This window comes from Chlamydotis macqueenii, chromosome Z (genome assembly GCF_036417535.1).
Source record: "Chlamydotis macqueenii isolate bChlMac1 chromosome Z, bChlMac1.mat, whole genome shotgun sequence".
NCBI classification, from domain to species: domain Eukaryota; kingdom Metazoa; phylum Chordata; class Aves; order Otidiformes; family Otididae; genus Chlamydotis; species Chlamydotis macqueenii.
The window spans coordinates 11,002,725-11,239,395 of record NC_141593.1 but is presented as its reverse complement, the minus strand read 5'-3'; the positions used below and the strand labels follow the sequence as shown (position 1 = coordinate 11,239,395).

Here is a 236,671-nt window from a genome sequence, read left to right as displayed (position 1 = left end):
TGTGAAAGCCCAGCTGCCGGTCTCACGCAGCGCCCGGGCGGCGAGGGAAGGGCCGGTGCGGGCGGACGCCGCTCCCCCGGGCGCCCGCAGGGGGCCCCGCCGCGCCGGGGAGCGGCGGCAACGGCACCGTCCCGGGAAGGCGGGGGGGCTGCAGCTCGCCCCTGCCCCCGCCCTGCCCCCTGCCCCGCCCTGCGCCCGGCCGCGCTCGGCCACCGCGTTCACAAGCAGGAGCAGAAAGCAAGCGGTGGGGAGAGGAACCCGGGCTTCGCCGCTCCCGATCTGCTTTTGCATAAATCAAAATAAGCGCACATTTTGAAAAGGAAATAGGTTCTAAATATACCCAAACAAAGCGCTGTGAATCAGCCGTCTGGGGCAGACTAAGGAAAGTAATAATTTAACAAGTAAATTATCTCTCCGCAGTCTGTACACTGATTTATCTGACTGAAATCCCTGCAAAGGCATTGCCGTGCAGGCCGTTTGTTGACAGCAGTCCGCTCACCACACTGGTTTACATCTACAGCGACCCTGTAAGTGTTTCAGCCAGACTAACGGATTGCTAAAGGGGAACAACATTGTTCGTGTTGCATATAATGAGGGTACAACTTACTGGAATTAGCAATGCAATGCTCTGGGCAGGCTCAGCCTCTGGATTACTTGCTACACTAAATACGTTGGTACTAGAACAAAATGAAAATTTTGAAATAATGGACCTTCAAAAGGTCGACAGCAGTTGTCCTTGAAAAATGGACTTCCGATGTTTCTTTCCCACTTCCTCCAAATAATGCATCTTTTTCTAGGCTTCCATACCTCTGAAGCACCAACTAGGGCTGCATCCAGGTGGCATTTTCAGTAGCAGGGCATTGAGTTGCACCCCTTAGCCTGCTGAACGGCAATAGTTTCTCAAATTCCCTCACTCAAAGTAAACAATCCTTGCAGAGAAACCTAACAAACAATCCCATTAGCCCCATCAGTGTTGCACAGTTGACTGTAAAACAGTACAGGCATGTGAGAAAGCCAAGGATCCTTCAACATCAGCAGTGCAACAACCATTTAAACAAGCAAGTGAAAGTGCCGAGTTTTAACCAGAGCTGCACCATTGCAGAGCTCCTGCAAATGGTACAGGAGGTGAAGTGCCCCCCAGCCCTCAGCAGTGCTGGCTGCCTTACTGCTAGTTTCAGCACTTATTCAAAATGAAGGTTAGTAAAATATTTGAAATAAGCAAGTTCTTGTTCAATTTTACCCTTCTCATTAGTCCTTCCACTATTAGATCACAAAGAAATAGTCAACTGTAGTTGAGCTGTGTAGAGATTACGACATGTTCACTTGCTAAATCATCAATGAGGCAGTGCAGAAGTGGATATTTCCTAGGTTGAATTCTGTCCTGTTCTAATCACACCCAATTTTAAATATTTTACTGGAAAAATTGCAGAAACTGTGTCTTGCATGAAATAATTTCTTCTACCATTTGAATGTTTCCCTGCTTGGCATATCTTGTTGATGTACTGCAGAGGCTGAACAGTAATAAAGATTCAGAAAGGGGAGGGAGAGGGAAATCATGTTTGAGGATATATCACTTTTTTTTTGTTAGACACCCAGAGAAAGCAACGGCGTGTGAACTGAGGTACCTCTCGGGAATACTGGTGGTGGATTTTAAACTCAGGGATGCAAATGTAAAATGCTTGTCCAGGTTTTTTGCTTGTATTCCTATAATCAAATTCCTTTTCGCTCGTGGGCAGTTTGTCTTTTTCCTTCGTTGTTCTTCATCTCAGAGAAGTTGTTTTAGAGGCAAGTAAAGGAACTGGCTACATCTAGATGAATCAAAAAAAAATATTTGCTGAATAATTTATTCATCACACCATCAGAACATTTCCATAGCTGGAAAAATGTTTAAAAAGTCATCAGCTATTTTGAAAAAGTATTGCAAAATTCATCAGATACACTACCTAAAGATTATTATTCTGGAAAATACTGTCTTCTATTTTAATCTTATTTATTCCTCCAATGTTACCAAAGGCTTGTTGCTAATATGTAACTTTCTGGAGTCATCTCTTTATCAAAGTGTCAGTGTAATTGGTGTTACTGACTCAACCTTTAAAACTGTAATAAACTTGGTGGGCACAGGCTTTCATGAAGCACTGGACACAACTGAAACCACATGGGAATGGTGGTGGGATGAAATTACTGATGAGGGTATTCAGATGCAAAGGAGCTTAATTTTTGTTATTATTTTAAATTACAAAAAGAAACAATGAAAAACAATCCCCTAGCACATGCATGGTAATTAATTGGTTTGCAAAACTGGTGTCATGAGTGCAGAAAGCTGCCAGGTTATGTTTGTCTAGTTAGAGAATCTCAGCATTGCTCCGTATGAAGAGACAGGCCCCCACATGTGTCCAGATGTGGCTCTGATGGATCAGCAGGCAGAGTGAGGCTACAGGCAAATTCCCTTGCCAGGAGTGCGCCCTGTCCAGAAGGCTGTTAGGAAAAAGCCAGGCTGTCAGAGCCACCAAGGGTAGGGAGAGTCCCTTGGGCCTCCTGGACATGGGGACTGCCGCGAGGCCAGCACCCCAAAGACCTTCCCTTGAAGAGCAGAGCTTACTTTAGAAGAGCAAGGAAGCTGGTGAAGGGTCTGGAGCACAAGCATTATGAGGAGCAGCTGAGGGAACTGGGGCTGTTTAGACTGGACAAAAAGAGGCCGAGGGAAGACCTCATTGCTCTCTACAACTACCTGAAAGGAGGATGTAGCGAGGTGGCTGTCGGTCTCTTCTCCCAGGTAACAAGTGATAGGACGAGAGGAAATGGCCTCACGTTGTGCCAGGGGAGTTTAGATTGGACAGTAGGAAAAATTCCTTCACCAAAAGGGTTGTCAAGCCCTGGAACACACTGCCCAGGGAAGCTGTGGAGTCACCACCCCTGGAGGTATTTAAAAGAGGTGTGGATGTGACATGGGATAGTGGTAGACTTGCCGGTGCTAGGTTAATGGATGGACTTGATGATCTTAAAGGTCTTTGCCAACCTAACGATTCTATGATTCTGTAATGGGGAAATAATGGCTGATTTGTTTACTTTGGAAATCTCAAACAGGTCCTGTAGAGTTTTGTAAGAGGCTTTTAGGGGTTTACATAGGACTATGCTAAAATAATCCATGGGGCTAATCTGCTAGCTTGCCTTCAGATAGCATCAATCTGTACACTAAACTTAAAAAGCTTGCACCCATTCAGAACACCAACAGAAACTGCCCATTGATTTGACCATACCATATCAGCGACAAAAGTGTGCCTGCAAGTATTTCTCAGATAGCCTTTGAAAACATTTCAGATAAATATGCCAAATAAATATTTGCTGAAAATGGTGATTTTCCTACCATTTACCCTGAAGGATCCCTATTATTTTTCATTTCCTTTACAGACCTCATACACAAACGGAGGATGGATTATGATTACAACAGTGACTGAGCCAGCCATACGCTGTTCTGAAATGTTCTGGCAAGGGAGACGGGTTCTGTTTTCAATATGAAAGCCATTTTTTTGTAGCTTAAAGCAGATTTCTGAAATATCGAATGCATCACTATTTCAAATACAGAAACATGGGACTATTTCTTCGGGCATTTTTGTAGCAGCAAAGCAACTTTTAATCTTTTTCTATTCAACATACTGAATAAAAGAGTAGTAATAGTAAAGCTCTTGAACAGATTTAATTAAAAAGTTATTAATATATGTTTCTTAGATGGGCTTTATATTATTCTTAAATATTGGATTCTTGCCATATAATTCTGTTTTATGAATAATTGTTTTTATGGCATTTTCTTCTCATTAAAATAGATTTTTGGAGCAGGAGAAGGAAAGAGAAATAGGAAAAAAAGGACATCTCATATTTGTTTATTTTCTCATTTCTAGTTTCTGGAACCCATATGGCCTTCCCTTGGCTTTTTGGGAGCTCAGGGCTACAGTCTCATGTTTTGACTATACTCAGACAGTAACTGTTAACAGTTACATTTTAAACTCGATTTTACAGCTCCATCCATCCTAAGAGTGAAGGTTTAGTATGACTTTGTGTGTATCCACCATGGGAAGATTTTAATGGCAATTCTTTTCTTAAAAGTGTAGAAATAAATCTATATAAGTTTTAATTACAAAATTTCAGTTAGATAACACACTTATCATACCCAGAGGAAAACATCACTGGTATGCTTCATGGACCACAGTCATGTTCTCCAGAAAGTATTATCTGAATAGACATATACATTTTAATTAAAAAAAATACTTAAATCATGTTCACATCCTCTCCTCATCTGCTTTCTAGGTAGATCACTGAGAATATATTTTCCTGCATTAATTTTCATTAAAAATTAATTTCAAAGTGACCTGTTGCTCCCAAAACACGCTTTAAAACTGTAAAATATGGAAAGTAAGACCAAATCAGCTTTTAAATTCACATGGTCCAGGCACAAAATTATCACTTTCTGAATTAGCTCATGGATTACAAATAACAATCCATATTTGACCATTGATCAGGAATTTGAATGTGACCATCCCAAAAAATGTCAGGTAACAAAATCACGGACTACTTCAGAGTTTGCTTCATTCTGTTACTTGAATCTGTCCACACTCATACCGTAAGTGGAATGTCAGCAAATATTTTTTTTTTTGCATGAGTAAAGACTACAATTGAAATGGAAGTTGAGAGATCCAACAGTGTCCCCCATTCAATTACCAATAGTTAGCTGTGTTAAGAGGCTGCCTCTCTAAATGAGAAAGAGGGAATAAGATTTTTAAAAGTACTCACAAATTCCTATCTAAATCTGCCTCAAAAAAAAAAAAAAGATCAACACATGCACAATAATTACCCAGCAAACTCCACAGAGGGTACTGAAGGAGCTGACGGAAGTTTTCACCAAGCCACTTTCCATCATCTACCAGCAGTCCTGGCTAACTGGGAGGTCCCAGCTGAGTGGAGGTTAGCAAATGTGAGGCCCATCTACAACAAGGGCTGGAAGGATGATCCGGGGAACTACGGGCCTGTCAGTCTGATCTTGGTGCTGGGGAAGGTTACAGAGCAGATCATCTTGAGTGCCATCACACAGCACATACCAGGCGATCAGGCCCAGTCAGCATGGGTTTATGAAAGGCAAGTCCTGCATGACCAACCTGATCTCCTTCTATGACAAGGTGATTTGCTTAGTGGATGAGGGAAAGGCTGTGGATGTTGTCTATCTAGACTTTAGTAAAGGCTTTACCACTGTTTCCCATTGCATTTTCCTGGAGAAACTGGCTGCTTTTGGCTAGGATGGGCATACTCTTTGCTGGGTAAAAATCTGGCTGGATGATTTAAAGCCAAAGAGTTGTGGTGAATGGAGTTAAATCCAATTGGTGGCTGGTCACAAGCAGTGCCCTCCAGGGCTCAGGATTTGGGCCAATTCTGTTTAACATCTTTTTAAACGATTGGATGAGGGGATCGACTGCACCCTCAGTAAGTTTGCAGGCGACACCAAGTTGGGTGGGAATGTTGATCTGCTTGGGAACAGGAAGGCTCTGCAGAAGGATCTGGACAGGCTGGATCAATGGGCCGAGGCCAACTGTATAAGGTTCAACAAATCTCAGTGCCAGGTCCTGCACTTGGGTCACAACAACCCCATGCAACACTACAGGCTTGAGGGAGAGTGGCTGGAAAGCTGCCTGCTGGAAAGGACATGGGGGTGTTGGTCAACAACCAGCTGAACATGGGCCAGCAGTGTGCCCAGGTGGCCAAGAGGTCCAATAGCATCCTGGCTTGTATCAGAAACAGTGTGGCCAGCAGGACTAGGGAAGTGATTGTCCCCCTGCATTCGGCACTGGTGAGGCCACACCTCAAATACTGTGTTCAGTTTTGCATCCCTTTGTAAAAGAAGGACGTTGAGTTGCTGGAGTGTGTCCAAAGAGCAGTGAAGCTGGTGAAGGGTCTGGAAAACAAGTCTTATGTGGAGCAGCTGAGGGAACTGGGATTGTTTAGTCTGGAGAAGAGGAGGCTGAAAAGAGACCTTATTGCTCTCTATAACTGAAATTAGGATGTAGTGAGGTGGGTGTTGGTCTCTTCTCCCAAGTAAGAAGCGATAGGACAAGAGGAAATGGCCTCAAGTTGAGCCAGGGGAGGTTTAGATTGATTAGGAGAGATTAGGAAAATGTCTTCACTGAAATGGTTGTCCAGCATTGGAACAGGCTGCCCAGGGAGGTGGTGGAGTGACCATCCCTGCGGGTATTTAAAAGAGGTGTGGATGTGGTGCTTAGGGACATGGTGTAGTGGTGGACCTGCCACTGCTAGTTTAACGGTTAGACTTTATGATCTTAAAGGCCTTTTCCAACCTGAACGATTCTATGATTCTGTGAAACCACTAATTAATTCCTTACCATTAGATTTTTACAATGCTTTGTGAGTGACCAAACAGACATCTTATTTTAATAGCCCACAAATGCTCTCCTAAATCAAGTCTGTACTGGGAAGAGACAGCGCCATAAATTCTGTTCACTTAAATAGCTGGTCTCAGTATGTCCTCACAGCAGGAAAGTGCATTCTTCTTGTTCCATTGCTTCACATTTTTAACTGTATGTGACCATGTCAGCTACAGCCGCACCATCCCTTAAGCAGGAGCCCTAGAGTCCCCCAGGGTATTTTCTGACACTGCACCCAGTGAATCATTTCTTCTGTGTATGTGCACGCTGGCACAGAGCCCAGGGAAATATAGATGTTTTGGATCAGATTCCCACAGTTCTCTTTCTCCATCTGTATAACTTTTGCATCTAAAATTTTTGCTCATTTAAAAAAAAAATCAAATCAAAACAAAACACCCACATCCTCACAAACCCTCTTGAGTTCCTAAAGCTTTTATTTCTCCATCATTTTCTGAATTTTTCTTTCCCTCCTGTGATGCTGTCTGGAGAAGAGATAACGGGGAAGAAAACAGGCAGGAGTAACAGGTTGAGAGAGTTATTCCAGAATGAGAAACTCTGTAGTCTCAGGAAAGGGCAGAAGGAAAAACATCTCATGCTTGGAGAGAATAACAGGCAACAGGAATCAACTTTTCCCACTGAGGAAGAAACCAACATGGAATCCTGCATTAACTACTACCTGCCTCACATCAGACACAGTGAACACCAACCCAAAAAGACAACTGGAAATTGAAGCAAACAGTTACATGTCTCTCACCAACAGGCTGTTTTTCTGATTGTCTTCAAGAAGTCTGTTAAACCAGTACTTTGTAAACATACGCTCATCCCTTGAACTTTCATCCCTCCTTCCCACTGCTCCTAGCCTGTTCTGCTCATTTTACAGTTCTTTTCCTTCTCATTCCATTTGCTGCAGATACTGTCTTCTTATCCTCCAATGTAATTATTTTTAAATATTCATGGCAAATTGTCTAGCTTGTTCCATGCAACAACTGTCAAGTGTTTTTAAAATGTTATTATAGACATTCTGTCAATTTCAGGTTACATTTAGCTTTAAATTAATTTCAGGGAAGTACTGATAAAGAGCTAAGCATGCTACAATATCAAATGTCACAAAACAGTCTAGTGCCCACCATGTGACTAGACTGAAGAATCCTAATGGCAAGCACACAGGGAAACTTGTCACTGTAACAGTGAGATAACGTTATTCACACACAGAATATATAGACAGCTATATTAAAATAAATACTTTGCAATGAACAACTCTTCTCTTGGCAAGTGTTGTTGGATATCAAATATTACACAAATACATCCTCTTTTGCACTGTGTCATTCCATTAGCTAGAAGCGAGCATATTATGACTCATAAATCAAATACCACTCATTTATAAATATGTTCTGTTTCCAGAGTTATCATGTCTCAAGCCTGGGAGAAGCCACATTTCTATTTGATTTAGAAATCCTTGGTGTTTTAACTCTTTCCTGCATCTTTATTCCCCAGAGCTTGAGGTTCACAGTTCTCACAGTTAAGGCAGATGAATTGCAACAGTCATTGGCCCTTGGGAAAGTTTGAGCAGGGGAATGAGCATAATTAATCACAGATTGCCATCAAACTATCCAAGAAACACACGGCACAGCCAATTTTAAGCAGAGGGCTATTGAAGTGGCAAGGAGCTCAGCCCAGGTCTCAAGGACAGCACAACACTGAAGCTGGGCTCTGGGCACCCACCTGTGGTACCCAGGGAGTGGCAGCTTGCAAACTTGGCAGAGTCTGTGTGAGGGGATCCTTGGTGGACAGCAGAATCATAGAATTGTTTTGGTTGGAAGGGACCTTTAAAGCCCATCTAGTCCAACACCCCTGCAAGGAGCAGGGACATCCCCGACCAGATCAGGTTGCTCAGAGCCCCATCCAATCTGGCCTTGAATGTTTCCAGGGACGGGGCATCCACCACCTCTCTGGGCAACCAGCTCCAGTGTTCCACCACCCTCACATGCTTAAAAATACAGGTGCCAAGGCAATCAGAAACTTTCTCTACCAAGAGGTGACATTCAGAAGTAACCCAAATATGGCAGCACACTGTTAAAACACAGGAACGGCCTGGGCGCCCCAGGGAGGCAACCTGGAGGCCGGGCTCTGGCTGTTCGGGGGCCAGAGGCCCGGGCCGGGGCCTGAGGGTCCTTGGGCTCCTGCCCGCCCTCCGGGCTCCTCAGGCAGGGCGAAGCCCCCGCCGTCCCTCGGCTGCTGCGGCGGGAAGTGGCAGAAAACGCTTGCCACACCCGCGTGCTTCGAGCACTTTCGCCACAAGCCGGGGTGGCGAGCGGGGGGAAAAGCTCTGCCTGGGCGAATGCGGGGCTGCGAGGCCGCGGTGGGCCCCTTCCCCGGCCGCTCAGCCGAGACCCGCGGTGTGGGGCCGGGGAGGGGAGGCTGCCTTGAGCGACCCGGCCCTCCCCCAGGGCTGCCGGGGCTAACGCCCCACCTTTGCCGCTGAGGAGGGCGGAGGGGGTAGGGGGGGGTGGCGGCAGCCCCGCTGGCGGCCTTTCTTCTCCTCCCATTCCCGCCGGCCCGGCCCGGTTCGCTCCGGCGCGTTAACCCCGGCGGCTCCGAGGCGGGGGCTCCCGGGAGCAGCTCCCTCCCCGCAGCCCTCCTGCCTCAGCCGGCAGAAACCAGACACCGGGACGGCCCCGCGCAGCCCTTCTGGGGAGCGGTGCCTGTGTCCGGGCGGCGCCGGGAGGCCGCTCCGCCGCTGCCCCGCCGCCCGGCCATGCCGCGGCCCGGCTAGGCTCGGCGCTCCCCGCCCGCACCATGCCATGTGTCCCGCGGAGCCGGGCGGCACACGTCCCCTTATGGCTCCTCGTCCTTCACGTCCAAGCGCCCTGCCTGGGCAGGGCCCCGCCGGCCGGCAGCTCGCTTTTCCCCGACGGGAAGCAAGGTCAGTGGCGGCGGGCCGGTGTGGGGTGGGGAGAGTTTTCCCGGGCACGGCGTGAGGGAGAGGGGGTTGCCGCCGCCGCCTCCGCTCCCGGTCGCTTCCAGCCGGCCGGGTGGCTGCTTCTCGGGACTCCTCGGGCAGGAGAGGCCGCCAGCCCCGCTGTTTGGCCTCCCGCGCCGTCCCCGGTCCGCTGTTAGCGGTGCTGCCCGGGCTCCGGCGGGGTAGGGGCTCGCAGCGCTGCCCTCAGGGCCGCCGGCGGCTGGCAGCTCCAGGCTGGGAAGTTTTGCAGTGAGAGCCCACGGCTCAGCCTCTGCCTGCCTGCTGCTTTTTGGCAGTCGTTGAGTTGCACTTCGTAGGTGAAGGCATTGTAAATCCTGTGTCTTGCTCATCTTCCTCCTTAAGAGGCATCTCCCTAAGTACCAGTATCGTTTAGTACCACTAAACTGAAAAAGTCCTGGTTTTTGGGTTTGTTTTTTTTTTTAAACATATGATCACTTCTGTAGTGCAGCCGCCCAAACTGCAGAAGGATTGTTGTTATCAAGATACAAACCCCACTGAGACTTTTTCATATTCAGTGAGGACAGTAAATTAAGAGCGAGGCTTCATCTGCGAGAGGAGTCTCTTGAGGTTGCTCCCTCAAGTGAATTACCTTCATTTGCCCGGTTGGTAGCGGCTGCACATGTCGCTGGGGCAGTGTAACTCAGGAGTTTTATCTTGTTGCCTGTTACAGGGTGCGAGAGAAAAATTACTAGCTGGAAGACTCTGCCTGGTGGTAGTAGACCCGAAAGTGTAAGAGGAAATTTTGCTTCCTGAAAACCTTCCTAATGCAGTCAACAGCTGTGGCGCTGTCAGTGGGAGAGCTTGAACACTGAGGAGAAAGTCTTCTGTTCCCCTCAGAGATCATGGAAAGGAAAAGGCGTTAAGTAAGCTGCCTGAAAAGTGAACAATTATCCTGAAGTTAGTTCTTGTTGGATTCATTCAAAGTGAATGCAAACAGTCATTCCGTTTCTGTGACTTTGAATGGGACAGAACAGGGATGGCTGTGTTAGCATGTAGTAACTGTTTAATTGTCAGGGATTTGGAACCGAATGTAGGATTAATTTAACTTTCTAGGCATAAAAAAAAATGCAGGCTTTTCCAAGAGTTTGCAAATAGCTTTGTGTAAAGGGACAGTTCAAAATTTGGGTAATTTTTTTTTGAAAGGAAGATTGAATGCAGTGCTAAGTACTCAGGACTGAAATTTGTTTCTCACATAGCTGAAGTGAAGTTCAATGTTGTGCTCCCTCCACATCCACAATGAGAATGGTGGATGGAACAGTTAAAGATGCCCTTGCCATGAGCTTCACAGCTCAGGGTGTTTCCTGGGTGCAGAGCCTTCCTTTGGCTTGGGAAGATGTTTTGTCCAGAGATGAGCAACGCTATTTCCTATCCCAAGGAATCGTTTGGAAAGAAGCCAGAGAGTCTGAGGGGCAGATGTAGATGAATACAAAGATGGAGATGAAACAATGGCAAATGATGATGTGTCATATCTTAAAGGAATTTTGTCAGGAAACATATTATCTGTCTAAAAGAAATTGTGTATTTCCTGTCATGTGTGACAGACTGTGTGTGTTTTTCTCTTTATCCTAGTTTACTTTGTGTAAAGCTGTTCTTAATATATGCAGTTCTCTGTCATGTGTGGTGAGTTTGAACCCACAGAGGAGCAGAACAGACAGCAGTGGTTTTGAGTATTATCAGCTTGCTTCAGTGATGCAGAATTAGAAGGGTATGCAAGGAAGGTTTCTGCAGCAACTTAATTCTTAGGCTTGTCAAACAAGTGTGAAGGAACTTGCTCACTCCGTGTGCCCAGAGGGGCCTGTGCAAACACAGCAAAGTATTGACTGGAGCCTGTCCTGCTCAGTGTGATGTTTTGGTCTTGCTTGCAGCACTGATGCAAAGCTGCAGTTGTGGAATGGTAGAACATTCTCTGGAGCTGCACAAGCCACCCAGGGAAGTCTTCCCTTTCCTAGCATATAGATCCAGGCAGGGCTTCTGAGGAGTGGAGAGTATTCTAGCTGGCCAAGGAGGACACCATGATGTGCCAGCCCCAAGGCTTGTCAGTGGCACTCGGATAGATTCCCTACATTTAGTGTTTGCTGGCACTAAGTTTTTTGAGAACCTGTGGTGTTTTAATATAAATTAACTATTACTTTAGGAAAAGTGAAGCGGTCAGTGTTGAAGAATGCAACTCTTACTCTTGTGCAGTCTGGGTTGCATGTATTAAGTTACTCTGTTTGTTACTTCTACCTTCTAGTAGAGTGTTACTCTTTCCTAGAAGAGTGGAAAGGTATTGCCAGAGTCGTACCTCCTATCTTTGCTTTAGACTCTTTGCCAGCTTGAAAGGTCAAGATATGTTAGGCTTAGCGTGGAGCTCAGTAATTTGTTCTGTTATTGGTAGAATTGACTTTGCTAACCTCTACCCAATAGTCTAGACAAAACTGATAATGATTACTTGCAGAAATATTTTTAGCCTTATGTAGTTCAGCTTTGTTATGTTGTAATCTTATTCCCTCTGGTCTTTTGAAAACTTTTTAATAATTAATTTCTGCAGTTACATCACAGTGTATTATTATTACAGCATAATTCCCCTCTCCAGCGACTAGCATTCAGAAATTAGTATTTAAGGAGTGGGTGGAAGAAGTTAGACTTCTCTGCTTTGATAATCCTGATGCCACCAGATGCTGAGGCATTATTTTCCCCTTTACTGATGATGATGTCTAATTTGCCTTAACCTCTATGCGGTAATTGCTGTAGTGATGAAATAAAAAAACTTCCTTGAATAGTTTGAAGTCCAAAACCGCAAGTCTTTGGTCTTGCACAGAGCTTAACAGTTAAGCCACAACAAATTAAGCTCAAGACATCAAGCAGAGGCAAATCGCACAGTGACAGCAAATGAGTAAGTTTTGCTTCAGGCATTTAATTTGATTATTTCATGAGTTGTGCTGAAAACCATAGAAAAGGGGCCTGGTCTTGCAGCATTCTCTGTTAGCCTGTCTTTACCAGCACAATATGGGTTGTGGGACTTCTGGAAGTCTTACAATATCACTCCTGTGGGTAAGGTGTATTTTTGGATGTTTCCTCTCTCTTCTTCCTGCCCATTTTTTGCTGCACTCAGGAGTGTGAGGAACGGGGGGCCTTGGCTTAGCTTCAGTTGCTAAATTGTCAGGCAGCTGGCACCTTTTGTGCCATTTACGGGCTGTGTAAACTGCAGGCGGGAAGGTGTGGACTGAGTTTTCAGTGTCTCAGCTGCTGCTGTGGTTATGTGGACAAGGGCAGGAGATATCTCTCAGAGCTTGTGGTAGGTGTTGGTCTCCATGTTGTCAAGACCTGCCACTGTGGAGATCTAAAAGCTCACTGCTGTGGCTTGTCCTGCAAAAGCACAAAGTCATTGTAGGCTGATGGGAATGCTTGTGTACAAAGAGATCTCTTGTGTATGAGAATAAGCTTGCTTCTGAAATAAAGGTGCTACTGATTTCTCATGTAGTTTTGTATACGTGCTGGGAAGCAGGGGTTTTGTGTGTCTTGTTTTGGGTTTTTCTGAACTGGGAGTGTTTCAGTGCAGGTGTCTCAGGGGTCCATGGCCTGAGGAAACATGGGCAGCCACGTCTCGTACTGCAGCTAATGAGGGCAAAGGAGATATGTTTCTTCCCAAAGGCGATGAATCCAGACAGCTGTCTGTCTGGACATTATTTATCATGTGTGGCTTTGAAGATGTAGGCAGCATAGAGAGAAGTATCTCTAGAAGGATTGTCTTACCAGTCCTAGGGAGGAGTAAATTGCTCTGGAAGTACCTGGGGCAGGCTAATTGCTTTGTTAACCAGCTTAATTAATAAATGAAGTGTAATCACTTCATGTATAAGTGGCTGGGACTTTGGGAATGAAGAACAGCCCTGGGGAAAGAGGAACTGGAATGACATGTACCCTCAGAATTTCTTTTCGATGAAATATGTTCAGACTGTGATTTCTTGGGCTGAAGTCAAGTATGCTGGTGGAAGAACTGGCCTTTAGGGTATGAGTTCTTATGGACTGTGTTTTATGTGGATTTATGTTATTTGCTTGGGGCTTTTGAGTTTTACACTGAAGTTAAAAAAAAAAAAAAAGGGAACAGGTGCTGTTTATTCTGTATCATAGCAGGAGACAAGAATGCCAGTAACACTTTCTTCCCCTGCTAGACCCTGACACATGATAAGGTGTCCAATCTTATCCTGGTTGGAACCCCTTATGAAAAAGAGCATGGTTACTTCATTCCTCTTCAAACCGTGCTTTAAAATTCCCTCCCTTCCCTTAGCATCTGCTAAGGTTTATGCTACTGCTATTGCCACAGCCTATCAAGCCAATTAGTAGCGTTCTTTTCACCCAAGTATATTTGTAAGGCTCTGTCTTGTACTTCAGGTGTTCAGTTTTCTGGATGTGTGAGGGTGATCTCCTTGATGCTCTCCTTGAGCATCATGTGCTGGGAACCTGGGACAGAGAGAGTTCCCAGCTCTTGTGAAACTGGGAAGTCGGGATGGGGGTGTGTGTGACAGTCAATCCTGTATATGAATGGTGACAAAATATTTGGAAAGAAGAATATTCAGTGTCTAAATGGAGTGTTAAAATAGGAGAGCAGAAAGGCCAAATGAGGATAGTATTGCATGGTGGTCTGTGCACTGCCTGCCTTTGTGTTGATAGGATGGTGTGGTGAATTACCGTCACTTTTGAGTTTCCTTTTAAGTAATGCAAGATCTGAACAGGCTAGCACTCACCCTAGTTTTACCTCTTTTTCTCCCCTCTTCTCAGAGCAATTTATCAAGACATTGCCAGAATACCACGTGGTTGATCCAGCAAGAGTAGATGCAAGCGGACATTTTCTTTCCTTTAATTTACACCATCATATCTCAAACACAAAGAAGAAGAGAGATCTCAGCAAAAAGGAAAATATGTTGTATTACAAAATTAACCATGGGGAGAAGGATCTGTTTTTTAACTTGACTGTCCATGTGGGATTTCTTTCCCATAACTACATAGTAGAAAGGAGACGTGGGAACCACAGTACTGCGAAAATTGCAACTCGCTCAGGAGTTCCTTGCCACTTCATTGGCACAGTGTTGCAGCCAGGTTCTGGGAGTGGGACAGCGGCAATCAGCACTTGCGATGGCCTGGTAAGTGATGTGACCTTTATTGGGGTTCTGGGCTAATTTTGGTGTCATTAAAACTGAGCTAGAGTGTTGGCATATGAATATATCTGGTAAGAAATTGGATGAGACAATCTGATACCTTACTGGCATAGTACTCTGAAAGAAGCAGTTTAATACTGTGGATGTCTTTTGGATTTTTGGAAGAGATAATCAGAAGGTCAGAAGTTGATGCTGAGGCCCCTTGGGGTTTACTTTTTGGTAGGTTTTTTTTTCTGGTGGTCTGGACTGAACATCTCTATCATTCATATGGCTTGAAGTCATCCAAATATCCAGTCACTGCTTTGATAGAATCACAGAATGATTAGAGTTGGAAGGGACCTTCAAAGGTCATCTAGCCCAACCCTCCTGCAAGGAGCAGGGACATCCCCCACTAGATCAGGTTGCTCAGAGCCCCATCCAGCCTGGCCTTGAGTGTTTCCAGGGATGGGGCATCCACCACCTCTTTAGGCAACCTGTGCCAGTGTTCTACAACTCACATTGTAAAAAATTTTTTCCTAATATCCAATCTAAATCTACCTCCCTCTATTTTAAAACCATTACCCCTTGTCCTATCACAACAGGCCCTACTGAACAGCCTCTCCCCATCTTTCTTGTAGGCCCCCTTGAGGTACTGGAAGACCACTATCAGGTCTCCCCGGAGCCTCCTCTTCTCCAGGCTGAACAGCCCCAACTCTCTCAGCCTGTCCTCATAGGAAAGGTGCTCCAGCCCTCTTATCATCTTTGTGGCCCTCCTCTGGACTTTCTCCAGCTGGTCCATGTCCTTCTTGTGCTGGGGGCTCCAGAACTGGACACAGTACTCCAGGTGGGATCCAGTTAGTTGGAGTGCTTTTAGTATATGCCTGGATGTGAGCTGTTTTAGTTTCCTGTAAAAAGAATATAGCTCAGGTGAATTGAAAATACTCTGCAAATCAAACCAACTGATGGTAGGCTGGGAAAACTGGGAGATTTGCTTCAGAACTGCCCTGCAACTTCAGAAATAAATGATAGAGTAGATGCAACCTTAGATAGAGCTTTAAATTCAAACCTGAATGACTTCTAGGCATCCCTCATTCAAAAGAGGACTTCTAAGACTGGAACTTGAAGTCTTACATTTCTCACACTGAGACAAGGAGGTAGAAACCTTATTTTGCTGTGCTTTGTTTTTTAGCACTATCGTAGCTTAGGTTTCTTGTTCTAGAGAATAAGACTGAACCTGTCTTGTCAGGAAGGGGAAGATGAGACAAACTACCTGAATGTGAAGGGGATGCTGTAGGGAGCCATCTAAAATGGCACGTGTAATCTGTGACAGGCAAATCTCAAAGGGTTTGTGGAATTTGTGGGCAGAGGTGATGAAGTGTGTACAGCTTGCATGTGCTCTAGCACCTTGATCCTTGAGTGCCCAATGATATTATTTGAAAGTGCATAGAGCAGTGCACTGATGCCTTTTGGCCAACACATCTCGGTCTGTGACGGACTAGGGACTGATGTTTCACTCTTGATCCTGAGCTGAACACTAAGGTGAGTGTCTGTAAAGTTTTCCCTGCCAGCCTGTCAGTATCCAAGCATGTTCCTTGCTGTTGAGAAGTACGAAGCTTTCAGAAGCTTTGGAAAATCACTGGGTTACAGAAGTGTCCTGGCAATGTATGAAAAGGATCATGAAGTCAGCTCTGATGTAGATTAAATGGGAAACTTTGGAATCTTACAGAAAGTCTGATAACACTTTTGGCACGTTGCCTGGAGAAACAGACCATTGCTTGAGATCAGAAGCTCCAGCCCACAGGCATGAAGATCAAGGATTTTCTAAGTAATTCTTCCAGTGGGGATCAACTTATCAAAACTTACCTGAAACACATTATGGTCATACAGGGTCAGCAAGGAAAAGGAGATATGATGATATAAGTAGTTCTTTTGGTTGTTTTTTAGTTTTTATTATTGAGAACTTGAAAATGAGGTGCTAGGTCTTCCATTATGCCTTCTGAAGTATTTAGTCTGCAACAAGGATTAAAAAAAAATACTAAAATTACATTTTAAATTCAGCTTGGTAATATCCTTCAAAGTGATCCTTTCATTTGGATTACAAACTTTTTGAGGTTTACTTTGATTTGGAGGTTTTTAAAACAGTGTTTGCTAGCATACAGGCATAGGGATTCTTTCTTTTTGGCAAAACACTTGTCTCAGAAAAATACTGTCATGGTTTGGCTTCTCTCCCTACACCAAATTGAAACTTTGAAAATACAGAATCTTAAATTAATTCAGGTTGAAAGTGACCTCCAAGGAAAAACACGATGGTTTTGATGGGACGTTTTTTGATGTCGAGAAGTCACTGCTTGGAAGAGGTTGCAATAAGAGTTGGGTCTGAATCTCTTAATTGCTCTGAGTGCCACAAGCTGAGGAAGGGTGGTTTAGCTTGACTTTCCCCTGGAAGTTTTCCAAAAGATCTAGTGTCATATGAAAACATTTATTAATGAATAGTTTTACCAGCATTGAGAAATGCAGTCTGGTTTTCAGGATAAAGACCTGATGTTTCTGAAACTGTTTGTGCTGGTCTGCTGCTTCCTGGGCTAATGGTAAATTATTTCCATCCTGGAGATCCCCAATTTTTTTGCTCTTCAGCACCAAGTCTATTTCTGCCTTTTTTCTCCGCCCCCCGCCCCATTATGTTTTCTGTTTTGCTGTTTAAAAGAGTGAGGGTGCGGGGTTGAGCGAACGATTGTGTAATGTTTGTCTGCCTGCTAGGTTACACCACTACACCTATGTATTTGTATGTTCCCAAAATGGCCTGCAAGACACCATAACAGAGTGACAGATTTGAGATATAAGAATAGAGGGGACAGTCATTGTATGACGTCGTTTATTTTTTAAAATGTAAACGTGTCTCTCTTTTCAGAAATATATTTGGAAACAAATGGCTAGGTTCATAAAAGGATTTGGGCAAAATCAGACAAGAGGATAAGGACAACAAAATGGCAGAGGGAGGAACTGAATTGTAATTTCCAATTTCTTTTTTTTTCCTAACATTTTGTGATATCCTTGTTTCCCTTTCATGCTAAATAGGTTATGACCTTGTTAACAGGTTGAAGAACATGATACTGTAAGCTCTGTCTCTTCTTCTCCGAGTCAGTTGTCTAATTAAGGCTTTTGCACTTCTGGATCTTTTAGAATAATGCATGAGACTGTGTTGACATGGGAGGAGTGGGGTAGACCTCGCTGTTTATTTTGGATCATAGTTGGAGGAGGAAACCCCAGAGAGGAAGTCACTACTGGAGCACCAGAAACGGATCAATCTGTGGTTCCAGTGGATACTGGAAGAGAGTCTGGGAAGAGAGCAGACATGAAATCTTTTAGGTAGCAAAAAGTTTCCAAGAGGAAGTAAAGGGAGAAAATACTTTTGTTTTTTTTTCTCTCTAGGTGGAAATAATATTTGGATTTGTCTTTGCAGACTATTTACGGCACAACTCTAATTAATGCTTTGTGTTTCCACATTGCCTTTCCGCAGAAGATTATAATGAACTTTTCCAAATATGAATGCCTTAATTCTCAGTCCTGTGTTAGTCCTTGTGTCACAGCAGTAGTGTCAGCTTGTCAGTCAGTAGGGCTGGGAGGGAGCAAAGCTCAGTGAAGCTTTGTGAATGAATACCCTAGGTTTATGCACCAACTCTGATAGAGCTGGGAAGAGAATTTTTCTCTGATAGTCTGTCCTCTGCATTAGGAACAAGGCCCTCTCTATTAATCAGTAACATAGGCATTGTTTATAGTATATTTTATATGACAGAGCATCATTAAGGCTTTGTTTCCTTGACACTTGTTTACAGTGTAAAGCTGTCCATCCACAGTTGCTTCTGGTAATACTTTTATCTTCAAAGGCTATAGAAGCATTAGCACGGAAATGGCAGAAGAATGGAAGAACATTAGTATGGAAATTGAGAATTATCTGTACACACATACCTGGTAGGTTCCCGGCTGTACTGGGCTTTGTGTAGCACAGTGGACAGATCCACTTTGGCTGTCTCCAGCTGGTCGGAGGGTTGCCTCTATCCTGATGGGCATCATAATTTGTAAGAAGTGCTGTCATTGTCTGCTGCCCAGGCAACAGCGATGCAGTACAAAGTCATGAAGGACTGTTTGTTTATTTATTCCCTGTCCCAAAATCCAGGTACTGTAGAACATTGCTGTTTCTTAGCAGTGACAGACATGCACACAAAACCTGTTGGCTGCTCAGGTCAAGTCTGCTGCCCGTGCCCAGGATTTCTGAACAGTTTTCCCCACCCCAGTTCTTCCCTCTGTGCGCAGCCACCTTTGGGGCAGCCCTCTGTAAAGCTTTAATTCGTGGCTGTGCCACCATTTCTCTTTATGTGGCAGCTGGTGGGAGATGCTCTAAGTGTCTCCTCTCTGGGCAGATCTGTGTCTGCCCTGACACACGGCAAGATTGCCAGCAAAAAGCAGAATGTTGTCTGAGTTCTACTCAAATGTAACTGTTCTCCTTGTTGCAGGATATCACCATTATATGAAGCCTAAGAATGAGCTCTGGTACTTGTACAGTGTCGCCTGTATTCTTAATTCGGTCCACTCAATGTACCCTAAAGTCCACCAATGGTGTTTTATCTGTTGCAGACTTGCTTCAGTTTTGGGGAATTCAGCATGATATCTGTCCTCCTGCTACATGCCAAGAAGCTTTTCTAATTAGTGTGAGATGCCTTTTCCATGCTGACCCACGTGTTACCTATGTGTGCTCTATCCTAGCTGAACAGTTATGTGCAGGTCCTGTAACAGTATGGTAGTGGTAGTGTGCCCTGTGAAAGTGGTCTAATGCTGCTGTTTAGACTTTCCTCTGCTGTGGATATGGAAAGCCTGCATCAGGATGTCAGAGTACTCGGTATTTTCCTTAGACCAGGTTTAGGGATAAAGGAATCTTTAAAACAGTTTTAAAATATTTTGTTCTAAAGTAATGCACGAAAAAATGGACTGCTAAGCTTACAATAGAGGTCTCTAGCTGTTTATCTCCCAATTTGTGAGATTAGTTGCTTATTAACAATTTGTTAATCTGTTGTATTTACCAGAGCTCTGCAAAGCTACTGTTCTAAACAATTCACTCATATAGCCCTGGAAAATGACCATGTCTTTCTATTCCCTTGTGATATACCTGTGACCAACAAAATGATTTCTTTTCAAATGCAAGTGGTTTTTGATTATAGTAAGTGGAAAGTATGCGCCAGTGCAGAAATACACTTAAGGAAAGAGGAGATGTAACCTTTTCTTCAGTTGCTTTTGTGACCACCCGAAACTAGATTCAGCACTGATCCCTCACATGGGATTGTACAGGCCCAGAACACATTTGGACACACATTCTGTTTTGGTGACTGCTATTTTAAGAGATGAATTGGCATATATTGCTGTTGTGCTACCTCAAATAGATGAATTCCGTTATGGGAACAAGAGTATTGAGAGACATACACAAATTCTTCTCCAGGGGACTCTTCCTCTTCACTCATCTCTCCTTGCTTCCTCTAGGAGAGTCTCTTACTTCTTTGCCTTATAGTGCTTGGTGGGTCCTGCTTGCGGTTGAAAGCATGGCAGATGGCCCTCATCTGCCAGTTTTGTCTTTATATAGATGTCAGTGACATCTCCAGAGTAGCGTCTTTTGGTTTGTCCAGCTAGTGATAATCTGCTGGAACCAAATGTAAGAATAAGGTGTCTGGAGAATGCCAGGCGTGAAAGCAAGCTGCCGACCTTTTCCTTGTGGGTAGGAATTGCTTCATGGTTGGGTATAATGGAGACTTACAAAGTCTGCGTGTTGTGATTTGGCTTGTTCTGTCATGTATAGAGAAGGACATGCCTGCTAAGACAGACTCTGTTGTCTCTCTCTTGTGTCTTTCTTCTCTTAGGCAGTAGTGTGGAAAATACTGTAAGTAGGAAAATTTACACTGCAAGTCAATACAGTGTTCCCTGTGCACCTGTTCCCTGTCGTACTTGGTTTGCCTCTTTTCTCCATATAATAACAAATATCTGGCTATTCTTCTTGCTTGGTTAGTGTTGTGGTTGTGTTGTGTGGATTTGGGTTTTTTTTTTGAAGATGATCCAAGGATAGGGTGTGTGATGGTATGTTTTTGTTTGGTTTTTTTTTGTTTGTGTTTTTTTTTTTCACCCAGATTCATTATTCAAATTTGGCTAGTGTTTGCTGCAATACTTTAACATCCATCCCTTTTCTTTGTGTTTGAACTTCAGCTATCCATCTGCCAGCTCCCTTCCCCCAGTCTTTTGTCTTCAGAAATACTCTAATTGGCAGGTCAAACGAATCTCATAAGTGATCTCAATACATGAGAATCTGGCTGTGTCTGTGGCTCCTGGTGTTAGCCTTGTCACCTTTAACCAATATGAAGTTAGCCCAGAAGCTGGGTATGGCTGAAGTTTTTATAACACAGTTGTTACGATTTGATGGAACAGTCATTGCTGGGGTAGGTTAAGATAAGAATTAGTCAGTACAAACTGATTTCAGTGGCATACCTGGGGTTAGAATGCTCCTTTAAGATAACTATTTTTGAGAATAAGAAAGTCACTTTTTAATATAATTTTAAGAAATCTTATTCTTTTATTTAAATCTTTACCTACTTATTTGCTAATTACTTAGGAATATGTTTAGTGTATAGAGCTGTCAATCATATTTCCCATTTCCATGAGTCTTTTTAATGACTCTTCTATGTATATGTGTGTCTTTTTTTTTTCCTTTTTTTCTGAAAGTCATCACTCCTCATTTTACAAGTGTGATTTTTTAAATTAAAAATATCTTGTTTACTGAGGGAAAATGGTGGGATTGTGACTTCAGTCTAAAGATTTAGAACCCAGAAGTGAAAAATACATACAACATCTGTTTTGCCTTGATTCTGAATAATGGGCGGTTTGTAAGATTGTCTGTTCTTTATTTCTTCTAGTATCTTTGGAAGTTGTTGGCCAAATTCAACCTCATCTGAAAGAGAAACGTGGGTATCAAAGCCATTGAGTTCTTAAGAATTTTGCAGGTAAAGGTGGGAACTTTTGATCCATGAATGATGGATGAATACATGCAGATTGACCAGTGGCTCAGGGCAACTGTAAGTTTTTACTGAGGAGGGTGCAATGCTACCCCTGGCCCAGCTGATGGTGAGGAGTGCTGGAGGATTCAGGAGAGATTAGAGAAAATTACTTTAAGTGAGGAAATGGAGCACATATGAGAAGCAAATCTCACATATGAGAAGCAGTTCTGTAGGGAAACAAGGGTTTGATAGTTCTGCTCTTCATAGAACTTTTTCTTTTTTAATTTAATCCATTTTCATGATGCTGAAAGGAAGGGTTCAGCTTGGAAGTAAGTAGATTTGTTTGCACTGGTTGCCATATGATTAACAATGTGCTGTACCTGCTGCCCATTACAGCACATGCTTTGTATGTAATCATTAATAATGAGCAGAAGAGAGGGGAAGAACTGAAGCTTTCCAACATCAGTCAGTGATGCATATAATGTGACATTAATAGGGACAAATCTTGCCAATTGCATGCCTTATTTTCTAGCTGTTCAAAAAAAGAAAATTACCAAGAAAAGCCTGTCTTTCTCTTGTTCTGAGCAGGCAAACATTGGCAGGATGTTAGATGGTGAACAGCAGTGGGTGATGTAAACAACAGAGCCAAATAGTATGTGTCTACTGCTTGCAGTTAGAGGATAGATGGGCTGGTGATACTTTTACAGCAGCTGTTTGAGCCTGGCTTCTGGCACCAGCTGAAAGCCAGCAGCCTGAAGATCAGGCCTCTTAAATTCTCTTTGTCTGTCAGGAGCAGCTGCAGTCTCTGAACAGCGCTAGCATCAGGGCATGGTTATGTACACATATATTATATACACATATATTAGACACACACATTCATGTGCAAATTTATTTACATACATATAGTTCTGTTATTGCAGAACAGTTACACTGCACCTAAAGTTCTTGATTTAAGATCCATGCTGTATGCTGAGAAGGCTTCTGTGCCATGGCCAAATATATTGGGTTTTTCCAGAAGCTAGTGGTTAACAAGGGACTTTCCCAACCCATTAGTAAATTGCAACAGTATTTAAGTGTTTAGTAATTTAGGCTGGGATATTTCTGCACTTTATATACACACTGGCTCCAGGATGTGCTCTTGAGAAAGACTCATCTGAAATTGCAAGCTTTAAAAATAAATAAATAAGTAAGTAGTAATAAAAAAACCTAGTTGTCTTGGCTAAAACAGTGCCTATGTTTAAACACATCTATTGTGCATTCCAATTCTCGTGGCAAACAGCAAGTTTGCTTAGGCTTTGCTGCATAGGCTTAGGCTTTTTGATACATGGAAATCCCAGGAGTAGATCTAAATCCATTGTAACACAGTAAAAGCTGATGCAGTGACTGTTTTTTATTTAAAGTTTTCTTTTGTTCAAATTCCACTTTTTCAATTTTAAATATATATATGTAAAACAAAGATGATTCTAAATGCTCAGTCCAAACTTTAATTCTGTTTGTGTGAATGCAGTGTTAACTGTGTCTGTTTCCTTATCAGGAACAGTCATGGACTAAATCTGTTGAAAATTCTAAGAATTGAGACTGTGGATAGGGTGAATGTCTGTTTTGTCCAGCATCCTCTGTCCAACAATGACTAAGTAAATATCTAGGGAAAGTAAGAACAGGGCAGTAGGATGCCTCTCCTTTGTTCATCCTTGCTTCTGTTTTCAACTCTGTTGAAATTTTCAAATTTCTTGATATGGGTATGTTTTCTTTGTTCCGAATTTATTGATGGGTTAGTTTTTCATATACTTTCTTGGTCTCCCCTGGGTCACTTAGTGTTAGAACCATAAATCTTTACTATGAATTATGACACTTAAAAATTAATTTAGATGTATCTTCTTTTGTTTGTTTGGTGTGTTTTTTTTTTGTTTAGCTTTTTCTCAGCTTCATTTAATGCCTCTGAAGCTATTATCTGGGAGGAGACATTGGGCACAGTGTTAGAGATGGTTTACTCATTGGCATGGTGTATTCTTGGTTGTTTTTTTTTTTTGTTTCCTGGTAATTCTGAACACTTGACACAGCATTCTTGGACAGCTGTGGAGGTGGGCTTTTTGTATAGTTCCAAATGTTTTTTTCCATGAAAATGGTGGCTCAAGTTCCTATTTCTGCACAGTAGCAGGTAGGTCAGAGCCCACTATTTTAATACACAAAGGTTGGGATTATTTCTGTGCTTCCTCTACCCCTTCACCATGCCATAATTTAGCAATTTTCATTAGTCTGCGGTGAATTATGTGTTCTGTCTTCGTGTCCAGCTGCTCAGGATTGGTTGTCCTTTGTCCTTACTCTGCTGAATAACTTCTTATAGCTGTGTTATATTCTGTATAACAGACTCTAAACTAATTTTTAATCCAAAATGTAAACACTAGGAAAGTTGCCATGAGCAAAAAATTCTTTGTGTTCTTTTGCAACCTTGTTAACATGGCCGTAGCTCTGGAGCTCAGTGGAAATTAATAGTTCAAGCAAATGTTTTTCTTTATTTTTGGTACCTCTGGTTTTTACCTTCATTTTCTATTCCCTCAATTTCTCTCCAAGTTTGAATTTATTAAATAGATAAATCAAGCCCTAGTCAAGTCCACTGTCTTTATGATTAGATCAGATCAAGCAAATAGTAGATTAGGTATTGAAGGACAAAGCGTGTTTATTTTCTTTTTGCAGAAACTCTTCTGTTAGTAATTTACATGCTTTTGTGTTAGCAAAAGAAATATAAATAATTTGTGTTACTACAGGTCTCCTTGATGAATACTTATGGAGCTCTAATATACTGTATGTAGTATTTCACCATTAATGAAGTCCGTTACACTTGATTTCATAGGTACCACGTAAGAAAAATGTCTCTGCCAGAAAGTATGCTATCAGTAATTACTTCTAGTAACTTCAGATCAACTACCTTTAGTTTGCAGAGTTTTATCACTGAACAGAATGTTTCCCCCCACTCCCTTTTACCTGACATGTCCACATAGTGTAACTTTGACTGGAACTTTAGTTAGATCCAAAACTAAGTTTTTGTTTAGGATTTTGCCTCTCGATTTTGGATAACTTCCTAAAACAAAACTTAGTGAACAGTTTGTATTTTGGAATTACGGAAATTATTGGGAAAAAAAATCTCTGTTTGTTCATTACACTGTTTTAGTTGATCTCAATCTCCAGATTCTTTTAAGGAGGGAAAGGGAATTGGCACAAAAAATTCCTCATTTTTATATTTCTGCATGCCAGGTAGTTTAACAACAAATCCCGAACAATTGTTCCCATCTCAGAAATTTTGTTTGATTAGTCCCTGATCAGATATATGCCTATTACTTTGGGGGTGAGTGTGGAGGCAGCTGAACTAGTGGAATTTCTTTTGGGCTGTATTTCCATCAGTGTTGAATGACAGACATAATACAGTGCACCAATACAAATATTTCCAATGTCTTTGATGTTCTGAATGTTGTGTAATTATGGTTTGTGATTTGCACAGTGGTGGCAGTCTATTAATTGCAAATCATTTTTGAATTCTACTGTGGATCAAATCTGTATTTGCAAGATTGGCAGAGGAATATTGTTATTTGTGAATGTTTATGGCCAGAAACATAATCTTAAACTGAAGGCAAACAAGCCTGGCACATAATTTCCTAGATTTATGCAAATTTTTTTTCTCAGGTCCTTTAAGTGAAATAAAATTGTGTGTGCAGTTCTCTCTAGAACTGTTACCCTTTTATTTTAATAAGCCAGAAATCATCAGTCTTTCTAGGTCAATTATATACCATGGTTTGCCGCTGACAATCTAGTAATTGGTTTTAAAAGGCAGCATTTTCATTGTGCTGTCAGTACTGCCAGGGACTTGGAGGGGCTGTGTCTTGAGATGTAAGTAAGAAGCACACAGGGGAGGTTGTAGACTTGAGTGCATTTAGGTTAAAATTCAGTTTGGTGCTCTTGACTCTACAGTAACCTCAGTACTGCAACTGCCCTGACTCCTCACAACTCTCCCCATTTACAGGTAGTTAAATGAAGACAGAGCTTGAATAAGAGAACGTGGTGAATATAAGCTGTGACTGTCCTTCAGTGCTCCTGTGTGTGTCATTTCATGGCATGGAGCCCTGCCTGCTCAGACTATGAATACACTATTTGGCCATAAGTTTTGAAATTTGTATGAAGGACACAGGGTTGAGCGGGTGTCTGTAGACATCGCATGCCTGGTTCTTGCAGTATGCTGATGTATGAGAGGGGGCTCCCTGAAGCCAGCTAAGTGGATCTGTTTGGATAGCCATGTGGAGCAGCAAGGAACCATAATGCTCCTTTGCCCTCATGCTGCTTCGCGCTGCCGCTTCTGAGGCGTGGGAAGCATCAGACAGGAGGCAGGTGAGGTTAGGCAGTGGGAAAGGGGCCACTACAGCTGGTCCTATGTGCCATGAGACATCGTGTGTTGAGAATGTTCTTCAGGCAGAAGTAAGAAAGCCAAAACATGTGTCTTTCCTTTGGTTTCCACCTCCCTCTGAAGATACTGTCATGGGTGCTTCTTGCTCTGAACTGCATTTGGAGATCGGTAGTTCAGGTGTTGATGTATATAGCAGTATAACACTAAAAAATATTATTTAGTACAAACAGGGCTGAGTCTTTCATCTCATGTGGGTGGGAAAGAGTTTTTTTCATAAGTTGGATTTTTTAATATATCCTTTCTTATAAAAAACCAATTCTAACGGAGTGCAGTGTGCTGGTAGCTGGCTGACGAACTAGCTGGGGTGTGGTATAATGCAAAGCAGTATACAGAATAAAACCAGTGGACTCCAGCAGCCTGCTTCACAGAGAGCACAGGAGGCAAAAAGCATTTGAAGATCTCTCTACGGTGGGTGTGTAGGTTTCCAATCTGCTGTTTCTTCAGGAAAGGAAAAGTTCAATGTCTCAGAATAAAGGACTTCCAAACTTGATTCATGAATAGTTGTAGTGAATCTTGCTCACAGATGCCTGGAGTCGATGTCTTATGTGTAGTCCCTGTTTTACCTTGCCTGTTTGGTGTGGCAGCTTCACTTCTTAGTCAGTGGCTGTGTACTTACTCGAGTATCTTAAATGGAGTGTTGACTCATGAATGGAATAAAACTGCTCTTTGCAGCATCACTGACATGTTTTTATTTTTTCTCCCCCTTGCCTGCTCTGCAGCATGGTGTAATACACCAGCTGCCAAAGAGATTGCTTGATTTCGTTTGCACTTTCTTCTACCTAGGATTCTTTAGCCAGCGCAGCTATTATCATCACAGCTGTCAGTGAGTACTTTTCATCTGTGGTCATATTCTGGCCAGGAATATTATTTATATCTTTAAATGTTTGTACAAACAGGTTTTAAATAGATAGCATTTGCCCTCCCTAGTCTTTCTGCTGTGTTAAGGTGTGCAAAACAAATAGGAAAAGGAAACTCTGCTTGTCTCAATGACGCATTGTATTTCATTAATAAAAAAAAAAAAAGGAAATGATGATGTGCTTCTCATTCTTATTAGCTCTTCTTTTTCATGCTAGGGCAGTCAGGGGTCCTTCTACTAGGATGAAAAACACCTTTATGTTTTGTTAGTGCTGTGCTGAAAATAATCATAGATCATAGGATGGTTTGAGTTGGAAGGGACCTTAAAGATCGTCTGGTTTCAATCCCACTGCTGTGGGCAGGGACACCTTCCACTAGACCGGGTTGTTCAAAGTCTAATCCAGCCTGACCTTGAATGTTTCCAGGGATAGGGCATCCACAGCTTCTCTGGGCAACCTGTTCCAGTGCCTCACCACCTCCACAGTAAAGAATTTCTTCCTTATGTGCCACCTAAATCTACCCTCTTTCAGTTTAAAGCCATTACCCCTTGTCCTATCCCTACATGCCCCTGTCAAAAGTCCCTCCCTAGTTTTCTTGTAGGCCTCCTTTAGGTACTGGAGGGCTGCTATAAGGTCTCCCCGGAGCCTTCTCTTCTCCATACTGAACAGCCCCAACTCTCTTAGCCTGTCCTCATAGGAAAGGTGCTCCAGCCCTCTGATCATCTTTGTGGCCCTCCTCTGAACCTGCTCCAGTAGGTTCACATCCTTCTTATGTTGGGGGCGCCAGAGGTGGACGCAGTACTCCAGATTTGGTCTCACTAGCATGGAGCAGAGGGGCAGAACCACCTCCCTCGACCTGCTGTCCACGCTTCTTTTGATGCAGCCTAGGATGTGGTTGGCTTTCTGGGCTGCAAGTACACATTGCTGGCTTGTGTTGAGCTTATCCACCAGCACTCCCAAGTCCTTCTCCTCAGGGCTGCTCTCAATCCATTCTCCGCCCAGCCTGTACCTGTGCTTGGGATTGCCATGACCCATGTGCAGGACCTTGCACCTGGCCTGGTTGAACTTCATGAGGTTTGCACGGGCCCAGCTCTGCAGCCTGTCAAGGTCCCTCTGGATGGCATCCCTCCCCTCCAGCATGTTGACTCCACCGCACAACTTGGTGTAATCAGTGAACTTCCCAATCATAGTAAGGTACTGGGTATAAGACAGGACTCTTAAGATCTGTTATAATTACAAGCAATATTTTGTAACTGTTAACTTGGGCTGGACCTTGCAGCTCTAATTTCTAAACCTGTAGATCTAGTGTGCGTCCTCTGTGGGTGCGCTTAACTTCTAAAAGGGAAACTACTTAAAAATGAAGGTTTAAAAAGAAGCAGCTGGTGGGGAAACTTAAGTTGCATGGGACTTATAGAATCATAGAATGGTTAGGGTTGGAAGGGACCTTCAAAGGTCACCTACTCCAACCCCCCTGCAAGGAGCAGGGACATCTCCAACCAGATCAGGTTGCTCAGAGCCCCGTCCAGCCTGGCCTTGAACGCTTCCAGAGATGGGGCCTCCACCACCTTTCTGGGCAACCTGTTCCAGTGTTCTATAACCCGCATCGTAAAAAATTTTTTCCTAATTTCTAATCTAAATCTACCCCCCTCTATTTTAAAACCATTACCCCTCGTCCTATTGCAACAGGCCCTACTAAACAGACTTGTTTAATGATATCTTCTTGGAAGCTCAAGACAAGCAATAATTCATTATTATTGACTGAATAGGAATAAACTGAGTAAGAAGTGAAAGCAGTGACTGTATTCAGATGAGGGGAGAAATGAAAATTAACATACAAGCTGGTAAGATAACTGAAAAACCTTGGTTCATAAGCAAAAAATGTCTTAAAGCTTCTTAAATGTGCACAAATTCAGAGCTTTTTCAAACACTTCAGAATTGGGAAGCCTTCCTGAGATTAGCAAGTGTGTGAATGAGAATAAAGTAAGTGGTTGAAGGAGAAGAGGCCATAGCAGAGAAGCTACATTATTTAATGAAAAACAACAGATCACTAAGATGAGGTGCTTTTCAAAAAGAATTAATATAAAATTTCTGAATTATTAACTGTGAGACCTAATCTGTCATTTAAATTGACCTTAGAAGGTGGGCAAATGTGTGGACAATGAGGTATCTTGGATGGCAGAGTAATAAATAGATCAAGTGACCAACTGATGGAGGAAACTTCCAACAAGATGATGAGAAAGCAGCCTTTGGCTTGAGAAGTCTCTAACTGGAAGAGTGCCGGGTTGGAGGTCAGTGATTGTGTCCTTTTATCCTCATACTGTCCTTACAGCCTTCCTGTAGGAACCTGCTCTTGTCTGCTGTGAGATGAAGGCTACTGGGTTGAAGGAATCTTTATTTTAATCCGTTGTGGCCATTCCTGTGTTCTTATGGCATGGGCTACGTAACTGGTTTTCACCAGCGTGGAGTATTTTTGCTATATTTGTTTGTTAACACTCATGCCATTCTCTTCAAAGTTGTTGTGCATGGTGTAGAAAACAAGAACTGGCTACTATTGCTGCCATGAGATTCGAGAATTTCTTTGAAAAATAAGTTATTTCTGGCTTTGTTTTCCATGTGAAATCTGGCTGTCCTTTATTGCTGCTCTTTGTCCTCAAAGGGCCTCATAAGATCTTAATCTGCATTAGAGAGTCTTGGCCATGTCTCTAGGTGACACTAAAGCATTTGAACTGCGTTGCCTACATATTCTATAACAGCTGTTGTCTTTTTCCTAATAACTTATAACCAAAGGGGGAAGCCATATTTCTTCCCTCAGCAGATTTTTGCATCATGTCAGTTCGGAGTGGCTCAGTACTTCCTGGCATTTTTTGATGTATCTTTATATAATCTAATTAAATTATAGCCTCATAGCAGATGCTTGTCAAAAAATGGCAGGTGCATATAACCTTTTTTTTGCATCAAAATACACACAGGAAGCTGCTGCTTTTTCTTTGAAGTAGAACCCCAGTCCCAACGGGCAGAAAAGAGGTATAAATTAGAATAGGACAGGTTTTTCCTTACACAGAGAAATACATGTTTCTTATTTTATTGCTAGCTAAGTTACAGGGGCAACGTACCACTAGTTTATCCAAGAAAGTGTTCTCTTTCAAAGGAGAAAATGGATTTCACTTGGTTTTGGAGAAGAGTTTGAACATCTGAGAGTAGTAGCAATTCAGGAGAGAAACGCCAAGGAGAGTTATAAAGCTAAATGACCATTACTACTCCTGTGGGAGACAATCCAAATCTAACGAGGGAATGAAAATGGAAAGCGTAAATTAGCTACAACTGACTGCAAAGCTTCTACTTGCAATAATAATCACTGTCTTCCAGGAAAAGGGGTAACTGTGCGTTGAAAAAGAGACCAAATGTGTAATGCCAAATTATCAGCTACACTGACTTATCCAGCTGAGATCTTAGGCCTTCAGATTTGTTTTGTAGCAGTGCTCTGAATTGTTCTGATCATTAGAAAGGCACATGATCTCTAACCCAGTTGTGTTACCTTTTTGGCCATTTTCTTGTAATTAGGACATACCTTTTTCCAGCAGGATAGCAGAGCAACTTTTAGTGTAGTCTCCGCATGTTGTGGCTACGAATGTTGCTTTATGCGGTATTTTTTCTAGTTATATTGATTACCATAATACTTCTCAAGAAATGAGTTCTGTAAAGAGCTTGAATGACAGTTAGAAATTTTAAAATGTGAACTAGCCAAGTTGTTTATGTTGAGCTTCTTTATGGAGACTGAAGCTAGCCAAACTGAGTTGCTTTTTTCATCCTTCTGTGTTTCCCCATTACTAAGAACTTCTGTTCTTTGAACTATGAAGTCCCATCTACCGCTTGCGTGGGAAGTTGTTATTCATCCAAACACTGCAGTGCGAAGACTTAAGATGCAGAACACAGAGATGCAGTGAGGTACAAAGTCTTGGGGAAGTAAAAAGTCCAAATCAGAAAAACACATGAAGCATAATATCTCAGATGGATTTTTGTGAAGTGTAGGAATTTGTGAATTGTCAGTCTGTCATTGGCGTTCCTGACTCTCAGCCCTTATACAGGCTATTTTTGTGACTGAGCAAGTCACTTGGGTCCCATTTCTGCCTAAGTCAGGAGATCGGACTGATTTGTTTCAAAAACAACACAAAGCCAAAAAGTCAAAATAGAAAACCTCTAGATCCCGCCTTCCCCCCGAGTTCCCTAAACCCCTACTCCAGTGTGCTCAGGGCCTCTTTTTTTTTTTTTTTTTTTTTTTTTTAAACCTGATCCACAAGAGAGAGTCTCTTGAGGTGTTTAATCTGACCATGGCGGTAGATTGAACTGTTTATCTGCATTATATCTGCAGCAATGCTACAGACAATTGAGTAGTATTCTTTGCTGTCATTTGTTCACTGTAGAATTAAATCAGGACACTAATTTATATACTTGCATGGTACATCTACCATTGGTGAATTACTTCTTTGTTACTGAGAGGAGTCATGTTAGGCATTTGGGAACTACCTTTCATCCTTTCTAGAAACCCGGTTGCATCCAGCTGAGCAGGCTAATGATACATATGTGACAAGATGAGTATGTATCTGAACAGCAGACAGGTATGCAATTTATTTCAATAGGTAGGTTCATCTCAGAACAGGAGAAAGAAAGAGGTTATAAAAACCTCCTCAACTCTGTCTGGAACTCATGCTTGCCTCCTGCATTTCACTGCATCAGATGCCAGAGCGCTTGCTGTTGTGGGCACTGTACCCTTCACATGCCAGTGCACTGAGATGCTCTCACCTCTTTTTTCTCAGCTAGGCACTCCAGTAACCTGTCCTTGGTTCTCCTGAAGGAAAGAGGTTGGGCAAAAGTCTGATGAGTCCAGTGTGCAGAGGCCTCATGCAAACCTGCAAACCCTGTTTTCAGGATCCATTTCATTTTCTCTTGCTGTATACCAGTAGTGATCAGTAGAGAAACACTTAATACGAGGGAACAGAAATGCCCCAGGTGGGAATGCAGATGGGACAGCTTGAAGAACCCATTTGCAAATATGCTTTTTGCCCAGAATATTTTCTGCCACAACCAGCAGGAAATAGGCTCATACTGTGCCAGACTTCACAGCTGCAATGCTATGGCATCCACATCCTGCTGTCCGTGACTGAAAGGACCAGAGAATTATGCTACAACACCCCTGAAAAGCAAGGTATATTTCAGGTATTTTGCTGTCCTTTTAAAAGGTCTTCAACATTTTCTAAAGTTCTGCTGTAGTCTCCCTAAGTATCTGTGTTACCAAATAAAGCCACTGGCAAGTGGATGCTGCTGATGCATACCACTGCGAAGCACTCCCTGACACAAGCCCTACAGGAATATTGCTGTGCTCACTGTCCTTTAAATGTATACAGACTGCACTGCCTGAGCTTCTGTATGTAACAAATCCCAGACAACTGAACTTTACGGCTGCCAAAATATTTTCTCTACGATCATGAATAACACCCTATCCTTTTACTTTTTAAAAAAATTTCTTAAAGTTCTGTCTCTCCTTTACTTCTCTCCTCTGTCTCCTTGTATTATCCATAAATGTGTTAACTTAGCTTATGTTAGGTATCTCACTTGGTTCAGGAGTGTTTTGGTATTTGGGGGGGTATACTTTGGGAAGGTGCTGGTTTTTATTATTTGTATCAACTGCATTATCCGGACTCATACCAAATACAAGCACCTTATGCCCTGAAGAATGACCTTCACTTTTATATCCTTAAATTACCTGCTTTTATATCCTTAAAAGAAAGATAAGGTTGAAGTGAATGAAGGCCACTTGTGAAGGAGATAAGATGTTTATCAATCAGATTTCAGAGTAGTGCTAAAAGGGAATGTCTTGACTTCTTGAAATCCTGCACTCAGGTCCAACTATGCCTAAATCATCTCCCACAATTACCTAATCTCTTGTGCTCCAATTTCAAAGTTTATTTACTTTTTCTTAGTTTTACAGGTCTTTCCAAGAATGTTAGCCTGCTTATTCCAAGAAGAGTCTGTGAATTCTCACAAACCACTCTGGTCTGAGCATCCAAAACAGTACTTAGGCAGCTAGAAACAGGCCACGAAGGGAAACCCTAAATCAACAAATCCAGTTGCCAGTTCTCCATCACATAAACTAAATCTCACATAAAAACAGCAGGACTGCCTCAGACCAGCATGTCTTACCTCCATCCTATTTCCCAGAGCTGCCCCGTGCAGACACTCGGAGAATAGTAAAATAAGACGTAATTCTTTCCACTAGGTCTTTCCCTGTGTTTTTCAAACTGAGTGATGAGAAATGCCTGCTCTATGCTAAGTAAACCTTTGGCCACATTTTCCCATATTTTTCTAATCTCTGCTCAATCCTAGGATCTTTTTTTTTCCCCAAGGTAACATCCTGCTAGTAATAAACTATTAAAAAACTCAAACTATAAAGCAAGTATATTTAAGTCTTGGTCTTACGCTTCCAAAAGATGATCTTTTAAAAGCAGAAATTCATATTACTTGATAAATTTAGGACTTCACAGTTCAAACTGTGACATTTGAATTTTCCCCCTGCAACTTCAAGCCTAACATTATTTGTTTTAGTGATACAACATCCCAGTTCTTCTCTGAACTGAAACTTTTCAGCTTTACATCTTGAAAAAAGTTCATTGCACATTCTTCTTGTCCCATGAGCACCAACGAAAATTGTAAATAAAAGCAACCCCAGAACACAGACTTAAGGGACTGTGTGAACAGTCTTACTTCTCTCAGTAACTTTCCCTCATAGTTTGTGAAGCCATGCAATTCAGTAGACTTACTTAAAATCTTTGCTATGGTATTTATAGTTTTATTGGCTTCTTTCTCTAGTACTCCAGAATGAAAGTTGTTTTGTCCAGGTCCTGTGTGACATCCGTCTCACTACGCTGCCACTAGCCCTATGTCCTGGTTTCAGCTGGGATAGAGCTAATTTTCTTCCCAGTAGCTGCTGTGTTAGGATTTAGTGTGGGATTTGGTATGTGAAGAATGTTGACAATACACTGATGTTACTAGTTGTTGCTAGAGACTGAGGACTTCTCTCAGCTTCCTAGGATTCGCTGATGTGCAGATGTAAGAAGCTGGGAGGGGTACAGCCGATACAGTTGAGCCAAACTGCCCAAATAAAGTATTCCCTGCTGTAACTGTCATGCTCAGTATATAAGTGGAGGTTAGCCTGTGGGCTCTCTCCTACCCTTGCTCTCACTGTTTGGGATTGCTCTGGGATTGTTTTCAGTTTTCGTTCCGTGATTGCTGCTGGGACCCAGTATTGGTCACTGGGTCATCAGGTGATGAGAGACTGTGCATTGTTTGTTTTTTGTATTTTATTATTCCTATGTAATATTATTATTAACATTTTAAAAATATATATATTATTTCTTCCTTTGCTATCCTAGTAAACTGTCTTTATCTCAAACCACGAGTTTTCTTTTCTTTTCAATTCTCTGCCCAATGCCCTGGTACTAAATTGCTGACTAGGGTTAAAGCATGACACCCTGGAAGTAGGTTTCTAGCACACTAGGAGGTTTCTGCTATCTGTTGTGCACTGGGGTCTGTTACATACCCTGCCACAGTCAGAAAACCTGTGCAATTAGAACTCCTTTGTTCCTAGGGGTTGCGTTTAGGTTCCTCTTTACCACTGCCAAAATAGACAAATCAGACAACCTGATGCGCTCTCTCGGGAGGTATGCTGTCTCCTGGGGCCTCGTATCAGGGATGTCACTGAGAGAATACCAAGCCTCATATGGCCCACAGACTATTATCCACTACTGATGTTTCATGTGGGTGCCAGCGACACAGCTGGCAGCAGCCTGAGAAACATCAAAAGGGACTTCAGGGCCCTGGATCCAACAGTCAAAGGCTCTGGGGCGCAGGTGGTATTCTCATCAATCTTCCCGGTCGAAGGGCAGGGACCTGTAAGGGGCAGACGTATCTGGCAGGTTAACACGTGGTTCAGGGGGTGGTGCTACAGCCAGGGCTTTGGGTATCTCGACCACGGCGTGTGCTTTGAGAAGCCTGGGCTGCTAGGGGCGGATGGTGTGCACCTAACTGAGAAGGGGAAGAGTGTGCTTGGCCAAAGGCTTGTCAGACTCATCTGGAGGGCTTTAAACTGGTGTTGCTCGGGGAGGGGGAGCACAGTTCAGCCCACTGCTGTCAGCATGGCGCCAGTGCCAGCACCAAGGGTCCAGAAGCTGAGGAAGGATCTCAGGTATGTGCAAATGAACCTAAACTGCAATCCAATAGCACCCCTGTCGCTCCAGCCAGCAAGTCGGCTTTGTCGGGGGCCCAGCTGAAGTGTCTCTATACCAATGCACGCAGCATGGGGAATAAACAGGAAGAGCTGGAGATGCATGCACACGAGCAAGGCTACGACCTTGTTGGCATCACGGAGACGCGGTGGGACAACTCGTATGACTGGAGCGTCAACATGGAGGGGTATAGGCTTTTTAGAAAGGACAGGAAGGGGAGACGAGGAGGGGGTGTCACTCTCTACGTCAGCAACCGGCTGGCGTGCATGGAGCTCTGCCTGGGGATGGAGGAGGAGCTGACAGAGGGCTTATGGGTCAAGATTAGAGGATGGGGACGGACAGGGGATGTTATGGTGGGTGTCTGTTAGAGGCTGCCTGGCCAGGAGGACAGAGCAGATGAGACGCTCTGTAGGCAGATAGGAGCAGCCTCATGGTCACAAGCCCTGGTCCTCCTGGGGGATTTCAACCACCCTGACATCTGTTGGAGAGACAACATGGCAGGGCACAGGCAGTCCAGGAGGTTCCTGGAATGTGTGGACGATAACTTCCACCTGCAGGCGATAGAGGAGCCGACAAGGAGGGGTGCCGTGCTCGACCTTGTGCTCACCAACAGGGAGGGGGTGGTGGGGTATGTGAAGGACAGCCTTGGCTGCAGCGACCACGACATGGTGGAGTTCAAGATCCACGGGGCAGCAAGGAAACTACACGGCAAGCTCTCTGCCCTAGATTTCAAGAAGGCGGACTTTGGCCTCTTCAGGGACCTGATGGGCCAAGTGCCATGGAAAGCGGCCCTGGAGGGAATAGGGGCCCAGGAAAATAGGTCTATGTTTAAGGAGCACCTCCTCCAAGTTCAGCAGAAGTGCATCCCAGTGAAGAACAAGTCAGGCAAAAAGGCCAGGAGGCCTGTGTGGATGAGCAAGGAGGTCCTGGACCAACTGAAAGTGAAGAAGAAAGCCTATAGGGCGTGGAAGTGGGGACAGGTAGCCTGGAAGAACTACAAAGAAGCTGTGCGAGTGGCCAGGGATCGGGTGAGGAAGGCCAAAGCCCTGACGGAATTGAATCTGGCCAGGGATATAAAAAGCAACAAGGAAAGATTCTATAGGTACGTAGGGGACAAAAGAAAGTCCAGGGAAAATGTAGGCCCCCTCCAGAAGGAAACTGGTGTCCTGGTTACCCAGAACATGGAGAAGGCTGAGGTACTCAATGACTTTTTTTGCCTCGGTCTTCGCCGATAAGGGCTCTTGTCTCACCACCCAAGCTGTGGGAGGCACAAGCAGGGACTGTGAGGCTGACGAACCGCCCACTGTACTCGAAGAGCAGGTTTGGGAACATCCAAGGAACCTGAAGGTACACAAGTCCATGGGACCTGATGAGATCCATCCGCGGGTCCTGAGGGAACTGGCGGATGAAGTTGCCAAGCCACTGACTATCGTATTTGAGAAGTCGTGGCGGTCTGGTGAGGTCCCCGATGACTGGAAGAGAGGGAACATAACCCCTATTTTTAAAAAGGGGAATAAGGAGGACCCAGGCAACTACAGGCCGGTCAGCCTCACCTCTGTGCCTGGCAAGGTCATGGAGCAGATTCTCCTGGAAACCATGCTAAGGCACATGGAGAGCAAGGAGGTGGTGACAGCCAACATGGCTTCACCAAGGGTAGATCGTGCCTGACCAATTTGGTGGCCTTCTATGATGGGGTGACAGCATTGTAGGACAAGGGACGAGCAATGGATATCATCTACCTGGACTTGTGCAAAGCTTTTGACACTGTCTCGGACGACATCCTTCTCCCTAAACTAGAGAGACATGGGTTTGATGGATGGACCACTCAGTGGATAAGGAGTTGGCTGGATGGCCGCACTCAGAGAGTGGTGGTCAACGGCTCGATGTCCAAGTGGAGACCGGTCATCAGTGGCGTCCCTGAGGGGTCCGTGTTGGACCCGGCCCTGTTCAGCATCTTTGTCGGTGACATGGACAGTGGGATAGAGTGCACCCTCAGCAAGTTCGCCGATGACACCAAGCTGTGTGGTGCTGTTGACACACTAGACGGGAGGGATGCCATCCAGAGGGGCCTTGACAGGCTGGAGAGGTGGGTCCGTGCCAACCTCATGAAGTTCAACCAGGCCAAGTGCAAGGTCCTGCACCTGGGTCGGTGGAATCCCAGGCACAAATACAGGCTGGGCGTAGAATGGATTGAGAGCAGCCCTGAGGAGAAGGACTTGGGAGTGCTGATAGACAAGAAGGTCAACATGAGCAAGCAATGCGCCCTTGCGGCCCAGAAGGCCAACCGCATCCTGGGCTGCATCAAGAGAAGCGTGGCCAGCAGGTCGAGGGAGGTGATTCTCCCCCTCTACTCTGCCCTTGTGAGACCCCACCTGGAGTACTGTGTCCAGTTCTGGAGCCCCCAACATAAGAAGGACATGGACCAGCTGGAGCAGCTTCAGAGAAGGCCACGAAGATGATTAGAGGGCTTGGAGCACCTTTCCTATGAAGACAGGCTGAGAGAGTTGGGGCTGTTCAGCCTGGAGAAGAGGAGGCTCTGGGGAGACCTGATAGGGGTCTTCCAGTACTTCTAGGGGGCCTACAAGAAAAATGGGGAGAGGCTGTTCAGTAGGGCCTGTTGCGATAGGACAAGGGGTAATGGTTTTAAAATAGAGGCAGGTAGATTTAGATTGGATATTAGGAAAAAAATTTTTTACAATGAGAGTTGTAGAACACTGGCACAGGTTGCCCAGAGAGGTGGTGGAGGCCCCATCCCTGGAAACATTCAAGGCCAGGCTGGATGAGGCTCTGAGCAACCTGATCTAGTGGGGGATGTCCCTGCTCCTTGCAGGGGGGTTGGGCTAGATGACCTTTGAAGGTCCCTTCCAACTCCAACCATTCTATGTTTCTATGATCTATTCTGCAGTGAGTCAGACATTACGTCCAGGAGAGCAATGAGTAACTCCCCTGAGCTGAGTTAGCCATGCTCAGCTCCATTTCTAGTCAATGAATAGGAAATGTTGCAGTGCCTAAAGCAGAATTGAGCACAGCTCATGTCTTGACACCAGACAGAAGAAAGCCAGGTACCACTGACCTGCAACCTGTAACTCTAAGTAATAGAATGCTCTGAAATGCAGAGCTGTCATTACACTTGATCTGTGACAAATACTGGAGAATGAATGCTACACACAGGTACATAACATACTGCCAGCTCTGGGGAGCAGCAGTTGTCTGGGATGATGTCTGTGAGCATCAGTGTTCCAGAGATGCTGAATGGAGCAGGCTTCGGAAGTTTTTTTTCCCCCTCTCCTTACAGTTGTATCTTCTTGGTCAATTTTAATGCAAAAGAAAAATTTTTGAACAGAGCAGTGAGGATTGCTGGATCATTCAGGCAGGATGCACTAAAGAGCATGAGAGTCCACCAGAATGTTTTTACAAATACCGAAGAAGAAAAAGATCCTCCTAATAATTATCCCTTTACTTTGATCCTACTATACTTGCTACGGTGTTTTGTATATGTTAGCCATACCTTATAGTGTATGTAACATCTCTATTTTCACGTAACTTTGTCATAAGACCCTTTCTGTCCGTTCATGGATGACGTACTGATGCCGCACTGCTTTATGAGTGGAATTCTGCAGCTTAATTCCAGCTTTTAGGTGTGACTGTCATCTATCATACGCTGCTCTGCATGGTGCAGCTCAACCTTCTATTCATTGCTTGCTCTGGCTTTTGTTACTCCCTCTTTGCTTGCAGCTGGTGCTGGCTGCCTGCAAGACCTCTCCAGTCCAACAATGAGGAAGGTCATGGATTTGGAGGTAGGTTGGGCACCCCTTTCCCACCCCACAGTCGGTGGCATCCTGTTTTCTTTTCAGGAAAGTGCTGTGGCAGCTTTGTGTGATATCAGAAATGTTTAGTCATAGGAGGCTGATTGAGAGCAGAGGTCTCGTACACAGAGGGGGTGAAGGGATGACAGGGGGAATGAGTTGCTCTGAATACAGCCTCTGACTTTTGTAATTAGATAGGCTCCAATTACTGTGTACCATCTTTTGTGAGTGCTGCCCAGGGCCATATCCTTGCTTGTCAGAAGGAGCAGAGTAACCTGGGAGTGCCTATAGGTGCTGCCCAGAGTTCCCTAAAGCTCACTAAGCCTTTGTCCAAAAGGCTTAATAGTATTACAGTTTCTAGTGCTATCATGTGTCTTTTTGGTGTTGGTTTCATGGAGGTTCAAATTCACTGCTTTCTGTTGCTGGAGTAAGATAATGTCTCTTACATTGGTTTGTTACATGATCACAGTGCACTGGAGTTGCTGAGAGAGAAGCTCGGGCATCCTGTACTTGCGCGCTAAATTCTGCAGCATAAGAGCCAGATTAATTGTTTAGAGAATTATTTTTTGAAGAGTTTGCCAGGACTGGAAAGACTTTTGGGGTCACTTTTCACTTTAAGAAGTTACTGGGCAAGTATGTGATGCAGCGAACTGTTTACTTTCTGGCTTGGATTCTTTTCTGTGTAGACTTGCAGTGGTTTTAGTCAGACAGCAGACGTGCTGCTGGCTCTGTAGTCTGCTTTTTTATCTCTGAAAGGCTAATTTGTGCTCCAAGGAATATGGTAAGAACACAGAGAAGTGAACCTGATGCTGATGACAAGAAATTCTAATTGTTTGGCTCTGCGTAAGTGTTGGACAACATCACAGAAAATATTCTGTTAGTGCTTCCAGATCTGTCTTGTACAGAGGCTGAGACAAAGACCATCTCTGTTTTTTTTTTGTATTACTATAACGTCAAAGAATGAAATGCACTCTCTGTCTTCTGCAGCAGCGTAAACTTAATGGCTGACTTGTAACACAGTTCTTCATGGTTTATTACGTGTTGTTAGAGCAAAAATTTACCCGGAGGGGCAGTTTCATGCTGTGGTTATAGCAGGAAAAGGGACTGTAGTCCCAGATAATATACTGCCTTGTTTCTGACTCATTAACTGTGCCAGATTTTTTTAATCTGTAAAAGGGGTAGAACTGCTCCCACCAGAGCCTAAGAGGTGCTGGGGTCGGGGCTGGGAATGGAGGAGTAAGAATTACAGGTGAGCGGGTGTAGTGGGTGCCCGTGGCTGCTGGGGACCTTGCTGCGTTTTCTTGGCTGCCTCTGTGGGCAGAAGCCAGCAGTGAGTCTTGTCAGCCTCTACCGGGTTTCCTGGCTCCCCTGCCCAGTCAGCCCAGTCACTGCCTGCCCAATCCAGTTGTGAAATACAAATTAAAGACAGTGCTTAAATGCAAAGTATTAGGGTTTGCACATTAATTCACTTTATATGAGGGTTAGTTAAGCAGTAGTACAGCAGCAGTTTGGCATAGTATCTCCAGGGTGTTTTGGAGTATGAGAAGAGCAGGGATTTTTATCAAGGATAAACACCAGAGTGTGATGTTGAATGTTTTCGTATGCTCAGAGTAACTTTAGGTCTTTGGCTGTATGTTGATACAGATTTCCCTGTGAATAATGAAGCAAGAATGTAGTGCTTCTAAATAAATTTTCCATTTTTGTAGGATTATTAGACAACATGGCTGTCACACAAGGGCAGGGTCTACAATCTGACTAAGTGTTCTACTGAAGAATATAACTTCAGCATTTTCAGCATAGCTTGGGTTACTTGTGTGGTCTTGTCAAGGACTGTGTGCAAGAAGTAGTGTTCGTATCTAGGTGACCCTATTGAATATAGTGCAGTACTGTTTGAGACTGGGGTTCATAGAATGGTTTGGGTTGGAAGGGACCTTTAAAGCCCATCCAGTCCAACTCCCCTGCAAGGAGCAGGGACATCTCCAACCAGATCAGATTGCTGAGAGCCTCGTCCAACCTGGCCTTGAATGTTTCCAGGGATGGGGCATCCACCACCTCTCTGGGCAACCTGGGCCAGTACTTCACCATCCTCACTGTAAATTTTTTTTTTCCTTATGTCCAGTCTGCATCTGCTTCCTTCTATTTTAAAACCATTACCCCTTGTCCTATCACAACAGTTGCTTACTTGATGCTTAGTAGAAAATTTGAAGTGAACTATTTGTCTGTGTAACTACTTATGATAGATGTAAGGGTATATGGAAGTTTTCTTATGTAAGAAATGAAGAAGTGTGTCTGATAAACTCTATAAGGAGCTAGAAGAGACAGGCAGCAGAATCCAGGAATGAGATGGAGCAGAAAGTGGGACATCTGACAATAGTATCCTGATGCTCTGAGCAGTAGTGGGGGGTGCAGATGAGCAGTGAAGGTGGAACCTGTGAGTGCTGGAAGTCTGCTTGCTGCAGTTCAGACTGTTTCATATTGGTGTGACTCATGAGGTGTATGCAGCTGTGGAAACTGAATGTCTGACATGAGAATGCAAGAGCAGCACACTCCCCACTTCTTTTACTGGAGGAGGCAGTTTGCTGTTTTAATACTGCATCGGCAGTTTGCTGTTTTAATTACTGCATCTGACCCAGAACATGGAGTTCGTATCCACAATAGTTGGGTGGTTTGTTTTTTTTTTTTTAAATCTAATATGTAGCATTCAGTTTAAGATGGAAAACAGAATCTCTTTGCATACAGAAAACTATAGCAGGTCGTAGATGATATTTATTGAAATAACAAGCCCATAAGAAAGGCAGCAGGCAGTTGGAAAGAATCCCCTAGGAATCTAATCAAAGTTGATTTCCAAGCTGTTTGTTTTATGTGTAGACTGTTCCTGCAAGCATGGTAATGCTTTTGAGCTTACTGGGAAACATACCAAGTTCGTGTCCTTAGAACTGGGCTGACTTCAGCCTGAACTGAAACTCATGAGATATTCTCCTGAGCCACTGGATATCCTCCCTCCTGCCACATGTGCCTTCCTCTTTCTCTGCCCGCTCTACTCTGTCCTGAAAATACCAAATGTGTGTCACTTCAGAAGCACACATCAATGAATAGTAATTGCAGGGCTGATAATGGGGACAGGTTTAAACAGTTTGGATCATTTATTTTCAGAAGCTGGTGAGTGCCTTTGCAAAGAAAGATAAATGCTGCATTGGATTTGCCAAAATACAAAGACTGGAGAGAGGGGTAAAGCAATGACGGTTGCTGTGCCACAGGGAAAGATGAATTTTTCTTTGTTTCTGATGTGAGCAGATCAGCACTGGCAGATGGAAGAATAATGAGGTTGTAGTAAGTACAGCTTGCATAAGTAAAGGTCTAACTGTACAGGCAGCTGAAGACAAGAAGACCATGGAGAAAAATGTGAAATGTCATACCGCTGCTTACTGTATCATGGTAGACAGCAACATCGAATTTTGAAGTGTATAGTTTTGCTTGCCATTTGGTGTGGCAGCTCTGAAAAAAATAAAGCAGTACTAGCCTGGTACCTGTTTTCTAGCAAAGCTTTTCTGTGCTGAGAGAAGTCTGGATATTGGTGAAAGTAGAGTAAATGTATCGATCAGGCAAAGGGGAGCTGGCAGAGACGTAAGGAGACCCCTGCAGCAATAGATGGCAGTGCCAGGAGAGACTCAGATCGATTTGAATCCCAGGGTTGTGTTCATTCTTTTGACTGCAGAGGTCTGTTGAGAGCTAGTGCTCAGCCACTCTGAGGTAAGACCAAGAGTCTTAGAGTTGTTGCTTTGCAGACTACAACCTTTTCTTTAGGCTTAATTTATCTGTTATGTGACTTTTGTTTGAACATACAGAATTTGGTGCTGTTTCCTGGAGCTCAGATTACAAATGGCTCTGGTGATTGTGTGTCTGTCACCTCTTTTCCTGATAAAGACGCATTCCCACAATCTTTGTATTATCTATGAATGGCACCAGCAACATTTCCGTGCCATCTTTCAAATCTTTGTAAGAATATTCAGTGCTAGAGGGGCAAAACTCTGGAGGGTTTTGGTAGAAAAATACCTGCTTGAGAATGACTCCTCATTTATAATTGTGTCTTAAGCTCTCTCAGTTAGCCAGGTTTTGAATCAGTGGAATGTGTATAATATTGATTTTCTTTTGTATCACTCTTCATCAAAATGTGCCAAGGTAAATGTCTTACAAAGCCTAAATGTGTCGTAAGCATAGTGTATCTTTTACTGGTCAAACTTGTAATCTCATTAGGAAATGTCATTAGAAAACGTAAAAATTGTAATCTCATTAGATAGGATCTGTTGTTTATAAAGCTGGCTTTGGCCATATTTCCTGCTGTTAATTCTTAACTAGTCTGGTTAATATCAGCTGTCCTTCCTTCTTTCCCTCCCTGTCACCCTGAGTCATGTCAGGTGATACGACTGTGATGTCCCATGTAGCTGTGCCCTCAGTAGACACTGCAACGGTATTGACTTTTGTCAATTCTTGGGAAAATTTCTGTTCCAAAATTTATTGATCAACATGGTGAAGATCCCACACAGTTCTTGACCTTCCCTTTTACAACTCCTGGATACAAGTTACAAGGAGTTGCTGGCCCTGTAATTGTCAAGCTTTAGGAGTTGCTCTTTAACATCTTCCTTAGTTATTTTAGAAACAGAAATACTATGACTACATTGCAGGACTGTCTTCCCACATACAAAATAAGAACACTTCGATAAACAATTCTGGTTTTGTTTTTGTTGTTTTTTTTTTCCAGACTGTCTTATATGTGTCAAGAGTTTAATCATCTCTATTTAATAACAGACCAGAAGTTATATTTGTACTTTCATTTCCAATAGGTGTGTTATATTTGTGTCTCAGTGGCTTTGTGATCACCGTCCATGGGGTAGAAAGGATGTAGGGAAAGTAAAAGTCAACTTGAACTGAATCCTGTAATTCTTCCTGTCTGCTGACCTCGGCATCTGTTCATTTTGCTTGAAGTTACTTCTAGAGGAAATCTGTAAATCCTGGTCCTTGCTTTTGAGCCAGGTAGTGTGACTTGTTCATGAAGGGAAATGGACATACGGCAGGTACGGTTTATTAGGATGAGATTGCAAGGACGGTGTGACTTAACACAGCAGTATGTGGGCAGTGTTTCAGGCAGATAAGCCATTATATTTGAGCTCAGTTGGGACATGAGAGAAGCTAAGTTCTAGTGGACAGATGCGGGGCCGTGGCTTAGATTTACCAGCTTTTGATTGCAATTTGAGCAGCATTAAATAGAAATAGACTCTTTTAAAAAAAATCCTTTCACAAGTGTAGTTCAGAGAAAATCAGTTATCCAAACTGTGCCATCTGCATAAGGTTGATCCTTTAAAATAGCTAACAGGAAAGCGGAAGAAATGAAGGTCTGCACATCTGTCTCCCTGCAGGTTTTATTCAATTTCTCCCTTTCATCAGTTTTTTTTTTTTTTTTAATTAATATGTGGATATATCGTGGCTTAGGATGACTTTGTTTATTTTGGCTTTTCACTTTTATTTTTAAAAACTAGTGTGAGATAAAAGCACAAAATAGATGAACTATATGAATACAAACAATGCTAATAATTTTGTTTTTCATGAAAGCCAGAAATGCTCTAGTAGCAGCATTATGGCTTACACGTCAAATTCACCCCTGTTGATGATAGCTTATGTTCACTCTCTTGGGTCTTTTATAAGTTTTGCTTCATTGTGCAGGCTTGTAAATCCCAATTATACTAATGGGTGTCATGCTTTCACATTATAGGAAAGAAGTGCCAAATACAGCCCACAGTGGGATGCCCTCATCCAGCAGCTAGCTCTTACACTATGGAGCCTTTCTCTTAGCTATCAAAAACATTTAACACTGGGGAAAAGAACATTAATACAGCTTGTATTTGAGTCCAAGGACAATGATCTGGAAAGCAGTCTGCAGTTGTGTTCTGTCAGACTGTTGCATATTGGAATGAGAGATAAAGCAGTTCTCATATGAAAGAAAGAAAGTGGCATTTGCAAAGTTGATGGTCAGTTAATTATTGCTGAAAAATACATAGCAACTTGCTCATGTACTTTTTGGAAATGTTACTTGATATGCTACCCTTATTTACTGAAATGTCTCATAAAATAATTCTTTGCTACGGATTAGAAGGCCAAACATTTGTGCTCCCCTGTTTCTGAGAAACCGATTTTCAGAAAGACATGAAACATAAGTTGGCACCACCATATGGCATTTTGATGAGGGCTGATGTCTTTGTTTTGAAAGAAATAAAGTCACAGATGTTAACTGTGCTCTCCTGTGAAGTGTTTAAGTAGGTTGGGTAACTGTGATGGTTTTATATGTTGGGTAACTGTCTGATGGTTTTATATTGATTATTTGGTTGGCAGCAATGTAAAGAGAGTCTGAACAAAAACAGGTGCATTCAGAGACACCAACTTTAGTTTTATTCATGCATCAAACCTGTGCTCTTAGAACTAGATTAGAACTATGGGTTTATTTTAGACACTTACCCAAGCATTTTGAGGTGGGAGCATGGTTGCTCCAGAGGATGATCCAGCTTGCTAAAGGTCAGAGTAATTCTTCTGAAGATCTCTGAACAGGTCCTTTGGCAACTGTGGTTATTGGTGCTTCATAGCTTTGTAAAGGCCTTATCTAGCACAGGTCATGTTTATCTTTCATTGATAATTTCAGTAGGTATTTTGAGTGCCTAAAGTTGGGTGGAGGGGATCTGTGATGGGGATTAAGTCTGCCTGTTCAGAAAGGAATGAAGTTACTACAGCCAGGATTTTTCCATCTGCTAATCTGCTCTTCAGGTTTATGTCATACCCAAAAACTCTAAAAAGGGTACTCCGCATCCTACCCTTTGATTGGTTTAATGAGACATTTTGTCTAGGCTGCAGCTCCATAATTTAACATCTTCTCTGGACAAAATGGTGGCTTTTGGCCTTTTTTTTAAATAATCCTATCTGTTTTCCTTGCTATTCTCCATCCTAGCCAAAGCAAATTGTCTTGACAAATACTTGGCTTTATTGAGTATGCGTGAGTGCATGGCACAGTTGACTGGGCTTTCAGCTCTGGGCTGCTGCTCAGTAAACAGGTTGACACTGGAGCGACTGGTATCCTGATTCTTAACATTTCCTGAAAATCTCCACTGCAGGTGATATAGCAGTTAGGTTTTCTTGGAATTTAAAAACGTGTGCAAGCAATGGAGTATTAATACTTACTATGCGGAGTAATGATTTGATATTGTAAAAGCTTATAACTCAGAGGGGGAAAAATGTGCATTTTTCTCATTTCAAGTATAAGCCTGCAGCTGGTTTTTTTTCATTTTATTTCTGACTGCTTTTCATTTCTCTGAGAACTTGTTAATGATCTGTGGCAATCACAGTCAGCAAAAGCTAACAGGAAAAATGAGAGTTAATTTTGGAGCACTGTTGTCCCTCACTCCCCTCTGTTCTCCTATAAAATGTTACATGAGGCTATTGTGCCTTATCTTAGATTAAATTATTAGAGGTAGGCACCATGTACTTTTCTGTGGTTTTGATGTCTCCAGCAATGTCTCCTACCAGGTAGTTTAATATGTATTGTTTGGAGATACACAAAGATTGAAGAAATGGGTATCAGATGACTAGAAATACGACTTCTCGCTGTGTTTATAAATGCTTTTATTTTCTAGAAACTATTTTTATTCCTGCTTTTATGTTATAATGTTACTTTTTTTTTAATAAAGAATGAACTGCCTCTAAATGTGTAGTAGAACATACTGGATTTCATCATGGAGGGCCAATTTTTACTCTTGATATAGTAGATGTAAGTCTGCTTTGTTCAAGGATTATTTTATGTGATGCAGCTGTAATGAGTGGAACAGACTCTGTACCGATACTCCAAGAACGAAGAGCTGGACACGAATGGCAGGCAGAAGGACTGTTTAGGTGCTAGTGAGATGGACAAGAGGACTGATTGGCCTTGTGTTAAGTATGGAGTAGTCAAAGAAGAGTAGTGAAGAGATTGTATAGCAGCTCGGCTGTCTCCATGCACACCTGGGTATCCAGCTGTCTTTGCTTACATCTGCACTTTGTAATGTGATGGAACGTGAGGATGCCCAAGCAAAGATCAGACTAGGTCAGGTATCAGAAGGATTCAGCTCCTGCAAACTCCACCTCCTGACAGCAGCCCAAACAGATCTCTCCTGTCCCCGGACAAGGTGAATTCAGCACCGACTGGGGTATTTTACCCCATAGCTGTCCAGTGCAGTGCTGTAACTAAATATAGGCTCCATTACATGTCTTAAATGAGAGGGAGCTTATTGAAATGTAAACGTATGTTAAATAACCAGGTGACAAGATTTATTGTTGTTAAAAACAACTGCTAAGTTATCATCTGATGACTCTGGTTGCTTAAGTGCTACTGATTACCGGTGTTTTAAAGGCAGTGGGACCCTTTAGTTCTGCATGAGCTTGACTTGAATAAGCATTTCTGTTTAAAAACTTAAATAAAGTCCTAAGCTTTCCCTCTGTGTTGTTTGCCTGTTTGGCGGCTCTGGTGTCTGAAAGTAATAAATGAAATTGAAATGGTCTTTTCAGTGTGGCTGTGGGCTATAGGGTTTTTCACGCCTGGCGCTACATAGGAATGTATTTGAAATCATAGCTCTTCTTTCTAGAGAAAGTGGAGGAATATGCATGACTGACACAACTAGCCTTCCTGCATATCAACATCAAGGAAGCTCCTTTTTGTTATTCGTCTTGTAGTAAAGGAAAAAGAAAAAATTTAGCTGGGGAAACCCTAATCTCTCAAGTATTTCTTTAGATTACTTCTCATAGTTGTTTATTTTTTTTTTTTCCCCCCAGTCATAGTCCTCTTGTTGATGTGCTGACCTCAGGAAAATAGGTGAACACTCTTTAGCTTGCATGGAGATGGTATGTATGAGAAGAGTTGGCTTTCCAGCTGAAAAATGCTTGAAATTCATTACAGCTTTTCTTTTTTTTCTTTTTCTTTTTTTTTTTTTTGGGGAAATTTAAGGTGAGAGTTTGATATTTCAGTTCAAATAGATAAGAAGTCTTATGTTGTATTATCTTCTTAGGCCACGTAAGTTAATTGGTATCACTTTGAGACAAGAAACGAATCTCTCCACCACTGCAGTTTCACTATCATTTCAATAAATAATTTCACAGTATGTTGCTTGCATGGGTTTGAAAATAGTAATTCTGAAATTGCTAAACCTGAAGTAACAGGTTGGATTCATTTGTTTAGGATCTAAACGCAGTTTGAGCTCTTCAGTTTCATTTTTTGTGCTTAAGCAGGTTGCCTAGCCAGAGGCACACTAGGAACTGTCTTGTTTTCATGACTGTACAGGCTGTATATGTGCATCCTCACAAATCAAATAAATCATACAGCCATGTACTTAACAAGGTATAATATATTTTCCTGCAAACAGAGGAAGAATTTACTTAAATTAACAAAAGAACTCAGAAAAATAGTCAAGCTCATCTGCTTACCACACTTGAACTTTAGGATTTGTTTGGAAGCACTGCTCAGATTTAACTTGCCTAACAACATAACCCACAATTCAAACATAACACAGCTAAAACTTAAATGAAATATGAAGATAGCATCTATGCTGGTAAGCTTCAGATAGAGAAAAAAAAACCACAAATAAAATTTGTTTCAATCATACACAGAAATTGCTGAGTATGATACCCGGACCAACAATGTTATCTTTACCAATGCAATATAAAAGTAAGAGTTTGACTCAAAGTCTCTATTGACTCGAAACTGGATAGTACAAAAGCACTTTTGTCTGTACCAGAAAAGGCAAATATGTAAGTCTATCCTATACGAGACTCACCGGCATGGCATTAAATGACATTAAGTCCCCAGAGCAGCCCGGACAGACTTACTGTGACAGAACACCAGCCAGGACTGTAAGGTGTGCATTTTCAAATGGGATTTTGATCTCTTCCTGCCATTCACATATGTCAAAAATCTTTCTCGTGTCTAGCACACTAGGTGTCTAATGTATTAAGACAAGAAAAAAACCCAAGAAGTCGGACATCATCCATCTTGTTTTTATTACTCTACTATCTCTTTTCCCCAGCATGTAGAGAGAGCATCAGCTACTTTTGGTCAGGGATTTTTTGTTGTGGGTTTTGGGGTGGGTTTTTTTGGTGGGGAGGTGGTGTGTTCTGTGGTTTTGGGGTTTTTTTTAATGGCTATGCTTCCCTCTTCATTTCTATAGAGGGAGTGGATAGCTTCCCCCAAAAAGAGCAGGGACTGAATACTATCTTGTCTACAATGAGTGAAGACAAAGAAAGGAAGGAGCAAACCTTCCTATTCCTCCCCCTGCTCTGGTTCCCCAATCTCTGTATATTTTAACAGTCAGGCACCACACGGTGCTAAGGAACCTACAGTCAGTACTAGAGAAACAGTCTAATTTCCCAATTTGATTATGTCTGTGCAGCTCCTGATTTTGTAGGTTCACAAAAAATGGCACTGAAGGCTGAAAGATCACGTTCTTTACCTCTGGGATGCTAATGACATGTTTACATTCAGAAAGCTTGGAGACCTTTCTTTGAAAAGCACATGAAAAAGCAAACACAGGATTAAGTTTAAGACCCGTGTGGTCTATCCCAGAGAAGGGCTGTACAACGAAGTCCTTCTCTCAGCTCAGCGGCTTTGAATACTTCAGATGGAATCACACAGCCAATTTAGTCATATATTTATGCAGATACACCACAGATTTAAGCATTTAATTCTAGATGGTAGAGATCCAAGCCTAAAGTAAGCCCTGTATTTCCTGGATGCACAGGGGGAAATTAAAACCTGAGAAAAATATTCTCACAAGTAGGCTATAAAGCAAAAGATGAACATTATTTTCCAAAATCATTGCTATAACCACAATTAACTTTGCATTGCTTTCACTAGAATCTAGGTCTACAGCTGAGCTGCAGGTGAGACATTAATTATAGCACCTTTCAGGGTAAATTAGATCCAGAAAGCAAGCAGAGTGAATCCTTTTGTGGAACTGTGGTAGGATTTTACATACTCGGCTTAGCAATTAAAATAGGATTCAGACAGGACCTTATCTTCAGATATCTAGTCTCCCTTTTTTCCCTTCAGCACAGCTGAACGGAAATACATATTGTAACAACTTTTGCCAGAACACAATGGGTTTTTAAGCAGCCACCACTTTGAAAAGTAGATAATGTGTTGAACCTGCCAAACTATTAATATCCGTTTCACTACTCACTAAAGACACCTTTGAAATGAAATTCATTACTTCTGTCTGTCACTAATTGGACAGTATCAATGCAGAGAATTGAGTATTGCCCAAGATTCTGCACGAATGAGTAGTCTCAAGTACATCACACAATAAGTATTGTACAGTGTAAGAGCATATCAAAGACAGGGTGAGCATGCACCACCAAATGCATATTTTTCAGATGCTTGCTTGCACAGAAGAAAGGAGGAGTGGTTGCGTTTGGAGCTGCTACACCAAAGAAAGAGAAATGCAATTGCTGATAACTGTGGGGACAGTCTGTGCTCCTAAAGTCAATTCTGCAGGGAGAAGATACTTGAAATGCAAATGAAGAGGGCAGACCAAGGGCACCTTAAATACCTGAAGTCCCATAAGTAGCAGGAAATTGTTTGGTATATCCAGAGGATTCTGGTAAGTTAGTTGTGTAGTGTTGCAGAAGGCTATGCTGGTTCCTTTCTGGTAGTCCCTGACAGTTTGATGTGCGGAAGATCTATCGTAATCCCACAGTTGGGGATTAGTTTAATCGTCACAGTTTTGATCAGACATCTAAAGATACTGTTTACTGGCACAGATGATATTCACATTCTTTCATTCTTTCTTCACAGCTGTGTTGTTTCTAGATCGATATTCAGATTACAATCTGAAATATCTGCACACTACGCATTATAAACAGATCTTGGATGCAGCTGGCCATACAAGACTTCCATGCTGTGTGTGGTTAGATGCGATCATAGATAGAGCACTATAAAGGTGTGCACAAAGAAAAACTGTGGAGGATGACATGATCTGGAACAATACAACAGTTGATAAACCTGTTTCTTTTATAGAATCATAGAATCACAAAACGGTTTGGATTGGAAGGGACCTTCAAAGGTCATCTAGTCCAACCCCCCTGCAAGGAGCAGGGACATCTCCAACCAGATCAGGTTGCTCAGAGCCTCATCCAACCTGGCCTTGAGCGTTTCCAGGGATGGGGCATAGGCCACCTCTCTGGGCAACCTGTTCCAGTGTTCCACCACCCTCAGTGTAAAATTTTTTTTTCCTAATATGTAATCTACATCTACCTGTCTCTGTTTTGAGACCATTACCCCTTGTCCTATCTCAACAGGCCCTACTGAATAGTTTCTCCTCCTGTTTCCTGTAGGTCCTCTTTAGGTACTGGAAGGCTGCTATAAGATCTCCCTGGAGCCTTCTCCAGGCTGAGCAGCTTTTTTAGATCAGCTTTTCTTTGCTTGAAACTCTTATTTAGAATTCTCTTGGTTCTGATTGTTTCAAAGTAAACTGAATTAAAGGACTGTAGATTAGTCTGAAGGGTACAAGAGAACTGCTTGTTTTTTCTTCTTTGGGAGAGGTTTTATTGAAAGCTGTTAATTGCCGTAGAAAAACGTAGGAAAAAACCCCTCTCCTCAGGCTCTAGGAATAGGTTGCTGATTACATGCAAAATAAATCAGTGGAAGAACAGATACAAAATAGCAACAAATTTTTTTTTCTTTTTCTCCCAGGGGATTATTGTATCTGGAAGTTTGTTGGAGAGCATGTATGCCTAGTTACATCTGGATGTTCATTCAAAGTAAGGCTCAGTCTCTAGGAACAGGCTACTGTGTCCTTTTTAGATACAAAAATAAGATTTTGCTGATTTCGTGTGTGTGTGAATAGCAGATACTGGGAGGCCATATGTACGACTTCACTTCCCTACAATCTTGTAATTCTATTACTGAGAATTAGAGGCAGTTGTTGTTGGTGGGTTGTTACAGCACATGCTGCTGTACGTGCTTTGTTATTATATCTGCAGTCGGGAGATGCTTTGGAGAAGTAAACATAGTGCACTTCTCAAATATATCACTCCTGCAAAAGGTGGCTATGTGTGGGAAGAACCCACAACAAATTGAATTGTTACATGGTTTTTATTAAAGAAATCTACTGTAACAGCATTAAGGTTGAGAAATGCCTGCTGCAGTGTCCTGTTACGATGTCAAGTGTGGAATCAAGGGTGCATGTGGTATGAGATCTTTAAAAGACTTGGTTGTAAATGCTTTTTACATTGATTTCTTTCAAGTGTTCCTAATGACACTTAATTGTTGCCATTTCAACTGTTTCTCATTGCTTGCTCTGTGGATCCATGTTTTGTTTAATGAGAACATGTTTTTTATTTTGAGAACAAACTTATGTAGTTCTTCCTGTGTTTTTCCGTGCTCATCAGTATGACTTTAACAAAAATGCATGTATGTTTCACAAAGCTGAAGTTGCTAAGGTGATAGTATTACCTTATTTTACGTATTATAACCATGAGTGCAGGGAGATTTAACATCAGATATGTTCACTGCTTTCAGGTATTTACTATAAAGTATCAGAAAGTTATTTATACTTTCCCTGGAAATGTAAAATCACGAATTTTTGTATGTTCAGCTGCTACCAGCTTTAGTTGCAGGTTAGATATATATATATACAAAAAAGGGAATACAGTATTAGGGGTTGCTTATGAGGTTTTGTGTTAGTGATGTGCCTAACATCAAATAATAATGCTGCAAGAGATGCAGTGGTAGAATTAAATTATCAAAGATTCCTTTAACAGTAGGTCCTTTATTCTCTTTCAGCATGTGCTTGCAGATATAAACAAATGGTCCTCTAATCACGCAACCTTTTTCTTTCCCTTTTTCTAAAATATGGTGAGTTGCTATAAAAGGGTAGAGCAGTAGAAGTGGACAGGAGAATCTGGCTTTGTGTATTGTCCTGTGGCTGCACCACTAAACGTAAGCAGGAGAATCAAGACAGCAGTTACTTGTTTGTATTGAGGAGAGTCTGCTTTGGGAGAGCCAGCTCAAAAATCTGGCTTTTGCCAAGCGCTTAACAGCTAGGTAATTTGTTACCTATGAAGTGTATATTGGTATTTTTAAAATGTTAGTAAAATACTTGCACAGAGCTTGAGAAACTGTTGATTGTATTGGGGAAAAGCAGAGCTATTGCATAAACTGAAGGGGAATGTGCCACTGCTCTTTCTGTCCATTTTTTAACTTGGCTGATGAGATGGATTTTATTCAGAAATAGCCCATAGTGTAGTGCCATGGTCCAGAATCTGGAACTCAATGCCATATTAGGTTATAGCTGCAATCAGTTGCAATTTTATTGGAATGGTTACACATGAGGACTGGAATTTGGAATATGAACATAGTTGTTAGCATATAAATGCCATTCTGATGGTTAGCTAGCATTTAATTGTTTGGGCAAACTACACTTAATTTTAACAGTTTCTAACACTCCCACAGTATCTTGCAGCACCAGCCTGGGAAGTTGTCGCACTGACTGAGCAAAGCTGATGTAATTTGGATTAAAACTAATGCTATTTTCAGATGAAGGCTCGCTATTTTGACTAACAGAGCTAGTGGAATTAAGGGGAAGAATGTATGTAGTATTGCAGAATGTCTGTTGCATGTAACAGTAAAGACCTTGTCACTATGTATGTGTTAGTTTTACCCATATTTTAAAACATTACCCATGCTTTAAAACTAGTAAAACATTCCTAAATAGTCAGCAAAGGTCTCATTTGTCCGATTAGCACCTCTGCTCTGGGAGCTGCCAGAAACTCAAGGCAGACAGAGCAGTATGTGAGGCACTAGGGCAATCCCAATTTATCTGCTTCTTGCTGACTGTAGTTTGCAATTACTGGAAATGATGTACGGAGCATTAGCAAATGGTGAGGGAAAGCGCTCCAAAAGGATAAATAACAAGCAGTTCTGGCTGCTGCTGCAGCTGTCTAGGATTCTGCAGGATAACAAGGCTTTTTTTCAGGATAACCTGAAAGCAAGGCGTTGGGCAAGTGGTGCTGAGCTCCACAATACTTTTTTTTTATAGCACTGCAGAAACAAATGCATCAGAATAGAATGATTTTTATCTGCCACACAGTATATAACAGCATTATTGGCATTATACTTTAGGGGAAGAATGTGCTTGTCTTTTCCACCCACATGAAATTAAGGATTGGCCCCTTTTTTAATGCAACTGTCCCAGGCCCAATTGACAAGAGCTGTGCTTTAGAAGCTGCTCTGAACACAGGCGACGCTTGCTTTGGAAAACACTGGCAGAGTTCTTCATGGCTGAATTCCTGTTCATTTGTGTGCACTTTGAAGAAGGACAGGCTTCACAAGGCTATTGTGTCCTATTTTGTTTTAAAATACTGTTATCTCAGAGCTCTTGTGACAAGCTTCCTGCAATCTCTAGCAAATATAAAGTTCTTATGTAGACTCTGGCTGTGTTATCACAAGTCTTTCACATCTGTAATGGCAAGAATCTAGCTTTAAAAAACTGAATGGTCTAAAGTGGTAGTGTTTCCCGACTATTTGCTTTGTGAGGTCTTGTTCCTTATGCTTTGGGAACTGATATTGTATATGTAGCACTTTGTGCTTTGAACTAGGTTTCTCATCACTGTGTGATATAGGGATCTGAGAAGGAATGTCTAATAAGCATCATCTATATGGATTAGTAAAAATAATAGTGGTTAGATGACATTGTTTCAAAGGTAACATCTCTCAGGGTTTATGGAGTGTCATTTTTACAAACTGCTTTATTTTTTTATTTCATTATTGCTGCAATTTGCTAATGATAATGAACACTGTAATTCAGCTGGATTGGAAGGAGATGAAAGAATTGAATCTCTTGCAGGTCTGCTTCATGAGGTGTAGGCATAAAGACAATGGAGGGAGGTAGTATTTTCTGAGTAATGGCATTCATAGCAGCAAAAATTTACACAGAAGCATAAGCACCACACAGTGGATCCATTGGCTGGTCCAGTATTTTATTTACTGATATTGCCACTGTAACTTCAATATTATTAAATAATCATTAAAAAAATGAATAAAATCATAAAAGCTTAGATTAAAAAAGGAAAAAAAATGTCAGAAAGCTGGGGAAAAAAATTTCCATAGCTGGAGAGAGGTTCAGTTATATAAATTAATGAGAATATTTAGGCATGTGCTTCTAAATGAAACACGTGTGTTTTGCTTCCAGTGCTTTACAGTTTTCTATGTTTTATTAGTTGGACAGGTGAAGACTTACTGAAAATTATCATAATTCAGAAATTAAAAATATTCCAGAATCTCTATCCTTTCTTTATGTCGTGATTAGAAATATCTTTGTGCAATGGAGAATATCCTCAGTACAGCTTGCAGGGCTGTGGTGTTATGTACACATGCTGAATTTTACATGAGTTAGATGAAGATGTGGCACCCCAGGTGTCTGAACTTCACACAGAAATACAGACAGCAGTCAGTTTTCTACAACTGAGTGTAGCTATTTGGTGTTCCCCAATGTGGCTGAGAGAAAACCGTTAAGTGGAACACAGAATAGTCTAATGGTATCCCAGGTCACTGTAAATGAGAGCTACCTGACCAGACATTAATGGTTCATGTACAGGTGTCCACTTCTTAGCTTGTCCAGACCTTCTACAGAGCCAATGAAGAGGACTGTTCTAGAATACTTTCTTGGGGGCAGTTTAATTCATCCCAGGATGAATTCAGATAAGATGAACTTGCTTATTCTTCACTGATTATGAAAAAGATCCTGAGGGCACAAGCTTAGAAGTATATATTTGCATTTGGCCAGATAAATGGCACATCTGGAGTTTGATTTTGACCTTGAAAAATACTAAATTATGGGTGGAGCTCATTGAGTCCTGTTGTAGTTTAGCCCTGCTTGGGACCAAACTATGCAGTCTCTCGCTCACTCCCCCCACCCTCCAAGAGAACAGGGAGAGATAATATAAGAAAAAAAGGCTCAAGATTTGAGGTAAGGGCAGGGAGAGATCCTTAAAGTAACTTTTATGGGCAAAACAGACTCGACTTGGGGAAAATTATTTATTTATTATTAAAACCAAAGCAGGATAATGAGAAAGAGAACAAGATAACTTCCCCCCACCTGTCCCTCTTCCCAGGCTTAACATTTTCTCTATCTTCTTCCCCCTTGAGCGGCATAGGAGGGGAATAGGGAATGGGGGTTATGAACGGTTAGTTCATCACACGTTGCTTTCTGCTGCTCCTGCCTCCTTGGGGAAAGAACTCCTCACATTCCTCCCCTGCTCCAGCGTGGGGTCCCTCCCACGGGCTGCAGTCCTTTGTGAAACTGCTCTGGCATGGGTCATTTTTCCATGAGGTGCAGTCCCTCCAGAACGGCTGCCCCGGCGCAGGCCCTCCATGGGCCACAGCCTCCTTCAGGCATCCGCCTGCCCCGGCGTGGGGTCCTCCCCGGGCTGCAGGGGGATCTCTGCTCCTCCGTGGGCCTCCATGGGCTGCAGGGGCACAGCCGGCCTCACCATGGGCTGCACCACGGGCTGCAGGGGAATCTCTGCCGGGAGCAGCGTTACTGCTGTCCCTCCTTCTGCACTGACCTTGGTGTCTGCAGCCGTTCCTCTCACCAGAAATTCTTCACAACCGGCTCAGGCAGACGCCTCTCAGGTTCTCTTCACATCTCCTCTCCTCTCCACTTCTTGCAGCCGGGCCGGGCCGAGTTGGGCCCAGTCGGCTGCCCAGCAGGAGGCCAGAGGGTGAGGCCTGCAAGGCCCACAAGGCTCATGCCTCCCCCTCTCTGCCTCTGCTTCAGCTTCTTCACATCTTCACTTCTGTGTTTTTTCTGTTTTCCCCTTCTTAAGTACATTATCTCAGAGGCGTTATCAGGGAACATTCTGCTACCAGTTGGCTTGGCCCTGGCCAGTCCAGCCCTGGGCCCTGGGCCCGGCCAAGTCCAGCAGACAAAGGGGAAATAACTTCTAGCAGCTTCTTGCAGAAGCTGCCACCATAGCCACCCTCACTGAACAAAACCAACGCAAGTACAATCTGCCCAGGACTAAGAGGGTTTTTTTTTTTTTTTCTTATTTCAGCTTGTAAGAATAAGTTTAACATCTATGATTCTCTTTTTTACCAGCTTTGGCAGTCAGACAATGCCAGAGACAAGACACTGGAGGGCAGGGAGGGAATCTAAAGGGATAAAAGCAACAATGAAAAGTCTCCCTAAAAAGTAAGTCAGTATGTGGCATTTCCCTTAAGGTAGGACTAAAGTAAACATTGATTTGCATGATTAAAGTAACTATTTCATTGGTAGCCATTCTGTAAGTAATCAATATGTAGCCACAAAATCTGTAGATGCTCCTTGAGTCTGCTGAATAAGATCTTCTAAGTTATTTCAGAGATGCTTCTGAAGATTCTGCACTCATCTTCCTGCAATAATGTGGGCTGATGGCAGCATGAGTCCCTTTCCTTTCACAGCCAGCAGTCTGATTCCTCTCTTGCTTTTTAAACTTGTGCTTGTGTCTTGTGCTGCAGCTTGGGATCACAGACCCTCTGAGTCTTGTCAGGAGTCATCTCAGTCACTGTTCCATTTGCCTCAGTTTGGTTCCCACTGATGTGAATTTTTGTACTCTACTAGATTTACATTATACTGCTAGGAAGTATAGTTTAGACAAGAATTAAAGCATAAGCAGGATCATTATTGTGCAATAACTGCATAAGTGTTTTTGGTCAGGATTTGAAATGGTAACTACCTGGAACTAGGAAATATACTTGCTTCTCCTGCTGTAGTGCTACACTTAGTCACTCTTCATGCTGTTCTTGTTTCTTTGAATTCCATTCTGTTTCAGGTCATTGCTAGCAGCTTGGTATTGCAGCATATGAGCAATTGATTTTATTTTGCCTCCCTACTTTTATTCATTATTGCACATATTGTATCAAAATGCAAGTCAGCCTGACTTTTCAAGTCAGAATAAAAAAAAAGGCACATCCAGTATTGTATTCTGTATGTTGCTAATTAAAAGAGAATAGTGTTTTTCCCTAAGGCAGAGAGCAGGTGCTTCTGATCGCGACGGTAACAAATGATTTATCAGTGAAGAATAGAGATGGGGAAACATGGCTAGTCAATGCCAGGAGATTACAGATCTTTAATTAAACCGCCCACAGGCAGATTGACCTAGCTCTCATTGTGTGGGGAGGAAAGCTGCTCCTTTCTAGTCCAAGCAGAGACAGTCTTTTTCTCAAATCTTCATGATTTAGTACTCCACATAGGTGCAAGTGACTAGGTACTAGTGCATCAAACTACCATGGAAGGGTTTGAAACTGTTTTTCCTCCTGGCTATTGGCTGAATCCAGTATTTAAAAAAAAAACAAATCATTTTCAGACAACTTTTTCTAGCAAGCTACGTTGTTTTTCTGTCTTGAGTCATTATTGGATCTCAGTGTGTCAAGTGTGTCTTAAATCATGTTCTCAAACTCAGAAGGCTTGAGAAGGTTACGCTTGTGAGGCTCAATACTGTCTCAAAAGATCAGAGAAAAAGCTTTGATCTTTACTATCAAATCCTGCCTGTTTAAATCTCTTGCTTATCTGTATGCCCTCCATATTCATGAGGGACTGCAGGACAGCAGTGCTACATGGGACTTGGTTATTCTATCCCATTGCCCTTGCTGAAAGACCTTGGCTCAAGCTAGTTACAAATACAAAATAAATTAGGCAATGCTGACGGTCATCCTCCAGAGATGTCTGTCTCTTTTCACAAAGTTATGAAAGACAGCACAACTCGGAGTTGTTTATGTGATTATTTAAACGAGATCAAAGACTCTGAGGACATTGTCAAAGTGGTAGTGTTAATTCTAGTCAATAGTCACTGCTGTACTGTGACATTAAGCCAGGAGATTGTAGCCTGTGGCAAGCAAAAGATATTCCTGTCAAAACATCCCACTGCTCTCCAGTGCTGCACAATGGTTTGTGGACCATAGGCTTGTCTATTCACTGCAGCTTGCGATACCCTCACTGGGTTTGCTTCTGGAAACAAGCAGCAGAACTTATAATGAGCTCAAGGACTCTGCTCATTTTGCTCCCCGGCCCTCTGGAAGGACTTAACCATTCCTGTCCCTTCAAATCTCCAAATCTTCAAAGATGCTTTGATGTCTCACTGGGGAAAGGACTGAGTTCTGCTCAAGCAGCTGTGTAATTCAGCAAAGTTCAGTTTTACAAGGAGCAAGGTAAACATGAAGAAGCGAAAGAAAAGGCTAAGGATATTTCTTGCACCAACACGGCTTAGGCATTGGCCTTTCAGAAGGCTTCTGGCTCCTGTCCAGCTCTACTTGACTTCTTCCACCCCACAGCAATTCAGTCTGGTATACCACATATACCACTGCCTCTGGGATACCACACACAGCACTGCCTCCAGAAGCATCTGGGGAGTTCACCTGAGATATAAGGACGTTGAGAGTATCTGCCTGAACAGCCTCTGTGGTGAAGTCTATGAGACCAAAGAGTCCAGAACCCCCCATCAGGTCTTTGTTGTCATGAGGTGATCTGCCTGAACAACACTTGAGATCACTCTGATGCCTGCACTCTGATGCCTTCACTTTTGTGAAGGCTTTCACATCAAAACCACATCAGGCTCTCAGTCCTTAGAATCAGTCCTTGTCCTTCCAAAATGTCTTTCCCTTGACTGAGAATTAGCTCAGCAGATGTGTTAAGGTTGATTCTTGGGCGGCAAACTCAGAGGCAGAGTTCTGCTACAGTGACCTTCAAAGCTAGTTGAGCAGAAACATAAACTTTATTACTTAATTCCTGCCTAAAGTCTGTGAAAACTCAACACGTGGTGGCAGTAGCATTGACTTTGCCCACACTTCTTCACTTGTTTGGTCATGTCCAAATGAACAACGGAGACAGCCAGTGCAGATGGAGGGGCTGTTAGGAGGATAGTGGCACCATGAAGAATCCAGTTTTTATCAAGAATCATTGAAAGCAGGACTCACCTGAACAGTGGAATGAAAATACAGTGGGGTTTTTTTGCGACAAGACCTTTGAACATCATGAAGTTTTTCCACGGGCTCCTCCAAATGTTTTAAAACAGATGATGTTCTTTGACGGCCAAGTACATGATGTGCCATTTACTAAATGAATTTGTTTTCTGAATTCCAGGTGTTGGCCAGAGCATGCTGTGGTCTAAGTGGACAATTATGAATTTGAATAAAGATCTGATGCAAGTTAATCCAAATGCACTTCTCACATGCATTTTGCACTTCTGCTTGCAGATTTCTATTTCTGTTTGGGCTTTCCTGTTAGAAATCAGTCCCTGGCAGCAGGAGACTGCAATGAAATCTTCATTCTTTCACTCTTTGCAGAGATGTCTGATGTTAATTACCCAGGGAAAGAATATATTTAACTTGCAGCACAGGGATTATTTTCTGGGAATATGAAAATACTGTGTTTCAACAGTAGTAAATGTTGCAAAATAATACAGTATAAATGGAAAAGTTTACCTTCCAGACCTTGTCCCACCTTGAAAGAAGACTAATACCTTGCTGTTCTTGGAGGACCAAAAGTGACCTTAGTCGGTTTGTCTGTAGAAGTACAAACAGATGAACTTCGGTACAAAGTCAAACTTCAGACAATTGTCTCCATTATAGATTGGCTTTCTGATATGCTACTGATTCCTCTGTACTTAGTGCATGTTTAATAGGTTCTGGAGTCTGTCAGGCAGTAAAAACAAAAAAAAATCACTTAGTTGGTGGCTAGTCATAGAGATTCATAGGAAGCGTGTTTTTGTGATGAACAGTGTCTTGGCCACCACACAAAGGGTTTGCTGGGTACCTCAAGAGAGAAAGCAGGGCCCGTGAGATCTTGCAGCTTTGGCTGTAACATGGATGTTTTGTGTTGCTGAGACTCAGAGGGAGGTCTGTAAACACACACATGCCCCCCATTGCGGCAAGTGGGTGTACATGGTATTGTTTGTCAGATTTTTTTCAAGCCGAATCTCTATAGGGAGCCCAAGCAGTAAAATAAATTTTAGTGCTGATGAATATTACTCATTTTTATTGTTATTATTATCAAGTGTAATAATTCACATGGCAGTAGTGCTGTGTGTCTGAGTCGCAGGCATTTTGCTAGGTTCTGCATAAACATCACCATAAACTTTGTTCTTTGCTGTGAGATGATGAGTGTAGAACAAAAGGCAGCAGGGTGAGTGCAGACTGGAAAGGGATGTTTTCACTTGGGAAATGATACGTTTGACATATATTTTGGTGTTCTATCTTTTCCTTTCCACAAAAGGAGTGGAGTTTTCTGTTGGATTCTGAAGTTTTTTTCAGCCTTTCAATTCTGATATCCAGCTGGGAAATCCCAGCAATTCTGTGAGTAGTCCTAAAATGTGCAGATAGTGTGTGTCACTAGCACAGCACTATTTGCCACTGGGTATTAGTGTCAGCAGGCCAGAATCTGCCATTTGTTTGCTGTTACTCCTACAGATAATTCAGAGTTACACTGTATTGTCCAAAAATCTTTGTGGATCCCTCATGAGTCAAGGATCCACAGCAGGTGATCAATAAAATTGCTCATATGCTCTGAAGTTCTCTCTCTCTTGCTTTCTCATATACAGGCATGCATGCTTGCAGCAAGCTGGAATATGAAATTTCTAAAGGATTTATGGCTGTAGAGGAAAATTACTTATCTACTGTTTGAAAAAGGCTAACGCACATATGTATTTTTAATGAATGTCCCATCTGGAGGACTGCAAATTTAGTTAAACTGACTTATTTTTGTTTATGCATTGCAATAGAATGAGACAAAGATCAGCTGGTTTGTTTCAAGTCAAAGATTAATTAAAATTTCCTGTGCTAAGAGTTCTCTTCTCAGTTCTAGTCTAGCTGCAGTGCACAATTGCTCAAACCTTCTCTATAATTGCAGGAATCCAACTGAGGTCTTTATTGTAATTCTTGTATTTCAGGTGTGCTTGATTTTACTCTGTGTGTGGATATGTAACTGCATCCTTTGCTTATCCTTCATTTGCTCACACTCTGCATTTTACACTGCTGTGGCTGAGAGCTGGACATAATTTCAAATGCTGGAGCTAGAGCTAATCTTTCATTTCTGCAGCTGTGTTATTGTCTTCCTGTATTAGCAGAATTATTGTTTAAGGACAGTAGACAAGCAAATCCCAACAGCTTCCCTGGAGCTGCACCAAATAATTGCTGAGACTTGAACTATGGAAAAAACAACTTCTGAAAAGACTGAAAACTGAGACTGAAAAAAACCCAAAGCTTGTTCAGTAACTATGCATGACTCTTACCTTTAAATGTTCTCAAATGCTTCTCAGTGAAAGGTAATCAAAGACTGTGCCAAATTAATCAAATCAGATTATGTAGGGAAACAAAACACAGGGTTTTGGACGGTTTGAGTAGTAACTCCATAGTCTAGAGACTAAGGAGGAGGGTAGCTGGACACCGGATGGGCAGTCACAGTGGAAGGGCAGCTGTTGTTGTCTCTGCAGCACTGGACAGACCTGTTGAAGGTGCAAGAAGGCACATGCAATTCTTGATGTTTTGAAGAAAATTGGGCAGAATGCAGAGTTCTGCTGCCAATCACCAGCCGTTTTTGAGGGGATGAGCCAGGCTGTGGAAGGAAAGGAGAACATGCATCCTGGGCTAGGAGTAGGTGGTTTATCTCTTGGAAAATAGCCAGCAGCACTGGGGAAAGAAGCCTGCTGAAAGTGATATTTAACAGCCAGTTCCACTAAAACATCTCTTGTGTTTCCAGCTCAGCTCTGGCAGAACCTGCCTTGAAAGTCTTCACTTCCAAAATGTATACTGAGGATCTGTAAGTGCCACCATGGGTTGAGTACTGAGTATGGAGTAAGATCAAGCAAAGTGGTAAAAAAAGGGATGAGAACAATGCATGTGTTTTGCATTTGAGCCTAGAGGGGATTGTTCCTTGCCTTTGGAATCTGCACATAGCTTGTTGTAATGTAGGCTGTCAGATCCATTCCTCCTGCAGAAAAATCAATGAGGTTGAGCCAGGGATGTTTTTGGTTCAGTGCTTGTTTTCTGGTTTTCATTGTTGGAGGGAAGAAGGAAAAAAGGTGTACTGCTGATAAAGAAACACATCAACTCAAGGATATCTTGCTTGGATTGTTTTGAGGAGGAACAAAAATAGTGTTTGCTTCGCTAGTGCAAAAACATTGTTTTTAAATGATAGAATTTGCATTACTGATGCTTCAGTGCCTCTGTCCTGATCTGGCATCATCCTGTACAAAAATCCTTCCTTTGAAAATGTCTCTTTCAAAAAGCTACAGTCTTAGCTCTCAGTTGTAAAGATTTCTGCAGGAAAATTCTGACATAAAGCTGTGCAACTCTGGCTAATAGTGAGAGCAGAATCAATTGCTTATTGTACATATTGGTTTTTTTAAGTTCACCTTTGTGAGGGGTGAATTGGGAATTACTGATCATTCTGTTCTGAATATCTTCCTAAATTTTTTTTCTAAGCAGTCCTCTGACCATGCAAAAGCTTATTAGAGTCAAATACACCTCTCTTTTAAAGAACTCTTAAGTCCATTTGAGTTCTGTCAGGACTGTATATGATCTAGTCTTTTTAATGTTCTATTTCTTTCCATTGTTACCAAGTTCTTGAATTTTCGGTATTCTTAGACTAGGAAGAGTCATGCTGAGTAGGAGCTGAGGATACTTAGTATCTTTTAGGATTGAGTAAACTTTTATTTTTTCAGTAAAACATCAGGAGCCTGTCTTTAGGAAGGTGTTTCATCTCCAAACAACACCTGCCTGATCTGTAAAAACGGATTTCTTATTCTTTAGCGTATTTTCTTACTATCACTGTATTGGTTTAGCATAAAGAGTATTATACATCCTAAAGAAATAAACTGCTGAATTCTTAGAAATACTGAACTTCTATGCATTTTTTTTTAAGTTAAAAGGGGTTTTAATAATTTCTGAATTCCTCAAAGGTACGTTACGAGGATTTCAAAACATGCTAGTTTTAAAGACAAAACATTGACATCCCATGAGCAAAAGAAGAAGTGACAGCAGAGCTTTAACAGAAAGAAATTAGTCCTTTTACTATAGCAAAATACTTTTCTTCTCCTGCCTGGTTCCAAAGAATGTTTTATTGCAGTTTTTTTTTTCAGATAAGTAGCCCAGTTCTTCTTTATATTGTCTTTTATGGAATACCTTATTGAAACCTAAAAGGCTGGCTGCTGCCTTTAGGCAAGACAAAATGAAATGCTTTTATTCCAAACACTTTTGTATTTCCAAAATAGCAAAAGCAATTTCTTTGCAGTTAAAGAATTATTTTGATGGAAAGTCTAATTCTTTTGTCAGTTTCAAATAAAAACAATAACTTTTTCAACAGATAAAACCTATTTTTTTACAGAAATATTATACAAAAGAAACAAACACATGCGTATTGAAACACTTGAAAACTGAAATCCTAAATTAATAATTTTTAAACTGAAATCTATCCCTTTGGTCTCTGTGGGTGAGCTGCACAACTAAGACACTTTCTTTTTGCAAGCAGACGAAAGTGTATGCCGAGAAATAGTTTGGAAAAGGAACACTTTTTAAAGGAAGTGGTTGCTGCTTGCATGAGGAGTTAAGACCTATGGCAGTACGAGGTCAGCCCAAAAGTCCCACCTGCCCCTTAGTCTGGGATGAGAAGGGCTAGTCTGAAGAGAGAGAAAGGAGTGAACAGGCCCTACTGTGAAGTCCCAGAAGGGCATCTTGGGCTGATGTTATGACTAAAAGAAAATAGAAACCTAGAGTGTGAAAGGCACAATAGAAACAAGCCCCTAGTGCTGCAAAAGCTACTAAGAAGGCTAAGCACCCAACCAAGAAAGCTCTTATTTGACTGAAAAAAAAAAAAAAAGCTCTTTCTATGTTGGTGGAGAATGTTAATTGTTAATCAACAAACCTTTGGCTCTGTTGGTTACAAGGCTAACTTTTGGAAGGAAATAATGATCAGCAGCATATTCCTGGGGAGGGGTATAAGAACAGGGCTGGAAAATAGGGACATCTCCTTGATGTGCTGTCTGTTTCTGAGCTGTAGGTGGTATTTTTCTATTAAAAAATGTAGGACTAATCTTCCCCGCATGGATTTATCCAGCCATTTCTCTAAAACATTTCCAATTTGCAATTTTCTGTGGCAAATGTTCCTTCAGCTTAAGTATGTCTTGCGTGAAAAAATCATTTGTGGGCTGCCAGCTTCTTTTGAAGCACCCTACCTCTTGTGCTAGGGCAGACAGCAAACAGGCAGATACTCTCCAGTTTCTCTATGCCACTTGCTGCTTTCCCTGTGTTGCCTCTTTTCGGGCCTTTTCAGGTGCTGATTATACAGGGCCTTGCTCTGAAGGGCTTTGAACTTGCTGTTTTCCCACCAGCTTCAGGAGGACCTTAAAGTATTCAACACCTGAGAGAAGATAGTTGGCATTTCATCAAATCAAGCTTCCTAGCAGGGAGGACCTTGGAATTAGCAGAGATCTTAACGCTAGTCTTAGCGTAAGTAGTTTACTCAGTTACTGGTTTTGTACCAAATTTGATAGGTCCCGCCAAATTTTGAGCTGAAACTTGACTGTGACTAGATTGAGGAGTATTTGCCTTGCAGGCTTTTGATCTCACTATTTTACTTTTTTTTTTTTTCACAATTTGAATTTCAAAGTATAAGTCATTACTCTGCACTTCTGAGAGAGATGTTAATTTTCTGCCTGCAAGCTGTAGCATCTCACAAGTGTGGGTAATTTTGATGATATATCTGTGTGTGTATTGTACCTCTCATATAAACAGAAATGGGTTTCAGCCAGAATTCAAGCTTCAAGGGGGCCTTTAAATCAAGTTCAGAGCTAACTTTAAGTGCTTTATGCTTTTAAACTGACCTGAACCCAATGCTAAATCTGATCAGCTTTCAGCTTTGATATGCATGGGAGCTGGTACTTGGACTAGTTTTGTAAAAACATTTAAGGTGGTGTGCCAGATGCAGTCATAAACTCACTTCGTTCTCCTTTCTCAGGTGGACAGAAATAACAGGGAGAGTCAAATGAGTGGCGTGTGATTTGCCTCAGGCCAACAGAAGTTTAGCACTTCTGTTGTGATTGCCAGTTATCATTGTGCTGGTTCCCAGAGTGCCATGTGCTAAGCATCAGCTGTGTACTAGGGACTGCACTTTGTCCTTCAAGTTCTGGGACTCAGTTTGAAAGTTGTTCTTATGTTTTCTTTTCATTTTTTCTCCCCTCTCCTTCCACATCCTGTTTCTTACTCTTCATTATTTTTCAACACAGCCACTGGCTGTGATGCAAAATAACCTTTTTAGTGTAGTGTGTCACTCACTTGACACTGATACCTTAATGTGCCACAGCTGCTGTCAACCGAGGACTGAATTTTCCTGTTTTGTAAGACACTTGGTTTTGATAAGCTGTCTCCTGCTTAATTCCTCCCCAGTGATAGTGCAGCAAGCTGCAGTTTGAGCATGGCTCACCGCCTGTTGCAATGCTGTGCAGAGCAAGTGGAGCAGCTGTTTTCTCATACCACCCAGGGAAACAAGGGCAGTGTGTTTCAAGCTGCAGTTGTTGAGCAGAAGCCATGGTTCCTCCTGTAGGCAGTGAGCAGAAGCTCTGCATCACGGTGCTGCTCTGAGGTTATCCTTTGGTGTAAGTCACCTTTTTAGAAAGGCATTGGAAGCATGAATGGTAAGTGAAGAAGAGGCTGAGGACATCAATAGGAGCTGCCTTTTAGGTCACCTTGATGTCACACTTTCATGATAAGTGGTGGAATGACCCTTCCTAGGCATGCAGAAATTCATTCTTAAGTCCCATCTGTGGTGCGCAGCCAGGGGCTTAATGAGTTTGGAGAAAAGAGAGGTAGAAGCCTTCTCCCCCAACACACCTATGATCACAACTGCGGACCTAAAATATGGCATCTGCTCTTGACATCTCTGCTTGGTTTTGGGCTGGACTGAATCAAGCTAGGAGAAGAGTGTCAGCAGGTGGGTCAGTGTAATCCAGTCTGATGTTGCTTTTGCTTACAGACTTCTGATTCTTCAAACAAAGTAATTTCTGTGGAGTGGAAAAACTTGGGCTGTGACCTTCCCTCGCTCTGCTCTTGAGGAGAGTAAAGCTCCTGCCAGGCTTTCATCCACTGGAAAATGGGATAATTGTGCTTTCTTCCATCTATCTGCACACGTTGTGGCAGCTGTCATCATTTGTATCTCTGCTTTTCTGACTGTTGACTGGGGTTCCTGTGGGTCACAGTAATACAAACAATACTTGTCAATAGAAACAATGCCACTTGTCATTTGATCACGTATTTGCATTTAGTTATTCTCTAATAAGGTCTGAACTCTGCAGTATTAACATTGTCATGCTCACTAGCTTGAAATTAGTTTTAGAATGTAAGTGAGCAGGAAACCAAAACAGCCGTAGTGCTTCCTGTTTCCAGGATTAGAGATCATGTCTGCTCTGTGGATCCTCTTGCTTGTGTTTTTTATTGTTAATAGAAAGCACAGTTTAGGCAAGGAACCTCTTTACCAATCTGATGTTTAAATCTTTACTCTTCAGCGTTCCATAGGCCTTGAATTTTCAAAACTTGATCCGCTTTGCAAACTGTGAAAGTTTAGTGCCTTCCAAATCAAAGCTTTAGAACTCCTCATCCTGCTATCAAAAGTCTCAGAGGGGCTTTCAAATGCTGGGTAGTACAAACCGTTTTTACAGTTTTTATTTTCATTTTCATGAGAGGCTGTTCTGATGTTAATGAGATTAAAAAACCCTATTTGTACAATGTAAGCCCACTGAATACAGTGCTTTCTGAATAAGTTTAATTAGAAGGAGATGTGTTAAATGTTCCAAGAGTATTTTCCAGGAATAAAACAGCTGTTGCTCTTTCCTGCTCTTCCAAACTAAAGGTCGTTTTTGGAGGAATTGGGCAAACTTTTTGTTTTGTCTCAGAACAGCAACACTGGCCAAGATGTTTCTGGATCCCAAAGGAAGTAAAAACTTGCTAGAGTCTCACTCTCTTGTGATTATAGTCAAAGTAAGCTTCTTGCACCTGAAGAAACCGCTCATTTCTTCTTTGCAGCACATGTTGCTGTTGAAAATTCCAGTACAAAAACAGAGGAAAAGGGGGAGGGAGAAGCATAGATAAGAGGAAGAGTCAAACACTCGGGGAAATACTGTGTTATTATTGTTCAGCAAAGAGTGTCCTTCAGGCCGCATAGCAAAGCTTACTGATTTTTAATTTAGATTTAACTTGCTCTTAGATTCACCCTGAGGTAGAGCTTGAGGCTATATTGGCAACTTTTTTGTACTCCTTGTTTGATGGAGTGCACTGTGAGACCTAGCTGATTTTTGCAGGAGGAAAAACTTCTGCATGTGCTTTATCCTCAGGAGTGATGTAACTTGCTGTGTGGACTGGCTCAGGGCACACTCTACGCACCGTCCACTCAGCCTGTCCCAAGGGTGTCACCTCACTGGCTCTGGGTGGACTGGGCAGGTTGAAGGACTGCAGTGTTGTCTTCTGCAAAGACACAACAGAAAGGAGCCGTGGATCTCAGGAGTGCTCTGGGCTTCAGTCTGTCTCTCAGCTGCAATGTGGAAATCACACTGGTAAATAGAATCAGGGTTCAAACTGTGTTTGAGTTAATGAGTTAAGAGTCAGCTGTGCCATGCAATCTCCCTGCTGGATGCTCAGCCTGTGGCGAATACAGGCTTGCTTCAACTTAATATAACCGGCACTAGAAGTTGTGTAAGATTTATTAAATGCCATCTTTGCTGTATTTTAGAACCATAAAAATGGCTAGTTACTAAATCTCCTCTAATGGACAATAAATTTTTCCCATGTTGGAATTTAATGGTGTCTGAGCTTTAGATGCAGCAAAGGAGGACAGTTCTGGCTTAAGCAGATCAAATGGGACGTATTTCAAAAAGTAAAAAAGAGAATATGGAAGGAAGCTGAAAGGCTTTCTGGGAATTGGACAACATGAAGTGACTGCTGGTGGGCTGATACTGTTAGAGATGTAGAAGCTGTGAGAAAACAGCTTCATGTTCCTCATGAGCTGCTGGAGATTTCAAAGCAGAAGCCTATACAGAGACTAACAAGGCTCTAAGCAGCTTCACGGCGAGACATTTAACTTCTTTCATTTGTGGATCTTCTGTCATATAAAAAGAAGATGGTGTGTTGGTTTTGTTTAGTGGGGGGGCTACAGTGGCAGCTTCAGTGAGAAGCTGCTCGAAATTTCCCCTTTGTCCGGTGGACTTGGCCAGGTCTAGGACAGACCCGCTGCGGGCCAGGCCGAGCAAACAGTGATAATGCCTCTGTGATAATGTACTTAAGAAGGGGAAAATTAAAGAAAAAAAAAAAGTAGAAGTGAAGGCAGAGAGGGGGAGGTGCGAGCCTTGTGGGCCTTGCGGCCCTCACCCTCTGGCCTCCCACTGGGTGACCTGAATTTCTCTTACCATGCTTTATAGTTGTAATAAGCAGCTGGAGCAAAGTACTTAAGCTAAAACCAACATGTTGTCTTCTTATTTTTGTTTCACGTCGCTTCTAAAAACTCACTGTGTTTTCAGAGTTTGTCAGTGCCTTATTGTCAGAAATACTGCTGTCTGCTTTGAGTGGGTTACACACTGTTCTCACTTGCAGGTGTTATTTTTGGCATTATTGTCAACATACTCAGTTGTATAACTTTAGACTGCAAATTGTTGGGTTTTTCTCTCCTTTTTTTTCCCTAACATACAGCTACTAGTTCCAGCCCGTCCTGTCTGGGATAACATTGCTATTGCAAAACTTTAGCCAAAGCTAAAGCTGCACTTTTCCCTTCCCACAGGACTTGGTTTCAGCTTCCCACGTACAACTGATTGAAAAAATTCTGCCAGAAAATACATTTTAACAAACCTTTGAACTTTTGACTGAAAGAAATATGTGAAAAATATCTGCTTTCCACTGGAAACCACAGATTTCTGCTGAAAAGCAAAAAAGTTCGTTGAAAACTTTGAGTCAGAAGCGTCCCAGGATCAGCATTTCCTCCTGGCGAGTGACATACAGTGTGGGAGATGCAATATGTCCAGGGAGCTGTGTATTTCAGAATAATGAGGCTCTTGAACTAAAAATCCCATTAAGTAATGTAGCAGCACTTCCAGATACAGTCTAGGAAACATTTTCGACCAAAATATGTCAGAACCTGGGAGTGAGGTGGGAGATTTGAAGGCAAGGAGAATGACAATTTAGAAAAAAATTCTGTAGTAGAATTTTTAGAATTTCCCCTGTATGCATTGAGGGAAACAATCAAACCAACCCGCGCCCCATAGGCACACTACACCACACAGACACCCACCCGCTTTGTCCTCCATTTCCCCTTTTTTGGCCATTTCTACTGCTATTGTACAGGGTAGCTTTTTGTAAAGAAGTTTAAATGAGGGAAACTTGGCTGCAGTTACTTTTTTTTCAGTGGTGAAAACTAAATTCTGTGATAAGCATAAATAAGGCTGGCTTGTTTCTGATGAGGCTTTTATAACAGCGCTCCTTTGTGTATTCTAAGGCTGTGTGAATGCACTCAAAGGCAGATGATACTACAAAATGCTAACAAAAAGACCATATATCATATATAAACGTGGTTTGAAATCTGATGGACTTTTAATGAAAAATTTTTGATGTTGCATTTGTGAGTCAGAAAAGAAGCTCTCTTTACTGGGGAGAGTGCAGATAGCACTAAAATGCTGTGTAGGATGTAATGGCATTTCTCTTATTTTGTATTGTAGTGGTGATGGCTTAATCCAAATTTCAACTCTCAGAGCACAAAATTCAAGTGAAAGGAAAGATTGCTTATAAATACCTTGCTTTATTGGCAAATTTGTTACAGACAGAGCAGGCAGTTTTGTTTAAGTAAATTCGATCACTACTAGGATTTAGGATCCATGAGAATTCTTGTAGCAAATGAAATTTTTTTTACAACTTGCAATCTGTCACCTTATCTAGAAGTGTAGTACTTGGAAAGCTGTATGTTCTGCTGGATCTGTTGTGTGAGAACATTAACAGTGTCACCCTAGCAAAATCTTTGCAGATTTTTTAAATACTGTGAGGAGAGCTGGGCTTTAGTTTGTAGACCAACAGAAAACAGGAGAAAGTTTCATGCAACTGTGATGATTTATAACTTAGTCTTTCAATGAGGATTCCAAAGTGCTGAATGTTCATTCAGTCTCGTGGCAAATGTCAGGTCTGTTCCATAAATTAAATCAAGATGCAGGGTTCATTTTACAGTAAGTTTAGAGGCAATATGGGCTCAATGTGTCCTTTCTCCTCCTTCCTCCTTCCTCAGACTGCACTGTGGAGGGACTTATGGCATAATTTGATGTGGTGATAGGAAAGAGGCAAGGATACCTTGTTCCCAAATGCTTTGTTGTATTAAACCAAGAGATGATGCAGAACACTGGCCTACTGACTTGTAGCCTTGAATTTATGATATTGATACTTTTCAACCCTGGAAGGAGCAAAGGAAATATCCACCCGTTCCAAGAGCTACTTTTTAGGCTGAGGTTAAAGGTGTTTTTCGTTGGTCATCATGAGGTCAGAGCTAAAACCGGAAGAACTGCAACAAGCTATGTGTGTTTCAGAAGTGCTCAGTCAGTGGGCTGACAGGTACGGTTCCACTCTCTTTGGTGACAAAGCTGGTTTGTATATTTCAATGCCATCCCATCAGTTGTTTGTGGGGATGCACTGCTGCATTAATGCCTGACATGGCTGTGTGGCTGTGCCCAGTGCTATTGCCAAGCCAACCATGAAGAGTTGTGCATAACCTGAAAATATGCCTAGAGTTCTGCTTGTACTCTGAGCTGACAGCAGTTCTAGCTCTGGTTTGGTTTTGCTGCTCTAGTGGCTTAGTTGCTTTGCAATAAGTAGAGATCTTTTGATAGTCCCAAGATGTCAGGAGATGTTGCGACAACTATCAGTTGACAACACTCTGCGAAGTCTGGAGTGTTTCCTTGGTAAAATAGGCCCTCAGACTCCTTCATGCTCTGGAGTGATGTAGAGTGTGGGAGCAGCCTTTATCTTCCCAAGATTCAGCAATCTGTAGCCAACAAATATGAAAGTTCTGGCTGTTATCAACCTCTTTTAAAAAATAGATGTTAAAGCTATTCATGTAAAAGTTACAAACACCTGACGTAACTTTCTTCAGGGGAGATCTGACACACAGACACAGCCTCTTCCAGAAATTGAGGGACATCAAAAATTTCCACTTAAAAATTTCCTGCATGAAGTGCTGGAGGCAAGCAAGAAGATAGTAATTACAACACAGAGAAGGATAGTGCCGCTCCCTGTGTTTCTGTGCATATTCAGTTATCTGTCAATGTAAAGAGGGAAGCACGTGCAGTTGATGTTGGTCAGATAGCCACACATACTCCTGGAAGACGCTACAATGACAGTGACACGAACCATGTCCAAACTAGTGCAGACAAGCAGTTATTGCAGAGGACAGGAGAGACAGCCGTATCTAGAGGAAGACTGGCAGGATTTCTGCTGCAGGTGGGTGGGATGGTACAGTCATACTGCTGAACCTAACAAATGTCCACAGAATGCCAGCTGGTTAGGGTTGTGGTGGCTATATTGGAATAGGGATAGCTTGGGATAGAATTGTTATAGCAAAAAGCTGTAAGACTCTGAAAATAGATATTCCATACTGAAAAATGATAATGTTAAGAAAACAATAATAATAAAAGCAAGGGGAATGTCTGAAGCCAGTTTTTTTTAGTAGCCAGTGTTTGCTGGCACATTGAACGACCTTTACTGCCATCTGTGTGTGTGTGTGGGCAATATGAAATATGATGATTTTTTTTTCCTGCACGGTACAGCTCGCATGGAGAGCTGGATTTTAACATGCAGGCATTGCTGGGGGAGCTAGGGAAATGAGGTTGCTAGTAATATACTATGTTTCAAAAGGTCTTTTAAATTTGTCTGTCCCTGTACGTTTGAAAACAGTAGCTGCAGAAACACAGTACTGCTGCATTTTTTTTCCTGCTCCAGAGCAAGTTAAGAAGGCTGCACTGACTACAACACAAAGTGAAGAGGAAACGAAGCCCTAAGAGTGGGACACTTCAATCTCCTGTCACATCCCCACTGTGGACTGGGATGTCAGTAGATCCTTTGCTTTACATCTAGTACTGCTCTGTATACGTTGAAGTGGAAGGGCTATACGATGCTTTTGCAATGTTAGTGATCCGTGCAAAAATGCTGAGACACAAGGGACGAAGGCCGTGTCTGATTGCATGTGTATCTTTGATCACGGCAGAGGGGGGTGTAAACTAATCCTCTGTAGTCCAGATGGATATCAAAGGCCCCGTAGCTCAGTCAAAGCTGGGACATTGATACAAAATTATAGCATGAAAAATGTTACAGCCTTTGTTAGACAAGTCTATTGTATGATCACAATAGCTTGCTATAATTCATGAAAAGATGCTTATTTCTTCTGTTGGAAGCCTAGGGGCCAGAGAGATTTGTAGTCTGAGTTGAGAGTGGACCACACAGTCCAGCCCATCTGATGGGTTGCGTAATCTGACTGTGGGATTGCAGCTAGGAGCAGAGTTACACTGCTTGTGAAACAGCTTCTATTCAGGGCTTGTTCTCTGAAGAATGGGTGCAAAACACCAGAAGAAGGAGACACAACTCTTTCTAGTGCATCGTGTTTTGACAAATTAACTTTTGACATTTCAGTGGCTTTTGTACTGACCCTCTGCCTCAGTATACAGGATTTTAGGTGATTAGGAGGAAGATATTTTTTTCTGCTCCCCTTTGGACTGATTCACCTTTGTGAGGTACAAAGCAACCTTGAAGTATACTGCAAAATAAATGCTGAAACATGTTGTTTTCATATTTCTGCAGTGTAATGACTGGTTTATGAGAGAAGCTCAGGGATGGTGATATGAAAAGAGTGTGTTTTATTTTTGACTTCCAGTACTGGACAGTAGAGATTAACTCTTTTGTGCTTATTTTCAGACTGGATATTTCCATCTGCCCAATGGGGATTACTTCATTGAGCCCATTAAAAAACATCCACAGAAGGAGGGAACACCCCATCCTCATATTATCTATGGGGCCGATATCCTTCAAAATGCTTTAAGGAGAAGACGGGCCATCCTGATGGAAAAAGAACAAGCATGTGGATTGAATGGTACAAATATTGCTGGATTTCTGCTTATTTGCTTTCTATATGTTTTAAACAGCTTTTATTTTCCAGTGGTGTGTGCCTTTCCTTCTGCTAGGCTTTTAAAAATTCTTTAAAAAGAGATTATGCAAAATGAGAGCATCTCAGTCAAAACACCTCAGGAGCCACCCTTCTGGGTTCCTTTCTGAAACTTAAATCACCCTTAGGACTGCTGGGATATATTTTTCACCCCATTGGTCTTTTCTACACCTCACCTTTTCCTCCAAGCAGAACTATGCAGTGAATTTGACTTGAATTCTTGGATGACAAGAATTGCAGTTGTTATTTTTAATAGAATATTCTCACTCCATGCTATTGCTGTCCGCAACATAAAGTATACACCCTCTAATCCATGGCTTGAATTTAGGATTTCTAGATTCTCTGTGATAGTTACCAGAATATCTAAAGACCTTTATTTGGTTGTTCTTAAAGTCAAGTGCAGAGCATCAAACGCAAGCTGGTTTTTATATAAGTTAAAATAACTTAAATATTGGTGCAGCAATACTCAGCATTGTGTCTTTTGGGAAAACAAACTAATACACCATCCTGGAAAGGAAGAGTGTATCTGGAGGGTAGCTGGCATCTCATAATTACAAAATGAGTTCATTTGTTTAGTAAAATTATTTACTTGACTTCACACCAAAAATTTACCAATCTTGCACTGGTTCTCTGATGTTTGAGATCTTCAAGCTGAGGCTACACCAAACTGTAGAAAAGGTACAGTATGGGTGGGGAGAATTAATAATAACCTAAATGTCTTAAGTTCTGTACAAACAGAGCTGCAGAATACACAGGGGTGTGTTTCTGTCTTTCACAGGTTAATGACTAAAGAATAGTTGGTTCTTTTCCAGGGGTGGAAATAAAGGAGGAATGTAGGAATTTTTAATCCTCAGTCACAACTACTGTTGAATTTTTACTGCTATGTAATATGAGCTGATAAATTAAAGAAGCAAACAACAGGTCAGCCCCATTATATTTTTGGTCATAGACGTACTTTGCACTTCTTGCTGGCTGAGAGCAGCGTGAAATGTTAGCTGGGGGAAACTAGAAAGCTGATGGCTGGTGGGGAGGTATTGAATATTCTGTGATACTGGGAAGGTGAGAATAAGGGGAAGCTGTAAGAATTCATATGAATGCTGTTCCTTATTGTTTTTCATGAAATAAAAATGTATCTACTTATTTGACAAATAAGCCTGAAGTTGAAAAGCCATGAACATCTAAAGTCAATGTCTATTTTGGATTCAATCTAAAATAGCTCCCTGATTTTCTGTTTCTTCTGATGACTACTGGGGTAAATTAAGGGAATTAGTGTAGGTTTGCCTTTGAAGAATAAGGAGATGTTTTTGCCTGCTGTCTTCAAGATTTCTTTTATGGGTAAACATGTAAACAGTAATTTTAAGTATGGAAAGGAGATAGGAGATACCAGGGATTGTGCTGTGTATTTGCTTTGCGTACCCTGCTTATTTTCTTTCTACCTCCCACTTTTTGCCTCCTTCAAAGTCCTGCAGAGTGAGACAGAAAAAGACTAGCTGTGCCTGGATGCTGGGAAGAATTGAGCATAGCTTCCCTGAAATTTCATCACTTAGTCTAAGTTTGCTCTAATAGGCCTTTGAATTTAAATTGCCCATCTGACGTTATTCATTCTGTGTGATGGAACTATTTCTGGTGGTAATAATATGCTCATGATATTCCAGGCTAACAAAGAGAGTTTCTTATGCACTAACAAAGTAATATACTGTCATTTATGTTCCTATGTTTAGCTGACTCGATCAACCTTTAGAGGTAATGTCTGCTTTTGGACAAACAGTAACCTGTGTGACTGTCATAAAAGTTAAGTAACCAGTGTGAGAAAGTGCATAGGAAAAAAAAGCATTCTCTTCATTATACTTTTGCCCTTTGTGTGACAGTATATAACAATAATTGGTTCTTCCAAAGGCCTGAACTTTTAATTTGTATGTTATGTTTTGTTATCTCACTTCTGTTGGACCCAGCTCTTCAACAAGGGTAGAAAAAAGAAAGAAATCTGTGTGATCTCCTGTTTACACTGTGCATTGTCAGAGCAGTTGATCTTGTTAGAAGTGAAATAATGAACAAAAAAGGAAAGTGAGTTAATTCTTACTTTCTACGCTGAAGATATTCACTACACAGGCTTTGGGGGATACTTGTGCATAAATCAATTTTAAAGTTGGTAAGTTCACTCTTCCCCCTTTTCAAGACCTCAAGCACTTCATGCTGTTGTTTGATGCAGGAGTCTGGTACACCCACATGATATCACAGATGGCCCAGAGTAATACCTTTTGGGATCACTTTAAAGCAAAACAATTTCAAATTACAGTATACATTTAATTGTAGAAATGTGTTCTATTTTACAGATTAAACATCATCACCATTTTGTATTCTCAACCCTGGCTTTGTCCCCACTGCACTGGGGCTTAACTGGTGAAGAGTTGCCTGCCATATCTCTCGTAGGACCTGGCTTGCAGAATCAAATATTTTAACCTTGGGGGCTGAGATTCATCATACAGAATGTTAGCTTTTGATTATTTGAGCTCTGATTCTGTTTGTTTTTTAAACATAAGCTGAGAAAATTGAGTAATTTCTATGACTTACACTTGGGAAACTCTTTGTGTGCCCAGGCTAAAATGTAGTGGTGATTTTTGTTTGGAGAAGTTGAACTACCTGGCTACTTTCAAGTCAGGGCACAAAGTTGGGTGGTAATAATAGTGATCTTTTAGTCAGAACTAACTTATCTGTCAGGCAAGATAGATGACTAGTTGTATAGGCAAAATCAAAATAGTGGTATTAGCGTGGGAGGGAATAGGTAGAGGATGCTGGCTCCCTATGCAGTCTTTTTTAAAGCTTTTTCTTAATGCAAGGACTATGTCACCTCTTATAAGTCCTGTGCAGTGTGCTCATGGCTTTTACTGTGGCAACAACCACATGAAGCTCGAGGTTCCATCCAACCTGCTTGTCATCTACAAACAGCGGCTCTTGAGCATCAGTTACATTGCTGTGCTCTTGCAATGATTATATTAATTAGTTTATAATTTGCAGTATCTTTAACAGTTTCAAGTATTTGGATAAAAATAATTTACATCATTCGTGATAAATGATGTAAATTAAAACTTAAGTTTGTGCTGTACACTTCCACCACTGCTTAGGCAACTGCCAGATGACTCAGTCATTAGCTGCATGCAAAACTGTGTGCTGATCTTCAAAGTAGCATTAGATACTGTACATTGCAAGCCGCTGTCCTACTGTATCATTTGAAATCTGTATGAGGATTAGCAAAATGATAAATGAAAAGTGACCGTATGCTTTATGAATAACTTCTCTGTCATTTATGCCTGTAGGAAAGGAAACTAAGGATCTGGGGATTTGGTTTGTTTTTCAAAGCAGGTTATCTAAAAAACTTGACAGTGCTCCAAGGTATAATGTAAGAGAGAAGGAATTATCCTCCCTTCTATGGAGTAAGAAAAGATTTGCTTTAATTTCTTTCTGTTTGTTTTCATGTAGTCTGCCACAAGGTATTGGTTTGTTTGTGAGCTGCAAAATGGAGAAGTTTGTGAAGTTTGTGAATGAAAATGAGGCGATGTAATGGCGCCCTTCCTGACTAAGTGCTACACAGGGGGCTGATATGATACGAATAGATGGACTTCCTTTTCCAAAACTGGTAAGGCGATCGGGTTGCTGTTGTTTAGAATGAGGGTAACTGAGTTTATTCAGACTGCAACCCAGTGCAATCTATTACAGTAAGCTGTAATAGATAACTAAGGAAAGAAGGGTTTAGGGTATTAAAATAGATCTCTGAGAATACTTCATTGGAGCTTTAGGTGTATAGAAGTTGTCATATACTTCATTTTGGTATTAAAAATATTTGATAGCTGAGTTCAACACAGATCAGAAGTTAGGATTAGTTTGGGTTGCACATGGACCTCCAGCTCCTTGTCTGCAGAGGCGTTATAAATCTTAAAAGTGAAAATTTTGCATTTGGAACTATTTTGCAGTGCAGCTGTGATGCAGTAAGGCTGGGGTGGGAGGGAAGAGGCAAAGGCCACATGCTGTGTGAAATGAGTAGAGGGGTGAAGGGAGCTGAAGGTTTTTAAGTCTTTTGAATGGTTGCTTGGTGGCATAGTTCATTTAACAGGTAACTGGAATGCCATTAAGCTGTTTTAGATAATAGTTACCTGTTGTTCTTCCTAAGGGTTATGTCTGAGTGCAGAATTTTATTCAATCATGGACTTGGTTTTTGATTATTAACTTGATACCGCCGGGGGATTCTCTGAAATTTTTCTGTTTGCAAATGTACAACATAAACTGTTAGTCTTGGCTTTTGACAGTGAAGTGCTTTGTTTAACCACTTGGAAGAGGGATGGAAAAATCGCCCAGGACACTGTTTTGTTCTCAAAGGAGAGCCTATCTTTTTTTTTTTGGAAGAACATTGTGGCCAATATAAGCAGCCTTGCTTGCTGGCAGAACCCCTGGTACATGCTGTGTAGCTTCCATATCTTTTAAAGAATGATGCTGACATTTTTCCAGTATTTGTTTATCCTGTGTTTAGCCACATCAATTACTATTCAGCTTAATTTGCTTAGTTTCTCCAAAACACAGAGACTATTATTCTTAGCATGGCAAGTCCACACATTGAATTGTACTAACTGAGATTAGTTCAATGTAGAGGGAAGAACATCTTTCTCCCTGCATCCCTCAGCTTGCTCCAAACAGGCTCTACTAACCTGCTTAAAAGATGCTTGCTATGAAAAAAGAGCAAATAAATACATTCAGCCAGAATGCCCTCTATTTTAAAGCAGGAACAACAAAACAAACAACGTGGAAGAGTCCATGGAGTATCTCATCTCTGGAACAGTTTGCATTGAACTGAAAACATTGAGTGCCTGCTTGTGCAGAGAGAAGGAGATGTAACATTTCAGGAGTGAGGTACCTGCGAAACAAAGATATGATAGCTGATTTTTTTAGTAGTGGATGAAAAAATTGCTGGTAACTGGTATCTGGAGATTCCACCCCCCCCAACCAAGAGCTCATTAAATTAAAGCAGATTCTAACGTTCTTTTAGGTTTCAGGAAGGCTGGGTTTCTACATTTGCTCTCTGGAGTTTATTAGAAGCTAACCAGAGATAAGATAGACTTTTCTTCATTGTCTTGTGCATTCCTTCTCCAGAAACAGGAAGAGTCCACTTTTGTTTCTAAAACCTCTGGATTCTGTGCCGAGGAGATAAGCTTTGAGTTTCTAACATCTGACGTATGAATTTAAGAAGACTTCTGTGTTAATTTCACTTTGCTATCAAAAATCCTGTTACTTCTAACAAATAACCAGACACAAATGTGAAGCCTTGCTGAGCAATTAAAAAAAGATCCTAGGTTTCATTAGCATACAGATGTTTAATAGATCTTTATTATTGAACTTCAAGTTTTAAGGACACAGGATAAGGTTCTTACCTCTTGGGTAGCCTAGCAGTTAAATACTTGAGTTTAAGCTAGTAGTGTTACAAGCTGGCTCTTTTTATAGTTAGTAGAGTAGAATAGTCATTGTAAAAAGCTGATTCATCCTGTCCTGACATGTTATCTTTGACTTCTGGGATGAATTGTCCTTGGGAGCTGCCTTATTTTCCCATTTTCTTCTCTTTTCCATTGGAATTTAACCTGCAGTATTTCATTAGCTCCTACTAACAGAAGCAAGGTGCTTTCCATAAGGACTTGTGTTGTGCAGGAGGTATGGGAGAAAAATAGGGAAAGAGGAGATTGTTGATATATTGCAATAATAGTCACTTGTTGCCAACAAAAGTAATCAGAAACATGATATACTACCTCCCTCAATGACTGAATAAATTTTAAAGTTCTGTGACAGGCCATTTTCCAAATAATATGAATTAAAACTATAAGGAGGGCAAAACCTGCTTCACTGTTTTTCAGCAGAGTCTTTCTGTGCCACTGGGAGGAAATAGTGTTTACTGTGCCATGTTTGCTTACTGCCCTTGCTTTCCTGTAGTGTACAGGGTAGAGTGTGATCTCTTCTGTGTCTTTACTGAAACAGTTTCCTTAAGCAGTTGTTAGATTGAGGAGTCTCAGTCTGGATCCAGACTGAGCTTAATTCAGCATTTCTGAATGTGTACTGTTGTAAAGGTGTGTATTCTGCTCTTGCTGCATGCCTACAACTTTCTTTATCAAACTGTGTGTTTGCAATAGCAAACTGTTGCACTTTTTGAGTATTGCCATTGATTAAGTATACAAATGCTTTGGTAGTGTAAATGTTAAATTGCTGCAGTATTTATTTGGAGAGCAATAGCAAGCTCTAAAATTAAACTGTTACATGTCACATAGCATCACTTTCTCTTTTGTAGGATAATGCTAGCCTTGAACAATTGTAAACCTTATTTCCACAGCTGAACTAGAAAACCCAGAAAGCTGCATTTAGGGAACATTTTTATTGAAGGAGTTTGAAAATTTGCTCAGAACACTGGACGCGTTAATGGAGTAGTATTGGCAAAGCTGTTCAGCCTTCATTCTGGTTAGTGCCAGATTTCTCAGTCATACTGAACTCTCTGTGAACTTTCTAAAATGAAACTACAATTACCTTATTATTTCTGGGCAGATCACAGGTTTCTTATTTTTCTGAGAAGTGCTGGACTTGTGCTGTGGGGCTAATGCACTGATACAGGCTCAGTGTTCACAATTAGTTTTGCTGAAGTCTTCATGTCCCTGATGAGTCTCTGGCAGCCTCCTATCATAGGTGACCCACTGTAAACAGGTGCCTGAGCACAACTTTTCTGCATGAAACACAGTGTCCTTGCAGCTTGTCCACTCCTTGCTTGAGGCTGATGTTCTTCACTCCATTCTCCCAGCGTCTGTTTGAACTTGGATGCATGCTGTGTTCTTGGGAGAGACTCCTCTAGATGAATTGCACTTAAAAGGAGATCATAATACTCTCAGCATAGATTTTAGCTTTATGATTAGTTGGGATCAAGGGGAATTGCTAACTTAGGAGATTATAAAATTTTTTCTATCCATCATGTTCTGGTTTTGTTTAGTGAGGGGGGGCCTAAGGTGGCAGCTTCTGTAGGAAACTGCTAGAAGTCAGTCGCTCCCCTTTGTTCAGTGGACTTGGCCAGGCCTAGGGTGGACCCGCTGCTGGCCAAGGCCGAGCCAATTGGTAGCAGAATGTTCTGTGATAATGCCTCTGCGATAACGTATTTAAGAATGGGAAAACAGAAAAAAAAAAAAGAGAAGATGTGAAGAAGCTGAAGCAGGGGCAGAGAGGGGGAGGTGCGAGCCTTGTGGGCCTTGCAGGCCTCACCCTCTGGCCTCCCGCTGCATGGCCATCTGGGCCTGACTCGGCCCGGCCCGGCTGCAGGAAGTGGAGAGGAGAGGAGATGTGAACGAGATGTAAAAAGATCCTGAGAGGTCTCTGCCAGCCTGTTGTGAAGAATTTTTCTTATGACGAACAGCTGCAGACGCCAAGGTCAGTGCAGAAGGAGGGACAGCAGTAACGCTGCTCCCAGCAGAGATTCCCCTGCAGCCCGTGGTGCAGCCCATGGTGAGGCCGGCTGTGCCCCTGCAGCCCATGGAGGCCCACGGAGGAGCAGAGATCCCCCTGCAGCCTGGGAAGGACGCCACGCCGGGGCAGGTGGATGCCTGAAGGAGGCTGTGCCCTATGGAGGGCCTGCGCTGGGGCAGCTGTTCCGGAGGGACTGCACCTCATGGAAAAATGACCCATGCCAGAGCAGTTTCACAAAGGACTGTAGCCCATGGGAGGGACCCCACGCTGGAGCAGGGGAGGAATGTGAGGAGTTCTTCCCCCGAGGAGGCAGGAGCAGTGGAAAGTGACATGTGATGAACTGACTGTGACCTCCATTCCCTCTTCCCCCCTGTGTTGCTCTGGGTTGGGGGAAGGTAGTAGAGATAATGTTAAGCCTGGGAAGAGGAAGGGGTGGGGGGGAGGTTATCTTGTTCCCTGTCTCATTCTCCTGCTAGTTTTATAAATAAATGAGTATTTTTCCCCAAGTCGAGTCTCTTTTGCCCTTAATGGTAAGGATTTATCCCCATTCTTATCTCAAAACTCGAGCTGTTTTTCTTATGTTATCTCTCCCTATTCTCTCGGAGGGTGGGGGGACTGAGCGAGAGACTGTGTAGTCTGGTCCCGATCGGGGCTGAACTACGACACATCACTACTTCAGTCATCTTGTAAAGAACTGTAAGCTCTCTCCTTTTTAGGGAGAAGTGGAGCCATGTCTAGACTTACTCCACTCCACACATAATTACTTGGTAGCATATTCTGGGGTGTACAGATTTGATTATCTGCTGAGTTTAGGGTGGAATTCTCAACTCAAGTGATGGGTGCTTGTGGGAACCATTCTCATAAAGAATTTCTGGCAATATTGAGTAGCTTGCGACATTGTGTTTACTAGACACAATTTCACTAGATGGCAGTCTGCAAAGGACATCTTTTGTAGTCCAGGATGTTGTTTCATTTCTGACACAAGTCTTTATGTCTGAATTGTTTTTACAGGTGGTTGCTGAAAACAAAGATCAGCCTCAACACAGATTTAGTGAGCTACTAGACTTGCTTTCTGAATTTGATTTGTTGCAAAAGATTTCTAGTAGGGTGAGGTTTGCTCCTTAGTTTCACAGTGCTTATGTAAAGATTACTTGTTGCAGGGTGTCTTTGCAAATAGTACCTCATTACTGTATGCTGTTTCTGGACTGTCCTGAAAAAACTGTATGTAAATAACAGACTGGAGGGACACTATTCACTTAAAGATCATACAGAATTACACACACTTTTTTTTTTTTTCCTAGAAAAAGGAATTGTCCAACAGAAGTAGGCATCCACCTTTACGCAAAACAAAAGTGGCCATGAGATTGCTAAAAGGTACAGAGAGTGTTTTTAGTTGCTGCCCTTACGTATTGCACTTGTTTGAAGACTTTGTGGAACCATTTGTTGCATGTCCAGGTTTCTATATGAAAGAGCATGAAAAAGAACATTGATTTTTTGCTGTGATCTCTTCTACGCTTTCTGCTTTTATTGTCCTTCAAATATTCAACTTAAACTTACTTCGGCAAAGAAGATGTGATCAAGTGGCTTAGCTGAAAAAAACTACATATTCCTGTCCTCTTTAAACAACTTTAACATTTTAAACGATGAATGATGAAGTCTTTGTGCACATAAATTGGATGGTTAAGTTAGAGAAAGTGTCTTCTAAACTATTCTCTAATCGGTCTGAAGAAACACTGCCTCAAAACGAATCTTTGTGCAAAAAAGAAAGTCTAAAGCCTTGATGTCCTTTATTAATTTCTTCTCAAAATGGTCTAATTCCATGCTATCTCTGGTTTCTACTGGTTTTAAAATGGTCTTGTCTAATGTTTTACTCAGCTGCACATAGTGTTTGAATTGAAGCTGCAGAAAGATAGATTTTTGTACTTTAAATACTTTTAAAACGCAATTAAAATGCAGCTGCAGTCTGACTCTTTCACTCTGCCAAAGTTAGAATTAGTGGCAAGTTTCTTGCCTGCCTGAGCTCTAAACCAAGCTGAAGAAAGTTCCTTCCCCTCTCATCTACGCTGTTGTCAGTTGAGCCTGCAGTCTAGATTCTCCTCAGTTCTGTGGAGGTTTGAATTTGGATCAAAGTCTTCTTTCAGGTGCTGCAGTTTTAACAAGGGATCATTCCTGACATTTTCTGTATTATTTGCCTGACATTCTCCAAGTAAAATATTCACTGAACCGCTCTCTTTATGGTATTTTCTTTTGAATGTCCCAGCTGCATCCATTGCCTATTGTGAGGTACTTCTGTCAGTCAGGTCTTCCTCAGAGGAGGCGGAAAGAGATGAGAAGGGTGAAATTTCATCTGCCAGGGAGGTAATGGGGAAGAAGGGCAGTAAAAGAAGGGGGTTTCCTGCAAAGCCCAGACCAGTAACGTCATGCAGCTGAAAGTTGTCCAAGCAAAGGTAGCATTAACATTGGACAATGAATTCCTAAGAGCCTCTTCCCCAGCTGGTGGATGTAACCTGGTTTTATCCATCATTATCCATTTTTGAGGTATTTTTCTCTCCTTAAGCTATGATTAATCATACTGTTTTATGATGTGTGTGAACTGGATGTTTCTTTCAGGCAAATGTGTCTGCATTTTTCTCTATTTCTGGTCTCATGCGTTTACATACCGTTATAATGTCAAGGCTACCTGGAATGAAGAGGAGCCAGGAACTTCCTGCAAATGAAAACTGAGATTGTCATTTAGAAAATAAGAAGGTCTGAGTCTGTTGACAGGGCTTTGCTTGATTCTCTGTCCACAGGAGTGCAAATTTCAAAGCTCAAACTCAGTTCTAAGCAAACACTTTCATTCTTGGCATTTTACTGTGGGAGCCCTAACAGCTCCTGTCTGTGAAGAATTCTGGCATAGTTTTCTGTAGGCAGTGAACCACAGGGAGTCCAGTTAATTATAGCCGATGTTAATGCTGAACTTCCACCCTATGGATGACAAAAATGGAAGCAAATTAATGGGATTGTGACGTAGAACAGATTATAATGCCCCTGATAACCAGTCTGGTTAGGAAACCAGAATGAAAGGAAAAAGTCAATCTCAAAACTCTGGCTAAAACTGGAGACAGACTTTAGCCTGTGCAGTGGTACACATGCAGAGCTGAGTATGGCAGCGGTCACTCCAAGACAGTGTTACCCTAACAGGACTGCTCGTGCAAGGTGTCTGGTGGCAGCAGTCCTTAACTTCTCATGTGCGAAGATACTGTCAGTTGCTTCTCAGGAGATGTCTCGATGTCATTTCCGCTATTCCTCCCCTTGCTCTTTCTCGTAGTTTACAGACACGTTTGTCCACTCTGCCCAGTTGCAGGATGGAGTAGCTGGGTGATGGGCTGTCCCTGCTCTGCTATTTCAATGGCTGGTGTCTGGGCATAGGTGCCTCTTCAGAGGCTTAATCAGGCAAAATGAAATTTTGTGTGCTGAGTTGGAACAGGGGAACGACGACAGTAGTCTTTCAAAATGTCTTGTAGTTGGAGACTGTTGTTATCAGGACCTGCTTCTAAGAACAGAAAACATTTAAAGCAGAATATGTCTGAGATTTTCAAGATGTCATATTAGTATAATTCATTTTGGTAATTGCCAGACTGACCAACCCTTTCTCAGGCCCAGGCCCAGGAGGGAGTTCTCACCTGTGGGAGCTACTCTTACACTGCTAATGTTTGCTGCAGAAGCACAGCAGGGGGCTGAGGCTTTGAAGGCTATTGATCTAGTAATGTTGTCTGAAATACAAGATGTTTGGCCTCAGTCAAGGACAAGGAGGCCTCTCAAAGTGCTAGCATGTGTTTTTTCCTTTGAGCGTCGTAGTGGATGCTTTTATACATACACAATATCTATATACACACACACACATATAATATATATTACATGGATATTTTAAATACAGTGGAGAAATGGAAGGGAAAAAACAGCAGCTGGTCCAGAGAAAGGCTGAATAAGCTGTTATATAAGCCCAGAGATAAGAAGGTTATAGCATATGCAATGTTTCTTAAAGATATCGTATCAAACCTTGAAAGAATAGCGTTTTGTTTCAAGATTAATTCCAGACTGTCTTTCCCGTAGTAATCTGAATTTCAACCAAACGAATCAAAAGCATAGTTTAATTACCACTTCAAAGACCTATTCTGAGAGTAGCCATTTCTCTTTTACAACACAGACATTATATGTTAATTTAGTTGAGATACTTTACATTTCTTAAAGTGTCTCTGGACTGTTCAAAACTATTACTTTTTTAAAACAATTACTGTTTAAAACTGTAAGACTATTACTTTTTCTGGAATTATGGGTGAACTGTAATGGCTATTTTCCATGTGTAACAAGCTACTGTGCCAGGAATGTTCTCTTAGTGATGGGTGGTGCATTCATGAGAAATTTGCCCCTGTGTCTGTGATATACCTCCAGCATTATGATCTTCAGAGAGGTGCATGAATTAACATGAGAAGGGGAAAACAAGGCACAGAATGTCAGTGACCTGACACCTGCCGCCCAGCACTGTCCACTCCCCCATCTTGTCATAGAAACCTAGAATAGTTAGGGTTGGAAGGGACCTTTTAAAAGTCGTCCAGTCCAACCCCCCTGCAAGGAGGAGGGATATCTGTAACCAGATCAGGTTGTTCAGAGCCCCGTCCAACCTGGCCTTGAATGTTTCCAGGGATGGGGCATCCACCATCTCTTGGGCAACCTGTTCCAGTGTTCCACCACTCTCACTGTAAAAAAATTCTTCCTTATGTCCAGTCTGAATCTACTTCCTTCTGTCAAATCCACATCTCTCCAATTTAGAGACAAGGATATCTTCTGAGATAGTGTCCAGTATGTTCATATTTCAAAGAAATAATAGTTTCTAGTTCAGCTTTCAAAATATACAGCTTTAACTCTTGACATGTTTCAAACAATTGCTTTCAAGATGTCAACAGGGAGGTTACTGGATACCCAGAAGCATGGAAATCGAGGAACTTAGTTGAAACCTTCCGAACTGGCATCCCCTTATTCTTTGCCACTGCCACCACAAAAACCTTGGGTAGGTTTCAAGACGACAGATTCATCTACTTGAACTTTTCCGAAAGTGAAAATAAGTCAAGAATTTGGCTAAAAATATATTTTCAAGACTGTATCTGAGAGAATTCTCCAGCTGCAACATGACAGTCCAATTATAAATCTTAAGATAGAAATAAATTATGTCATGTCCAAATTAAAAAAAGAAATGGTTCTAGACAGATCTTTGTCTTAGTGTTTGCAGAACTGACTAGTTAAGAAATAATTTGACCCTAGGTCCTAAATATCTAAGTAAAAATGTATGAGGATGCACTTACTTACGTAAGTAAGGAACAGGTTGCCCAGAGAGGTGGTGGATGCCCCATCCCTGGAATCGTTCAAGGCCAGGCTGGATGAGGCTCTGAGCAACCTGATCTAGTCAGGGATGTCCCTGCTCCTTGCAGGGGGGTTGGACTAGATGGCCGTTGAAGGTCCCTTCCAACTCTAACTATTCTATGATTCTATGATTCTATAAATTAGTGAAATATCCATTAAAATACATATGGGATTATTTCACTGAGCACTGACAATGAGAACTTCCTGGTCTTACAACCAGTAGTTTAAAAATTGGCTCTTAGGTGCCATGAAATCCTGATTTATAACGCAAAAGAACAGAAGAATACTAAGAAAATAACCTAGATTATGCTTTCATTTTTTCCCTGCATCTTATCCTAGGTCTAATAACATTGAGTACATAACCTCATTGTTTTTAAAACTTACCAGAAGGTGTCCTCTATGTCAGCCATAAAACTACCTCCCGTAAGTGGCAGTCACATCAAAGAAAATGTATAATACAATTTTTCTAGCGAAACACACAGAGGGAGAAATACTCTACAAGCCAACATAAAACATTTGGAGTATCCGTTGTAATTTTTAAACAAAAGTTTTTCAGTCATCCAAAGAGCTGAACTGAAGGTCCATTAGTGCTTCTTATATAAATTGCCAGGCTTCGATTTAGCACTGTGTTCCAACATTTTATTTAGCTCATGGATATAAACACATTCCTTTTCACCTTTTTTCTCCCTGAAATACTTTCTTACAGTTAATAGGTAGTGTGCGCTAACAAGACTGGAAAGGAGTTTTAAAAGACAAAAAGTGGCTTTAGAAGTTTTAAAAAGAGAAAAAGCTTCTTTCAAAAGCTAAACAGAGCAAATGACTACGTAATGCTATTAATTTTATAACAGCAGTTGCAATGGACTGCACAAGTTCTGCTGTTTGTCTTGTAATGTTACATTTACAGGGTTTAAGTTACAACTGCTTTTTTTTCCCCTTATTTTCTTCCTTTACAATTATGGAGAAAATAGTACTTTTTACAGACATCACTCAAAGCTATCATGAATTATTTTCATTATGAGGGGACTGTGAGGAGCAGGATAAGCATGAGCCATTATGGAGGAGCAAGGGTCAAAACTGGAGAAAATGGCTGGATTCTATTCCTTTCTGTATCAGCCATCCTTAGAAACAACCAAAAGAAACAGATACTTCCCTAAAATACTGTAGCCCATTCATTCTTTTTGGCACCATCATATGAGACAAAATTTGAAAGCAAAATGGCCATGAATGAAATAAAATAACATGGACAGTGGGATAGACTGCAAATTTGCCAACGACACCAAGTAGCGTGGTGTGGTTGACATGCTGGAGGGACGGGATGCCATCCAGAGACAGCTTGACAGGCTGGAGAGGTGGGCCTGTGCAAACCTCATGAAGGGTCCTGCACATGGGTGGGGGCAGTCCCAAGCACAAATACAGGCTGGGCAGAGAATGGATGGAGACCAGCCCTGAAGAGAAGGACTTGGGTGAACGAGAAGCTCAACATGAGCTGGCAATGTGTGCGTGCAGCCAGAAAGCCAACCTCATCCTGGGCTGCATCAAAAGAAGCATGGCCAGCAGGTCGAGGGAGGTGGTTCTGCCCCTCTACTCTGCCCTGGTGAGACCCCACCTGGAGTACTGTGTCCAGCTCTGGAGCCCCCAAAATAAGAACGATGTGGACCTCTTGGAGCGAGTCCAGAGGAAGGCCATGAAGATGACGAGAGGGCTGGAGCACCTCTCCTATGAGGAAGGGCTGAGAGAGTTGGGGTTGCTCATCCTGGAGAAGAGAAGGCTCCAGGGAGACCTTATAGTGGCCTTTCAGTACTTAAAGGGGACCTATAAGAAAGATGGGTAGAGACTTTTTAGCAGGACCTGTTGTGATAGGACAAGGGATAATGGTTTTAAAATATAAGAAGGTAGATTTGGACGAGATAGAAGGAAGAATTTTTTTACAGTGAGAGTGGTGGAATGCTGGAACAGGTTGCCCAGAGAGGTGGTGCATGCACCATCCGTGGAAACATTCAAGGCCAGGTTGGCTGGGGCTCTGAGCAACCTGATCTGGTTGGAGATGTCCCTCCTCCTTGCAGGGGGGTTGGATTGGACGACTTTTAAAGGTTCCTTCCAACCCAAACTGTTCTATGATTCTCTGATTTGAGTAACTAAATGATAAATATACCCTGAAAATACTAATCCAATGCCAGAATGTGTAGCAAAAACCTGATATTGTAAACATATAGTGTAGCCACAAAGGCAGGCAGTTTGTATGATGGGCATAGTTAGACATCCTGTGTAACAACTTTGCTTGAAAAATTTTGTTTAAAACATACCGATGGTATTCCGAACACCATATATTCTGTTTTATTGTATTACTTTTTATCTGTAAGGTGAGTGCTGAGCTGACATTTACTCTTGTACTGTAACACTGTAGATATTAATGGCAAACACTATTCCTGCACAATGAGACCAAGTTTGTGCTAATAAATTAAATACTCCAGTATTCTTTGGCATTGCTGCCATATAGCATGAAACAGTCTATGTGCATACATTACATTTTCTCAGCCTCCTAAACAGATTGGCCAGATTCTGACTACTGAGAGAGATTCCTCATCTGTCTACTCCTGTGCCATGCTCAGGAATTGACTGAGAGTATGCTCATTGGCCCTTACTGAGACCGTGCTGGAAGCCACCGCTTTAATAGAGCAGGCAAATAAGTTTCAGTGGCTGGGCATACTTGCTCCCTGACTGTATTTAGCAGGCAAAGCCTGATAGGGCAAGTTCTTGTATTTTTTTGGTGAGAAGGAGAGGACTTGAGAGGATGAAATGTGATTTCGCTCCATGACACTTCAGAAGTGGTGTTATATATGTGTGGTACACAAAAAGCACATCACTTGAAGAGGAACCAAGGTAGCGGTGGGTGCTCTGTGCCCTGGTGGAGCATCTCTCTTGGGACAGTGAGGCTGCTGAGCTCTGCTGGCAAGGATGGCTTAGAAATGGAAGGGCACCCTTCACAGAAAGCCAAAGATGTCAGTTTGTTATAGCTGAGGGTCAAGTAGGAAGAAGCCAGATATTTTAAAGTAGTAGAGTTCTTCCTCACTCCAAAATAAAGAAAATAAGTAGGAGTGTATGAGAATTGCTTCTCAGTATGGAAATATGGAAGTGAGTTTTCAGGAGTGATTCTGCTTGCAGCTGCTGGTGTCACCGGGGGGTTGGTCATTTGACTTTTAAAGTGTTTCTTTGATGGAATTAAGGTATCAACATTAATTTGTTAATAGTTTCAGTTGACCTGACTCTACATTTCTGATGACAGAAATAGCAGGCTAAAACTTTTCTTTCAGCACTAGACGAGATTCATATGTCAGAATGGCACTTTCTCACTTGAATCTACAACTGCAGTGACAACCAGTTAAACATTGTAGTAATGTCAGAAATGAACGCTGTGGTAGTATTTTGATGAATGTGCTCCATGCTAACTCATAGCAAGTCAAGAATACTGGTCATTACTAGCTACTGTTACAGCATAGTGTTTCTGAGCCTTTTTTTGCTTCCAGGATCAGTTGGTTTGGGTGAGAAAAAAGTGAGTATTTTGTACAGTTTTCATTTATGTCCAGCTAAAAATCGGCTAAACTTTGAGTGATCATTTGTGGCTCTTATTTTGTTGACTTCCTCATATGTGTAGAAATATTAAATTTTGTCAGCTGTCTTGTAGATGCTTGGATGATTATATGTGAGGTAGAGGCCTATTTTACTGGTAATATTGCCCAAGTGCAAAAAACTCTAGAAAATTACTGTTTCTGGTAATAATAGCCAAGACGGGAAGAACTGTCATTGACTTCCAGAAGTCAATGGAGATAATGAAGAACAAATTCAGTCAATGTTTTTAGCACACAGTGTTATTTGGAAGCTAGAGACAGTCAGTTATGATGGAATATTGTTACGTTTCTGTTTCCTTACAGAGCCTGATTAAACTGTGAGCCCTCCTCGTGACAGCAAGCTTTATACAGACAACATGACACTCCTTGGTTAACTACAAAGGGACTACCCCAGAGCAGCTACTCAGTAACTGTTAGGTTTTCTATAGATACTCAATATATGTAGATAGTGTTCATTCATGGTACCCAGTAGGATGACTGGGAAGAGGGGATACATGCTATGGGCTTGGGTACAGTTTGGAAAGATGAAGAGCTCATACCTGTTGATGATCTAAGTTGGACACAACTTAGAGGACCTGGTTTGGGCCCTTAATATTGCTAGAGTCTGTTCTGTCCTCAGCCAGCCGATGTATAGTTAGGTGAGCCCTGTCCCGGAATGAATGATGTGATTCATTCCACCATTCACTTAGGACGTGGCGGATTTCAGCTCAAGCTTTTGACCTGGGGTCATAAGCTGAATTCTTGTATTTTTGTAACACTAATTTTACAAATACAGTTGACAAAATCTGCCGCTTGCAAAGCAAAGTTAATGCTTCCCTCAGCTGAAGAATCTCTCTATGATTCAACTTTTTAGCCAGGAGAATATGGCAAATTAATTCACAAGGTCAAAGAAGGTCTGACAGGCACAACTGCCTGCTTGCTAGTTTTGACTGATAGAACTATCTGGAGCTTCCTAGGGGATTTCCTGAGCAGCACTTCCTGAGTTGTCTTTGACCCAGAACAAGTCAAAGCAGAGCGGAGGCGGTAGAACAGAGTGTGCTGACATCTGAGAGAGAAGGTCAGCCCTAAAAATGGCATGAGGGGTTCAGGATGCCTGGGCTCGCTCGTGTGAGTCACAGCTGAGCTGGAACCTTGAGAGTTTTCAGCAAGGAGAGTTGTTTGGTGTTTCAGGAGGAAAAGAGGTGCAGTTAGGGCAAGAGACGCAGAAAAATGCAGAGATAAGGCCAAGCAAGAGGTCAGAAGTGGATGACATGAAATAGCTTTAGTTCAGTAACCATGCTTTTCACAGGCGGTCACAAATCAAATGATTGAAATTCAGGTCTTTTTAACTTGGAAGTTTCTTTGTGAACATGAAACTATGAGCTGGAGCAGGGTTGCAGCCCACAGAGAGTCTCCATCTTATTTTAGGACCACCCAACAGGCTGGGTAAACACAGAAGTGGTGGCATCTCACAGGTCCTCTGTGCTGCCTCTGTGTGTTTGACTTCCTGTCCCTCCACAAGAGGAGACAGGAGCAGCTGGTCCCAGCTGGTTCTGTACTGATCATTCGCAAGCGCGGAGAGACACATGTGGCTGGATTTGCTGTATTTAGAGAAGGGAAATGATGAGCCAGAGAGGAGTTTCTGTGGTGCACATGTCAACTCTTGTATACCTAGAGGGTACTTTTAAACCCACCCAACATTTCTGATTCATCATGAGGGAGCATAAACAGGCCAAAGAGTTCTGAGCAAATTGGTTTTGTGGTGATAGTGGGAGGACAGAGGGAGGATTTTGTGAAGAGTATCTGTGTGGAGGGAGTCCTTCCTCAGTTGTTGCAAGGTTGAAAAGTCAATATGGGCATCTTGGGTATACAGGGCAGCATTCTGTCCTCTCTGGGGAGGTGCAGGGAGATTTTGAGGTGTTTGCAGAGAGCTGAGCAAGACTGCAAGTGGGGAGAGAGGCCTCTTGTGTCCTCTCGAGGGGAATCCCTAACCTTCCCCTTCTACTCTGCAGCTGTTTATCCCTGTTCAAACCGCAGGAAACTTACACCCTGGCTGGAGGATGGACCAGTGTGGAAGGAAGCACATTATGGGCCAGAAGAGGGCATTATGCTGACTTTCCTGCCTCCTTTGCTGTACTTCAGCTTGTGGTTCTGTTGGGGAACAGAACAAAATATTTTTCATTTCAGGTCTTTGATAGGTATCTGTACCATGCAGAATTCAGTGGCTGATAAAAGAGGGGCTGCACAACGTTCGTCAAGTGAAATGTTTGGCAGGGAAATCCACCAGTTTACTTAAAATCACTACACCAAATGTGATTGATCTCAGTCATTCTTTCTTAAAGGGAGGACTGCTAATGTTCACCAGTCTTAGATTCAGTTAGTATTGTGAATTTAGTTATGTAAGTGTGGGTACATAAGCTGCCTTAATGGCTTTTGCCCAAGAGGAATGATTCTCCCCGGTCCCTGTGGTACAGCACCCAGCCTGCCGCTGGGTACGCTAACTTACTAAAGCCAAGAAGGTGGAGGCCTCTTTCAGCTGCCTCTGGAGTCCCTGTGGTAGTGGCTGGTTGCAGTCTGCCCAGCTTGAAAACCGTGTTGCTGTATTGTCCCAACCACATGCAAAGAGCAAACGTTCCATTTAAATCACGCCCAGATCCTTGGAATCACGGTCCTTTCCTGTCCTTTACCTCTTCCAGCATAGTTTTGTTTTTTTTCTGACACCTTTCCTTGCATTGATACTTTCTGCCCACCGTTCCTGTGTTCTCACCAACTCTTGAAGCTTGGCATTAACAGCAGACTGCAATGAGTTCCTATTGCGAAAATTACTTAGGTAACTTTGAAGAATTAATGGCCACTCCAGACACCTGTGTTCACAATTTGTGGATCTTGCTGGTTCGTAACTGTCTTCCTGTCCATATATCAAAGAAACTCCACAAAACATTTATCCTTCCAGAGTTTCAACACTTTCTTTTGCTGCTGAATTCTGTAGTGCCTGCACAAACTTGTCCATCATATTTGAGAAACCATGGCAGCCTGGGGAGGTTTCTGCCAAATGGAAAAGGGGTAACATAACCCGTATTTTTGAAAGGGGAAACAAGGAAGATGCAGGGAACTATAGGCCAGTCAGCCACACCTCTGTGCCTGGTAAGGTCATGGAGCAGGAAACTGTGGAAACTAGATCCTTCTGGAAACTATACTAAGGCACATGGACTGTAAGGAGGTGACTGGTGACAGCCAACATTGCTTCACTAAGGGCAAATCAATTTGATGGCCTTCTGTGGTGCATCAATGAACAAGGGATGACCAGCTGATGTCATCTGCCTGTACTTGTGCAAAGCATTTGACATTGTCCCACACAACATCCTTGTCTCTAAACTGGAGAGACATGGATTTAATGCATGGACCACTCAGTGGATAAGGAGTTGGCTGGATGGCCCCACTCAAAGAGTTGTGGTCAATGGCTCAATGTCCAAGTGGACACTAGTGACAAGTGGTGCTCCTCAGGGTCAGTGTTGGGCCCAACCCTGCTTAACATCTCTGTTGGCCACATGGACAATGGGATAGAGTGTAACCTCAGCAAATTCGTTGATGACACCAAGCTGTGTGGTGTGATCGACACGCTGGAGGGAAGAGATGCCATCCAGAGGGACCTTGATAGGCTGGAGAGGTGGGCCTGTGCAAACCTCATGAAGTTCAATAAAGACAAGTGCAAGGTCCTGCAGATTGGTTGGGGCAATCCCAGGCACAAATATTGGCTGGGCAGAGAATGGATTGAGCGCAGCCCTGAAGTTGGGAGGACTTGGGAGTGCTGGTGGATGGGAAGCTCAGCATGAGCAGGCAATGCGCGCTTGCAGCCCAGAAAGCCAACCGCATCCGATCACCAGCGTATAACTAGTTTGGTTTTTCTTCATTATTATGTACCTGAAATTTATGGAACATAAATAGACGTTTTCAGAGTCTGATCTGAGAACTCCTGGATACTATTCGGTTAACCTTGCTGAAAAGCAGAGCAATCCTGACAATGTGCAGACAAGTACTTCAAGATGTCACTTTTGGTTATTTGCATTCATTTTATACAAATGAATTTTCATATAGATATCTAAAAGGAAGAAAAATTATTGATAAAGCCCATATTTTTAAATTCTCATTTGCATCATAATGGCTTTGAACTGTGTTTCTGCGTTTCTCTGTCATTCGTAGGTTAACAGTTCTTAAATAATTTTATAACAGACATTAAAGCATAGAGAGAATTTATTGGGAATTTTTAATCTGGATATTTGTTTTACAGTGAGATGTATTCTATTTTAGAATATACTTATTTTTAATCAAATGAGAATAGAATTCTACTTTAGGTTAAATTGTTTTCAGATGCCATTTTACAAAGTGCTAGATTAATTCATAGAAAAGTCACCTTGTTCATCTAATCCAGCACATCAATGTTTCCATTGAAATGAGAGGAACCAGCCACTGAAGTTACCAAGTAAATGAGCATGGGAAATTCAAATGACATTGAATAATGTACTCCTAGAACAGAACCTTGTGAAGCTCTAATTATTTTGTTGTCCCTTATTGACTCCAGGAAGAAAAATTCAGGCAGAAGGGGAATAGTAGTTGCAAAATGTAGGCATCTGCAGGCATAGCGATTTCCCATTACATTGTTCTCTGTGTACCTCCTGATGCCAGTGGCCCAGAACATTTATCATTCCATCCTTCCAGCATAAGTGGTAATGAGCAGCAGACACACTCAGCAGCAGGATCTGTTTAAGTGCATTGGTCAACACAGGTCCAATTTTAGCTCCATGCTGCTTTAGAGTCTTGTGACTCCACTGTTTGATACTTCGTTTTTGACAGCAGGAATATAAAAGTTAAACAAAGCTTGCAAAGTTGTAAGCTTGCTTTCTCTGTGCTTGTTTTTGTTGCCATTTAGGAGTTATCAACATGGGGAAGGACATGATAGTTCCCTATGTGAATACTGCTGCACACTTGGAAGGCATTTGTGTGGTTTAGCTTACGCTGTTTCAGAAATGCTTACAAAAAGAGCTGGTTGGCTTACCTGTTCTGTTTTAAATTCACTCAGTTTCTTCCTTCTTTTATAACAGTTTTTCCATGTGGCATTTGAGCCCTTACTCTCACGTTGTCAGCATCCAGGCTTAGTTTTATCTGTAACCATTATGTTTAAGAATATACTATGTGTACAAAATTTCTAGTGTATTTGGTTTCACTGAGCTTTTCTAGATAGCTGCTTTATTTATTTCATCAGAGGAAGGTAGAATAGGGAAAGGGGTTAATTTACTGTGTATGAATTCTGTAAAGAATTCGTAGGTTCTAGCAGTAAATCAGCTATATTAGTTACTCTCCTTTATGAGTGAAAGAGGAGAAGGTCCCACCTTCTCTATTCAGAAAGGTAGTGGCTAGAGCACTGTCCTGGGAAATCCTAAGTCCTTTATTAGATCTACCCAAAGCTGATTGTGTCTTAATCTTTTTTTTTCAGAAAACTGTGTTGATTTCGTCTCCCTTACTACCCTTTTAATTCTTACTAGCTGAGTCACTCCTCAGCTTGTCCTTTATTTAGTCTGTGATTGGAGTTGTGTATACTTTTTAGTGCTAGGTTAATGTTGTTAATCATGATTTCATGTGTTTATTCATCTCGCCTTGTACAATGACTCTGTTTCAACAGAGAAGAACTGTTGAACAACTCACCCCAAAACTCTAGTCTTTTTGTTAATACTTAAAGGCATGTCTTAGAACAAAGACAAAGTGAAGGTTATAGGAAAAATCATAATGTAGCAAGTTCTGAACAGTGTGGGATTTATTAGTCTGGTATCCCTAGCATCGTTCATACCTCATGTCTGAAGGTGTTGCATTTTGACTATGAATAAAACAGAGTGGTAGAAATGAAACAGCTCTTGCGCAAAGAGAAAGGAGGTGAGGATAGAAAGTGAAGACATAAATCAGTACTACTGTATTTTTTCTGACAGCCTTCAGTCGTAAGCTGCATTCTCCTCTTCTGGGAATTTCCAGACATTTTCACCTTTCTTCTTCAAAGCCCTGTGTATCTCCAGAGGTGCTGAAAGGTGGCCACGTGCAGCTAGCACTTTGAGGTCCCCTTGTGTTGCACTGTATGTTCTACAGCAACAGCTGCAGGAAGCAAAGATGGAAAAAAGCACCTTTGATATGGAAATCTCACATAATGCCTTTAAATGAGGTGAGTTGTCTTATTCCTTAAGAGCGTTTTTGGGGGAAAAAAGGCAAAAATTAATAAAAAACCCTAATCAAGAAACACTGAGTCAATGAGTTGTTTGAAGTGAAAAATTTAAATGTTTTCTCTAGTGAGAGTACTGATATTACTTCTTAAAGATTTGAAAGCTCTTTCTTAATAGGGACTGGCAAATTACAATGTAGTTCTATTGTCACCTAATGAAAAATGAAATTGATTTGCTAAAACAAAAAATATAACTTTTCTTTCCTACACAGAAGCCATGCAGCTTTAACCTGTACTGGGTATGTTTGTATAATACTGTTTTTTCATATATAGTTGAGACTTACAGTTAAGTTACACATTTTTCTTGTAGCTGAAAATAAAGGGTCCTGTATGTTGTAGAATTAGTCAGGTACTATTTGTATGGATAGTTTTAGGGGTCATTTTTATTTTTCACTAAAAACAATTTGGATTTGATTTAAAAACCAACCCTTTGCTGAAATTGATCAACCTTTCTAACTAGAAGTTGACGAAATGTTGTCATCTACAAGGTCTCTCCTGGTTATGCAGTGATACAGCTGGATATCACATATTACTTATGGAACATAGTATGTGACTCGTTTGGCTGAATAAGGTTTTTTAATAAAAGCCTCACATCTGCAAAATTATCTTCCACAACAGATAAAAACCTCTGAGTATTGTTGCTTGAATTTCATGCAATTTGTTAGCTGAATCTCCTACCAACCTTCTTTCTTTAGTCTTAGACTCTCCTGGGTATCCTTTCAGCAGTGCCTTCATTTCTGTTCCTAAGAACTCCAGCACTATACCTACCTGTGTTATATCCCTTTCTCAGAAATAAATGGAAACCCTCAGGGTTCAAGTATCCCCTTTCTCTCTTCTGCTACTCGTGGAGCGTGCTCTTCTCAGCAGTTACAATGGAAGAGTATGGGGAGGCAGGCTTTTCTCAGACAGCAATTAGGTCTCAAACTATTCATCTCTTCTTGGGTATTCCTGAACTTGTGGGCTCCTGGTCAAGATTACCGTTCCTGTACAACAGGGCACCTGGGATTTCTCAGCAAATCTGTAATAACTTGCAACACTTTGCTTATTTAAGGTCGAAGCAAGATTACTTTACTTCAGAATTAAAAGGTTAGCAGAGATAGTCATCATTTGGAGAGGCATAAAAGTGGAAGTAGAACCATACGTTAGAGCTGCCTGTATGTTAGCGTAGCTCCAAGAGGTTCTTCCTCTCTGCTTCATCTAACTAAAAAAGCTGTCAGGAGACTTAACACAGTGGGGATTCCGTCCTTAGATGGCAGCCTTCCAGGTTAGACCCCTGCACTGGAGGGGATCAAGAACTGAGGACAGGTTTTGTCTACAGAATCCTCTTGCTACCTAGCATTAATTTTCACAACTCTAATCTCTTCTGAGATTTTCCTGTGGTAAGTAGCTTCATGCTTAACTAGGACTCGAAACTTCTCCCTGAGGTTTGTTCACCATTGCAATCTGTATGGCTTTATACCTGCAGTTCTATCATCTGTCCAGATGATAAAAAAACCCCTCTTTCTTAGATGTGAAAAGCCTGGCAACTGGTGTGGTGTTTTATTTTGCCATAAACCTATCACTTAACAAGCAGTCTGAATGGATTTTTTTTTTGTTAAGATAGCTGTGGGTAAGGTTTTTCTCAGCACAAATTCCTTAAAAATATAGATACTGACAATTGTGCTTCATACTGAGACTTGTGCTTCATTTAAAGAGGAATATTGGAAACCATGCAAATGTACAAGAGAGACTAATGAATGCAGCTCATAAATATCCACTGATACAGGTGACTATTCCAGTAACTGAAGAAAGATTGAGGGAAACAGCAGGGGTGATGCTGTAGCCTGTGTTAGTGGGGTTAGAGGGTAGAAGTTATAGCAATGATAGAACATTTTCCTTCTCTTAAAACAAACCAACCCGACACCAAATGAACAAAACCAAATAAACCCACTTTCTTTTCTTTGTCTTTATGCACAAATTATATTCTTCCATGTAGACAAGAAGCTATTTTTTCATGCAGCTCATTGTTCAGAATTAAGATAGAAAACTGTATGCCTTTCTTTCAGTGCCTTGGTTTGATTGGAAGGCAACTTTCTTTATCGACTAACTTTTTTTACAAGTTGACATATCTGTAGGACAGAGTCTCTTTGTGTGGGTGCACAGGATGACACTGAGAAGTGATTTGAGTTTGTAAGCACAAAGGAAATTGATGTTCTTGGGCTCTTTATTGTGACAATGTATGGATAGTAAAAATTAGAAGCTTACATGTCTACTGGAATTTATTTGCATTTATTCAAATCTCTCTTATGTTCAATTATGTTTTTATGCTGTTTGTCTTGCCAGGCAGGTCAAAAATCTTACGGTTCTTTGTCCTTCAGTGTTTTCAGCATCTTTTAAAATGCAAATGCCAGTTCATGCAAAAAGAAATCTACTTACAACTGTATTTATTTATTTATTTGTTATATTCTAAATCCACAATATAGAATACATGATATTCTGCATAGAATATTAATTCAACTTTCAGCTTTGTACACTATACTTTAAATGGTAGTGCAGAGAGGTACAGGTTTCTGTCTAGCAGAATGATCATGGCTCGGGCAGGTTTGTAGGTTTGTGTGCTTCTCAGTGGTACGTGCCTGGGGCTGGCTGAAACCCCGAACTGATACTGCAGTGCAGTGCTAATGGATCACAGTGTGTATCAGCTAATGGAGCTACTGTGTACTGCACACTTGTGCATGGCAGCTCAGTTCCGAATGTGTAGTATGGCTGCTTTAGTTTTGATTATTAATATGGCATATTTAAATTTTATACATAATGTGTTACCAGTACCAGCGTGGATAACTGTCCCCTGCTGCACGATAGTGGGTCTTATCCTGGACAGGCTGTAAGCACTTTGAGACAGGTGGCCTGTGAATTTTCCCCATCTGGACTAAGGACAGCCTCTTCCATGAATGAGATGACAGAATCACAGAATAGTTTGGGTAGGAAGGGACCTTCAATGGTCACCTGGTCCAGCCACCCTGCAATAAGCAGGGACATGAGATGCCAAAGGACTATTGCAGTATCTGTAATAGCAACAAGTGAAGCTCCTGATCTGTCCTAGGACTCAGGGAATCCCGGCAGCATAGAAGTGTTTCTTTAGCTTCTAGGTTGGAAAAATGCACCAGCTGCTGTCAAACTGGCATTTCTCACTTCTTTTTCAGGCATAGGGGTATTTGAATTTCAAGTATTTCCCTAGTAACACAGTCAGCTGGTGTTTAAAGCTAAAATGAATGGAGACTAATTAGCTCCACTGAGTGTAGTGCAAGGTTGCTAGCAACTCTGTGGAGCAAATACGCCTTCCTGAAAGGATTTAAAAACGTGGATCCCCCAGTTACAGTACAAGCACTACGTACACCTTGCCTGTCAGTCAGCAAGACGGAGGAGCCCATGGCCGCCTGCCTGGCTGGTATGTAGATGACACCTGCTGGTGAAGTGTTCCCACTCTTTGGGAATATATTCCATGCACAGGACAAACGGTTCATGGATGTGCCAAAATGCTAGGTTTAACGTATCATCCTGCTAAAAGTAAGAGCTGACGGTGGAGAAAGCATATCTAGTGTCATTAAGGAGTTTGGAGACAAACTACAGAAGAGAAATTCCTTGAAAACGGCATTCCAAACAGGGAATTCGTGTATCATCCTGTCATTCTATGATGCTGCCTTTCTGTCTGGAAGTGTGATAGCCATACACTTCAAATCAAGCTTGAAAATATTTTCAAGTCATTGTTGCTTCTTACTCTTCCAGATACCCTCAGCTTTTTCAAACAACAGCAGCATCGAAGGGAGAGATGGCAACGAAATCATATGGCTGTCAGAAAGGTTTCTCGGCGCTCTGTCAGCAAGGAGCGATGGGTGGAGACGCTTGTGGTTGCAGACAGTAAGATGGTTGAATATCATGGAAGTGACCATGTGGAATCGTATATCCTCACGATAATGAATATGGTATGTACAATATTTCCTTTTTCTAGATAGAAGAATGAAGCAAACTTTACCTTGATTATGTTACTGATCACCTTGAAACAAGTCTTTAACATTGTTCACTGAAAGAAATGTGATATCATTCATATATATTCATTGAAACTCTATATTTTAAAGCATTTTTTACCTTATATTTTTCATCGGCATGATTTCTTATTTAAGTGAGAGAGGTTTCATAGCTTTAAATGCTAGCACTAATTTTCTTTCCACTGAAATTCCCTGTCTCCCCTGGAACCTGTGGCTAATTGGTGGTTTTGGGTTGGTAGCTCCCTCAGCAAAGAGAAATTCTACAGTTTAAGCGTATGGATTCTTTCCTGTGTCTGTGGATGAGAAAGCCATGCAGGAGCCCACTGGAAACTGTAGGAACTTAGCAAGAGCTAAAATATCAGTGTATTACTGTTTTGGTCACAAATCCAAACAGCATGTTATGAGCTGTTATGGGGAAAGTTAACTGTGTCCCAGTTAAAATTAGTATAACTATTTTTCCCAGTAATTATCCTCCCTATAATACATAATCTTTGTTGAAAAAAAGGAAAAGTTTAACTAAGTTTTTTTCCGGTGTGTCAGTTTTCAAAATGTAAGTTGATCTGGGAAAAGCAATAGTGTTTCATGAGACTGCCGACAGAGATATCTTCTGTTATTATCTGTATCGTAGTAGATACTGACCTTGGAGAGTCTATTGAGGATGTCTTCTATGTTGTTATCATGGTGGTGTGTAATATATGTGAAATTAATCACAGTGTAATTCTAGCCATGGTAACCAATCTGTCACTTATGTTTATACAGTATGTTTCTGACTATGCTCCAAGCGGTCTAACTAGTTACTGAGGCAGTGAGCCTGATTAAACAGACGCAAAACTGATGTGAGCATGTGAGATTTTGTCCACACGGGGAAAATATGTGGAATAAAACCCTGCTGTGATCAGATTCAGGAATAAACAAGTCCTAACTTTTTCTCTGTGGTCTGTACCTGAGATGTTAGGGTTACTCATGATTCAATTTTCAGTCTAATACCTTGAAAAAGACCTATACAGAAATCAGACCTTTGTAAACACAGTTTCCACTTAATTTCAGTAATTTCTCCTTTAATGGTCTTCTCCAAAACATTTTTGACCCAAATGCAATCCATTTTGTCTGCTCATATTTCTTGTGATATGTGGCATAGCTCACATACAGATAGGTTGTGCCTAGCTGTTGTTCTGATTCCCTTTCCTCCTGCCTAAATCAACATTGTGAAGACGTTTATGACATTTTATTGGGGTCAAATTTTTGCCAAGTTCACTTCTTGCTGTGTTTTATGTGGATTTTTTTTTTAATGAATTCATTATCTTTGCATTTGTTCTTATCATCCTCTTCTGTGCTGTGAAAACACAAGAGTGTCCATCATTTAACTGATTTATTTTTGCCTAGCACTGACTAATTTTTGCTGTGTTGTGGCAGAAGCTGATTTCTATCAAATCGAAGTAGGACAATTTGATATGTTAGGTTTTTTGCACACTAAGTTGACCCCTCTGTCAGTGTTACATGACTCTAGATGGTACTTTATTTTCTGCTAGTGTTTTTTAAGAGCTCTGAAGTTCTTGAAAGGGAAATGGACATAAAATAGTCTTGTGTATGCTTTTGCTCCTTAGCTTAGTAACTTTTGCCAAGTCCTGTATCATCATTCATTTGGCAGAGCATCCCTTTGCAGTAGTGCTAATGTTTGTTGCATTTCAGCAAACTTCCAGTGAAGTGCCTTGACGATTTAAAAAACAAAACAGCACCTACATCCCGAGATGAACAGTGTGTTTGAAGTAAATGTATTTTCTCTCTAAAGTCCTGTTCTGCTATAGAGGAATCAGTTAATCTCATACCTCCTGGTCTGGCACAGGTCACAGGGTTGTTCCATGATCCAAGCATTGGCAATGCAATTCACATTGTGCTGGTCCGGCTTATCCTCTTTGAGGAAGAGGAGGTAAGGTTTTTATTTTCCTCAAAATGTCACTTAGAAGGCTTGGGAGTCCCATGCATTGAGCCATAATTAAGGAGAGGAGGGTTTATTTGCTTAAAATAATATGTTCATTTTACGTTTCTATTAATCTTTGATAGGTCTGATTTTAGAATAAATACTGCCCTGGATAGCAAAATATTTAGCTGATGACTTCAGGTATTTCTGCATAAAATCACCAAGGGAAATGTAATTAAAGAGGCAAATGTAAAAATGGGAAAATGGAATTTCCCCAGTGTCAAAAGAATGTGGGATGCTGAGGAAGACGAGATGAGAAACTGAAATTAATGTGTGCATCATCACTCAGCATCTAATTACCTATCATTACCTGAAATGTTTCGCAAAAGGGTAATGCTAGAGTATTTTCAGGCCTCTGAAGAAGTAAATCTGTTATTCTGCAACTCAAATACAGATTTTTCTGTTCAGAACTCTTTCAAAAAAAAAAAAAAAGGGGACTAAGTAGATGCTAATTGCTGTAAACTGGCTATATATTGGTAGTTTCCAATATCTCACATTCAAGAATATGTTGCTACATGCTTAAATGCATAGTGATTGTCATGATTTTGTAGTTATTTTTAAAATATTGTGTGTGACATAGCTTGCTCTGACAGCAGGAACACATTAAGGGGATTTTCTCAGCGGCTTATGGTTTATGACCACAAGCCCTGTGGTCCCAGTGCTGCAGTAGGAAGTCTAACAGGCCGTGGGGTCAGGCTATGTCTTCTGAAACAGTTATTAAGATAGAGTCTATCCTTACAGTCCTCGGTGTAAGAATATATGGGCCAGCAAGTGGTTCGCATCTTAACAGAGCAATTAGGACCTGAAGTCCATGGTGACCTCCAATTAAGTTTACCTGCTAAATTTCTGTGGCTGTTTTGATAATAAATCCTGGATTCCTGTTCAGTTGAGCATAGTAATGTTGAAAGCAGCAGTGTTGGGTATCTCTTAGAATTTGATCTTATGTTATCCAGAAATTATTACCTGGTAATAGTGTTACTTAAATGCTTTGTAAAAAGTTTGCTTTGCTTAAATAAACTGAGGCAAGATATAGGGAATGCCCAAGACCAGAAATGAGAAAATATGTTTTGAATGAATTTATTTTGCATACTTTGTATTTCAGAAGAGATTTTAGTAACTTGCATCTATAAGATGAGGAAGAAACATCTATGACTGCATTGTTTTTCTTTGAAATTGAAAAATCTTGTGAAAGAAATGCGATTTTAGAATTACAGTTGTTCCCTGAGCATGACATTGTTCACATAATATTGAGTAAAAAACTTGAGCATGAAGTCCCACACCAGTCAGTCTTTACCTTCCCTACAGAGGAATCCTTTCTTTCAAGAGAAAACAAAATGTTTGCTTGAAAGTTTCAATTCAATGTTGGTTCTTATGAAGCTCACTTAGCAAGAAATATGTACATTTCTGCATTTATTTTTTCCTTTAGCTGCACCAGTTACAAAAAAGTCAACATTCTAACTTCATATTCAGTATGTTATCTAACATATTCAGTATGTTAGATAAATAGATGTAATTGTTTCTAATGATAGCTCTAGCTTTAGGCAAAAGCGTAATGAATTGTATTTCAAAGATTACTCAGCTTCACAGCTAACACCACTGACATGTTATGGTAATGCAGTGTGATCTTCACAGTAATATTTTCCTTTTTTTCCATTAGCAAGGCTTGAAGATAGTTCACCATGCTGATAAGACACTAGCCAGCTTCTGCAAATGGCAGAAGAGTGTCAATCCCAAGAGTGACGTCAACCCTACACACCACGACGTGGCTGTCCTTCTGACCAGGTATGACAGCAGTTCAGTGGCTGTAACTGACTATTGGTTAGCAGTGGATTTTTGGTGATTGTATTTTTTTTATAGGCTCATGCTATCATTTAGTTCATCCTGCACAGAACTCAGTAAAGTGGTCTGGTGAAGACACATTTCTAAACCACAACATTAATGCAAAAATAACCTAGTGTGAGCATCTCTGACGCTCGTACAGGCAGAGAGTATGAGATACATTATAAACAAGTTGTTAAAGTTAGGCCTGCTGTGCCTTTTAAAGGGATTGTTTTTAATTTGTTTTTGAAGTACATATAACTGTTTATATATACGTATGGATGATTTATTAGAGATACATCTTAGTTAGGAGATTGAGGTCAGTACGTTCCGAGAGATTAGCAGTTTGCAGACCTCAGGTCATTTTCCCCTCTTGATCCTGTCTCATTTTGTACTCAGTTACTTCTCTATTCTTCTTTGAGGCAATATACCAAAATAACGTAGCATGTAGATAAACAACTCCATAATGACAAAGTCTAAAGTAATACATAGGTGCAGCTCAGAAATGCCATTAATTTTTGAGCTTTAAAGTGTATGATTTCTAAACATTATCTCTGTATTTAAGGAGACACAATTTTTTTTTTTTTTTTTTTATGTGTGAGCAAGAGAGGCACAGAAAACTTAAAGGTGATGTCTTAGGTTACACAGGGAGTTTGTGGCAGGACATGAAACAGAACTTTTACAGGTTGGATCCAGTCTGCCCACAATTGAAAGAAAAGATAAGTCTGCAAAAAAAAAAAGTCCTAAGTTAAAGTCTATGGGCCAAAAAAACCAGCACAAAAAAACCTCCTCAAATGGTGCAGTAAAGAGAACCAACAAATTTTAAAATAAGAATGAGAAAAAGAAGTCTCACAATGATACGTGATTTACAACTCCAAATAAACAGGCTTCAAACAATTCACTTGAATGAGGCTGAGTTATGGTGAGTTTAATAAACCATACCTCAAAACACTGTCGGAGGTGGTGGAGGTTTTAAAGCTTCTTATTATGCAAGCTGACAATAAACATACATACTTAGGCACTACAGCAACATAAATATTGGGTACAAATTATGGTAGTACAATATGATAGCAGAACAAGTACATATTATTGTTGCATACGTGTTTGTAAAAATGTTAACATTATGCTTTACTTAAAGTGCAAATTAGCAGTGACACATTATGGGGTGGACACTTATCACCCAATGTAAGTGACATTCTGCAGTTGGTTTGAAGCTCTTTTAATGGCATGTCTCTTTTGTGGTTCTAGAAAGGACATTTGTGCTGGCATGAATCGTCCGTGTGAAACCTTGGGTTTGTCTCATCTGTCAGGCATGTGTCAGCCTCATAGAAGCTGTAACATCAATGAAGATTCTGGCCTTCCGTTGGCTTTCACTATTGCTCATGAACTTGGACACAGGTATAGTTGAAAGTGAAGGGGGGACATAACTGAGTTTAGTTTCTTATTTATATGCTAATACTCAAATTTCCAGACAGAAACGAAACAAGGAGTGAATTAATATCTCTATTATTATAATCAAAACTCTGTGTGTTTTTTATAAGCAAAAGAGTGAGAAAGATTCTTAAGCCTTTGACCTTTGTTTATATTTAAAACAATTCAATCTGCCCCTTTTAACAGAGTCTGCTAGAGCAGTACATCAGGATGAAATAATTAAGCTACAAAGAAGCATAAATTAATGGTGCTAATTTTTCCAGATGTATTCGGAATTACTGTGCAATTACTTTAGGTGATCTCGAAATCATTCCAAATCATTTACATAAAATGTACCTATTTCATTATATCACGGTATTTCAATATTGCAGATTAGCTAGAAACCATTTTTAGTTCAAGTAGACAAACTTCACAGAAATATCAGATCTTTGTTCTCCTTTCTGAAGAACAAATAAAGTAATTTTTGGGCATTTCTTAGTAACTGGTATCTTCTGTGTATTAATATTGTAATTGTGGATGCACTTAGGTCAAGTCAACTAAAGTTTCTGGACATTTAATTTTGGACACAGATAAACTTTTTTTATGATTTTTTGCTTGAAACTAGATTTCTCAGTGTTTCCGATTTCCAAGAGTGTTTTGGCTGTTTAGTTCATTTATTGAACTCAACTGGAAAAATTCTGATTTTTGAATCTGTTTGACATTGAGCTATTTTTCCCAGAGTAGAGATGTATCTCATGAATACTCTGGTTTGGCTATAATGCCTATACTTTTCAGGTGGACCATGTTGCTTGGTTAGGTGGTATGTTCACTGCTGTATCACATCACTTTCATCATGCACCCAACCACCAGTCAGGATGAAGTCTGTATTTCCTGATGGGATGTAATAATAGTAATCCGATACAAAGATTACTAAAGTATTGATCATATCACCCATTAATTGAGCTTAGTTTATTCAACGCCTCAAATGCAGAAGGGAAATAGTGTAACTAGATAATGCTGACATCATTACAATTAGATCTGGGTGCTTTGAGTTTAGTCACTTGTTTCTGTCATAGTTCAGCCCCGATCAGGACCAGACTACGCAGTCTCTCTCTCGGTCCCCCCACCCTCCGAGAGAATAGGGAGAGATGATATAAGAAAAACGGCTCGAAGTTTGAGATAAGGACGGGGAGAAATCGTTAAAGTTACTGTTACAGGCAAAACAGACTCAACTTGGGGAAAAATACTCATTTATTTCTAAAACTAGCAGGAGAATGAGACAGGGAACAAGATAACCTCCCCCCACCCCTCCCTCTTCCCGGGCTTAACATTATCTCTACTACCTTCCCCCACCCCGAGCGGCATGGCGGGGAGGAGGGAATGGAGGTCGCGGTCAGTTCATCACGCGTTGTTTCATGCTGCTACTTCGTCATTGGGGGAAGAACTCCTCGCATTCCTCCCATGCTCCTTCGTGGGGTCCCTCCCATGGGCCACAGTCCTTCGTGAAACTGCTCCGGCATGGGTCATCTCTTCCACGGGCTGCAGTCTCTCCAGAATGGCTGCCCCAGCGGGCCCTGCAAGGGCCACAGCTTCCTTCAGGCTTCCACCTGCCTCGGCGTGGAGTCCTCCACGGGCTGCAGGTGAATCTCTGCCCCTCTGTGGACCTCCATGGCCTGCAGGGGGACAGCCTGCTCCACCATGGTCTTCACCACAGGCTGCAGGGGAATCTTGGCCAGGAGCCACATTACTCCCCCGTCTCCTTCTTCACTGACCTTGGCGTCTGCAGCCGTTGCTCACAACAGGCTGGCAGATGCCTTTCAGGATCCTTTTTGCATCTTATTCACTTCTCGTCTCCTCTCCACTTCTTGCAGCCAGGCTGGGCCGAGTTGGGCCCAGTCGGCTGCCTGGTAGGAGGCCAGAGCGTGAGGCCTGCAAGGCCCACAAGGCTCACGCCTCCCCCTCTCTGCCCCTGCTCAGCTGCTTCACATCTTCTCTTCCTTTCTTTTTTCTGTTTTCCCCTTCTTAAATAGATTATCGCAGAGGCGTTATCACGGGACATTCTGCTACCCATCGGCTCGGCCTTGGTCCGCCCTAGGCCCGGCCGAGTCCACTGAACAAAGGGGAGTGACTTCTAGCAGTTTCCTACAGAAGCTACCACCTTAGCCCCCCCCTCACTAAACAAAACGAGAACAGTTTCCCACAACCTCTTGCTTACAGGGAGCTTTTTTTCATTAACACTAGTTATCAGAAGACACTTGTTCCCCATAGAGCTGTGTGTATCCTTCTCCTGGTCTAGTCTGGGTGGCTGGTAACTCACTGTCCTTTGGAGGCTGTGAAGCAGAGTACTGCTATACTGGCCTTTGCAGTAGTGATGCAGGGCCTTGCCTGTAAGAATTGTCTCCACAAAGAAAATTGAATATTGTAGGGTTTGTTGTTAAAATGAAACTATCCTTCCCTCAAGTCAAGTTAGAGTACGTATGTTAGGAAGTTAAAATATGGAAAATAAAAGTCTGTAAGAACTGGTGGACAAAAAATGAGAAGAAAGCCATGCATCCATTCCTTAGATGGATGTCAAAAGTCGACTCTTTCCCATACTATCTCTCTAGACGTTCACCATCTCCTGTGTCAACAGATACTGTTTATGGAAAAGAGCCTGTCGATAAGGGGACACACTTGCTTTTACACCTCAGACCCATTATCAAAATTGATTCAGGCTGGAATTGTGCCCTGCTTTTGTAACATTTGAGTCATAGTAAAATTACATTTTCCAGAAACAAAGTCTTAAGTGGTTTGAACTTACTTTATCTGATACGTGACTGAATCATGGCTTGAGTCATTTTTCACTGCTTTTTCATGCAAGGGCTTACACGCCTTCAGATGTTAACAGTGTAGGTGTCAACATCCTCATGTATCAATATCTTTGTATATTCTTATTTTAGATAATCTCCTTCACTATGAGATTATGTGGAGGCATGTGTGTTTACATCCCACCCAAAATTTTGAGTGTTTATGACTTTTGCAAGTTGTTGAATAAAGAAATACCTTAATAGGTCAGAGAAGTTGGAGAGAACTGTGTTGGGAAGATGTGCTATGGAGGTCTGTTTGTAAGGCACAGTTTGAGAAAGCTAAATAGGAGGAAGGACTGGAAGTTGGAGGCTAATTCACTGGATGTTCGGTAATTTGGAAAACAATATCTCTGTCTCTAAGGAGATTTAAAAAGAAACAAGCAATAGACATGGGATTATAAAACAATGTAAGACAGAGTGTAGCAAAGCCTGGTCGTAGTTAAAGTTGTATAAGTCTGAAATAAATGGGATCCAAGAGCTAGGAAGCTCTTAACTTTAGCAGCTTTAACTTAAGTAGGGTTTAATATGTGACTCCCAGCCCAACTCTGCGAGAGTGATTTGACTCCCTTTTAAAAATACCCCTGAATAAAGTCTCTGTCAGTCTGTTCTTTATTTTGTGCCAGACAATATTGCTGTATATAACAAACATGTTTGAAAGCCTGTTGGAGTGTAGATTTTTTTGTAGGCTTTGGGTCAGATCTTCGATGGGTTTTTTTTTCAGCAAAAGGTATCTACAGCCCACCAGAGGAAGAAGCAAACTTAGTGTATTTTTAAGCATGTTGTGGAACCTATAGATAGGTGTTGTGGTACAACCAATCAGCTGGAATTATTAGATGTTGGTTTTTTTGTCTCCAGTTTTGGTATCCAGCATGATGGAAAAGAGAATGACTGTGAGCCTGTTGGAAAGCGTCCATATATTATGTCCCGACAGTTGCAGTATGATCCTACTCCACTCACCTGGTCGCAGTGCAGCAAGGAATACATCACACGTTTCCTAGAGTGAGTGATGAGATTGTGGCATTTCCCTGAAATGAATACAACTGTGTATAAGATGTTTATGTGGAGTTTAATGTAAATCGTCTATTATTACGTTGCTAGATGTAGGTTTTTGTAGTGTGCTTGGCTTAATTTGCATGGATAGGATACCCCAAGCTTATTGTTCACTTACTATTTGGGAAAAGCTCCATTAAATTCTTGCTTTCCAGAAATGAATTCAGGTCTTGTCATATCGGCTCAGGTTCGGTGCAACCTGCAGCTTTTTGGAGTTATCAGGAAGAAGGAAGCTTTTCCATCAAGGGTTCTGATGGAACATCATAAGCCTTGCCTTTGGGCACAATGAGATGTGCTTGACTTCAGTGACCTGTTCAAATTATTTTGTTCTTTTTAAGAGCAGCAATATGGTTTAACTTTAAACAGAGGCTGTGGTGTGCACTGAAACCACTCTGCAAACCATAATGACCTCATAATATTTCCACTTTTACAAGCTGTATTTTGCCTTTGTAACCCTCCCTAACTAGATGAATTTGTATGTTAGTAGTGCTTCGGCGTATCTTAGCTGGAATCTGGAAGTACTATTTCCAAAGACCATATTAAAAATAATTATTAAGAATTAGATATTGAAATTCTTTATAGAAATGTCAAGAAAGTGTGTTGTGGGGGCGTTTTTGATATGCAGTTTTTGTCTTTTAGCCGCGGATGGGGGTTCTGTCTGGATGATGTCCCCCAAAAAGAAGTTTTAAAGACCCCAATCATTGCTCCTGGAGTGATTTATGATGTGCATCACCAGTGCCAGCTTCAGTATGGTTCCAATGCTACTTTCTGTGAAGATGTGGATGTAAGTGCTGTATGTTTTCTTTTGTTCTCCTAGTAAGAACTTAAGCTTTATGAATGGTATGGAAGTGCAGTCAGTGAACCTCGATTGCTAACTACAAATGCAGCGTGTTTTTGAATCTCACAGAAGTGCCATGCAGGCATTGCATAATACTGTTTTAGTTCCACTCTGCAGATTCTGGAAGTGAGTTGTTGCACTGTTTGCCTTGTATTTTGCAAGGCCGTTATTGGATCTGGCTTCATATATGTTGTTAAATGCCTATCCTTCAGCACTGGAGTAATTTTGGTTTTAAACTTATACTACTGGTCTAACGTAAATTACCAATGCAGCTTAAATCTCTTTTTAAAAATCAAGACACTCCAAGCTTATAGCTTTCAACTGACCAAATCATTCTGGGAACGAATCTTCAATTCCAGGAAAAGGGTTTTTTTAGAAATTAGGGTTGTGCTCTCTTCTACGTGTTCTGATTTTTCTGTCTTGATGTTCTAACTAATTAAAGGAAATTTCAGTCCATGTACCTTGAAGAATCTTTATTTTCCTGTCAAACATGAGATTTTTATGTGGAACTACATAATTTACAAAGTACCCTGGAGTTTGTCTCACTGTGCAGCAGAACAGTGTTGTATGGTGATGTAAGGGAGTAGTCTCTGGGTGGCGAATGGACTGAGAACAGCCCTGAAGAGAAGACTTGGGTGTGCTCGTGGATGAGAAGCTCAACATGAGCCGATAATGTGTGCTTGCAGCCCAGAAAGCCAACCTCATCCTGGGCTGCCTCAGAAGAAGTGTAGCCAGCAGGTCAAAGGAGGGGATTCATCCCCTCTATTCTGCTCTTATGAGACCCCACCTGGAGAACTGCGTCCGGCTCTGGAGCTGCTAACATAAGAAGGACATGGACCTGTTGGAGGGAGTCCAGAGGAAGGCCACTAAGGTGCTCAGAGGGCTGGAGCACCTTTCCTATGAGGACAGGCTGAAAGAGCCGGGCTGTTCAGCCTGAAGAGGAGAAGGCTCTGGGGAGACCTTATAGTGGCCTTCCAGTATCTAAAGGGGGCCTACAGGAAAGACAAGGAGAAACTCTTCAGCAGGGCCTGTTGTGATAGGACGAGGGGTAAAGGTTTTAAAATAGAAGGAAACAGATTCAGACTGGACATAAGGAAAAAAAATTTTACAATGAGGATGGTAGGACACTGGCACAGGTTGCCCACAGAGGTGGTGGATGCCCCATCCCTGGAAAAATCCAAGGCCAGGTTGGATGGGGCTCTGAGCAACCTGATCTGGTTGCAGATATCCCTGCTTCTTGCAAGGGGCTTGGACTAGATGACATTTAAGGTCCCTTCCAAGCCTAACTATGCTATGATTCTATGATTTTAGTGTAGTCACAGCAGCACATCCCTCTACAAGAGCTAGGAGCAACTGCAGAGTAGTAGGTTATATTAGGTAAGGTACAGTGGTATGGTATTTTAGCTGTACCTAGCACGTTCAGAGCTATTTGACTCCAAACAGCATTTTTCTACTTAGAATAGTTCAGAAACAGTGGTTTCAAGTGCTAGTCTAGCTAAGTGATCACTAATATTTGCTGTATTTTGGGAAACAATATGCAGCGAACGTTGCAGACAGCATCCAGCTTGCTCCCGCCATTTAACAGGGCTTTGGCAGAAGTGGTATTATGGCTATCAGGAGTGCTGGAGTTGTTTTTAGTCAAAATACTGTGCACAGCTGTGGATTGGGGACTGCTGATGGTGACTGTTTATTCCATTCAGATAATTACATGTATCTCATCTACCCTTCTATTAGGGAGATCATTTCTGACTAATCTTCCCAGCCTTAACAGGTAACATGATTACCAGTGTTGAACTGCAACTACGGAATATGAAGCAGGTATTGAAAGATTGCTTTCATTGCCTGCTGTTCCAGTTTCCTCAGTTACTGTAATTTGTCTGTTGGTACAGATAGAAAATTGAAGTGTAATTTTGCAGTATTGGTTCATCTGTCTCTCCTTGAATTTGAACCTAGTAGGCCTTTACATTCAATATCTGCTTATTAACCAATTTACAGCTACACATATGTCAGAAAATTAATTGGTATCATATCGTTTTGCATTTTACTGGAAGGCCTGTGTTTTCCAGGTAACTGCACTGTCAAGGAAAGGAATTGTGAGTAGTATAGTCTGCCTGGCATGTTGAATGATCAGTATAGTCATTTTGCCTAAGAGGTCTGACTTTTCTCTGCCTTTCCACTATTTACTTAATGGTTACTCACTACAGGCTATATTTGTTTTGTAACTTAATGTCTGACTGAATTTGATCCGTGGATTCTTTTTGATAGAAGAATATGTATTTAGCTGAAGATGCCCCAGGGGTTCAGTGATTACACTGAGAAAAGACTGAGGTTTAGAATCCAGATAGTGGTTTCCACAAACCATTTCAGCAGTAAGTCCTCTAAGCATCTTGTGAAGTACATAAATATTGTCACTCTAATCAGGAAGAGAAAAGCAAAATACAAGTTAGGGAGAGGAATTCTCCAAGTGGTATGTAGACCCATAGCTTCCTAGAGGACAGGCTGTAGGAGCTCAGAATCCTTACCTTATTGACCTCTCTTTGTCTCCAAAACTTCCACTGACTACAGTGAAACTGGGTTTTTTTGGACTCTGCTTTCTTTAAGGCACAGATCCTGATCTTACAGATTGGATGGGAAGTGTGTACGGTATTGCTGATGATAAAAATCACTTGTCTTGCAGCGAGTTCATTGTAGAGTTGTGAATTTCTGGCTGTTACCTCCAAAAGCACACAGATTTTAGAATCAAAGAACAGTTTAGGTTAGAAGGGATCTTTAAAGGCCTACCCCGTGAAAGCAGGATGGACAACTCCAACTAGATCAGGTAGCTCAGAGCCCCATTCAACCTGACCACGCTTCTTTTGATGCAGCCCAGGATGCAGTTGGTTTTCTGGGCTGCAGGTGCACATTGTCAGCTCATGTTGAGCTTCTCATCCACCAGCACTCCCAAGTCCTTCTCCTCAGGGCTGCTCTCAATCTATTCTCTGCCCAGCCTGTATTTATGCTCGGGATTGTCCCGGCCCATGTGCAGGACCTTGCACTTGGCCTGGTTGAACTTCGTGAGGTTGGCATGGGCCCACCTCTCCAGCCTGTCAAGGTCCCTCTGGATGGCATCCCTCCCTTCCAGCGTGTCGATGGCACCACACAGCTTGGTGTCATCAACGAACTTGCTGAGGTTGCACTCTATCCCACTGACCCTGTCGCTGACAAAGATGTTAAGCAGGGCTGGGCCCAGTACTGACCCCTGAGGAATGTGCCACTTGTCACCAGTCTCCGCTTGGACGTTGAGCCGTTGACCACAACTCTTTGAGTGCGAGCATCCAGCCAATTCCTTATCCACTGAGTGGTCCATCCATTAAATCCATGTCTCTCCAGTTTAGAGACAAGGATGTTGTGTGGGACAATGTCAAATGCTTTGCACAGGTACAGGTAGATGACATCAGCTGTCATCCCTTGTTCATTGATGCACCACAGAAGGCCATCAAATTGATCAGGCATGATTTGCCCTTAGTGAAGCCATGTTGGCTGTCACCAGTCACCTTGTTATGTTCCATGTGCCTCAGCATGGTTTCCAGAAGGATCTGCTCCATGACCTTACCAGGCACAGAGGTGAGACTGATTGGTCTGTAGTTACAGGGGTTTTCCTTGTTGCCCTTTTCAAAAATGGGGGTTATGTTTCCCCTTTTCCATTCATCGCAAACCTCCCCAGACTGCCATGACTTCTCAAATATGGTGGACAGTGGATTGGAAACTTCCTCTGCCAGTTACCTCAGGATCTGCAGATGCATCTCATCAGGTCCCATGGACTTGTACACCTTCACGTTCCTTAGATGGTCCCAAACCTGCTCTTCTGCCACAGTGGGCAGTTCTTCATTCTCCCAGTCCCTGCTTTTGCCTTCTGAGACTTGGATGGTGTGGTTAGAGCCCTTACCAGTGAAGGCTGAGGCAATAAAGTCATTGAGTACCTCAGCCTTCTCCATGTCACGGGTATCTAGGTCTGCCATTTTCTTCTGGAGAGAGCCTATATTCTCCCTAATTTTCCTTTTATTCCTGATTTTTTTGTTGCCCTTGACGTCCCTGGCCAGACTTAATTCTGTCAGGTCTTTAGCCTTCCTTACCTAATCCCTATCTGCTCAGACAACCTCTCTGTAATCTTCCCATGCTATCTGCCCTTGCTTCCACCCTCTGTAGGCTTCCTTTTTGTTTTTCAGTTTGTCCAAAAGCTCCTTGTTCATCCATGCAGGCCTCCTGACATTTTTACCTGACTTCCTCTTTGTGGGCATGCGTCGCTTCTGAGCTTGGAGACGGTGATCCTTGAATATCCTTGAATATTTTCTTCTGCTGCTGTTATTCCAGTGTTCTTAAAGATGGAGATCAATGTGGAAAAATTCTTGCAAAGCTAAAGAATTTCCTCCGTGAACTCTTGACTTTGAAATCTATGAGTGCACATGAGAAAAACTTTACTGTCAGTGGAAAGCTGAGTTTGGTTTATGTGCGTTTCTTTGCTATCTGAAGCACAGTGTGGGAGTGCACTTTGTACGCTAAAAAGCACAAAACATATTATATATACAAGAGTTAAAAATAGAGAATTAATGTCATAGAATCATAGAATAGTTAGGCTTTGAAAGGACCTTTAAAGGTCATCTAGTCCAACCACCGTGCAAGAAGCAAGGACATCTCCAACCAGATCAGGTTTCTCAAAGCCCTGTCCAACCTGGCCTTGGATGTTTCCAGGGATGGGGCATCCACCACCTCTCTGGGCAACCTGTTCCCATGTTCCACCACCCTCATTGTAAAAAACTTTTTCCTAATATCTAATCTGAATTTGCCTCCGTCTATTTTAAAACCATTACCCCTCATCCTCATTTCATAATGAGAGAAAATTCATCAGCCAGAACACTTCAGTAGCTTTGCTTGCCAACGATGACTTCACAAAGAGTTGCTATGTAATGCTACTCTTGAACTATAAATAGGAAACTGTAAAACAGCCTTTGACTCATATACATTGCCCAAAAGCAGCTAAATGAACCAAGAGGCAGTGCCCCAGACACTGTAGTCCAACTGGAGATTTGGAGTTCTTTGAGATATTCTGTACTATCAGCTTTCTTTCCAGTGTTCTAGATGAAAACCAAGGTGAACACACAATGCAGAAAGTAAATAAAAGGCAACTCTCTCAAAATAGACTGTACCTAAGATTAGCTATTTTAAATATAAGCAGGTCAGAAACTAGCAACCAAGTTTTGCATTTCACGCTTGGACAAATGTTTCTGCTAGCTCATTGGGTCTGGATTTTTACAAGTGCCCAGTTTCTGTGTTGGCTCCCGTACCTGGCCTGTTGTTTACTCTGAGAATCTCAGTGGGAGCTGCTACTGGGATTTTCTTGTTCTTTCTCTGATGACACTTAAAACTGTCCCTGCTTCACAGGTAGATCCTACCAGCTCTCTTCCCCCTCCCAGTGGTAAACTCTGCAGTTCAGACACCCTCAGCCGAGACTTGTCCTAAAGTCCCTGGGCTTTTGCTTCTGCTGTCCCAGTTGGGAGTGCACAGTCACTCTGACACCCCTGGTTTCTCCGATTTTGGAAGTGATCTTCCACACAAAGTCCTACTCATTGAGGAGTTCCCAAGCATGCAGGGCTCCTGCGTGTCAACCAAAAGAGAAGCTGGTGTGCATGTGAACTGAGGAGGGGAGAATAGCCCTCAATGTCTGTCCTCACTCTATAGAGAATAGTTCTGAATGAGTGAAGAAAACTTGTTATAAGGTGGCTGTGATGTTTCTTGCCCTGCTAGGTTTGTTAGCTTTCAGGAGGTTCTGTCCCTTCGGTGGAGCAGCAGCTGAAATGCTGTGCTTTGCTGGCAATGTACTGCATTAAACTGGCACCAGTTTATGAGTAATTTAATATGCAAGCTTTCACTAACCGGAGCCCTTACTCTACCCCGCCCACTAGGCTTTTTTCTCTGTCAGCTAGCCTGAACTGCTTCTTTTAGATCACTCTTTTGCCATCTGCTTGGCTGATGTTTTAGGAGACCTGTGTTTTGATCTCTCTTTCCTCATCTAGTTTTGGGACCTCCATGAATATTAATTTGGCTGTTATACTTGGAGACATGACGTTGTTTTTACTTACCTGACTAGGTTCTCTAACCTTTTATTTCACTGTATGATTTCAGGAGGACAGCAATGCAAAATTGAGTATTCTTTTCATTAGTACTTATCAAATGAAAATAGTACAAACTCTGTTCACCTTTGCTATAAACAGTAGTGCCCAAAGTCTTTAAAGCTGTTTTTCCTGTGTATCTGGGAGCTGAGCAGCCAATAAGGAGAATATTTAAACTCACGTAATTCAAGTAATTCACTTGATATAAGGTATTCATTGTTTTGTATTTGTCAGATAGTCCCTTCTTGTATACTAAAGAGAAATGCCTAAATTTGGACCTTCAGTGGGTCTTAACTTGTGGAAAACCAAGAACATCTGTCTCTGGAAATGCAGCCCTTACAGTGGTTTGTAAATGGATTTACAAAACCGTGGGAGAGTTTTGAAAATCTTGGCTGTAGGATTTCAGCTCTGCTTCAGACTGCTGAAGTTTTCTTTCTTTTCCAGAACCTTTGCCAAACACTCTGGTGCTCAGTGAAAGGCTCCTGCCGCTCCAAACTGGATGCAGCTGCAGATGGAACTCGATGTGGGGAAAATAAGGTGAATGTGAGCCACGCTGCCGGCAAGCTGCACTGCCTGCAAAAGGGCAGCAGAGGAACCATGAGTAGCTCTGCCATTGTTCAGCATGAAGGAGGGGCATCCTTTGGCAACTCCATTTACATTTCCACTTAAGTTTTTGACCTCGAGGGACTGGAATAACAAATAATTCACAGTAACATTTTCCTGCAATAATGGTCTTAGGCTATTTGTCCTTTCTCTCCTCTTTTCAGTGGTGCTTTTCTGGCGAGTGCATTACAGTAGGCAAGACTCCCGAAGCAATCCATGGCGGATGGGGCGCTTGGTCATCCTGGTCCCATTGTACAAGGACATGTGGGGCAGGGGTTCAGAGTGCAGAGAGACCATGCGACAACCCAGAGTAAGCAGAGTGCACAATCTTTTCTTATCTTTTATTCGAGATCTTTGAAGTACTTATGATGTCGTGAACTCTTGTGTGTAAGACTGTTATCAGTAGGTGCCACAGCAAGACTCTCCTCAGTTAAGCATACCTGTGTGAAATTCAGTTGGCTCACTTTTTACAGTCATTATGTCATTCTTTAATCCTTACCCTCCATGGAGCTTATTTCTACACAAAATTTAAAAAATCTATTATTTAGCGTTCAGGCTTTGCAGAAATAATAGAAATATATTGCTTTAATAATACATGAATAAACACTGTGTGAGAACATTAGTTAGCAATCTGTTCCTGAGGGAGATCAAGGACTCACCTTTCATGTTTTGTTCTAGTCATCAGCTTTGTTTGAGCTTCAGACACTTGATAGGTACACAATATGGAAGGAAGGTTTTTCTAATATGAATCTAAGTTCATGAAGACCCTACATCTTATTTTCAGAGTTCACTGAGAGGGTGTCTAACAGCAGAAATCACTTGGCTTTTCTGGAGGAATTGTCAAACATTCTGGAAAATACAGTGTTTTGAGGGAGTACATTTGCTAAGGTAATCTATTGTGAGCTCAGTCAGGCAAAGTAGCAAGCACTTCTTTGGGGCACAGGGTTTGTCTAGATCTTTGTGCTCCATACTGGCATGTTTTGGTATTTGAACATGTGAACGGTATCTCTACCCTGTCAAGGATTCAGATCCACTTTGTTATCCCACTGGAACCTGAAAGACATTGCTCTTTTAAAAATGTTTTTTACCCAGAATCTCACGTCTCAATCTCAGTGTTCCTTTTGTAGACCACAGTTTGGAGGAGACTACTGCACTGGAGAAAGGAAACGCTATCGCATGTGTAATATTAGTCCCTGTCGCAAAGGCTTGCCAACCTTTCGTCAGATGCAGTGCAGTGAGTTTGATACAGTTCCCTACCAGAATGAATTCTACCACTGGGTTCCTGTTTATAATACAGGTATGAAGCTACAATTTTTTTAGTATCTTGTGTAAAAAGTCAAATTCATAGACCTAAGAGAAACCTCTGTTCTCTCCTGCACATAGATATTTTTGCAAAGCTCTGGTGATAATGCCTGTGCGTTTAAGTAGCCCTGTTCCTGGAAAGATTGCACTAAGAAGAGCTGTAGAAATCACGTCTATACTAATTGTTTGGGATAGACCTAAACCATCCTTTCCAGTATCAACCACAGAACAAGTGGTATGGTAGTATAGTGTAGAGCTGCATGTTTGAGCCTGCAGGCATCACTGCACCCAATAAGGAGAGCTATTCGAGTACACAAATGTGGCTTTACTACTTCCAATCTCAGATCTGCATGGTAAGTGTACCTGGCACCACACTGAGGAAGTAATACCTCAACAGGTTCAGTATTGTACTGCCCTGCATTGTAGAGATAGAATTGGTGCCTGTGCCTTATAACTTGCTTTGTAACAGCTAGTTACTAAATAAAGGAGTAACAGTTATTACCGTGCAGTTTGATTCTTAGTGTATACATAAATGTAAGGTGTAGATTATCCAGTAGAAACTAGCAATACAATTGTACAATTTTTTTTAATGAAAACATATAAACCAGTAACAGAAGTGAAACTCAAGATTCAACTTTCAGTTCAGTTTGCTAATAGTATTTTTCATCATGTTGATTGCATTTTCACAATTATTGGCAGTTCTGAATAAGTTTCCTAAATTTCAGCTGTTGTTTCAATTTCGGCTAATGAATACACTATTGAAGATTAATCTAGAGCAGATAGACTTCCAGTAAAATTTCTAATAGAATATGGTTGATAGAAAAATATTTTTTTCAGAAGGACTCCCAGCAAAACAAACCATCGTAAATGCTAACAGCTTAAGGCTCAGTCCAAAGCCAAGCTCATAAACTGTTTTCTGCAGTTGCCTGTCACTGAAATTGGAATTCCAGTCCTCCCTGTTACTCAAGTGCACAACTGCAGAGTACAGCCTTGGTTCTGTTCATGTCCTCTCTACGGCAGTGCTACAGAACTGATGTTTCTGCATGTGCATTTATTGCAGAAGGTCTGCTTTTAAAGGGCATTAAGAATCATGAATCAAATGAGTCGTACACACTGGGAGGCAGGCCTGTGGTAGGTCCATGCTATATTTCAAATAGAGCTGATTGGAGCTTTACAGACAATCCACTTATCTTTAAAATGCTGTGTTGTTAAGCCTGATATACTTAGAATCATAGAATCATAGAATGGTTAGGGTTGGAAGGGACCTTCAAAGGTCATGTAGTCCAACCCCCCTGCAAGGAGCAGGGACATCCCCAACTAGATCAGGTTGCTCAGAGCCTCATCCAGCCTGGCCATGAACGTTTCCAGAGATGGGGCCTCCACCACCTTTCTGGGCAACCTAACTTCTAACCAACTTCATCTGGAACATCCTTGGTTTCAGTGACCTTTTGGAAAATCCTTCAAATAACAAGGAAATATTTTTTCTGAGGCTTAAAAAGCTTTTTTGACTGTTTTCCCTTGTTTTCTCAGCAGCCAGAATTTAGGTCTAGAGTTACATGTCTCCCTCCGTGATTTGTGAGGTCCTTAATGTTTGCAACTTCATTCTTACATTCCATTAACAGCATTTGAAGTGTTTTCTTGCTGCTGAACTCTTAACTTTTAAAAATCCTCTCTTCCTCAGATCGACAAGCTCTCCTGGGAACACTCATCTAAGCAAGGAGTTGGCCAAATCCTGTGCTGATCCTTAAACTAGCATCATTGTTGTATGATTGAGGATGGGTGGCTGTTATGGGCACACTGCTTCCAGTTTTGTCCAGCAACATTACCTACTGTACTGAAATACATCTGGGAGTTTTCCTCCCATCTCAGTTTCAAATTTTTTTTCATCTTCCATTGGTTGCTAAAGGTGTCCTGGGCAAAGTAACTTCACATAGGGTCATGAAACAAATGCTCTCTCTGTGAGACAGAACAGTTTGAACCTTTCTAATGAGTGTTTGTCCTAAACAAGCTGCAACTTTAAACAAAAGCATACCAACAGCCTTGTGTAAACCTCCACATAAAAAAGAGCTGGTGTTTCAGGGCTCTGGAGATACAGTCACCGTGTCCACCATACTTTCACCAATCTTTATCAGTGTACACCAGCTTCCCTTACTTTTCCCCTTAACTAGTGCAATCCAGTTTCAAAGACTTTTCACAGTACTGTTACTACTTTAGTTTGCTGCCAAGAAGGTTTTGCCCAGTGTGGTGGGTTGACCCTGGCTGGATGCCAGGAGTCCACCAGAGCTGCTCTGTCACTCCCCTCCTCAGCAGGACACGGGAGCGAAAATGTAACAAAAAGCTTATGGGTTGAGATAAAGACAGGGAGAGATCAGTCACCAACTACTGTCACGGGCAAAACAGACTTGATTTGGGGAAAATTAATTTAATTTATTGCCAGTTAGCATCACAGTAGTGTAATGACATGTAAGAACAAATCTTAAGAACACTTCCTCTCACCCTTCGCTTCTTCGTGGGCTTAACTTTACTCCCGATTTTGTCTACCTCCTCCCCTCAAGTGGTGCACGAGGATGGGGAATGGGGATTGTGGTCAGTCCATCACATGTTGTCTCTGCTGCTCCTTCCTCCTCAGGAGGAGGACTCCTCACGCTCCAGCGACGGGAGACAGTCCTGCACAAAATTCTCCAACCTGAGTCCTTCCCATCGGCTGTAGTTCTTCATGAACTGCTCCAACATGGATTCTTTCCACAGGGTGCAGTCCTTCAAGAACAGACTGCTCCAGTGTGAGTCCCCTGCAGGGTCACAGGCCCCGCCAGCAAACCTGCTCCAGCATGGGCTCCTCTCTCCACGAGTCCACAGGTCCTGCCAGGAGCCTTCTCCAGCGTGGGCTTCCCACAAGGTCACAGCCTCCTTCAGGCATCCACCTGCCCCAGCGTGGGGTCCTCCCCAGGCTGCAGGGGGATCTCTGCTCCTCCGTGGGCCTCCATGGGCTGCAGGCGCACAGGAGGCCTCACCATGGGCTACACCACGGGCTGCAGGGGAATCTCTGCTCCGGCACTTGGAGCACCACCTCCCCCTCCTTCACTGACCTTGATGTCTGCAAAGTTGTTCCTCTCACATGTCCTCACTTCTCTCTCCAGCTGCAACTGCTGTTGTGCGTTTTTTTCCCCCCTTCTTCAATATGGTGTCACAGAGGCACTGCCACCATTACTGATGGGCTCGGTCTTAGCCAGCAGCAGGTCCATCTTGGAGCCAGCTGGCAGTGGCTCTGTCACGTACAGGGACGGCTTCTGGCAGCTCTCAGAGAAGCCACCCTTGCAGACCCCTGCTACCAAAACCTTGCCACATAAACCCCAATACAAGCTTGTTTTTTATTGTCAGGCTTTTAAAATCCTCTCCTGCTGCACATGGGGTTTAAGAGGAAAAGAAAATATGAAGCTTTCCCAAACCCTGAGTGCATGTAAGAGTTTTTGTGTGGAAGCATCTAGATGAGGCGATGAAACCTTGAGCTAGACATTTTGTGACATTTTAGACATTCTGTGTTCCTTCATCCTGCTGGAAAAACAGTAAACAATCTAGATGGTCACAATTTTCTCTCCCGGCTTTAATTTCACAGCTTACATAAGCCGATTCTAATGAATGTCACGTAATTAAACACTGTTATAGTCTGCTTTTCTGTTGTATAACTTGTACCTTCACAAGAGGACAAAGACTATTTTTTTAATAGCTTATGATTTAATATAAGGTGAGATGCAACAAACAGCTTCAACAAGCAGCCTGGTAGAAAAGCAATGAATGACATCTCACTCTTACCTAGACTAACTATATTTAAGGTTCCAATTGAGATTTTCCCTTTTGTTTTAAATTAGTTTGGGCCTGTTGAGGAACTTGCATAGTCCTGTTGTGGATTTGCCCTGGAGCACAGAAATCCATGTGCTCAAGCTGGAGCACCTGAGTATCCCTGGGAGTCTTAAAATGAGGGGGAATTCCAAGTTCAAAGCTGGCTAAAGCATCCGGCAGCTCTGACCAGGATATTTTATGAATTGTTCTCATGAACCAGGCCCCTACTTTGACACTTTAGTCAGACTTTGGTGCTAATCTCCTTCTCTTGCCATCAGACTGACTCCACATTTATTTCATACTATTTGACAAATTACATTTTTCTAAATCTGATATCTTCTCAGGGGTTAACTTCCATATAGTAAGTATGAGTCTTACATTGAATCATATAAACACCTTTCTTTTCTCAGTCAATGCCAGGATCATCGGCAGATAGGGGTTGTGTTGCTGAAGTGTTTTAAATTTCCTATTTCTTCCTAAATATGCCTGTGTATCAAGTAAGATCTGTACTGATAGTCGATGAGCTAACAGCATGAGGTAATGTTTCTGCTGCCACTGCTTTGACATTAAACTTTCTTTGGAGTTCCAAGCTTGGTTAAAGTGATAAAGTAGCTTCACCTCAGAGTTTTTTTCCCCATTTTGTCTGTGCTTGGTAATTGTCTTTTCTATTTTTCTTTGTTTTGGATGTCCTCATCCAATTCTGAGTTCTCACAGAGGTGAGAGTTTGAAGACAGACCTACCTCTTTTCTTCCTTGTGAAGTAGGGAAAAAAATGAAGCGTTATCTTCTACTGGCACAGTAGTAGATACACATTAATCACATCCTAGGTTAAGCTAGATCCTTCCTGCATGTGAACTCACTGCTCAGGAGTCAGCTGTGAGGGAAACAAACTTAAATTGGGAAGGGAATATGCTTCTTTCTGGTTAACATCATGTTCTTTTTACACTTGGTGCATCTGAACTCCATTATAATATACCCAAGGGAAAAAATCACATGCCTGGAGTTTAGGACTTTTACTCAGCTTTTCTGGCTTGCTTTGTCAGTTCTGTTCTGATTACGAATAAGTCATTGAGCACTTCCGGGAGCTCTATGGCTTGGGATTCCATTACATCTGTGTTTCTTCTATGTGTTAGAGGATTGATCTTGTCTGTATTCAAATCAGCAGTATAATCTTGGTGCAGGATATGGGCACTACAGATAAAAAACAGAATGCAATTTTTCTGCTGAGTATTGGTGGCACCTCAGCTAAAATCTTACATCCAGCTGGGAGCAATGCCTTGCCACAAGGATGCAACCAAACTGGAGGTGTTTTGCAGGAGAGCAACATGGAAGTCAAATTATTTGGAAAAAAGTAGACTATAAGAAGGGTTGAGAAAAACAAGTTTTGCTATAGAAAAGAGAAGATGGAGTGAGTTGTTAACTACTTGAAGAGATTTTCTAAGGGTATTTAGGATGCATGTCCCTGAGGTAGTAGAGATACAGGCTAGCAAGACTGCATGGCTCTGTGCAGTGTTGTGCTCAGGTCTGGATGAAGGTGTCAGGATCCAGGCAGGTCTGTGCCCTTCTTAACTGACTTTGAAAAGCAGGGCCCTGTGGTCTTATCAGCTCAGTTTAAATGTAGCTCTTCTGTTTTCAAACTTGGATTTGGCATCAAGTTTTCTGTTGCTTCCTTCATACTGGAGCTTCCCATCCCCTCCACTCAAGCAGTACAGGAATCCCCAGAGAAAGACAGATCCAGCAGTTCTTCATGTCCATGAAATGCAGGACAAGCAGAAACAGCCAAAACAGCATGAGGGAACTTTTGGTTACTCATTAAGAAGTCTTCATTGCCGTATGGGTGGTTAAATATTAGAGCAGTTTGAAGAATAAATATTATCATTGTAGATATAAATACAATCTAAGCAGGAGCAGTCTAAGTGGCTTTGATCCAACTTTGATGTGAAAGGATGGGTAAAATCCTGTAGGCTTTATGCAGGCAGAAATTAACTCTGTTTAAATGGGAATTCAGTTTGCTTTTTCTGAACAAGGATTGTGTGAACATGGTCATTACTGAGTGTTCGCAGATTGGATCTAGTATTTCATGCATATCCTGGATAGCAAGAATTTCTATGTGTTTTGGCCTAAAAGTTACAAAGATTACAACCTTTTTGTTAAAGTTTCATAATGAATTAATCAGATTTGCTGAAGTAACTGAAGCTAATCCAGCTGCTTTACTGAGATCCTTCTGAGCAACTGTAGTGCTGATATTGATCTTAGTTTAATCTTTTTAGATTTTCAGGGCTGAAATAAGATTTCAAAGACCTGAATTCAATGACAGTCTTCGCTTTCAAGTTCTTATATCATTTTGCAAAATGTATTTAGTTTTCTTGTGTGTCAGTTCTCTATCTGAAAATAGGAGATGAAAGTACTTTCTAGGTCTGCATCTGTTTTGTATTTGAAATGTTAGACTTTTGGAGGACATTGGCTGATTCTGGTATGGTTTATTTACAGTTGTAGAATAATGGAACCCTGATCTTTTGTCAGATCCCTGAGCTCAGCTGTAAAAAAATAATAATGTTAGATAAGTAAATAATTTTAGAAAATGAATGGCTAACATGGTGCTAGGATAATTTCCTCAGTGGTGCCCTAACTAGCCTTTTGTGCAGATGAAATATCAACATAACTTGAAGAATGGTGGCAAGAGTATAAATATTAGATAGAATTGAGTTTGCAGGGAGGAAGCAATATCCTCCTATTTCCAGTGGGGCTCAGTAGAAAACTAATGGGAAGAAAAGTAATACAAAATTTGTGGGTACAGATGGGATGTAATTTTAGATCAGTTATGATAATTAGGAAAACCAGGAAAACTTTCATGCCTAGAAAGCCTTTCTTTGAATCATGAACCTTTGCAAGTCTGAAAGTTTGCTTGTTATTTATTTTTACTTTTTATTTTGGCTTAGTAAGGGAGTTATCTTTCTCTGCAAACTTTTTCTGAGCTCTATACTTAGAGCATCATAGTTAAAACAGGAATATGTCAGCAGTCAGCACTGCCTGCTTTTTCTTGCTCAGTGATTTCTGAAATGAAGTTGGATACCATCTTGCTTGCTGTGGCAACACACGTCTAGGTAGAAGGTACAGATATATCTGCTGGTCTACATATTTCATAGCAAGCGACGTAGAAGCTGAAATGGCTTTCTGCAAAGTCTGTGTCTGTCAGATCAATTCTGAGCAGGTGACAGACTAACTGGAATTCTGAGATTCTCCTTTCCATAAGGGTGTTGTGCTTTGTATTTAAAAAGTGGTGCATTGAGAAGGTAAGGTAGGTAAGACAAAATTTAGAGCACAGATCAGATAAGCCACATGACCAGAAAGAAGTAAAATTACTTACATCGTTTATCACGACACCTCTCATCTGAACAACTGATGGATATTATGGCTGGCAGTGTTCACAGAGATGCTGAGGGCTGTTAAGGATTACAAACTTTATGTTCTTGTCTGAGACTCTTTTGTAGCTCCATCTCCATCGATATTCTTGAGCATGACTCATATCACCTTGTTCAATAACCTCGGTCCATGTGTGTCCTCTGCATCTGATTGGTCTGTTACCCTTTATGAAGGCATCTTTGCTTGAGAAGCCACAAGCACCACATTGTTGTCAGTCCTAAGATGCCATTTTATCTATACTGACAAGAGGGAAAACACAGAACTCCTCATTAAGGTTTTGTATTTCCTTTATTGTCTCTTTTTAAAATTTTTTGGATCGTAGTTCTGCAAAGATCGTGTTTATGTGAATGAGATTTATAGTGTTAAAGCTCAGGTACGTAGGACTCAGTCCTTAAGCTGCAAGCACCTTGGAGGCAGGAGCTGCTGTCAGTTTTGTGTACTGTGTGGCACTGCGTGTATGTTGGTACTGTACAAACCAGAGCAATGAAAGCTAATTTCCCCCTTCAAAAGAATAAAACCTTTTGTAGGAAATTACTTGGTTTCTTTGCATTACCAAAAGTTGGAATTTCCTTCATTACAAGAAATTCCTCTAATTTTAAACACAGTTCTTTCTATGAGACAAGCCAGGTCAACAAAGGAGGAAGAGGAGGAAGAAAGAGAAAGAAATTAATTAGCCAGAATGTAGAAGATTTATCGTTACCCTGCATCCCTGTGAGACCAAGGAAGCAGCTTTTGTTGCCTGTGTCAGACACAGGATGAAACTCACTCAGCAGAGGCACCTCTGCAGCACGGAGGGAGATTTTATTAAAATGCCTCAATAGTGATGCCTTGAAGTCCCTACTGACTGGTGGTTTTAAGGCCCACTACTTTGCTCAGCAAAGCATTTCAGCTTGCTGAGCATGAACACATTGCTTTAGCACCTGCCTACACTGGGATCTTGGAATAGATGAAAACCAGAAGACAGGTCCTCTGTTGCTGTCCCTCCTCAGTATGACAGTGGGTGATTGCTTTTTTGGTCAGATGGTTCTGGCTCTACTGGAGGGTTTCCAGAGAGTGATACAAGGGCAGGGATTGTATCGGTCTTTTTTTTTTCACTCTAGTTTCAGTTCTAACTCGTCTTCCATGTACACAACTTATTCACCAAACTTGTATCCTTTGACTCTCACAAGCCTGAGTTTCAAAGTGTCCCATTCCCAAGGGCAGTGTGCGTTTGGCTATGTGCGTGTGTCTATGAGGCAGGGCAGTGTGCGTTTGGCTTTTCTTACTCCGTAAAATGGAATAGACAAAGTCTGATCCATTGTAGAATATCTTGTTTCAGAAACCCAGAGATTGCTTTTTCTACAGCTTTTCTCTGCTCTGTTGCTTCCATGCACATCTATCCAGGAACAGCCTGGGTCTGTCAGACCCACTAGTATTATCCTCATTTCATAAATTGCCAAGCAGAAAAAAAATCTACTGTTTGAAATAATTTATTAAGTACCAGCTGAATGAATGAAGCAGTGATGTGATGCTCTACTGACATACAGATTAGAAGCAGCTATTTGACTGCTCTCTCAGAGAGGCCGGCAGCAGGGATGAGTAGTTATAAATTATCTCTGAAATCACTCAGTCATCAGCTGATGGAAAACTGTTGCTTGTCAGTGTCCTTGGCAATCTCACCCCCAGTTTCCTTCTGTCTCCTCACTAATAACAGTTGGTTTTGCTGGTTTTCCATCCCTTTCTCCATCACAGCTGATGGCCCCATTACTGTTCGGCTCAGCCAGCTGGTTGTTAATAGAGAGCATGGAGGCGTGAAGGCACCAGCCTCCAGCTGTTTCCTAGAAGTCCACAAGTGGCATGTATCCGGCCTGTGTCGCTCTGTTAGCAATATGACTCTATCTCTGCTAACTGCTTCTAATGAGGCCATTTCTGTCTAGCACCAGGGAAAGTGAGTGGATGGTGTAGTGACACATTGTCATTCCCCGAGCATTGCAGTTCAATGTCCCACTGAAGTATTTTCTGAGGAAGTATGTTTATTTTCCTTTCAGCAAGCCCCTGTGAGCTCCACTGTCGCCCAATAGATGGCCATTTTTCAGAGAAGATGCTTGATGCGGTCACTGATGGTACTCCTTGCTTTGAAGGAAGGCACAGCCGAGATATCTGTATTAATGGCATGTGTAAGGTATTGGGTATGTTTGCATGTTTCTTTCTCTACAATTTTATTTTATAAAGTTATGGAAAAATGTCTAACAAATTTTTTTTGAAGATCGAGGCTAAGTACTCCATTTTATCACATTTTTAATGATCACAGAAACAAGTTTATAGAAACAGCTTTTCCAAGTAGACATGAGAGTCGTTTCCATCCTTTTTAATGAATCCATCAGACTGAGTGCTAATTACTTTTTGTACCTTTTAACTCCTCTATTATAATATTTAAAACATCTTAAGAACATATGTTTCTTTCTGATGAGATACTTTCACAAAGGATTGTAGCTTTAGCGTTGTAATCAATGTCACCACTTTCTGTGGTTTTATTATGAAAATGCAGTTTAACATTACGCATTATGTAACAGTTTGAACTGACTTGTAATAGAATCAGACATTTGCACTTGAGGGCAGTAAAAACTATTTTAGTTTACAACAGTAAATTGAATAATGCTGTGCGGTGAGATAACAGGCAAACACGGAGTATGTGGTTCAGTAATAACCAGAAGGGACTGCAAGAAGTCATCTGTTTCATCCCTTTACAGAACCATGTATCTTTTTTGACATTTTCTACATTCTTTTCTTAAAGACCTCTAGTGATGTAAACTCCACATTTTTAATAGGTGATTGGTATACCCTCTCCTGAAGACTTTCTATTTTAGTAGAATGCCAGTGCCTCAAGAGAGCACCAATAAAAGATCTGTTTTAAGCTTTCCTTGCAGGTCATGCGATTTGTGAAAGGTAGCTACCAAAACCCTGCTCACATTCACAGTGAAGAGAGTCTGCTTGACTTCGCTGAGAGCCAGAATGGGTCTTTTAACTGTGACAGGGAAAGACCTGACCTGGCCTTGAGCAGTTCAAGCCGTATGGAAATACATCTTTAGCACATTGAAATGTTTAGTGTGTAAATGTTGCATATCACATCAGTACTTTTGACGTGCATTTGGAAGAGGCCAAGTGCTAAACTCAGAAGGCTGTTTTTGTGATGTTACACTTTAATTTTCTGCTTACCAGCCAAAATGTACTGCTATCACTACGGTTAATTTTAGTTTCCATATGCTTTCTGTATTGAACCTTGCCTGTGACAGTTGAAATTTATACCTATTTTAGAAACAGCAAAACTTAATTCTCACAAGTGATAGATCAGAGATGAAAGAAAGGTAATTCTAATTGCAGTTTGTAGATACTAGGTATACTTCAGTGTTCTATAGTTCTGGGGACTCAAAGACTTTCTAAAAATTTCCTCCAAGGTGCTGGTGCTATCATAAATACAATTTTGTCAGGATTTCGCATGTTGACTACTGCTTCACATCTTCTGACAAACAGATTTAATTGGAGTCAGAATCACCATGTGAACAATATAATCCTACAGCTGCCTCAAAGGAGACCAGATGATGAATAAGCAACCCAAATAGCTCACATTTCTGAATGACAGTGTGCTTTTGTCTGGAATAGATACCCAATTTGAGGAGAAGCTTTTTCAAGTATCTTCATGTAATTCACTAATATTTTAGTCCAGCTAGTTAAACACAATACATACATTACAGGTCACAGTGAGTAAATCTGGAAATGTGTTTAATATAGTTAGTCTGGTACATCATTCTTGTACTCCAGTAGCAACATGTTGCTAATGATGTGAAAAAGGAGTTCCCAAACATTTGTGGCGATGCCTATTAAAACACTGTTCTGGTTTTCAGTACTGTATCTCACAAAAACACTTCACATTTGTTCTAAGTACTAAAATAACACTTCAGTTAGGTCTGAAATTGAGCAAAAAATTAAAATGGTGAGATGTTGTACATTAGATCCACTGTCCATATCACTCACATGTGTTTGGTATGCAGAGTAGCTGTTTTTTAACAACCAAGTTCAAAGTCTTGCTAGTCGATATGTCAAAACAAGATACAAAGGTTAAACCAAGAATTTAGTCTCCTAAATTCAACTGATTTCAATCTGATTTTGCAGTTTGCCATGGTTTTGTTCAGAGCAATCAGAGGAATTGGTCTTAACTTGATGGCTAAATGTGGATTAAGATGCCTCGTTTTAGATACCTGAGGTATACTGGATGCTTTCAGAGCCACCTTGGCAAAGCCATAATGTGCATCTTCAAGTGGGAAGTAAGTAAGGACAGCCACTAGCACTGATTCACTTGTTCCTTGCAATTTGCCCAATATATGGGTCCTGATTTTTTGGAAGTGCTGCCTATGCCTCAGTGCAGAAGGAAGCCTTACCATGAGGTGTTGTTAAAATGGTATTCCTCTAGAACTTGCCTCATCAATTCAAAGATAGGCTAGACTTGTTAACTCGTTTGTGGGCCTGGCATATAAAACAGCTGGATCCTCTCTCAGCTTTGTCCTTACACAGAAGAGGAGTTCTGTGTGCATGTGTAATGCTGTTAAATCACTCAGTGCTGGAACCAGTGCCTGTAAAGGGGGATCTCAAAGCTCCCTGCCTGCAGTTGAAAACATGTTTTGTTCCAGGTGGTGCTAATAAGGAGATGAGACATGCAGTCTCCTTAGTCCTTTTACTGTACTTGTGCGTAGCCTGACCTTCCTTCAGGTGCCGCCTTATACTCCCTCCTGTCGTGATGTCTAACTTATAAACAGTTTTGAGTAGAGGGAGTCAACAAGATCTGTCAGTAATTTAATCTACAATTACTATGATAAACCATGCCTAGTTTCCTATTTAGCCATATTCCTCTGCACTCATCCTTTGAGTGTCACTTTTCTCCTTTATTTAGAAGATCTTTAAAGCACATATCATATTTTCCTGTGTTTCAAATGATACATCACAAGTGCACTCAATTCTTACTAGAGCAATCAGTTGCTCCTCCAATGTTAATAAGGAAAGGTACTGCCATCTGAATATGTTTGTTGAGCACTGATATGTACATGACTGAGGAGTCTGGTTAAATGTGAACTGTTCTCTGTGATAATTCACAATTGTTATCTTGAGAGACTAACATTGTATTGGAGAATTACACAGCTGTGTAGTACTGGGGAGGAAAACGTTTTTTTTTTCCTATTGCTGAAAAGCAGATTACATATCAGATTTTTTGTAGTAGCTTTACTGCCTCTCGCTGTGGTTCTGTCTCCTCCTCCCACTGCTAGACTGGCAGGACATTGATTCAGACCTGTCTAGACAAATTGTAAGAGAAGTAGGCACATCAGGACACATTTTTCCCCATTCAGCGCAATGTCATGACACCAGTCAGGGAGACAAACGGAAGGAAGAACTTCAAAGCACAATGTAGCATCCATGGAACTTTGATATTCATGCTGTACACCCAGACCATACCCTTCAGTGACAGCAAGGACTTTTTGTATCTGCCCCCCACTGTCAATCTGACTCAAAAGTTTCTCACTCTGGAAGTGGCTAAAGGGTAGTATCGCTTGCTGTTTTCGTTTTAGTACCTGAGCAGCAGGAAATAAATTGTTTCTCCTTCCTGTAATGCAGCCAGGCAATTCAGGTTGTTATTCTGCCTCCGCACTGTGTGCTGGGACCAGAAGGAAAGCTAGTCTCAGGTGTGTCAAAAAGGCTCTTGATGAATGGGACAATGGTGATGGGCTACATGGAGGGATGCTGGTTTGCGCTGCGCATGCTGTGGCACACAGCGGCTGCTGTAGCACAGCATGTTTCATTGCCAGACGGTGCACAAGGATGTATGCAAAAGAATCAGAGCCTAACTGCTGCTGATTTTTTTCTTGTTTTACAATGTGTCTTTAGTCTCCAGAACCCTTTTAATGGCAACTTGGCAGAAATATGAGGCACATTATTTAAGGCAGTTTTAGAAAATATGCCTACTGTGTATCTAGAAGAATCAGAAGAATGAGGAAAGCAAGTAAAAGGGAGGAGGAAGCAACTATACATTAATCTAATGGATGGCAGAAATAATGTGATATTCTCTGGAGTGGGAAAGTAAAACATGGCCTGGAAATTAAAGTTCATGTAAATGTATTTAGAATGAATGACTGCTGGAGTTGTTTATTCTGACGCATGTGAATATACACTTTGTGATGGTCATTAATGGCCTTGTGAGATGAGGCCCTGTTGCTAGGTATGAAGGTGATTGCACCACTCACAGCACCTCAGAGCTTGAGAATAAAATGAAGGCTTTATTTACTGTGACACAGTAAATTGCCTGCCCTGACACAGTTGTCTGCAGTGCCTCATTCTTGGGCATCCCTGCACCCGACCTTGCCACATATATAGGTAAGACTGCGATGCCTGATCAGATACAAACTGTTTCAAATATCAGAGGAAAAACAAAATACAAGCTTCTGTGATTATAACTGGAAGGAACAAAGGGATTCCCTTCATGTCATAGCAATGTCATGTCTTGATGCCATGGATGTGTTGCTAAAGGAAATGTATCTCCAAGTGGGGAAGATCTGAGTTGATTCTGACAGAGCTGATACAGAGTACGGCCTATGCAGAGACACTAATTGGCACCCCAGAGGTAGGAAAGTGATGATACCATGGTGCTGCCACCAGATTCATTTGCTAGTGCCAGTGCGGTGGTTCAGGACTAGTTTGTTCAGCGTTTGGGGATTTTTACACTACGCAGTACTCACAAATATACTCAGTGATGTTCATTTCAGAATGTCTGACTGACAGCCTGAACTAGATAAATTATTTCTGGACACAACCACTCAAACAAACATGAGCAGTAAATAAAGATGGACAGAAGAAACCTTTTCAAGAACATGTGTTTTCCACCAGAAAATGCTAATTGGGCAAAAATGACACAATTTAAAGATAAGTAATTGTTTTTTTAGAAGTTCAAAAGAGAAGCTCCAAAACACATTTATAATAGCAGAACATGAAGTGCAAGGGTTCCATTTCCGTATTTTCCCCAACTTTTTGTTTAATAGTAACTGTGCATAGAATAGAATATCAACTTAAACTTTCAGGACTCTTCAGAGAGGCTGATTACTCCTCTGGCCTAATTATGAACCTGATAGCAATGACTTTGCTAATTGTTTGTAAATTATTAACAAATGTACTGCTGGTACAATAAATATCCTGCAGAATGCATCTCTTAAAAAAATAGCTACATACCTACCTCTTTAAAATCTTAGGAAGTCTTAAATATAAACTGCAGTCAGTCTGTAGATAGCAGGTGAAGAGTCAGATCTGAACTCTTGGCAAGATAAGGAAACATCTTGCACTTATCACAGTGGCCTCTGTGTACTTTGAATACTTCATTAAATCCATCTTTGGTCAAATAGCTACAGACCTGGAGGCAAAAAAGTAGTCACATTCTTAACAGTGTGCTTATCTCTGTAACATTCTGTACTGCTCATAAATGTGGTCTTTGGTGCTGAGATGTGTCTGTGTGGAATACATTACGAAACTTTCCCTTTTTTCAAAGTAGCCTTCACTGAAAGGAGAGAGAAGCTGAGGCTGCTGCAGAGCCTTTTGGCATGGCCATTGTTTTTCAGAGCAAGCATCAAAGGTGCTAGCTAGGTGTTGGCATTAAGTGATAGATAAGTCTTCTTTGAACCCTCTGCAAAAATGCAAGTGACATGGTTTAACGCCGTTTGTAACTGGAGGCCTTTCCTTGCTTCCATTTTTGCAGCTTCTCTAGCTATTCATTAAATCAGTGCTGCATAGAGGAAAAGTTCAGGTGTTTCCTGAGCTGAAAATGGTGGAAAAATATTAGAGAATGCAGGAGCCTCTATACCTAAATTAATCTACTAGATGGATTTTCCTGTCAGAAGCTTACAGAAGATTACAGTAGCTGCTGATGTACTGAAGGTAAAATAAGATCAGAGTCAAAAGAGAGGATATCCAGATTTTCATACATCAAGAGGGTGTTAGAAGTTGGCAGGTATTGCACCTGAAAGCTTATTTTGTGAAAATCAGCTGAGAAAAACTTTACATAGCACCAGACTTAAGGCTACTCATCTAAATCATAGGTCTCCCAATATGTTGAATATTATTAACAACCATTAAGTGTTGGACATTAGATTGTGTTCTGCAACTTTACGAGTTTTTAAAGAGATGTAAAGAACATCGCAAAACCAAATTAAGATTTTGTTGAAGCTTAAAGGTATTAGTGCATAGAATTTTTGGTTTGGGTAAGGAAGAAGTTTTGTCCTGACTCAGTATAAATAATTTTTTTTTTCCTCTCATTTTCTCCCTGTAGCAAGCATGAACTGGAAAATCAGTCTTTACCAGAACTTTATCCATTCACCCATGCTGGCAAGCTGGAGAAGCAGCTGTCACGGGTATAAAACTTCATGCCTGCTGAAGAGTTTCTCTTTGCCAGGGAATTTGACTGCAGCAGAGTTTTTGCACTATCCGATGGCCACAAAAAGCTGACATGGAGGTTTCAGTTCTGGTAGTTACTGCATTGTATTTCTGGGAATCCATGGATGCTTCTACGACATAAGAAAGCAGACACAAATACTAGATGTATAGGCCAATCCTAGATGTTGGGTGGCACATTTCCGTCTCAAGTACCTGGTCACTACTATATATTTCATGACATGGTGGTGGTTGTTACTTGTTTGTTTGTTTTTTGCAGGCCACGTTTATTCTGAAACAATTTTTCCTTCTAGACTGTTGGCTGTGATTATGAGATAAATTCCAATGCAACTGAAGACCAGTGTGGAGTTTGCCTGGGAGACGGCTCTGCATGTCGTACAGTGAAGATGATGTTTAATCAAAGTGAAGGATTTGGTAAAATGAGATTCTTTTTTTAAACTCATCAGTTGGTGAAGTAATTTCTCTATATAAAAAGGATCAAGCGCTTGTCATCACAACCTGAGTGATCAATCTGCATAGTAAATTGTAAATGCATGTCTCACAGTGACTCATACTTCTGCCAGAAAAGATCTGTGGTCTGTGCTTTTGAAGGTCACCTTGTCTAGTAAAAATTATGTCAGAGACCAACAGGTCCTACGCAAGTTACACAGATAATAATAAAACCCAAAATAGCAACTGTGTTTACAAAATGAATGTAATTTACCACTTTGGAAAATCTGGACCAATTTCTGGACAACATAAAGCACCAAGAAAGTTCTGGAGTGAGTGGTTTGGGGATTCATTTCTAAATCTGATACCATTGGCTCTGGTGACTGTATGTCACCTCTTCTCCATGCAGAACTTTGCACTTCTGGTCACTCTAAAATATTCTCTGGGATGCCTCTGGCTTGAAAGGGGAGAAGGGTAACTTCCTGCAGGGTTAAGGTGGTCTGAATCGGCACTCGGGGGACTGAGCCTTTCTTCACTGACAGCAGTGAGACATTCAGGCTTTAATTTACCTTGTGTGGGATGAATGGGAGCCAAAAAGTCTAGAAGAGGGAGTGGAAGACTAAAACTGAAGGACAGCCATGGCAGTGAGCTGGAGATTTGCACAAATATGATTTGTGCTAGTAATGTAGAGCTGGTTTGGTAAGATTTTCCAAAATGTGGGGGGAAAACACTTTCAATATTTCAGGTTTTTCTCTGTACTGTATACTTGGTTTTGCTTTCCTGTGCTCCATATCCCACGAGTGAACTGTGAAGATGCTACAACCATGCAGCAGTGCAGGTGGTATATGTGTGTGAGACTTACAAAGGAAAATCTAGAGCTCCCTCTCCTCCAATACCACAGTAATCCTCCAGCCTCTGATCTTTCGCTTCTGCTACTCTAAAATTCACTATGCCTTTGACTCTGCATGGGTTTTACAAGGCTGCAGATGATGTGAAGTTTATTTTCAAATAAAACAGTTTTACTGAAAAGGTCCAGTACTGTAATACATGGGCGGATAAGTGCCTCTTATTTAATTTAAATTAATTTTCTGTTTTATCTTCACTTGGCTTTTTCTTGCCACAAGATTCAATAAGCCTCACTGACAAATACTGCAGAGGGATACTGAGGGTTAAGTAAAATGATTTCGTCATTTCCTTTAGATTCAATAAAAAATTGATTGATTCTGCAGATTCTTTGCCTTCTACAGACATTGACTCCATTGGAGACAAAATAAAGAAAAGTATGGGGAAAGGCAGACCCACAACATGTGGGTCTCAGTGACGTTCACAGGTGTTAAACTGAGAACAGAAACATGGTTTTTTTTATGGTATCTGGCTTCTTGTTGTCTCTGATGGGTACTGTGGTGTTCCGTCTTGCGGTTACAGATTTATGGCCGTGTCCAGCAGGACAGCAGGGCCTTTCTTGGGTCTGGTGCTTGCAGCAGTGTGTATTCTGTCTGCAAGTTGACTAAGTTACCCAGTCAGACTAATGAAATGCTATGAAGGAGTTTTATTAATTCAGCCTTTCACTTCAGAACAGGGTAATCAGTTTTATCTGAAGTCTTACCACCTCATGTTCAGAAAGAAAAGTTTTTAATTCTCTGTTATTACTTGGATTTTCTTTAAAATTCTTTGTCTTTCCTGGGGTTGCAAAATGGGGCCCAGGGGCTCCCAACACAGCTGCAGGAATGACAGCATCATTTGTGTAATAGATTCCATTGGAGTTTCATGATGGAAAAGAAATCAGATGGCCACAAATGGTCTCAGCTGTCCACATTAATATTAACAAGTACCTGGTCTGCACCTCGTTTTCAGGAGGTTTGTTTGAAAATCATTTAAGTTGCCTTGGCTTACAGCAGAAAGGTTGCAACATGGGCTGGGTGTTGAAATGTGAGGTCTAGGCATAGGCAAAGAAGTCACAAGCTATCCTGTTGCTAAGGTAGAAGATACCTGCCTTTATTTTGAAGTAGAGTATTTAAAAGTGGAAATCTCTGTTCTTATTCCTGTTGTTGTGGTGATCACAAAGGAGTGAACAGCAGAACATTTGCGAAGTGATGCAAACTCTTTTGGAAGGACAATAAATTGTGCTGCTGGATGAGGAGAAGTGTTGGGGCAGGAGAAAGACTGAGGCACAAGTGACAGGGGTTTAGGCCTTTGGCAAGTGCAGGGACTGTAGAGTAAATAAATAACAAAAAGGGGGAAGAGGCTGTGAGGATCACACAGGGATTTGCCTTGGAAGGAGTGACTAGGAAAAATGTGGTGGTCAGAAGGATGGGTAGTTATCCTGTCTTTGCCCTTTTGTGTGCTTTGGAGGAAATGAGTTTTCCAGCTTTGAATAGTGAGGGAACAATGTATTTAAAGGTGTGAAAATCAGGAAATGAGGGATTCTACAGTAGGGGTGGAGGTGTCTTACTCTGCCAGTCAGAAGGCAAGATTAAGTGTAAGTCACTCCTGCAAAGGGCTAAATTTTAGCAAAGGGATGGTCAAACAAGGAAACTGTGGCTGTATGCACCCTAACTTGGAGTTTATCCTGGTCCTGTTATTTCCTGACCAACTCGGCTGGGACTGAATCGACATGTGCCTTGGTATCCTTGCTACACATGTTTCCTTTTCACGGAGCTAAAGTGCTGACAGATCTGGTGCATGCCTGGACCTAGCCCCAAGATGGTGTCTGGACATAACCATGATGCAAGTGTTGATCTGAGAGACTGGAAGGTCTCCTGGGTCCTCACCTGGGAGACTGTCTCTGAGATATAATTTTTTTTCCCATTACCATGACAAACTGCAGTGCTCCCTCCATTCCAAGGGTGGGAAAGATGTATTCAACTATAACTTGACTTGCAAACCAGATATGCCACCACGAACCTGTGCTGTTTTCTATGTGATATTCTTGTGGTAATGCCTAGAGCCTTGGAGGAAGACTGTGCCTCAGGAACATGCATTTTTAAGAGAGAGAAGCTTGCAGATACAACAAACTGGAGAGCACGATGAGAGCTGTTATGATAAGGAGAAATAGCCAGATCTGATTATTATCTGATCTGCAGTATTGTGCTAGTTACCTGAGTGAAATTACTCCTGTCTCATAGCAATGGGAAAAGAGAAATTAGCTCTTCAGTCCTGGTAGAGCTGTGCCTGCAGTAAGGGTTGCGTGAATTTATTCATGTTGTACTTTCATTCTTGGTAGGAGCATATAGATTTAATTTTAATTAAAAAGGGAAAGATTAATAGTATCTGAGAGTTGTCATTTCACGGGTGTGTGGTAGCACCCGCAATGTGGATGCTCCAGGACTTAATGAGCACAGCGTGTAGGTTAGACAGCTGACATTTTCACTGTTACTGAATCTCAGATATATAGAACCTTATCAGATGAAACCATATAACCAGGAACAATTATGTAAACACCATCCACAATCATTTTAAACAAAATTTTATTATGTTGAGTGACAAACTCAAAAGCTTACTGCTGATTAGTTTTGCTTTCAAGAGCAGATAATATTCATTGGGAATTAGTGTTAGATTCTGGGAAATCAGGAGGTAGTTTAGCTAGACAAAAAAGGGAGGGCCAGGGAGAAGGGAGTGTCATACATTGACCAAATGGTAACATCTATCACCAGACAGTTGCAATACAGTTAAAATCAGGTTCATGAGCAACAGCAGATGCTTCAGACAAAAATAATTATGCAAAAACTTGAGAGGATACCTGTTTTTATGTTACAACACAAAGAAAATTATGTTTTATTGATGTAATACTTTGTGTTTTCGACAAATGTTATTCTAATTACATCCGAAAAAACCTCCTGGAAAAGGACACCAATGTTGCAAAGCCAGGCTGTCGGGACATGACACAACTAAGATTTTTCCGTGCTGTGTTAATTTGGCCCAGTTGTGAGTATGCCTTCTAATTGAACCTTTAGTTACACGATCACACACTGTGTTTGTAACATGCCTCCTCTGCACTGAGTGAATAGAACACATCAGGGAATCGTTAGACCTTGGTTACTTATAATAGATCTAGACTCCTTGTTTCCTATAATAGAGGTTACTCACTAATCCTCTGGATTTTGTTATTCTCTTCACTTAGAAAGACGGAAAAGTTTGGATTTCCACAGTCAGTCCATGAAACTTTCAAAAGGTGACATCCAGAAAATCATCCCTCATGAACATTAATCAATGTATATATATATTTTATATATATATAAAAATTATGTGTTACTAATACAATTATTAAGATCCTGAAGTAAACAGATTCTTTTTGTACCATAATGAACATATTACATTAGAACAAATATTTATCACCCTACAAAAGAGCTGCAAAGAAAAATCAGGTGTTGAAGACTTTGAGGAACTTATTTACAATAGCAGGTTGTTGTACAGCATATAAGTACTTCTGGTAGGCAGACAGTGTTGATACTGAAGATCGCTTAGTATGACCACTGTGGTTTATCTCATTCATGTGCATGAGTAAGCAAAGGTGTTAAACTTATTTCACAAGAAAGTTGAACGGTATGTGGGTTTTGAAATTTATTTCTTGCAGTGTGTGATGAGAACTGAGGAACCACCTGTGTTGCAACTGACTGAAATACAGGCTCTGTGATAGTATATTTTCAAGCAAAGCTGATACTTTAGTAGTTTTAAACATAAGCAAAATGCAATGACGTATTTGTTATTCACCTCCACAAACCTTTCTTGTCTCTTAGGATATGTTGATATTGGGCTGATTCCAAAAGGTGCAAGGGGAATCAAAGTTGTGGAAGTTGCAGAAGCAGGAAATTTCCTTGCTGTGCGAAGCAAAGACCCAGAAAAATATTACCTGAATGGAGGCTTTATCATCCAGTGGAATGGTGAATACAAAGTGGCAGGCACGATATTTCAGTATGACAGAACAGGGGATCTAGAAAATCTGACTGCTCCAGGACCCACCAATGAATCAATATGGATTCAGGTAAACAGGAGATCACTAGCAGAACCTGCTGGGTTTGGATGGTAGGAGACAGTGTGGAGACTCTGAAACTGGAGCTGGAAAAATATTTATCTTTGTGTATATTAAACGCTCTATTAGCATACTTCTTGCAAAAATCAGTTGAACTATTCTGGAGAGAAATAGTCACCTTGCTGGAGAGGGTTGTTCATTCTGCCTGAAAATAGATGTCTGGTGTCATAGTCTGATGATTATTAAAGGATGGTGTAATCCCATGCTGCTGCTAGGATAGGGATCTGGCCACTTGTCATTGGTCAATCCTTTGCCCAAACTTCTTGTATCTTGTGACAGCTTAGACCAACATGTGGCTGTCATGTGAACCAGACTCAGATGAAAAGTAAGTGTCAGAAAAAGGGAGCTGATACCAGGCTGCGAACAAACACTGAGAGCTAGGGAAGGCTGACAGCAGTTACAGCTTACACTGAGCAAGAAAACACAGGCTTAGATAGATGGATTAATAGCTTATGGTAAATGAGATTGATCCATTTAGCATCCACTGAGGTTGCTCCCTTTTGTTTCTTTTCTGTTGCTTTATAGATTCTAACTTAAACATAACCAGCTTCTTTTAATTCTGCAAAAATAGTTTTAAGTTGCCCCCTTGTCCTGCAAATGTATCTTTCTTGAGTTGTTTGCCTATGTATCCGCATTGCAATTAAAGGAAGTATTAGGGATGTGATGGGAGCCACTTTCACACTTCAAAGGTCTGACAAGAAGGCACATCTAATGGGTGCTCAGTCTTCACTGTCAGTAACAAGGTGAAGGAAACAATAGGAGGAAGAGTAGAAGTTCATTTCTGAAGTCTTTGATCCCTTTGACAAAGTTGTTCTTTTCTCCCTCTCATCAGTGGAACAGTAAACTTCTTGCATGGCTCTTCCAGAAACACTGAAAAATAATATTAAAGCAGTATCTGAATAAAGTCTGTAATTTTCTGACCTAATAGTTGTTTTGTAACAGCTATTTCAGAAGGATAGGGATATTATAATTTATTATGATGATAGGCAATAGTTCTTAATTAGCAGCACATTTGGCGGTGCCTTGGATGGGTTTTGCAGTATCCTTTCTTACAGTCAATGGGATACCAATTATGCTGACCCACTTACTCCCACCTGTGCTTGCAAAAGTGCATGGCAAACAACTGTGTCTTACAAAGAGACATGTATGTCACTATCAGCACACAAATGAAAGTTTTGCCCGTGTGCTTTTCTGAACTGGTAGTAGGCTCCAGAATGGACTGCTTTAAACCTTGCTGATTTTTCTGTTTTCACGCTTTGAAAGTTTTGGGCCAGTAGATTATTAAAGTCATAATTAATTAAATGAACCACATTCTTTTTTCAGCTACTTTTTCAAGAAACTAACCCTGGAATCAAGTATGAATACACTGTACGAAAAGAAGAAAATCACGAGAATGAGATTGGAGAGCCAGACTATTTTTGGCAGTATGGAGAGTGGACAGTCTGCAGTGTTACCTGTGGAAGAGGTAATTCCTTGCTTTTTTCTATTACTGTTTGTCTTCATTACTGGCAAATCTCATCTCTAAGTTTTCCAGACAGTGTTCCCAAAGAGGTAAGGTTCTCTAATCTGCATTTGTCGGGAAATCAGATCACATGGTTAGAATAATGTGTTTTGGCTTTAAAATAAAATGTTATTAAATCATTTAAGGCAAACAGGTTTCTATAACACCTGCCCTGCAATTCTCAACCTCTGTGAACCAAAATGAAAAACTACAGTTTTCTTTTCCTCATAATTTGTTGTCAGTATTGTTCACAATAGCCCTGCTTCCCAGCAATACTAATTTATGACTGCTTTTGTTTTCCTACTGAGTCTTTCCCTTAACTACAAAAAATATTCTTCATTTCTGTCCTGCCTTGATAAGCAACAATGCTTTTTGTGCATTTCTCAATAATTATGTTGTTTAAATCAGTCTTGAGAACTTCCATGTCTTTGCCACTCTCAGTTCAATGGCTTGGGAGCAGCTGCAGTTACGTTGTAGTCCTGTGTGGCATATTAAACCAGACAAGCAGAATGATGACCATAAAGTAGGATTTAACAACAAGTCTAGAAGTTTGCCTTTGGTAACACACCAAAAATACTAGCAGGAAACCTCTCTTTAAAGTAGTTAGCAGATCAATGAGATTAAGTTAATTCTTGCAGTAAACCAATGGTAATGATAAAAAGATTGAAAGTTTCTTTACGAAGGTAAAGGTTTTTATCCATCCTTTGCAGGAAGAATTTCAAAAGATGAAAAAAATGTGTGTGAAAGGAAGTCTGCACTTGGGGGGGAAGAGATTGCAACCTTCCATCTGAATTAGTTCCTGAATTTTACTGGACAGAGGAAGGGTGCTGGGGATAGAGTGGGAACTTTGTTCTTTGACTGACTGTGAAAAAAAAATCTACAGAACAGTAGAAGATGAATGTTACAGCCACTGGACAAACGTGAAATAAGGCTTTTCTCTTTCTGATGCTAGAGTATTGTCAATGGTTTTTGATAATTGTTGCTTTCTTTAACTACTTTTCAGATGGAAAGAAAGAGACAAACAAATATTGTAACAAATCCAGTTGGGAGTCTAGAAGCAGTGATGATTACAGGAGTAACAATTTTTTAATCTTTCCTGTCAGGGAAGACAGTAAAATAATGCATTCAAAAGGACATTGTATGCCCTTAATTTTAGAAGATTAAAAGAAGAATTTTGGAAGAATAGTGTAAACTATGCTGTTTCAATAGATTTTTTTATCTATAATGGGGATATTATAGAGAAATTTATACATCCATATATACATATTTATGCAAATAATTGTGTTCTTTCATTTTGGGGGTCTTGTTTGAGAAGAGTCTCTCAGCACAAAACATCATGTGCTTTCTGGTTAGCAGAAAAAAAAGGAAACAACAAAAACCATTTTATTTAAATAGGTACCCAAAACAAGTATTTTGTTTAATTGCATGATGCCTGTTTTAGTTCTGATACCTAGTTGTGAATAGTATTTAGTGTAGCAATTGGCGCAATAACAAAAAGAGGAGGGGCGGGAAGTGTTATTAGACTGTTTAATATGCTTTTTACGTTAGCTGCACTTTTCTCAAAACTGTTTCTTACTAAGTAAATTATAACCCTGTATACTACCTTCTGGCTAAAGAACTGTGTGACTTGGCTTTGATTTCTAACTGCCACACGGATCACTTAAATAGAGGACTGCAGGATATGGGATTTTTTTCAGTTTTTATTTAATAAGCGACTTTCCCTGCTTACTGTCTTTGGGCTCTTAATAAGTATTTCTTGAACTCATTGGCTTTTTCTTTGCATAAGTAGAAATTATATGTTTTAGTCAAGATTTTAGACTTACTGACATGAGCTTGCAGGGGAACCAAGAAGTGTATCACAGTTCAAAAAAGGCACAGAAACCTTTCCAGTTCTCTGCATTCCTTCATGGACAGGAGAAAAAAAAATAGTAGACCCTTTGCTCTCTTTCTGTTGAGGTACATACATTTTAAAATGTAACAGAACAAGTCTGAAGGAGGATGTAATCTGCTAATATATGATGCAGTCAGGGTGTTGGTGCTTACTCCAAACCCAGAAAAAAGGGAAACCCCCAGCACAGAGCTTCAATGCATCGCTTCAACCATGGGAGCTCTGGTATTACAGCCTGTCTGCAGTTTTCTGCAGGTACCCCAGTGCTTAATCTGGTTGTGCTCTGTCTGGGCTGTCTGAATGTGGATCAGCTGTGTGGTTGTCCTATTAGCTTGGCACTGAATCTGAGCTAGCTGGCCCTCCACACTAGTGCAGTTATATAGCAGGTTTATGCCTGGATGATCAGAGCACGAACACATCAGCAGAAATGCCTGGGATTTGCTGCATAAAAAAGAAGAATATAGTATCAGGGAAGTTGTATTTGGAAAATGTTAGCTCTCCATCATTATGGAAATTTGGAAACTCTAAAGTCTTGCTACGTTTAGCAGAGAATGTGGGCATAGTAGTGATTGTTGACCTAGAACCGGAAAGTCTTACACAGTTACGCATTATTATGGCTTGATTCCTCCAAGTTCAGTTCAGGACCAGTAGGCAGAATAAAGGCAGAACTGAATGTTCCCTGTGTTGCTGGATTAAGCAACACCCTTCTCTGATTTCAACTTCCTTCTGGCTTTGAATGATGAGATTGATTTTATCTGAATGTACACTCTGTCGAGATTCAGAATTTATTACCATTGGCAGTAACAGACCTGTTGCGCCAAATCTCAGGCATTTGAAGAGTTTTGAAAGGTTTGTAAGATAAAGTGCATTGAGGTAGGCAAGACCATCTGCTATTGGTGTGCTGCATGACAAGTCTTACTCAAGACAAGCCTACAGGGAGGTCGGTGAGATAAGAAAAGTTGCATTTGTTTGGACTAAAGGTAGTAGTAAAATAACCGTCAAGGAATTTTGTAGTTATCATTTGGCAAATAATAAACCAGTAGTTTTTCAAGATAAAAGGGAGGGCCAAAAAAGGTAAACTGTTGAACTAACTTGGATAGCCACAGCTAGTGGGAGAAACTGATCCTTACCAAGAATTTAGTTCTCTTGGCAAACCTGCACCTGCCTAAATATTCAGCATAGGGCCTCTCATCATGATCAGTCAATATGGTAGCAGTAAATCCAAGGGCAGTTTGGCATTTTGTAGTCGCAGAGATCAGGATAATGCAATCAAATGCCTTCTGGAGACAAGAGAGTGAAGGTGAATAGGGAGGGCTACAGGCATGTGAATGGGCTGGTGCAGGAAAGCCTCATCTGTCCTAAGATAAAAAAATACAGTTTTAGCCCTATGATACAGCTCCTCATCCAAGGGAAATGTACCTGGAACAAGTCCCGATGATGGATAATGTCTCTGTAGAGTGGAGCTCTCCCTTCTCAGAATTAACGCAAGGCAGCTCCCTAAAGATATTTTCTAAAAGATTCGTGGCCTCAAGGTAGCACCATGCCATGCCCTGACTCATATCCTTCCCCAACTCCATTGCAATTGAGAAAGAGAAGATGCAAATGTGCTCATGTTTTGCTTCATTTCTTTCATATGCCCCTGGTTTTTTTTGTAGTCTCAAAGACTGGGTCTGACCAGTCTACAGTAACACCATTTAACAAGGAAAAAAAAGTCTGAAAAATCAGTATTTTCTGTAGCAAACATACCTAATACTGCCTGCAGGGAAAGGAAGAACACATTGTGATACCTGATAGCCATTTGCAATGTAGAAAATAGTTCAGAAATTAGATTGCAATCCATTTCATGGCAAACGAATGCTGAAGGGGATAATTTATAGTCAAAATTATAAGCCTTGCTCTGTCCTCACTGCAGGGCAGTTTGAATCTCTGCCTACTGTTTGCTTTATGCAGAAAGGAATTGCTTTGCAATCAGGATGTGTGCACACTGGACAGCGTCCTGCAAACTGCTGCACCCTCCGGCCAAGAGCCTGTCCCTCCATAACCTACTGTCAAGACAACATGTAAAGTCCTTAAGCTTTTTTATCGGAAGATTAATTTAAATGCCTCACTGAGTCTTTTTCTGTACCAGATACCCATTATTCTTTCTTTAAATAATGGTCAATTAGAAATTACAAGTGTAAATCCTTCATCCTTATCTAAAGGCTTCAATCAAGTTTCTTAGAACTAGCTTTGAGTGGTGTTGACTGGAAGCAAAGTGTGGCACAGCTGCAACTAAGGCAAAATATTAGGCAACTTCGACAGTTTTCTTCTCCAGAGACAGCATAAGTAATTGGCACTTTGCAAAAGGACCTAACTATAAGATTTGTGTGGGGGTTAATTGTTATGTGTCCTCTAAATTTTTCACGACTATTTTCAGGGCTACTTTGCAAAATTACCTCAAGGTGTCTCTGAACTGAAAAGTAGTACTAAACTTGTAGTATTGATTTTAGAAAACAAAGGTTACTGTCTTTTCCTTCATTACTATGAGTCTGAGTTTTAGAAACATCAAGAATATAAAGGTTGTCTACATAACTTGTGCATGCACCAAGTATAATTTATTCATTCAGCTACCAAAGTGAACTTCTTGCAGATAATCTGATTTGATGCACAACTGAGAAAATTTCATGTTCAAATTAGATTCACAATCAAATATGCTTTTTTTGCATACACATTTTTTATGTTTGCTTCATTTCTGTTGTGCTCAGCCTCAGTTATGTCATTCAGCCAACAGATTTCAAAAACCTTCCAAACCTAAATGATTTTAAACTGGCACTTCTCCCCTCCCCCCCGCCCCCATCTGAGTGAGAAAGGGGTACAGAGTGGTAGAAGCAATGTCTGAGCAGATTTAGTGAAATCAAGACCATTCTTTGATCTGACTCTTGTTGTTCTTGGTTTCTTTTTTTTTTTTTCCCAGAAATATTTGTAGGGGTTTTTTTTTTTTCACAGAACTGAGATGGTACACTTCTGTGTAAAGACACATGGATGTGGGAAGGGCTGCTTTAGCTAACTTTAAGTTTTACTTGCAAGTGAGTCTTACAGCGAGGGAGATGGTGAAGTGATGGTAGCGATACCTACAGTGCAATGAGTGCTGAAGTAGGCAGAAAGAAATGGGATGTTCCAACTCCAGAGGAAAAAGCAAGGTCTTTGCAGTGGGATTATGACCACAGGGACTATCTCCTGATTGAAGCATCTTTGTACGTGCAAAACAGTTTCAGTGGACTAGTTAGCACTGAGGGCAGAGAGAAGTAAAAGAGGTGAAGGGAGGAAAACAGCTACCCTCTCAGAGCCCTCTAGAAATAGTATTTAGGTTTTCAGCTTTACTGAATTTTGAAGTATATTTAGAATTTTGAACTTGAGACTTGAATATGATATTACACATTTAAGTTATGTATCTGTGTAAATGTTTGGTAGGGCAGGGTCAGTGTGAGGTGGTTTGTTTTCTACTTTTGCAATGTTTTTCAGTTCAACTTGCTCAAGCTGGAACACTGTTTTTCATTATGTTGTGATATATATACCTACGTATGTATATGTGTATCCGTATATGCATACAGGATTTCTTCCAGCTTTAGAACTGAACTATACACAGTCATGATGTAAAAACTGTGCATTTTTGCCTTCTTTAAATATATACATCCATCCCAGAACTTTCCAGAATTTGAAATTACAGTGGGAGTTCACATAACTTCCACAATAAAAATCGTTTATGTGAATAAATCAGTCTATTGATGCTAGCGATCAGCGAATGTTTTATGAGAAGTACAGCCTCAAAACAAACTTTTTGCAAAGATTTATCATGCTTTGAAAGTGAATTACAGCGGCTGAAATGACACAAAAATTTATCAAAGCAGAAGAGTTCTCTTATTTGCATTTGTAGCAGCAACATATCACGATTTTGAAAGGGGTGGAAATGTATTTCTGTGAACTGTTTTGTTTACAACTAGCAGGAAGATTGCTAACTGTTCCAGTTACATTTTTCATAGCACAAAACAGAGCACTGCTCCTTGGGAGTCCTGCACTGAACCGAAAAGCTTTGTGCTGCTTGAAGTCCTCCAGGGACAGGAGAGAGCCATATGCAGCCTGGCTGCGGTCGTGCAGCTACTTCCACATCATGCACCCTGGAGTTCAGAAGCCTCAGTGAAGGGTATTAATGGGAGCACAGGGCTGCAGTCCCTTAATCCTTCCTTCTAAGTGGAAAATAATCCTTGTTCTAGCTTAGTCATCAAATCCTGTACTGTTGTCAGTAATTGTCTTCTATGTCTCAGTTGCAAGTTTGAAAGTACTCTAAAAGCTGTGGCATTTTCTCACAGTGTCACAGACCTGATGCCTTAAGGTGCTATGAAAATGAGATACAGATTTCCATCTGCTTCTATGGAAAGACCCATGTATGCATAGAAAGTTTTTTTAATTCCTTGTGTAGTGGATGCCTTTTTCAGTAATTTCTGACTGCAACCTCCCCTTCACACATGCAGTCCATGCTCAGTTCTCCCACCAAAAGATATCTCTGTGTCTAGCTTTGGATTTCCTAGTGTTAGAGTTGTTATTCTGGTTTTTCTGTGTTTATTTTTGTAAGTAGATGGTTAGGTTTTGGAAAGGGGAAAAATTTGAATGCTACTGTGAAATTACTTAAAGCATGATAACCATAATGCTAGCATGAAATTTTAGGAAATATGTTTTAATTGCCATGTATGGGGACATTGCTGTACGGAGGAACATAAGTATATGTTGTATAGATAAATATTTTCATATTTCCCAAGTTTTATTATCTATAGATTACTGTTCTTACCTTCCAGATAGTTTCCTACACTAGTTGGTGTGGGATGTGTGGCAAGGAAAAGCTTAGTTCCTAGACGTGCTGCAAAATAGCCTAACGCTTATCCCTGACACCATAGTAACAGTGCAGTTAGGCCCTTTGCTTCCCTAGAGAAGGATAAAAGTCACAGAGATACAGTAACCTACCACCTGCATATTAATTACTGTGAATTAATAGCATGGTTAATTTAACAAGAATTAATAAACAAGGTTTCTTCAGTCTTTTTAGTCCTTTGGATTTGTTTAAGTCTAATGCCACTATTTTAATGCCTCTATATCAGTACAGCTATAACTTTTCAAATTATAATATTGCAGTACTTTTTTCACACTGGCTTTGCAGCAAAGGACCTACCTCAAATTATTGCAGAACTGTATGGAAGGCAGGCCTCTGGAAACTGTCTTGTTTTTTGATTCGCATTAGGGTAATGCAGTGTTTTGGTTCATATTTCTTCCTTTTAAATGCATGGGAGGTTTTTTTTAAGTGGAACTGGTAGGAAATAACCCAAATTGTATGTATGGGATTTCTCTGTTTTTCTCATCATTACTGTGCTTTGCCTTTTTTGATGAGTGCTGTGTATTAGTTATTTAGAAAATAGAAGAATTTCTCTCTTCTATTATGGCATCATCATTTTCAGTCAAGATTTGTACCCAAACTTCTTAAAAGTGGAATTCCTCATTAATGGCTACAAGGTTATAGTTTTGCTGGTACAATCCAGTTTGTATTCTGCTTAAACAGCCTTCCCAGAAATACAGAGAAAAGATCAGGAAAAATACCCTTGCTGTGAATAGCCTGATGCCACTATGATGCCTCTTGCGAGTAATCCAAGAACTATTCATAGCCTTTAAACCTGCTTCAGGGCCTGCAGGAGCACTGTCTGAGGCTGACAACTAAATTGAGATGAGGGAAAGTGTTTTCTAGTATGTTGCTTGAGCTGTCTGCTTCAAAAGAGGTTTGCTTAACACCTTTTCAGCTTGGTTAATGGATGCTCACACCCGACTTAGCCCAGACATTCAGCAGAACTAACTTTCACAGCTGTTACTCTGTTCTGGGATGTGGAGTATGACCAGTGGGTACTCCCTATGCTAGAAAATTTCTACAGCTCATCCCCAATCTGCATGGATTACTGGGAAGTGTTTTGTGTGTCTTTCTCTCACAGGGGTGCGGCGCCAGATTGCCCACTGCATGCGGAAGGGAAGTGGAGCGATCAAAAACTCCTTCTGCGACCCAGCAACACAGCCGAACGGGCGACAAAAAAAGTGCTATGAAAAGGACTGTCCGCCCAGGTAATGAGTACTGTGAAGGCTCTGGTAATCCTAAATAGCGGCCTTATTCAAAGGAAGATACTAATTCTAGTACTAGATTAGTGTGGCATCTACAGCCAGCCAAAGTGAGAGCTCCCAAGCATTTCAGAGCAAGGTGGCAGAAACCCAGTAATGGACAGATTAGGAATGAGCTGCCCTAAGAAGTTTCCAATGAAAGTTAATGAGCAGTCTGTGCTGGGAATGGCAGAAATTGCTCTCTCATCTGTATAGATACTCTTTTTGTTCCGTTTAGGTGCAGGTGTGCCTGAAAACTGTAAAAAATATTATTTATTTTAAAAATCCTATTCCCATCTTAGCTCAAGTGATAATGTATTACTGTGTGTTCCAAAAACCAACTTGCAGAGAGGTTTTTTAAGCCTTTTGATGCTGTTTTTCAGTATTTTTGATACTCTTTTGTCCTTTTTGTGAGGGAGGATGAGTAGAAATGCCCACTTCTATAACTCTAATTATTATACCTTCTTTATAATACTTATTATTTGGCATCTTTTTATTATGTCCCTTCTTAGTTTTTCGTGTCAGCGAAGTGCACCTTTCTTCGTTCTGTAATCACATGGGAATAATTTTTTCCGTTCTCATATCTTTATTTTATTTTGTCTTCGTCTCTGTTTTTTCTGTTCTACAATTTTAGTGAGTAGCGTAAGGAAGACTAACCACAGCAAACATTCCAGGAGACAGCAGAACTGTGGGCTTGTAAAATAGGCATGAATTTGCTGGAAGAGATCAATGTTGGGTTTAGTTTCATGCTTTAGGTACTGGAATGTCTTGCTTTTGTCTTTCAGTGTCTTCAGATACTGTTTATCATGTTGTTCACGATGGTATACCAGTCTTTCCCTAGTAATTCTGGTTAAATCAGAATCAAATCAAAGCCATTACAATGATTTCCTTAAAGTGTATCAGGTTACACTTGTCAGCAGTTACTTCGATGTAAAAAATTCTGCATGGCTGTTGGTTTTATTATGTTTATATATGTTTACCAGTACCCTCACAACAGTATACGATACTTCCTCTGGGAATTACATCTTTGCACTTACCGCCTCTGTAAATGACTGTTAAAAGCATAAACTAACAGCACTTCATAATTCTTTGTAGATTGCTAGGAAATCAATTGACAGTAGATCAAACTTGCTAACTATCTGACTAGTTAAGAGCTGAGGCTACCCACATACATGGGGGTGTTTTTTATTTACAGCGCATATAAACTGTGCTATTTATTCCAAAGTTCCAAGTGAGTTCAATTTATCCCATTTGTTCGAAGTGACTGCATTATTCAGATCTGCCCTTGAAAGTGAGGGAGCAGAATTTGTCCCTTGTTGGGCAGGTTGTAGAATTATATGATGTGTGAACCAAGCTCTTCTGTAGGCCAGGCAGAAAAGGTCTCATATGCTGCCAGCCTGAGTGATGCATCTCAAGCTCATTCCGCGCTGCAGAGGAAAGCACAGTAGTTATCCTTCTGAGGAGAGCAAAATACTGACAAAATGCAGTGCAGGAAATCTATATGTATTTAGTTCTAGAGTCATGTTGTGTATTTATTTTTCTCTTAATAAAGTCACAGAAGAGTGACTGTGGTAGTTTGGCCAAAGGTCTGAGTCCTTGTTCTGGCTATCAGCAGGGCCTACATGCCTAAGGAAGAGTAAAGACAAGGCAAGCATAAATTATATCTCTTTGTAATACTCTTCTGACTTCCAACTGGTTTTAATTCAAGGCATTTGCAGAGGCTTTTATGGCTTTTCTAATCAGTAACCTGCAATGGACCTCTTTTCCAAGAGCTTGTCCAGCCTCCCTCTGCAACCTTGTAAAACTTCTATCATTCACAACTTCCTCTGCAAGAGGTTCCACAGCTTTAACACCTACTGTGTGAACCACCACCTCATTTTAATTATTTTGAACCTATCTCTCACTAGCTTCTTTAGATGTCCCTGAGTTCTTCTGTTGGAAGAGGTGGCAGTGAGGAATGAATTCTTATCCACTCTTCCCAAGCCCTTCATTTTGTAGATCTGGTCTCTGTTCCAGGCTGTAGTCCCCGCATGGGATGTAGTTGGTATTTACTTTCTGTGGCTTTTGTGTCACCTCTAATCCAGACAGATGGTTACACATCTTCATCTGAAATGCAGGACAGCGCTTAGTACAGTGTGTAGGTTTGTTGGTTCTAACGAAAATCTGAATGTTGGATGAAGGTGTGACTGTCCCACACGCCATTATATAGGATAACTCAGAGTTCGTGTGAAGCTGCTGAAGACCAGGTGTTCCATAGAGAGGTTCTAGAGTTGAGGATGGTGTCATTAAACACAACACTGCAGAGGACCTTTGGTTAGTGCTGCAGCCGTGGGACTGAAACTGTTAGATGATCTCGCGCTTACCAACAGCAAACCAGTATCTTTATAGGAACATGCTATCTAAAACAAGAAGGATGTTCTCTTGCATAACTCTCCCTCCTGTGATCTGCTGAATCCCACTGATGGAAAACATGCTACCATGAAACTTGCTACTAGACCACTAAATCAGAATTAGATAATGTATCAAATAGTAGCTACACGCAAAGAATAACATTACTATAATGTTTGTGACTCTCACAAACCAGATCTTATCTCATTAATCCATTTCAGGAAGTTAATTATAAACCATTTCAATGACAAGCTTCTCGAAGCCCAAATCTTAACATTCCTGTTAGTTAGCTGATTTGGTCTACATTTGTTTTCTCCACATTTTCTACTAAAAGAGCCTGGAGCAAAGCAAATAAAATATTTTAAAAGTTGCAATGCATGTATGCCACATGTTAACTCAGAACAAAATAAAGATGGCTGAACAGCTGAAAGTTAAAATGTTATACAACCACTCATGTAAAACTTAAGTGGTACTGCTTAGCAAGGGTGCCACTAGACTGTAGCATAAATGCATGCTTTTTTCCAGATTGTGCTATGGAATACGACTTTATTTTATGTGTTTCTTTGGTAGGCAGGTATTTAGCTCCATAAATGTTAATGATAAAAACCAATAGATAATACTTGAAGAAAAAGAGTGAGATTTTAACTACTTACAGTGTTGAGAACAAAAAAAAAATTGCTCTCCCCTGTAAAGAAAATTGCCTGGAGCCTTTTTAACCTGACTACCAACTTGAACAGAGTAACCATTACTAGGTTATTTTAGAAGTACTTGGGATCTGCTGCTTTTTAGCTGCTGCTGCTGTATTATCCTGCTTCCAGACTGCTTAGTAGACTCCAACAGCGTAGTAAGAATAGGAAATCTTGTTTCTATTACAATACACAGAGTGAAAGTCTATTCCCTTTCGGTATCTGCTGTGCCTGATGCTGTACAAATGCATAGTGGAAAACAGTCTTTCTTTAGGTGTGACACAATATGGTGGGAGCCCCTTAGGCATGAATATCGCAAACTTTGGTTCCAAAATTCTGTGCTACTACTTTTTCAACAGGATCCACACCTCATTCAGCACTCATTATCTAGGTATAGATGAGGATTGTATAATGCGCAGGGCTGTTGGGCTCCTTCTTAATTGTTACAGACCTTGGAAACTCAGCGTGGGAGGAAAAGAGATAGGTCTCATTTAAGACAGCTGAATACCATCTGAGAGAATCAGATTTTCTCCCTACCTCTGTCCCAGGGTGGATTGCAGAAGAACTGAGCACTCACAGCTGCATCTGAAAACTAACTGAGGTTACGCTTTTGCGATACAGACTGCTCTCTAGTTTGACAGCCTCAGGAAAATTAGTGCTCACACAAATTAATTACCAAAATAATGCATTTTGCTTGTTTGTTACCGCAGTCTTTCTGTGCCATGCCTGCCTGCTGAGATAAGACAATCCTGTCACTTTGCAGGGACCAGGTGATGCATTAATATTTAGGAAGCACTCAGTTGCTGTAGTGGTAAATCCCATCGGAAACCAGAGGTAGGAACAAGCACTGGATGGTGAATCCCCTCAGGCTTGTTTCCATCAACTTGTCCCAGTCTCTCACCACAATCAGCACAGCTACCTACTCATTTTCTTCCCTTTATCCTTTTTTTTGTGCTAAGCATCTCATTATTTGTGGTCTAAAGAAAGCTTTTTTTATAACTTGCCCAAAGCTGAATCTGTCTGGCAGTGCCCTCTACTCTTTAGCCTACAACTGGGAAGATCCGACGGCTTGGTCATTTCAGCTTAGAAGTTACATATTTGGATCTCAAATTGCTGTGTTAATTCTGAATGTGTGCTCAGCAGTAATCTCCAGTTTTGGTTATGCCTCTGCAGTGTGAGAAGACAGCAGAAGCTCCAAGATAAAGTTTGGCAAAGTAGTCACTTGGGTGCTGCTCCCTTCTATGTAGTCCAGGGCCTGCTCTGGGACATCCTGTACCAGAACAGACAAATGGATCGTAGGTGTTCTGCCGTCCTTGCTTTGCCTTTCTTCCCTTTTGGCTGAGATGCTGCAGTTCAGAAGTCCTCAGTAGGGACCGTGAAGGGACAAGAGTGCATGTGCTTCCTTGTTAAGTTTCTCGTGCTTGAGTGTTTAAGGCATGTACATGTGCCCTAGAATGGACATAGGAAAATGCACTGTCAAAAACTCCAGTTACTGATAAGACTAAACCTCTAGTCAGAGCAAATTTTTTGAAATGTGTGTGGTAGACAAGATGCTGGGCAATTAACTACTTCACTCACCAGTGCCATCTGTTACCTGCGCTGAATGAGGAAGAGGTCTGTAGAAGAAGTTACATGACTAAATGTAATTTAAGATTGACCATGAAGGTGCAAGAGGATAAAATCTTGTTTCTGGGGTTTCCTGAATTTGAAGCACCTTATTTCCTTCCATGACTTTTAAAAAATGTTTTGCATGCAATAGTTAACCACGCACCATTACTGCTGATCAAGATAGGTTCTGTAGTAAACTCTGATAATTTATTGCTAGGAGTTTGGTATTTAAATCTGCAAATTGCTGAACCCTGAGTCAGAGCCATTTGAAAACAATGATGGAGGGGGTGTCAGCTTAGTATGTCTGTAGCTTGAAATATGTGATCTAGTTTCATTAAAATTAATAGGGCAATTCACATACTTCAAGTTGCATTTGTGCCGAAGTGTCAGTAATTTACAAAATACTCGGCATGATAAAATTGGAAAGAAGATGCAAGAGATGAAAACAACCCTGAAATGTCTTGATTCAGATTGCGATAATATACTTTTCTCTTTTTTATTGCTGTGTTCCACTGAGGTGTGCTCACTTTTTCTCTTCACCCACTTGTTAGTTTTCCTTTGTTGTTCACAGAAGCCTAAAAGAGCAAGAAACAATCCAAAGAAGGGCAGAAGGAGAAAAATAATTTATTCTTCTATTATAGCAATGACCAGAGGCCTCACACAGAGTTGTGGTGGCAATGGGCTGCATTCAAGAACAGGTAGCAAAACAGTCTGTGCCCCAGAAGGCTTTTCATAACTAAAGAGAAGGAAGATAGGTGTAGGTACCCCAGAGAAAACCAGATGGTTGCACAAATGAGGTGTGTGCATAGCTTGATAGCTCTGAGTCTTTTTTTCTTTTTTTTTTAATTATTAGGAATAGGTATCAGTATCTTCCACATCAGTGACAGCTCATTTGCAACTGAAGAATAAATTAATCAGGAAACAAAGAACGAACATGGAAACTACAGAGGAAAGGGGAAGGGGATTGTCCACAAACTGAAGAAGTAAGATGATAGACAAAAGGCAGTAAGAAGATAGACAAAGCGAGGAGCAAAAACTGTTACAAATCTGGATGTTGAACACAGAGCCAGTAGGAGCACTTGTGTAGTACTGGCTGCATAGAAATGTGTGACAGGACCTTCTCCACCTCTGTGCTGTCATTTCGTACCCTCCAGTGATTCTCATCTCTTATCTTTCTGTATTGAGGCAGCAATAAGTAGATAAACAATAGAGCAGAGTAAATAGATTGCTAAACTTGCTAGCCGTTCCTTGAATTTGGGTTTGAAAGACGATCTACTCAGTAGATCCTTACACATTGTAGAAACATAATACTCAGTGCCTACTGCTGTCTGGGAATCAGCATCTTTCAGTGACTGGCTGGTACTGGAGCACAGGACAGAAGGAAGAGCATGAGTGATCTGGACTTAATAGGAAAACCCTATATCCGAACTCAGAATTTAAATTACTGGCTCTTTTTCACACAGTCTCTGACCTTTTCCTTAATGTGCTTGTGGTGGATTGTTTTCTGATGTTTTTTTACCCCCCTGGTTTTCAGATGGTGGGCAGGAGAATGGCAGAAGTGTTCAACCACGTGTGGCCCAACAGGCCAGAAGAAGCGAACCGTACTTTGCATCCAGACAGTGGGATCTGATGAGCAGGCACTAGCTGTCACAGAGTGCCAGCACCTGCTTAAACCAAAGACCCATCTGTCGTGCAACAGAGATGTCTTGTGTCCATCTGACTGGACAGTGACCAACTGGACTGAGGTAGATTCATGTCAACTGTAACACTGAACATGTCTTTCAAAATGACCTATTATAGTCAACAGAGAGGACCAATGACCTGCTTTTTTGCCTTTTTTAATTTTTTTTTTTTTTTGTTAACATATCTTCACAAATGCTTTGTGCAGAAGAAAAAGAGCTGCCCTGCTTGCTGAAGACCTCATGCAAGTGTTGCATGTTAACTGTTTCTGGGGCTTTGGCTTGCTGAGCTTTTGAGACTGTAGAACAGAGCACGCTTGCATGCTAAAAATGTGTGTAATACTCATTACTGCTGTGGGCCAGATGGGAGGAAGCTCTTTGTCATTTCTATAGGCCTACAAAGAACCATTTTTGCATTCTTTGCATTCATATCTCTTACATTCATAGCGCTGCTGCTTTTGCTGCAGCATGCAACCTTTTTACTTTTGTTATTAACCTGAAGCCCTAAACAACATTAGAATACCTGTGTATCCTTCAAGAGTTAATTAAATATTGTGCAGTTATTTTGGTAGCAGTTGATGAACTTCAGAATGTGAGGTCATCAAAATGATGACTACAGTATAATAAATTTGTTTAAATATACTGCAACATATTCTGCTGTGTTTGCTAGCTTTTGTAGGGAGCACTCCTTTCATATGCTTTGTGATAGCTTTTAATCTTTGGAAGGACCTCACGCTTCTTAGCTTTCTTTAGATTAGGATGCTGGTATCTACAGGCGTTGCACAACTTCACTTTCTGTTGGGCAACCCGCATCGTGGGATGCATCAAACACAGCACAACCAGCCGGTCACAAGAGGTGATTGTCCCGCTGTGTTCAGCGTTGGTGCGGTGTCACCTTGAGGACTGTGTGCAGTTCTGGGCCCCACAATTTAAGAAGGATGTGAAAGGACTTGGATGTGTCCGGAGGAGGGCAACAAAGCTGGGGAAAGGGCTGGAAGGAACAGGCTGGTCCTCTGAGGAGCAGCTGAGGACTCTGGGCTTGTTTAGTTTGGAGAGAAGGAGGCTGAGGGGTGACCTCATTGCTCTCTACAGCTTCCTGAGGAGGGGAGGTGGAGAGGGAGGTGCCGAGCTCTTCTCCCTGGGATCCAGTGACAGAACACATGGGAACGGTTCAAAGCTGTACCAGGAGAGGTTTAGACTGGACATTAGGAAGCGTTTATTTACTGAGAGGGTGGTCAAACACTGGCACAGGCTTCTTGGAGAGGTGGTTGATGCCCCAAGCCTGTCAAGTGTTTCAGAGGCATTTGGACCATGCCCTTAACAACATGCTTTAACTTTTGCTTAGCCCTGAAATGGTCAGGCAGTTGGACTAGATTATCATTGTAGGTCATTTCCAGTGGAAGTATTCTGTTCTGTTGTATTCTGTTTTGTTTCCTTTTTGAAAACTCCTCTTGTCTTTAACTCTTTTTTTTTAAACCAATCTCACTATTTTATTTAAGAGCAGATTCACATAATGAACTAAGAGAATTTTGTGACAGTATTAATTCAGTTTATGCTGCTCACAGGCCATCATAACTAAATGCTAATTGTTCTGTGAATTGAGTAGCCACGATGTTTTAACTGCCTGTGAAAAAATAGACTGGGATTACATGGCTAGCAGTACAATTCTATAGAAATAGGGTGCTGTTACAGAATACAGGCAGTGCTTGTGTGTCATTAGATTGTATTTGCAAGTTACTGACAAAATTAAATTTCTAGAAATTGAGGTAGGAGTGTAGGACAGGCTATTTCTCCTGCAGAAATGACAGGATTGTCAGGAGACTTTAACTGCAGAGTGTTCTTTATTGATCAGTGTAAGGGAGAGATTTTACACAGGCAACAACTTCCTTTTGCTCTGAACTTACCTGGCTATTAGAAAATCATTCTGTATCTTATAAACTGAATGTACTTAATTAGGCAGATAATGAGGACAGCGTGTTGTAGCCATTCTGAAATCTCTTTTTAGTACACAGCTGTAATCTAAAGCAGAGATTTTCAAAGCTAATTCTGGAAGTCAGCTATTACCCCAAAAAGTTAATGAGGTTAGATGTTCCTTTTAACTCACACAGATGTTATGTAAGTCATCCAAGTGGCAAAGTCTGACAAAATAAGTATGTTGTATTTCTGTGTAAGCAACGACATACTGTTAGTAGTTGCTGTCTTTCTCAGCAAGGAAAATCCTTTACTGAATAACTTCAGAGGTCAAATTGCAGCTGATGTAACCTTGCATAGCTCTGAGTACTTTAAACGTACTATACAGCTGGGAGTGCAAGGAGTACTGAGAGAGTAGCTAAAGAACTAACCTACTCTGAGGTTACTCTGCTTTTCTCCCTGCTCCTGTCACTGCAAAGCTAATGATATTTTACATATTAACAACAGTGAGCACCTAGTAACGTAAGGTTGCTCATGTTTCTTCTGCCCCATGACCGAGACTACCTGTAAAAAGGGTTAGATATTCCAGGGATTTTAAAGTGCTGGCAATAGGAGTGTTCATCACTTCATGTCACACCTGGCTTAAGTCAGCTGAATTAGCTGGTCAGGCTCCCTCACATTCTAGGAAGGCGTCTCCCAGTAGGTTGTATGTAACATCTCCATTCATACACAGCCAGTCAATCCAGCCTTAGCACCTCAAACCAGAGAAATGTGTTGAAATTTCAGAAAGCCCTCAGTGGAGGAACAGTTGCTGAAGGCATGGCTGTGCTTGTGGGGCTGAGGATGAAAAACATCACAGAAAAACTGAGTCTTCTTAGCTTCCAGCACCCTTTGTACACAATGGTGCTTGCATTTAAATAGAAGCCAGATAGAGATAGGTTTATTATTTTCAGAAGTCTGTAATTTTGGAGATACATGCTAGCAGCTCTGGCACCATGTGGTGGTTGCACTAAGACTGAATGAAAAATCAGTTTCATAAAGTCAACAAAGATCTGTGAGCTGCGTGGATGATCAGAGCTGGTTCATGGCACTGCGAGTAGCCAGCACTGAGGCAGTCAGATACGGTTTTGCTGGCAGGTTTTCAGTCTGTTTTTTTATAATCCTAGTGGAAAAGGTATTGGCTAAACAACTTTTGTGATTCAACTGAAGAAATCAGATTCTGTCATTATTTTCATATTTTGTCTTTATCATTTAGTCTTTTTTAACTCCTGTTTTCCCAAGGTGACATTTACTGTTCTAAAAACTTGGAAAGAGCTTCATGGTAGCAGAACATCACTAGAATGAAAGTCTTGTTCCTCAGGAGAAGTTTTGTTGTAGATTGTTTATAATGATGCTTCTTTAATATAAACAGGTGCCATTTGATACTTTTTTTTTTGATACGTGCAGCAGAATGAAGAGGGGAGATACATTAAATCTCTTTCTTTTGCAGTGCACGGTTACATGTGGTGGTGGAATAAGGACTCGTAGCGTCACTTGTGCCAAAAATAATGATGAGCCATGTGATACTTCCAAGAGACCAAACTCTAAGGCCCTATGTGGTCTCCAGCAGTGTCCTTCTGCTGGAAGATTTCCAATACCCCCACTGGCACCCAGAAGAGGAAAGATCATAATCAGAAAAACAACTACTAATCCCAAACGGAGTCCTCCTCACAGAATACCCATACCAAGCCCAAGTTCCCATACAACAACAAACATACCCAAGCCTGAAAATGTAACTCCTTGTTTGCCTACATCCTCTGATTTAGGTAATTTCTCAGAAAAAGAAGGAACGGCCAACAAAACATCACAAAATAATTTCACTGGACCGAGTGATGTTTACAATTACCAAGTTGCTTCTACTGAAAGTAGTTCACACCAAAATACTACTTCATGGCCTTTTCATAGTAGTTTAAGTACAGAAATTATAAGGCATGCTGAAAATATTTCTGAAAGTGAGCTAGTTTCTACTGTGGAGAGTGAGGTGCAAAGAAGTGAGAACACTCCTATCTTGTCTTTTACCAGTAGTCCAGAAATAACTTCCAGCTATGATTACTTAACTGAAGAATCTGACGACATTGATGGGTCAGTTGGAGGCAGTGAGAAGCCAATCAATCTCCTTTGTAGTACGGAACACAATCCTGAAGTCAGAACCAGGAGCACAACCATACATACTGGCTCTCCTGTCCTTCAAAATGAGAGCCTGACTTCTCAGCCTCCCCCAGCATCTCATCACCTAGACCCTTCTACGCTCCTTCCTGTTAGCAGAGCATCACAAGGGCTGGCATTTCCAACAACAGCAAACTATATCAGTCTGCAAGTTGATGTGCCTGTTGCCGAAGTAACTACTCCACAAGCAGTAATGCCCACAGTGTTTGGTCATGTACCAAGAGACCAGACTGACGATAGAAGAGAAAGGAAGCTACCTGACACCATGACTTCCAGCACACAGTCTTCAACTCTCAAGCATGCTCTCAGGAACCAAAGTGCAACATCTGAGGGTGTTTTAATGAATGTCACTGAAAAGAGCCACCTAATCACATCCAGCAGTTTGCCTGGTGATGTCTACTGGGTAGTAGGAAACTGGAGTGAGGTAAGTTACTTTTAACTCATAAGAAGTGGAGAGTACACACAGCTGTCTGAACCACTGCTGATGAAATAAAGCTTCTTAGTTTGTCGTGATTATCCAAAATTAGTATCATGCATTCAAATGAATGTATTTTATGTTTTTGTCACACAAAAAAATTGGTACCTTGGAATATCGAATATTAGATTGCTTACACAGAATGTGTCTGTATTTATGGATTCTTTAAAACTGTACATAACTGAACAGTGACATTTTAAGGGACCAGCTGTTATCAACAGAATGTTCTCAAGTCCATGGGGCCTGATGGGATTAATCTCAGAGTACTGAAGGACCTAGCAGATGTTATGAAAGAACACCCCTCGCTCATCTACCAAAGGTCTTGGGCATCTGGGGAGGTCCCCACTGACTGGAAGCTAGCCAGTGTTATTCTAATTTACAAGGATGTGAGGGAAGACCCAGGAAGCTACAGCCCTGTTAGTCTAACCTCTGATCCTGGAAAAATTATGGAGAAGATCATACTGGCTGCTACTGAGAGGTATTTAAAGAACAATGCCATCATTGGGCACAGTCAGCTTGGTTTCATAAAGGGAAAGGTCTGTTTAACTACTGTGATATCCTTCTGTAATAAAGTCACCTGTCTAATGGATGAAGGGAAGGTGGTGGATGTAGTTTTTCTAGATTTTAGTAAGGCTTTTGATACTGTCCCTCACAGCATCCTTCTGGACAGGTTCTCTAGCTGTGAGGTGAGCAGGTACACAGTGCACTGAGTGAAGAACTGGCTGAATGGCAGGGCTGCAAGGGCTGTAGTGAATGGGGCTACATCTGGCTGGCAAGTGGTCACCAGCGTGGCATTCCTCAGAGATCAACTCTAGGTCCAGTTCTGTTCGATACTGTTGTGAATGTTCTGTTGCAGGAGTTGAATGCACCATTAGGAAGTTTGCTGATAATACCAAACTGGGAGGTGCTGTTGACTCTCTTGAGGCCTTGCAGAGGGGATCTGCAGAGGGATCTTCATAGATTGGAGCATTATGCTATATGATTAATGGGATAAAATTTTAAAAGTCGAAATGCCAAAATTATGCATCTGGGACAGAGTGATACCAAGCACAAGTATAAACTGGGAGAGGAGTGGCTGGAGAGCAGCCCTGCAGCAAGGGATCTGGGGATGCTGGTTGGCAGCAGGCTCAATAGAAGCTCAGTGTGACCTGGTAGACAAGAGGACAACCTGCATCCTCAGGTGCATCAAACACAGCACAACCAGCCGGTCACAAGAGGTGATCATCCCACTGTGTGCAGCGTTGGTGCGGTGTCACCTTGAGGGCCTCACAATTTAAGAAGGATGTGAAGGGACTTGAATGTGTCCACAGGAAGGCAACAAAGCTGGGGAATTGGCTGAAAGGAACAGGCTGATCCTCTGAGGAGCAGCTGAGGACTCTGGGCTTGTCTAGTTTGGAGAGAAGGAGGCTGAGGGGTGACCTCATTGCTCTCTACAGCTTCCTGAGGAGGGGAGGTGGAGAGGGAGGTGCCGAGCTCTTCTCCCTGGGATCCAGTGACAGAAAATGTGGAAATGGTTCAAAGCTGTGCCGGGGAGGTTTAGACTGGACATTAGGAAGCATTTATTTACTGAGAGGGTGGTCAAACACTGGCACAGGCTTCTTGGAGAGGTGGTTGATGCCCCAAGCCTGTCAAGTGTTTCAGAGGCATTTGGACCATGCCCTTAACAACATGCTTTAACTTTTGCTCAGCCCTGAAATGGTCAGGCAGTTGGACTAGATGATCATTGTAGGTCCCTTCCAATGGAAATATTCTCTACTATTCTCTTCTATTCTGTTCTATTCTATAACTCTTGGATGACTATGACATTCAGGTTTTACTATAACCAGAAGTATCTCGAAGAGTTTTGTTTTAGAATCCAGCAAAAAAATTAAGCTATTAGATGAATCCTGGAGACACCAGGGTTCAGATAAGTATATAACACAAGTTGGCTGTAGATGTGCTATTATGTTCTAACTGTCACTTACATATAATTTCTCTCTAAATTATATGTGTTTTCTAACTTAGTACGTGACCAGGGTCATGTAGGTAAGCTAGCTTTATTACTGTATAGAACATTAATACCATGGATACGTAAACATATTTTTAGTTGGCTGTTAACATAACAGATTTTTGTGGTGCATTTCTATTTTGTCCCACCATCAGAGTTTGTATCCACCATTAAGCAAATGCCTCTGAACTCAGAGCAGCATTCAGCCTGGTAAAACCAGTTTGAATCTGCAAAGCAAAAGTAAGAATATTAATCCAAAGTTAAACTGATATATCTGGGGTTCATAATTTATTAAGCACATGCCCTAAGGGAGATACTGTAATATGGAATTATGCACCTTTGTTTGAAGTTTAGATTGTGTATTGGAACTGGGTTGTAGCAGTGGTAAAGTAAAAGCATTTTGTGTGGTTGGCACAGAAATTGTAAGAAAACAGTAACCTGAAATTTGAAAGAATATAAGTAGTCAGACCAGTGGTTATGGTTGTACAGTGTTCTTTGGATACAGCAGCTGGTGATTCCCGTGTTATACTATGTCTTGTTTGAATGTAGAAATGAACATATAATTTATCTGCATTAATGGCTGTGCCAAAATTAACTTTAATTTCTAAAGGTAATGAAGTTCAATCAGAACAGGTGTTAGCAGCCTGTAATAGTCACTTTCAAAGGCGCTGTCTTTCTGTTTGAGTAAATGAAACAAATATCTCTTACAGGGAGACTTAAAACTGTTTTGAGGTGTAAAGCACTTGGAAGATCCTTGATGTGAAAGGTGATGACTTCTCCCAGTTTCCCCTGATCTCTGGTCGTTACTGAATGGTTATAATACTTGAGTAACTTCTACTTTCTTGTGCAGGAGCAATATAGATTGCAAAGTTTTCTATGGCCTCAGGGAAGTGCTTACTGTTTTTTGTATATTGCTATTGACTTTACTGATACCCAGCATCAGGCTTTTTGACAGTTCAGTTTCTGTGCTGTTACCCTGCTGTGTCCTGAGAATGTAGTTACTGTGGAGTAAGGTCTGGTGAGAGGGCAGCAACCCAATTCTAGCAACTATAATAAGATAATATGGTCATCAGGGAGCCTACTCACATTTTACAAACTTCTATTTAATATCCTTCCCACTGTAATTTTTTTTTTTTTATGTAAACAGATTTCTTTTTATACTAATTGATTTTATATTCTTGAAATCATGATACCTGAAGTGAAAGATTCTGGTTTCTGAACAAATAACCTTATTTTTCTGATGGTCTTTTTAAACCAAGCTAATCAGTACAGCCAAGGTTCCAGATCTGGAAATCTCCTTGTGCTGATCTGCCTTTATGTCTCTGTATTGATGGAGAAGGCTATCGAAAGTCTGTTTCTCTGTATCTGTTTGCTCTTGGGTCTGCCTGACATGATGCAGGTTAATGGAAATGCAGGGCTAAAAAGGACAGCAAGAGATTACTTAGTGTATCCCGTGGCAGTGGGGTTAAAGCACAGCTAGACCACCAAGATCCTGTAGGTGCCCTCTGGATGCAGCTGGTGGGTAGGACCCCTGCTCTGTCACCACCATATCAGCAGTTGTTCAGGACGTGGACTCCTGATGGCAGTCTGAAGTTTCATCTTGTGCCTTCCCCTGACCAGGTGAGAATGGCTTTAGCTTCCCTTGTTTAAGAGGGACAAGTGAAGCATTTCTTCCTGCGCATGCCCAAAGACCTGTATTTAGATCTGCTTGGGTGAAAGAGCCTACAAAAGAAAGTCCAGGCAAATGTTGTACTCTCAAGCACAGCACATCCTGAACAGAAGCAGAGATGCTACAGTCTGTCCTAGTCAGTCATTACCACTATTAGAAATATTTCACTTGTACATAACCAACATCTTCTGTACTGAAAATGAAGATTCTATTTTTATATGCATCCCATGGAAGATAACGGTCATCTTAATAGCTGGTTTGGGGTCTGAATTCTGAACAAAACCATTAGGTTATTTTCAGATTTTCCTTGTATTTTCTAAAGATCTGGTGACTTTGTTGTTGTCCTCTGGACTTGCTTCAGTTTTATCATATATTTCTTCATCAATGATGTTAATTGCAACACCAGCCGACATTTGGCAAATAAGATGGGATAATTGCTATCACTTTATATAGGACCGTCTTTCTGAATGTTGGGATGCAATTTGTCTTGTTTTGTAACCATCCCACTTTGATTTATCTAGTTTGTGGTCTGTTGTAAACTCTGGATCTCTTAATACAGTATTTCTAGATCAGCAGATGTTCTCCATTTTGTTTGGGGAGGAGTGTGTGTGTACATGAGTGTGTGTGTATATATATGTATGTGTGTATACAAAGTTCTACCTAAATGTCATATTTTGTAAAAGTTTTTGAATTTCAGCTTACTGTTTTCTTAAGGTTTTTCAACTTGGTGAGATGTTTTTGAATTCATACTATGTCCTCCAACATTCCTGCCAACTCTTACAACTTGGCATCATCTGCAAATGTTGTAAGTGCATGCTGTCTTTCATCATTCAGTTAGTTAATGAAAATACTGAAGAGAGCTTGGCTCTGGACAGAGCCCTGCCAGACCATATCAGAAATGTCTTTTCATTTTGACACTGAGTCACCAAGGACTGCTTTATTACAGTTTTTCAGTTAGCTGTGCGCCAGTCTTGTTATTTGTTCACCTAGACCATATTTCCGTCATTTGCTGAAAGTATGTGCTATGAGGTCGTGTAAAAATGCACATCATCAGCTGGCTGTCTATTTTCATTAAGCTAGGTACCCCCCTTACGGGAGGATATTAGACTGAAATGAATAATTTGTTCTAGATAGGTTCATGTGGACTGTTTTATTGCTTTATCATCTTGGTTAACATTTGCCATTTTCATCTTGGTTGTTTAATAACTTGCTTTTGTGTCATCTTGTGAAGTAAAGTTAGGTGTGGTGTTCCATTAGGCCACAGATATACCTCTTTCTTTTCCTAAAGGTAATTTGAAATACGTTCTTCTCTAATCCTCTGAAACTTTCCCAGTCTATTTTTAAAAATAATTTTCAACATTTCAAAATCTATTCAAGAACACTTGAATGAATATTGAGGTAAGATCAATACACTTGGTTTCACAGAACTGATTAAATCAATTAGAGGATAATTAATGCATCTAACTTTACTGTTCTTTAATGTTTTAGTAATCTTTTGCTATTCTCCTTCAAGTTATTGCTTCTTGTTAATGTGAAGCATGGCATATTAAACTTTTTTTTTTTTCAAATTTGAAGAAGAAAAGGTTGTGAAAAAGAGAATTTGTGGAATCTCTGTCCGTCCTTGGAGATATTCTGACGTCATCTGGGCAACTGGCTGTAGGTGGCCCTGCTTGAGCAGGGAGTGGGACAAGATGACATCCAGAGGTCCCTTCCAACCTCAGCCACTCTGTGATTCTTTAAATAAGCTGTTCTCTTTCTTATGAAATAAAAGTTTTGTATTTCCCCACACACCTTGATTCTAACATTCACTGAGCCTTTTTTTACTGTTTGTTACTTTTAATTCATTTTTAGTCTACAATTTTCTGACTTTCTTTGCTCTTTCTATTTACCTCCCTTTAGTAAAACTTCATCCATGTTTTTTGGGTAACATCTCCAAGACATTGATACGTCAAGGCTGCCATGTTTACCTAGATGAATCTCTTGCTGTGATATAGATATCTTCCTCTTTTAGTGACTGCCAATATTCTGAGATTTCTTTGCTCCTTAGAATATGTCTGTGCTAGTAAATAAATAGTGCTCAAGAATAGTCACAGTCACTGAGATGTGCTGGTGTGCCATGTCCCATAATCCTATTGACACTTAACCTCCCAAGGGAGAGTGCTAATTGAAGTAGGGCAAAACAGTGCCCAGTGACACCAGTGCCTCTGTCTGTAGCTTTGAACTTCTTTCCTATCACTTTCCCAGGTCATTCTGGGTAGTTGTTTTCCCTTTCTAAGTGCTTTCAGGGTACCAAAGATACCCCATTACCACCAGATCTGCTCATTCTGCCCCTCTGTATTGGTCATGAATGTCGCCTGCACCTACTCCCTCTGTAACAGACATTGACTGTGACAAGAGGAAGTCTTAGTTCCTCAGTGAAAAAAGGGAAGAGCAGTAAGCCTGCCTCTTAACTCTTCCTGAACTTCAGACCGAGTATATATATGTGTGTCCACCTTTGTGGGATGTGAAACCATGACCAAGAAAGCTAAATCTTTCTCCCAGTGTTATTTACAGCATCAGACCTTTCTTTCTTGTCTCTGTACCTGCACACAGCATTTCTTGAAAGAATCCTGCTGTGTTTCACATTCCTCAGACAACAATGTAAATCTTTGTAAGTGTGATCTGCCCAGCATTATCCCTGGAGCTTGAATGCTCAGAATAGAGCTTTGGTCAAAGACTGAGCAGCCCTTCAGTAAAGCCTTGGTGTTGTCAGACTGGTGTAGCAGGGTTGCGGGGAGCCATCAAACAGTCAGGGACCAAGGCAAGGACAGTCCATCTTCTTCAACAGACAAGTTTTCTTGGATGGATGTGTGACTATGCAAAACTGAACAGTGGTATGCAGTCCCCTTTAACAGGATCTTAGTGACCTCTTGGACAGATGTCCCAGCAACCTCGTAACCTGGAGATAGCATGCTGCAGAGGCCTTGCAGATTCACGCTTTTCATAATGTGCAATTTTTCAAAAATTCTTTGCCGTGACCATTAACAATTTTTCCATTTTTTCTGAATCTAGTAACAGCTCCATGTCTTCAGTGGTCTTTTTTTCCACAGCCTTAGCTTCAGCTTAGCTTTCCTTATCTTTCCAAGGACACTTACTCGGCTTTCCCTGTTTAACTCTCCCACTTCCGTTTAGGTAGTTCAAATCACACAATAGCAGTTGCTGTCTTCATTATTTTGCTGGCTTAATCCAAGGTTATTTATGCTGTTTGTTACGCCAGCTACAGCCTCCGAGGCGTGTGTTGGATTTGACTCTATGTGTTTAGCTCACTGTCGCTGCCTTTTTAAGGGAGAAAAAGGTAAATGAGTGTCTCCAGCCACTTTTCACCTCTTACTACTTTTATGATAGTGACTTTTCTGGTAAAGATTGTCCACTCTTGGGATCTGGACTGGCATGATCAATATTCTTTTACCTCAAACTCTAAAATCTTCCCAAATGTTGGAAACGCTTAGCCATCTCTGAATTAATGATTTCAGAAATCCATTTCCCAAGAGTCTCACACAGCTTAATTCAGGTTTTCAGCATCATGCATTCAATTTGCTGAATATCTCATCAGCAGTATTAGGGGTAGAGAGGGAACAGTGATGAAAACTGGATGCAATGACATTTTGCGTTGAATTCCCAAAGGTCACAGAAGGAAACAGGGGAGCAGCTGGTACAGGTATAGAATGTCTCAGTAAGCAGGAGTTTGCCAAAGAAGAGCAGTGCATAGTATGAGTCAGAATTCATATTTTCTTAACAAAGCAACAAAAAGCCCTCCTTCAGAACCTTAAGTAAGATTTAGGTGAATTTGACAACTTCTTTTGGGCATCTCAGATAATCTAAATAATCTGAAGAGGTTCTGGATATTTATATTTAGGTTCTTGGATTGTTTCTAGAATGATTTACTAACATTGAATTTGCCCTTGGGCACTCCTCTCACCCTTGTGCAGTGCTCTACCACCTGTGGAATAGGGGCTTTCTGGAGACATGTGGAGTGCAGCAGTGGGAACACATCTGACTGTCAGCACATGAAAAAGCCTGATCCTGCAAGAAAATGTTATCTTCGCCCATGTGCTAGCTGGAAAACAGGAAATTGGAGCAAGGTAACTTCATTCACAGATGTGTGTGAACAGTAAGCTTGCAACTTCAAAGAGTAGGTAGTTCTAAATACTTCATTTTAAAAATAATTATTTACTCAGTGAATGCATACATGATTCCCAGTTGACCATTCAGCACTAATTTACTAATTTCCTGACTAAGTTATTTATGGAAACACATCTGCTGTGAATTTTGTTCTTCTTGCATGGGATTATGCTCATTAACTCTTGCTTCTAGAGCTGAAGCAGGGCTCATCATTCGTATTCTATGGAGATCCTAGGACAAAGCTGTACATGTTTGTGTGCGGCTTCTTTTTGAACTCTGCCTCCAGAGGCATATCCTAATTTTAAAAAGCAAGTGGGAATTTGGGAAAGGCAGTCGGCATGTTCCTGTTCACTCTTGCTAGTGTCTATTCATCTCTGATGTGACAGAGATTCCCCATTCATATAACCTCTAAGTTTTACATTACAAAAACCAAAGAAAAAAATACTGGGGAGAGTGCTTGTTATGTCTAGGGTCTTATCTGGTCCTAGGTATGTACACCAACCCAGTCAAGAGGCAGAAGAATGTCCAAGGTGGTAAGTGGAACCCAAGGAATTGCGTTTGAGTTCTTTTTTGGTATTGTAAGATGTGTAATGAACACCTGGAGGGACTTTGGTGAATTCTTGAAGCTTGTTACATTTTGTCTTCATGCTCCCTAAAATTGGAGCTTCAAATGGAGGTTGATTTTTCAAGACTCAGAAGAGAAAAACTATAAAATTCTATTTGAAATAATGTTGATTTAATAAAGAAAAGGTAGATCTCTCAAACTTTCTCAATATATATCACTTTTGCAGACAATGTTGTTGCCATTGGACTAGAGGGCAGATTCATACAAATAAAGAGTCTGCAGAAAAGGTTGTAGTTACAAAACCTGTGCTATGTTGTTGAGCTCTTGAACATAGAATTGATTTGTACATGAAATACACACCTGTGTAGAAAGTCCAGGCAAGGCCAAGGCATTACACAACCACATTTAAGCCTTCAAAATTCAGTTGAAATACTGAATAGACATTCTGCAGCCCTACTTGCAGTAGGGCATATTTCACCTTCAGTTTTTCTTTATAAATGTTATTGTTACTGCAACAAGTTGATTATATAAGTCACAGAAAGTAGCTAGAAATCCGGTTTAATGAGAAAATATTATGGGAAACAAGTTTTTTAAAGTGTCGGTCCAGTTGTGAGGCTGGTTTGAGACAAAAGGCTTTTCCTAGCAGATTTCTGTTGTGGTAACCACCTTTATTTTCCAGCAATTGAACTATACAAACTTAATTTTAAAAATGGCTTTTTTTTTTGCTTTTGCAAGTGGCAATTGTTTTTCTTACTACTCGTTTCAAACATTTTTAAGGCACTGTTATCACAGCAAGATGGCTAAATTACCTTGCTAGTGCAGTAGAACTTTCTCTGTTCCTTTACTCTCATCTAATTCTTCCCCTCCCCTGAAAGAAAGGTGCTTCAGACCAGATCTTACAATCTGAGTTTAATACCAAATATAATTTGCATGTACTTGGGGGTTGTGTGTGTTCAGTTTCTTGCACAGTCACTTCTGTCCATTGTTTCTATCCAGAGGGACAGAAACTTTAGTGAACAGGAGTATGGACTCTCCTTCCATCCATCCTTCAGCTCCCAGGGGGAGTATTACATTCAGATTCCTCGTTCAACTGAAGAATGCTTATTTTTGCAAAGGAGAACAGCATCAGTTGTTATATTGCATTGTGGCAGTAAAGATGAAAGCTGATCTGAGGTTATTCAGCGGTGTTGGCAGAATTTGCTTTAATTCTGGATGAAGACAAAATAATTAAATGTATATTTGTCCTTGTCCTTGGGGTAGCAAATTCAGTTCTTCCTTAACAGCAGGAGAAGTCCTGGACTTTGTTATCTGGGGACAGAACCTGGTGCTGTTGCATGAGGCTTTGGAGCAAGCTCTGGGGAGAAACAGGAGGCTGGAAGGGCTCTCTTGGCTTGCTAGTAGTGCTCCAAGCTGAAAAGCGATTTCATAGGCTGTAAGCAAGGCTCAGGGTGTCTCCTGTTCCCTTACACCCAGGCTGCTTTTGGGGTATGGATCGTCCTGGTGCCACAGAGGAGCAAGGAAGGTAAGGGTGGGAACTGCTGCTGTGGGCTGCATTCTCTATCTCCCAGTGGTATCAGCAGCAACTCAAGTATATGGGCTAAGACAAGGAGCAGTTTTGCCAGCCTGATCAATCTGCAGCCATGGACACCTACCTCTTCCACAGCTGAATGAGAAATCAACTGGTGCAACTGTTCCTCTTCCTCCCTCCCTCCCTCAGAAACAACTAAAGAACTGATAATTTCACTGCATATGTGATCCTTTTTTTTTTGTATTGTTGCATTATGACTCTTTCACAATTACAGTTTTGGAAATAGCTGGCAAGATTTCCTAATTACATATGCATCCATGTTAGCCTGCAGAAGAGGAGGCTCCCGGGAGACCTGATAGCGGTCTTCCAGTACCTCAAGGGGGCCTACAAGAAAGATGGGGAGAGGCTGTTTAGTAGGGCCTGTTGCGATAGGACGAGAGGTAATGGTTTTAAAATAGAGGGGGGTAGATTTAGATTGGAAATTAGGAAAAAATTTTTTACGATGCGGGTTATAGAACACTGGAACAGGTTGCCCAGAAAGGTGGTGGAGGCCCCATCCCTGGAAGCGTTCAAGGCCAGGCTGGATGAGGCTCTGAGCAACCTGACCTAGTCAGGGATGTCCCTGCTCCTTGCAGGGGGGTTGGAGTAGATGACCTTTGAAGGTCCCTTCCAACCCTAACCATTCTATGATTCTATGATTCTATGATTAATGGATATTCCAGTGAAGAAAAGGAAGTATTTATATGGTGTGTTCTGATCTGCTGTGATCGGAAAACCACAGTGCTTAAGCCTAACAACAGATTGTTGTTAGTGGTAAACTGGAAATTCCCTCTGGGAGTCAGGATGCTCAAAGCTCAGGCCAGACCTCCTCTTTTGTGACTGGGGAAAGGACAGCCCCTCAGCAGAGCATCATTTGGAGATGTCCCTCTTTCTGTTTTGTGAACAGTGCTCTGCTAACTGCAACGGCGGTTTCAAAACCCGAGATGTTCACTGCATTGATATTAGTGAAAAGCGACTTCTCAGACCTTTTCATTGCCAATTACTCGGATATAAACCACAGCTCAACACTAGCTGTAACCTGGAGCCTTGCTTGCAGTGGCATGTGGAGCCCTGGAATGAGGTATTGTTCTTTAAAAGAAGCTTTGGGAATGAGTAGTTAGCTGTCAATTAACGTTAGGTGAACTTGTACTCAAAGGAAGATGCACAGCTAGTACCGCTCAAAGGTTCAGAAGTTACAGCAAAAATTATCATAGACATTTGTAAGACTTCCTAGAATCATTCCTAAGATTGCACGTGATGCATAGGTAGAGCTGTCAGATACCATACCCTAAAACAGAGAAGCAGATGGCCTGGAAGATTTGTTTTAGCTATCCTAGTGGATCCATAAACGTGATTAATTCAGATTGATTCCTTTTGCTGCCATTTTATTGTTGCTTTCTCATTATGATTAATTTAGAATATCCCTTTACACTTTTGGACTGGTATTTTATGGGCCAGAGACTGAGGTCAGACATAAGATAAATCTGACTTTTGGGTCACTTGGTAATATAATTCTGTGCCAACAAACTTTCCTAGGCAGCCAGGCACATACTTATGTCAGCTAAAGCATGTGGTCTGGTTACATTTTGGTGTTTGCTTCCACTCAAAGCAGCTTTGAAGAAAGCACCACAGTGTTTGCAGCACTGTGGACATGATGCTTTTGGATTTTAAGGGAGGTGTTCACATTGCTTTCTTACAGGACACTGTAAGGAAGCAGGGTCAGACCTGCAATAAGGAGGAGACCTCATCCTGTGTGCAGTATCTGGGTTTCCTGTCAGAGCAGTCAGCAAGGGTTGACAAATAAGAGTAACCAAATGATTGTACTTGTTTGCCACTTAAAATATCTTGCAAAAACACTTGTCCAGCCTTGGCAGTTGTCTTGATTCAGAATATATTGGATAGAATTGGATTGAAAAGATTCATTTATCAGATGTCAACTCTGGTCCTCTGTCTGTAGGGATGCAGTTCCTCACAGGACAAGAACAATGCATTATTTAAAGTATATATGGTGCCTTTGGCGCCTTGTTTCATGTCAGAGTAGGAAATTTGGAGTGTATTTCAAGGCTCTACTGCAGATATAGTGAATAATAGTAAAAAATCAGTTGGTAAGTAATAATAGACTAATAGAATGTGGACAAAAGAATGTTTAAAGAATAACCTGCGTTTAAAGAATAACCTCTTTGTATGATGCTTTTATTGCCAAATAGTTAATTCATTATAAGCATTGGGTGACTTTTAATGTCCCCAAATGCCTCATAAAAATGAGATGTTGCATCTCATGAACTTGCAGTGTCTTCCGTGTAAGTAGCAGATTAATCCTGCAGATATGTGCCTTCTAGTCTCATTCCTATTAAGGAAGTAACTGTTGCTGGTGGTGCTGCATGAGGAGTTCTGTGTTGCCACTTCTGTGCTGTCCTATACTCCTTGCATTTATACATGTCAGGGGCAGCTTTATACAAAGTATTTTGGACTAGTCATAGCTTCTTCCCTGTCTCTTTCCAAGCATATAGTGAAATACAATACATCTGGACTGTATGGCTTGGTTAACAGGCTACCCTGTACGTCTTTCTAAATGACATGGGTCAGTGACATGCTTCTTGTTACCTGTGGCTCCACATTTCTAAATGAATAACATTTCTTACTGTCTTTGTGGTGTATCTCTGGATTCTCATCCATTCCCACCTCTCTTCTCATGGGTTTGTGCACCTCTTTTGTTAGTGTTCAAGAACATGTGGTGGTGGCCAGCAAAAACGACGTATCTACTGCCCAGAAGGTGGCTACTGTGACTGGAAAAAAAGACCTGATGCCATTGCATCATGTAACAGGCAACCTTGTACGCAGTGGATTTACCAGGCATGGGGTCCGGTAGGATTCAGTTCTTTTTTATTTTATAAAAGAGGTGGGGGGTGGGGAGCAGGGAGCAGGCAGGCAGACAGACAAGGGCATGACCCTTGCAGCTTTGTCAAATATTGGACTTCCCTACACAAACAGAAATTCTGAGTTTTGACAAATAGCCTTCTACTTTGGCTGTTAATTGACAAATAAGGGGTGTATTTTTGAGGAACCTTCCAGTGTCTGCAATATATGTTTAGTTATAAAGAAACTGGTATATCTAATAAACCTTTTCCTCCAGTTTCCTTGATAAACCTATTCATACATTACAAATAGTCCTCACAGCAGAAGCAAACATTGAAAGAACACCAAAAGCCAGGAGCCACAAATAAGGAAATAATGGAGAGTAATTTAGCACAGAAAATTTAATAAGTTGGTTTTGACACAAAGCCATTAGATGGGATATGAGTATAATGTAATGTAGAGTTAGTGTAACTGACACTTAAATATGGAAGTGAAAATGTTGGGAAATGCATAACATAAGCAACTGAATACCAAAATGTGTAGCACCTATTTTACTGATTTATTAATCCCATTTATTTCACTTTATAAAAAAACCTGTTTAAACATTAATCTAAGATTGCTGCAAGAGTACCTAAGATCTTTTAATGTACTTCACACCCATAATACTGTGTCTTACACACAGGGATACACATTAGAGAAAGGATAATTTGCAGAAAAATTAAAGAGGTACCAGTCCTGTCTTCATCTCTTGCACTTCATTAGCTGACATTCTGTATCTGTTGGAGTATTTATCTTGCTGGCCACTATTTATGTGAAGAAAAGAAGAATTTAAAATTAACTGGAATTATCAGACACTCTGAGATGTCAGAAGAATTAAATACATTTACAGGATAGTACAGGAATATGTTTTGAAAATGTTCTTTTTTTATGGCCATCTGTATGCAGTAAGAGCAAGCAGCTGGCAATTGTTTTGTGGTCGTAAAGAAAGGGTAACTACAGTGTAAATGTCACTAAGAAAAAACATCTCACTGAACTTTTTTGAGATCTTCAGCTCGGTCATTTCTAGACCTAACATTGGAATTTATTATTCATGTTTAATTTAGATGGTGAGAAGACACAGGAAACAAAAAATGTCAGTGTGTGGTACTGACTTGGATTACAGCTCTCTTACTTCGTAAGACTGGCATTTCAGATCATCCTCCTTCTCTGTAGAAAGCAGTCCTCTTACAGCATCTTGGAATGTGTAACCAGGGTATTTGTGCTATTTACTCCTCCACTGTATCGTGCCAAATCTGGCCATGATGCACCAGGGAGAGGTCTGGATGGAGAACACAGCACACAAAGTACTTTAGTGTCACTGGTTCCGTATCACATGGCATTTTTAGCTTTCTCTCACATTACACCTCAAATATTGGCATTTTACAAAATGTTCGTGTAAAATAATTTTATATCTGTTAAAATTACTGTCTTTCAGTGCACTGTTTCTTGTGGAGGGGGCATTCAGCAAAGAACTGTGAAGTGCAAGAATGTAGAAACTAATGAAACTGAAGATGACAGTATGTGTGTGGATAAACCGAAGCCCATAGAGTATCAGAAATGCAATCTGCAGGACTGCAGGAAAAGTACAGGTATGATAATACACGTGCGTCAGACGATCTCCAAAAAGCTCTCCGTTTGTGCTGAGATTCTGAACAAACTGGGAGCCAACCCAATTTATTAGCTTGTTGTAAATAGTACAGGCTCAATAATTATAGGTCAGGATAACCTCCTACTGCTCAGCTGCACTGCTGGCAGAATCATATTGTCATGTTCTCCAGCTCTACTGACCTTCTGTTGCCATGATGAGGAATGCAGTTCTTTGAGCATGCATCCCCTAATTTATGATGCCAGAACTAAATGAATAGGTCTGCTCCTATTCACCTGGTTTAGGTAACTCACAGGCTGCTTTAAGGCTGTGGAAGGACATGCTGTGCGTCCAAACAAATGACATTTCTTAAGATGAATATTCCTATGGGAACTGAAAATTCTGGACTGGGAGTGCAACCAAGCAAAGTGAGACAGACACTAAGAAAAATCTGACTGGCAGTGAACCCAGACACAGTCTTGGCACTGTGAATTCAGTGTCCCACAGAATGAGACTGTCTCTGAAATGAAGAGATGGAGAGAAGTCCTCTTGTGACTCAGGGTGTCCTGTACCTCTCTCCTTCAAGGGTTCAGGAGCCCAGTTGTGTAGATGGCAGTAGCCCAGTGGCAGGGGAGGGAGAAAGCTTACGGACAGGTATCTTTATCCCTGTTTGTGACAAACACAAAGTGGAGTGGCACCTGAAGCTCTGTAGTTTGTGTACTGCAGTATCCAGGAGGTACCCTCCGGTAAGAACAGCAACAGCTCAAGAGTCCTGCTGGAAGAGACTTCAAAGCACTTTTGGAGAAGGATTCTTCCCTCTTAGCAAGTCAGCAGTAAGAGTCCAGTCTGGCAGTGAGTGAAGAGGTTGACTCCTGAGGGCAGTGCAGATCATCACTCCTCTTGCTCTTCAGAGATCTCTAGCACATGCTTTGCGCCAGGGTTAAATTAGTCTGCTTATCTTCTGTCCCTCTCGTGTTCAGAAAGACAGACTTAGATAAATATTACCTACATAGATCAGTAAAGGGTCAGTAGAACATAAGAAATGCCATACTGGGTAGACCGATGATCCATGCAGCCCAATATTGTGTCTCCAGCAATGGCTTTAGGAGGTGCTACTTCAAGAGAATACAGGCGCTTAGTCCTTTACTGTGATTCATTTCCATAGTATTCCTCCAGCATTCCCAACTTACATATTAGGACTATTAAAGGCACCCCTTTTAGTGCCTCTTAGTTTAAATTTATGGAACTTCTTCCATGAATATGTTGCATCCCTTTTTGCCTCTGTGGTGCTGTCTCCTTCCACCCTCTCCGGTGGCAGCAAGTTGCAGAGGTTCACAGCAGGCTGTGAAAAGAAGTGCTTTTATCTGGTTTAAACTATATTTATATTAGTTTCATTGAGTTTCCCCATTTCTAATGTTGAGGGATTTGCTGAATAGCAGCCTTGTGTTTGGCTAATCCACCACCTTCCTGCTTTTGCAAACCTTGACTCTCCCCCCAGCCATCTCATCTTGCAGCTGAGGATTTTTAATATCTAATATTTTGTCATATCTAACTAAATCTGTCACATCTCAGTTTATTAAAGCCATTACAGACCTATCAGAACCATAATACAGACAGTACCAGTCCCTGGCTCATTCTGGTGCTGCAGAAATTGAAGCGTAGTCAAGCTGAACAGGTAGCTGCACATGCCTTGTCTGTGCTTTTCTGCCTGCCTTGCATGGCTTGGCAGTATGCTCCAGCCCGTTGCACTTGTATTAAATGCTCTGTTAGAAGCACACAAAAGTGCCAGACGCACAGTTGCTATACTTCCTCTGGCAGTTCTTAAAAGCAGAAACATTAAAGTGGAAAACATAGATCAGCTATGTCAGACGCAAAACTAAAGCCTCACTGAACAGCAGTAAAAGAGTGCTGTATTTTCTAAGACAGAAGGTCAAGTGATGTTTAATAGGACCTGTTCACTTAAAAGTCCTAAAATTTCAGGGAGACCAAGCTGATCTGTAACGTAGAGGAAGAGAAGACCATCATAAATAAGAGCCTTAACAGGCCTGACTGTCTGGCATAAAGCAGTTTAAAGTTCTAGTAATACAGGTAATTTGTCAGCAAAATATGGCTAATTCTTCTCATCTTCTCCACCATAGGGCTACCCTGCAGCAAAGACCAGCTGTCCGTTCACTTCTGCCAGAGGCTGAAAGGCATTGGCAAGTGCTTGCTGCCGTCCATACAGACTCAGTGCTGCTTCACGTGTAGACAGTCCCGAATTCGTAACAAAGCAAGATACTGGGATCAGCGAGGACTCAAACAACAAAATTACACTAAATCTAGAAGAAAATCACCTCAAAATCAAGAAAATGACAACCAAGCTGCTCGGCACTAGCTATTTTTAATGTAGTTGCTTTGAGTAGGGCTTCTGTTTACAGGTTTTATTTTCCTTCTTTTTTTTTCTGAACCGTCCAACATAAATGGAAATCTGTGATCAAAACTGAGAAAACACATCCCTTAGGGTTATCAGTCCTAATTTACTGCTTGAAGTTTTTCTCTGTAATAGTCCAAAATTTGTAACATGAATTGCAATGTGCCAGCAGCTAGTAATTCTTAGGCATGTGTAGTGGCTAGAAACAAGCTTGCAAGAATTTTTGGATTTTTTTTTAAACTGAATGTTTTACTTGTTCTTGTTCCATCTCTTTGCCAAAACCCACTTGAAACAGCAGCACCACTTACTTAAGTGTGCTGAGTGAAGGTGGCTGACAGGGCAGCAGACACAGACCTGCACTGTGGGCCAGATCCCTCTATGCTCACTCATTTTTCTCTTTTTAGGAGTCAAGGTGAAGTGGCAGTGTTTCTCTAAATTGTTTGCTCACTTCATAAATTTAAAAGCAGAGCTTTATAATAGCTGTTTATGATATGCAGGCCAAATTGAAACATTGAGTTTTTCAAAACAAAAAATGTTCATTTAGTACTCGATTGAACCTCTAAAGGATACCTCAGCAGTAGCCTGTGCTGGCCAGTTTTCTCCTGCTGCAAATGTCTTGCTCTAACTTAAAAACCCCACCAAATCTGCAATGTTAAGTTCACAAATAAGTTCTAAGCAACATTTCTTGGTACCGTGAAAGCAAAGCTGTTTGCATCTACTATCTTCAGTGATGGAGCTATCATTTAATCTAGTATCTCCTAGTAGAGTGTAAGCCCACATCTGCAAGAGTACTTTAATCACGTCACTCACAGCAGACTTTTCCTGTGGTGCAAATCCTTGGTAGTAGTGAGGGTGAGGGCACCTGGGACAGGAGTCTGAGACCCAGAGTATCTGTGTAGCTCTGGACCTCAGGCATTAGGAGAGCACGAGCCAAGTAGCTTATCTGTTTTGCTATTGAAGAAAATGGCAGAACAAACTTTAGGGAGACCAGACTGGACTCTTTGAAGCAAAACCAGGCATTTTCAGAAGAGCTGGGCAGAGTCTGACATTTAGATTCCTTTAAAATTCAGTAGGATTTGGAGACCTTGGTTCTTTGTGCTCTTTTGAAAATCTCAGATTTACTCCCTAGCTACCTGATAATTTGAGATTGTAATACAAGGAAATGTCATATTTTATGCAATACAGAGTGACATAGCCATGAATCCAAGTATCACTATAGTTACAGAGCTATGACTAGCAAAAGCTCTATTTCTAGACAGACCTTTATGAAAGTTAATAGAAATATTTGTGTCTGGCTATAACGTATTAACCTAATGAAGGCCACAAGTCTAATTGTCCTTTTTAATAGGTTTGTGACCTTTGGCTAAAGACTCACTTCTTCACTTGAAGTCTCTGTGAGTTCAGAGCAGCATGGTAAGGTTAGATTTATTAACCTCTCTGATGGCAATATAACCCCAGTTATAGGTGCTGATAAAACTTTAAATCCACTCTTAAAAATATGGTGCTACTGTAACAGATGTTGGGGATAACTTACAATGGTGCATGTGCATGCATGTGTGTACACAGCATACCTGCACATAAAATAATACGTGTCTATGGTGTTGCTGGCCAATGCCAGACATAGTGCTTTTAAAGTTTCACAGTGTGCTTACGTCCTTCTGAGGTCCTGAATGGCTGCTGACCCTTTGAGCATAGAAATCTGGGCAGGTCTATTCCACTGGACGCAAAAGTACTGAATCATGTGAAGGAGTGGAGGTGTCCCATCTGATTCAGGAAGCATTTGGGCAAGGCTTGGCCTCAGGCTGCTTTGTGCAGAGCCTGTACTGCTACATCCAAGGCAGTTCTCTGATGGTCAAACAACCTAGAGTGGTGGACAGTGTGCAGATGCTTCTGATGTTCCTGGAAGCATCTCCTAGGATTTGGGCATGACAAAGTTAGATTCAGTTCAGACTCAAGACTCTTCTGTGCTCGGAGGTACCTGCAATGTTTTATCCACAGAGGTCAGCAGAAGTGAGCCATATGTGGGCTAATAAGAAAGGAGCTGAGTGAGTGGAGGTGGGAATAGAAGTGTCTGGTGGGGTTGTCCCTTCCGGTACTCCTTATGGCTAGTGTGGAGTAAAACCATTTCTGGCTTCATTGTTTTCTTCAGGGAGCTGTAATTTCATTTGAAATTGATAAAAGTGAATAAATTATATTATGGATATTAATCAAAATAATCTTTCTACCCAGGGAAGCACAGTCATCACTGTTGCTCAGCCTAAAACTTTAGGGAAAAGACTGTAACAACATGATCTGTTTTAATAGAGCAGTGCCACTGCTGTATTTTACCTAAGTTCTTACATCGCATTCATCAGCCTAATAACTCCTCTATGCTCCTGATATATGCAGTCGTCTCTCCCATCCGTTTAGCAAGATTTCTTTCTTATGACGTAACTCTTTTAATGTAAAGGTGGATTTATGATCATAACCCAGATGGTCACTATTCCCAAAACTAATTATTAAGTGCAGAGGCATAATAACATTATATTGTCATATTAGCCTGAGACACATCAGGTTCAACAGGTGCTCAAGAAAAAAAAATGTGTATTTGGCACATTCACTGCTTATTCTAACATTTCAAGGTTTAAAATCAAACTCTGATGATGTATTTGTTTCAAGCTTCAATAAATGGCATTGCTTATGTCTGGTGTCTCTGGTATTTTATGTTTCCAGTGCAAGAAGATTCGTAAGATGGAATTCCGAGGAAAAAAACCTTAGAAAGTATCTTTTCTATGCCAGGGAAAGCCTCATCGTTGAGGTATTTTGTTGCTTGATATTCCAGCATAAAAGAGATCATTAAAAAGGGTGAGGGAAAAAGTAATGGGACAAAGCAAGGTGCTAAGTGAAAATTAATAGGCTTACTTATTTCCTAAGATGGCATCTTACCACTTCTCATCCAAGCAGATGTGCCTTGGCTCCTTGGCAGCAGATGTGTGCATGTCTACTATGTCTACAGTGGCATGTATTTGTTTTCCTGAGCAGTTGTATACAATATGATCATACCCACTCTTCCACTCCCCTTGCCCCTTAGAATCTTTTCAGTACTCAAGTTTGTAAGTCCTGATGATGCCTGAAAACCTAATCACACTAACCATATTCCTTGCCTTGCAGCGCAGGAGCACAGGCATTGCAGTTAGTCATACATGCTTGGGTAGGGAGCACCATCAAGCTTGCACTCGGTTACCAAACTCCATCCATGCATCCATCCATGGATTCAGCCTTGTAACACCTATGGAAGTTGCAGGAAGTTCCTCCTTCTTCCTGCACAAAGTTAGTGTGGATCTCCAGCCCACAGGGGCAGCATCCTGCAGAGGTGCTTTAAGGGAGAGGAATGAGTTGAATTGAGAAAGGAGTTGAAGCTCGCTCCACGTTGCGAAGGCAGCGAGCATTCAGTGAATGCACAGCACACAGCCTGACGAGCTGTTTCTGCTGTCTGCTGCGCTGTGTGGCATGGCTTGCTGCACTTCTTTGGCCTGGCCAAGCATGCAGCACCTACAAAAGGAACTGCCTTTTGGCTGCCTAGCCTCAGCTCGAAACGAAATCGGCATGCAGGGAAAATGCTGTGCTTGTGGCTCTAGTGATTCCCTCCATGATTTTAGTAGAAATAGTGTGCCTATAGTGTGGGTGGATTAGAGCAATCAGTTGTCTGTTTTCCCCCGTGACTTCTGTAGAAAAGCGGTTATCAGTCAGTGGGAGTACCAGTTTTATGGAATACATAAGAACTGCTTGATGTTACCCACGCTTAAGCAGAATTAAGTGTATGTAATGTAGATGTAGGCATCCAGGGATAGCTGCAGGGAGAAGTAAGCTGTACGTTTCATAAGTAATCACTGACTGTCTGCTAATTGTTGTATGTGCAACCTCCATCTGTCCATTCTACAAGTTGTTTCAGGACACTTTGAGATTCAGGACACTGCTCAGGACGACCCTAAATGTCACACGTAGTGACAGCAAACTCTACATCGCATGTGCCTCAAAGCGTCAGGTACCATCTTGCAACTCACTGACAAGATGGATGTTGGGCGTCTTCCTTCTCTAAGCCTTTCTGAGGCTGCTGGCTGCAAGGGTGAGTGTAGTGACAGTAGCCCTGCTGTGAACCAGCTCTGGGTAAGCCAGAGACCTAATGAGTGTCTTCATCATCAACCTGGAATAACTTACTTCTCCAGTTGAGTTTGACATAGGGTATTGGTGGCAAACACCTCTCTTCATTGGACTGACTGATCCAGTTGTGTTTACACGAACTCATTCTGGTACAAAATGGTGATTAATAAGAAGCATGGTTTATTGCTGCTGCCCAGCACTGCGGTCTCCCCAGCCCTTATGCCTGTGGGTGGTAGAATATGAGGAGCTCACACAGGGATATTGCTATTTCGGTGAGTGACTGATCCCAACCTCCTCCTTTCTCTAAATGAACAACTGCAGATATCTCCAGCACACCCAGAGGGATACGTTAGCCAAGGAGCATGAGTCTCTCCTGTGGACATGGTGGTGGCAACAGTGAGAGCCAGGAGTATGAGGTACTACAGTACCTTCAGAGTGGCCAACCATCTTCTGTAAGGTGAGGTGCCTGGGTTTTGAGAGGAATCTATAGTGAACGTGTGAAAACGAGGAAGTTGTTAAATAGCTGGGCTGACATCAGATGACTACTTGAAAGATAAAATCAAATCAAAAAGAAAATTTATCAAAGTTTTTTAGAGCTTCTGCAAATTTACTGTTACCATTATAAGTCATTAGGTGTAGCTTTTACAAATCAAAATTAAAGACTTGGAACAGAGGAAAATAGTTACTTGGAGGGATTGGTTGTTTTGGGGAGGCAGTCTTTTGCTAGAAGTCTGGAGTTACCTCTATCTCTGTCATGTTACAAGCTAGTGAGAAGTTGGTCCTCAGCAACTGTCCTCAGCTGAATTCAGTGGCTTTAACTCGGGGCTGAGACATGACATATCCCTTCTCCTTATGTTGGCTGTGGAGAACAGTACATTTGGGGCTCAGGAAGGCTAACGAGTCAGAGGCCTGCCCCAAAGTCTGGTCTGTGAGAGGCTGTAGTCTGACTTCCCTCTAGGTTTGAAAGGGAAGGGAGTTGACCCTAGCTTCCTAATCAACAGGCCAATACAGTGCCCAAGGCACTGAGCAAAGGACATGGTGTAAGAATCATAGAATCACAGAACAGTTAGGATTGGAAGGGACCTTTAAAGACCATCTAGTCCAACCCCTCTGCAAGGAGCAGGGACATCTCCAGCCAGATCGGGTTGCTCAGAGCCCCATCCAACCTGGCCTTGAACATTTTCAGGGATGGGGCATCTACCACCTCTCTGGGCAACCTGTGCCAGTGTTCCACCACCCTCATTGTAAAAAATTTTTCCTTATGTCCAGTCTGAATCTGCTTCCTTCTATTTTAAAACCGTTACCCCTCATCCTGTCACTACAGGCCCTGCTAAAAAGTTTCTCCCCATCTTTCCTATAGGCCCTCTTTAGGTACTGGAAGGCCACTATGAGATCTACCTAGAGCCTTCTCCAGGCTGAACAGCCCCAACTCTCTCAGCCTGTCCTCATAGGAGAGGTGCTCCAGCCTTCTTCTCATCTTAGTGGTCCTCCTCTGGACCCTCTCCAACTGGTCCATGTCCTTCTTATGATGGGGGATCCAGAGCTGGATGCAGTACTGCAGATGGGATCTCACCAGAGCAGAGTAGAGGGGCAGAATCACCTCCCTCGGCCTGCTGGCCACACTATCAACTTGCTGGCCACGCTGTTGGCCTGCTGGCCATGCTAAGTCAGCTCTTACTATGCCATAAAGGCAGAACAGAAACCCTGAATGCCCTCTTGTTGAGCATTAAGTCTCAATAAATCCTGGATTTTAAACCCTTAAGGGTTGTCTTGGATTTGAGTAAATGCTGTCTGCTAGCAAAAAGAGAACATGCTCTGTGTGTGGAGGCTGGGGGAAGGTGGAAGCAAGAAAAGGCTCCATGTGGGGTCAAGGCAGTTCCTTGCAAATGAGAGGGGGAGTCCCAGGCAGGTGGAGGTCACTGTACATGCAAGCATTTCAAGCCAGTGAGTGGCTTTACTGCAGGAGTAATCCTTGGGATGTGAACAGGTGCCCAGTGCTGCCCTCTCGTAATGTCACATCTGTGGTCCTGCTTGCCGGACTGCCTGCACAAAGGGCACTGCTGTTTACCCTAGTGCTGCTGTCAGGGGAATTTCCCCCTGGGAATGGTGGCACTCTGGAGTGATGGCAAATGTGGCATTAATGGGAAACCGCCATAAGGAAAGCTGCAGTGTGAGGAATGCTGATTAATGAACTAGCAGAGAGGGAATGGTTTATTACAAACCCACAAGGACTCTCTGTGAACGGGAGTGCAGTGAATTTTGAAGCTACCCACATGCTTGTTTACACAGATGGCAGGCATGGAGAGACTGTTTTCTGTCTATTCTCCTGCGTCTGTTATTTGTTTCATACAATAGCTGAACTAATGAAGCTTGAGATTAAATTACCTCTTATCCACTGTGTTCGCCTGGAAGTTTATTATTTGGTTGTTTGGCTCTGGAAGTAAAAATATATTGTCATGTTCTAATATATGGGAGCCTCAATCATATTCATAACAAACAGTGCTGGCTTATAAAATTACTGTCCTTTCTGCAACACCTACTATCTGAAAGCTAATTGAACGGTGTTTTTCTCCAGAGGAAAACTGCAGATTACTTTCTACGTGTCCCCATTGCTAGTCCTAGCCTTCTTGAGACACAGCCCTGGCCCTGGTAGTCAAAGCAAGTCACTGGAATAGCTAATGCACTGGCGGGAAGACTGGCGGGATTCTGCCCCCAGTTAAAAGCAGGCTGTGCCTGACCCTGTGCCCAGCTGTGGACCTAGATGAAAAGAGACTGACTTTACTCCTCCTGCCCATCTGATGAGATGTTGAGCCCAGCTGGTCTTGGCTTCACAGCCACGCGAAGTTAAAGTTACTGCATCTGTGCTGAGGGGAGGCCATCAGCATCCTCAGGCTCCAGCATGAAGCAGGAGTTTGCTTACAAGAGACATCCCCCTTCTTAGCAAGCGCTCTCTGTTACCTGGAAGCTGACGGTTCCCAGGTCACTTCATTTCGAATCATGCCTGTCTTTAAGTGTGTGTTTAGGCAAGGAGGCAGAGGGGATGTTGCAGCAGCCAGACCCTCCTGGAGTTAACGGCAGCAGATATGGGTCTTGGTAATTATTGTAGTTACACATTCAGCTAACTTGATTTTGGCTGAAGCTTCCTGCTGGCTCCCTCCTGCGAGGGACACATGGCGTGATTGATGAGGGTACCCTCCTTTAAATGGGGAGCCTGCCGGGAGCAGGCAGTGCTGGTGTAAAACCCGTGCAAGGATGCTGGACCTTTGATCTGCTGCTCCTTTCCCTCTTCCACACCCACTCAGGCTCAGCTTCAGTCCACTTGACCTGCATTCACCTTCTCAATGGGAAATATGTCTTTCACCCCTTGTTGGAATCCTGGTATCCAAAAGAGTGGTGAGATGGGATGCACAAGCACATTCTTTCTCTTCTAAGCTCAACAAATCCTTTGAGCAGCCCATATCTCTGGGTTCAATGACTGCTGTTGTTATAAGCCTGAGAGGAGGTAAGAAGTGTCCATTTATACAAAGGAAGCTTTGTCCAGGGCACTTTTATCCTGCTGCTGTGACTGCCATGGCCATGACACTTATTTGTTCTGAAACTGCAGAAGGGTAATAACGACTGGAGTTGAAATTTTCCATCTCCTACAGCCAGTCACCCTTGCTCTAAGTGCAGAATGGGTTTGTCTGTGTAAACGTGAAGTTTTTGTTAAGCAGCAACGGGGACAAAGTATGCTAGAAAGTTTAGTTGCTGACAAGTGGAGTATTGGAGTGTTTGAAACCTTTTGTGCCTTAAGTCAGGTTCTGTGAGAAATCATGAATGATGTCAAAACTGATAATTTCAATATTTCTGAAATGAAATGTTTCTGTACGGGAATGTAGGTGGATGCTGTTCACAAGACAGAAACTGCATTGGGTGGTTTGTCCATCAGCTGCCACTTGCTTGGAGTTTGCATTTGGATCAGGTACCTCTCTGCAACTTGCTGTGAGTGCGTGCAGGTTTATGCAGGATGCTGGAGTGGTCCCTTTCCAGTCTTTCCTCTCAACAGTGTTCCACCGTATAGTGACAAGTATAGCAGCACAGGCAGTATAATGTAATATTTTTTAGGGCTGTCAGCTGAGAGCAAGGAGCAGTCCCTTCTACAGCACACGAGGAAACATCTCAGTTTCATCTTGACCCTAGGTAATCTTTCTTTTAATAAATAATCAATCAGCTGAGGAAGAAAAAGCTACTCAGAGAAGCTATTTATTTTCTAGTGGCCAGACACATTGGTCTGGTTTTATACAGAAAATCTGCTGAGCACAAAGTTGAAAGTTGTTTGTTTCACTGGCTGTGCTTTACTAGCCGATGGCCAAGGCAAGCTGATACTGAGTTGTCCCAGTAAGAAATTACCAAAAGTTCCCAAACAGATTTATAGGGTATGTCTGACTGACTCTCATTGTTTCCGCATACACAGGGCTGTCATGTGTTTGAGCCTCAAGACCTTTTATAGGGGAAGCAATAAAATAAGTCTCTGAGGAAAGAACATTGTGTATCCTCTGCAATAGCCCACGCCACCTCTGCCTCTCGGATGGGAGTTGCCTGCTGAGATGAAAATATGCCGTATATGGAGCACAAAATCCACTGTGGATTAGAGCTACAGGGGAAACGGCTTTTTTTCTCCTCTTTCATCATCTTTGTTTATTGGTTTCCTTTACATTTGGTGAATGACTGTAAATGTTTAGCCCTAGATTAGTGAATTAAGGTTGCTAGTAAGAGGACGGTTGCATCCTTAACAGTACTTGTTCTGATTAAGAAAAAGTATGTTCTTAATTTGAGCTATGTGGAAGTTGTGTCCCAGTGAAATCAAGACGTCTTATTTGCTGATGAGTTGGGCTGCTAGGATGACTGAAACTCCTGATTAACCTCATGTTTCATTACTGTGCATGTTCAAGCTTTTGCCTTTTGCTAGCTGAAATGTTTGTACGTTCTGCTTCTAGCCTCAGGACTGTTCTCTTTCTTTCAGTGCCAGGAACAGATGCAGCTCCCATTAGAAATCTATTCCACAGAGAGGTGCTTGCAAACTTTGCTCAAATAATCTGTCTTCCCTTAAATGAAATAAATACACCGAGTTTCTTCAGTTATTCCAAGGCGTATTTCATGGACTACCATTTTTCTGTTGTTTTTGAGCCCTTAAAAATGCACTTTGAAGTGCGGACACTGCACACAGCATTGGTATGCTGTTACTTTCTCAGGGTCAAAGTTTGCTTATTGCAGCTCCAGCATTAGGTTATGGACATAACCTCAGTTGGTGGTTTGCCATTACTCTGGTGCTATTTTCCAATGTCATGAACTTCAGCATACAGCCCCCCTCTTCATATGACCTCTGATCTTTGCCTTTAGTTTTCTTCATTTATGAAAGCAGGTCTTTAAATTCCACTGACTTTAGCAAGTGACCCAGTTCACCCTGTCTAACTAATTTCCCTCTTACTGTCTTGCCAATTTTTGTGTCATCTGCAAATGTTCTTAGCATTGATTTTCTGTTTTCTTCCAGATCACCAATAAAGATATTTAATGGGAGGATTATCTGTCTACAGGAATGAAGATATTTGGTTGATGTTTCCCTCATATATTATTTCTATGATGAATTCTGAATGTGCTTGTGTTGTTTAACATAGTGGTAGTTTATACAATCAAAATACTGCATGGGGCAAAAATGACATTTTTCACAGCTCTCTTGTCCAGTCCAACCGAGCTCATTGTCTGTTGGAGGGAAGCTATGTTAAGGTTGTCTTACTGAGGTTTCAACCCCAAGACACACTCAAAACATGCTCAGCAACAGCTTTGAAATGTCTTTTATCTCAGATATTTGTTAGCATAACCATTGAGATATCTTTGGGTCAGCTAGCTGCTTGCTGTCTTAAGCATCCAAAATGAGAAGAAAGAAAAATAATAGACTTGTAGAGGAGACCCACTGCGTGACATGCTTCTCTGTTGCCTTTTTACACTCTAATGGTGCATTTGAAATCATAGAAAGTTTGAAGACTTAAGCAGCTGCTATTCTAACCAGCTGTAGACCAGTGCATGGAAACAGCAAGACTCCAGGAATTTGTTAGAGCAGAGAAAAAACTTCACCCGGCTTCTTTTCACACTAAGGGCTGATGTGCTGACTGTAAAGCTTCACCTGACAGGTGTTCCTAGGGCTTCTCCTGAAGCTGTCTGCCAGGAACTTGCAGGCCCAGTGTCTACAGCTGGACAAAGCCTGGCTATGAAAGCACCTGAACTTTATGGAGTGACAACCCTACTGATGTGTCCCCAGAGGTTACACACCTCCTTTCTGTAGACCATGCATTGAGACACAGCAACAAAAAACCTGTTGTGTGGCTTTCTGTATCCAGGCAGGAGCACTGTCTCCTTGCAGAGCCCAGGCTGAGCAGCCTTTTAGCATCTCTAAGGGGGTTATGATGTGGGAGAACCTGGTTTTGAACATCTTCCTGAACCAACACTTCTATGTGCCGCAAGACTGGATCAGCAGGGGAGCCTGCAGTAGGAGATGCTGTGCCCCAGGCTCATGTTGGAAAAGGTACATCCCAACCCCAGGCTGCTACCTTGGTGCACGCAGGTATTAATCCGGAGCCATCCGGCTCTTCCCCAGGGGGCATTAGTTGGCCATGGCTCCTACAGAGTAAAACCAAATAAAGGAAGGAAGGCTTATCATTATCTTAATTAAGCAAATAATTTTCAAGATCTCTACAGCTGAAAAGAGGACAGAGCTGCTTTTGATCTAAGGAGACTAGTCTAGCTCAGTCAGACCTTGTTTTATAAGCAGATCCAGCTACTGCTAGTTTAAAGGGCAAAGAAGGCAGCAACTTATAGTGCCGGAAATTTGTGAGAGGAGGTAGCTGACAGTGATGACCTTGTTACAAATCCAGGTGCTCTTTGGACCTGCTTGCCTGTTTGTTACTGAGCTGTGATCACAGAATCATGGAATGGTTTGGGTTGGAAGGGACCTTTAAAGGCCATCCAGTCCAACCCCCCCTGCACGGAGCAAGGACATCTCCAACCAGATCAGGTTGCTCAGGGCGCCATTCGACCTGGCCTTGAACGTTTCCAGGGATGAGGCATTGTCGTAGTTCAGCCCCGATCGGGACCAGACTACGCAGTCTCTCTCTCACTCCCCCCACCCTCTGAGAGAATAGGAGGAGATGATATAGGAAAAACGGCTCAAGGTTTGAGATAAGGTCAGGGAGAAATCCTTAAAGTTACCGTTACAGGCAAAACAGACTCGACTTGGGGAAAACTATTCATTTATTTCTAAAATTAGCAGGAGAATGAGACAGGAAACAAGATAACCTCCCCCCACCCCTCCCTCTTCCCGGGCTTAACATTATCTCTACTACCTCCCCTCCCGAGTGGCACGGGGTGGGGGGGGGGAAGGGAATGGGGGTCGCAGTCAGTTCATCACGCATTGTTTTACGCCGCTGTGTCATCGTCAGGGGAAGAACTCCTCACATTCCTCCTCTGCTCCAGCGTGGGGTCCCTCCCACGGGCCACAGTCCTTCGTGAAACTGCTCTGGCGTGGATCATCTCTTCCACGGAGTGCAGGCCTCTAGAACAGCTGTCCCAGCGGGCCCTCCACGGGCCACAGACTCCTTCAGGCCTCCACCTGCTCCGGCGTGGGGTCCTCCACGGGCTGCAGGGGGATCTCTGCTCCTCCGCGGGCCTCCATGGGCTGCAGGGGAACAACCCGCTCCACCATGGTCTTCACCACGAGTTGCAGGGGAATCTTGGCCAGGAGCCGCGTTACTCCTCCCCCTCCTTCTTCACTGACCTTGGCGTCTGCAGCCGTTCCTCACAACAGGCTGGCAGACGCCTCTCAGGATCCTTTTTACATCTTATTCACTTCTCATCTCCTCTCCACTTCTTGCAGCCAGGCCGGGCCGAGTTGGGCCCAGTCGGCTGCCCGTGGGAGGCCAGAGGGTGAGGCCTGCAAGGCCCACAAGGCTCGCGCCTCCCCCTCTCTGCCCCTGCTCAGCTGCTTCACATCTTCCCTTCTTTTTTTTTTCTGTTTTCCCCTACTTAAATACGTTATCGCAGAGGCGTTATCACGGGACATTCTGCTACCAATTGGCTCGGCCTTGGCCAGCAGCGGGTCCGCCCTAGGCCCGGCCAAGCCCACTGAACAAAGGGGAGCGACTTCTAGCAGTTTCCTACAGAAGCCACCACCTTAGGCCCCCCTCACTAACAAAACCAGAACAAGCATCCACCACCTCTCTGGGCAAACTGTGCCAGTGTTCCACCACCCTCATTTTAAAAAATGTCTTCCTTGTATCTAGTCTAAATCTACCCTCTTTTAGTATAAAACCATTACCCCTTCTCCTGTCACTACAGGCCCTGGTAAAATATTTATCCATCTTTCCTATAAGCCTCCTTTAGGTACTGGAAAGCCACTATAAGGTCTCCCTGGAGCCTTCTTTTCTCCAGGTTGAACAGCCCCAACTCTCTCAGCATGTCCTCATAGGAGAGGTGCTCCAGCCCTCTCGTCATCTTTGTGGCCTCCTCTGGACTTGCTTTTGTTTCCCATTTTAAAAATGGAGGTTATGTTTCCCTTTTTCCAGTCAGTGGGAACCTGAACTTCTCAAATATGATTGACAACTTCATCCACCAGTTCCCTCACAACTTGTAGATGCATCTCATCAGCTCCCATGGACTCATGCACCTTCAGGTTCCTTACATGGTCTCGAACTTGCTCTTCTGGTAGAGTGGGCAGTTCTTCATTCTTCTAGCCCCTGCTTTTGTCTTCTGTGACTTGGGTGAGGTGGCTAGAGCACTTGCTGGTGAAGAGTGACGCAATAAAGTCATTGAGTACCTCAGCCTTCTTCATGTCCAAAGTAACCAGGTCTCCCCTTCCCTTCCGGAGAGTGCCCACATTCTCCCTGGTTTTCCTTTTATCCCCGACCTACCTAAAGAAGCTTCTGTTGTTGCTGTTGACATCCCTGGCCAGGTTTAATTCTGTCAGGACTTTGGCTTTCCTAACCTGATCCCTGGCTGCTCAGACAATGTGTCTGTATTTCTCTCAGGCTTGCTTGTCCTTGCTTCCACCCTCTGTAGGCTTCCTTTTTCTGTTTGAGTTTGTCCAGGAGTTCATACATGCAGGCCTCCTGGCGTTTTTGCCTGACTTTCTCTTTGTTGGAATGCATTGCTCCTGAGCTTGGAGGAGGTCCTCCTTTAATATTAACCAGCTTTCTTGGGCCCCTCGTCCCTCCAGGGCTTTATCCCATGGTGCTTTGCCCAGCAGATCCCTGAAGAGGCCAAAGTCTGCTCTCCTCAAGTCCAGAGCAGAGAGCTTGCTGTGCACCCTCCTCACTGCCCTGAGGATCTTGAACTCCAGGAACCTCCTTGATTGCTTACGCCCTGCTGTGCTGTCCCTCCATCAAATAGCAGGATGGTTGAAGTCCCCCGTGAGGACCAGGACTTGTGACCGTGAGGCTCCTCCTGTCTGTCTGTAGAGGGCCTCATCCACTTGGTCTTCCCGGTTGGGTGGCCTGTAGCAAACCCCCACTGTAATGTCAACTGTCCCTGCGCTCCCTTTAACCCTGGCCTCTGTCAGCTCCTCATCCATCCCCAGCTGGAGCTCCATGCACTCCCGTTCATCGTTGACACAGGGGGTTACACCCTCTCCTCATCTGCCCTGCCCTGCTCATCTGCCCCGTCCTTACTAAAGACCCTGTGTCCCTCCATTCCAACATTCCAGTCATAGGAGCCATCCCACCACATCTCCATGATACCAATAAGATCATAGCCCTGCAGGCATGCACACATCTCTAACTCCTCTTGTTTGTTCCCCACACTATGTGTGTTAGCATAGAGGTGTTTAAGTTGGCCCCCCACGGAAGCTGATTTGCTGGCTGGAGTGTCTGGAATTCCTTTGAGCTGCACTTGAGGTGTTCTCCTGCTGTCCTGTGCTGGGCACCTGTTGCTGGCACTGGCGTCAAACTGACAGTAGCGGGACGGGTTGAGGTTCCTCTACCCCGACAACATCAGTTTAAAGCTCTCTTCACCAGCCTGGCGAGCCTTTTGCCGAAGATGCTCTTCCCCTTCTATCCAATTCTAAAAGTGCAGACATAGGCTTGTGGTCAGGCAAAACGTCCACAGACAACTCCAAAGCAGTGGCGGCTATTGATGCCTGATAAAATTCAAAATGTGTGCAATTTTAATAAGAGAAGGAATTTAATTGTCTCAGTGAAGGACTTGCCGCTTTCCCCTTGTGCCACCACTGCATAAGCTTGTGAATAAGGAATAATTTGCTTCTGATTTGACAATTTGGGGAATTCTCACTCTGAGCTCACTCTCTGTTTAGTCATTTTATGACTGAAATGCCACCTTCAATATGAAATAATATCAGATATTATTTGAAATGCCAATAGTTTCTAGCTTGTAAAATAACAGCTGTACTCTGAATATCTAGACAGTTGAGGACTGGAGCTGTGCAGGAGATTTTAATGGATAAAAAGACACTTCTCTGAGTATATTTTGCTCAACTATGGGAAGCTCAGAGTTCGTTTTTTAACATGACATATTTTAGAATAAACGACATTTTATTAGAATTTTTTTTTCAAGGAAAATAACATTAATATTGCAATAGCTAAAGTCTTGGCAAAGTTGTAGTTCTTAGTGGAAAGCTGACAAGCAATCAAAACCTTGACCTGTGTCTGTTTATTTGACCCTGTGTGCGGTCCTAGCAACTACTGAGAAGTAACACTTAACATGTTTCTGAAATGATGGTGTTAACTCCGATGTCCTGTCTAATTTCCTTTCTGCGCCTACATTTCCCCCCGTAAAGATGGGAGGAACACTGTATGGTAACTGATGAGCTCTGCCATCATTCATTATTGTTGTTCACTCTTAAATAGCCTTTGTATGCTATATGTGATATGGCACTGGATGTTATTTATTAACATACGTAACTTCAAATTATGATTCATGTGAAGTTGCTATCTCTGAGATCTGAAGAGAGCTCTAAAATGATGCTTTGAACTCGGTTTCTACCTCAAATACCAAGTCATGCAACTTTTAAAAGGCAGCTGAATAAAACTGAACAGCAATTCGTAAGATTTTCATCAGCAGAAGCTTGCCCTTTCTCCATTTTTTAAATGCGAAGCAAAACCATAATTGCTTTACAACATATTTGTTCCTTGAAATTCAATCCATGCTCACAAAAAAAAACCTTTGCAAAGCTTTGGATGATTCTGAACAAAGCTTCAGGTGTTCAGCTCAGTATCCCTTGGGTGAGATTTGCATAACTGTAAGTTCCCAGTTTGAAAACTGTTTTGATAACAGTGCAGGGTTTTCTTCTGACAAACACCTGTGTGTGCATCCTTTTACAATATCCTTTTCAGTCTCCAGCTCAACCGTTTTAGCCACCTGCTGCTGATTCTGTTTCCATCACATCTGAAGCAATGTGTGTGATTTCTCCCTAGCAGATTTCCTTCATCATCTTTGCGGCCCTTCACAGGACTCCTTCCAGTATGTCCATGTCTCTTCTATTGAGAAGCCCAGCACTGGACCCAGCTCCAGGTGTGGCCTCACCAGGCTGAGCAGAGGGGAAGGTTCACCTCCCTCCATCTGCTAGCGATGCTCTGCCTACTCTAGCCCAGGATGCTGTTGGCTGCCTTTGCTGCAAGAGGAGATTGCTGGCTTGTGTTCAGCTTGTTCAACAGGATCCCCAGACTGCTTTCCAGTCGACTGGCCCCAGCCTGTACTGGTGCTGGGGGTTATCCACTCCAGGTGCAGAACTTTGCATTTCCCTTTCTTGAGCTCCCTAGGCTTCCTGACAGCTCATTTCTCCACCTCATCAAGTGCCCTCTGAATGGTGGCCCAGCCCTCTGGTGTATCAGCCGCTCCTCCGAATGCAAACCTGCTGAGGGTGCACTCTGTCCTATTATCCAGATCATTCATGATGTTAAACAGTACCAGCGCCAGTACCCACCTCGGGGCACACCACTAGTGACTGCCCTCCAGCTGGACTTTGTGCTGCCAGTCACAAACCTTTTAGCCTGATGGTTCAGCCACTTTTCAGTCTACCTCGCGTTCAGTTACCTAGTCCACACTTCATCAGTTTGTCAGTAGGGATGTCAGAGAAGACAGCAGCAAAAGCCCTACTAAAGCTGAGGTGGACAGCAGGTAGGTAAATTCAAAACACTGATTTCCTTGACTGATGGTAGCCCATCAATGCCAAAGTAGCAGACTTTGCCTGGGGCAGTTAAAGATCTGCCCATAAAAATCCCTTTGTTAGTTGTCCCCACAGTTGCAACCTGCAGCAAAAAAAGTCTGTCAAAAGCAAGAACAAACTAGAGACATATCCAGCAAGCTCAGCCCTTTACAGGAGTGTAGGAAACTGAAACAAATAATGTCTTGTCTTTCTTGAGGAAATTCAGCCCTCAGTCTGCTCGCTCCACATTTAGAAAGGGTAACTGAGAGCCGAATGTTGTTTGCAGATGAGATGAAGAAAAGAAAACCAGCCTGTCCTGCACGGAGTTGTATCTGAGGATGAAAACTATTGGGCTGCTGTTCTTTAATGAGATTTTAAAAATTAAATTCTTGTGTGCTGCTATTCTAGCAGGTTATCCTTACTGAGAGCTGTGATGCTGCCCTTCCCTACCAGCACCTCCCCTCCACCAGCTCTTCCCGTTTCTTGAGCAGCAACGGTTTTTGTCAAGTATAAATGACTTTTTAATGATAGAGAAATGCAACAATAATAAAGAGCTGTTAAGAGAAAAATATCTCCACCTCCACCATGAAGACAGAAAACTATTTGAGGGAAAGAGGGAAGAAGTAAATTGCTAGCTATTAGGGTTTTGATGCTTTTACCTTTTCAAGTGGATAACATAGATCTTCCTGCACACTCCAGAGCAGCAACTTCTTAATTGCTCACTCAACTTCTGAAGCTGCTCTTACGGAATAGAACAGAAAGGGGAAAAAGAGTTGATGGTAAATTACTGGGGAGAGAGATCAAGCCTTGGTAAATGGCTCAGAGAGCTCTTCCAGCCCCCAAAGTTGGTGCCCAAACACTGCACCAGGTTATCTACAGTAATAATCCCAAACTGGGCTGCAAAACCTCGACACACATTCATCTCACTCTAGAATTGTGCTTGATCACGGTGTTTGATGAAAACTGCCTGCGTGGTGGCTGTGCCAGGTCTGACAGCCCTGCTGATGAGCTGTGGGGCTGAAGGAAACAGCAGAATAGATTCCATTGTCAGTTTTTTTCCAGACTTCCATTATCCATGATAGTTTATGAAGACTGTTGTCTTCTGAAGAACTGAAGACTTTTTATAGATAATAACCGTTTAAAGACACTGGTGATGTTTTGAGCACTCAATCAATAATGGGCCTGAAATACCGTAAGCCAAGGTAGATCAGAGAAGGACTTGATTGATTTTTCCTTTCACAGGTTTTGAAGCAGCACCGCGCTGGGCTCCTCTTGCCATCTGGGCAGCACAGCTCTTGTGAGACTCTTTTTTATACAGACCCTGAGACAGAGCCAACACAGTTCAGAGAAACAGGGTGTGCAGAGCTGTACAGAGGATGACACACATGGGGATGGGTGGCAAATGCCTGGTCAGCAAGTGTCCCTCGGTCCAGAAGAGGCAAAGGCTTGATCTTGCTGTCAGCATGAGCAGGGGTAACACTACCTCTCTGCAGAGCCCCTGTGCTTTGCTGATTTTGGCCTCAAATGGGACTGTGAATATCTAAAAATGCTGCAGGGACTCAGAGCAGGGCTTTTTACAGCTGCAATTTAAACAGCTCCATCATTTTCAAGATAAAAAGTTTTTGACCACATCTCTTTTCTCTTTCTGTGGCTGATAGCACATTTCACTTACTGCTCTGATATGAAGGACTGGATCAGAGAGCACTGGCAGCTGGTAAAAACCAGTGCTGCAAGAAACGGCAATCCCCTCATGCCATGCCCTTGGCAGCAGTGCAGGTGGACTGCACCCATACACAGACACACATGCATGGTCGCTCTTTCTTCTAACAAATGCAATCTAATAAAAAATAGTAGTTGGCAAAGCCAACCGAAGAGGCAGTGCAGCGTGGGAGCAGAGCCCTGGTTTGCAAACCGGAAGGTCTGATTCTTCCAGGGGTTTGCAGGGTGACACCGGGCAAGTCACCACAGCGCACTCCCGCTGCCCCCGGTAATTAAATCGCCAGCTCCTCAGAGCTGAGGCTGCCTGGGTACAACTTTTGAGCAATCAGGTTTTGATATTGTTTGAGGTCCCCTGGCACTGCATTCATACTATTATATTAATCATATCATATGATTTACTGCCTCATCACTAGGATAGTTTTTAAGAACAATGTCCCTGAGATGGACAGAGCTGAAGATGGGAAGTTAAAATTTCTAGCCCAGATTTCTGTTATAATTTTGAGCTTGGCATTTATTCCTTCAACTGGCATAAAGCCCTGGCTTGCACAGGCCAACATCGGTGAACTAAGATTTGTAGAAATTCTCTTTAGACTGCTCCGTTGGTTACTGTTGTTATTTATTTTGTCTCTGGCTGTGACACAGATAACCCATTTAAGCGCATGTTAACATGTTCAGAAAGAGGCTACATAACAAAGGCACTACAAATTGCCATTCGTACACAAATTATACTCTCCCATGGGTTTGTGGCTGAGAGAGAATGGGCTGCTCAGCCATGGCAGGGGAGAGCGGGGAGCTGCAGCCAGGACACACTTGGCAGCTCTTGGCACAGGCGAGAACAGAGATTTCACTGTCCCTGTTCTGGATTGACACCTGCAGCTGAACTTCAATCATCATTTCTTTTGTCATCTCAGATGGCATCTGTGCTAGGGGAGCAGGGACAGCAAATATCCACCACCAAATACTCCATGAGCCTTCACATGGACACCTGTCCTTTCCTAGCACCCCCTAACACAGCAAGCCCAGAAATACTTGTCCAGAAGCGTGATGGATCAGGTGTGGATGTACAGTAATTAAACCATGCTCAGCCCGTTGGCTGAGGCTCTGGTCCGTAACTCTCTACAATATCTGCAGGTCAGCGTATTCTTTGGCCCAGCCCAACATTAGCCCTCCGCTCAGAGCGCAGCTGGGCACAGCTGTTGAAGGCAGCTGGAGGACACTGCTGTCGGTAGGCAGCGTAGGCACAGCATCTTTGATTGGGGAGGGAAAAGAGAGTTTTGGCCTTGGAGCCAGACAATTTCTGACCTATTTTCTTTGGTAAGTATGGGTGTGGCCGTTTTGGAGGAGGCTCTCCATCAGCCAGGGACTTCAGGTGAAGGCTGGAAGGGGAAATTGTGACTGGATTTTCAGAAGTTGCTCAGTAGATCCTGGGCTTGGGTGTTGGAAAATCCTCCCTGAGTCATCCTCACATGGGCCTTGGTTGTAATTGCTGCAGCAGTTTGACAGAGCCCATTTGTGGACGTGAAATTGAAGACGCAAGCAAACCATGCAGATAAATGGCTTCTGAGAGCTTTGCCTCACCCTGTGCGTGGAGCACTTGCCTTGTGCTGACAGCAAAATGGCACATGAATTTAAACGGACAGGTAACAGCTCTCCTTCCCCATTGCAGGTCTGAGTCTAAAAACACTCCCTCGTTAGCTGTCTCCTCTGTTTCCTCCATTACGTGTCCTTCTGTCACACAGTTCTTGCAGCCTTTTCCTTTTCTCGCTTCATGATCTCAGCTTAAGCCATTATTTAGATAGGGCACGATTGCCTCTTGCTTGCTGTTCACGAAAACAAAGCTGAAATGCACTTTGTTGCAGTTTTCCAGCAGTGGCAGCATTTTATTCTGTTTACAGCAAGGTGGAATAAGAATGGTGTCAGTGTTTTGACCTTCAGCAGGCTCTTCATTTACTGTGATGAGACTAGTGCTCCATATGACAGATGTACTGATACCTCTCTCCATGTTTTAATGCGTAGTGCAAGACAGATGTTTCTATGCAAGGCAATACTTGCTTTGTTTCATTGACATGGAAGGAAAATTGCACTGTTTGTTGTATCTTAATTCATGTGCAGTTTGATACAAAATATAGGTGCTACTCTCTTCCATTCACTTGGAAACACTGCTAGACAAAGAGTGACAGCTTGCCGTAATCACCCTGCACTATCTTCCATACACAGGGATGATTGAAATGACCTTATCAGTGGTTTATGATGCTTGTTCTGATGAGTTTGTTAACTGGAAGATACAGATCATCCTGTAAACAAAGTCCTGCTTTGCAAAGTATTCTTCTGTTGAGTACACAAAGCCATACACCACATCACTGCACCTTGTTCTCCACTGGCTCTAGGTGGAATATCTTGAAAACTCAGGAGTTAATTGCTGGGAATTCATCATTAAAGCAGAAATAGTAAAGAAAGATCCTAACTTTATATGCTGCTGGTGAGAAGAGAGCAGCTCCTTCCTAGAAAGCAGGAATGTGTCTGAAACCCCCGATGAGAGTCTTGGAGCTACCAGACAGCACAGCCAGGCCTTGTTTTCTCTGTTTCCTTACTTTCTTCCCTTTTCTTGTGTCTTTTTCTACGTAGGAGAGACCCCAGTCTCACAATATGCTCTTTTTTGGATGTTGGAGATTTGGGTTTGAATCTCCTCAGGCAGAGGAAGGAACCAAAATGGGATGCTGCATCTGGGACAGTGACTCAGAGCATGGGAAGAGAGGAGTTTTAAGATCAGTGAGACATTGCCTCTGCAATCGAGGTGGCTTCAGGGCCAGGCAGCAGCTGGTTGCAAAATCAGTTACAGACTACAAATGGGCTCTAGTTTCCACTTGAGTCCCACTCTAGATGCTGAGATCTTTCTTGAATTCAGTTTGGAATAACTGAGGTTTTTTAAACAGCTCTTCTTTTCAGCTTTCCAGATGAGTGAGTTGCCCTTTCCAAAGCAGCCAGGCTAAATGCTGGATTCCCCTGACGGTCTGTACACGAAATCTGAGAGAATTATGGAGCTCTAGTTTGAGGGAGCTGAGCCCTGAAAAAAAAAAACAGCTCTGAATTTCTTGTAAATAATGTGCTCTTTGTTCCTCCTTAAGTCTAAATTCCGTACCTGCAAATCCAGAATGATCCGAGTTCATAAATCATACAATGAAGTGGAGATTTGTTGTTTGATGGTCATTTCTAGTCACATCTTGAACATCTTATTCTGTAGAAAAAAAAGTCTTATACTGAAAAAGTATAACAAACTTGTTATTGGAAACTAAAACCCAAACATTCTGAAATTATTTTTATTTCCACTCTGTGAACAATCTCAGAAAAAAATTCTGTCAATAAAAGATAGAAATATAGCTCCTGACGCTGAGGAGTGCAGGGATATCTGCCTTTGAGTGTGAGAAAGGGGAGCCTTGGTAGTGAAGTGGATGTACAATCTGTCCAGGGATGATCTCCTCAAAGACTTGCAGTGGTTTAAAAATCCTAAAGAAAGAAATCTTACTTCTAAAGAAAGCCTCTGTTTGTTCCCTTTGTCCTATTAGTATGATCTGAAGGTATTTGGACTCCATCTGATCCTTCTGCTGACACCATCTGTCTTGATGTGGAGGCCAGAACTCAGAATACAGATGTGTGATTTGATTTCCCTTAGCTAAATGGATTATTTATGAATCAATGTCATTACATTATTACTAACTCTCAGCTGGCAGTGGCTTCTTGGAAAGGTATGCTGAGTAATTCATCCCATTTTGACATTTCAGTGGCTGCAGCAGTAGAAGGTGTCTTTCCATATTTGTCCATTGCTTAGTTCATTCAAAGCTGTTCCAGTGTGCAGCCTGACATCCCTTAGAGATTTCATATTGTTATGGGCCTTTATCCCATTAAAAAAAAAGTACAAAGAAATTTTCCTTTTATTGCTAATGTGCTGTAGACAGGTTAGTTTGTCCCTGAAGTACGCAATTGAGAAATCACATATTACACGTTATTAGATTAGTGTCATTGTGCACTTAAGCTCTTGCAAAATATTAAGTTAACTTGTGGTGATGTTGCCATACGCAGTCAATGTACGAGGGTTAGTTTTGAATTTTCCCAAAATGAAGAGCCATGTTTCAGGAATGCAATAAATCAATAAATGTCTCATTTATAAGCTTGCTTCTTCTTGTGATGGATAGCAAAAGAGGCTTTAACTGTCAGCCCCAAACTGGCATGCAGTGAACACACTCTCTTCTAATCTAGTGAGATAAACCCGTCACAGGGTGGAATGCTTGAAACTCCAGGGAGCTTAATTGTACTTTGCATCTGGATGTCAGCAAGGAGAGCACTGTGTTTCTTTGTTCCATGCTCCATGCTCCTCATCTCTGCTCTCCCCTGCCAACCCTCGTCCCTGTTTCCGCTTCTCTCTCTAGGGATCCCAGAGGGGCAATTCCAAAGACTTTGGGGAAGACAAGGCTGTCTTATGATGTATTAGGGATTCAGCTGTTGTTCCTCCATTACAGTGGTCCCTACTACCTTGTCTTTTAACACAAATAGATATATATGCTTGACTTCTGGAAGCCCTGTCATGTTTAACTGGTATAATTTTTTTTTTCTGGATACTGAACACTTTGAGTTTGATTGGTGGGGTTTTCTTTCAGTTTTCACAGCTGCCCTCTGTGCATCTCAGAACGTTTCCTGTTTGCAGAAGAGCTTTGTGATCCAGTGGAAGGATATTGCTTTGAGAGGAATGCAGGTGTCTTACGTGTTGAAACTAATTGTGTAGCCCAGATGATTTAACTCAAATGTCCGAGAACACCACAAAACGTCCCTGGCTGCCCCAGTTTATGTGAGCGCATGTTCTTTGCAGTAATTTACCAGAAGATGTTATTGCATGCCTTGCTCCAGAGGGTCTCCAATATGAAAAAACTTTGATACAAGTCCAAACATAGCTCATTCTGTATGAGCATACTGTATCACAGTGTCTAACAAGGCATCAACCGCAGTCAGACAACTGTGAAGTATTCCTGTCCAAGGTAGACGGAAACCACTAGTGTTTATAAAGCCTGAGAGGTTTTGGAAATACTCTTTAAGCACCAAGCTATATGTGCTGCCTTTTTTAAAATAAGCACAGCCTCTAGCAATACTTAATTTTCATTGCATCAGTTTACCATTATCTAATGTGATGGCCAATTGCTTAGATTTTTGCCAGAATTGACTATCCAGTTAAGAAGTGGTGGAGAAGGCTAAGGCAATCATGAAAGTACACAGCGAGTGAGTTGAAGGTCTGAAATGAATTTTTGAAGACCTCTTAGTTTTGGCTTATTCTAACATGGAAAAAGTCAGACTTTGGCAAACTGGCTTTCTTTTACCAGAGAGCTTGTGTGGTCTGGGTTTGGATGCAATGGAAAAAAATGCAGCCAGGGCAAGACTGACTGTGTAAAGGTGCCTACACCAATTAACAATTAATCTTACAGCTGGGTTCTCCCTAAAGGTGATGCTTCACTGCTTTTAGAGGAGTTGACATGACATTACCGAACCTGAATATTGAAACTGCATCAGATTGTCCCAGTGCTGTAACTGAGGAAGTAGTATCAGCCACCGTGGGAATTTCATCCACAGATGTGAAAAGAATCTGAGTGGAATTACCCTTGTTTGTGCCAGCGTCCTGGTGGCTCTGGACCAGGAGAAACCCTTTCAGGGGAGTTTGCAGACCTGAGTTTCACAGAAAACTGACGGCTTCCTGCCAGCTACAGAAATTCCTGCCAGACCTTATTTCTATATACTTGGATGATCTATCAGGTTAGAGATCTTCCTTCCCTGTCATTCTGTGCACCTCCCTCAGCGATTTGCTTTATAATCTGCTTTAAGGTATGAGCAAACAAAACTTGCCGTGAAGCAAAGCCGAGTTAGAGCTGTACCTTATCAGCTACTCCGCAGGAAATGCCCATGGCATGGAGGAGTCTGTGGCAAACGTGATTCAATTTACATTCCCATGAAAACTTCCGTAGGTACGTACAGGCTAAAAACCAAGCTGCAAACCTTTTGTTTCTCTTGCCTAATGCTAGTAATCAGAGCATGCTCTGCAGAAGTGGAGAGGTGGCTTTCAGCCTTCTCAGACCCTGGAAAGAATTATACAAAGCCTCCTCTCCTGGTTGACAAGCAGTCCCACCATGAAGCTATGACACCGAAGTTGCAGCCTCCTGCCTTAGGAGACGTGAACAGTACCTTGTGGGGAGCTTAGTCCTACCAAAGGGAGTAAGCAGTGGTCAAAGCTCGCTCTTCAGAGAACGCCTGCTTAAACCAAGAGAGATGTGCTGCTTGAGCCAGGCCAGTTCTGCTTCTGTGCAAGTCCACAGCTCTTGACAGCTAGAGAACAGCAAAGACCACGAGTTCAGGTGGCACCTGAGAGCAGCGCTGCACTGATCACGATTTGGATGCAGACACTTCTGTTCTGCCCACATCCAGCTGGAAGTTATGTATTTTATTGGATGTACCCTTAGGTGTTGTTTCTAGTAAGGTATTGATACATGTACATTCATATTGTTATATAGATATTTAAAAGCATAATCTAAACAAATGAGGTTTCTGTAGGTTAATTTGTCCAAGACTGACACCTAGTGAGCCACACACGGTAGTGGCTAGCATTTTACAGTACTGGTACCTCATTACCTGACTACAGCAGTTTAATGCTAGTGTGCCTAGGGATCCCTGCAAAACAAAAAGCAGAGCTCTCTGTGAAAATCAACAAACACACCAGCCTAGTGGACAGGTGGTTTGAGGCACGATTTCTAGAGAGAAACAGAGCCAGTGGCTCCTTTTCCCTGGAGCACCGCTATCTGCTCTGGTTTTGCTTCAACATTTGAAGTGCTTCTGCCCCAGCAATAGCCAACATCTGATTCTGCTGTTTTGCACCAGTCACTTCACAGCAAAGTAAAACAGGTGCAACAAACAGAAAACAATAACCCACTTAACTCCCACTGAAATAATTTTGAAAGCAGCAAGGCACTGGAAAGTCAATTTCCCCCCCTTTTTTTGCCCCACAGCAGTTAGATGGAACATTTCCTCTTGACTGAACCAAAGGTGGAGGAAATAGATTTTGCAAAAAGTTGCTGGGGTTGTGGTCTGGTGAGACTAAATTCACAATGGGTTGAAGTGCTGATATAATGTTACCATCAAGAAAGATAGGTGAGAAAAGCCTAGATGAAATGCTTCTGCGCAGGTAATAAAGGAAATTGTGAGACTTGGACATTTTCAAGACAGGATGGTTGAAACCCGTCCTCAGATTTGTCTTATCTTTGCTTCGGCTGTAGCAACAGCTTTCTTTTTATAGGAACAATTATCAACTTCCTTTGGAAGCTGTTCAGGTCCCTTAACAAAAAAAAAAAACCAAAAAAAAAACCTCAAAAAAATCTCAGACTATGATTTTATTTTTTTGCTAGTGACAGACATTTGCCTCTTATCAGCCAGATACAAAAAAAATAAACAAACAAACCCAAAACCCATCGATGAGATCCCTCAACTGAGGTAGGAGGGGCTGCTGACTATGTGATGCCCTGGACTAGAGGCTTGGGAAGGAAGTGTTCCACTGGAGGGGACCGTACTTATTTAACTGAAAAATAGCATCTGTCTTAAAAAAATAATCATTACCCCTTTTAATTCAGTACATTCCTGTTTCTGCTGTGACATACAGAGCATTACTGAAAGAACAGCTCAGGGATAAGAACAGAAATATACTGTTCCCAAGAATCCTGGTTTTCTTAGCTGCTGCTTTGGACCTGCTATGCCCTACCTCTTCCAGGCAGTCTTATCCCCATTCTACAGCTGCTCCAGCTTTGCCCTGAGAGCCAGCACATTTCAGATACCGCCTTTGGGTAAGGGCATAATTGGCTCTGGTTCGCAGCTCAGTGCTCTGGCAAGTAGACCCACATCAGGAGTGTCACGCAGTGAGAGCTGAGACACTCCCAAAGGCACCACCCCCGATGGGAGACCTTGGTTCATTTCCCCACTTATGTGACTGGGAAATGTTCAGAGTCAATATACGTAACTGGTGTAGGACCAGCATACAAGACGGTAAGGTATCACTTTCCTTGCTAAAGGAGACACTCCAAAAGCTGCTGCAGTGCATGGTTACTATGTGTTTTCTTAGCCTGAGGTCTTTTGTTTAACTTTCATGAAAAACATCTGTTATCAAAATTTATTTTATTCTTAACAGGGTACTTAGAATGCTATGGGTATCCCTGATTAACATTTCCATTTTCCCTTGCAGTCACAGAAAGTCATTTCATCTCGCTTCATCTGTCATTGGTCAGAGGCCAGGAAATTTTACTTTAGGGTTTGTGAAAAACTGATTTTTACAAAAAGAGACATTTCTGACTAAAGAAAAATCTCTGTTAAAATGAGCAAGAGGTCCAATGTGAAATATGTTTCAAAGCTGGTTCAGCACAAAAACTCTGTGGTTAACCGAATCAGGAAAACTAGAATATTTTTTAATTTCAGGTAGAGCAGATGGTGTTAAAATTCCTCTTCAGCTTGTCTGGAGCGAGAGCTTTTCAGTTCCAGAAGTCTCTCCACAGTGTCTACAATTGTACGCTCACCATGCACCTTGTTATCTCGGGTGCGGATGTTAACTGTGCCACTTGCCTTCTCCTTTTCACCAACAACTAGAAACAACCAAGATGTAAAGGAACGAACTTAGCATTTAGCAAGATCTTTTTTTCCCCCCATTCCCTTAAAACTTAGGCATACTAAACAGAAATTCTAAATACCTTGCCACCCAACTTATCAAATCCTTCTTTGCCCTCCTCCCAGCTCCTCCCACTTAGATCTGTTACAGCCAATAGCCTTATTTAATCTCCTATTATTTAACATATTTTAGTATGTTATGAACAGCAACGTAGCAAAATAGGAGTAAAGAGAAAAGTAAAGAACTCAAGCTGGACTTACTAAGTTATCAGAGAGAACCACAAAGTCAAAATGAGAAATAAACATGCAGTACTCTACAGGCAAAGATTAGAAAGATAACTTCATTGTAAACAACAAACAGCTATTTCTTTTCTTTAGAGACAGCAAGACAGTTGATTGAAAAATACCAAAGCTATTTTACTTAAACATTAAGATACAGATGCCAAGATAATATATGCATGTCTCATTACTAATGTTATATAATTAAATTATTAATTTTATATAATATACTTGGAGGTCGCTACAGGAGATTGTTATTTCTCTGCTATCTAATCTATATTCAGTGGGCCAATTCTCTGAAGCAACTTCTGAACATAAATTAGATGAGATTTTTTTCCCTGATAGGCCATTCATTTTTTTGTGGTCTTGAAGGTAAAACATGGTTGTGTCTTATCTGTATCATATGCTTAAAGTTTTAAAGAGCAAAAGAAATTTATTCATGATTCTATCAGTTACTCTGAGGGTAGAGTTTCTCTGACAAAGGCTCCTTGTACTCTAAGGGATCCCAGATAGTTTTAGGGTCAATACTAGAGCCTCAATTTACATAACATGACTAACATGGCACTGCAAATCACATACTTCAGGGTCAGTTTCCAGTTGTTGCTGCATCGCCCTCTAGTGGAAGAGTCTTCGTCTATGCATGCATGCACTCAGAAGAGCACCGCAGCTGAATGCGGTGAAAATATGGCACTTCTTTTGCTACACTTGAAATGAGTATAAATTATTGGGGGACTGACAAAGGGCAAGAGATTTCATATATGTCACCACATTGCTGACCAGAAGACAGCAAAGACCTTTTTCTAAAGCAGCAGTAACGCCTTGGGCCACAGTGACCTCCTTTCAGTGACAGCTACACAAGCCAGGAACACCTATGATGCAGGCAGGACAGGCTCTCTGGAATGGAGCCTCTTAGGAGCAAAGTGACCTAAAACACTCCCTACCCACTCTGATTTCTTCACAGGAGAAAGATTAACTCCTATAACCCACGCAAGAGCGTCAGCCAGGATAAGGTAACAAATGCACTATACATTACCCAGAATAAAGTTGTACTGTGCAAGCTGAGCATTTCTGATCTTCTTGTTCAGCGTGCACCCAGGATCCACATCAACATCAGCCATTAATCCAGCATCATGGAAGTGCTGCCTGACCTAGGAGAAGAAGTATCTAACCTGTCACCAAAGCATATTAATGACTTGTAGACTTAAGTCAGTCAAGCTTATCTGCCTGCTAAAACAAAGGCACCATCATTGGCTCAAGCATTGGAGACAAGCCCAGTACAAGAAATGAAACAGGTCAGCTATCATGCAAGGACATGCACACTAAATAACTCAGCAGTGATGTGAATATCTAATGTTTTGGGCTGAACAGTGATTTGAATTAGATATTGTGAAAGACAGCAAGATGGTGGAGCTTTCTAATTATACGATTATTCTTTTTTTATTATCTTGCAGACAACTTTTTAATGTATAATGTGCTTGAAAGAAATACAGGAGAAGGTCTGCTGGATGCTAAATATGCAATGACCCATCTTCATCTTTCTTGCTGCTTTTGCAAGATGCACATGACCATGGGAGACTAGGACCTGAAGGGTAAGACAGCTTTTGAGCTACAGAGAAAAAACTAAGTTTTCCAAAAATAAAAGCCTCAAAAGGATCAGCATTTGTTGTTTAGATACTCAAAATCTATTTCGGGTCCTCTTTTAAGATACGTCTGCAACTTCAGCAGCTGATTGTCATTGTAATATAAAAATGATATAATGTAACATGCAAAGACTTATAACATTTATCTGGGATAAATACTATTAATCATTAATAGCCACGTATCTCAACTAAACACAATATATTGAAAAAAAAAACTCAGAAACACCAAACCATATACATCACCTTTTGAGCATACTCATCACATGTTGGTCCCACTGGTACCACCATTACCTGCTGCGGGGACAGCCAGAGTGGCCTTCAATAAACAAACAAAACAAGTTTATACAGCTTTCAGTATTTTTTTAGTAAGAAAAGTCCTCTTAACAGATAGGACTAAAATCTACACAAGAGACTCATAAAGTCAGCTGTTTAGATTGGGTTCAGAGGTGATGACAGCCCTATATTCGTTATGATTTATCTCCTCAAAAGAACTGTCTAAAAGAACTGCAGTGTGAACAAAAGTACCTTCTGACCTGAAGATTCAAGTTGTGTTTTACAACAGACAACAAATCAAAATTGAGTTGTTGAGCTCATTACTAACTAATCATGGGGAAACATTTATTTTTGAGTCTTGTTATAATAGGAGGGGTCATCCCCATCAGGTATTATACTCCAGCAGTTAAAGGGGATAACCTACATAAACGACTCGTTGCAAGGTAGGCCAGCTGCAAAAGCAAGTAGAGTGATATACACCTTGGGCAGACAAGCTGTATGCTGCACCTGCATGAATGGCATCATGTGGAGGCTACCAAAACTAAAATTATTTAATATCTAAGGAAGGTGGATCAGAAGGAATTGCCCTGGGGTACACCTGTGGCACGTCTCTGCAGTAAGCAAGTAAAACAAACCCTCTCGATGCTTGGGGTTAATTTCTTTTCCACATACAGTGTTTGCTCAAACTGGAATAATAAATCTAGTTTTCAACATTACCATTTGCCTCCATAGTTTTCAGTTAGAATGGCGATCATTCTCTCCACAGATCCCAAGATAGCCCGGTGAATGATAACTGGTCTTGTCTTGTCATTACCATCATGGCTGTGAAGAAAGGTTTGATTTTTTTTCAAATGTAAGTTTTTTTTTCTTGATGTAAACTTATGTCTGTAAGTGACAGGAAAGTTAGATTATATAGCAATTAAAACTATCAGCCTCTGTGCTTACCTGACAAAGGTGAGGTTAAATCTGACTGGCAGCTGGAAGTCAAGCTGGATTGTAGCACATTGGTGATAGCGGCCAATGGCATCTTTAATCTGAATGTCAATCTTAGGAAAAAAAAGACACAAACTTTTAATACAATTTAAGATCCAAGCATGCCCCTCTGAAAGTAAACTCAGTGATTTAAGATGGAAGGTTTCTCTCAATGCAGAGGAACTACATGTAGTTTTAGACAACACACTTTTACTTCAGCCAACATTAGGATTTAAATGATTTGCAGATTCTGATGCAAAAATGTTACGGCTAAAAACAGGCTGAGCAAGTAGAGACACATTACTTCAGGAGGGAACTACATTTAATACCCCAGACTATTTTTTGTGAGTTTCAATCAAGGACATTCATGGGTATTTCCACTGAGTGAATTCAGCAGCATGTAAGTGCAAGTGCAAGATCAGAACTGCACATCTTGCCAAAAACAAGATTTCTTCAGCCTCAAACTTGCAGACTTATACTCCTTTATTACGCTGTATTTGAGTACTTTGTAGCTTATGTTACAAATTCAGGGCGTGAACATGGGATGAGAATCCTACTGTTAAACAGTCCACTTACCAGTAGGGATCACGTTATTCAGTGACACTTGTTCTGACTATGAGTATCTACAGTCAAGCCTATTCTTTTTATTGCATCTTACATTTTAATCCTGAGTACACTTATGATACAAACTAGACAGAAAGACAGACAGAAAACAGTGGATTTTTAGTGTCCCGATCTCATTTATCACATTGCTTTCTTAATCATCATTTTACCAGTACGGTTATATGTTGGCACTGCATGCCTTATTTTAATTTATTTATCAAACAGATCAGTGTTTTATTAATTGAAGTTCTAAATGTCTTTCAATTTTGCATTCAGATGCCAGAGTTTACTATAGTTCAGCTATTCATTAAAGAGCTTCTATCAAAATAAATTATTTACAGCCTTCTTTAATTTCAAATCACTCAGTTACAGAGTAGTCAAAAAAAAAATCAAGTAGTTTAAAGGTACCCTAGATGTAGAGATTAACTTAAAAATACAACTTTAACTAGTTTCCCTTAAAACCAGTGCAAAATGCTACATGTTTGCTCATCTTACTTTCGCTTGTATTAGGAAGACAGGAGCACTGTACGCCTTGTATTAGCAGCAAATACAAGGTTAATTAAGGTTAACAAAGGTTCCTGTAGATATTTGTCTTCTTTCAAACCAACTGAGGAAATTACTAAATTTTGTTTGCATTTCACATTGTGAGTGATTAGCTGCATTTCACCTGCAACCCATAAAATGACATTGATTCAATTAGCACACAAAGAGAAATCAGAACCAGTTTACTAGATGACTGAATATAGACATACATGTAGTGTAGGTTTATTAGGGAAAGTTTTACAAGTAATTTTGTAACGCTCTCTGTCCTCATGCTAAAAGACATCAGGAAATTTCTGGAAAGCCCTACTTAATCTGTGCAAACTGAAGACACAGCTTTAAAAAACCCAACAAAACCATAAAACCAATCCAACAGGCTTTTTAAAATGCCAAAACCAGCACCTCAATGTGGCTACAAAACTGTGCTAGTAAAAGCAACATTTCAAAAATTTGTTTTACCAGCAAATTTGTTTTTGTTTTTCACATGACTTAAGATTCACTTACGACCCAAAGGATTATTCTAATGCAGCAATTGCTGTGGTAATACAGATCTTAGAGTGCCACCTTCTGTTCATGTCACCCACTAAATGAAACAGCTTACTTTAAGCAGCAGCCAAATAGTTTATACATGTAAATTGGGTTTAATTAATGAAATTAATGTTAAAGCTATGTGAAAACTAGGATCACAGAGTATTATTTCTCTCTCAAGTATGTCTGAGTTTATGTATCTGGAAAACCAGAAAATTTCAGCTGTACATCATCTTAAAGCGGTATTAGATAACTCCAAAAAAAAAAAAAATTCCCCTCTAAGCCGAGCTCTTAACAATCTCAGCTTGTACCAGGTCGTCAGTTTAAGAATCAGTTTTGTTATGTATCCTCCAGACGAATCTAAACAGCACCAATGCTTTAGAAACGCATACTGATATTGAAAAATTTAGTTACAGCATTACATGAGAAGGGAATGTGCAGGACAGTACATGAAAAATAAAAATTGTCTTTACCAAGAAGATCCTGAATAAAATCCAAGAGCATCACCATACTATTTCCTCCCCCTCACTCATAATAAGATATGAAAAGCATTCTTTATGTATTAACAGCATTTAGTGTCCATCTGTATTTGTTTAATTAACTTACAGTAGAATGTTAACTAGATGGAGACTTTGTCTTGGCCAGGTACCTATTTGAAGTCATCTGGCAAACATTCTGCACAAACAGATGCCCAACACTTGTCTTTCTGGGAAAAGCGACATTTAGCATCGTTTTGTAAATGCATGAAGAGACTGGGATTTTTTCTGCTGATCTGCTGTACTGCAAAGAACACTATTTGCATGCAACCCCTACTGCCAAGATTACATAGTATCAAAGGGAAGCAAGGAATTGCCTAAGTTTCATCTGGTTTATCCCAACAGAATTAAAAGCCTAACCCAGCTAGAGGTCAGCAACACACTAACCTTAGGTCCATAGAAAGCTCCATCGCCAGGGTTTAACTCCCACTTCTCACCAAAGTCATTGAGGCTGTTTTCCAGTTGCTAGAGATAAAAGGACACATACACTCAGTGTTTCTCAATAATTTGTTGTCTTTCCATGTCACAGCATCAGGTCAGCCTGCTGCTACAGATATGTGACACTACCAATTCTCAGCACTGCTGAGAACTGCTGCAACTCATTTATTTTCTGAAAAAGGAAAGTTTTGGAAGAGCCTCAGCTAAAAAAAAAAAAAATAGTCCAAATTTGAAGAGACAAAATTAATGCACACATTTTGGAAGACGCTAAACAAGCAGCATTAGCTAAGATGCAAGAAGTTTTTGTGCTAGATTCAAAGTCTGTAGGTAATATTGAGAGGGGATCCACCCTGATATACCTAATGTCTATTCCTGTCCTATTTTATCCCCAGCACAGCACCTGCAGGGGCTAACCCCATCCCTTTAATCAGGAGAGCAACGTGCCTTTTGGATGATGGGTCTAAGCCTTATTACAGGGGCTGCCAGAATTCCTCTTTTTTTTTTTTTTTTTTTTAATTATCAGAAAAATAAAAGGAGATAGAGAAGGAGAGAGAGGTAATTTGATTCTGACATGGAGATCGCTTCTGTAGGGAGAGTAAGCTATTTACAGCAGCCTGACTGAACTGAAGAGAGTTATTAAAGTTATATTGCTCATCTCCAGCTGTCACTGTACCTCCCAGAGGGCAATATGTTCTTACAGGGCTTGCAGCTGCAGCCTTGCTTTCATAGAAAAAGTTAATAAAACTACTGTTTACCTTTTCAGCTTGATTCCACACTTCAATATCTCCCAGGTACTTTTCAGGACGAGTGGAGAGATTCAATTTAAAGGAAAATCCAAAGACATCATACACAGCACGCAAGAACTGCAGACAACTCTTTATTTCCTCTTCAATCTTTATGAGAATAGAAATGAAGTCTCAAATACGGAAAAATCAGTTAATATTATTTTAAGACCCGATTTCATTTAACAGCAGCTCATACCTGCTCTATGGCACAGAAAATGTGAGCATCGTCCTGCTGGAACCGACGTACTCGAGTGAGTCCTGTAAGAGCTCCTGACAGTTCATTGCGATGCAGAACACCAAAATCAGCCAACCGTAATGGCAGCTCACGCCATGATCTTGGACGATGATCAAACATAAGGCTGAAGGAAAAGTTTATTACTTGAAGCTCATCCAGAATCAAAATTCTGCAAAGAACAGCCAATGAGAAGCAGACAGTACCTAAGCACATGCCCATAATGCCAATGATGTAATCTGAATACAACCATCATTCACATCTAGTTTTGTCAGGAAAACAAATGCAGATATCCTTGTATAGCTGGTAGGCTTCCCCCACCTCACAGAGAGAAGACAAAACAGCTCCTAGAACTAAGCATTAAAACTGGAATGCCTAAACTGCCACAAAATTGACCATGTCCAGTATCTATTTTGGATATCCAGGTTTTTTAGTAGCAAGGTAAGCTTCCGGTCTAAAACACAGTCCCTGTAATGATGGAAAAAAGACATTTCTCATTGTCTCAAGTAAAGAGAGCACAGAAGCAAGACTGGTAATTACATCACTCCTGACAGCATGTCACATCTGGACACCTGTGATAGCCACCTTTAAAATTAAGCAGGCAAAAGAGATGGGAATTTTTTTTTTTTTTTTTCTGAATTGGCATCATCTTTGGTAAACTGGATTTGTTACTTATTTACCAGTGTCCTGGACAATTCATAGGCTTCAGAGCAAAGATTTCTTTCTCCACTTCAAAGGAAAACATGTTCTCACTGTAATGCTGCCAGTGCCCTGAAGTCATCCATAGTTTGCTGTTGAAAACATTTGGAGTGACAACCTCCTGGAATCCACGTTTTCGATACTCACTCTAAAAAAACAGACCCAGTACATAAAATTACTAATAAAACAAGCTAAAGTAACAGTACTCAGCCTTCAATCTGCAGCCGTAAAAATACACAAATGCTGCCCTACAATAGTCTGTGACTTGAGAGGAGAAGAGGAAATAAAAATTCAGTTGGACATGCCAGGATAGATCCCTTCCACCAGCACCACCCTTTCCCCAAACAACTCCTCTGTAGTAAGCAAGAAGAACAAGTTTTCTCCCTGCAAGCAAAGCAGCAGTCTCTAATTATTCAATGACACTTGATAGTACATTGCAGCCCAATATACAATAATAAGACAGACTTTAAATATTCTAACAGGAAGATCAAGATTTTTTCTCTACACATAATTTCATAACAAATAGTTCTACAAGGCCAAATTTAATAAGCTTATTAAAACTAATAAATATGCATTAGTGGAACAGCTGTAGTGTAAGCTTAACTGTACTACTAGATGTCAAAGAATTCATATTATAAAGCATAATTTTCACTGCTTTAACTGCAGGTATAAAGTATTGATAAAAACATAACTTAGCAGAGATTGTGACAGGAGCAATTCAGAGAAACTAGGCTTCTTTAGTTCCGTGGCTTACAGAACTAAGAGATTAGAGAAATGAAGAGTTGTTAATACTATTATATGTAGCATGCTTAGTATTTTTCTAAAATTAAGCAATTTCTTCTAGAAGATTTCCAAAAGACATTACTTACCCGGATAAATTCAATTAATGTGTTATAAATGTAAGCTCCTTTCGGCAAGAAAAAACAGCTACCAGGGCTGAGCTCATGAAAGAAAAAGAGTTCTTGGTCCTGCAGAAAAATAATATTTGAAAAACTTAAATATTTGTACACCACCTGTTTCATTTAACATTCACAAATGAATGACTACTGACCGGGCATTACTAATCAATAAAAAAAAAAAAAACCACTAAAAAAAGCGTAATACCAATAGATTAGAGGCATTTTCACTAGTACTTATATCTTCATCAGTCCATATAGAGGAAGGAGATTGTTCGGTTTCCTGTTTCATTACTGATGTTCCAAAACTTGACGTTTATGTGTAACTCCTAACTGTGCCCCCACAGCTCCCTCTGAACATTGACAAGTAATGTTTAGTTTTGCTTTTGCAGCTCTCTAATTATTGGCACATAAGCTGAATACGTAGTTGGCTAATGTTGCAGCAAACTGTGCATATGCTTGAGGACTGCATATAGTGAATTCTTCTGTGTATTTTCCTGACATCACAGCAACACACCTTATAACAGCGTTCAGGACTACAAATTATCTGACAGGCGTTTCCATCTAAAAACAAAACCGAAAACCAACCAACCAACAAATGACAGAAATGCTTTATGGCTTCTGAAATCACACAAAAGAAAAGAACTGTGAGTGAACTGGCTGCAGCAAATTGCGTAGGAATGAGCATTGCCTGCAGACTGAAGTGTTCATGTTCTCTTCTGGCTGATCTGTGGAATAAGGATGTCATCGTGTTTAAAACAGCGAAAAGTCTAGAGAAGTAATTTGCCTCAGAACTTTTGATGCTCTCTGAGATAGAAGTACCTGACTTTCCAACTTGACTGAAAATACAATTGTGTCACATCTTCATTGTGGCAGCAAGTATATGCTGTCTTCAAGATGCTTCCAGTTAAGGAGTTACATCCGCAATGTGTTTGTGAAATACATTACCAGAAAAACTGTCTCACCCGCCCAATTTTTCTGTGATCTCTGCTTTTAGCCTCCTCCTGGAATTTCTCCCATTCTTTCAGCATTTTTGTATCTGGGAATGAAATTCCATAAATCCGCTGGAGGGATTCCATATCAGCCTTGCCTTCCCAATAGGTAGAAGAATTCTGCATGCAAAAAATAAATGAAACACTGAAGAAGAGGAGCTTCCACATTTTACTACTACTGCCTGCTGTGAAAAGACATGTAGAACAACTAAGGCATAAGGAGAGTTTTAATCTTAAATTCAGAGAACTAATTAGAAAAATCCAGGAAGAACAGATGAACAAAATATGTAAAAATGGTTTCAAGCTCTCTCGTCTTTTTTGAAGTCTATTTGATTTTTTTTTTTGAAGCCATCCTATTCCAACTGTTTATTTACACTCAGATATAATCATCAGCTGAGCAATAACTATAAACTTTAACTGACACAGTTCAACCAGGCTTTAAGCCACACTCACGTTCCTGTCTGTGCTGGAAGCACAGGCCCTGGACATCTCCTTGGGCTTCACACCATTCGAATACCATTCTGGCACACAATCCTTTCCCAATTTGTTACATTGAGTTTTTGGCCAGGTTACCCACTTCACAGTACATTGTTGGATAAGCCACATTGTACTGCCCAAAGACAGCAAAACATTTTGGTGAAAACATTTGTCTAAGGCAGTTTCAGCACTTACTTTATGAATTTTTATGGTCTTTATCTTCCCAGTATGTCTGACATGAGGCCCTCTGCATAAATCTATTAAGGGACCACACCTAAGAACAGGAAAACATTCTATTGGTATATTTCATCCTAGAAAGATATATCCAGCAATACTATGATGTCTGCGTAGTTACCTGTACACTGTTGTAGTTGGAGTATTGACCTTCTCATTCAGGATGCGACACTTGAATTTATTATACTGAGAAGAAAAGCAGCACAAGTATTTGTTAACTTCTTGTTAAGCAAGAGAACTGGCCAGTAGTTTACATTATTTGCAAACCTGATGCTATGCTGCATCAAAAGAGGATTACAAAAGACAGACAGTCAAGTAGTGGAGCAAGCTGCCCAAAGAGTATGTTGTGCAGTCTCTGTCTTTAATGGTTTTGAAGGCCCAACTGGACAAGCCCTCAGAAACCTGGTCTGACTTCCGTGCTGACCCTCTGCATGAGATTGGATTGTAGATCTATAGAGGTACCCTCCAACTTGAACAGCTCTATGATTCTCCTGATGTCCTAACAGTGAAAACTGAATAATGTCTATCTCAGGAGTGCCAGAAAACTATGTGCAGCTAGGTACTAAAGAGAAAGGATCAGCTTTAGTGCTACTCGGAATTTCTCAGAAGTCCTCATTCTAAAAAATGCTTTATGAAGCTTTCTGAATGGATCAGCACACGCAGTCACAGTATCACCACTGCAATTTCCTAACAGCCTATATAATACAGCTATATAGCATAACTGCATATAATATATTGCAAATTTACATCTGTGGGAAATAAACGAAGAATGTGGCTTCAAAGATTTTGCCAAGATCACCCAAGCAAAAAACGAGAATTCTCATAGATGCAGAAAATCTAATGCACATTCCTGACAATCAAAGAATTACATCTTTGCTATTTTTTTGTTAAATACCACAAATGTGCTTATAAAAACTTATCACCTTAAAAAGTTAATTCAAACACTTTCCTCTACCTTTAACAGAACATGTGGCTAAAGCTACAGATACTTAAAGAATAAATGCACGATGCTATAAACAACCTTATAAACAAGCCTACCTTAAACATTTCAAGTAGTGTTTCCTTCTTAACTTCCAGTCTCTCAAAGACTTGCTTTTCCTTCATTATCTTTTTGCATAATGTTTCCAAAGCAGAGAAGTCATTACTTGATACACCCCTAAAATAAACACACACAAAAGTGAATAATTCTTGCTTTCACTTGCAATTTCTGATCCAGTTGAAATGCACTAGCTTGTGGATGGGACACACCACAAAGAACAAAGTAATCTGCAGTAGTGCAGACAGGAACCAGCAGATAACAAAAATTTTGTTGTGACTGTCATCCCCCCACTCTTAAAAACACAAAACCTACCCTTCCTCAAGGAACATATCATAATAAAATCCATTTTCTATTGGTGGGCCATAGCACAAACAGCCACCATAGATTCGCTCCATAGCTTCACCCATTATGTGAGCGCTTGAGTGCCAGTATACCTAATGGAAGCAAAAAAAAGGGGGATCAGTCTGAATACGCACAATGCATTTCGGAGTATTTTATTTAAAATATTTTCTGAAATGGTTGCTTTTACGGGTACTTTATGCAGACAGCAGCAGTTCACAGAAGTGACCTGCCCAGCGACACTCTCATCCTAAGCACAGTATTTCCAAAAGGTAACACTGGAAAATCGTTCACAGCCTGGTAGCAAATTCTTATTTTCAACTATTGTTGAAATGATTTAATTATTGTCAAGAAGTCAGGAAACTAATTCAGAAACCTTTTCTTTTTTTTTCCTACAAACTTCAATCAATCAGCTCTCCATAAACACCAGAAGGTGCACTTTCAACATAAGGCTGTGATCCTAATCTGAAGATTTTATGCACTGGAAATCCTGCACTGAAGTAGAATAGAACAGTTCATAAAGTTAAAAACTACACGCCATCTTGTACTACACTTGAAGCTTTGACAAATTAAACCCAAACCTACAGAAATCAGTCTGCTTTTATTTGCACAGACCAGAAAACAAAAATCTCACAGAAGCCATCATTTAGCCAACACGAAAACCCTAAGTTTGAATGCAAGACCTCTGTGACAAGCTTGACTGATAGCTTATTGTACCAAATTATTTTTTTCTAAAGATATTTGGATATGCACATTTATCTGAATGAGAAGTCAAAAGAAAGCATGTACTTTTGCATGTGAAAAGCAAAAGAGCAGCCTCTCGAGTACTTTTATGATTGTACATAAGACAGTACCTTTGTACTCAGTATTGTTTTTGAAGTCAATGCTAAAGAGGTCAATTCAAAAGACCTACTTTACATTAACATGAAGGTTGCAAATACAAACTTTAATGAGAACAGACTTGACATAAACTACAGCAACTGCTAGCAGACTTGGCTACGAATACACAGTAAAATGTACATTACCTGCAATATCCCAACTCCCTTGTAAGGAGCTATAAGAAAATGCAGATGCACCTACGCAGCAAACCTGTTCCCTTTTCCTCATATTTTGAACACAGTAAAGATGCAAATAACTACTTGAGGCCGAGCTTAATGTAAATTCAAGGGCAAACAAATTTTGGCAGAAGATACTCACTGCTTGAGCCTCTTCATCTTCAAACTTAAGCAGCTCCAGGGTACAATCCTCCTCCAAAGGACGGTCTAGATCCCAAACAATCTTGTTCACTTTAGCAATAACAGTGTTGTCAGCCAAGCCCTGACTGCAGAATAAATACAGAGTACATAATCTTTTGAAATCAGCAAGGAGAAGTTCTCCAAATTTGTCCTCCATGTTGAATAAGATTTTCAGGAGTGCTCAGAGTGTGTACAATATCATTAATAAATTCCTAGTAAATGAGCAGTTTAGCCAGTCTTGAACACTTATGAAAATCCGCACCTCTCAGAGATAAGGGAAGAAAACTGTGCAGTTAAGTGAAACATACTCACACTGTCAACTCCCTCTGAAATCAACTGAAACACCACCCAGCAGACATCTTCCCCAGGTCAATGCAAACTAGTTTGCATGCACTAACATTCAATCTGATACAGTAAATTTATCAGCAAATAGTTATTAATGCAACAACAGTACTTGCAGGGAAAAATATGGAAGCGATGTGTGTCTAAAAGATCACAATTATATTCTTATTTTATTTTAAAAACTCTATCTTCATAAAGTAAAACAATTTCACTCCAAAACTAAAACCCTATTTATATGATAAACTCCAGTTTATCATATACAAGATGCCTTGAAAAGAGTTGAGATAAATTACTAAGAGAAAAATTATGCATTACCCATACCCTCACAGCCACAGCCTGCACATACAGAACTGTCTGAAAGTAACTGAGTATATGACAGAATAGAATTATACCTAATTCCACAAGCGATTTGATAAGGAGTAGTCTTCCAGGATTCAGCATCAACCTGCTTGCCATCGGGTAATGTAACTTTAATGGGCTTACTGTCATTTGCAGCTCTTTCTGCAAGGAGTGCATCATGTTCAGCTTTAAGTTTATTGTACATCTCTAAACGCTCATTGATAAATGCAGGCCAGGGATTCAGCTGTACACAATCAGTAAAGAGAATGGAAAAAAATCAATAAATTATTAATATAATATCCCATTATGTCAAGAATGCAGACAGAATGGACATACTTTTCACAAGCAGCTATGTGACCGTATCTGTATATGTGCTATATCTAACAAATAATCATTAATATTACATATTAATTATATGATATTAATTACATAGAGGTAAGACTTCATCTTAATGAAAATTATTACTTTAAAATGTACCACTGTACACTTGTTTAATAAACTACACATACGTTAATAAGCTGCTACATAGTTTATTAAGCTACACAAGGGCAAAAATCAATCCGAAGAGACAGTGGAAGTCCATCATAAAAACAGGTTTTTCTTATTAGGTCAAAAACCGGAGGGAACACCTCTTCTCTTAGCCACCTAGACAGGAACTGACTCCAGCCTACACGTCATATAATGACACGAGGACTACCAGCTTTGGCATAACCAAGTTTATACAGCTATACAGTTTGCTCAGGATTAGTCCTGGCTAGCAGACAGCCCTCTCTCTGCATAGTCTGAGGAATCTGTGTCTACCCACCATAAAGACAGAGAAGGCTAAAGAGGCAGAGCACCTTAGGCAGGCTTTCCTCATTACAGAGATCTGCTGCATACCTCCTGGTGCAGAGAGGCACAGTGAAAAGCGTAACCACGGTAATCTCCCATTACACTATATAACTCAGTATAAAAAGCAACAAAGTGACTTCATGGCAAACCTTAGTAAAACAAGAGACAGTGGGAAAAGGAGCATCTGTAACTTCAGATAAAATACTTCAGAGGGATGAACTGCAGCAGTACCCGGAGACTTCCCTCTTTCAACCCCCGTGGCCCAAGGGGCAGCTCACCTCCGTCCGCCCTCCATCGCCGGCCCCTTCCTTCATTTTTTTCTTTCCGCAGTCTGCCTTCTTTTCTTCCCCAGCATTTACCTGAGGAGGGCGAGCACCATTTCCTTATTCCCCAGCAGTCGCTCACACCTACGGCGCTTTAACCCCCCTCAGCCCCACACACCGACCCCCTCGCCTCGGGAAACCCTAGCCCAGCTCCCTGCTCTTTTCCTTTCAGGCAAATCCCACCGCCTCTCGACTCTGCTCCCCCGGAGCCGGGGAAGTCCCGGCGACGCGCCGTAATGGCGCGGGGGACGAGGCCTAGCTCCCTCCTGCCGCCAGCACCTGCCCCCCCTCCAGGCTTGAGGCTGGAAGAAGGGGCTGCCCCCGCCTCAGGACCCCCTTCAGCCCGCGCTGAGGAGAGGAGAGAGCCGGTGCTCGGCGCGGTGCCGGGCCCACCTGGCTGTCAGCACCCGCCATTGCCGCACGCTGAACCGCCGGGCACAAGGGGGAAGGGGCGGGAGCGGGGCCCCGCGCAGGCGCTTCCCGGCCGCCGCAGCTGATGCAACCGGGGGCGGTGGCGTCGAGCGGGCCTGAGCCGCCACGCACGGGCCAATGGGGTCGGAGGTCGCGCCCCGCCGCAGCGCCCTGCGGTGCGTGGCCGGGACGGCGGGGCGGCCGGTGAGAGGCCTGGGCGGCTGAAAATGGCGGCGCCCCTGCGAGCGGCCGTGGGCAGCAGCCGTGTCCGCACACCCCCGGCGGCACTGAGGGAGACCCAACTGAGGCAGCTATTCAGTCACGGGTGGATCACTAATGGGAATAGTCTTTGGAAAGGAGACGAAAATAAAATAAAATTTTAAAAAACAATAACTTTGGCCAATGTCCGATTTCGTTGGGGAAAGAAACATGCAAGAGATTCTGAGGAGATTCTATCAGACTGGACCGCAGGAGTGCAGCTGCTCTGCTTAGCATTGTCATGGAATCACAGAATGGTTAGGGTTGGAAGGGACCTTTAAAGCCCATCCAGTCCAACCCCCCTGCAAGGAGCAGGGACATCTCCAACCAGATCAGGTTGCTCAGAGCCCCGTCCAACCTGGCCTCGAATGGTTCCAGGGATGGGGCATGAGCCACCTCTATGCCAGTGTTCCACCACCCTCATTGTAAAATTTTTTTTCCTGATGTCTAATCTGAATCTACCTCCTTCTATTTTAAAACCATTACCCCTCATCCTATCACAACAGGCCCTGCTAAAAAAATTTCTCACCGTGTTTCTTATAAGCACCCTTTAGGTACTGGAAGGCTGCTATAAGGTCTCCCCGGAGCCTTCTCTTCTCCAGGCTGAACAGCCCCAACTCTCTCAGCCTGTCCTCATAGGAAAGGTGCTCCAGCCCTCTGGTCATCTTCATGGGCCTCCTCTGGACTCGCTCCAACAGGTCCATGTCCTTATGATGCTGGGGGCTCCAGAGCTGGATGCAGTCCTGCAGGTGGGGTCTCACCAGGGTAGAGCAGAGGGTCAGAATCCACTCCCTCGACCTCCTGGCCCTGCTTCTTTTGATGCAGCCCAGGATGCAGTTGGCTTTCTGGGCTGCAAGCGCACATGGCTGGCCCGTGTCCAGCTTTTCGTCCATCAGTACCCCCTAGTCTTTCTCAGTAGGGCTGCACTCAATCTCTCCATCCCCCAGCCTGTATTGATACTGGGGGTTGCATGCCCGTTGCGCAGGATCTTGCACTTGGCCATGTTAAACCTCATGATCTTTGCATGGGCCCACTTCTCAAGCTTGTCTAGGTCCCTCTGGATGGCATCCCGTCCCTCAGGTGTGTCGACCACACCACTCAGACTAGTGTTGTCTGTAAACTTGCTGAGGGTGCACTCCATCCCACTGTCTATGTCACTGATGAAGATGTTAAACAGTAGTGGTCCCAGTATGGACCCCTGAGGGACACCACTTGTCACCGACCTCCATCTGGGCATCAAGCCATATTGACCACTACACTCTGGATGCAACTATCCAACCAATTCTTTATCCACCAAACACTACCTATCAGGCTCGACATTGGGGGATTGGAGTTTACCAATATCTCTAAGAAATGGATGTGATACTCAGATATAGCTTTTTGCTTTGTAAACTTCCTCCTCTTCTCTCCTCACTGTTGTTTTTATATAACAGTTTCATTTAGCCATGTTACTTTTGGCACATTCTGGTGGTGACCATGGGCTGCCAGAGCGATCTGTCCCAAGGCCTTGGTGTGTTTGGTGAACTCAAACAGTAGCCCAGTTTGAGAAGGGTGTTTATTACAATATTTAATGTTTTCAGGAAACCCTGGCATAGCATCCTTGCTTTGAAGACTCTAAAGCTACAACTTGGCTTGGACCTCTATTGCCTGCAAAGCACCTGACACCGCTGCAACCTGTAAGAGCGACTTCCTCTTTGTCTGCAGCAATTATCTGGGATTTTAGAGTGTTTCAGTCAGACAAAATGTGCTTAGATGGACATCAGAGCACCTCAGACTCTGCAGACTTAAGTACTGTAACGAAAAAGTTCAGGAAAAATAGACAGTTTGGTATAGCGTTCAAATCCGGGTTGTGCAAGGGTGAAGAATGGTTGAGAGAACATCACTGCATTACTTGACTGCAAATGCAGGAGATTAAAAAATCATGTAAATGTGTTTCTGTATTTTTAAATATTGAAATAAGAAGGTGTAACAAACACGAACTTAAAGACAGAATCAGGTCTACAATGGAATAATTTATTTGCTGTCTAAAAGTAAACTACAAGCAGCATAAACATTGGCAAAAACATTTATTAAACAGCTACATTTAATAATGTATGTAAGATGTTGTGTAGCAATATGACATTTAGTAATATAAAGGAGATTTGCTTTTAAATACTAATTTTTAGATTTGCGATATCTTCTAAAATCTTTTTGAGTGAATGAATTACAAGTGGCTAAGAGACACCACGTTGCAATAATTATAGATGAGCTGTCTCACCCCCGAATGAACAGAACTCTGTACTGATACCATTAAAGAGAAAAGAGGATTTGGTATTTCAGTCGGGAGACCTGCAGCAGAACGCTCCCGTGTGCCAGAAGATGGCAGCAGCGAAACACGCTGCGCTGGTGAGACACTAATTCTGCAGGACGGCCTGCTCACAGGTCTTGCCTTTAGATAACAGGATTTATGGCATAAAGTACAAAACTAAATGACTGTTTTACTGGCTTCACTCTTAAGCAGCGTAATTAAAGACGTGTGACTGAACTCAACCGAACTCTAAGACAGTGCAAATTCATTTCGGTGTGCTTTAATTGTCACCAAGTGAATGAATGGATCTTTCTGCTTCATTTGAAGTTTGTTGGAAAAAATCTGGTTGGAAAGTTTGATTGGAATTGCAGTGTTATTTGGCTTATATTTCGTTTAGGAAACTAAAAATCAAAATTAAAATTAAAATTAAAATTTAGGCAAAGAAAATATAGAAAAAAAAAGTTAATCAGAATTTTTAAAAGGAGGAGAGAGTAAAAAAGAGTAAGAAATAAAAGGTAAATGAAAATCCAAGGAACTGAGGAAGGGGAAATGGATGATATTTTAAGAAAAATATTTCACAACATGTACCAGATCTACACCATTTACTTGCACCAGCTGCTCTAGGGACACCCATCTAACATGTGGTAGAGCACTGGCCTCTCTGTAAAGTGTCTGTTTATATTTGGTGTACATTAAATCAACTCTATTCACTATAGAATATTTACTAACTTCACAAACTCCTAGCTAATTTGAAAATCTAATTGTATGAAAGCCACTCATTTACATCCAAGATTCAAAATATGTTATTTGAATTCAAGGCCAAATGGATTTCTGTAAGCCCACATCAAGCGAAGAGCTATCAGCTCTCATTACACACTCATGCAAATATGGGAATCTCAGCTTTGAGAATTGAAATATTTTTGTGCAGTTTTCTGTTGTATTAATTTCACCTGGGCTGGTACAACAAAGCAGTAGACTCCTCAGAAATCCCGTATAGCAAGCTTAGAAATGTAGATGCAGAAATTTGACAAGATGTGAAGTTAAATGAAAAAATAACAAAAGTTGACATTACATTAAAATACTGGTGAAAATAACCGAAGTCCTGATTCAAAGTGGAACATGCTAGGAAAACTGAATCTAAGCGTTGGCTTTTTATATTTTTTTCAACTTTTGTGGCCTTATTATTAAGAGAAAACAGTTATCTTTTCAGAAGGATAAGAAAAATAACTCGTATTTCATGCAAAGAAGGAGACCAGTTTTATTTTGTTTCTATACCCATGACGGATTTGTGTACAGCCACTACAGTATATAGTCCAGTAGTCTTCATGGTGCCAAGGGGTTTGCCATATGCACCGGGCATTTTTCTGCGTCTTCCAGAAGAGATACATGCTTGTGCTTGCTAGGGAGAAAACCCTTACTAACAGCAGAAATCCCACTGACTTTCTGTAGATTGGAATCACACTGCACAGTGACAGCCGTGTCCCAATTACGTCCCAGGGTGTAGGTTCTCTTCAATTCTCCCTCTTGCCACTGTTTCTTCATACCTGCAACTGTGGCAATAATGCGTTAAAATTACTCAGGTTCAGTTTGTTCTCTACTACCAGGCAGGTTTTTTGAGTAAAACACAATGAGGTTGTATTTGATAAAATGTAGGAGACATCCAGTTTCAGTGTTCATAGTTACAGATGCTGGGATCACAGGTTACAAATTCTACATGAAGCTTAAAACCAGGGTTCATGCCTTGACATCACAAGAGCATCGGGCTGCTACTAGGAATCCTTGGGCCTTTTAAAGAAGTGAGATGCTGGGTGATTTTTTTCTTTTCTTTTCTTTTTTTTTTTTCCCTCTAATAAAACTACGCTTGGATTTCTGCTTCCTTGTAACAAACATACCAATGATAACTCATATCTCATGCATGTCTCCCTGCATCTCAGATGTACCCCTACTTCACTTGTCTACAAATGTTTAACATACTTAGAGCTGAGTCAAGAATATTTTGTTATCTCACATCATGAAAAGTAGTAGATGTGCATACATTCAGTTAAACTCACAGCTTTCCCATGTTCTTTTCACAGAGCTCATACATGTCATTTTGGGAGACACATTATTAACCCCAGTGACGTATCTAGGATTAAGATACTTTTCCAGACCTTTGTCCTTTAGGATAAACTGCCCTCCGTTCACAGTATTAAAGCAGATTACTCCTATTTTCTACTAAGATTTGCACTTTAAAACATAAAACCATTGTTTCTTTTTAATTTAAAATCTTTTTTTTTTTTTTTGGATACTGGTCTCACAAAAAGATGTGCTGTCTGCAGTTACGCAGATCTGTGACTCCTGCTCTGGTCTCCACTCTCAGTCTGGTGACTGGGCTGTGAGATGGGGATTTAGAGTCCTTGCTTTCCATTTCCTATTCTTTGGTTAGATAAAACAGTGAGGCAACAGTTACGTAAAAAGGCAAAGAAAATGTTAGCAATTTAATATACTGAGGAGGAGGGGTGATAAACTGAAAAAAATTAAAATCACATGTCCTTAACTGTCCTTAATCATAAGTTAAACTACTACAATGAATTGATGTTAAAAATTGAATTGATACAACATTTCCCCTCAAACTTCTGGCTCTTGGACACATCCTTGTATCTTATACCTAAATTTAAATTGTCTTTTACTATAATTGAGCATCACCAATCTATTCAACTACATAAAAATCTTTTGCCCATATATGGAATTTTCCAGAATCCAAAATAGCTTTGGAGTAACCTTTTTTTCCTAACAAAAAAAACTATTACGATTTGTTTCAGTATGTATTTCAGAATGTAAATTCTAAGAGTGTGGTTTATTTCAGATATTTTTGTAATAATGGAATTCCAATTTCTGAATAGCTTTTTTTCCCTAAAGCTATCACTGATATTTTTTCCCTGAGAATAGTCTTTTCTGCTCCTCTAACAGCAGACCACAGATATATTTACATGATACCTATGCAATAAAAAGTTAAATTTCATAATACATGACATTTAAAAAATAGTTAGCACAAAAAAATAATTAGCCTGATCAGACATGCTTCCTCATAGTCTTACCAGAAAAAGTAGTGGTTTGCACATTACAAAGACTAAACTCTTACTTCATCTTCTTGGCGAGCAGAGTCCTCCATGCCATGGCATGACGTGGCATATGGAGGAACTTCCTACGTAACGCGATTAGAAGCAAGAAATGCATTTCCAAGTCATTAATTTAGTACAGTCCATAACCATCAATTTTCCAAATTCAATTTCTTACTCCAAACAATCTCCATCACACTCTAAAGCACTGGAAATGATCTCCAAATACCAAAGGCCAAACATTTTTTTGCAGGAGGTCTGCAAGTGCTCCGTTAGACAATTTTTGGGGGAAATGGTAGACAACACAAGGAAAGCAGATGTTGCGTTCCAGGGTTTTGTTTCCTTTGACCATGTTTTTCATTGCAGTTATGACTGGATTTCACACATTTCCAGGGAAATTCATTTTATTTGAAAAGTATATTCTCAGTTTCTCCTTTTAGCCATGACTCAAATGTTCTTGTGAGCTTCTCATTAACATCCTGTTAATGATGTTTCACGGACACAATTCAATAACATTGCTTCAAATAAAGGAACACATGAAAGCTGATGAAAAAAGAGACATGGACATTTCAACTGTGAATTTTGTCAATCTTCTTGTGACAAATTATATAAAGTTATTGTCTTTGTATCCTTTTCATTTGGAAGTATTTGGAATCTTACTAAAAATAATATTAAGCTGGTAAATCATTTCAAGGTTATATAACTACAAGGATAGAGGACAGAAAACTCTTCTTAGTTAGCAGTAGCTGCCGGAAGGTAAATTCCTGAGGGACTCCATTGTCAGATGCTGATCAGAGGAAACAGATATTCCAAGGGGAGATACAAAGTTTTATTTATTCACAGTTTACCTGAAAGAGTTGGATGGGACGTCTTGGCAATAGCATGAAACAGAAAAAAAACCAACTGATCACTATCTTTAAAACATCTGCTCCATATGGAGGGACCACAACATCTCTTTTCAGTCTGCCCTTTTCTAGACTAAGCAAACTTAACTTTTGAACCTGTCTCAGAGGTACATGCTTCCAGACTCTGGTTCTTCCCTTCTGCACTCTCCAGTTTGTCCATGTTTCCCTCAAAACAATAATGCTCAAAGCAAACATAGTTCTCCTGCAGAGTGGAGAGGACTGTTGCTCAGACCTAACATACAGTACTTCAGCTAATCTAACAGCGTTGTTTTGCTCATTCACCTTCAGTTTATGGCTCTTTAGGATGAGCAGAATCTTTTCTGCATTGCTATCGTGTACTTTATTCTGCTTCTGTGTACACTTTCCTGAAGGGCAAAGCACTAGACATTACTAAATTGATTGTTTGACTTCAAACTATCTCTCCAGTTTGTTAAGATCATAAGAAATTTAAAGTATTTGTCAGCCCTCTTTCATCGTGACATGTTCACAGATTTTTTAACATGTACTCTTTCCTCCTCTATAGACCTAATGACTTTTTGGACAAGAACCAAGCACAGGATAGAATCAGCTTGAAATATCCTCCTGGTTTAACACAGGCTGACTGGCAGCTGCTCTCTAAGAATATTTTTTTCAAACATTTATGCCAGTTGCATCTAATCACACAAGTGTTCTATAAGCTAAGGCAGCCTATACTGATACAGACATTTTCATTTCAGTAAAGTGGTTATTTAGCTGCACTTCTTGTTGCTGTCATGTCTCTCTGATGTCTCCCCATTTGTTTGTCATGATTCCGCATCTGCCTTCATATGTTTCTCCCATACCTGGAAAGCACTGCATCAGTCATTGTATGTAGCACATACTAACACAGCCTGTGCTGCTAGGCTCTGTACAGTAAATCTTTCTTTAACAAACATCATATGGTCAATCACCTTCTTAAACAAGGCTACTGTTTAATGTTGGCACCAAGAGTAAACCACAAGAGAAGGAAAGATGGTTAAAAAAACCCAAGGTCTACATATATGTTTATTTTATCTTCTACATCACCTAAGCCCAATATGCCATCTTGGGTGCTGCTGCCACGGGATAAGAAATTTGTTACTGCAGCTCACCTGGAGCAGTGTTCCCCACAACACCATAAATTATCACCCCCTCTTGGCATTTCTTCAGGTGGAGCCGCTCCTTAGACTGGTTCTGTCAAATGACCTAGTTTAGCAGAAACATCTTTTACACTCAAATCATACTGACAGAATGAGGGTAAGTAGCAATTACACACGCAGTTGTCCTGGTGTATTGGGAAGGGCAGTAAACTCTGGCAGCAGGACCCAGCCAGCCAGCTAGGGACTGGGGACCCATCCCCAAAGCCTCTTCTTTCAGATCAGCTGCTGCCAGAATGGGTGTGAACTCAAGCCATTTCCCCCCCCCCCCTTTTTTTTTTTTTTTTGATTCATGGCAGTCCAATTGATTTCAGCAAGAACAGTTGTACACAAAAACCAGAACAGTCCCACTCAGCTATAAATTACATTGGTGTCTTGCTCCCCTCTATCTTACATTGGACCAGCTCCCCACTGCCTTTGAAAGAACAAAGTTGGCCAAACCCATCTTTCTAAAAAGATGTCTGGTATTAAATACCAATGATGTAACAGTTGAAGAAAAAAAGAATTAAAACCTGATATTTTCTGTCCTGTTTTTCTTATGTGAAAACTTCCAGGAAAATTTAGGAGGAGAAAAGAAGTGTAAAATCACTTACTTCTTCAGAAAGAGGTCTAATTCCTGCTAACATTTCCACAATTGCATATGTTTGCTCTTTCAGTCTGCTTCGGCAGCAAAAGACACGGAAGAGGGGTTTTTTTTTTAACAAATATAGGAATGTTTCTGTCCTTTTGACCTTAGTCTACAAGTACACATAGAGGAGAATGAGTTAAACATTTTAAAGCAGTAAATTTTTTTTGTCTCTGTGTGTATGTCATAAAAGCAGTTACTCATGCTGCCAGCAAAAGCAAAATACACAGCTAAAGGAAAGAACCGGTAGGGTCTTAGGAAATACATGGTAAACTGCACATAAAGAAGACGTCACTACCTAGAGGTCTCTGTTGTCAGTGTGCAAATAGAAGCCACACTTACAAAACGTCACTGTGTCTTTGCAGAGGGGATGAGGACACCTCCATTTCCTCTTCCTCTGCTTCTGGCAGCCTGGAGAAGTGATCTGTTCTGCCCTGCTGAGTACCTGCCTTTCAGCAGGAACTAGAACCTGTGAACCTCTGTCCATTTTGTTTGCTGACCTCCTAACAGCTCTATCAAATAAAATGACATTAACTGATGTATGAAATGGCCAATTCCTCATTAAGTGTAAGATCTCCTCTTTTGATTTGTTTTGGTGCATAACACTTTATCGACTACCACGGTCCCACTCTTTGCTTTGTGCTGTTTTCATTACTCTGCATGTCTTCCTCCATCAACCCATCTGTTCCTGGAGCCTTTGTCTTTCTCTCTTAGTAATCTCATTTGTTCCCATTCCAGTGATGTGATGACAAATTACACAGGTATATTCCACCAAGTCTATACATTCTTTTTTTTTTTTTTTTTAATCACAGTAGTGTTTTAATAAACTGGAAATTACAAAACTCTTGAAGCACATATTGTATTTAATTCAATATTTAAAATATTTTTAATATCAACTTACTGGAATAAGATCTATCAATAGTATTAAAAGTGGTTTTTTCCTACACATTCCCCATAATTTAATCATTGATTAACATGCAAGATAAAAGACATACAGAGATTTCAGTGCTAATGCCAACTCTAAGGAGTTCCTGCCTCCTGTCTCTGGCAGCTTGCTGCTGTCCTTTCAGATCTTGCTCTGTCATGCGAACACAACTGCAAACCGTATCAGTGAACTGATCTGGCTTAAAAAATAATCCACATTTCCCCTCAGAATATTCTTAAAGATTAGTCAGTTCCTGGGCTGATATTGCTGTGTAAACTGATACTGCCAGTAGTGCTGAATATCCAGCCAAAGCATAGATGTCTGGTTTCTGTATATTGTGAGACTTCTGTTCCATTTATATGGAGATACATATGAAGGTAGCAGATCAGAATAGTTGCTGCCTTGAGATTACACATAACAGCAATCCAGCTCTTTGGTTGACAGTGGATCTGGGATATTTTGTCCCAACTCTGTTTCTGAGGAACATCATGACAACATTTCTAGCATTTCTTTTACGAGCAATATGGGTACCTCTTGAAGAGTTACTAAATCTTCAGCAGAAAAGATCTTTGCTCTCCAAAGCCTTTTAAGTCCTCTGGCCAGAATTGCTATGGTGTTGGTAAGGCACAGCAGATGTTTGTATTTCAGCACTCGCTACTTATCTCAGACTATGATAGGGTTCTTTGATGGAGACAAATGCGCATGAGGAACAAGGCGGCCATTGTCCTATGCACTTCAGCAGGGACCATCCAAGACTGAACTGAGCCCAGGAAAGAGTCCAAGGTATTTACATTAGTAAAATCCCAGGGGCAAATTTTGCAGATGTTGCTCTAAGACATGGAAATTAAAACATATGGAAGTGAAAATCACAGCATTACTTTGATCTAAACCAAGATGATTTTTCCTTCTAATTTAGTTCAGTTAGCATAAAGAGTCTGTTCTATACCCATAGAAATTGATTGCCTAAAGAAAGTTAATCTTTTCCAATGTAGCCTAGGCAGAAGTGGAAGATGCATTTCGGAGAGAGGCAGTGTGAGTCAAGGGTACTGTATAAGGTTATATTTTTAAAAGGAATTCAATAATTTCTCAATATTTCTGTGATCTCTGCAAGTACTTGGAAAAACAGAGGAAGTGTGGGGATAAATACAGAATCATATTTTCCTTAGAAATAAAAGTTATCCTGAAGATTTTGTTGTCAACTTATGATCGGTGTGTCCTTCCATAGGCTTCGGTGGAACCATGCATGTGCTGTAAAAAACTAACAACTAATGTAAATAACATTTGCTGCATATAAAGCTGCATTTTGCACATGTTGTATGTTGCCTGGAGTGGCAGGCAGCAGACAAGAAGTATTATTCCTCCTTGAACAGCCATGACAAGAAGCTTAATCTTTACTATTTATGGAAGCGAAAGGAAAGAACTTTCACTCTGTGAAAATCCCACACTTCCAAGGAGTAACCTTGTAGTGCTCAGATCAAGTCAGTGGAGTCTGGCAAATCAGCCTCTCATTTCTGTGGACATACAGTTTGTTTACTGGAGGCACCTAGTTCCAGTTGTTCAGGATATTAGTCCCTTTTTCTACGGAAGGACAATATAAGTCCTGTTGTGCACTGCATTTTGCTGTTGTTTAGGGATCTTTAGAGCAAAAGATAAAACAGACATACTTTTTCACCTAGCAATAAGAACTAGACAAGATTTCATCTGAAGCATAATGTGATAATTCCTCATAATTCATCACTGCACTCAAAGTTTCAGGCATAGGTTTACTTTTTAGACCAACAAACAGGCGCTTCTTTTGCAAAGACTTTCAAGGGAAAAATCCACATTTTTCAGTTTTTTTAAATGAAATTTTATCTTGCTGCAAAAGGGTGGAACCCCACTCTTTTGTCCTTTTTGGGAATTTTGTTTCTTTCTTGAAGTTCAGTTGATGAGAAATCACTTGATCAAGCAGAGCTTTCCAATGGCAGTACCACATTTAATATTTTCAAGAGATAAACCAAATCTAAATCCTGAACTTTGGATGGTTTAATTTGTACTTGGATTACACTCAGAGTTTTACAAGTAATTCTATTTACAAGTATATTTATTTATTACAAGTAATAAATAAAAAAAACCCTTTAATTTGATTGACCAACACCTGGAACTGTCTCAGAATTAAGATCTCTGTTTTACAGCCTCTGTTAACTGTTTTCAATACCACCGCAAAACGCTTTCACAGTACAGCATTGTATTACTGACAGATTTGCAAAAAACCCAAATGAGCACTGGCTCTTGTTTGTACGTGGCAGAGAAATGACACCTGCACCACATCAATAACTGCACTATACAATCAGTGCACTTTTTCATTTGTGGGTTTATGAGTAATGCCGTACTCCATTGCCCTTCAGGCCTAACCCTCTTATTTCCACCTGTGACCTGGGTTATGCTCAGCCTGATCGGTCATTTCAAATTTCCTCTTTCGTCTTGCAGGGAAGCTCACCAGCATTGCGCTGCTTCTGAGTGTTTGTCCACATTGTCTGGCTCCATGCTTGGCACTGGTTCAACACGCACAAGCTCTGGAGTGACTTGCATTCGAATGGGTGTTCTTGGCTTTTATTGGCAGCGCGTTACCTTCAAAGTCGATACTGGCAATTGATGCTCAGCTGGTTAAGGCCACGTTAACAAATGAGTCCATGATTTCTGGCTTGCCTTTGGACTCTTACACCTTTACTTGTTTTGCCGCTTGCTGCCAGTATAATTTCAGAGGCTACAGTTTGCGGATGCTGAATTGAGATTGAGTTCAAGAGATACGCATCTATACATAATAAGAAGACTAAGTTTTCCCTAGTACCCTTTTATAATTAAAATACCATGTAAATATAGCATACTTTCTTATTGTTAATCAGAACCATTAAAAAAAATGGTCCAAACTGAATGTTGCCCAAACTGAATATAAAATGTAGGTATTAGTTGCTGTTACCCAGGGAGTTTTCTTTCTGTGAAGCATGTGAAATGCTTTGGGAAATCTGTGGTAGGACACAGGTAGGAATGGCTGTGCCCAGCTGTCCCTGGAGAATTGCCAGTGCTGCGATGTGTCAGGAGGAGGCAGAAGAATTGGTCCAGCTTTCTCCTGAACTAAACAAAGGAAAGAAAATGAGGCTTCCCACTGTTATTTCTAGTACCCTCATCCGGCAGTGTGGAGCAGCTGAGGTCCCTCAAAATCCTGGCCCAAAGAAAGTGCGGTGCTGTGTACGTGTCATTGGGTTGGGTACAGAGTTGGGGTGGGGTTCAAGCTCAGTTGCTGGGGAGGGACAGTGCAGGTACAACGTCATAAGTTGCAAGAGGATGGTGGGCATCTACGGGAGATTAAATCAGGGATTTACACTCTTAACCTTTTGCTGCTTGTAGGACCGTTTGTAGGAACATCAGATGTTCCTACATGTGGGAACATTTCTAACCTTAGAATTCGCACATGGTTAAATGCAAACACATTTTCATGTGCCTGTCACTCACACACAGGCGCTTCCCCCTCCAAATTGAAGGGCTGAGGTCAAAAATAAGTTGCCAGAGTTTTTTATAGATGTAAGGCAATGAGTATTTCCTTGATGTCTTGAAGAATGGCCAAGCATTTCCAGCTCAAGTTAGAATAAGAACAACAAAAAATGCCACGGTAGACACACATTCTGAAAACTTGAACTCAAAGTGTTAATGTTCAACTAAAATGATAAGCAACTGAAAACAGTGTCAGTTTATAGATAACAGCTGTATGTAATGCCATTATATAAAGGGCAACATAGTAGGTACAGCTGAGAACACTGTAATAGCTAGGATATCTTATTGCTGTGTTTGTTGAAAACTATGTGCCTTTCCCATAGTAATCATGTCTTTTTTTAGCTTTCTTTCATTTTGGAAATGAAAAGCGTAGGTGTGGCAAAGTTGCTGTTGCAGCTGCAGAGATATCTCTGCTGCAGAAGTACAGGTAATTATTTTTTCATTAATGCTAGCCATATGGAGTCAAAGAAAAATGTGCTTTGTAATAATCCCTGAAGCAACTACTTTGATGTGGAAGTAGTAGGAAAATAAATTAACTTCCAATAGAAATATAATCTTGTGCACATTGTTCTTATTTTGAAACACTTCAAAAGATTATTTTTGCCTGTCTCTCGTAGAACTAGCAGTGTTTTTTTTCCTGCATTTATCAGAGGATGACCCTCCTGACGCGGGTGATGAGTTATTAGCAACTGAAAAATGCTGTATACAATTCATGACAATTTCGGTGGCATCATAGAAATGAAAAATGATTTCTCCATGTTCTAAAATTCATATGAATCTGAATGAGGCCTATTATTTCCTTGGCAACGTATCATATATTTAGACAGATTCATTAGTAAGGTGAACAGTTTACTGTTCACACAGACTAGGGCATTAATTGGAAAGGAAACATGGAATGTAATTCCGACATGCTGCCTTGATGGGCTGCTACTGTAAAATAGAGTTATTCTAACAACTTCACAAGCAAATCTATTGCTGATCTTCAGCTTTTTCTTACATAAAATATGTCAGAGCTGATTTATGCCTGCTAGAATGCCAGATGGATTAACCCGAAAAGGAAAGGGAGAAGAAATGAGGTGACTGAAAGCGTATCGTGGAACAGCTAATGAGACATCTCTAGTTTAAGGTCGTTAATGCTGTTCCTGCATGCAGTGAAGGGCAGTGCTTCAGGGAGTCTCCAAAGTCTTCTGATGGAAATGAAGGTATGGATCCAGTTCCTTTGCTATAACTACACGGGGCGCAGAAATAAGACTGTTACAAGGCACACTTGCTGACTGTGATTTATACCATATCAGTCCCAAGGTATTAATTTGGGCCCTCCTGAAGTTGCTCTAACTCATACCAGTTGTCAGTAATCTACTCTTGATAAAGCAGGGTATGTCCCTAGCATGCATATCTGTCATAATTCTTCTTAGGCCAGACTGGGGCTTCCTAAGACAATTCTGAGATGGGATTTTTCTGCAAGCTATGGTAGCTCTCCTGCATTTTGCCTTGAGTGCTGTGTCTCTGCAAAGATTTCCTGATTTGTTGTCTTTTCACGCCATACCTCACATTCAGTACTACCCCGTAAATGTGAGGAAACACAGCAAGTACTGATCGGATTACATTGGGTTATCAGATTGGATGTTAGCCCCACAATTTGGATGCTTCAGAAGAGCACGTGCTTTTGAAAAACTCTCTGGGAGCGTGAGCAGAATGTGTGACTAATTGCAGGGGAGTGTCAGTCTTTTTCATCCTAGCATCTGCTTTTACATAACTGAACAGCACATCTCTCATGGGGCTGCTTCTCAGCTCACCTTTCAGTATCGCTGGGGAAGGATGGGTCGGTATAGCACTGAGTGACTGTTGAGGACCATCATGCCATGAGTTTAGCAGCTGTAGTGAAGATAAGCAGTGTAGTGGAGGGATGATGCTGAGATCACTCTAGACCTCTGGGACATCACAGTTTGCCTTCCCATGTTCTGTTCTCCCCATTTGCAAAAAAAAAATGACATCCATTTGCCTGCCTTTACCTTACTTTGTGCTGTGTAGTGGAAGCTGTTAAGATAGCAAGAGCAGTGAGTTGTGCAAAGTGTTATTCTTGTATGTATGCTCACGTTTTGAGTGAGTAGTTTCGCCATCTTGCTGTTCTTGTATACATATCTACATAGAAGTTGGTGTCAATCAAAAGAAGAACAAGTAAATATGTCCCCTTTTCATTTATTTTTTAGCATCAGATCGGCTCATCTTGAGTTTTCATGCTGCAATATTTTCACCTAAAAGCTGCACTGCATTTTTACATAACGTTAAGTATACAAAGGTAAGACCACAAAACGCAAAAAGAGACACCCAGAGCCATCATGTGGAAGTAAGATATCCCTTCTGTGTGTTCCAGGAGAGTATAGGTTCCTTGAAATAAAGAGAATAGGTTTCTTTAAAAACTAGGAAAGAATCTGAAAGTCTCAATGGCAGGATGTATTTGCAGTACAGATGAAGTTAAAATATTTCATCTTTTCAGCCTCTAGGGGGGACTATGTTTTCAGTGAAACTTTCTGTGAAGAATTTTCTTAATCTGCAGCCGGCAGTTCAGACTGTTGCTAATGCTAGCTAGAGGGAGTTAAGCGATTCTTGATTTGTGTAAGAGTTATTTCTGGGGAGAAAACAGCCTGTCTCTGAATGACTTCAGTCCTAGAGGGCCAGCCTGAAATCTCTGCTCTAGCTGCCGTCCACGGGCATTCTGCCTGCTACTGATTCGCAACTGCAGGATTTGTTCCTATTAAAAAACATTTATGTAGTTGAAAAAAAGATTAATGACTCAGGAGAAATGTTGAATTTATAGCTATGGAAAATACTGTAAGTGAACTAATGATGAGGTGGATTAAGGGACATTTTGAACTGGGATTAACAAGTAAATTCTCATGCATAACTTTCTGGCTCAGAAAAATAAATCAATCACAAGCTGGGACTCTTCTTTACAAAACCGCTTAGGGTGAACTGGAACAACTGAAATGTTCATAACAGTTGGGGCCCGCAGAAACACTGCAACTCCCATAAGGCTGAATGCAATTGCTCAGGTGAGTAAGGACCACATACTGTGGGCCAAATCTTTTTCTGAAAGCTTCAAAATTGGTCTTTGACGCTGCTACTGTTACACAGTACAGGCTAGATGCCTTTTGTTTCTTTCCCCCCTCACGCTGGCCCTGCTTCTCCCCCTCTTACTCATTCCCAGCAGTACTTTACCTCACAAGGAGCAGCCAGTGTGAAGGAGTGGCAGCCCTGTGATTTATGGGCTTACTATCTCTTCCGTTGTGTTTATACAGCTTACGCTCAAATAAGACAGCTAGGAGAGTATGGAGGTCACACGTAAAATGAAATAGATATTCTGGTGGGGGAAGGAGGGAATCAAGAGAGATCCGTCCAGATTTTGGTGTTGTAAACACATCTGTAGGGTCACCATAAAGCAGTGACTACAAAGGTCAGCATTTCAAAATGTGTCTTAAGAAAATGTTTTTGCAAGCTTTGTGGTGAAGATGGCTGGCGTGTTGTATATTGTAACATTCTGCTTAATCTCCGCTATGTTATATGGAGTCATTTACAACAAAAAATGCCTGACATAACTTACAGTACAGGAACACACAAAACCAGCTTCACCAGGGTGGATGTTTATGTAATCTTCAAGAACACTCTGAAGTTCAATTCAGTAATCAAATAAAACTATGTGAGAGGTACATTTCTCAGAGACGCTACCCATCTTTGAATTTCTGAGCTTCTTTATTTTACTGAGTCCCATTAGATAAATGCACCTACCCAAATAATTTTTTAAAAAAATTTTTATTTCTGTACATAGTGCTACCCGTTGTTTCCATTCCACTTCTCAGTTGTAACTGCACAAACGCTTCCAGCTTTCTTTTCTTTTTAATCAAGGCATCTTAAAGGTGAGCAGATGGTCACCGCAGGAGTGTAGGTTTCCCATTCATAGATTGCACAGTGAAGGCAGCAACAAAAGTTAAATTCACACATACTGCCCTGACAATGACCTCTATGCTGAACTAAATAAACCCCTTCTGTAAAGCCAGGAGCAGTTTGCTCATCTTTTGAATGCAAACCTGGCGCTGTCTGAGTAACCATAAAACATCAGATCCCGCAGCCCTGCTCTGGCTTTGAGGATGCGCGCGGTTATGGGGCGCAGAAAACTCCTTGAGGATTTTGCTGTCAAAAGGCATCAGGTATTCCAAATCCTCTTTCACAAAATATTTTGCACATTTTGCATTGACTTTATTCCAGAACAGGAGTGTCCATTTTAAATGGACACTAACAAAATCTTAAGCAGAGCAGCTTTACAGCCAGTAAGGAGAGCTGAACAGGGATGCGTTTAACATGCTCTGACTAGGCAGTGTTGTCAAGATAATTCAGATAGTTATTTTTCTTTTTTTTTCCCCAAGAAAAGAATCTCAGAACAGGACTCCTCTCCTTCAGCGGGGAAACCTCTGCTGCTTGGAGCAGGAAATTGGGTCCCTGAGGCACAGCGGGTGGGAAGTGACAGAAAACGGCATCTGGGCCTTCTTGGTGTGGGGGGTCTCAGAAAGATCCCGGAGGGATACAGGGAAGAGTCAAGGATTCGGTGCTGGCTTCCCCACAGGGCTGTGCCGTCCCTGAGCACGGGCACCGTTTCGGGTGAGGATGTGGGAGTCGGGCTGGTACCCTGCCGCAACGCCTGCATCCATAGTGCTGA

At 41.5% G+C, this 236,671-nt stretch overlaps 2 protein-coding genes across 2 annotated transcripts; one reads left to right on the top strand and one right to left on the bottom strand.

The window, feature by feature from the left end:
• Positions 1-9,221: 9,221 nt before the first annotated feature.
• On the top strand, positions 9,222-180,152 carry ADAMTS12 (ADAM metallopeptidase with thrombospondin type 1 motif 12). The gene is made up of 24 exons (XM_086770225.1): positions 9,222-9,348; positions 14,164-14,525; positions 73,951-74,125; positions 100,703-100,899; positions 102,806-102,889; positions 104,598-104,722; positions 106,007-106,156; positions 109,870-110,013; positions 110,704-110,848; positions 117,493-117,585; positions 117,816-117,961; positions 118,779-118,948; positions 128,240-128,373; positions 134,963-135,083; positions 139,835-140,079; positions 141,451-141,592; positions 149,522-149,648; positions 155,898-156,108; positions 159,443-160,582; positions 168,258-168,410; positions 171,490-171,663; positions 173,301-173,447; positions 174,913-175,066; positions 177,201-180,152. Exons 1-24 carry the CDS (start codon positions 9,222-9,224, stop codon positions 177,434-177,436), a joined length of 4,902 nt encoding a protein of 1,633 aa, XP_086626351.1. The 3' UTR covers positions 177,437-180,152.
• A 22,767-nt stretch (positions 180,153-202,919) lies between these two features.
• TARS1 (threonyl-tRNA synthetase 1) lies at positions 202,920-219,228 on the bottom strand. The gene is made up of 19 exons (XM_086770316.1): positions 219,160-219,228; positions 218,722-218,802; positions 217,666-217,856; positions 216,894-217,017; positions 215,670-215,791; positions 215,357-215,474; positions 214,440-214,504; positions 214,280-214,358; positions 213,581-213,727; positions 212,589-212,687; positions 211,701-211,867; positions 210,985-211,147; positions 210,759-210,896; positions 209,953-210,030; positions 207,332-207,432; positions 207,104-207,208; positions 206,357-206,429; positions 205,507-205,621; positions 202,920-204,172 (listed from the first exon to the last, which is right to left on the bottom strand). Exons 1-19 carry the CDS (start codon positions 219,178-219,180, stop codon positions 204,024-204,026), a joined length of 2,136 nt encoding a protein of 711 aa, XP_086626442.1. The 5' UTR covers positions 219,181-219,228; the 3' UTR covers positions 202,920-204,023.
• Positions 219,229-236,671: the final 17,443 nt, after the last annotated feature.

Excerpts from the sequence above, each read along its gene's own strand:
- ADAMTS12 (XM_086770225.1), top strand. The coding sequence starts at position 9,222 with ATGCCATGTGTCCCGCGGAGCCGGGCGGCACACGTCCCCTTATGGCTC. Across the intron at positions 135,084-139,834 it reads TAATCAAAGTGAAGGATTTG|GATATGTTGATATTGGGCTG; the intron begins GTAAAATGAGAT and ends CTTGTCTCTTAG. Across the intron at positions 173,448-174,912 it reads TTTACCAGGCATGGGGTCCG|TGCACTGTTTCTTGTGGAGG; the intron begins GTAGGATTCAGT and ends ACTGTCTTTCAG.
- TARS1 (XM_086770316.1), bottom strand. The coding sequence starts at position 219,180 with ATGGCGGGTGCTGACAGCCAG. Across the intron at positions 218,803-219,159 it reads TGGCGGGTGCTGACAGCCAG|GTAAATGCTGGGGAAGAAAA; the intron begins GTGGGCCCGGCA and ends CGCCCTCCTCAG. Across the intron at positions 217,857-218,721 it reads GCGATGGAGGGCGGACGGAG|CTGAATCCCTGGCCTGCATT; the intron begins GTGAGCTGCCCC and ends GATTGTGTACAG.